This window comes from Vipera ursinii (genome assembly GCF_947247035.1).
Source record: "Vipera ursinii genome assembly, chromosome: 3".
NCBI lineage: Eukaryota > Metazoa > Chordata > Lepidosauria > Squamata > Viperidae > Vipera > Vipera ursinii.
Genome location: NC_139516.1, coordinates 170,657,036 through 170,945,393, shown reverse-complemented (window position 1 = coordinate 170,945,393; position 288,358 = coordinate 170,657,036). Strand labels below are relative to the sequence as shown.

The window sequence follows — 288,358 nt, the reverse complement described above, 5'->3', positions numbered from 1 at the left end:
ACACACTGCAGGGAGAATATCTCTTTGAATTCCAGAGCTGTTTCTCTTACGCTCCCAGCTCTACCTCTTATCTCCCAAACACTGAACTACAGCAAAAGTCCAAGAGATGATGTCATCATAGGCCTGTATGTATTCCTGCCTGAGCATCTCACCACACATATCACATATCTCCTCACATACAATTGGATGCCTTACCAACCTTTATAAAGAAATCCGGAATGCCAGCAAGGATCTTTGATGCTACTCTAAAAGCTGGTTTGTCACAAGACCTGCTGATCTCAAGTTATTACTCAACCAATTTGTCCCCTTTTTATTACTCCCTATTGACTGTGCCTTAGGGAAGCGGGGGACAAACTCTCTTTAGCTTTCCTCCAACACAGGAAAGAACCAGCAGCAAATCAAATGAGGTTAGTTACTGGTTCCTTCTACAATTTTTCTTTCTTTCTCAAGCTCTCTCTCTCTCACACACACACAGACACAAAAAAACACATACACACATGAAAACCTGGTGAAAGAGACTGGCATCTCTAAACTGGCAACAGGCTGAAATTGCCCCCTATCTCACTCCCAGGTACCCCCCCAACCTATTCTCACCAACACTGCGGTGCAATGCTACATATGCAGCTGATTTCTGAATAATAATTATTTCTCTCTCCCAATATCATCCCCCTAGTTCTAAATTACATTCTCTTTGCAATAGGAACCATCATCCATAATGGAGACTTAGCATGCTTGACAAGACTGGCAAATAGGATAGAAGGATCAGATGGAGGGAAATATGAGGGCTGGATAAGGAAGGAAGGAATTGCTACCTCCAGAAAAGCTCTGTGGGTTGCTGGCTTCTCCTTGCTGCTCTCGCTGCTGCCTCTGTCACAACCGAACAGCTGATATTTACCTGTGAGGTAATGCACACTGTGTAAGGTCACCACGCACCCACTTGAACAATATACAAAGCAGGAGGGGCGCACAGAGATCCAACTGCTTGCTGTTGCCGCTTACCGCTCTGAAGAGGGGAAGATGTACCGCGCACAGGCTGCTGCTGCTGCTGCTGCTGCTGCTGTTCCCACTGCTGCTGCATATCCTAGCACATGCTGCAGGTGTCATAGCTGAAACTGCCCTGCTTCAGAATGTACTCATTTTGCTTCTGCACATGCCCAAAGCACCTCGTGCAACCCAAATGAGCATGTGCCAAGCTCGCGCGCATGCCCAGAGCGTACTTGAAGTCTCTGTGAAGCCATTGCCCTCGTCGGCGCTTTGCCCTGAGTTCCACGGGAGAGCCATTCACTTTGCCCAAAACGCGTCCCAGTGATGCGGAAGAAACGGAGGAACAGGGAGGAGCTGAGCAGGGAAGGAGGGGAGCTGAGCAAAAGGATGACGTATTGCAAAAGCAGAGGAGCAGAGCGAGGGAGGAGAGTCGGCCAAGGGGATTTCGCCGAGGCGAGGGGGGTCTGGCGGAGGACCCGGGAGTTTGGAGGGGATGCGCAATGGCGCGGAAAAGAGAACATCGGTTGGGGAGGGAAGGGCGGAATGGCGGGGACGTAGAAGATGGGGCAAGCCGGAGGAAGAACTAGGAGGTTTTTTTGCAGGGGGAGACGCAGGAGAGATGGTGGAGCTTGGTCTGCCTCTGAAAAGAAGCAGGAGGGGACAACAGATAACGCGGGAGATGTGGGAGAGCGCGAAAGCCCTGGGAGTAAACGAGCGGAAGGCCAAGTGGAGGCGGGTGGGGTTGCTTCGGGTGAGCCTCCTCATAGGACATGTCGATGTCAGGTTTCTGATCTCCAGGTTTCTGGGCTTCCAAATCTGGCACAAAGAGAAGGGAAGGGGAGCCCTGAAATGACACGTCCTGGGAGCCTCCGGCTCTCCGCTAGGGAAAGGGATCGGTTCCCTGTCCGGAGAAGTCTTGCTCTCCACCGAGACTCTGAGCCGAGGGCTTCGAGGTTCCATTTGTTCCTTTAAGCCAAGGGTAGGCAACCTCGGCTCTTTTATGACTCGTGGACTTCAACTCCCAGAATTCCTGAGCCAGCACAGCTGGCTCAGGAATTCTGGGAGTTGAAGTCCACGAGTCATAAAAGAGCCGAGGTTGCCTACCCCTGCTTTAAGCCTTTTGTTTTCCACCCAGCTCTCGGGAGTTTTTTTTCTCGCTCGTCCTTGCCAATTAAAAAAAGACTCCTCGTCTAAGGTCAGAAACTCCGGCCCCAGGAACAAATGGTACCATTAAGGCGCTTGCCCCGTCTGACAATAATAGCTAGATAACCCTTGACGAGACGTCATCGTTTGGAAAGAATCAGCAAAAAGAGGGAGGGGGTTATATTGATGGGTAAAGACGAATTGGTGGAAGAAGAAAGGCATTTGCTCATACCGGCGTGGTATTGGCTTATACTACGCATTATCTGAGGAAAGCTAATAGGAAAATAAAGACAAGATCTTTCTTTGAGGCTGCTCACTTTTCCAAGCAGAAATTAAACCACCCATGCGAGAACGACATATTTGTGGGGCTGGTAGTAGATAGAAAACGTGTGAAACTACCTTGATATCTTCTAGATTGAAATACAGGATATAAATAGATATAATAACAATAAGTCCATTTCTCATGTCCCTCATTTAAATGCAAAAAGGCATACTGGCTAGTATATAAACCCTGTTGTAAAATAACCACCCGTCATCTCTCATTCTCAAGTGATATATTCCAGGATAAAGTGGCATTCTTAACATGCTTGCAAATCTTTTATTGCACAGATATCCTGCCTTACTGAACTTTATGAGGGATTTAGACAATAACATCTTCCATTTATAGCACAGGCCCACACTGTCTTGTATATTACCACTTTTTCATTGTTTTTTTTTTGTTTTGTTTTTTTCTTCCCAAAGAAAAATCTTTTAAGAAAATAGAACAGTGGAAGGCCTTCTGATTAATATTAGAAAGACTGCTGTTTATAAGTAAATTATCTGAAATTGCAAAATGCTATCAATTAATATATATGGTTGTTTTTTTAAAAAAAGTGATTTTTTTTCCTGTTAGCAATAAACTACCAAATACCAGAATTTCTACTTCTTGTGCTTTGCATCACAAATGGTGATTATAGAAAAAGGCATAAGTAGGCACTAGTCCAGAAGTAATACCCATTTGGGGAGGTTTGTGTTGTATTTTTAAAAGGATGCATTTCCTCCCTCCCTCTCCCTTCCTTCCTCCCTCCCATAATAAACTTTGGGCAAAGCTTTCATGCCTGCCTAGTTCTGTGTAGATTGGTTCTAACAATTAGAAAAGTGAAGCATTCACCAAAATCTTGTTTTGATAAAGTCTGGTATAGTAGTTAAGGTTCTAGCCCAGAAACCAGTAGACAGTGAATTCCACGTCCTCCACAGGCATCAAAGCCAGCTGAGTGACTTTAGGATAGAGTGGGGAGGGGGAGAGATAAAAATCAAATAATAATAATCCTTTAAAAAAAAGTATGGTTCCGGTATAACTTCACAAGTAGTTTAGATGGAGGGATACTGTCCTAAAACCACTTACTAGTCCATGGGAAGGTGAACCAGAACTCTGAGTTCTGGTTCCAATCTAGTACTTTAATTAATCTAGTACTTTTGTTATTTTGCTTTAGTATATTCCTAACAAATAAACTTTCTTTCAGAGTCCTGGTCTAGAGCATTTTTAAAGCAGATTTAGTTGCATTGCCATATAAAAAAGCAGATGCGTTAACCTGGATATTATTCAGCATTGTACATTAAATAAAGTCATACAGTGGTTTGTCATCCTATTGACTTTCTGATTGATTGTGAGGCACAAGAAAGAAAAAGAATAGCAGTTCTACTTGGGATCAGAAGTTTGGAAATATTTATTCTCATAACTTGCTTGATGCTTTGATCTGGTGGAGAGAATTTCAGAGTCGAATATAAAGCTATCAAGATCTTTGTGGATGGAAGCTGTTATCATTTTAACAATTTGAATGAATTTTCCTATATCAGTAGGAATCTTTTTGCAATGCTTCTGGTGGCAAGCTCATATATATATTTTTTCCTTCCCATTTCCTGTTGCTTTACACACTGATCTACTAAAACTGCTTAATTTTTGTCTGATGGTAACCTTTAGATACACTGGACGTAATTTCTCCCTGGAGAAAATGACATTGAGTTATTTTATTTAGGCAGAGGACTAGGAACCCATCATCATGTGATCAGAAATCAATTGGTGTATTCTGCAAATTCAGATACAGTTTTGAACAATTGTTATCACACCAAAACCAATCATCTGATCAACATGAGCTTGTTTAGCCTAGAAACTGGAATTGTAAATGAGGAAGTACAGTTGCAGCCTGAAAGCTTATCATAGAGAGGATAGGACAGAATCGTTTTCTGCTGCTCCAGAGAGCAGGACTGGAGAGATAGTGGAGAGAAATCTACAGGAAAGCAGATTCTGACTAAAGAGTAAACTGTTCTAACAGCACTACTCAGCAGTAGAATGGAATAGCCTGAGACTTGGTAGTTTCCTTCAGTTGAAGAATTTAAGCAATGCTTAAATCTCTCTAATTCCAGGGCAGATCTTGCCCTAAGCAGAAAGTTAGTTGTGGGATAGGCAAGCTGATGCCTTCAGAAGGTTTTACCGTTGCATCTGTTAATATTAGCATGGTCCATAGAAGGAAACAGTGGGAACTATAACTGAAATTATCTATGCCTTCTAGCTATTGATCTGAAAGGCTTGCTCAGATTTATAATAGTATGACAATAATCAAAATCCTCCAACATTCACCTCCATGACAAAACACAGAGATTCTTTTGAAAATTGAGGGGTTCAGTTTTTAATGTCTTCCCAGACACTTTTTTCCTCACTTCTAGTATAATTATTGGGGCTGTGTTATTTTAATTCATAATTATGCCTGTGTTATGAATTTACTACTATTTCCCCCCATAGTTTGGAATGTAATTCCAGATGAGATTCTGCCATAAATAGTAGGTATTCAGCAAATTGGGTTCACAAAACCACCTGCTTTGTAGGTACATGTGCAAAGATTTTTCATGTTAAATCTTCAGTAAGGGATTGTTTTACCCACCAAACACTATATGACTAATCCTAAATTAGTCATCTGTGAAGCAAGGAACAACAAGGGAGGTTATTATCCCAAAATAAGTAACAATTTATCAAGAGGCCCAATCCGGTTTCTTGTGGCCTGATTAGGTTAATGTGTAAAAAAATAAAGTAAAGGTAAAGGTTCCCCCGCACATGCGTGCTAGTCGTTTCCAACTCTAGGGGCCGGTGCTCATCTCCGTTTCATAGCCGAAGAGCCAGCGCTTGTCCGAGGACGTCTCCGTGGTCATGTGGCCGGCATGACTAGACGCCAAAGGCGCACGGAACGCTGTTACCTTCCCACCGTAGTGGTCCCTATTTTTCTACTTGCATTTTTACGTGCTTTCGAACTGCTAGGTGGGCAGAAGCTGGGACGAGTAACAGGCGCTCACTCTGCTACGCGGCACTCGGGATTCGACCCACCAAACTGCCGACCTTCCGATCGACAAGTTCAGCGTCCTAACCCACTGAGCCACCGCGTCCCTTGTGTAAAAAAAAAAAAATGTGCCCTAGCTAATTGGTTCTGTGAATGGCCTCTTAACAAAGTGATCATCATTGTATATACCTTTTTCATTTCCTTCTGAACTCACTGGTTCAAATATGGATGACCTAGACTACCCATTTGATTTGCCTTTTTAGAAACACAGTGTAAGTCATTGAGAAACATTTCCAATATATGCACTCACATACGGAAACCTATTCTGTGTGCTTTTTCAGGCATGAAGTTAGAATCTGGCAACGTTCCTAGAACTGGCTCATTTAACACATTAAAATGTTGAAGAATAAGAAAATATTCCTTTATTTGTTGAAACAAAATATTTTTAAAAGTACTGTTTTCAAGGAAAAAAGAACACTTGGTATTTAGTTATTTAACACTTTGATCCCATTTCTTTTCTGGTTTGTCTTAATTTCAGATCTGTCTTATCTATGATCTGATAGAAAATCTTTACATAGCATACACTAACAATAATGCTCCATAAATCCTACAAATTATTTGAAAGTTAAATGCAAGGCATGTTGCTCTGCCCATATGAAAATGTGTGTCTGGTGCTATGTGTTAAAAGGATCTTGATAAAATCATTACTTGACACTCAGAAATCACACTCTACAGGCTTCATATATTGAGTTGTGAAGATGAAGGAGAGACAAGTGTTAAGGAAGATTTACATTCTGAATTGCCTCCAGTATAACTTTGCCAAAAGATTTATAAGATTTGTAAGCTGGACAGTACTAAATTTAAAATGAGCACCCAGATTGTTAGGGGCAATATGCTGACTCTGTAAACAGCTTAAGAGAGGGCTGTAAAGCACTGTGAAGCAATATATAAGTCTAAGTGCTATTGCTATTGCTATAATACTTCCTAGTGTTGACTCTGACATTATGAAAGGCGTAACTTTGCCCTTCCCTCCTTCAAGACTTTGCCTAGACCCTGCAATCTTCTTGGCAAGTTTTTTTTTAAGTGGCTTGCCATTAGTTTTTTCCTAGGACTGAGAAAGACTGACTGGCCCACTGTTTTCAGTTGGCTTTGTGCCTAGAACTTGAAATCTCTCATCCAGTATCTCAATCACTACTCCATACTGGTTGTTTTTAGCTCTATAAGTATCAAGCACAATCAGGGAACGGGAATTTCCAGCTCTTTACATGTTGCTGGGTGCAACTTTCAGAATTTTTCATTATTAGCTATACCAGAAAGTTATTATTCTGTAACACCCAAAGAATCACAGGTTCGCTGACCCCGTTTTATAAAGTTGCTATTATCTGTTCTCTGTTGTCTATGGACTGATATGTGCTATGTCTGTTTGTGTGGCTATGTGTCTGCATACATTACAAGTTAGCATAATACTTGTTGAAAGGGTTCTGTAAAAGTTTGTGTCACAATAGAAATATCAAGACATCAAAGAATAATATGGTTGCTCTTTCTAAATATGGCAGTATGTTTTGCATTGTTTGTCTTTGGGCCAGTCTTATATTAACTGTACTCTCTCTTTGAAACAGCTTTGAATCCATTAAGTGTTATGTTCTTTTTACATGAAAGGTGAATTATGAAGTCAATTCACCCCAGTTCTTCCCCTTCTTTTGTAATATTTTAGAAATGTTAATGGGCAGAGATTTGGGCAGATGCAGATGGAGAAAACTGGTGGGTATACATTCTCTTTCCTTCTTGTAATAATTACTCTCTCCGTGTTCCATTTCAATTAAATCCTTCAGCATTGCCCCAGGCTCTGCAAAGCATTTCTACTTTTTTTTCCCAGTGTTCTTATGGCTACTCTTGCAACTCAACCTCAACTTTCTATCTCCCCAAATATCTGGAGATGCCATCCTCTCTAATCCTGCAAGCAAAGAATTCTGTGACTGATATATGCCAGCATAGTGTAGAAGCTGAGCCTCAGGGATGAGACTGCGAAGAAAAGAGAGAAGGTTCACTTGAGTCCGGAGCTACAAGAGCATATTCTCCCACCGCTGTCAAAATATGCTGTGATTGGTGCTGGCAAGACAGGGTTGCCATGTTGTAAGCAACTATGGGTGGCTATGATGCAGATTTACCAGTTGGCCTGCACAAAAGAAGCAGCAAGGGAAGAAGAATAGGAGAAGCAGAGGCAGAAGAAAGCCGAGAACAAATTCTGCCATCTGCTGCATGTCATCACTGGAATATCCTTTATGGTTGCAGTTGGAAACCATATTCAGCAGTTTCTCCCATTTAGTACTGTATAAGTAGTGTAACAGAAGATAGGCAGGATTAGGTGTATTTATTCAAGTCCTCAACCACAATGACATCATAAACTTGGAGACCTGAAATTCATTTTAAACTGCCCTGCAGGATCTTCCTCTGAAAATGTCCTAATTCAATCAATGTCTTCCCTGCCAGGGAATGGTGAGGCTCTTCAAACCAAATGGATATTCTGACCAAAGCAATTACAACTTCTCTCAAGACACTTCATCTTCTTTCTATCATTGCCAGGCTTCTTCTTTATGATGGACAGTTTCATGATGCTGTATTTTAATTATCGTTTCATGAGTTGCTCTCAGTTTTACTTTTTTTCTCTATTCTTATTATAGCATTTATTTTAATAATTGGAATATTCATATTTTATTCATTATAAAGGTTGCCATGGAACAGGGAATAAATATGCATATTAAATAAATGCTGTTGCATTTTTTTCCTCACGAATTGCATTCTTGTATTTCAGTGAAGTATGTACTATTAAATCAAAAACAATTCCATGAATTATACTTTTTCTTACTTCTTAACTACAATCAGTTTACAATCCATCTTTTAGTTTGATATATTTTGTTTCAGTTGGAGTGGCAAATAACAAAATCTTGTCTCCCAGCATTTTCTTTTTTTCTTTCTTGCAAGATTATTTTAAGATTCTTACGCTATTCTTTCAAGGCAACCTTTCACCTTCCTATTTTGATTTGATTACAAACATCAAGTAATAGTAGCTGCAGAATTCAGCTATTTCACCAGTCTTTTGATGTGCCATGTTTTTAGCATACTTCCCAGCATTCCATATCTAGTAGCCAAATAGCTCTACAGCCAAAACCCATTTGAAATGCATTCACACAATTCTACCATCTTATTATGAGACTATGCTTGTTTCAAACTCAGAAAGATTTTTTCTTTTTGTTCTTTTAGCCTACAGCTAAACTTTTTAGATTCCAGCTATATGTGCAGATAATCCTTGTTTAGCAACTGCCTCATGTAATGAATGTTCACAGCTAAAACTATGATGAAAAAGTAACTTGGGGACCATTCTTTGCAGGTTTATAAAGCAACGGAATGCTGAAGTAAAATAGTAAATTTGTGGTATTTCGCTTAGCAACCACTTAACAATCAAGTTGCCAATCCCAATTGTGGTTCTTAAACAAAGATTGCCTGTATTACATATGCAATAGATGCATATCTGTTAAAGGACTGTAGTATGCATCTATATTCTAGGATTGAACCTTTTATTTTCACTGATGATAAGAGGCCAAGGTTTTTTCATATAGTATGTAATCCATATCAGCAAAGTTAGTTTCTAGTATTCTTGAAATTGAAATGCTTAATATAAATGGCCTGTGGCAGATGGTGGTGCTTATATGACCAATGCTAATCTTCCTCCAAAAACTAAACAAAGTTCTGTCTATTAGTATCTATATTATAACAATAACAATAACAAAAAAGTTGGAAGGAACCTTGAAGGTCATCTAGTCCAACTCTCTGCTCAGGTAGGAAACCCTATAACATTTCAGACAAATGGCTGTCCAATCTCTTCTTAAAAACTTCCAGTGTTAGAGCAGTCACAGCTTCTGGAGACAGGTTGTTCCACTGATTTAATTGTTCTAACTGTCAGGAAGTTTCTCCTTAGTTCTAGGTTGCTTCTCTCTTTGGTTATTTTCCATCCGTTGCTTCTTGTCCTGCCTTCAGGTGCTTTGGAGAATAGTATGGGAGACCTTCAAGATGTTCTGAGGTTATAGACGGCGGTGAGAAAACAAAAATCACCTCAGAAGAAGACAACAGCAAATTCTATTCATATTGCCGCCATGGAAATCCGTCATCAAAGTATGGAATCACCAGGTATCAAGTTCAGTTGGAGGAAGTCTTAACTTTTTAATTACTATAGTATAAGCTTGTATCTTCTAAAGGTGCTTTTTTCAAGAGGTAACTGGACTTTCTTGTTTTTCTTTGAAGATGTGAAATGAAGAAAAACAAGAAAGTCCAGTTCCCTCTTGAAAAAAACCATTTTTGGGGCAACTATGACCTGGATGCAGCACACTAAAAAGCAGAGACATCACCCTGTCAACAAAAGTGCATATAGTCAAGGCTATGGTCTTCCCAGTTGCAATGTATGGCAGTGAAAGCTGGACCATAAGAAAGGCTGAGCGCCAAAGAATTGAAGCCTTTGAACTATGGTGCTGGAGAAGACTCCTGCGAGTCCCTTGGACTGCAAGGCGATCAAACCGGTCAGTCCTAGAGGAGATCAACCCTGACTGCTCTTTAGAAGGCCAGATCCTGAAGCTAAAACTCAAATACTTTGGCCACCTAATGAGAAGGAAGGACTCACTGGAGAAGAGCCTAATGCTGGGAAAGATTGAGGGCAAGAGAAGAAGGGGACGACAGAGAATGAGGTGGCTGGATGGAGTCACTGAAGCAGTAGGCGTGAGCCTAGATGGACTCCAAAAGATGGTAGAGGACAGGAAGGCCTGGAGGAATATTGTCACGATGGGTCGGACATGACTTCGCAACTAACAACAATAACATGACCTGGATGACTGAAAATCACCATAAGCTTTTATCTCCTACTTGCTATTAATTTGGGGTTCCATCTTGTTAGTTTTCTATAAATAGGAAATGCTGTCAGGAATAATTTGAAATTTGCAGTTTTTGAACAAGAATGTGTAGCTATGAAATGTGTAGCTCAGTACAAACCTGCTGCAATTTCCTGAACTTATAATTATGGTTGTTTTCTGGTCTGTTGTTGATGGAAGTAGTATTTTACAGATTTTTTTTAATAAAATAAGACCTGGTAAGAAATCAGCATCAATTGTCATCTCCAACTTCATGTACTCTATGACAGGTGGGAGAAATACAACAGGAACCAATGCGTTAAATAATGAAAGAGGCTGAGTTTACATGTTAGCTGGCAAGAAAAAGGGGTGTATCTGAAGAGAGGAGGAAAACAAGGGAATGAAACTAGAAGGCAGAACAGATCAATCAGCAAAGTTTTCCTCATATAAGTTTTTGTAAATTTTTTTAAAATAACTTCTCACTTTTTAAACATGACCTTATCTTTTTGTCAAATAAAATTGTTTCTCAAATAAATCCCCAACAAATAAGCAAGATTTAATGTAGATTTTTGTCCAGGGAAAGATGGATCTGTCCTATGTTGCTATCCATGAAAGCATCAAAATTTCTCCTTGTAGGCATTTGGATTTTATTTATAGCCCCTCCGCCCCCAGGTAGGTTTTTTTTTTCATTTTTAAGCTATCTTGGGAATTGCTGGAAAGTTGCTTTTTATGTCCAAGTTTATAAATGTAGTTCTACCATACAAAAAATTCAGGTTGGCAGATTGTGAGTCCCATTGAATGAAGTCAAACTTAATATCATTTCACTGTTCTGCTACAGTATTTTTCTCGATCAGAAGTTGGAATTGTGGTACAGGATAGAACACTGAAATCTGCTGATAGCTTCCCTTTTTTCTGTTATCTAGGCCAGGTTGTGTGTACCATGTTCAAAATAGCAAATTAGAGAGAACTGATTGAATTCTGGGACTCGAACTATAGGGAAAAATCATATAATCTTATATTGTCATAATATCCTTTTATAGCTGGAAGTTAAATGTTTCCTAGATGCCATGAATAAATCACAAAAGAATTATGAATCTAGAAAAAAGGAATATAAAATAAACCTCACAGAAAAGATTGAGTCACAACATTTGTTCAAAGACCATTTTTCTTCTATCAGGGTGCAACTGCTACATACATATATAGGACATAATATGCACCTATTGATAATGTATTTTCTTCTGTGGAATTGTTTCTAAATCATATTAGAATGATTAGAATGGCATAACACACATCCAGAAATCTATACAATCAAATGGCAGCTGCAGTGTGGATGAGGCATTAGGTGATGTATTTTTCTTTATCTTGCGAGGAAAAAGATAGAAATAGATGCACCCAAGAGGCTAAGCACAACTGATTATCTTACAGCAGCCACAGCAAACAGATGAGCTAAAGTTTTGTGGACAATTATATGGGAACAATGGATAAAAATAGCAAAGAAAGAATAAGCTGCAGCTGCAGCTCATAAGGAAAAAAATATGCTGGGAATTACAAGCTCCTGTTACTACCTGAATAAATATGTCCAACTGGTTAATATAATTTTTTTGCTGGTGCATCATAATTTAATGAGCAGCAATATTACAGCAGTCCTCTGATTTTGTCCTGAGACAAAATCTCAGGATCTCACCTGCTCAACACAGAAGGCTGTCAGAGGATGAAAGCTGAAAGGTTGAATACCCCCTTCCTCTCAAAAGCTGGCTGCCAATCTGACTGACAGGGAAAATAGCACCAATCTCTGTAAATTCTTCCCTAACTCTAAAATTAAGAAGTAAACATAGATAAAATAATGCATACATAAGCTAGGTTCATATCATAATTTACAAATATTCATACTTAAGGTTGTTAATTTAGACTGTTTTGAGTACAGAGAAAAACTCCTCTTGCCTTGCAGTTTTAATTTATCAACTTATCAACTAAGTTTTGTCAGATGAGTGGAATTTGTAATGAAATGAAGTGCAATTAGTTTCCTGACAAATAAAGCTCAGAAATTGAAACTGCTCATGCTTCTTATTTTAATATACTCTTTAGAAATGCAACATAAGATCCTGACACGATGTCTTGTACTGAATTTCTGACAAATCCTAAGTGTCCACAGGCTGCTCTGATCATATCCCTCATGTTTTTCCTTTCCCGATTTCCCATAATACATTTGCTATTTTATTATTTGCATCTATGGCAACACTGAAATAATTCTGATTTCAAACTTAGGGCAAACATTTATATTTAAAAGAATTCCTTTGGTTTATGAAGAGAATATTTCAAATTTAGCAATATTATTTTGTAAGCTGAAAAGCAGCCTGGAACATCAATAAAATCACCTTCTGAAAAGGAACAATGAATATTTGCATATGGATAATTTAGAGCAGACCAATATTACCATCAATCTACCATCAATCTAGCAATATATTCATTACACATAATCTAATAATAGAGAAAAACAGGCATGATTCACTTCCTTCTTCATACCATTTCCTCTAGTAATGATGATCCATTATAGGAATTCCCCAAAACAATTGAAATTAATGTTTTGTAAATCCAAGCCAAGCAATTATTCACCTTGCTTATTTGTAAGGAATTCTCATTTACAACTGGATAAATGAACCTTTTCTTTGACTTAATCTGGAACTCCTTCCCATTCTAATCTATAGCCCTGGTGCTTCTTGACAGCCTTCTTTTAAAATGATAATCCAGTTTGGCATGGTTGCTTTGGTTCAGGTTTCTGATTGTTTTATAATTACTTGTTGTGTATGGTAAGCTACCCAGTATCTCTTGGAGTGTGCAGCTATCATTAAACAAACAAACAAACAAACAAACAAACAAAAACTTGAATAGTTTCTATACTAGACCAAGTCAGCCCCAGCCTATCTTCTTACAAACTAATGTTTTTATGTTGTCATCTGTGGTTCATAAATTTTACTATGCTTTATCAGTCTTCGTTGGTTTAGTACAGACATGTCAAACACAAGGCCCGGGGGCCAGATCCGGCCCGCGAAGTGGTTTCATGCGGCCCGCGAAGCCATCCTGGAAACAGTGAGGGAACGGCCCCCACTGCCTTGGCCCTGGCCCAGAGACCCTCCTTCTGCCAGAGACCCTCAGATCTGTCCCACTGCTGCCCAGGCCCCCATAGGCACCCTTGATGCGAACAATGTAGAGCTGGCCATGCCCACCCAGTAGGGCATACGCACTCTAGCCACGCCTACCCAGTAGGCCACGCCCACCCAGACCATACCCACCCGGCCCCCTGAGGGCAACCGCAATGCTGATGCGGCCCTCAATGAAATTGAGTTTGACACCCCTGGTTTAGTAGATGATGGCTGGGAAATATTCTGGGAATATTTTTCAAATTGATCCTAAAATGGCTGATATTATTATATAACATGTTTCATTCATGTGTGTAGTAAATATAGTCTATCTATAATGAAGAGCTAAAATCTCATTTTAGTTTTACTTCCAATTCTGTAACACCCCCCCCTCCAAATCAAAACTGATCAAAGATGGAGTATACTTTGAAAGAGGTCCAGGGGATCCACTTCTTGGGCTATCAAGTTCAAAATAATAACCTTCGAAAAGCTTTGGGTGAGAGCAAAAGGGATTTTATTTTAGTTTTTTTAAAAATAAGTATATGATGCCAACATACCATATTTAGCATCCATTTCTGGAAGGCTAACACCTTCTAGCTATTGATAAATATAATATTTTACCATTGATACTAAGCATGCAAACAGTTATAAAGAATTTGACTTGACTAAATTCTCTCATTCATTATTAGATCAAGTTTATCACTATTTCCAGAGATGGATCATAAGGATACATGCTCATTAATTACAGCTAGAGGTTTTACTAATTTATCCATATAATTTGTTACCATTTTTCAGTGTTACTACAAACATTCCAAAATTGTATACAAAACATAGTGTCAGCAAAAACTCTTGCATTAAAAGCAATACCATTTATGAATATTAAACTATGTTGTCATACCAATATTAAGAAAGTAATAAAATTATGTCTTATTATAACCAGGTCTTCAACAATGCTTGAGAAATTTAGTCTTTGTTCATTTGAAAGATTTCCAGTTCCTATTTATTTATTACAAGTACTTTTATGTTGCTTTAACCAAAAAAGTAAGTAGTTTATAAAAATAATATTGCAATAGTGTTTTCAAAGCATTTTATACTCAAATGCACACATAGATATCTTCAGGCTCCTACTGCTTTTGTCAAAATGATGAAAGATGCATTGTACTGTTGCATCAAGTTCTATGCATTGTGGATATCCGTGGAACATCATGAAAATGTGCAAAAGAGGAAGGGATTGCATTGTGATGATGCAACACTGCTCCTGTCAGATGGATGCCTCTGACTATCCCTATGATACTCTGTGTGTGTATGTGCACATGCACATGTGCATATAGACATCATGACCCATTTAACATCAAGAATAAAAATAAAGCAAGATAAGCAGCACCTATACACATTCTGGGTACATACTTCACTGTCTCCTCAGACCTCAAATGCCCACTTAAAAGATTTTAATAAGCTTCTGAATATTAACCATGAGGATGATGATCTTTTTTTCTGGAGGTAATTAGTTTCACAGGGAATTCCCTGCAAGGAATGCTTCTTTTCAAGTACTCCAGTGCCACACTACCCAAGGAGTAAAAACTGTTACAATGCACTCTCTACCAACTTCCTTCAGTGACCAAATTCTATATGGAGCAAGGAGGACTCAGGACCAAAACCAATTTCTACATGGATGGATCTACTGTAGCCTGCATCTCCTGGATTAATGGACCCATTAACAGAATACCGTATTTTACAGCGTATAAGATGACTTTTTAACCCATGAAAATCTTCTTAAAAGTTGGGGGGTCATCTTATACACCCAGTGGTCTTATACGCCGGAAAATAGTACATAAATCAATCGAGTGTCCCCGTTCGTGCAAAGCAACTTCAAGCCTCCTTAGTCCAGTCCCCCCTCCAACGTGACTCTCCCTTCCCACCCCCAAGAGCCTCTAAGCCCCTTCCCCTCCCCCTTGAAAATGCCAGACCCCGGGAGCGGCAGGAAGCCCCTCCCCCTCACCCAAGCGGCATCTGAGCATAAGCAGAGCACGCCTTGCTACCCGCTATCTCTCCTGGCAGTTGTCTTCTACCCCTGCAGGAGGACCCTGGGTAGAGGGGGCGTCATGTCGGGCCCAGCAGGCCCGACATTCAGCGGGGCCTCGAGACCACTCACCGGTGATCCGGCAGACGCCCGCATCCGGCCTTGCAACCAGCCGCAGAAGCCCGCGCCTGGCTTTCCTTCCCCCCACCCGCACCCGGCTACCGGTTCCTGGGCCCCGGCCCCAGCCGTGGGCCAGCTTGCCAGCGACCAGGCTGACGGACTCCCGGCCGGCAGACGCTGCGCTTTGGGAGATGCTCCCCAGCGGGTCGGGGAGGGAGCGCCCACCTGCTGCCAGGCCGTTCCAGGAACTTCTGGGGACTTCCGGCGGGCCTGGTGCCCCTCTCGCCCGCAGACCATGCAGCGCCCCTCACCAGCCGGCCTTGGCATGGCTGCCCCAAGCCCAGCTCTCCAGCGTGTCTTCTGAGCCCACCTGGCTGACTGCCTCCTGGGCGGGGCTTGGCTCCAGACGCGTGGCTACTCCGTCTGCAAATGTGCTCTCAAATGGGTGGGTGGAAGGAAAAGCCCCTTTGGGCTTCAAAAGGGAGGCTTTGCACCATCTGCATCAGACGGGGCTGAATCGGGCTTGTGTCGGACACTTGGCAACTGGTATGTAAGTATTTTCCGGCGTATAAGACGAAAAATCTTGAAAATCTTCTCAAAAGTCGGGGGGTCGTCTTATACGCCGAGTCATCTTATACGCCGGAAAATACGGTAAATATGCATTTAAAAGATATTTTGAGTGTAAATGTATTTTCTTCATAGTTTTGAGAAGATACAAAATAAGCAATTAAGTATAAAAAAAGTAAACCTTTGTGTAGATTTTTTAAAATTACAGATTAATATAATTGGAAAGTAAGGACTTTATCCAAAGACATACAAATTTGTCACAAAATGGAAAGAGAAGGAATTTTCCATCCCTGCAAACATCTCCATTTTCAGAGGCAAACAATAAGAAACTTTGAACATAATGCTTTGTAAGCTATAAATACCAAATGGTGTAGAAATATGAATGGAACTTGGGATGTTTAAAAATAACATTTGGCAAATTTTTGGCTACCTTGCCTTTACTAGTTTGAATTACGGTACTTCTGTGAAATAGAATGTGTTCACTTTAGGATGCTGGTGTCCATGAGGCCACAACCTAACTAAAGCTTATAAAATGGGTGGACTTGAGGCAATATCCACTTTGCTGGCAGCTGTCATATTCTAGTGCTTGGCATTGTATGGATATTGGCAGAATGCTGCATAATTCGTTGTTAGTTGTCATAGACTGTCAAATCTGTGGAAGGTGCTGCATACAGAATTACAGAATTAATAGAGACAAAGCTATGAGATTTTCAACGTATGGAATGTTTATGAAATTTCTCCATTTTACTATGCTGGAGTTTCAGTGCCAGGTGAAGCTTTTCATTTCCTTTGCTTGCCCAGACGTTTTAATGTAGCACACTTTAAGGTTCACTTACTGTAGGCTTTAATTTATATTTGTTTAATCTGCTTCATAGTTTTATTTGCCACAGTATTTTAGATAATTTCAATCTTGCTTGAGCTTTTAAAAACTTTTTTATGCAACCTTACCTGCTTTTATCCAGAAATTAGAACTTTCTTATGTCAAGACAACTGACATCTTCTTCCTGATTGTAGGTCTAGACATTCATGAAGATTGTCAGATGATGTTATGCTATATATGCTGTGACATAGAGATGTTCATCTTGTAATTACTCACTGTTAAATCTTCTTCATGATGGCTCTTGTTCTCTGAAATTATTCATCAGTCCTGGAAGGATGATGGGGGCGATGGAAGGATTAATTCTGTCAGGATTAGGGTGGGGCGAGGGTTTGAAAGGATTATATTTCTTTGCAGTCATCTGTTCATTAGCACTCTCCCTGAGAGCTTTTGAAGGTTTATCTGTGCCTTCAGGGTCCCCTATATCTTGGAAATGCTGAAAGGACTGCCTTGTAGACAGGAGATAGATGGTGTCTTATCCCTCCCTTCTGTTCTTATTAATCAGAAATTATTTTCACAACACCACTGGCCTGACTTGCCATAGCTTTTCAGTGTGATTTCAAGATTCAACAAGTCTTTGATTAACCAAAATAGGCCTTCATTTCTCAGTTCAACCATACCATCCCGATCTGCTTGTCCCTTTGTTATACAGGTTGATGCTTCCATTGTATTCCAAGAGCTGGATCACAGTCATTCTGGTGTTTCCGAACAAACCTCTAACATGTACATTCTATTTCTCCAGCTTTTGCCAGACAGATAAATTGATGATATATTTAACATTATGATATATTTGACATCAAGAACCTGGAACATCTTTAGACTTCTCATAAACTCACCTAATTTCAGGTGAAGTGTGCAAAGTTTTGTCTCATTTTTGACACCCAAGGATACAGAATAGCTGATGCTAGTCACAAAACCAGAATTTCTTCTAGTTTTCATATTGCATCATGAAAACCTTGCCCTTTTTATAATACCTTCCTCTCTCTGGTAAACTCTGGAACTTGGAAAGGTGATTTCTTCCTTACCAGACCAGGTCTGCATCCAGCAACAGCGAAACTTTTATATGTAGGTTAGAATGCATGACCTTCATGATTTTTTTTGCCATTTTCTTTCCCTTATTCCAAGAAGCAAAAATGGCACCACCATAGCTTGGTATATGTTCCTCTTTTCTCTGGTGAGGAAAATCTGAAACTCTGCGATGACTAAATCAACAACTGGATCACTAGCTTCAGTGATCCACACCTGATAAAATTAGAGTGTGAAATTAATTGGAGAATAATGATTTTATAACCAAGCCATGCTTTTAATTTAATTTCTGGGTAAATCTACAGGTTTTCAGTTGATTAATGTACATCTAAAAATCAATAATGAGAGTATATGGACCCTACAAATACACTACTCTGACTTATAAAGCCACAAGCTCTTTCTGACCTCGATTCTCCCACAACATGTATTGGTGTATGCTTTATTTTCATGCTTTGAACATTTTTAATACAAGGCCATACCGAGGCATATAAGTTAAATAGGCAGGCTGACTTGCCGGACTCCTTTCCCAATTTTGAACCAATCAATGGTTCCGTGTCCAGTTCCCACTGTTGCTTCTTGGCCCACATATAGGTTTCTCAAGAGACAAATAAGATGGTCTGGTACACCCATCTCTTTAAGAACTTGCCACAGTTTGTTATGATCCACACAATCAAAGGCTTTAGCATAGTCAATGAAGCAGAAGTAGATGTTTTTTCTGGAACTCTCTAGCTTTCTCCATGATCCAGTGTATGTTGGCAATTTGATCTCTAGTTCCTCTGCCTCTTCGAAATCCTGCCTGTACTTCTGGTAGTTCTCGATCCACATACTGCTGGAGTCTAGCTTGTAGGATTTTAAGCATAACTACTAGCATGTGAAATGAGTGCAATGGTGCAATAGTTTGAACATTCCTTCGCACTGCCTTTCTTTGGAATTGGAATGTAAACTGATCTTTTCCAATCCTGTGGCCACTGTTGAGTTTTCTAAATTTGCTGGCAAATTGAGTGTAGCACTTTTACTGCATCGTCTTTTAAGATTTTGAATAGTTCAGCTGGAATATTGTCACTATTGTTATCTTTTGGCTTCCTACTTTAGCATTCCAATCCCCCATGATGATAAGGACATCATTTTTTGGTGTTAGTTCTATAAGATGCTGTAGGGCTTCATAGAACCGGTCAATTTCATCCTCTTCAGCACTGGTGGTTGGGGCATAGACTTGGACTACTGTGATATTGAATGGTTTGCCTTGGATTCGAACTGAGATCATTCTGTCATTTTGAGGATTGTATCCCAGTATTGCTTTTCCTACTCTTTTATTGACTATGAAGGCTACTCCATTTCTTCTGAGGGATTCTTGCCTGCAGTAGTATACCTGATGGTCATCTGAATTAAATTCACCCATTCCTGTCCATTTTAGTTCGCTGATACCTATGATGTCGATGTTCAGTCTTGTCATCTCTTGTTTGACCACATCCAGCTTTCCTTGATTCATGGATCTTACATTCCAGGTTCCTATGGAGAAAAAATCTTTACAGCATCGGACTTTCCTTTCACCACCAGACATATCCACAGCTGAGTGTCCTTTCGGCTTTGGCCCAGTCGCTTCATTCTTTCTGGCGCTACTAGTACTAGCCCTCTGCTCTTCCCCAGTAGCATATTGGACGCCTTCCGACCTGAGGGGCTCATCTTCCAGCGTCAAAAAATTTGTTACATAAAGCAGAAGGAATTTGAAGGTCAAAATGAGAAACAGATGGAAGAAAAAATAGACAGTCCAGGACAATTATGCCAAGAGGAGAAAATAACGAGAAGATTTTGTATCTCTATCAGACCCCTCAACCCTTAAAAAATGGGGATTGGAGGGTCACTTCAATATGATACTACAACACAAGAACTCTGAAGCAAAGAAACGGAAAATGACATGGCAAAGGAAAAAAGCCAGAATAACACTGAAAAAGAATGGATATATTTAAGAGGCCTGAAATGGAAAATATCTAAATAGACAGGATTGTACTTGGATTATGAGAGACTGTTTTGATGTGCAGATAAAAATACTGGCTAATTAAAAAACTTAGATGTGTGAATATCAACAGTTAAATTGAAATATCGAACCGTTTAAATGAAATTGACTAAAATGTATTTATGTTAAGAGGGATATAATGTAATTAATATACTTGGATGTAGTGATAAGAATAAAATTATAAGTCTAAGCATGAGAGAGCAGATATAAAGGAGAAGAGAAAAGATGTATTAAATGTTGAAATGGGATAAATTTTGGTTATTGAATTTACAGTATGTGGAAATTATAATGAAAACAAGAATATTATATTGTATTATTAACCTGTTGATATGGAAATGAGATAGATAGGATGTGTATCTAGATTATTACGCATTGGAGAGAACTGTAAGAAAGGGAAGTGGGGTCACCTAGAAATATGAAAATGAGAAATTTCAAACATTTAACTTTAATATTAATGCAAATTAAAGCTGGGAAAATTTATAAGGGGATTGATGCCTTAAAGATGAAATGTTAACATAAATAAAATATATAAAAGTATTGACAAGTGCAAGGAAACCATTAAATAACTGATAGATAAAATAAAAAGTATGTTAATTTAGGTAAGAGATAATATGTATTAAAGGCAAAAGAGAGGAAATATTGGCCACAACAAATTGGAGATTTGTAATCACATGTACCTGTATGAAATGGAACTATTGTAACCCAGACACCATGTTGCTTTTGAAAGATATAAGTGTAAAATTTTATTGGAAAATCAATAAAAAATTTATATATAAAAGAAAAAGAACGCATGGTCTCCTGGTTTTTAGCCTAGTACCTTAACATCTGAACCAAACTGGCTGTCTTAGAGATTTTTTTTAAAAGAATATTAGTTCTCTTAAAAACCTAATGCTCTTTGTGAAACTATAGCTTTTCCATGGCATAGGAACCTAATAGAAAAAAAAGATGTATTTTTACATTTAATAAGAAGTCTAAATAAGGCTACATGAATGTAAGTTTTAACTTAAGCCCTATGTGGAATGGGCTTTATTTTTCATTAGTAATCAACACAACTCTTTGAATCCTGTATTGTATTGATAAAAGAATGTCACCCAGAAATGGGTACAGGTGCCACTTCAGTTCTCTGTAATTTATATGAGATAAGAACATATATTAGAATAAGAAAGCTTTTACAGTCTCCCACTTTTCCCTGGAGTTAGAAGGTTTTGTCACTTTTTGTATTTCAAAAACATTGAAGGCTTTTTTGTGAAGTGCTGGTTGGAACCAAACTGATGAAACTAATTTTACCCTTTTGAATCACAACAGAATCCATAATCCATTCTCCCTATTTTGAGCTGAACCTTTAATGGTCTGTTTGGGTGCTGAACATTTTTAGAAACAATTTCAAAACTAGAAATTGTATCTCGTGAGTTGTGGTGCATCTCAGCTTGCTATCATGATTCACTTCCTGCCTGTGGCCATCAGTAAAATAAGTCATTGGGTCTCAGCTCAGTTCTCTGAAGCTATCAGTTTACAGCATGAGAACTGTAACATAAAAAGACATCCTCTGCAGAGGAAATGGGAAGGACTAAGCAAGCATGAAGACCTGAATTATCTGTGCAAGGTATGGCTTAGCCTTAGCCAATTCAAGACGAAGGTCACCTCTAAAGGCAAAGTTGCAATACCATTTTGCTTGCTAATTACTCCATCAAATACTAAGTAGAATGTTCCATTCCTTTTGTTTCATCTAGTATCAGTAGGAATCATTTTACTGCAATAAAGTTTTAAAAGTCATTCTCAAAGTTTCCTATGCACAAATAAAGCTATTTCCTTTTCTAAATAACTTACCAAAATACCGCTTCACAGTTTGCTGTGAAGATTCGCTTGCCTTTCTGTACTTATGAGCAATTGACTTTGAGATATGAACTGCCTGAGTAACCTGAGTAAGGCCTATAAGCAATCCCCAAACCACAGTTGTCAGAGGGTGGGAGTGTCAGAAAAATCAAGATGCTGCTCACATAGTAGAAGACACATCCATTTTTATATGTGTCATGCATGTAACACATTTTTTTAAAAAGGGGATGGCGCTTCAATCAGGCAGTTATGGTTGCCAAATTGATTTTTTTACCCTCTCATGGATTTGTCTGCTCCAGCCTCTTTTTGCCTTTAAAAGACCCATTCAGTCTTAATAACTGAAAACCAGCAGCATATTTCCTTAAGATTTTATGGAGAGAAACACGTGACAAACAGCAGAGCCCTCTAAACAGATTATGAGTTTAAAAGTGACAAGGAACCCATCTAACTCCCATTACAAAACATAGGCGAAATAAAGCCCTCAGCAATTATAAGACTACCTACCCAGTTTGATTTCTAAGAGTAACCCCACCAAGTCAACTCAAAGATTTAATTCACCCAGCATCCTCTTTCCCACATTGGCTCCTTCCATGCTTCTGGCAAGCCAATTAGTAGGAATTATATAGCAGACCATTCACATCTCCATTTCATATTTCTTCACAACCAGTTTGATTCACTTTTTTCCTTTCATCTAAAAAGATTAGACAGCAAAGTCTAGCAACACAGTGCACTTACGGCAAAGGTGATATCATTTTCAAATTCCTGGACAAGAGAATAGCCATAGCAGAAGTGCTATAAATCTAGAAATATTACAGGTGAAACTCGAAAAATTAGAATATTGTGCAAAAGTTCATTTATTTCAGTAATGCAACTTAAAAATGGAAACTAATATATGAGATAGACTCATTACATGCAAAGCAAGATAGTTCAAGCCGTGATTTGTCATAATTGTGATGATTATGTGTACAGCTCATGAAAACCCCAAATCCACAATCTCAGAAAATTAGAATATTACATGCAATCAATAAAACAAGGAGTATACATAGAATAATATCAGACCTCTGAAAAGTATGAGCATGCATATGTACTCAGTACTTGGTTTGGGCCCCTTTTGCAGCAATTACTGCCTCAATGCGGCGTGGCATGGAAGCTATTAGCCTGTAGCACTGCTGAGGTGTTATGGAAGACCAGGATGCTTCAATAGCGGCCTTCAGCTCTTCTGCATTGTTCGGTCTCATGTCTCTCATCTTTCTCTTGGCAATGCCCCATACATTCTCTATGGGGTTCAGGTCAGGTGAGTTTGCTGGCCAATCAAGCACAGTAATCCCACGGTCAATGAACCAGGTTTTGGTGCTTTTGGCAGTGTGGGCAGGTGCCAAGTCCTGCTGGAAAATGAAGTCAGCATCCCCATAAAGCTCATCTGCGGAAGGAAGCATGAAGTGCTCCAAAATCTCCTGGTAGACGGCTGCATTGACCCTGGACTTAATGAAGCATAGTGGACCAACACCAGCAGATGACATGGCTCCCCAAATCAACACAGACTGTGAAAACTTCACACTGGACTTCAAGCATCTTGCAGTGTGTGCCTCTCCATTCTTCCTCCAGACTCTGGGTCCTTGGTTTCCAAATGAGATGCAAAAGTTGCTCTCATCAGAAAAGAGGACTTTGGATCACTGAGCAACAGACCAGGTCTGTTTTTCTTTAGCCCAGGTAAGACACTTCTGACGTTGTTTGTTGTTCAGGAGCGGCTTGACAAGAGGAATACATTTGAAGCCCATGTCCAGGATCCGTCTGTGTGTGGTGGCTCTTGAAGCACTGACTCCAGCCTCAGTCCACTCCTTGTGAAAGTCCCCAGCACTTTTGAATGGCCTTTTCCTGACAATCCTCTCCAGGCTGAGGTCATCCCTGCTGCTTGTGCACCTTTTTCTTCCACACTTCTCCCTTCCACATAACTTTCTATTAATGTGCTTTGATACAGCACTTTGGGAACATCCAACTTCTTTTGCAATTACCTTTTGAGGCTTTCCCTCCTTATGGAGGGTGTCAATGATGGTTTTCTGCACAACTGTCAGGTCGGCAGTCTTCCCCATGATTGTGATTCCTACTGAACCAGACTGAGAGACCATTTAAAGGCTCAGGAACCCTTTGCAGGTGTTATGGCTTAATTAGCTGATTAGAGTGGGACACTTTGAGCCTAGAATATTACACCTTTTCACAATATTCTAATTTAGAGATTGTGGATTTGGGGTTTTCATGAGCTGTAAACCATAATCATCACAATTATGACAAATCACGGCTTGAACTATCTTGCTTTGCATGTAATGAGTCTATCTCATATATTAGTTTCCCCTTTTAAGTTGCATTACTGAAATAAATGAACTTTTGCACGATATTCTAATTTTTTGAGTTTCACCTATACTTTGTACCACTTTAATCCATTTTTATATTTGTTCCCCAGTTTCTTCTTTCTTAAAACAAAATAAGGACATAAGCTTTTCAGCTGCATTAATGCTTTATTCTCCCCCTTCCCCCTTTTAGGGGGCAAAAACATATGAATGAGAAGCAAGATTGATGGACAATTAACCTCACCAGAATCCTTTATTTCACCCTTCCCCACTTTTTCTGTCCTTATTCTTTATAATGTGCTTGTAAGTTATTCCCCAGGCCAAGTTCAAATCCTTGTGTGACCTATTTTCCCCCTTATCATATCTCACAATTGTGAGCATGCAACACAAGGGAGATAATCTATGTATGCTGTCTTCAGCACTTTGGGGGAAAGGGTGGGATTTAAAAAATGTAAGAAATCAACATGTCAATTTTGTAAAATGGTACATGGAGGCTCAGATCTGAAGTTAAGAAGCCACATGCAGGTGGTTTTCTGGTCTATAGTTTGGCTACAAGAAAGACCATGAGAAAATACTGAAATGTTCATTAACAACGAACACTTTAAAACATTATTAAGCATGTGATTCAATCCATAAACAGGGCTGTTTTAAAAAGTCATGAACTAAAGACTCTTCCCTTCCAAAAAAGTTTTATTTATAAGAATTGTTACTTTATTTTACCATTATGAAAACTGTATATTTAGAATACCCATGACTGCTTTTAGTTAATATTACCCAGTTTGGGTTTTGGTATACAGGAGCCCATACAAGAAGCGCCACATGGTGGCACTCTGGTTGTGTTACAATTAATGGCTACTTCCTTTCAAAGACACACATTCCTGATGGTAGAAGCAAAGCAAAGTCATTGTCTCTGTAGAGCATCTGGAGGGCTCTTTGGGAAATGCTTATGTTTGTTTTCTTGGTCTCCCATTGTGCACCTTCTCCTTCAGCCTTCCAGGAAGCTAAAGTCATTTATTTTGGTTGCCAGCACTGGCAGCTGCTAGTGCTGAAAGAGAGCCACAGCAGCACTTTCAGCACTAGTGCTTTTCCAATGTTGAACAACAGGCAATGGCTTTAATGAAGCTCAGAGCCCCTCTGCCTGCCATTTCTTTTATCTCCCAACAAAGCTAGTCCTCTACCATGGACAGAAGAAGGCCTTCTGTTGCCCTTCTGATAGTTGCAGTAATTGTGATTACTTCCAGTGGACTCCCACTGCTAGATTAGGAACCGTAATTAGCTAAAGGACTTTAAAAAGCTGATGATCACTAGAGAGCTAGTGATAGAATGATCCTGACCTAAAGCTGACTGACATTTAACTTTCTCCTTTAAGGATGGCTAGACAGCACAGGAATACAGTGGCCTTGTTATATCTTCAGGCCCAGTTGAAAAAAAGTGAAAGACAAAAGCTTATTGCTCACCAATGGATGAAGAAAAATAGATATGCATTTTCCTTCAAATGCTTCGGTGTTCCTACTGAGCTACTGGTGATGATGAAGAGGTAAATGGGAAGCCATGTCTATTACAGTTGCTAGTTTCCCCCAAAACGTACAGTAAATATTTTACTGCTCACTTTAAAATATATAATTCACTGCAAACTGCACAGAATATATCTATAGTAAACATTTTCATCTGTGAAAAAGATCGAATATTAAAATCCCAGACAAGCAATCTGTGTTTCGAGGGGTAAAGTGGAAAAGAAATTATTATTAAAATTTTGGAGAAAGATTGAGGCCCATTTCGGGAATGTTCTCCTTCCAACTCCCACCATAGACGTCACTGGGCTAATTGCCCCAAAGTAGCAACTGTTGTTATCAACCATGTTCTTCTTGAAGCTCAATGGTAAGTAATATGGGGAAGATAAACAGATGGCCCAGAATGAGAATCCTAAAATCTGCTATTAATACTTTTTTAGGATGGACAAATTCTGAAGGAGTAGAGATGTAAGCATTTCTGCTCCTTCAGCATCCATCCATCCAAGAGATGCAATCATCTCTATTCAGTGGAGAACAGATTTTAAGCAAAAAATTGAATGACAACTGTGGCAGTGTTTTCTGTTTGTGTTTGCTGTCTTTGTGGTCACCTGGATTTCTGCAGCCCAAATCTGATGGCCCTAGCAAAAACTATTGAGATTTAAAAAACCACAGAAATGGCTTTCCCCCCATTTTAAAGTATAACTTATGCCAGACATGTCAAACACAAGGCCCAGGGGCCGGATCTGGCCCGCGAAGTGGTTTCATGTGGCCCGCAAAGCCATCCTGGAAACAGTGAGGGAACGGCCCCCACTGCCTTGGCCCTGGCCCAGAGACCCTCCTTCTGCCAGAGACCCTCAGATCTGTCCCACTCCTGCCCAGGCTCCCATAGGCACCCTTGATGCGAACGATGTAGAGCTGGCCACGCCTACCCAGTAGGCCATACGCACTCTAGCCACGCCCACCCAGTAGGCCACGCCCACCCTGGCCATACCCACACGGCCCCCTGAGGGCAACCGCAATGCTGATGCGGCCCTCAATGAAATTGAGTTTGACACCCCTGACTTATGCAGTCTAATAGACATCCAGTCTTGATATAGCATAAACTAAAGATCATACAACTTACATCTTACATCTGCTGCATAACTTTTGCCTCTATAACTTTAAAGTGAGTTTTCACTAATAGAGAAAAGGGTTAAGGAAGCATAACTAACTTCACAATAGATCTTCCTGGATGTTTTACTTGGGGAAGAACTTCCATATTCATTTTGGAACTCCATAGTGAAAATTGATGGAAACAATTTAAAAGAAGTGCTACTTCCTCCAGCAATATTACTGATAAGCAATCTGCAAATGGATTTTAACTGTTATCTTCCACTGATTCTTTAACAGAAGTTTGGCACAGAGAAATGTGATATGCAAAGATTTCTCTACCCTTACACTTTAATTATTGGGGAAAAATTCTCCACCTCTAATTCTTTGTATTTAGCTTCTATTGAAACTGCTGAAGTGCAGCTAGACTCATAGTGCTGCAAAAGTGGAATTTCAATATTAAGGAGACCCAGCAGTACTAATTGTGAAGGATACTGGGAATTGTATTCAATATTGAGAGGCTCATCAGTTCCATATTAAAACATGTACAGTTCCATACTACAAAATGTAGATAAGTTTACACTGGATTCTACTAGAAGGTGACTTAAAACATTTCAGTGGTTGATTTAGTTTGAGGCCAAGTATCTAGATCTCCAATTGGGGAAATATTCAATTGTTCACTGGACAAAAATATCTGCACTATTTAAATGGAAAGAATTGATTTGCTTAAACTCAGAGTTTAGTGTTGCCTGATATATGAGAACTCATATTGCCACATTAATCTAATACATTATGCAATTAATCACACTCAGAAATCTAGGATGGTCAGAGTAAAAAAAGAACAGGATCTTTGCAACTTCTAATAGTTTTGTTGAAGAGGGATTTTTAGAAGGTGTAATTTTCATTTACATTTATGTAATTTTCACATGTTACATTGCCATCTGAAATTCCCTCTTTTAACACACTATTAAAGGTGTAGGAGTCCACTTTTACATTTTGCTACTCAATACCTATCCTGATTAATGTGGAACATATTGCCAGCTTTATCTCCAAATATATTTTTCTATTTTGACCTTTGTTATATATTCAGTGTTATATGTTAGTGTTATGGTTAAACTTGACAGCCAGCTGGGCATCAGCTGAGCCTCTCCTAGCAACAGTATGCTATTGGTCTAACAGCCAGCTGGGCATCAGCTGAGCCTCTCCTAGCAACAGTATGCTATTGGTCCGACCGTTTTTGGCGGGATCATTCAAGTATGTGGATTGGCCAGCGACTAGCCGGCAACTGTATATAAGAGCGGAGCTGTGAAGAGTTCCTTGTTCCAACCACAATAAACCTTTGTTCTAACACAGTGTCCTGTCATCTGTGTCTGAGGTCAGCCCACAATACACAACAGTGGCGACGAGGATGGGATACTGCTTGAGCTGAAGCACTAGCTGAGTCACAAGAGCTGAAGCACGGACTACAGGAAAGGAGGGAAGAGTGAACTCTCCCGATTACATTCCTTCCCGTCAAGCAGTGACCTGACCAGACCAGAATGACGCAAATTGGACACGTACGCGAATTTGACGTCCGCCACCCCGGGCAATGGGAGTCCCACCTGGGACAAGTCGAGGGATATCTTTTCGTCAATAAAATTACGGAAGATCAGGCGAAAGCAGCGGCGCTGCTATGCATCAGCGGGCCAGCCGTGTATGACGTGGCAGTCGGCTTAAGCATCCCAGATCCAGTCTCGGCACTGCCCTACGCTGACCTCATCGGCAAGTTGACCCAGCATTTCATGCCCAAGAAATCTGAAATCTACTGGTGAACCAGCTCCCCGGAGAATCAGCAATGGACTTCGTGGCCGCCGTACGGCAAGCCGCCCGAATGTGCAGTTTCCCCGACCTCGAAGATCGGATTCGGGACAGAATCGTCTTCGGTCTGAGCGACGATCACCTCCAGCAGAAGATAATCACCAAACCCACTCTGAACCTGTCAGAAGTCATCAATGAAATTATGGCTCAGGAGGCGATCAACGAAAAGAACGCGCTCAAACACGGCGACAATCTGAGTGGCTCCGTGCATCAGGAGAATGCCACGGACAACGAAGAAGGGGAACCGGCCAACGAAACACAAATTGTTGCCATCCTCCAGAGACTGGAGAAGTTTAAAACCCGTAGGAACTTCACACCGTCACAGAAGAAGCCGACTGACACCATCAAAAGCCCAAGAGCCCAAAGCCGAAACCCGAGGGGAACCAACGCAAATTGTGCCAGCTGCGGAGGCAACCACCCCAGAGCATCCTGCCGGTTCCATGGTGCTAGATGCCATGCCTGCGGTAAAACCGGCCATATTCAAACCATCTGCCGAGCCAGGAACCGCGACAACATAAATGACATCGATGAACTGCCAGCAGGTATCAAAAAAAAAACCAAGCCCCTGAGTCCCGGGCACCTTTAGTCATTGAAAATTTGGAAGTGGCATGCCAGACGGCAATCCACCCCCCGCTCAAACCAAAAATTAAAATAACAATCAGTGTGGAAGGAATCCCCTGCCAAATGGAGGTGGATTCTGGATCACCTGTGTCTCTAATCTCGTTAGAGACCTATTCGGCAATTTGTTTAAAGAGCGGTCAGCGGGTTTGCATAAAGCCAACCAAAATTAGACTAACTGACTTTCAACATTCCCCGATAAGATTAAAAGGGCAGGCAACAGTATTAGTCAAATTTAAGAAATTCCAGGGCCCATTACAAGTTTTAATTACAGAAGGCAAATGAACTAATTTAGTGGGCTTAGATTGGTTCCAGCCCTGGGCATTTGGTTAGGGGGCATAAACACCATTCAAACAAACACCCTAGACTCCATCTGTAATGAATTTACAGATGTGTTTGGGGGGGCTAGGGAAATACACCAGGCCCCCAATAAAACAAAGATTAAATCCTGACATCTTGCCCATTCGAATTAAGGCTAGGAGGGTCCCGTTTGCATTAAAAGAAAAAATCGAAAACGAGCTAGATAAACTAGTGAAACAGGGAATCCTAGAACCCGTGGAAGGGGGAGAGTGGGAAACTCCTATTGTTACCCCCCTTAAACCGAACGGTAACATAAGAATATGCGCAAATTATAAGGCCTCGGTAAACCAGGCCTTGAATCCGCATGCTTACCCGGTCCCCTCGCTGCAATACAGTCCAGCGCCATCTTTGCCAAGCTTGACTTGGCGCAGGCGTATCAGCAACTTCCGGTCACCCGTGAAACAGCTGAAATTCAAACAATTGTCACACACAAGGGAGCCTTTCGAGTGAATCGCTTGCAATTCGGAATCGCTGTAGCTCCTGGAATATTCCAGGAGATAATGGAAAAAACACTCAAAGGCATCCCTGGTGTGTGCCCTTACTTTGATGACGTGCTGATAGCCGGAGAATCGGAGTCTGAGCTAGCTGACAGGTTGAGAGCCGTATTGCACAGGTTCCGATTGGCCGGTTTAAAATTACATAAAGACAAGTGCCATATCGGAGTTCCCTCTACAGAATTTTTAGGGTTCAGGGTGGATGCTCAGGGCATCCACCCCACTGACTCCAAAATAAGGGCTATGAAGTTGGCACCTACCCCTAGCAACAAAGCAGAATTACAAGCATTCCTAGGATTAATCAACTTTTCCCATTCCTTTCTACCCCATAAAGCAACAATTGCTGAGCCTTTGCATAGGCTACTTGATAATAACGCCCCCTGGAATTGGACCACTAGACACGACAATAGTTTTAAAGCCTTAAAACTGTTGCTTTCTAACAATTCAGCTGTCACACACTTCATTGAGGGAAAACCCTTATGCCTAGCGTGCGATGCCTCACCCTATGGAGTAGGCACCGTACTTAGCCACTTGGAAGAAACAAGGGAGCAAAAGCCTATTGCTTTTTACTCCAGGACACTTACACAAGCTGAGAGAAACTATGCTCAGATCGATAGAGAGGCCCTTGCCCTAGTAGCAGGAGTAAAAAAGTTTCATGACTACCTGTATGGTAGGAAATTTACTATTTTCACCGATCATAAACCCTTGTTAGGGTTATTCACGACCAATAAAATTACACCTCAAATCCTGTCCCCAAGGGTCTTAAGATGGTCTGTATTCCTGTCTGCATATTCATTTGAGCTACGATATAAACCTGGTAAGGACATGGGGCATGCAGACGCACTGAGCAAATTGCCACTGTCACATTTTGAGCCAGATCCAGCCCCAGCCTGTAATGTCATTGCCATTCAAGAACTTCCTGACTCCCCCCTACAAGCCAAAGATATAGCAAATGGTTCAGCAACTGACAAAATCCTAAGCAGGGTAGCAACATGTGTGGCTTCAGGGTGGTTAGCGCAGTGCCCTGGAAAGGACTTCCAACCATATTACACAAGAAGAAACGAATTATCATCACATAAAGGGTGTTTGTTATGGGGAAACAGGGTCATAGTCCCTGACAAGCTAAGGGCTAAAGTTTTAGGGGCATTACACGAAGGACACCCTGGTATTGTCAGGATGAAAGCCCTAGCTCGCAGCTATGTATGGTGGCCTGGCCTCGAAAAGGACATAGAAAGACAGGTCGCAGGGTGTTATCAGTGCCAAAAAACCAGACCCGAACAACCTCATTCCACTGTACACAATTGGGAACCAACACAAGTACTATGGTCAAGAATCCACATTGACTATGCAGGCCCCTTTCAAGGTCACCTTTTCCTGGTAGTAGTGGACAGTTATTCTAAATGGTTGGAAGTAGTGCCAGTGTCTAGCATGACCACAGAAAAAACTGTACAGGTGCTAAGGGGGCTATTTGCAACGCATGGCTTGCCAGATGTCATTGTGTCAGACAACGGCCCACAATTTAAATCTGCTGATTTTCAGGCTTTCATCAAGGCCAACTTGATTAGGCACATCACGTCCGCCCCCTTCCACCCGGAGACTAACGGCCTTGCTGAACGAATGACAGACGGTCAGCCCACAATACACAACAACCTTGATATGTGTTCTTTTTTTCAAGTGAGGAGTCTTCAATCTATTTTCTTTTATTTCACTATAAACCTGAGATTCGCCAAATATAATGTATAAAAATACATATAAATTAAAGAATTCTTAGTCCAAGTTTTCTGGGGTATGTTAATTATGGGTAAAAATATAAGAGATTTAATTGGATCGTGATTCAATATTTCAGCAGTTAACAAGATCTGTCTCCTAGTAAAGCTCCTTAACTCTCTGCTTTCCTCCAAAAAGCAACCAAGGTCCATAACATTTGTTATACAGTATGTGACTGAATTGGATAACATTGCCATAATAGTTGCCCTTTATGAGTGTATCACAAAGACAATAGTTATTGAGCAATATTAATGCTGTTCTTATTTTAAAGTTATACACGGATTTAAAAAATTGCCAAAATTGATTTTTTTTAAGATGAACAGAGCAGTTTTTGCAATTTAGGGATTTTCCCAAAAAGATGCAAATAAGAAATTCTGGTCACCCAACCCCCAAGTTACAAGATAAATCAGAGATAGTAATGTTAAGTGTATTTTTAAGTGTATTTTCCCCTAGACGTGGCTTCTTCTTGCATTGTTTTCTCTCAGTTATTTATAAGGCCAGCACACCTTGACTGCAAATAGGGCTTGGCTATGTCTTGCTGTCAGATTTTAATAGCCCAGATATGGTAGTCTTTGGGGGGAACAATTATGAAAATGAAACCCTGCATCAAAGTAGCCTAGGTCAGTTTCAGAAAAAAATCTACAAAACCTTTGAAGAACACTGATATTTGAGAAAATAAATCTTCAGTTTTGGAGGAGAGAATTATTTATTTCCCATCCCTAAGACAGAAAGATATATGCCAAACTAAGCAGAGGCAAAAGAAAGAAATATGGGACACTTATACTTTAATCCATACAAGGTCTCATGTTTACAAGCCAACTGGAAATATTAGATAGAGAGATAGTAACCATCTTGGAACATCTTTAGCTGGGTGCTAAAACAAAGGACTGTTCTTGCTTGAAACAAGCAAGTTGAATACAAGCTGTATTTGTATTGATATTTTGGCCCCAAAGGTATCTTAACATGCCAAGATAGGGTAGGAGACTACAATCAAATTATTGAAAACAAATATACAGTGAACTTGATTAAGAGTGAAAAAGTATTGCCAGAGATCAAGATGATTGACTTTTAAGGTGTTTGGGTGAAATTTTACAAGTTCTGATAATGCAGAAGAGAAACTAAACATACATCCACAAGAAAAACATACTCATGAACACAAGATAAATGGATTTGGGAATGGACCATTTAGTGGTATCTAATCTACACTATCTCATACTTTCCTTTCCTACATTTGAATACAAAAGTCTTAACAGTGTTCTGCCAACAGAATTCAAGACTAACATTGTGTTCTTATTTTCAAAGGTCAGGAAAAAGGTCAATTGTTAGGTTTTTTTTAGAATAATTACTCCACAAAAAGCTCTATGAGTTTGGGTTATAATTACTATGCCCTATTTATTAGCATATTTGTGAATCTGGATTGTAAACAGCTGGCAACTACAGGACAAAAAGAAATTAAACTGCATGTTCATATTATGGTATCTGAAAGAACGGGTAACATTAATATGTTGCGTGCTGTTTGTGTAACAATAAAAAACCTTGAGAGATTTCTATTATAGCTATTGTATATAGTACATTACATTTTATTTTCCTGGGCTCCAAGATCACTGCAGATGGGGACTGTAGCCAAGTAATTAAAAGACTCTTGCTCCTCGGGAGGAAAGCCATGGCAAATCTAAGCACACTAAAAAGCAGAGACATCACCCTGTCAACAAAAGTCCGTATAGTCAAGGCTATGGTTTTCCCAGTTTCAATGTATGGCAGTGAAAGTTGGACCATAAGAAAGGCTGAGTGCCAAAGAATTGAGGCCTTTGAACTATGGTGCTGGAGAAGACTCCTGCGAGTCCCTTGGACTGCAAGGCGATCAAACCGGTCAGTCCTAGAGGAGATCAACCCTGACTGCACTTTAGAAGGCCAGATCCTGAAGCTGAACCTCAAATACTTTGGCCATCTAATGAGAAGGAAGGACTCACTGGAGAAGAGCCTAATGCTGGGAAAGGTTGAGGGCAAGAGAAGAAGGGGACAACAGAGGTGGCTGGATGGAGTCACTGAAGCAGTAGACATGAGCTTAAATGGACTCCAGAAGATGGCAGAGGACAGGAAGGCCTGGAGGACCGTTGTCCATGGGGTTGCGATGGGTCAGACACGACTTCACAGCTAATAACAATATTACATGAAAGTTTAGTGCAACTAAAAGACAAGAACTACATACTATCTGAACATAGAGATTAACAAAGACTGCACTGTGTACATTTCAAATAATAAAAAAGGGAAATGAGGTAAAAAAAACAAAACAGCAGCAGAATGTATCTGAATCTCTCTCTACTCCAAACAAACTTGCCTAAACAAATTCTAGTGGAAAATTGAGACACAAACAACAAAGCAGTTCAAGTACTAGGTATCATTTACACATATGATAAAGCCTCTTGACTACCTATGACATATCACAGAGACTTGCCACCCTTAGTTTTTCCACATACCGTAGACACATACGAAAACTATAACAATATTTGAAACGGCAAAGCCAGAAAGTAAATTGAATCTTTAAATCACCTTCAGATCTCTCTAAAGAGATTTAGACACCCAATTCTATTTGACATCTTAAAATGCCTCAGAAATGCAGTTCAAAGATTTACTTAAAAGGGGTGATTTGATTGAATTTGCTTTGAATTAAATTGTCTCTTCAAAGCTTTGTATAGTCCTAACACTTTACATATTACTCACTGAGGATTTCAATGAAAATGCAAAAGAAACTGACTTATGCATTACTTATTGCAACAGTCACTCCTTGCCACATCTACTTTTATGGTAGAAAGTTGCAGTTAGTATTGCCAGCTGGAACTAACAGCTAAGTAAATTAGCACAAGATTTTAGCAACATTTTAAGTAATATTGCACACCTATAATAAAGAAAGCTAGTACAGCATAGATCACCTTCATATTACATAGTGTCCTTGAGATGATTTGGACTATTATTTCCAAAATTTTCAGGCAGTATGTTCATTCTTTGACCATACTTCCTGTGAATTCTGAGAATTTTGTTTGTTTAACATGTCTGAAATGCATCACATCGGGAAATGCTGATATAAAAATGGGATGCTTTCTCCAAGTCAAGCTGAGTAAAATGGAGTTTCATACCTGGATCAAGCTTGAAAAGCTTAGATCTCTGTCCAGCCATAAATAGAATGAATCTGATAATTGGTGCTATCTGAAGAATGCCTCAAGAATTTCTTGGGAGCAGGGGGCAGTATCACTGTTTGGAATTTATTGGAGAAAGGAGATTCATCCTCATCAATAATAACAACACTATAAGAAAGAATATGTAATTAGCATTCATGTGCTCCAATCTAATTTGCCAGATACATAATAATGTCAAGTGAAAGTATGTGTATACATGCAATCAATTTAATTTGTCAAAAATAATTTAAACAAAGTCATAAACAGCTCAGATAAGATGCTAGACTTTGAATTGAGATTAAGCTAATAAGAAAACTTCCAAATTTTGAAATTGTTTTGTGGACCATTTCCAGATTTTTAAAAAAACTAAAGTAAAAGAAATTAGTTACATGGTCGGTACTAAGCAAAATGTTGCATTGGTATCCACAGACACTTGTTATCTGTCCATGATACATTACTGGGGATACCATGGTAGAAAAAAATATGATTTACATAGTTATTTTCTGCATTTTTAGAGTTATGGTGTTAGATTATGAATGTGAAGACTTGTGTTCTCTCCTATTTTAGGCACAGAAGCCCGCTAGACAATTTGGGGTTGTCACTCTCTCTCAGCCCTAAGAAGGCCAATGGAAAGCCACTTCTGAAAATGTTGACTACAAAACTGCCTGAACTTGCCTATGTGGTCACCAGGAGTTAGGACTGACTAAAAAAGTAGAAACTTAACAATATTTTTGAAATGGCTAGTTAGCTAATTAGAACCCAGATTTATTTATTGCACATTTTAAAGAAATATTGCCCAGCTTGAGATGACTCCTGAAAGTTTCTGAAGCATAAATAAAACATATGAAAAGTTCCAGTATATAGAATATACATGGTCATTTGATTATCAGCTGTCTCAAAACATGCAGTCCCCATGCAGACAAGATGGCCCTAACTGCCTTACAGAACACCAATAACAAGGGGGTAGATTACCCTAAAGTTTAGATATCATTCCAGAGAAGGACCCACATCCCCTGGAATAGTTACAGGGATAGTATCTGAGCATCCGTTTCCTACATGTATATACAGACCCTAAATTATCCTGAAGCTAAACCCCTTAGGGCTTTATATACCCATACCTTTATGAACTAGACTTAGAAGCCTATTAGCAACCCAGTGCAATGACTGGGGAATAGGTGCAATGATTATCTAGTGCCTTTTATTTCTTAGGATTCCATCTGTTACATTCCAATCATATCAATCATCACTTCTAAATATTGACTTTCTTTGATCTTCATGGACAATGACTAAGTGTACAATTAAATAGGAATTTAACTAATGGACTTTTTAAGAAGTGGCATGAAGAAAGATATATTCATGCTCTTTTTTAAAAAGTTCATGAGTTGCCCGTATTCATTGAATTACTGTTTGTTTTCAAGAGTTTTAAATATATCTAATTGTAAACATTCAAACTATAACCCAAAAAACCCCACAATCTTGATTTTCAATTTTATTTAATCTAGAAAACAATATTATTGAGTTAAATTCAGAATATATCAGTTTAAGAATCAAGGAATTAGTGTCAAATAACAGCCTCTAAGTATGTGATCTCTTTTAATAAAATACTTTCTGCCTTCTACTACTAATTACTGAAACACACCCTGGAGAATAAAGGTCAATAGCCAATGTTAAACACTTATCAAATATTCCCAAACATCTTTTTAAAGCATGAGAGAATTTTTGGAGGACTTAATTGCTAGCAGTCTTGCACCAGTGCTTGAGTTTTTGTTGGAACTACCCATTGCTCATTTAGCAAATATTCCAGTATCAACTAAGAAATCATTGGAATTACAGTTAGTCCTTATGACTATGATTGGGAATTAAGAATTCAACATTAAGCAGTGCTGTCATTAAATGAGGCATCATGTGACCAAAACCAATTTTACAACTAGGGAAGAAAGCCTCATAGGGCCAGCAACTGCTTCACAAAGGACCAGGTGGGTACACCTGACTAGCAGCAGAATCCATTTGTATCCCATTCATAAAACTTTATCTGCATGTTTTTAAAATCTTACCCCTCCCCCTGGATTCTGCCATTACTCCAAGGAAGAGAAGAGAGGATGTGTATTCAGCCTGCCGGGAGGCTGTCTTCAAAGACCAGGAGAAGTACCTTTGAACTGAGAACAACAAAGGAAGGGGGGGGGAAGAGATCTGGTTTGTATCTCAGATTAGAATCTCTAAAGGAAGGGAGCAATAGTAATAAAGACACGGGAAGACACCTCTTTCCCACGAAAGGGTTTGACACCTAAGTTTAATTGATGTGGGTCTGTCCAAATGGGCTTGAGGGGAGGGGATTGAACCGGGAACTCTTTATAAAGTATCAAAGTGTAACACAATGCCAGATCCTGTCTTGTATTTCCACAACCGATCATGTCTTAGTAAAAACTCCTTTTGGACAAGACCTGACTCCAAGAGTTCTTTATTTTCCTAAGATGTGGATTGGGGTGGGTCCTGACAACAAGTCAGCAAAGGTCAGCTGGTGTGGCAGATGCCACAGAGAACAGGGGGCCAAAAGGGCATAGCTGGGGTTGAGACAGAGAGGTGGGGAAGAATTGAAGCCCCTGTGGGCAGGCTGCCAAGCATCCACATTTTGATCATATGACCATGAGAAAGCTGCAATGGCTATAACTTTGGGTCTGGACATATGTGCCTTGTTCAACACAGCTTCAAATAATCTCTGAATGAATGGCCATAAATTGAGTACCACTGGTACCTTACCTCATGGTGATGGATGATCTTCTCCAGTGGTTTAATTAGATGCTAAGCAGGAGTGGGTAGAACACCAAACTTTGTGGCACTTCACTTAGAAGGGGCCACGGTCTGGATGTCTCACTCCCTACCAGCCCCTTAAAAAAGAAAAGTAACCAACCCAATACTGTACCAATTGCTCCCAACAGTCAAAACTGATCCAGAATGATATCATTGTCAATAGAATTGAAAGTCTACTGCAACATGTTATACATGGGGCTGCCCCTGAAGAGCATTCAGAAACTTCAACTGGTACAGAATGCAGATTTGTGTATAGTAAATGGTGCCATATATTCGGCACAAGTAGCACCATTATTGTGTAAGCTGCTTTGGTTACCGGTATATTTTGGGGTGCAATTCAAGATGCTGGTTGGCAGAGGGAAGACTGACAATGACAAAATCATAAAATATATATGGTTTAAGGCAGAGGTGTCAAACTGCCGGCCCGCGGGCCGGAGCGTCACGGAGAAACCGCGCCCATCCCATTTTCGGCAATGGGAAAAAGTTCCGATACGTCGTGCGACGTCACGTGACATCACGAGTTTGACATGCCTGGTTTAAGGCAATAGGAAAAAGACTAGTTTTCATTTGGGCCCTGTGATGTTCTGTGTTGATTCAGAACTGCTGTGTGAAAAAGCAAACAAAGAGAGATTTTTAGAAGTGGTTGGGGAAATTATGGAAATTGCATTCTAACAAATTTGGGAAATGCTAGATCAAAAAGATGATTTAGAAAACAATAGCGTATAAGCAGAAAAAAAAGGTAATGTAGAGAATAGAAAATGTTTATTTTTCTTTTTAAACTGTAGTTATATTTACATAGTCCTATCTGTATATTTCTGTAATGTTGTTTAGAAATTATTGTAATGACTTCATTTTCTATTCTTGAATAGTGTCATGCAAGATTTTCAAGTGCCCTCTGGTGGAAAACACTTCATCTCAGTATTTTACTTGCTATTACTTTTAAATATTAACATTTACATTTACTGTCAGGATGTTCGTTTAAATAGCTTTTATATTACTTCATAAAGCACAGTATCAATTATTACCCGAATAAATATAAGCTAATAAATTTAAATGCAACTGAACTGAACTGTTAAAATTTCTGTTGTAAGTCCTGAGAGAAAAAGCTCCTTGTTTTTTGTAATTCTTAAACATAAAACTGACATACCAATAACCATAGGTTCACTATGTTTGAGGAGTTAACTCTTTATATTAACTTTATATTAACTTTATATTAACTGGGACGTGGTGGCTCAAGGGACGTGGTGGCTCAGTGGGTTAGGACGCTGAGCTTGTCGATCAGAAGGTCGGCAGTTTGGCGGGTCAAATCCTGAGTGCCGCGTAGCAGAGTGAGCGCCTGTTACTCGTCCCAGCTTCTGCCAACCTAGCAGTTCGAAAGCACGTAAAAATGCATGTAGAAAAATAGGGACCACTACGTTGGGAAGGTAACAGCGTTCCGTGCGCCTTTGGCGTCTAGTCACGCCGGCCACATGACCACGGAGTCGGCCTCAGACAAGCGCTGGCTCTTCGGCTTTGAAACGGAGATGAGCACCAGCCCCTAGAGTCAGAAACGACTAGCACACATGTGCGGGGGAAACTTTACCTTTACCTTTTATTAACTGTGTATTTAGCCACATCTTGCCACCCAATGTGCTTTCTTGTGGAAATGGTAAAGTTGCTTAGTTTGGCCATTGGAAAACATGATAAATATTTTTTAAAAAGACTGGAAGCTTTATATGGACCTTTTGCTGAAGGAAGAAAAAACTGAACTGATGATTTATGGATCTGAGGACTAAAAAGGGGCAAAGATGGAAGGGAAAGTGTAAGAAGGCAATTACTCAATAGAAAGAAGGTCCAAAGTCGTAATTCTATTTTTTCTTTTTTTCTTATTTTTTCTTGTAATTTTTATACTTTTATTGAAAAGTAGTGAGTTGCCTGTCTGTGCTCAGTTCTTTGTACTCATATCAAGGTACAGAGCATTCTATTCATTTGTCTATTTTAGAACAAACTAAAAAAGTGTATTCAGTTGATCACTTAGCATGGATTCAAAACTGCACAGTAATCAACTCTTCTTACAACAAGCATAATAGCTAGATACTGTATATACATTGCACTGCCTCAGGGCAGCTATTTTGTTATGGCTTTCTGTATTATGTGAATCCAGCATTGCACTAGTTTATGGTTCAGCATGGCAACCCAATTAGTAGTGGCTTGCAAGTAATAGACAAACAAATCATGGCTTAGTGATGTATGAACAGGGTCTCATTTTTTTTAAACTTCTGTTGAAGTTTATCTTGTTTATTTTATAGCTTTGTGGGTTGTGTAAATCCTTCAAAAGAAATGGTTTAGAATATGTAGAAGTGCATAATAAAGCACCTTCCTTTAAATCATGAAAGCTGCATTATTTTCCAGGGTCTCATAGTTGGTAGTACATAAGTTCCTTCCAGATGTGAATGCATGCCTAACCACCTTGGCTTCCATGGCTGATTGTATGCTGTCAAGCGAATAAGGCTGCAAGTATCAATATAGTGCATCCCAGGAAGCAAAGCAGGTAGAGTTTGCTTGGAACATGGTCTGGATGAAGGTTCTTTGATCAACCTAATGTTGAATGATCTACCTACTATATCCTGTATAAATGAATCCCATATTTCATTATACTTGTCCTTACAAAGTCTACATTTATAGACAATCCGCTCATAAGTGACAAGCGCAATCAGGCATTCACTGAGTGAAAGAGACCGTACATTTATCCTTCCCATGCTGCAATATCAATCTTCTTACCACAGTGAGGGCATAGATAATCCATTTATGTTGTCCAATTGTCAAATTTCATGTACTAGGTATGTAATTCAAAAGAACATTATCCTCTGAAAATGTTAGCTTTTGTCACACAATCATATTTATATAATCCACTATTTTTTGTTCAAAAAATATCCTTAGTACATCTTAATACTGTGTTTGACTGTCCTTTTCTATGCAAACATAAATAAATTCTAAATATTGTTTTTGTTGCATAAAATGTAATTTTAGGTCCATTGACCCTCTACTTCTGTTGATTTCTTAGCATATGCATAACTAATTGATTTATTGATAATAAATATCTAAACATCTAATTGTAGGTATTTTAGTTCTAAAGGATTTAACCAGTTGTTCTAATATATCAGTGTCTCAGAAAAGGAATCTGTTGCTGGTCCAAGGAAATGATGTACTGGCAAACATTGCCAATGGTTACAGCTGATAGATCATATTTATCTCTTCACATGACATATGTTAAAAATCATCATCATCATCATCTAACTATTGGTTCAAAGTCATATTTCTACTTCCATCCAATTTTTCCGTATCATCATCTTTTCCCCAATTTTTAAACAGGGAAATTTTTACTTTCCTTATAAATTTAGTATGGGAAAAGGGTGAAATCTTTTTTATTAGATATTACATTCCATAATTTTCTAACTGATTTAATTGTTTCCACACATACTATAGTTTTAGTATACTTAATCCTAATACAGGTAATCCTTGAGTTTTGACCATAATTGAGCCCAAAATTTCCACTGCTAAGCAAGACAGTTGTTGTGAATTTTACAACCTTTCTTGCCACAGTTGTTAAGTAAGTCACTGCAGTTGTTAAGTTAGTAACAGGGTTATTAAGTAAATTTGGCTTCTCCATTGATTTTGTTTTCAGAAAATCACAAAAGCTGATCACATGATCCTGGGACATTGCAACCATCATAAATACATGCCAGTTGCCAAGCATCCACAATTTTGATTATTGTGACCACAGAGATGCTGCAACAGTCATAAATATAAAAAATGGTCATAAGTCATTTTTTTCAGTGCCATTCTAACTACAGTCACTAAATAAATGATTGCAAGTTGTGGTCTACATGTACTATCCATCCAACCAATGGTGATATATATATATCTTCCACACAACTCCTCATACTTAACAATTGTTGATAAGAAAGATAAAGTCTGGATTGTGGACACTGCAATACCTAGAGGCAGCAGAACAGAACACAAAGAACTGGAGAAATTCACAAAAATACAAAGACCTGCAAATAGAAGTAGAACTACTTTGGCAAACAAACAAAAGGCAAAGATAATACCAACAATGATAGGCATTTTGGGTGCAATCTCAGAACATCTGGAGCTCCACTTGAACACCATCAGTCAATTACAAAAGGCAGCTTTACTTGGAACAGCTTACATCCTGTGATGATACCTTTAATATTATTAACATCTGGTCCAGGTCCTCGAAAACAGGTGGTAGAAAATATCAGATTCAGTCTAAATATCTGGTTGACTGTGATCAGCCATAATATTTATTAAACTTCTTTGCTGTTCATTGACTCAGGGTGTCATACAACAACCAAAACAATTTACAATGAAATCAATAAAAGATAAAAAAAAATAGCAAGACCAGATGGAATGAAGCAAGGAGACTGCAAGAAAGCCTGGATGAAGAGCCACATCTTTACCACTCACCTGAACAATAGAAAGTATGGGACTATCCATGTCTACAAAGGGCAGCTACAAAGAATGCATGCTTCCAGGGTCCCAATACGTGGCATTATTTAATTCAGGGGTGGGGAACTATGGCCCTTTCATGATCTATGAACTTCCACTCCCAGAATTCTAGAAGTTGAAGTCCACAAGTCATAAAGGGGCTGTAGTTCCCCACCTCTGGTTTAACTGAAAGAGGCCATAACTCTACAAGATTGAAGTGGTTGGGAACTACCTGACAGTTAAAAATGCAAAGGATGTTTGAGCTGTAGTAATGAAAATCAAGGAGCATTATAACATCATCATTGCTAGCATGTTCCTTGTTTTTGAACAGTAGCTTGTCCTGCCTGTATTGGTAGGGGAGTGTTTTTTTCCTTGGTAAATTCCTTGATTAGGTTGTTTTCTATTTGCTTGTCTGGTATTAATGACCACTTATCTGGGTATTGGCTGCTGGGGACGATATATTCTGATCTTTGTGGATCCTTCTTAGATTTTGTATTACCTCTTTTAATGATTTGTAAATATGGTTTTATTTTATTGTATGTATTAATGACTGATTTGTCTAAATACCAACTTCCAGAAATTCTTAGCATTTTTGGATTTAGCTTGGTCTAGGATGCTCACGGTTTCCCTGTTGAAACTATGATTGTGTTTTGAGATTAATGAGTTTTCATCATGTCGTCTGACTACTAGTTGTTGTTCATAGATGCTCTTTGCTAGTTTTCTCTGTCTGTTCTATTTAGTGGCTGTTAGTCTTTATACTGTATGTTGTATATGACTTCTGTTTTTTTTCTTTTTCAGTTATCGGTTCTTTTGATTAACTTAAGATATTTTGAAGGGTTTTTAGTTGATTTATATGTTGTGGTGATGCCATAATCTCTTGGTTATTCCTGAGATCTTTTTGATGTATGGTAGTATGTATTATTATTATTAATTTTTTGCAGGTTATTTTGGTCATTCTGTGGTAGGTTGAATGACCAAGCACTTTTTTGTAAAATTACATGGGTAACCATGTTGTTGGAAGATATTCTGTAGGTGGCCTATTTCCTTTTTTGATGGCTTGGGTTGCTACAGTGCAGTGTACTCATCTGAATAATGGCCTTATACAACTCCTCTTAGGGAAGGTTGGATTGTTACTCTGGTAATGAAACACTTGGTTAGTATGGGTGGTTTTCAATAAACTTGCATTTTTAATTTGCCTTCATTCTGCTGCTGCTAAGGATATTCAGAAAGGGTAGTGTTTTTCCCCCTTCCTGTGCGGACTTTGTTCATTTAAAGGTGTTGATTGTTTCATGTGTCTTCTTTAGTTGTCCCTTTTTTATTTTGACAAAAGTGTTGTCTGCATACCAGATCCATATTTTTGGCTGTATGTATGGGAATGCTATAGTTTCTAGATGCTGCATTACAGTTTCCAGCCCTGAATTCTGTGAATGGTGATTTCATTTGACCCATGAGAGACTCATAGCAGAGACCAAGCTCAGAGGACTCCACAGTTCAACCCTGAGCTACATATTTTCACTTCTATTCGAGATTTTATAGTAGTAGATAGCTTCCTCCTTTGAGGATCAAGCACCAATAGTAAAGAAACCAGAGTCAAGAAAGGGACCACACTAGGGATTAACAGATGTGGGTGGTAAGATCTTGGAAAAGATATTAAGGTGCCCTGGTGCATCTACACCTACAAAGATCAGAACTGTGCAGGAAATTGTTTTCCCTGTGATGCTCTATGTAAGCAAAAGTTGGACTTTGAAGAATCAGAAAAGAAAGTGTACTGATGCCTCTGAACTTTCTGTTGGAGAAGAGACCTGAGAATGTAACTTGCTTTAGTATGAAAAAGAAAAACAAGCAAATGTTTCAAAGAACAAATCAATCCAGAATTTTCACAAAAGGCACAAATTACTTGAGCCAAATTATATTTTGGATACATTACGTAAAGACTTAGCTATCTACAGAAGTCTATAATGCTGGGAAATATGGAAAGGAAAAGAATGACCAGATGCAAGGTAGAATGATTTGATTACAGTGGCAATGGATATACTGTTGGAACATCTGAAGAGCCAGGTTTGAAATAATCATTCTGAAAAAGATCTATGTGGTTGCTAAGAGTAACTTCACAATCAATATGTGAAGTTATACAATATTTACAATACTAGCTAGTGTGATATAACGAGAAAGGAGTTGGAGTGAAAACAGTGAAATCTAGATTTAGCTCACCCTTAGACACAGAAGCATCTGATGACATTTTGGGCCACTGTCTTCAGCTCAACCCACTACAGAGGAGTTGTGGAAAAAAATCAGAAGGGAGAATGCAACATATGCTATCTTAACCTCCCAAAGGGATATAAATCTGGTAATAAGAATACCAAAAACAAAGTTAGTAATAGCTGGATAGAAATTTGTTTATGACAAAAGAACCACGTTACATTTTTCTATATTCTATCTTCACTTTAACCAAATGAAGCTTACAATGTACCTAAGCTTGCCTGCTAAAGTAAACTCGAGCACATCTGATGCAAGCTCATGATAGTCATGTTATAGAAAGCAACTATCTTCCTGCCTATTTATTGAGTCAACAATCAAATAAAAAATCCAACAAAGAAAAAAAACTGATTGTTGGGCCTGGGAAATTTTAAATTCCCTCACACATGCCTGCTCTGCATTCTTATTAAAATCAAACATTGGATGGCAGATGTTTATCCATTTACTAACTTTGCCTTCAGTAACATTTACATTCTGTTGAACATATGTGATTGAGAGGCAACCCTGGAATCCTGTCTGTGAGAAAGACCAAAAGACCAACTGGCTTTTCTTTCTTTCCCTTACCTGTCACTCTCTCCTCAGCACATCTCCTTCAATCCTATGTACTCTTCAGTTAACTCAGTTGAATAGTGAAACTACATTAGACACATGAAAGAAAATTCCCATCCTACTAATTTATTTAATCTAAATGGGTCAAGAAGTACATTTTAGGGATTAGAAATCTGCTATTTATTATTCAGCCAATGAATAAAGCAGTGGTGAAACCTGGATGGCTCAGGATATTTTTGTTTTTCCCTTCCATCACCATCTAGCGGGTGGGTGGTTTTAGCTCTATATAGTCCACTTTAGGACTAGTACTTCCTTGTGTTTACTTTAGAATAGCAGAACATGGTATAGCTAATTTTTAGAAACTTTTATGGGAGCTGCAAAATAGTTCTTTCAGATGATATGGATCTCTGCAGCCTCCAATTATTCATCTATCCTTGCTTGAACTGTCTCAATAAATAACAGCACATTAAATAAGGACTGAATAGATACATGACAATGATTTGGCCTCATGTTTTTTTTTAAATGATGTTCTGGATAATTTGGAAATAAACTGTAGGGTAAAATCAAGACAATCGGTTACATTTTAGTTTTTCTCATAATTTCTCTTAATGTTAAAGCAACACTGAATGGAGGTCAATCAGAAATCTTAGATCTGGGTACAGCATCAATAGGTCTGACACTATTATTTATTTTTAAACTTGATTATAATGTTCATAAATACCACACCAGTTTTGAATATAATATGCCTGTTTTTCTTTTCCTCCCTGTTCTTTGAACTTACATTTGTGTCATACATAAAATAATATCAGTGTCATATAGTTGTACTGAGAAACTCCCAGCTATAAGTCATTATGGATAACAATTCCATCAAGACTACAGCCAAATCTATTTGTGATTTAAGCACCATATCATATCCAAAGCTGGTTGAATAATACCTGATTACAGAAAAATGTAGAATGGGTGGCACCACACCTTCTTGAAAACAAACAAGAACAAATGTGTGCAGGGAAAAAAAAAGAATCATGCACCACTTCTAGAAAAGCTTGCTACATACCTGGAGTATAACATTCATTTGATAATTTAATATACAATTTATTCTGATAATTATATTTGCCGTCCTTTTTCCATTTTTTCTACTATTTAAGTTCCTTATATTACTGACATTGCAGCTATACAGGTATTCCTCAACTTGCAACAGTTCATTTAGTGACTTTTCAAAGTTACAACGGGACTAAAAGATGTGACTTATGACAATTTTTCATACTTATGACTACTGCAGCATCCCCATGGTCATGTGATCCAAATTCAGAAGCTTGACAACTGACTCATATTTATGACAGTTGCAGTGTCCAGGGGTCACGTGATCACTTTTTGCGACCTTCTGTCAAGCAAAGTCAATGGGGAAGCCAGATTCACTTAACAACCATGTTACTAACTTAACAATTGCAATGATGTACTTAACTGTGGCAACAAAGGTCATATAATGGAGCAATATTCACTTAACAACAGTCTCACCTAGCAACATAAATTGTGGGGTCAATTGCAGTTTTAATTTGAGGACTACCTGCAATTGTGAAATGTAACAAAAGTCTAGCCTTTTGTTTAACATGAAGAGCCATACAACAAAGAGCTATAGTGTGCCCCGATAGATGGATATTCACTCAAGTCTCATTTCGTGTGTGCAAACTGTTATGTATATAGATGGGTGATCATGATAGCAGCGGCCACTGACACCACCAGATGGCGCTGTACTGCGACAGGATTGGTTGGCCCGCGGATGGCAGGAAATTCAGATAAAGGGATTGGCCTTGGGTGTACCTGGCCAGATATATAAGGGGGTCAGTCAGCCCTATTGTCCAGTTCAGTCTGACTACAAGAAAGAGTTGACATGCTGCACTCATCTGCCTGGCATTTTCCATGCGGTCCACGTGGTCCAGAACCCGCGACACAATAGTGGCGACGAAGGTGGGATGCTGCTTCATTTCAGAGCTGAAATCACTAGCTGATGCACTAGCTGAAGTCACTGGGACCGAGGGAAGAGATACCTCTCCCTAAGTCCATTCTAACGAAGCAGTATCCGCCGGATCGGACACAGCATGGCAAAACTCAGCCAGATCCGTGAATTCAACGTCAGCCAGCCCGAACGCTGGGAGTCGCATCTGGGACAGGTTGAAGGGTACCTACTGGTTAACCGGATCAAGGAAGACCGGCATAAGGCAGCAGCTTTGCTGTGCCTCAGTGGACCGGACGGATACAATGTGGCTGTCGGGTTGTGTTCACCAGCGCACATCACGTCCATTTCGTACAAGGACCTCACGGATAAACTAAGTGGGCACTTCATGCCAAAGAGGTCTGAAATGTTCTGGCGGTTCCATTTTGCCCAGCGGATGCAGCTACTGGGCGAGGCGATGGCTAAATACATTGTGGCCATGAGACAAGCCACCCGTCTTTGTAAGTTCCCCGATCTGGAAGACAGAATATGCGACCAGATCGTGCTGGGACTAAAGGACAACCGGCTGCGTCAAAAAATACTCGCAAAACCGTCCATGAGCCTGCAAGAGCTTCTGGATGAGGTAATGGCTCACGAGGCATCCAGCGGCTCAGACCAGCTCACACACCGACCCAGCAGCAGCTCAGAAGGGACAGTCCACCAGGAGAGCACTGCGTACGGCGGAAGCGGGGAAGCGGTTGAGGAGGAAGAAATTGATGCCGTACTTCAAAGGCTAGGGAAACACCTAACGCGGCACGACAAGGGAAGCCAGTGGAAGACCACGACAGCCAACAAATGCACCAGTTGCAGCTGCAGCAGCTGCAGAGGAAACATCCAAAAATGTGCCAGCTGTGGAGGGAATCACCCAAGAGCGACCTGCAAGTTCCGAACCACGAAGTGTTGTTCCTGTGGCAAGACGAGACACATCCAAGCCATCTGCCGGAATCGCAACCAGGACAGCCTGCATGAACTCCAATCTGTGGATGCGGTGCTAAAAGGTACTGAGCCCCCCCCAGTGCACACCTCCTAATTTTTGTGAGAGCAGGAGGACCATGTCGCACATGGAAATCCACCGTCTGCTCACCCCAAAAATTAAACTAGAGGTCCACCTGCAAAAAACAAGAGGCATGCCTCCCCGCTTGGTGATTCAATACATACTTCTTTCTCTTAATTTACTACATAATCAGCGAGATGTGCTGGTGGCCTATGAGGCCATGAGGAACGTCTCTGTGGTTTCCTCACTTTGTAGTCTACCAGCATATGAGGCATGCCCTGTGAACCTGTGTCCATCTCAGCTGGAGACTCCGAAGAATTGCTCTGGCTGGCCCTGTCCGGTAGGCCCACCCCAGAGTCAGATCTTGAAACAGGATTCGCACTGTGGTCACTGATGATTGCCTGATCCGAATGTTCAAAGGTTTCCTGTTACAACTCTGTGCCCTCTAGATCCTCCTCAGACTGGAACTCAGCTGAATGCTGAAAATGCTGGTAGGGTGAATAAAAGCTAACCTGTGTGTCACCTTGAGAGCTATGGGAGGAATTATCACCCTCACTTGCACTTAGTGACCGTTCTGGAAATCTTTTTCTTAATTGATCTATGTGCCATCTCACTAAATGCCCTCCCTCCACCCCTACTGTGTAAGATAGGGGCCCTGATTTGTCAACCACCTTCCCAGGCACCCACAAATGTACTGGTCCGTAGTTCCTGGCCCAGACCATGTCACCAGGTTATAGCCCCCTAGGGGGGTTGGGTTGAGCAGCATCAGATGCCACTCTGTCAGGGTGAAGTCTGTCCAGTTTGGTGATGAGGCATTTGCCCCAGCGCAGCTCCGCAGGGCTTTTCCCTGTGGAAGTACAAGGTGTGGAGTGCTGACAAAGTAAGAAGTCTGCAAGTCTGTGATGCCAGTCACCTGTGATGATGTGCTTGAGTGCGTCTTTGGTTGTTCTCACCATCCGTTCTGCTTGTCCATTTGACAACGGGTGGAAGGGTGCAGATGTGGCATGTCTGATCATGTTTGCTCTCAGGAAGGCCTGAAACTCAGCAGCGGTAAATTGAGCCCCATTATCAGAAACTATGACATCAGGAAGCCCATGAGTGGCAAAAAGTTTCCTCAGCACCTGGATTGTCTTGGCTGAAGTCATACTAGAGACTGGAACAACTTCCAGCCATTTTGAATGACTATCTACTACAATTAGAAAGAGCTGTCCTTGAAATGGACCAGCGTAATCGACATGGACCCTGGACCAGGGCGTGTGAGTTGGCTCCCATCTGTGAACAGGTGCCTGAGGCATTTCGGGTCTAGACCTTTGACAAATATAACAACTATGTACCTGCTCTTCAACAGCCTTGTCTAACCCAGGCCACCACAAGTAGCTTCTGGCTAGCGCTTTCATGCGCACTATGCCAGGGTGTCCCTCATGTAGACACTGTAGTACCCTATCTCTCAAGACAAAGGGTATGATGACCCTATTACCCCATAATAAACACCCTTTGTGAGTTGATAACTCATGCCTTCTTAAAAAATAAGCTTGGAACTCAGGACCTGGACTTTTGTCTTGCCATCCTGTGAATACCCATGACAGAACTCTGCTCAGAATCTTATCTGAAGCAGTTTCAGCTGCTATGTCCCCTGCGTGGAAGGGGAATTCAGGTAACTCTTGAATGGACAGTATTTGTGTAGCAGGCGCTGGATCTGGATCGATAGATGGTAAGGGAAGCCTACTTAGGCCATCAGCATGGCCCATTTCTTTTCCAGGTTTGTGAATCATTTTGAAACTATAGGCAGATAAGAATATGGACTACCTAAACATCCTTGGTGAAAGTATATGAGGGGTTTGCTTGTCAGTTGTGAATAAGCCTAAGAGAGGCTTATGGTCAGTAAACACAGTGAAATTCCTACCATAAAGATAATCGTTGAATTTTTTAACCCCAGCAACAATAGCCAAAGCTTCCTTGTCTATCTGTGTGTAATTCCTCTCAGCCTTCGATAGAGTTCTTGAGTAATAAGTGATGGGGACTTGCTCCCCATCCCTTCCCAAATGGCTTAAAACAGCTCCTATTCCATAGGGGGAAGCATCACAAGCAATGCAGACAGGCTTGGATTCGATATAGTGAGTGACAGTGGATTTGTCAGATAATAGGCTCTTAAGTTTTTTGAAACTTTTCTCATGCAAACTAGTCCACTTCCATACTTTTTTATCTAGCAACCTGTGAAGTGGCTCAGCTATGACAGCCGTTAGGCAAAAATGAGTGGTAAAAATTTAATAACCCTAAAAATGCCTGAAGCTCTGCCTTATTTTTAGGGCTGGGGGCCATTTTAATCACCTTGACCTTGAACTCTACAGGGTGGATTCCACTGGCATTAATTTGGAATCCTAGAAACTCTGTAGAAGTGACCCCAATGTTACATTTGTCTCTTTTCAGCTTGAGACCTGCAGAGTGAAACCTATTTAACACAGCTTTGAGTCTATTTGTTAAGACTTCCTCAGTTTCCCCCATGATTAAAACATCGTCAAAATATGTGCAGACGCCTGGAATGCCCTTTAAAGTACGTTCCATTACCTCTTGAAAAATCTCTGGTGCCACACTTACGCTGAATTGTAGACGGTTGACTCTGATTGCTTCCTTATGTGTTACTATGGTCTGGGCTGCTGCTGTAGCCTTGCTAACAGGCAGCTGCTGGTACACCTGCGCTAGATCGAGTTTCGCGAAAATGGCTCCACCTTGCAGGGAAGCAAGCACATGGCTGACCATGGGGACTGGGTAAGCATGCTGATTAAGGGCTTTATTTAGGGTACACTTATAATCTGCACAGATGCGGATTTCCCCATTTGATTTGAGTGGGGTGAGTATAGGGGTCTCCCATTCCCCCCCCCCTTCGATGGGCTGCAGCACCCCCTGTTCTAGTAGTTTGTCCAACTCGGCCTCAATCTTATGTTTTAGTGCGAATAGGACTCTTCTAGGTTTGACTCTAATTGGCAAAACGTTCAGGTCCAACTTAAATGAGATGGGGGCCCAGTGTACGTTCCAAGCTTGGAATCGAATACGTCTGTGAATTTTTCACAGACAGATTCGATGTTAACCCCCTGAGTTCGGTTTATGCCGGTAATTGCAATTCCTAATGCTAGATTCTAGATACTAGATTCCTCAATGTTTTCAACAATGGCAGAACTTTTAATGTACTGGAAAACTTCTTAAAAATTCAGGGAGATATTCAGAGATGTTTCTGCCTTGAAAGTAGCCCATGGTGAACTATAAATCACAGTTTACATCAAACATCAGGAGTTGATCAGAGGAAATGTTTTATGACACTTTGTATTATATCAGAAGATGTTTTATGATAATTTTAATGTCATGAAACATTTTATAATATTTGCCATATTTCATTTCTATGAAAGTCATAGATCCTGGATTTTGAACGCATTGTGTAAATTAGCCCATTTGAGGTACCTTGGTTAATAAATTGTTGCCTTATGATGCACTGTTTTGCCCACTTTACAGATATGAAATTTTTATTAGTAGTAAATTATCAGTAATAGTAATAGATAACCATTGCTTGAATTGCACTTGGAAGCCAACTGCAACCAGTGTAGCTCCTAATACAAGTAATAAGATGGGTGAATAGATAAGTTTAGTAGTAATAGTAATAATCACCATCATCTTAACAGCTCTTAGGACTTAAACTGTTTTTACTGGTCCCAGACTGTGAACTGAATTGAAGATTAAATCTTTAATAATAATAACAACAATAATGTTGCAGGTACATCAGATGGTTGAAGAAGGAAATAGGACATTACAAGAATATCTCAAGGATAGTGAGGAAGATGCACTGAAGCTAGTATACCAGAAAGCGCTACTGAGTATTAGATAGACCAAGCTAGCCTACAAGAAAGACCAAATGAAGAACAAAAAGACAAAGCATTACATGGCCAGCATGTTAAAAAAAACAGCAGGGAAAACAGGTAATAACAAGACCTGGCAATGACTAAGAGCAGGAATCTTGATGAAAAGATAGAGGAGCTAATTCTGGCTGCATAAGACCGAGCCTTAAGAACAAATACATAAAAAATCAGAATTGAGAAGATAGCAACAGATAGCAAGTGTCACCTCTGCAAAGAAGCTGAAGAAACAACAATGGATCACCTGGTTAACTGCTGCAAGAAGATCACACACAGACTACAAACAACAGCACGACAAAGCAGCAACAATGATTCATAGGAAGATCTGCAAGAAATACCATTTGCCTGCAAGCAAGAACTGGTGGGACCATAAATTGAGAAAGTAATACAAAATGAAGAAGTTAAAGTGTTCAAACAAAGGCACTTGCCACATAACACCAGATTAACAACTGTCAATAAGACAGATAAAAAAGTCTAGAAAGTGGATGTGGCAATACCTGGACAGCAGAAAAGAAGAAAAATAACGAGAAAATTACAAAATACAAAGACCTGCAGATAGAACGACTGTGTGTGGGGGGGAAAAGCAAAGGTAGTACCAGTAGTAATAGATGCCCTGGGTGCAATCCCAAAACAATTGGAGCATCACTTGGACACCATCAGCATTGACAAATTTACCATCAGTCAGTTACAAAAAGCTACTTTACTTGTTACAGCAATATCTTTGCACAATCAAACATCACGATCTGCCTATCCCAAGTCCTTGAGAAGGACTCGATTGGCAGACAAAAGCCAAATCCAGCTGACTGACTGTGCGACAAATCATAATAAGTAGATACCGTATATACTTGAGTATAAGCCGAATTTTTCAGCCCACTTTTTGGGCTGAAAAATTCCACTTCGGCTTATACTCCAGTCAACAAAAAAAACTTACCGAGGACTTGTGCGCGGCCGAGGCTTTGGTGCTTCCGGGATCGCCCGCACCTCTCCCAAGCCACCGCCGTCCGAGACCTGCCGAAGTTTGGGGAGGTTTGGGGAGGTGCGCGCGCACCTCCCCAAACTCCGCGCCTTGCCTGCCTGCTTCTTTCCGCAGCGGAAAGAAGCAGGCAGGCAGGGCGCGGAGGAACGGAGACTAGCCGACGTTTGGGGAGGTTTGGGCGCCTCCCCAAACCTCGGCAGGTCTCCGTTCCTCCGCGCAGACCTGCCGACGTTTGGGGAGGTTTGGGCGCCTCCCCAAACCTCCCCAAACCTCGGCAGGTCTCCGTTCCTCCTGCCGACCTTTGGGGAGGTTTGGGCGCCTCCCCAAACCTCCCCAAACCTCGGCAGGTCTCCGTTCCTCCTGCCGACCTTTGGGGAGGTTTGAGCGCCTCCCCAAACCTCGGCAGGTCTCCGTTCCTCCGCGCAGACCTGCCGACGTTTGGGAAGGTTTGGGCGCCTCCCCAAACCTCCCCAGGTCTCCGTTCCTGTTTGGGGAGGTTTGGGCGCCTCCCCAAACCTCCCCAAACCTCGGCAGGTCTCCGTTCCTGTTTGGGGAGGTTTGGGCGCCTCCCCAAACGTCCCCAAACCTCGGCAGGTCTCCGTTCCTGTTTGGGGAGGTTTGGGCGCCTCCCCAAACCTCCCCAAACCTCGGCAGGTCTCCGTTCCTGTTTGGGGAGGTTTGGGCGCCTCCCCAAACCTCCCCAAACCTCGGCAGGTCTCCGTTCCTCCGCGCAGACCTGCCGACCTTTGGGGAGGTTTGGGCGCCTCCCCAAACGTCCCCAAACCTCGGCAGGTCTCCGTTCCTGTTTGGGGAGGTTTGGGCGCCTCCCCAAACGTCCCCAAACCTCGGCAGGTCTCCGTTCCTCCGCGCAGACCTGCCGACCTTTGGGGAGGTTTGGGCGCCTCCCCAAACGTCCCCAAACCTCGGCAGGTCTCCGTTCCTGTTTGGGGAGGTTTGGGCGCCTCCCCAAACCTCCCCAAACCTCGGCAGGTCTCTGTTCCTCCGCGCAGACCTGCCGACCTTTGGGGAGGTTTGGGCGCCTCCCCAAACGTCCCCAAACCTCGGCAGGTCTCCGTTCCTGTTTGGGGAGGTTTGGGCGCCTCCTCAAACCTCCCCAAACCTCGGCAGGTCTCCGTTCCTCCGCGCAGACCTGCCGACCTTTGGGGAGGTTTGGGCGCCTCCCCAAACGTCCCCAAACCTCGGCAGGTCTCCGTTCCTGTTTGGGGAGGTTTGGGCGCCTCCCCAAACCTCCCCAAACCTCGGCAGGTCTCCGTTCCTCCGCGCAGACCTGCCGACCTTTGGGGAGGTTTGGGCGCCTCCCCAAACGTCCCCAAACCTCGGCAGGTCTCCGTTCCTGTTTGGGGAGGTTTGGGCGCCTCCCCAAACGTCCCCAAACCTCGGCAGGTCTCCGTTCCTCCGCGCAGACCTGCCGACCTTTGGGGAGGTTTGGGCGCCTCCCCAAACCTCCCCAAACCTCGGCAGGTCTCCGTTCTTCCTGCCGACCTTTGGGGAGGTTTGGGCGCCTCCCCAAACCTCCCCAAACCTCGGCAGGTCTGCGCGGAGGAACGGAGACCTGCCGAGGTTTGGGGAGGTTTGGGGAGACGCCCAAACCTCCCCAAACAGGAACGGAGACCTGCCGAGGTTTGGGGAGGTTTGGGGAGGCGCCCAAACCTCCCCAAACAGGAACGGAGACCTGCCGAGGTTTGGGGACGTTTGGGGAGGCGCCCAAACCTCCCCAAAGGTCGGCAGGTCTGCGCGGAGGAACGGAGACCTGCCGAGGTTTGGGGACGTTTGGGGAGGCGCCCAAACCTCCCCAAACAGGAACGGAGACCTGCCGAGGTTTGGGGACGTTTGGGGAGGCGCCCAAACCTCCCCAAAGGTCGGCAGGTCTGCGCGGAGGAACGGAGACCTGCCGAGGTTTGGGGACGTTTGGGGAGGCGCCCAAACCTCCCCAAACAGGAACGGAGACCTGCCGAGGTTTGGGGACGTTTGGGGAGGCGCCCAAACCTCCCCAAAGGTCGGCAGGTCTGCGCGGAGGAACGGAGACCTGCCGAGGTTTGGGGAGGTTTGGGGAGGCGCCCAAACCTCCCCAAACAGGAACGGAGACCTGCCGAGGTTTGGGGAGGTTTGGGGAGGCGCCCAAACCTCCCCAAAGGTCGGCAGGAGGAACGGAGACCTGCCGAGGTTTGGGGAGGCGCCCAAACCTCCCCAAAGGTCGGCAGGAGGAACGGAGACCTGCCGACGAGCCGACGAGCCGCGGCCACACAGGGTATTCCTGTGTATTCAGGCTTGCAAAATGGCGGATCGAGCCTCTGCTGGCGGCAGAGGCTTGCAGAACGGCGGATCGGCTTATACTCGAGTCAATAACTTTTTCCAGTTTTTGGGGGTGAAATTGGGGGTCTCGGCTTATACTCGAGTCGGCTTATACTCAAGTATATACGGTAAGTGAACCATAAATACAATGCCTGGACCAATGTATGCTAACCAACTGTAGTTTGCAAATAATCTTCAAGAAAAACTCTATCAGAGTGACTTGCAATAATCCACTCCCAATGTGACAAGAGCATAACTGACGTGAGCAAAGCTTCCTGTTTCAGGAATGGTTGTCACAGTCACGAAGAGGAAAGTATCAAAGGACTATAGATTCCCCATGCTCTAGTAGGTACCATGAATGCAGGTGCATTTCCTAGACTGCAGGCTAGGTTCAGGAAAGCGCTACCAGGTTTCCCTGAAAATAAGACCGGGTATTTTTTATTTTTGCCTCCAAAAAAAGCACCAGGTCTTCAGTGGGTGCTTTTATATTCACCTCCGGCACTGACAACCTTGCCCAGCTGGTCCACTTCTTCTGATCGAAGGAGCAGCTTCATTCTGCAGCTGCATTCTGGACTGCATTTTGTAGTCAGGCCTTTCCAGAAGGCCTATGCAGCCGAGTACCGAGGTATGGATCCAATCCATAGCTCGGTTCTCAGCTGCAGAGGTCTTGCAGAACCGAGCTATGGATTGAATCCATAGCTCAGTTCTCGGCTGCAGTGGCCTTTCAGAAAGGCCTGTGATTGTGAAATGCAGGCCTGGCAACAAAAGACACCACAGAAGAAGAGCTGGTCCTGCCAGGAGAGACCTGGCTGCAAGATAAATGGGTGTGGGGTGCGTGAGGCAGCTCCACACCCCCATCCCAGCTTGATTTTTAGGTGTGTGCCTCGCCCCAAAACTAGGGCTTATTTTTGGATAGGGCTTATATTAGTCCCACCCCAAAAAATCAAGCTAGGGCTTATTTTCAGGGGAAAATAAGCCCTAGCTTATTTTGAGGGAAACACAGTATCTTTCCCAGAAACAGATGAATAATCTCAGAAACCAGATAACTTGCAATCCACACGTATTGATGGGATTCAATCAGAGCTCCTTTTTCCCCCCATTCAGACTCTAAAGGTTTCCAGATACAACATCAAGATTTCTTCTACAACTGTTGCCCAGTGTGGGGTGGAAAGATATAACTGGTTATCATCTGCATATTGATGATACCTCAGCCCATGCTGGTGGATGGCCTATGCCAGTGACTTCATGTAAATTTAAAAAGCAAAGAGGAGATTAACTATCCCAGTCTCCAATTCTTTTGCAAGTTCATGTTTCCTTCCCCCTCGCCACTTTATCATTCAATATTGCATAGCTATATTAAGCAAAATAGCTTAATATTGAAGTAATCTTTCCTAAAGCAAGATTTGGTAGCAAGCTCTGAGACAGGGACTGGATGAATTATTTTAATAGGAATAACAACAGTTAAATAAAACATTACAAATATTAGAATACTACCTCTGTACTTTATCGATCAGCTTATTAATTAGCAATTAAAGTATCTTTTAGTAAATCCAGATTATATTCATATGAGCTATCGTTATCTCCCATACAGCTATGAAATAATCAATAAGAATGTCTTATTTTATTGTTTAAGATAGTATGACCAGTACTGGAAAATAAAATTATAGAAAACTTTGAAATGGTGTTTTACTCTAAGAAAGAGTACAAGATCCTTTTCAAAATTCTTCACAAAATTATACAGTTGAGGCAAACTGGGTGAGTTGATCCATTTTATGCCAGTCCAGGAAGTCCCATCTAGTAGTTCTAGTAGCCTCTCCACCTGTGTGCTGGCAGTCTCCAGGCTAAGAAAGATTGAGAACAAATTCTGTTTCTAACTTTTTTTTAAAAAAAAAATTGAATTTGGATATAAATCAGAACTTGTACATACAAATGGATTTCCCATTATTAAAAATGGCAGATGGTATTGTCCTGTCTTGAGCCACTGAAATGCTGAAACTGCACAACACTTTCGGAAAACAGACTATATTCACTGGTTCCTGAATGCGTTGCGTGGTTTCAGTGCTTCATCAACTTGAGAAAGGAGAATGCCGTTCACCACTTTTAGTAATAGGCAGCCTTTTTGTAAATACTAGTTGTCCACAATTCAGACATTGTTAACCCTGGGACTGTTTGTATTGTGTTGTCTCATATGCCCTAGTGCAGGGGTAGGCAACCTCGGCTCTTTTATGACTCATGGACTTCCACTCCCAGAATTCCTGAGCCAGCTTGGCTTGGCTGGCTTGGCTGGCTCAGGAATTCTGGGAGTTGAAGTCCATGAGTCATAAAAGAGCCGAGGTTGCCTACCCCGGCACTAGTGGAATCCCCAGGTGATATCCTGGAATGGTGCAAATAATCTTAAAACACCATTCATACTTCCTGTTATTACTCAACAAAACGAATAGATGTGGCATAAAGCATGTTACTGATATGATGAAGATATATATTAAAATAAAAAATTGCAAGTTCCTTTTATTTGACACTTTATCTAGAAGAAAAGGCATTTTTGGTATTTCTCTTAAAATTGCTTTTTTTTTAAGAAAGAAAAGATTTGCTACCTCCACATTCTGTAACCGTGTCCTGAAAAGTGTTAAATCAAGGATAAAAGGTAATGGTCAGAGTTAGTTTCATTAGCACTTATGAAGACAGGGAAAAATGCTAGTAGTGAACTGTAATCTGTATTTCAATATTCAAAAGTCAATGCAGCCATGACATTATTTTTTACTTTTTCCAAATAGAATATCTCTTCCAAATTTTCCTATCAATGAAATTAGGCTTTTTAAAATCTGATTTCCGTAGTTAAGGAGAAGTTAGAAGACAATGACATTAAAAGCATTAAATCAAAATAAAACCAATCAATAAAAGAGTTTGTTCTTAAGCCAAATTTCAATATGATTTTTAAAAAGTTGAGCTGCTGTTCAAAGTCTAATTAAGAGAATAAAATCATGATTGGAACTATTACACATTTGTGCATTACCCTACTTTTTATTCCTAAAAGAATACACACACAAATTCATACACAGATTTAAAATAGTTAATTCTAAAAAGTACAGTTAAAATAAAGCAAATAAAAAGATCCTTTAAAATCCCATCAATCAGGAAGATATCTTATTTTAATATTATTGAATAGATTTTTAAAAACATAATTTAAATTGTTAACCCAGAAAAGCAAACAGTGACAAATTTAGCAACACAGAGAACATAATAATGTGCATATATCTGGTACTTTGTAACAATTATGAAATTTTACAAATTATTACTAATTATTAAATGTTATAGATAGCTTGAAACTGTGGATTTAACTCTGAAAAAATTATGTAGGCAACTATCCAATTACTAACTTTTGTATGTAATAGTAGCCCCAAAAACAATAAAAGAAAGTGGAAGCATAAATGCAGCATGAACAAAATAATGGGTACACTGAAGTAAGCTTTGAAAATTATTTGCCATCGTCAGTGTTGACTCCTAGCAACCATATAGTTATTTCCCATGAAACTTCATATATTATACCATCGCTTTTCACATTTTAAATATTTCATATTTCAGTATCTAGTAATTGTCTAATACTAATACATTAGCTTATTATTAGGGTTCCCAATGTGCTATCCAGAGGTACTGCCAACATCTCCCTTCCTGTTTATATTGTTTAATTTAAGATTGAAAACTGTTATAAAGCAATGCTCAACCCACCATAGTTATTTTTGTTTCCAAGAATGTCTCTGAATCCCAAATGAGTCTTTTATACTTTCTTAGAAAAGAAAATTATGGATGTTTGGCAATACGTTCAACCAGAAACAAGACAAAAGTAAGTGGGTATAATAAAAAACATTCTGTGGAAATGAAGAGGAAGAAGCAAGTAACATTCTATTATACCAGTGTTTTATTATGTTCCCCATGAGTACCATCTTGTGTGGGCATCCATTCTCAAAATGCCAAATGTGTCCACCAGCATAAATAGGTTGGGGTCTCATGGTTTTTAAATTTTTCTTTCTCTCTTCTTATTCCACCTTGTTTTGTGACTCCGATTATGTGCCGTCAACTTGACTCTTAGTGAGCACATATTTTCCATGACAACCTGTCTCTAACCTGATCTCCAGATCTTCCAGCAATGCAGTTATCACAGTAGAACTGAATCTACCCACTTTGCTGCTGGTTGTCCTTTTCTTCTCTACTTCCACTTTTCCCAGGACTGGAACCTTCTCCAGAGAATTAGGTGACTAATAAATGATAATTTAAGCTTGGTAATTTGTGCCTTGGGTGAGAACTCTCACTTGATTTGTCTGATGATTTTCTAATTAATATGTCAAATTGTATTATAATAGGATTAGATTATAACATATAATTTTAGTAATCTTATCCATTTGAATTTACCCAGGTTTTAACTCTTCCCTAGAATCCAAGCTTAGAATCATAAGAGTTGTAAGAGACCATTTATGCCACAGGTCCATTTCCTGCTCAGTGCAGGAATCCAGATGAAAGCATTTGAGGCAGTCCAGACAACATAGAATGAAGAGGAGCTACCTACTTCTATGATTAATTAGATACACTGTCAAACAGCTCTTATGATAAATAGGGAAGTTTGTTCTAATATTCAGTCTGCCTTTCTGTAACTTAATCCACTGTTTTGCGTTTACATTTTGGAGCAATGGAGAATGGTCTTAACCTCCTTCTGCGTGCTATCCTCTTAAGATAGTTGAGGAGTGCCATCATAACCACTCTCAGTCTTCTTACTGCACTAGTAGGTAGCATCTAAAAAAAGACTTTTCCTGTTATGCTACCCTGGTTATGGAATACAATGTAATCTTCTTTAAATGGACCATTTGAGGAAAAGAAGTCTGTTACTCTTAAATGTCTTTCAAATTTGAAAAAGTGCCATTCTATGAATTATGTCCTTTGGGCAATGAGATCATTACAAAAATTATGCATATGCATCAAATGATATACTGCATATGCAAATAACATATTTTGTGCCATTTGCATAGTATCACTACAGTATATAGGAATATACTGTATGTATATCAGCATAATTATAGTAAAAGTACAATAACATTAAAATAAGTTGTAACTGTTTGATCCAGACTATCTTAAATAAAGTGGATTAATGCATTCATTCAGGAGGATCTCTGGATGGAGATTTGGTCAACTATATCCAAACTAAGTTTCACTGTACACTCATCAAGAAAAACAAAAACTCTTGGGCCATGGATTTAGTTTGGCATAAAATGAAATAGACTCCAATCCATTAAAACAGCTAGCCTCCTGGAGCATTTTTCATGGAAACTCAGCCTGTTAAGTTGAGTTAAGGATGTAATTTGGGGATGTTATATATGATTTTGTGTTGCCTTTTTATGTTGAATGAGTGCTTTTAATTATGACTGTATAGGTTGTCTGTTGGAAATCATTCTCAACATTATATATTTATATATAAATATTTTAAAATATATATAGGCAAGCATGATTATATATTTAAAGCATATATATATATATATATATATATATATATATATATATATATATATATATATATATGATATATTTTCAGAAGTAATATGTACTAATCTCTTTAGCAAAAGGTCATCTATTTGGGTTTCCCATGTTACTGACAAAATGCATCATCTCATTTTCTCCAGGCATTGTCTGCGAAAGACCTATTATTTAAAAATATCTCTGAATGTGGGGCTTATATCTGAATAATAACCAAGACACTAAGATGCATTGCCAAGCCAACCACAAGTGTTGTGTATGCTCTCTGGTCTGTGAAATATAAAAAGGAGGCACCCCACTTCCATGAACTTTGAACTTTGCCATAGATCTAATAACCCTGGGAAAAGTTACTATGCAGCTCCAAGGCAATTCCTTCACTGCCTTTCTGGGTGGATTCCTGGCAAACCAAAGGAAGGTGGTTTGGTGTACCTTTTCTCTTTCTCTGTAACTGTCTTAATATTTATTAACAACTTTATTGGCATTTGATATATGATTGGAAGTTATGGCCTTTTAGCTATAGCTGGTCACGAATACAGTCAAATAAGCTGGTAAAGAAAGATGAACTTGATCAGTTGTGCCAACTAGTTACTATGGAGCTTTGTTGTCTGGAACTAAACCAAAAATAAAATAGTTGCAGGTAGATTTTAACTTCACCATTCCTAAAAGGTTTGAATCTCAGTTAAAAATACACTGATGTATATTAAATGACTATATGAGAGTGCTATATAAACAATATCTTTAAATACACTGTACCATAAAGCATGGTCTCAGGATAGTGATCAATTTGATCCAATGACAAGTCTTTAAGTTATTGTTGCCTACATATTTGTCATCTGATGACAGATATGCCATTCTTTATTTGATCTCTCTAAAGCAGCGTTTCCCAACCTTAGGAACTTGAAGATGCGTGGACTTCAATTCCCAGAATTCCCCAGCCAGCTATGCTGGCTGGGGAATTCTGGGAGTTGAAGTCCACGCATCTTCAAGTTCCTAAGGTTGGGAAACACTGCTCTAAAGTATCCTATTATTTTTTTCAGATAAGCATACATAGAGTTGCCTCACCTTTTCCCCTTTCATGAACATTATTTCTGTGACTTCTTAGCCTCGGGGTCCTGTAAAGACTAATAATAAATCCATTATGATATAAACATACATTTGTTAATCCTTAATATGCTGCAAAATTACCTTTATTTCCACTGCCACAGTCTAGGACAGCTCCCTTTTTTTAGAAACCATTCAAACTAGTAGATTTTTTTTTAAACTTCTAAAACATTGCATTGGGCTGCCCAAATCAAAACTTCTCCATAGTACAAGAACTGCATCTCTAAGCAGCTGATTGGCTGAATTTTCTTTGGGATGTCTCCTTCCTTACCAAGGGACATCTCAGAATCTTTCATGAAATGCAAGGGGAGTTCCTTTCCCCACACCAGTGAGGATCTTTTCTTCAGTCAATGGACACAAATAACTGGGCTTCATTAAGTAACTTACTTGAATTAAAAGCAACTCAAGATCCATTTGAAGGGAAAGCCCCCCTGCCCTGTTTCCCAAAGGCCAGCCTTAGGGGAGGCTCTGGGGAGGAAGTGCTAAGTGAGAAGCAGTAACCTGCCATGCCAGTGAACTGGAGAAAGACTCTTTTGGAAAGGCATCATCTGGTCCTCACTAAGTAAATGCTATTATCCACATTCCCACCCCCACCGCCCACCCGCAACAAATTATGAGGGATGTGTGGGAAGGGAGCAGCACCACACGGCGGTGGTTGTGGCTGCCTGAAACCTTGAAAGTTAAGAATCCTCTTGGGACTCTTGGCTCCCAGGGCTGGGAGAGGGTGGAACTCCTTCCTTCCCTCCCTCGCTTACGCCGCCTCCTGCAGCTGGCCCTCTCGCTCAAGTGTTGCTCCAATAAGCAATAATTAGGTCCTAAGCTAATAATGTGTCAGCTGATCTTATGGGAGGGAAGAAGGGGAGGAGGGAGAGCGAGGCTAGACCAGAACAAGTCTCCATGGAAACGCTCCCCTCACACGCCCCTCCCCCTTCCCCCACCTGGTTGTGGCGGAGAGGATGAGGAGAGGATGCCTCGTCCTCGTCCTCCTTCCTCCCCAGCGCCACCTTGCCGTCCGCGGCTCAGACTAGCCTCGCCTTCGCGGCGCTCTCTTAACCTGCAGCCGCCTGCCTGCAGCATGCGCATTGCCCAGCATCCCTAAATGGGACAATTCTGTCCGTCACGTTGCCGCTCAGCCGTCTCCACAGAAACTTTTGTCCGGCTGACCAATCAGAGGAGAGCGGGCGACGAGCGGGAAGGAGGGGGGGGAAGGCCCAGAGAGCGAGACGGAGGTTTAAGCAAGGAGCTTTGCTCGCGCTCGGCTTGCGTTGCCGGCTGTCAGTCCCGGTTCTTGCGCCGCGAGACCTACCAGCAGAGCCGCTGAACGAACGAAGAGCGGCTGGCGGGGAGGAAAGGCGGGGGAGGAGGCAAGCGGGAGGAGAGAGTGGGGGAGGGAGGGAGGGAGGGAGGGAGGGAGGAGGAGGAGGCGGGCGGCTACTGACCGTTTTGCAAGTGCCTTCCTGGGACAAGACAGGCGCGGCGCGCGCAAGGTGCCAGGCCAGCCATTTCTCTCCGGGTGCTGCTGCCTTTCGGATGGAGGAAGAGGCACCGAGGGAGAAGGCGACGGGACAGGAAAAGCCACCATTATGAGACTTCCTCTTACCCCCACGAGCCTGAGGAGAGTCTGAAAGAGAGAGCTGGGCTGAGTAGCGGCCAGAGAGAAGAGCCGGGACTGGACGGGTCCAAAAGCCATGAGAGAGAAGGCGCACAGAGAGAGACAGAGTGGGAGTGTGCCTAGGCTCGCGCGGCGGAGGGGAGGCGGAGGAGGTGGTGGTGGTAGTGGAGGAGGAGGAAGATGGGAACTCCCTTTCCCGGGCCGCGAATAGGTGTTGGATGGAGCAGCTGCCGCCTTCCTTCGCCTGCTTGGAGGGTCGTTGTGCGGCGCTAGCCATTTGGCTCCCGAGGAGGAGGAGGAGGAGGAGGAGGAGGGAAGGGTCGGTGGCCTGCCCCAAAGACGTCTGGAATCTCAAGCGAGAGCTGAAGCGGCGGCGAAGAAAGGGACAATAATAGGGCCGCTTGGCGGAGGGGAGGCAGCAGGGATGACGGTTCTGCTTAAGCATCCGGACGCCAAACTTCCTCGAACGCCCTGAAGCTGATGAGGGAGAGCTCAGGATTGCCTAGACTGGGCGAGTCCTCCATAGGCGAGAGCCGTCGTTTGCAAGCGCAGCCCGGCCGCCAGCCACCCCCCTCACTGGCCAATATCCTCCTCAGATTGAACTCGGCCTCTTTCAGTCTCGGTCCAAATTTGATATTTTCAGATTAGGAAAAAATAATAATTATATACTTTGGTGAGATCAACAACAACAATAACAACCGCGAGCCAGATTAAAGTGGCCTGCGGGGTCGATGTTTCTCTCCCCAATGTGCCCCGTACCTCGCCAGCTGGAAAGAACTTTCTATCCCACCAAGAGCTTCACACTCAAATTGCGGAGATTTAGGGGGAATTAAAAGGGGGCAGTAAGGCCAGGCTGCCCTTCAGCATTTTCCTCCATCCTGCACAACCAGCCTGCTTCTGGAGAAACGGAGCCCTCCAGGATAGACGCAGGAAGACAGCCGAGGGTTGGCTGACTGGGGTGGAGGGTGGGCTTTACTCTCTCCCCCCACCCCCAACCTGCACCATCCGGGCTGAAGCTGATGCCCAGGAGAGAAGAATCCGACTCCATGATATTATTAGTAGTAGTCTTTTGGCTTCGAACCTTTTGGCTTCGATCTACTCAGGGGCCATGTCTTCAGTGCCATAGAGGCACAATCCTCTGGGGAAGAGACGCTGCTGGAGACGCTGGGATAGTCCTGCCTGGCACAACATTGAAGGGACACTCACGTACCGGAGACGGGGAAGAGAAGGCAACCCTGCCAGATTTGCTCGCCTGGATTGTATGAGGAGGGGGCGCAGCAAGTTGGGGGATGATCGGGCCCCGGGGCGGGCCACTCTTGAACTGATCGCCAAGCCTCCGGAAAGCAACCCCCTCTACGGTGACGGGGTGATTGTCGGGGACCTCCTCTCTCGCGCTGGATCTTGGCGTTGGAGCTCTCTTTCTCCATGAGCCCGGGGTGAACAGGTGCCCCGGAGGTGTGGGGGATCCGTCCCCGAGTCCGCTTGGGCTGTGCGTGTCTCTCAGGGCGGATTATGGAGAGCGGTGACCGGGACATGTATCGCCAGTTTCAGGACTGGTGCCTCAGGACTTACGGGGACTCGGGCAAAACCAAGACGGTGACCCGCAAAAAATACGAGCGGATTGTCCAGCTCCTGAACGGCTCCGAGACGAGCTCCACTGATAACGCCAAATTTAAATTCTGGGTCAAATCCAAAGGCTTCCAGCTCGGCAGTCCGGACGAGGTCAGTGGTGGTGGTGCTGCTGGTGGCGGAGGGATGCAAGTGCTGTACGTGCCGGTCAAGACCACGGTTAGTAGAGAAATTGTCTGCCTTGTTATTTAGCCACATCGGGGAGGAAGAGTAGGGAGCCGCCGCCGCCGCCGACACATAGCTGCCACCTCCACCCCCGAGTTGGCTCAGGCTGCTCTCTCTCCTCCCTCCCTCCTTTCTGAAATCTCTTCCTCACCACCCCTCCCGCCCATGTTGCGTTTGCCTGGCACCTTCTCCGCTGCCGAGGGCTTTGTGATCCTTCCTTGCTTTTACGTTGCAAGTGCACAAAACACACCCCTCTACGAAGTCTCTCCGGTTCCTTTCTTCCTTTCTTCTTAACGGGGGGGGGGCGGGGGAGGGAGGAGGAGCGGAACGAGGAAAAGGGGAAATCTTATTTCGTCCCCTAAACTAAAACGGACGTGTGTGTTGTGTGTGTGTCTCTGTGTGTGTGTGTTGGTGAGTCCTGTAGTTGCGCACTACCCATAAGACTATTTCCGATCTACAGAGCGCAGGAGATTCTTATTAGCACCATACCAAACGGTCGGGGTGATTTGGGGTTTCCCTAGAATATCAGCTCTCCCCTTTCATTGTTAGCTCTTATCCCCTGAGCGGAAGAAACGTGCCTGGCTGGTTGCCCGTGGAAGCGGAGGGCAGGCTAATCAACAAAAGAGCCACGGGCTGGCTCATGACCGAAGGGGAATTGGTCTCTCGTGCGCTCGCTCTCAACAGAGCCAGCCCAGAAATGTTGGGAGCCTTGCAGAGGTGGAGGGCATACAATAAGAGCACCGGGGCTGAGATGCTAGGCTGTGGAGGTGACAAAAAGCCTCATTTCCTATTTCAGACGATGGAAATTGGTGGTTACAAGTAGGTTTATGTTCTCCTTTGGGTATTTCTTGCTTTCTGAGCCTCTCTGCAAGCCTTCTTTTACTCCAATGTGCACACTTCTATACTTTGATATTAGGATCTGGGTTTTGTTTAGAGCAATGTTAAGTTGGGCAAGGATTTGGGGTTCTTTTTTTCCTGATTGACAGGGGAAAAGGTTTTTAAATGAGGCGTTAAATTGTAGTGGAGATATGCAGAGGAAAATGCCAGAACCTTATACCTCTGCAATAGTATATCATGTGTATATGATTGCATGTATGTATGTATGTATGTATGTATGTATGTATATGTGTGTGTGTGTGAGATTTACAAAAGAAGTATATTAAATGACTTAAAATGAATAGACTACAGATTACTTAAGGCACTGTTTATATTTACTGCCAAGTAATATGAAAGTTTTGTGGATCTGGGGCAATTCACCAAAATTATTTTCTATAAACTCATTAGATTATACCCAATATTATAATAGCTATTACATTCAGTATAAACCTTTGAAAAGCCTTTAGTATCATAAAACTGTAGTATGAAATATAGGAAAATACATAATTCCCTATGATCTTTTTAGATAAAGGTTTGTAAGTGTCATCTTATTTCTGACAATGACTCAAAATGGAGCATAAAATTCATTTTGACAAAAGAACTCAGAAGAAAGAATCAATTTTGATTCCCCTTTACAATATAGCATGTTTAACAAAATTAGTAGTATTTTTGGTTTTATGTGTAACTATTAATAACTATTCTGTTTCAAGTGTGGTGCTTTACAAGCTTGAATAACTTAATTCTTTTGGATTCTGTTTACAATCATTCAGTTAGACTTTTTCTTGATATACTGTATTAATCTAAACATTTTACTTATTTGCTTGAATTAGCAAAGCAACAACTCTTAAGATACATTTCTACATAATCTTTTAAATGTTTGTATTGTGATCCTTTGCATGTCTATTCAAAGTTCAGTTTCCTCCTATGTAAGGGTATATACAGGATACTATCCACAGTCTTGGAAAGTGATCAGCACATACAAAATTCATAATTCTCATAATGTTTTTGGTGTACATTCAGTGGCATCATGCAATGAGGGGCTTGCATGACATGTAGGAAAGTTCACTGAATAATCTGCAGATTGCATTACTTTTTACTATGGCACATCATTCCTTGACCAAGTAAAATCTTCAATTTTGAAAACTGGATCCAGGCTCAAAGCAGAGGCATTTAAATCAATGAAATACTCAAGGAGAAGCTTCATTTTATAGTGCCAATCATGCTTTTTACTAACTCAGGCCAGTATTTGTGGCTCTATCTGCAGAGGATACAGAAGTGGCATCTGAATTAGACGACTGTAATTAGCTGTAAGTACTGTAGGATAGACATTGGCCCAGAAATTTCAGCATGTGAAAATTGTAGCTAAGATTTTATGCACTATTCAGTATATGTAACTTCTATACTGTAGCAGATATACTAGCTACTACAACATTTCTGGGTCCAATTTAAAGTGCTGGTTCTCACTTTTGAGCCTTAAAGAGTTGGAACTTGGAACCCCCCAAATGTGCTTTTACTAGTGACAACATGCTTGATTTGTAAAGTCAGGAACAGAGGTCCTTGCTCTGCATCATCATCATCATCATCATCATCATCATCATCATCATCATCGAAGTTGGAACGGACCTTGGAGGTCATTTAGTCCAACCCCCTGCTCAGGAAGGAAACCCTATACCATTTCAGACAAATGGCTGTCCAGTCTCTTCTTAAAAACTTCCAGTGTTGGAGCATTCACAGCTTCTGGAGGCAGATTGTTCCACTGGTTAATTGTTCTAACTGTCAGGAAGTTTCTCCTTAGTTCTACTTAGGGAAGATTAACTTAGGGAAGAAGATCTTTTCCATATTGTTTCCATACTTATTGATCCACTTGCTAGCTTTCAAGAAATCTTATGCATTTATTTTTCCAAGCATATCCCAAAATGAACTTTATTCCTTGATCTGATATCTAATTGTATTGCTCTTAATTTGTGCTTCATTTCTTTTACTAAATCAGTTTCTGTAAATTGGACTATTATTTACAGAGACACTACTGAACACCCCCAGCCACCACTTCTAACCATTTCTCTAAGCACAAGATTTGGTCAAGGACTACTTTATCCTTTGGTCTACTTGAGACTTTCAGACTAAGTAGAAGAAAAAGAGTTAAAATAGTTTTTTATATTTAAATAAAATGAATTAACATCCCATGGAGACACAGGTCATATTTTGGCCACACTTGAAAAAAAAGCAGTGGTTTTGGCTATATTGCTGTTTATTGATGGTTAACTTCAGAGAGAATTTCAAGTTTCTCTCTCCCACCCCATTCAACTTTATACACTAGCACCATGGACAGATGTTTTAGTCTGCTTAGCAATTTATTCATTATTCATTCCAGTAACCTAGAGTAGTCATAAGAAGAGTTTAATCATTTAAATATGCAGTAGTTCTTAAATGTTGATTGTTGCATTATTATTATTACTATAACTTCTAATATTCATAGTGCAGAGAGTGTGTAACTTCAAGCCGTTTAATAAAACTTTTTTTTCACAATTTGAAATGCCATACATAAAAAATAAATATAAAATTAATCACCAAGTATAATTATTATTTAGACATTTCCAGTAATTTTAAATTCTAAAAGCATTTCAAGAAAATTTTAAAAAGTTGAATTTGTCCAGAATTATTTTCTCCTTGAAGCTTTAACATATGTGACTATGCTTTGCTATCAACCAGAGTCCTTTGCTTCTAAAGATTCTATAATCCACTACTGCTGGTAATTAGACATCATTACTGCTGCATTAAAGGCAAAGAGACAAGAGAAGAGGACAGGCTGGGGCTAATTAACTACTTGATTCTAATGAAAGAAAAAGACATTGATAGCAGGTGGGAGTTTGCACCAGGACAGACTAGACACACAGCAATGACTTCATTGAAGCAAGAATGGGTTGCTGTTGTACATTAGCAGGATTTTAATCATCTTATTGATTTCATGGGCAGTGAATGAAACCAAGCTTGATCAAAGTTATCCTCTTATTTGGCTGTTGTATGCCAAGTGAAAATCTGAGGGTCACAAGACCTCATTCAGTTTTATTAATATGCACAGGAAGGGAGTATTTAGCATGTTGATATCAGGATTAATTCATTTTAGTATCTTCGTCTTTTAAGAGCAATAGGGGTTAATCTGTCTTCAAGTCTTCACATCACTCTGTGGTATAGGAAATGCACTCTTGGTCACCAGGCAACAACATCCTGCAATACAGCCATTTTAGGTCTACAGTGGGCCAACACACAGTGGAGTATTTATATGTACAGCTTAGTGAACAATATGCGTCTGCCACTTCTCCCTCTGTTACTGTTTTGTTAGCAACTCCCTTTTGTTAAGCTCAAGCTGCACTTTATTGAAAGGATACAGTGAAAGGATACCTAACAAGAGTTTTACATAAAACTGTTAGGTGACAAAAAATGTCTAATGAAAGACAATAATTACTATGAAGATGCTACTTAGTTGAACCAGTGATTCTGGAGTCAGTGCCTGAAATTGTAGTTTCTTTGAGATTATGAAATATACAATGTTTTGTTTGAAAGCAAAATTGCAAAGATTAAATAATAATGTACTGGTTGAAATAATTTCTACAATTTGAAAAACAAATGTTTATTTAAAACATGAGGCTACAATTAATATTATATTTTACTTCATAAAAATAGTGATGTCAAAGTTGTGGATACTGGATAGTAATAATTATGCAGTAGATTTCTCTACTGATTCCTGTATGTGTGTGTGAATTTATAATGAAGATAAGTTGAACAAAACCTTGAAGTTTTAATTTTAAGTTTGAAATAGGATTTGCCCAACTTTTTTTTCCAGAGCTGTATTTGGGATACAAATATTTTAATTGCCCTTTGGTATGAGTTGTAGTTGGGCTTCTAAACAAAAGACATATATACAAACTGAACACCAATTACATTTGATCTAAAATAAAATCAATCTCTTATCTCTCATTTGGGAGAAAGCCATGTACACTGCCACCTTTGTGTGTGATGCATATGCTTGGAATCATACTACTGATTCAGAAATGAACTTTGCTACAGATCAGTATATTAGACCTCAGCATAAAGCTTTGGGAATGCAGCTTTGCATTATACTTTAAAAAAGAAAAAAGTGATATTACTTGTTCAGTATATGATAAATGGCATGCTCTTGATAATATAAATGCTTAAGGCAGAGTATATGTACTTGTGCCACTAAAGTTAGGCATGTTTTTATTCTGGAGTTTCAGTGATACTATAATGCTACTACAGACACAGACATATTATTAAAACTGGAATTGAAAGTCATGTTCACTTTTATTTAATAATTTATGACAGTGTGAAAGTATGTATCATTAAACCCTTCTCTTTAACTTACACTAATAAATTTAAAGCTTAAATGAAATATATTTGGGGAAAACTGAAGTCTACAAGATAATTAACAAGCCGTTTTGTCATATGATGCATAGTTCATGCTATAAAAAGCAGAGCAATATAATTAGGCAAATTTTATTGGAGATTTGTAACTCTGTATCTTAAAAGTTCACATGTTTATCCTACACTAGCTCAAATAGTGAACACAATTATTGTATCCACTAGATTCTTAACCAGTTGTAATTTCAGTTAGGCCATGTAGATACTATATTTTTTATTTTACATTTTCCTTGAACAGTAATTCAGTAATAATACTCATGTTTTGCAATCAGAAGGTTTCAGTTCAGTCTCTAATGTTTTGAAATAGCTCTGGAAAATTGTTCTGTGCTTTGTCTGAAACCTAGCTGTTGCTATTCAGTATAAATGATGCTAAAATAGGTGAACATTCTGATTTAATGAAAAGGCAGTTTCCTAGCAATTATCATTATTGTGTTATGATTATTTCTGAGTCATTAGTATAGACTAAAAATAAGTTTGGAAAAGGTAGATATTTACAAAAACTGATAATTCAGACAATTGTGTATTTAATGAAAACTCTTTTTGTGCTGAATACTTTAATATAAAACTATGTGTTGTTCAGGATCCAACCTGGGTCAGTCACCGGGGCCAGAGGGTTTTGTCTTTGGAGCGTTGAAGTCGTGCTGGAGCCCATCCTCTCTAGCAGTGTGTGTGCTGTTCTGTGTGTAGTATTTATACGGTGCCTGTTGTATGTGGCTTTTTAGATGCTGATTGGGGTATGTTGATTGGGGTATGTTTAAGTCATTGGTTGTCATTTGCTTGTGCTGCCCAGCCCTTGCCTTCTAAGTACTTGATTTGTTGGTGGTAAATCAGCACTCCTGTTGACTGATGAGTGGCTGGCTTCCCAGACTTCAATCACTTCCCCGGCTGTTTTTATGTCTGCTCATCCAACAATCTTAGTAGCTGCAAAGTTGAATGTGTGTCCTTGTTCATTGAAGTGTGAGGCTATCAATGAGTCTGACTGCTTGTTTGTGTTCTTGCAATCTGGTAGTTAGTTTCCTCCCTGTCTGTCTTACATAGTCACAGAGACAATCCATACAGGGGATTTGGTAGGTTACATTGAAAGTATCTCTCACCTCCAGGCGATCTTTACAATGCATAATTTGTCCTTGTATAGTAGTCTCTGGGAGGAGTGCGATCTCACTGGCAGATCTCAGAAGTTGTATTCTACAGCTTCTGAAATGTTTTTGATATATGGCAGGCTGTGCCATGCCCCTGAAGATGGACTCCAGTATGAGTCCGAAAGCTTGGAAGATAAAAACTCTGGTCCCAATAATCAATCCAGATTGGATCCTGCAGCATTAACCGGGGACAGGCATATTCGCCTTCATTCATATGCAGTGCTTTTTTTCTAAAAAAAAAGGTGCCGGAACTCTCATCTTGGCAGCTGCAGGAGGCGGGGGGGTGGGGGGAGCATTGCTGTGGTCACGGGTGTAAGGGGTGTTGGTGGTGGGCTGCCCCACAGGGTTGGAGCTGGTGCGGCTGGTGCTGTGGGAGCAGTGGGGCCTGCTCTATATGGTGGGGCTGCATGGGGTGGGCGGCAGAGGCGGTGTGGGCTAGGTGATGCAGGGTGGCCACTTAGGCACGCAGGGTGAGGCATTGGTGGCACAGGTCCAGCACCAGGTAGGCCACCAGCTTGGCTAACACAGGTGAGCACAAGGAAGGAGTGCCAATGGACTCCGCAGAACCCACTTCCCACTCCTTGTCCTCTTTTACTTACCTAGTTGAGATAGTGTAGTTGGGCAGCAGGGAGGGATGCAAAGTTCCTGCCAAATTTCCTTCGCTGCAGACAACTTGCCGGTGCAACATTTGCCGGCCAGGTCTTTTGGCACACTCAGCAGCAATTCCTATTGGCTTTCAAAAGCCAATAGGCTTTTGAAAGCCAATAGAGGGAGTAGCATAGCTTGTGCAAAAGCTTTTTTCTTTTTGTGCAAAAAAGGGTGCCGGAATGCCATTCTGAGCGTTCTATGAGAAAAAAAGCCCTGCTTTTATGTTTTAATCTTATGATTTTAAAAATATTGTAAGTTGCCCCAAACTTCACCAGGTGCATACAAATATTATATAATTGATAAATAAAGGTAGAACATATGTTAAATATACATCACATGATAATATGCTTCCCTACAAAGTCAATTCTTGCTCAATGACAGACCAAGGAGTTAACTCAGAAAGGCAAGAGGAAAATCTAGAAGAGGTCTGTGCAACTTGTAGAAGGGAAAGGCCCACACTGATAAATTAAAAATCTTTGTGGTCTGCAAAGAAATGCGGGTGGGCTAATCAATGATTTGGTGACTAGAGGAGCATCCACAGTGTTGGAGCTCGTGGTCATGGTAAGCAATGGAGGCACTAGGCAACATGACTTTCAGGGCAGTGGTGGTGATTTTATTACTTTTTTTAAAAAAAAAGTCTGTGCTCTGTCCAAGGGTACTTGGTAGGCTGCATGTACAGGCCTGGTCTAGAATTTATTTTGGAGCATTCAACTATCTAGAGCAGGCATGTCAAACTGATTTTGTTTGAGGCAACTTCTTATAAAAGAATTGCCATTAATTTGCTTTAATAAAATAATTTAAATCAATTTTTCACTTGATTTCAAATTAAATGAATTATATTGGTTGACAACGAGATTTTTTAGTACAATTGCCAAATGCAATAAACTGGTTTTAGGTATATGTGTGCACTAATTATTTCAACACCAATACATTTTAACAACATATTCCATTTGTAAATGAATGCAAATGCGAATTATACAATTTTTTTGTGCAAAAATATAACAAAATAACAGATTTAAGAGCTGTTATCATTAGTTATCCTTATATAAAAAATAATTCCATCATCCAAAACTTTGTTATACTGTATTTAACAAACAGATGCTTTGGGATTAAAAAAAAAAGACTGACTACATTTGATTGTGTATCACCATGGCGTTAAAAAAAAATTCGAACAGTATATGAAAAATAAAGGTTCCCTAAATGTCTGCTGGCTATATCTATACATTTTCCTTGATAGCATATCACATATAATTGAAAATTATAATTAGTTGTGTGTGCACGTTCAGCAAGTGTGATGTATTTGTGCTGGCATTTCTAGGCCTCTTTCCAACCACATCCAGAAAATTTTGTAACAAACATTGGAATTCTTATTCTGGATCAAACTGCTGTATTGTGATTGATCCCTTTGTTAAGACCCCTGTGCTGGTCTGTATAAGCAGATGTTATCACTGTTAACAGCTCTCTTCCAGATAGCAGAACTCATGAAATACCTTGATCATCCAGAAATACCTTTATTTGCATGCAGATGAGATTACAGCAGACAAGGTGTAGACAGATGATGTATAGATGGTATTCAAGGTCAAAAGACAGTTATGACTCACAGTATCTGCACGTGTATCTGCCGGTTATGGAGGAGCACGTGTGTCTACCGGCTATGGAGGAGGAGAGTCCTCAGGGAGAAGAAGGAGGAAGTCCATCCCAGAAAGGGGAGGGGTGTAAGGCTCATGATCAGGAGAAGGAAATATGTCATAGGGAAGGAGGGGTTGGCTGACCCAGATAAGATAGCATATTATAATTTCCCAAAACAGCCACGTGGTGGCAGCACACTCCCCGTCTGGTATTTCATAATACCACCATAGAAAATCATATAACGGTAGTTATTCAAATGCAAATACACATTTGTGATTTGCTTGTTGTCATAAAACACCTGAGAGATATAGGAAATAAACCTGAGATATATAAGGCATAAAAACCTGAGAGATATAAGAAATAAACCTGAGATATATAAGACATAAAAACCTGAGAGATATAGGAAATAAACATGCATACATATTGCAATAATAAGAATTGCCATTACAGGCATAAAATAGTCTAAATCAAAGTTCAAATCACTTTTCTTCTTGAAGTCAGGATCCAACCAGGAAAGGTGACGAGTTCGGTCCTCGAGGCAAAAGCAGGACAAGCTCTGTGATGGGTCTGATGACAGTTTTTGGTGCCTTTCAATTCTTGAGCTTGTTGGTCCTTGAGCAGAAGAAGGTCTCTAAGTTGGGGATTGGGGTGAAGATGAGACATTTGAGACTGGAGCATGATTTAGTTGCTCCCTGCCATGCTGCTCCCCGCCATAATTTGAAGCAGGGTTGGATGTAGGTGGTTGCTGTGGATTGCCTAGCACAGGGGTCGGCAACCTAAAAAAGAAAAAGAGCCACTGGGAACCGGTTCCATCACAAATTAAAAAAAGAGGGAGCCGCGTGCGTGTGTCCATGCACGCGCATGCGCAAAAAGGTTTTTTGCGCATGCGCGGACGCACGCGGCTGCCATTTTTTAAAAAATGAGATGGAACCGGTTCCCGGTTGCCCGATGGCGACGGCCCGTCTGCAAAGCTGCCGCTTTCGGCAGCTTTGCAGACGGGCCGTGGCAGCTTCCTCAAAGAGCGGCGCCCCTGCCCATTCCGAGAGGTGCGCGCGCACCTCTCCGAACGACCGGAGGTGCGCGCGCACCTCCCCAAACCTTTGGGGAGGTGCGCGCGTACCTCCGCGCGAACGGGCAGCGGTGCCGCTCTTTCAGGAAGCTGCCGGCAGGTTCCTGAAAGAGTGGCACCGCTGCCCGTTCGCGCGGAGGTACGCGCGCACCTCCCCAAAGGTTTGGGGAGTTGCGCGCGCACCTCCGGTCGTTCGGAGAGGTGCGCGCGCACCTCTCGGAATGGGCAGGGGTGCCACTCTTTGCGGAAGCTGCCGCGGCCCGTCTGCTAAGCTGCCGCTTTCGGCAGCTTCACAGACGGGCCGCGGCGGGCTTCCTGAAAGAGCGGCACCGCTGCCCATTCGTGCGGAGGTACGCGCGCACCTCCGGTCGTTCGGAGAGGTGCGCGCGCATCTCTCGGAATGGGCAGGGGCGCCGCTCTTTGCGGAAGCTGCCGCGGCCCGTCTGCTAAGCTGCCGCTTTTGGCAGCTTCACAGACGGGCCGCGGCGGGCTTCCTGAAAGAGCGGCACCGCTGCCCATTCGCGCGGAGGTACGCGCGCACCTCCGGTCGTTCGGAGAGGTGCGCGCGCACCTCTCGGAATGGGCAGGGGCGCCGCTCTTTGCAGAAGCTGCCGCGGCCCGTCTGCTAAGCTGCCGCTTTCGGCAGCTTCACAGACGGGCCGCGGCAGCTTCCTCAAAGAGCGGCACCGCTGCCCATTCGCGCGGAGGTACGCGCGCACCTCTCCAAAGGTTTGGGGAGGTGCGCGCGCACCTCCGCCCATTCGGGGAGGTGCGCGTGCACCTCTCCAAACGGGCGGTGCCACTCTCCATTTGGAGAGGTGCGCGCGCACCACTGCCCGTTGGAAGAGGTGCGCGCGCACCGGGCGGCTGGGAGCCGCAAGAGACGGCTCAAAGAGCCGCATGCGGCTCCGGAGCCGCGGGTTGCCGACCTGTGGCCTAGCAGGATGCATAGCTGTAGTGTGCCTGTTGCTATTGCATTCTGTGCACTTGAAAAAGGTTTTGCAATCTTTAGCAAAATGGTCATATGAAGCACAGCACCTGTAGCATACTCCAAGTTTTTGAAGAACCTCTTTCCGCTCTTGTACAGTCATTGCTCTAAGCTCACGACATTTTCTAAGAGGGTGAGGTTTTTTGTGAATAGGACACTGACGATTAGGATCTTCATGCCCACCACCTGAATCACTCCATTGAGGAGGAGATGGTACAGGAGGTGAGATGTCCATTTTTCTTGTAAGCACAGCTCCACGTGAGTCTCTGTGTTGAGCTGCTGTGTCAATATACCTTGGTGATGATGATGGAGCAGGCACACTGGATTGAGGGTAGTTGAAGCTGGGATCATTTCTTGTCCAGGCATGTCTGCTGATGAACCTTGATGATGATGATGGGGCAGACACACTGGACTCAGGATAGTTGAAGCTGGGATCATTTCTCGTCCAGTTGTGTCTGCTGATGAACCTACAAAAATATGAGAATGGGGGAAAGGAAACATTATGGCATAGTTTGAAATCTGAGCCTTGCTGTGTCCATTTCTCCTGCAGGTTGTATGGCAGTTTTGACACCACTGGATTGACACCGTGGGAGGAATCCAGGTAGCTCAGACCAGTTAGATGTGGGTCTGTTTTTGCCAATTCTAATTCCATGAGGAGATCACTTAGTCTTTGAAGCTTGTAATTGTCTTTGTTGCCTATCTTTGGAAAGTTTTGTAGTCTTTTGAATAAAGCATTCTCTAATGCTTCTGGGCTTCCATAGGTTTGTTCAAGTTTTGCCCACGCAGCAGTGAGACCTGCATCTGGGGAGTCAACATGTACTGTTCTCAGTCCTTGAACATGATCTGCAGATTCTGGGTCCAGCCACTTTATGAGTAGATCAAGTTCCTCCCTGGTGTTGAAGTTGAGATCAGCAATAGCAGCTTTGAAGGTTGCTTTCCAGGATCTGTAGGTCACTGGATGGTCATTAATCTTTGAGAGGCTAGAGTTGAGGAGCTCTCGGCGAATCATGTATCTGGCATGGTCAAAACGGTCTGACCCTTGATGCCAAAGAAACTCGTGGGACCCCTTGGGTGTGAAAGTTCTCTGGTGAGAATGATGTTGCAAGAGCATTCAGCTGTGGTGTAGTCCCTAAGGCTTGTGCTGGCTGTCAATTCAACCGTTGTCCATTGCTGGAGGTTACGTTGTCATTGGCAAGAGGTGATGCAGTTTGAAGTGTTGGCGCACCTGTGTTGTGGTGTTGAAGAGGTGCAGGCTTTTGCAGGCTTGGGGTCTTTGTGTTGTTCATAGGAAGTACAGTTGACGCACCTGCGTTGTAGTGTTGAGGTGCAGGCTTTTGCAGTTCTGGGGTCTCTGTGATGTTCATAGGAAGTACAGTTGATGCACTCGTGTTGTGGTGTTGAAGAGGTGCAGGCCTTTGCGGTTCTGGGGTCTCTGTGTGGTGAGTCAGGACAGCGTTGTTCGTGGGAAGTACAGAAGATAGCTCTGCATCGTTGCAAACATTATGCTTTAGCACATATTGGCTGGTGTGTTCCATTGGATCTTCCACTTCTATTGGGATGGAACAATCCACATTGGTGCTTTCCTTCATCGCCTGTTCATAGGCCTTCAGCTTTGCTCGGGTAGCTGCCTCCTCCCTTTCCATTTGCAGAACCTTTATTTTGTATTCCGACTCTGCTTGGTGGGCTTTGTTCTGAGCTTCCACCTCTGCTTGGCGGGCTTTGTTCTGAGCTTCCACCTCTGCTTGGCGGGCTTCACTTTGGGCTTGCATCTTTGCTTGGTGGGCTTCCTCCTCTGCTTGGCGGGCTTTGCTTTGGGTTTCTATTTCAGCTTCCTTCCTGGCAAAGGAAACTTGCACTTTCTTTTCTTCTGCAAGCGCACAGGCCTCTACTAGCTTGTCATGTATCGTTGAAGCCCTGGAGCGAGAGGATCTAGCAGAATGTACTGTGACTTTAGTTGATGTGAATCTATGGGATCTGGTCTCCTGCAATTCAGCAATACAGATTTCTGCCTTATTCTTTGCATCTTGCACTAGGAGATCTCTTTGCTGTTTTAGTTCATCAATATTGGTTAGTTCTTCTGAGGAATCATCTACATTAGAGTCATTCAAAAAAACCTGTGTATTTTGCAGACAGCCGCTGGTAACTTTCATATGCTGCAGATAGATGACCTATAGGGCCTCTTAATTCAACAGGATTATCCTTAAGGCTCAGCAAAACTGACATGCAGTATGCAGTTCTGTTCCATAGTTCTGACAGATTACTGGAAAATTCATCTCTAGTTGCCTCATAATTGTCCCTGAGTTTCTGGGTTGGTCTTATTGTATGCTTGGGTTTTACAGCAGGATCTTTGTACAAATCAGGGTTGTCTGGTCAAACCAGCTCTTCTGAATCAATGGGACATTCCGCCATGGCTAGGATAGATACAGAAAACTTCCTAGGTATTTTTAACTAATTCAGTGAACTTCGCTCTTTGACCAGCAGGGGACGCCTTCTGCGTGGTTAGAGACTTCAGGGAAGTTCACCCTTTAGCCACTAGGAGGCACTCTACATGTGCCTGGGGACAAGCCTTATATTTGCTGAGCAGCCACCGGGGTGCTGCTTGCGTAAGTGGGTACTTCAACAAAGTTCACCCTTTGACCACTAGAGGTTGCTGTTTGGAAGCATGCCTGTTATTTGCAGATCAGCCACTGGGGAGTGCGCTGTGCTGCATGAACAAATACAAGCCTGTTATTGCCCCTAGCCTTCAATTGGACACAAGGTCAGCCAAATTGTTTCTTAGGACCACAAGTTGTAAGCCGGTCTGGAACTCTTAAGGAACTTCCTGTCCATGTTAAGAGTGTCAACCGTAGGCTGTAAACTGTGCCATTAACGAAGGTTAATTTGCTCCTTGTTCCTTTATTTAGAACTAGCAGAACTGGGTAGGATTGCTTTGCTTTAGGCCTTCAGTTGCTGGTAACTTAACTGTAGGCTTGCTGAATAATCTCCCCTCTGGAGATTCAAAACATATATTTTAGGATTGTTAGCTAAATCACTTGTTTTTTTTCCATATAAAGATGCTTTCATGGCTTGTCATAAGTGTGAATCAATATCTTTCTCTGTCTATACAGCTTCACATGCAGTTTAAATTTTCAGACAGTATAAATGTTTCAGTTTGGCCACCAGAGGACGCTGCCTGCCTTAACATAAATCCAAGCTTGCTGTTTACTTTCTGCATTCCAAGGGTAGAGGCTTCTTTCACTCAGCAGTAAACCAGGGGCTTGGTTAGCAAGGCAACTAATTGTTTTATGGCCTTTTTATGGCTGTCTTAGAAGTCTGTTAAACAAAGGGTGTTTAGCAAACTGACAAACTTTTTTTCCCTTTTTGAGTAAAATTCAGCTCTAAACACAAATTGGGTTTGCAACATAGGATATCTGTGATCTTCCCAGTCCAATTTGGGGAAAAGGCAGTTTCCCTTTGGAGAAGACAGACAGGAAATTTTTGGTCCTGCATTTGATTTCATAAAGGCTTGAAGATTACAAACAAACAGTCTCTCTTTGCAATTAGGAACATTTGTAAACATTCAAAGTAGATCTGAGCAGAAATTCATTTGTATTCCAAAGTCTCTCCAAATTACTTTAAGACGCTGGCTAGAAATTCAATGGCAAAGGAGGCCTTTGACTAAGCCTTCTTGCAGATAACATGCACACACATGGATTGCCTTTTAACTAAGCCTGCTTGCAGATAACATGCACACATATGGATTGCAGACAGAAGGAATTCAAATGTCTTTTGACTATTCTGGATCAAACTGCTGTATTGTGATTGATCCCTTTGTTATGACCCCTGTGCTGGTCTGTATAAGCAGATGTTATCACTGTTAACAGCTCTCTTCCAGATAGGAGAACTCATGAAATACCTTGATCATCCAGAAATACCTTTATTTGCATGCAGATGAGATTACAGCAGACAAGGTGTAGACAGATGATGTATAGACGGTATTCAAGGTCAAAAGACAGTTACAACTCACAGTGTCTGCACGTGTATCTGCCGGTTATGGAGGAGCACGAGTGTCTGCCGGCTATGGAGGAGGAGAGTCCCCAGGGAGAAGAAAGAGGAAGTCCATCCCAGAAAGGGGAGGGGTGTAAGGCACATGATCAGGAGAAGAAGGAAATATGTCATAGGGAAGGAGGGGTTGGCTGACCCAGATAAGATAGTATATTATAATTTTCCAAAACAGCCACGTGGTGGCAGCACAATTCTTAAGGCCATGTTTTGTATTTCCCAGCAATCTGTTACTGGAAGGAAAAAGCAATCCCTGCTGTGTTACTGATCCCAGAGAAGCATTTGCATGTATGCAGGTATCCTTAGGGTGCCATAGTTATGGATGAGAAATATTGGTTGCAAAGTTGGCATTTCTGAATGTAATACAGATATTTTGGATTTATTTTTCTTTCTTTGCATGTCTGATATTTTTAAAATGGTATATGCTACTGACTACACTTATGCACATATGTAACATCTTTTGCTAGGATACATGACCACTGCTTTTTCAGAATGTGAAAAGTGAAAGATTGTGACTAAACAAAATTTTAATGTACAGATAATACCACCAGAAATTATTTTAGCCTTTTTAATAAATGTTGTCATTGATGTTAAACTCACCATGGAAAACATCATATATTGTTATGTATATACTAGATTAATTATTTAAAGGCTGAAGTGCAACATAACTAGTTTCTAAATAATCTATTTTTCAAAGCACACAACAGTCCAAACAGTAAAAGTAAAGTCCAAATTAAGAACATTTGATTCTTAAGAATTGTTTAATTTAAAGTGGTTTAGTTGTAATAGAAGGTTAGATTCAAAATAGTTTTCAAGAGTCTGTACAAAAGATATTATTTTTTTCTAGCATCAGCTAAATTAGACATATTACATTGAGAAAAATGTTTGATTTCATTGCAGAGATGTTAACAGAAGAAATAATTATTTTGTTATCTAATTTTACTTTCCAAAAGACTGAAGCAGATGAAAAATGTGAGGTTCTTTCCTGTTGGCTTTTCTTAATTAGCTGTTTTAGATTCTAAAAGTTTAGTTCCCAAAGAAGTAACCCTGTAAATAATTTTAATGTCCTCCTGTAGGGCAGGCTCTTTTATGACTCAAGGACTTCAACTCCCAGAATTCCTGAGCCAGCATGACTCAGCTTGAAAACCTCTCCCTTTCCCCTCAGCATGGCTGGCTCAAGATTTCTGGGAGTTGAAGTCCATGAGTCATCAAAAAGTGCCAAGATTGTCTAGCCCTGCAATAGGCTTTCAGACGGAGATTTTTTTTTTTTTGCAAAAAAAAGGTGCCGGAACGCCGTTCTGAGCGTTCTATGAGAAAAAAAGCCCTGTTCATGTGTATTCTCCCTCTGATTTCAGAGAAAAATCATAATATAGCTACTATGGTTATATTTTGTACCCAATTGTCTCTTGTAGACTCTGATATGGCTATTTCATTGATATTTTCTGATGTAGCTCAACTAGATTTCCAGGATGTCCCAAAGGGGTTTTTCCAAAATGCAAGACTTTCTTGGTTTTTTTTCTTTGAAAACGTTTAACTTCTCATCCAAGAAGCTTTTCCAGTTGCCTTTCAAAAAAAGCACCTTTGGGACAATCATGACCTGGATGATTGAGAACCTACACAGACATTTAGAATTCCATGAATAAAAACAAGACATCATTATTTAATTAAATTAATGCTAAGAAAATTATTGTCTGGCATATTTTTAGAAGTTTGAAAGTCAGGTTTCATATTTCCAAAGAATTCTTGATAAGCATAATATTTCATCTTAAAAATTTTCCTTGCAAAAATTTATTGGGATCAGACATGGATAAAATGCTATTATAGCATTTAGGAAGGCAAAATAAAGTCCAATAAAATTGTAACAATTATGGTGCCAAACCATATAAGTCAGATTCATAACTGCCCATTAAGAGTTCCGGCACCTTTTTTTTTTGCAAAAAAAAAAAAAAGCTTCGTCTGAAAGGGACCATCATAACATCATTCACTAATTTTCACAAATTCTTTGTTGTCTTAAGAACTTCTGTTTGTCTCAAGAATACTATTTTTAATTAATTTTTTATTATAAGCTTTCAAAATTCTAACGTTTTGAAAGGCACTTAATATTCTTCTTTCTCTCATCACCATTTGTGAAGTCCATTCCTTCTGCAGATAATCTGAGTTAAATTTTCTGTGGCCTGTTCAGCTTTATAAATCCGTTTTGAGATGAGATGGCACAGGACAACCGAAATCTGAAAAATATATATATATAAACATGATATTTTTCTTTTCTTAATAATTTTCAAGATACCAAGCAGGAGCCTTTTTGGACTATTGTGCATATTGAGAGCCTCATCTTCTCACAAAATTACTTGCATGGGAAGCTTCCTCATTCATAAAGATGCACATACAAAACTTACCTTGAAGCATACCAGGCCTGTAGAAATCATTTTATGTTCTTAATAATTTGCTTGGAATTTTATTATCTTACATAATTGTTATTTGTAAATATTATACCTCAATATCCATTCCTTAGTCAGGCAGCTGGTATAAGTTAAATGACATCAATTTCAGTTTATACTGACTAAATTCATATTGAGCCTTATGCCATTCTGGATTCACTCAAGTAATAAAGTACAATTTATGGACCACAGGGGTTTCCTTAATGCTACATATTCAGCCATAGCTAAAGAAACCACATTATAATTTGGCATCTTGTGTGAAAACAAGAAGCCCTGGTTGTACAGTGGTCAGAATGCAGTATTGCAGAGTAAACTCTGCCAATAATCTGGAGTTCGATCCTGATGGGCTCAAGGTTGACTCAGCTTCTATCCTTCCAAGATCAGTAAAAAGAGGACCCAGATTGTTGGGGGCAATATCCTGACATTGTAAATCACTCAGAGAGTGCTGTAAAGCAGAGGTCCCCAACCTATGGGCTGCGGCCCACTACTGGGCCATGGCCTCTTGGCCACCGGGCTGCGTGAGTAGCTGGTCAGTGCACACGCATGTTTGCTCATCCCCCCTCATGCCACCATTGCCATGAGTGTTGTGCGGGTGGCAGCATTGCCATAAACCTTGCACGGGTGGCAGGAGCATTGTGAATGGTAGGTGGGTGGCGGTGTACCACATGCAAATGGCGGCATTGCCACAAACCTTGTGTGGGTGGCGGCAGCACTGCAAGAGGCAGGCAGCAGGCAAGCAGGCTGTGGCATGAACCTCACGCAGGGCATCGTTGCGATCTTTGCGCTGATGGTAGCATCACTGCGGGCCACGGCATGAGCCTCATGCAGGGCATTGGTGTGATTCTCGCACCGGTGGTAGCAGCGCCGTCAGCCTGGTGGCAATGCCACAAGCCTCACGCAGGAGCTGAGAGTCTTGCACGCATGCTCGCAACCCCAACTGCGTTGTGTACATGCTTGTGGCTTGTTTGTATGTGTGTGTGCACTTGTGGCCACATTCATGTTTGTGCATGTGTATGTAAGGTGCCTGCCCCTCCCTCTCTCACCAGGCCTCCAACCCAGAAAGGTTGGAGACCCCTGCTGTAAAGCACTATGAAGCAGGATATAAGTTTAACATGTTTAGCTCCCTATCCTTTTAAAAGATTTTGTTCTGTAAAAGGACCAGTCCTTTTCCTCTTGATTGCTACATTTATTTATGAAATGTTGATGAGAAACTTTGTCAAAATATTTTGGAAATCCCATTGTCTGAATCTGCATTTCTAGTATGCATTGGATTTTTTCCATCTGCATGCTTAACGGCAAACTTTTAAAAAAAGTTTTTATTATTTTATTTACTTATTTATTAGCCTCACTATACGTGATACTCTCAAGCTTATTTCACTATATGTAAACATTGCCTGTTGTTTATTGTTTTTTGCTTTTCTATTTGTAAATAGTTTTAGTTCTTCAAAATATCTCATGCTTTAATCCAATCACCACCTAATTTTCTTTCAAAACAGTTGAGAGATATATGACATTTGTTGCATTTGCCTGTAAACTAGAAGGCATCCACTAAGATTCCGAAAGGATTAATGGAGAAGATTTTATATTCCATTGTACTAATGAAAGACCTATCAATGTTGAGATATATATACTGAATGTTTACTTGCACTATTCCGACTTCCTTCCATTAGTCATTGTTGTGAATGATGCATGGACAGTCAAAAAACATACTATCTTTCTTTTGCAAAGAAATATTGGGCAGGCTTGGTCAATATTGTAAGCTTAGGCCAACTCAGGATCTAGTTATAATTACAGTTGTTTGTTCTTTTAATGTATTTTAGTTGTGCAATATTTTTATTTCCTTTTTTGAGTATGGTAAATTATTCATTTTTATTTTGCATTATTGTATATTTGATTCTTTGAAAATGAATTAATAAAAACTATTTGGCAATCTTTTTTAAAGGGCTTGCTTTTCTAAAGTTAGGCATAGTTCTGTTTCTATATCTGAACATGGTTTAAAAATTAGTATCTTCCATATTATTTTCCATATTACAGTATTCCTCAATATAGAAGCATGGTTCTGATATGGGATTGGATAATTTGCTAAGCCTATATTTCTGGATTTTCTATTGATGCTAGTATTTATAACACCAGCTACATATCACTACAATCTATAATAGACATCACTTTGCCTATATTAGTGATATACAATGACAACTATTGCTAGATGATGTTATAAATAGTCTGGATAGCCTTCTAGGTTATCTGCATAATGATTTGTTTTCATTACTGCTGTGATAAAACATGGAGTACTATCATTTATAATTAGAATCTCCATATTATTCTAAAATATTCATATAAATTATAAATATATATCATTTTTAAATACTAGTAACAAACAATTGATTACTAATAAGTAGAAATGTATCAGTATAATATGAATGATACAAACTAAGGGAGAGATTTGGATTGAAATCAGAGCCCGATTTCATAGCAAACTGGTTTAATTTGGAGGAAAATGTTTCCCTAGGACAGAATAGATGGGTAATTCCTTTCACCCTGATTCTGGGCCTTCACAAACTCCAGGCCCAATCTATTATTCTTGAGATCTTGCATGCTATAAATAACACTGTTAGAACTATATTAATAGGGCAAGGGAAGCCAGATTATATTGCTTATAGAAAACATTACAACAGGAAGGAAAGGGGAATTTTGAATTGAGTGACTGAAAAGTCGATTTCTACGAAAGTTATGTTTATAGCAGTGTAGTTTTCCTGTAAATTTCCTCATGTTTGGTTGAAAAACAAAAAAGAACCAACATTTGAGTGTTTCTTATGATAAGACAATATGCAATCCGAACTGATTTTCTGAATTGCATTCCAAAACTGACACAGAAAACTTTCCCTGGAAGGACTTACAGCAGATTTATGTAGCTCTAGATCTAGCCCTCAAAACTCATCACATGGTTACAGCACACACTGTAATATAAAACATGTCTTTTATAAAACTGACTTCATTTTATAACTTGTCAATTACAGTATTTTAGTAAAATTCCTAGCTTATTAAAAATTACTGGAAAATGATGTATGATCTCATGTCCTCATAATTACATTTTATGAGTAAATCTGAGAGGTTAGCTTTCTCTTCCATCCTTACATAGATATGATTGCAGTTGAAAACAATAAATCCCTGGAATATTATCTCATTCATCTGTGCAAAAGTGAACATCTTTGTCATCATAATTGCTGCCTACTCAGATAGCTGATTTTACTTCCATATGCAAATTTATTTATTTATCATATTTATATAGTTACCCATCTCATAAGAAATGAGATTTCCTTATAGGACAATTGTAGAAGATATAGACAGACTGACCACATATATTTTATAATGGAACTACTACCGTGGCTATCTGAATATGCTGTGACCTGAGAAACTGAGTTCAGATCCATCTTTCTTTCATCTTGTAACTCCATTACATTAATGTCATGCTTTGTAATCTCTGTCCCTACACATCCTAGGCTATCCATTCGAATTATGTCTCTACTCGAGCTATAATCTTACACCTTGTCTCAGTTTGAGGGGCAATCAGACTTTATGTGGCATAGCACAAAATTCAAAAGCAGGTAAGGGCAAGGCAGGCAGTTTTTTGTACCCCTGATTATGATGAACAGACTTGAATGTCATAACTAGTCAAGAACAATCATACACTGATGTAACTACCATTCCTGACTGCTCTATTTTTTCTCATTTAGGAATAGTTCATTTCCCATGTGTGACTTTTTCTCTAGGTTCCTTCAGTCCAAAATATTTATAAAGTTATAGTGCTGGAAGGAGCAATTTAGGCAATTGAGTCCTATTCTTCGCTTAGTGTCAAAATCCATATTAAAGCATCTTAGGCAGATGACTACAAGTAGTTCTTTGCTTACAACCATAATGGAGCCTGCCCATTAGGTTGCAAGTTGTGATGGTTCTTAAGCGGGACAACCATGTGATCACCTTAATAATTCCCACCCTTGCTCTCCCCAATGTGATAATTAAGCAACTGTATGGGTTGTTAAGCAGAGCATGGGGTGCCTCAAGTGTGGGGAAGGCCTTGGGAAGCCTAACACACGACCAGGCCTGGCTGCCGAAACCTCCCAAGGCCTACTCACCCCAAGAGACCTCGTGCTTTGCTTCATGCCACTTGGGTCCCCACTCACCTTGGGCCTACTTTCCACCTTACTGAACCTTATACTCTTCCCCAACCCTCTGTCACTGATCACTCACTTTTTGTAGAGCTCCGGAGATCTACAGAAGGGGCCTACACTGACACCCTCCTCCCCACGTCTGATTGCTCACTTACCTTTGGGAGATGTCCAGAGTTCTGGAGCTCACATTAGGGAAGGAAGGTAGACCTGCCCCTTTAGCTTCATGGCTCCATCCTGGAAGTGAGTACCATTTTAGGAGCAGCCACAATTCATTGCAGTCGCTCCAACAATGATACCTGCTTCCAGGATGGTGTCATGTGGCCTGCAGGATCACCAAAAGGTAGAAAGAAGGAGGGCAGGCCACTTTACTCCACGGCATCCCCAGGTTGCATCCCTGGGAAGCAGGCACCACTTTTGAAGTGGCCACAGTTCACTGCAGCCACTCGCTTCTAGTACGGAACCACGCAGCCTAGAGATTCTGAAGGATAGAAAGGCCTGCTCTCCTTCCTGAACATGAATTCTGGAGCTTTTCCAAAAGTAAGTGCACAACCAGTGATGGGGGCAGGAAGTAGGGTGTGGGAGCCAGTGGAGTGGGAAGCAGACCCAAGGCCAGTGGGAAAGGATGGGTAGATATAGGCATGGGGGCATTGCAGTATCCCTGTGGTCAGTCGTAAGGGTGCATACATCAAATTTTATGCAAATTACCACAGGAGCACTACAGTGGCTATAATTTCAAAACCAGGTCATAAGTGGTTTTAGAGGGATCTGTTGTAACTTTGAACAGTGACTAAGCAATAATTCATAAGTTAAAGACTACCTACATTTGTCTGAACACATCTAACGAAGGGGAATCCACCAGTATAGTTCTCAGAACTATTTTTACTATTAGGAGTTGTTTTTAAAAAAACAACGAGATTCAATCAGAATTTGCCTTTTCAAAGAGAACAGCTCTTAACCTTCCATTTGATGTCCTTTCAGATATTTGAAGAGTACAATCATATCTCTTTGCCCCATTATCATTTTCTAAGACTAAACATGCCCAGTTCATTCAGTCTTTTAATCCTTTAATCATCCTTGTGGTCTTCCTCTGAATCTATTCCAATTTCTTCAAATCCTTTTTAAAGTATGTCTAGGACCAAAAATGAATATACTGAAATGATTACTCCCATGATTTGGAAATTAGATTTCTATTGATGCAGCTTAAAAATAATTTCTGTGAGGTGGTGGGTCTATGTGTGTTGACAGCTGTATCACAACACTATCATATCAGTTGCAATCAAATACTACATGATTGTTTATTGTAAGGTATTTTTGTTTTGACAAATACTATTACTAAGCCAAATATTCCCCATTTTGCTGTTTTAGTAAAGCCAAGAAACATATCTACCATATTCCTACAATATATCATTGAGAAATGTACTCTACTAAGATGTATTGTTGACAAATTTATTCTGACTTCGGGGAATAGATTGTTTTCAAAATGTTTCAGGTTCCTCCCATATGCAGTATGGATATCTACAGCAGTTCAGCAAGATTCAGGGCATGGAGTCAGCATGCTGGCCAATATCTTTCATCTAATTAGCTTCAGCAATTCTACATCTTGAGCAGTCATGTTTTTGATACCCTTCTGGATCATCTTCTCAACCACATTTTGGTAATGTAGGTGGCATGAAATTTACATTGTATAAACAATGCTGGTCATGGGCACCAAGGCTGAAAAGCACAAAGGAAAATATGTATTAAACCAAAGAGAGATGGCTATAATGCTGAAAAGCACAAAGGAAAATATTTATTAAATTAAAGAGAGATGGCAATAATGCTGTATGTGCCATGGGTAGAAGAAAGGTTTTCATGTTGATGGAAGGTCATCAAATATTTAAAGTATTTTGTAACATGAATTCTTATCCAACTATGTATGGAAAAGCTTGAAGCTCCAATCTTTTCAGAGCATGGATCCGAATCCCATATCTGCCACTTTCATATCCTGGCTTTCTTGGCATTCCCTCAGGAGCCAGATATAGATCTTTGATACAGGCAGTGTTAAAGGGAGGATTTGTTACTACAATTTCCAGACACAAGTCAGCAGGAGATAACAGAAAAAGGTAAAAACAGGAAAACAGGTGTATGACTTGTAGGTAAGAACTTAGTCGGCTAAAGGCAATTTCCAAGTCAAGCAGTCCAAGGTCAACCTGAAGATTTAGGATACTAAGTCAAGGGAAAGATGTAGTCTTAGTCAGTTGCCAAACTGGAGTTATAAATAACTGGATTCTAATCAAGAGTCACAGAACAAGAAGCCAGATGCACAAATTGTTTCTAGAAAATGAAGACTGTTACTGTGAGGTTTAAAGTCTCTCCCTGCTACGTGTGCACAGATGTTACCATTTTTTCCTTAAGCTTTGCTGGTCAGTTCAGTGTTGTGTTGCTTGCTCAGAGGTCACACACTTCTGTGAGGTCCAAGAAAGAATAAGATTGGGGAGAGGAGCAACCAAGTGCCTGAAGCAGCCTATTTTGCAGCTAACTCTGACTCCAAGGGCATAACAGCCTGTTTGTTGGAGGCTGGGTCAGGATAGAAGCTGATACACACATACAAAGGCCTCCCAGATAAACCAGAAATAGCATTTTGCACATCTGAAGGTACAAACACACTATTGCTTCTTTTAATTACTTGATCAATTAGGGTGGGCTGGTGGGTGGGTCCTTTCTAAGTTTCTTTCTTTGACTGTTAAGCCAGTGGGAGCTCTTCTCTCTCTTGTTTTTATTGTTTCCTAGGCAGCATCTCTTCCTCCTTTCCCCAAGATAATTCCCACATTCCATTACCGACTGTGATTGCATCTCTTCCCTTCATTCTCCAAGATCATCCACACATTCCATCACACACACACAAACATAGAGCCAGAACTTAAACAAATGAAGGGTTTTATTTTGGACACAATGATATTTATCTTAATAAAGTAGTGTGATCTAATATATACAAGTGAAAATACTATTAAAATATGTTTTTCTGTGTATTTTCAGAATAGTATAAGTAATATGAGAAATCAAGTCTTAACCTACTTTATTTTTCTCCTCAAATCTTTTTCCTTCAATTTCTACTTGACATTTACTGCATTTTCTTCCTCTCCTTATCTCAGTTATTGATACTTGGAATATCGGTGAGTTTTCGCCTGGCTGTCTTGCTGCCAAAGTCACTCATTTCCTATGAAAGCCTTTAATTTACCAAGTTTCACTGTCCAGCTGTTAAATTTTGGTACACACAACACAGTCTGTTCTCCTAGTTCTTCCAAATACTTATAACCTGCTCTAAGTTGGCAGGCTGTGTCACTACTCCAGTCTGCTAATCAGGTGATATTCTCTCCAGTAATACTTCCTGCAACATCAGAAATATATTTCAAAAAATCCTTCTTTGTTTTCCTTATATTTTTTTATTTATTTTATTTATTTTATTTTAATTCCATTTATATCCCGCCCTTCTCCGAAGACTCAGGGCGGCTTACAAGCTTATCAGTAGCCTTCATTCTATGTATATGCCTGCTTATTAGGGCTTTCACACACACCCCAAGCGGCATTATTACAAAGTCAGCTTAATTGCCCCCAACAATCTGGGTCCTCATTTTACCTACCTCGGAAGGATGGAAGGCTGAGTCAACCTTGAGCCTGGTGGGATGCGAACCTGCACTAATTGCAGGCAGCTGGTGTTACTTAAGGAGGCATTAGCCCACTGCTCCACCAAGGCTCTATATAATATCTAAGACATGTATGTTCCACATGTTCTAAGACATGTATGTATTCTAGCAGTTTCCCTTACACACACTAGGTCTTGTGCTTAGTCACCTGCTTTTCCCCATACAAATCCTTGACTAGCACAGATCCAAACATTTACCTCCAGTCAGCCACTTCACTCTACCACAGAGTTTTTGTTGATTTCAAGCCAAGGAACTTGTTAGCATAGTTGTTCTTTATTCCATGTATATCAAAATGCCAACTCCTGTACCAGATCAATATGACAGAATCCAAACAAGCTTTACTGTTTTCCTCACTCAATGTAAACTATCTCTCACCAAGCTCAGAATATTTCTTTGCCTATTAACGATTTTTATATAAGCTTAATGAAGAGATTGCAAAGTTGGCTATGCCACTCCTGAACCAGACTAGCACTGATCTGGACAATTACTCTGGCTTCTTGGCATCTTGAAAATTAATTTTGAGGATCTTGTGACAGCTAATTGCGAAATCTACTATCTACGATAAGGCAAGATTTCAGTGTGGGCATATGTTCACTCATGATATAGAGTAAAAGGAGAGAGGCTTAACTGACCATTTGAAGGATTGATTGATGAAATATGAGATGTTTCATCAAGGCACTCCAGACACAACAACAACATGCTTGAGCATTTATCAAAAATGAGTTGTCGTGGGTAGTACAATAAGATACCACTCTGTTTCATTTCCTTTTCCTTCCTACTTCCTTGTGCAGACTTTGATTTGAAATTTACCAATTGAATGCATGCATCTATAATTTAGTACAATCCTCAACTTACAACCATTCATTTAGTGCCCATTCAAAATAACAAATACACAGTATAAAGTGACTTACAACTGGGTCCTTGTACTTACAACTGTTGCAGCATCTTCATAGTCATACGATCAAAATTTGGGTGCTTGGCAACTAATATGTATTTATGACAATTGTGGCATCCCGGGGTAATATGATCACCACTTGTGACCTTCCCAAGTGGAAGGAAGCTGGATTCCCTTAACAATTGCATGAGCCACTTAACAACTGTGATGTTTTGCTTAACAGATATGGCAAAAAAGGTTGTAAAATTGTCCAGGATTCACATAACAACTGCTGATGGAAATTATCCTAATTGTGGTTATAAGTTGAGAACTACCAATAGAACACTTCTTACTGCTCAAGTATCTGCCAGCACATAAAAGGCATATGTCAGTATTGCAGACACTCTGATCATTACATCTAAAATGCCACAGTTGTAAAGAAGTGGGGCATTTTTTCAGTAAATGCCTTATTCCACTCTGGCTTGTCCAAAAAAAAAAAAAAAGACAGTCATAACCGCCAAGGGCTATGCTATGAAGCTGGATCAACCAGAAATTAAATAAGACCTGTGGAGTTACACCTTGCCATTTAATAAATTCTTTTACTCTGTAATGCATACTTAGTACAGGAATACAGCTATAACTGGTAACCTTATTAAATAATTCAATGCATGCAAATATGTTTCCTCTGCTTATCCTACCTATCTTCATTTTAAACTACTTTTTGATTACTTTAATAGGTCCAATCACAGCAGAGTTATCCTTTACAACTCACCGCTGGCAACTATCAGAAACTTCCGCAGTTTTATTTGATCTCCTCTTTACATTATTTAGTTGTTGTCATCCTTGTGAGGTAAATAGACAGGAAACACAGCCAGATGAGCTAATTCTGTTTTATTGTAAGATTACATTAACAAAATCTCGCAAGACTGAAAATACATTTCTCCTTTCATCCCCTTTTCAGCTCAAGGAAACTAGGGAGAGAATCTCTTCTGAACCATTTGCCCTGCCCAAATTCCTGCTGTGGGCTAAGTTGTTTTTAATCTGATGATCCTCTTGGTTGCATCTCTTTGCCCTCTTTCCCAATCTCATTCACACCTACTACCACAGTTGTTTTGGGACTGTAAGGGCTACAGACTCACAATGCACAAGCTAGTCCTGAGACAAATCTGATTTGTATGAATGATAGCTTTTGACTATCATTATGGGATATTTGAATATTTAATAATGTCATACAGAGTGGAGATATATATATATATATATATATATATATATATATATATATATATATATATATATATATATATATATATATATATATATATATATATATATATATATTTATTCTGAGGACAATGCATTTCATGACAACCAAGTGCATACAGTTCTTCAGTGTCTTCATCACAACAGCTTCTGCATTAACTTGAGAAATGCACCTTTGTCAATCTATACTAGTTTATTTGGAATACTCTATTTCTTCTGAAGAACTACAGATGGATTCAACAAAAGTACAATCTGTTATCTTAGTATTTCCACCCACCCCCGTACCATACTTCTTGGGCTTTGCCTATTTTTATCCTATTTTTTTTCTCTAAATTTACAACAATGGCCACACTATTACCTTAGCTTACCAAGAAGGTAAAAGGTTTCTAAACTGGCTTTCTAAAACCCAACACGCTTCTCTGCAAGTCATTTTTCAACTCCACTTCTTCCATCAACATCCTGTCCACTTATTGTACAGGCTGATGCCTTGATTTTGCCTTGGGTTCTATTTACAATTTGCCCCGGAGACAACTTCCCTCTATGTTCAGTTTGTTTTTGTACAGCTACTTGCTACCCTTGAATGAAACTGAGATTTTTAACAAGAAGCTGCTGGCCATCAAGAAGCAGTTCCAATGCCTGGATTGAACTCACTACCCTTAGAAAAGATCATAAGACCTTAAGGCATATCCAGGGTCAGATCAGCTAGATACATTTTCTTTCTTCTTTTGAATCTCTTGTATTCCGAGCATACAAAAAAGAAGGTAAATTGTTTACACTGTAAGTGTGAATTTCGTGTCTTAATACTCTTCTAGCGGACCGGGAGATTCTTAGCATCCCTGCCCCATTTAAGGGGCACCTGTACTCAGGGCCATTATTAGGTTTTGCCACTATTAACATGATTTTTCTGGGAAATATATAGTGTAGTATTTTATTTATTTATTTATTTAGTTACATTTATATACCGCCCTATTCCCTGAGGACTCAGGGCGGTTTACAGGGAATTAAAAAATCCACCATACAAAAGTTAAAAAACCAAATTAGTAATCTTCCCTTTGCTTTCTACACCACTGTGCACACACTGCTCAAGTGGCTGCTACCACACCGTGTGGTGTTCTTCTGAAGCCGTTCCAACCAATATGGTCTCCACCTTCAGTTGATATTGGGGAGCCAGCTGCCACTCACCAGGGAAAGCTGCCTGGGAAAGCCAAGGGAAATCATCAAAACAATTAAAAACAAAAGTTAGAATGTTTTGGACATGTGATGCGACATCTAGAAAAATACGGCATACTCCATTTAATCCTCCAGGGAAAGATTGAAGGCAAACGAGGTCCAGGCATCTACATCCTGAATGGAGACTTCCCCCATTCCCATTAATCTCAGAGTTGGAATGAATCTACATTCATCAGGAGCAGGATCTTTTATGCATAGACTATAAAGAGCTTCCTTGCAATTATCTCCCTCTTCTTCCTGGAGCACGGAAATTTGTACCACAAAAGCTACATTGCTCCTCTCCGGAGTAAGGGATTTGCAATTCTGTCACCATAATCATGTACTTGAGTATTCTGAGATCTTCAAAACTACCCATCTTCTCTGTGACTTTTAATGATTTCATGTCAAAGCAGAAGTCAGGAATGACTCTTATGCCAGATTGACTGGTCTATTAGATGGCTTAGTATCTTCCGACTCAATAGTGGCTTTGGGATACAGCTCTATGATATAATGACCTATTGCTTGTCAGTAGACTCAATTATATATTGATGGTAGCTGATCTCTTCTTTTCTTGCTATCACACTCCTTAATTTACTTTACTTATGTATTGTGAAGGGTATTCTCTGAGCTTGGTTGCTTTCTTGAATATGTTTCATTACCCAAACTAAGCAACATCATCAATGCTAGTAAGGAGTGGGAGGCTCTTAGTCTGTATTACTTATATTTAATTGTTGATATTATTTTATTTAGTTATATTATTTGTTCTTCATTATCACCATTATAATTAGCTATTGGTTGTTTCAGTGTATTTATATTTACCATGAATGATGTCAGGCACAAGCGGCAAGAACCACTTGTGAATAGTCTCAAGCAGAAGCTTTCTTATTGTCACCTATGTTAAAAGTGAGTGCCAAAGAATTCAGGCCTTTGAACTATGGTGCTGGAGAAGACTCCTGCGAGTCCCTTGGACTGCAAGGTGATCAAACTGGTCAGTCCTAGAGGAGATCAACCCTGACTGCTCTTTAGAAGGCCAGATCCTGAAGCTAAAACTCAAATACTTTGGCCACCTAATGAGAAGGAAGGACTCACTGGAGAAGAGCCTAATGCTGAGAAAGATTGAGGACAATAGAAGAAGGGGATGACAGAGAATGAGGTGGCTGGATGGAGTCACTGAAGCAGTAGGCAAGAGCTTAAATGGACTCCAGAAGATGGTAGAGGACAAGAAGGCCTTGAGGAACGTTGTCCATGGGGTCGCGATGGGTCGGACACGACTTCACAGCTAACAACAACAACAACAATGTTAAAAGAATTTTGCCAGACTGATAGCATTCCCTTGGGAACAATCAGATAAAGCTTTAGGTATTCTGAGGAATGTCAGGCCTGTGCCATTTTCTGCAGTGGAAGGATACTAATTTTGACCAATTCTTAGATTCCACATCAGTTTTAACAATTACAGATATTTTTGTTGTTTTGTAAACTGCTGTGAATATAGATCAGTGGTGGCGAACCTATACATGCCCTCTCTCTGGGCATGTATGCCATCACCCCAGCCTCACCCCTCGTGGCCCCCTCCTCACCAGCAGCTGCCCTGGAGGAGAGTCGGCCCTGGGCATGACCCACATGGAGCAGTGCAGCCAAGGACATGGTAGCCAGGCAGCAGGGATAAGTCTCTGCCCTTGTGCCCTGTCATGTGCAGATGATGCTGTGGGGCGCAGGCTGAGGGTGTGGCCACCATGGCGCTGTAGGGCCACCTGGATGATCTGTGGCAGGCCATGAAGGTGGTAGGTGGCCCTGCATGTGGGCGGGGCAGGGGGCGGAGTGGGCAGAGCAGGGGCACGCAGGGCAGTTTTGGGGCACTTGGTATCTAAAAGGTTCACCATCACTGATATAGATTGATTCAAAAATACATGTATAAAATAACTAATAAATCCTATTTCATCTACTGGATGTTAAGTTCTACCTGTCCATGACACATTAGATGAAGCAACTTGGGGGACAAATTTTATTAATTTGTATCCCACCTTCAATATTTTTGTATAAACTACTCAAGGCAGTGAAAATATCCGATAGTTTCCTCCTCCTAGGTTTCTCACAATAACACCCCTGTGAGGCGAGTTGGGCTGAGAAACTGACTGGCCCAAGATCACCTAGTTGGCTTTCATGGCTAAGGTGGGACTAAAACTCACAGTCTCCCAGTTTCTAGCCTGATGCCTTAACCACTATACTTCTTGGAGCAAGATTTTTATTAGTTATACCAGCCATATGACTGTTTAGTTGTTTTTTTAAAAAAAATTCTGTGGCAGAATAACTCAGTTCTTATGTCTGTTTAGTTGTTACCTGTGAAGCCACCTGTGGTTACTCTTCACTTTTCTCCAAATATTTCTGGCCCTTGCTCATCCTAGAAAGTCCAGTTACTTCAAGAATCATAGAGCTTAATGTCTTCTTAAGGAACAACTAGATCAAGCCTCCTATGACATTCTCCTGTCATTTTCCCATCACCACTGTTGGAAGTCATGTCTGACATTCTAGAATGTTTCTCCCCTCTACATGATCACATAAGAAATGGGTATCAATTTTTTTGAAACATTTCCCATGGCAGCAGACATTAGTCCTATGTTCTTCCATTTGTAGCTTCCAGCTTCAGACATATACCCAGTTTCCAAGTACTTTTTCCTGAAAAAAGGGGATTATTTGCGTTGGTGTGCATTCTGGACTCGCAAGAGACTGCTTGAATATTTGATTCATTGGAAAAACTCCTTAGACGCTGAATACTCCCAAGAAGCAAGAGATGATATGCACATACTTTGCTTTCTCCATTTGCAGTATTTACATAAAGCTAAGCTATCTGATTGGTTGCATAGAAAACTTTTGCAGCTGCCAGTAATTCTGACATGAGGGAAGAAGAGGACTTGGTAATGCTGGCGCGATGAAGGAATGTATGACTGAGGAGAGACATGTGAAGACAGACTACCTCATTGCTTGTAAGCAGTACTAGGTTGATTGGAAAAGACTATGTCACTTGAATCAGAGTTTTTTTTAAAAATTCCATTTATATCCCGCCCTTCTCCGAAGACTCAGGGCGGCTTACAAGCTTAGCAGTAGCCTTCATTCTATGTATATGCCTGCTTATTAGGGCTTTCACACACACCCCAGCGGCATTATTACAAAGTCAGCTTAATTGCCCCCAACAATCTGGGTCCTCATTTTACCTACCTCGGAAGGATGGAAGGCTGAGTCAACCTTGAGCCTGGTGGGACGCGAACCTGCACTAATTGCAGGCAGCTGGTGAGCATTAGCCCACTGCTCCACCAAGGCTCCAAGTTTTGAAAATGTAGATGTCTCACCAGCTCTGGCTTTCAGATGTAAAGACCGAAATAGGGAAAGAAGCACCAACTGTTGTGGTGGAAGAGACAAATATAACCATGGAGAGAGTATGGAACACCTCCCCTTTATTTCGAGTCAGAAGGAAGAAGTGATGATGATCCTTTCATACACATAGAGGGAAAAGAACGTCAATCCTACAAGGCAGACCAGACTATGAAATCATTGCCTTATAAACCAGGGCTATTTTTATTATAAAAGTTAAAGAGACAGAATCTTACAAAATGGGATATGTCCTCCCCCCTCACCTTATCTTCAATTGCAATAGGGAGGGGGTTTAGAAGTTTTCTAATTATTTTTTTGGCCTGGGCTCAAGATCCACTTCTCTAACTATTGCTTTGGTAGTGGCCCTTCTTCCTCTTCTTCAAGACCATCCCCTGTACCAGGGGTCAGCAACCTGAAACAGTGAAAGAGCCACTCGGAACCGGTTCCCTCACAAAAGGAAAAACTGGGAGCCGCAAAAAATGTGTGCGCATGTGCATACATGTGCGCATGCGCAGAACAAAGTTTGACTGAAGAGTGGAGCCAAGGCGAGATATGCACCTACCCTGCATATTTGAATTGATTGAACCTTTTTAGTCTCACTTTTTCATTTTTTTGGAGTACACATAGCAGAGGACTGGGAGCCGCAGGAGACGGCTGAAAGAGCCGCATGTGGCTATGGAGCTGCGGGTTGCAGACCTGTGCCCTATACCTTCTATAGGGAAGTGCTATGGTAGTTACACTGGAAGTATACAGAAATGATGGAACACAAGTTGTATATTTAACACTGATAAAGGGTGCAGTTACTAATTGCTCTAGTTCAGGGAGAATATGTGATTTTCATTTGTTTGCAAACTTTATAGTCAGCCACTTCATATATTCTGGTGGTTCATTGAGGTGATGCACAATTCAGCTATTTTTCTGCAGTAATAGGACAGTATTAGTGTCTATTGTATAAACTGCTGCTCATTTGTCTTCTGGCCACTCCCTGAAAGAGTCATTGCTTTTCCACGATTTTGGTGTAGGACTCACTTTTTTCCTTTTGTTTAATTCATACACATTTCTGAATCCTTTCTCTACCCATATCTTTCTTTCCAAGCAACCAAACATTAAAATTTGACTTAAAATAGAGAGTAACTTAATGCTCAATGAGAGAATCAAGTAGCCACAGACTGAAATTTTGTACTCCTGTAAACATAATTACAATGGAAAAAGAAATTATTGATTGCCATGCTTATATTTCTCACTTCCTTATATTATGGCTGTATTTCAAAATTGAACTAATCATGCTGAAATAGCCTCAGGCTTCCTTTTGTTTGGTTTATAGAAAATAGATAAGTGTGTGTAGAATGTGGGATTTCACTCATTGACATAAAATGGTAAAATGATGTGGTTGAACTAGGTGACAGTAGAAGTTGAATAATTAGGTAGCCTAACTTTTCCAAATCCAATGTTCTGCAAATTAATATCTCAGAAATGTAGCACACCAAGAGCCTGGGCAGTTTGCTGTGGATCATTAAGAAATCCCAGATCTTAAACTAATATAAGCAATAATCCGATATTTCTAGAAAAGGACAGATGCTTAAGCAGTGATTGGTGGGTAGGGACAGTGGAAGGTAAAATGAACTATGCAAATTTTCTCCATTAAAAGATTTTGCTTCATTATTTTCTCTCAATATTTCACTTTTCAGTATCTGTACTATTTTTGCTATCTATTTATATAAAGGAACCATATGTTTATAATAACAATTCATATAAAAAAAATGTCCCTGATCATGAGAGGAATAGGCTTACATTATGTCTAAGAAATAAAATACAAATGAAAACAGGCAAAATCACATGTGATCAGGATCATTCATACTTTATTTTTAATTGAAAGAGCCAGTTTGGGCTAGTGATTAATGCACTAGGCTAGAAAATGGGAGACTGTGAGTCTTTAGCAATGAAAGCCAGCTGGGTGACTTTGGGCTACTTACACTCTCTCAGCGCAATGCACCTCACATGGTTATTGTGGGGAAAATAGGAGGAGGGAGTTCGTGTGTGTTCACTGCCTTGTGTTATTTATAAAAATAATAAAAGCTAAACAAACAAACTGAATACTATTAGTTTCTTGGAGTAATGATATAATAATACTATTTGCCACCTGCATTACCTCTGAAAGTTCAGAGATAGGTTAGTGATAGAATATAAATACTGTTACAAAATTTATTGTTGTTGTTGTTAGTTGCAAAGTCGTGTCCGACCCATCACGACCCCATGGACAACGTTCCTCCAGGCCTTCCTGTCCTCTACTATCTTCTGGAGTCCATTTAAGCTCACACCTACTGCTTCAGTGACTCCATCCAGCCATCTCATTCTCTGTCGTCCCTTTCTTCTATTGCCTCAGCATTAGGCTCTTCTCCAGTGAGTCCTTCCTTCTCATTAGGTGGCCAAAGTATTTGAGTTTTAGCTTCAGGATCTGGCCTTCTAAAGAGCAGCCAGGGTTGATCTCCTCTAGGACTGACTGGTTTGATCGCCTCGCAGGAGTCTTCTCCAGCACCACAGTTCAAAGGCCTCAATTCTCTGGCGCTCAGCCTTTTTTATGGTCCAACTTTCACTGCCATACATTGCAACTGGGAAAAGCCTTGACTATACGCACTTTTGTTGACAGGGTGATATCTCTGCTTTTTAGTGTGCTGTCTAGATTTGCCATGACTTTCCTCCCAAGGAGCAAGCGTCTTTTAATTTCTTGGCTACAGTCCCCATCTGCAGTGATCTTGGAGCCCAGGAAAATAAAATCTGTCACTACCTCCATTTCTTCCCCATCTATTTGCCAGGAATTGAGAGGGCCGGATGCCATGATCTTGGTTTTCTTAATGTTAAGTTAGCAGCTACTAAACAAAAAAATTCAAGCTAAATCTGATTCTAGCTGTTCCAGGATATGAAAATATGTTATTCCATTTATTTAAACTAATCCACTTAATACAGATTATTTAAATTGATAGAAACTATGTAACCAATAGAATTTCTTTTGGTACTATTGATTTTTCTGAATACTTGCTAGAATTACAGTATTTCTCTCCAGAAGAAATGAGCCTGCTGCTTGCACTATTCTGTACAATATATATTATATGGGTCACTACATGCAGTGACACTGAAATTAATCAGACAAGAAATGTTGAGCAGTTGCTTTTTCAAAGCAGATATTTTGTGAGTCCCTGTAGAAAATAATTCACTTAAAGAAACTTTTTGCTTGCATAGTGATTGCACTGGCGCTTAAGTTCCAAGAACCAAATAGTATTTTAATTTTGTTAAATTTGTTTATATGCTTAAACTGCAGCATACTTCATGGATATAGTGATATTTGTTATTTAAGGACTTGTCAGATTTCACAGCAGGCTCAGCAATAAATGTTCACTCTCCAGAGGCTTAAACCCATATTCAGAGACTTGTTTCCAGGAGCAGCTCAGGGATAAGTTGCTTTATTGCAGACACAACAGAGATCATATATATGCAGGGTATCTCTTTCCTAAAATCAAGCCCTATATTTAGATCTTTTTATCTAGCCTTTTCAGGTCAACAGAAATTTGACCATTCTCTTCCCATTTTTGACATAATGGACATGTCTAGCTGGAAACTGCTGATTCCTGATTGGCATCTCAAATCTTAAGAGAGCTGTTCATTATATATGTTAGTGGACAGTATATGGCACACCACTGCACTATACATCAAATGAACTGAGTCGAAATTCATCTTCTGCAATGTTTTACCACTGTCTTCTCTAATTTGGCATACTCCACATCTGTTGAGGCTATAACTAATTTGACTGAACTCTGACAACTGAAGACTATGCTGATGTGAATTCTGAATCACAAGTTGTTGCTCAACTTTTCTAGACAAAGATGGCAAATGTGACGTGTAAACTTTTTCATCAATACTTCAAAGACTATTCCAATGCAAATACTTCTTAACAAATGTGCATCAATCATGGCAAAGTGCATGCTTCTCTATAGCATAATGCCAGCAAATCTAAATAAGTTTTCTTTCATTACTTCAGCAGTTCTTCATTGCTGAATAAATTAAGACATTAAAGACGTGGGCACAATCTAGTCTGTTAAGAACTACTTAAATATTAATTTCGGTTTGGGAAAAATTAGGGAGATACAGATCACGTACCATTGGAAGACATGAAAGACCAGGTTAGGGCATGTTATCTTGGAGAAAATCTACTTATGTGGTTGCTAAAAATCATCCTTGACTTGATAATACATAATCAAAACTCAAATTCACCCACTAAAAATCAATAATTGCATGAGGAATTCAAAATTTACTCTCCTCTCCAAAAAAAATGAAGATACAAAGGCATGATATTAGGATTATGAATGATTAATTTTAGCACCACATTTTAGTTCCACTTTTTAAAAACTGCTTATATTCATCTGTATGCATACCTATGAGGTTTAACATCTTAGACAATTTTCTTTTTTTTACTTGCAATTGGATTGAAAAAAGCCTCCACATGACTATTATCAATGTAGTGAAAAAATGCTCAATGATAGCTAATGATAATCTGTCTAAATTAAAAATATTTACTGTTTAAAGAAATATCATGTAAGGCATTATTTTGATATATTGCTTTATGATTCTCATACATTTTATGGCTCCCTACAACTCCCACCACTATTACTGATTCCATCAGTCTATAATTAGTCATTGTTTCTTATATTCTAATGCAACCATGATACAGATGAACTATATTGAGAAAAACTCTTCCATTCTCTTACACAAAAGTTGAGGGATTTTGTACTTTTGCCATCCTCTCCCACTTCTTTTGATTGAAGTAATTAATTTTTTAAAAGTAATATGAATCATATGTGTAATTACAATTTAGCTGTAATATGAATGAATGAACCTTTATTGTCAAAGTACAACCATGTATACATTGAGATTTGCTGAGCCTCCCTTCGTGCCCCCCCAACTCACAGTGACAACATATCCTCCATTTTATTACACCATGTGAGCTAATTGCACAACACATCGGGCTCGCAAGTCAGTCATACATAAAATTATAAAATTATTTCCCGTTCAAGAGCCTAACAGCCCATGGATAAAAGCTGTTCTTCAGCCTGTTGGTACGGCTGGCTATACTCCTATATCTCCTACCCGATGGTAGGAGAGTAAAGAGGTGCCGACCAGGGTGCGAGTCATCCCTGAGAATTTTCCTCACTCTTCCAAGGCAGCGAGCCCTGGCGATGTCATCCAGTGGTGTCAGGGGACAGCCCACAATGTCTTGTGCTGTGCTCACCACCCTCTGTAATATCTTCCTACCCGCGGCTGTCAGACCACCATACCAAAGCACAATACAGTACGAGAGGACGCTCTCTATAGTAGACCGGTAAAATCCTAGGCTTATTAATGCTAAATAATTATATGTAGACAATTATTCTTTAATAGAAACCAAGTGCTAAGATACAAACTGTATGAACCAGGATCACAGTAACACAATAACAGAGTTGCAAGGGACCATGGAGGTCTTCAACGCCTGCACAAGCAGGTGATCCTATATCATTCTGGACAAATGGCTGTCCAATCTCTTCTTAAACACCTCCAGTGATGGAGCACCCACAACTTTTGAAGGCAACCTGTACCACTGATTAATTGTTTTAAGTGTCAGGAAGTCTGTCCTTAGTTGTAGGTTGTTTCTCTTCTTGATTAGTTTCCATCCTGCTTTCTTGTCCTGCTTTCTTGTGCTTTACAAAATAGGTTCTCCCCCTCTTCTTTGAGGCAGCCCCTCAAATATTGGAACACTACTTTCATGTCACCCCTAAGCCATCTGTTCACTAGACTAGATGTATCCAATTCCTACAACCGTTCTTCAGATATTTTAGCCCTCAGCCTCAAAATCCTCTTTTTGGCTCTTTTCTGCACTCTTTCCAGAGTCTCTAAATCTTTTTTATAATATGGTGACCAAAACCGGGTGAAGTGTTCTAAGTGTGGTCTTACTAAGGCTTTATTAAGTGACACTAATATTTCACATGATCTTGTTTCAATTCCTCTGTTAATGCAGCCTAGGACTGGATTGGCTTTTTTGCAGCAGCAGCAGCAGCAGCACCCTGCTGGCTCATATTTAAATGTTTGTCCATTAGGACTCCAAGATCCTTCTAACAGTTGCTACTATTGAGCCATGTACCACCTATTCTATATATCTGTGCATTTGGGGTTTATTTATTTATTTTGCCTGTATGTAAAACCTTTTGTCACAACTGAATTTCATTTTGTTAGCTAGTGCCCAATGTTCACATCTGTCAAGATGCTTCTGGATCTTGAGCCTATCTTCTGAGGTGTTTGCAAATATGATGACTTCTCCTTCTATTCCCTATCTAAATCATTTTTGAAGATATTGAAGAGTACTGACGATTAAGCCCAAATTTTCTGTTACTAAGTGAGATAGTTAAGTAAATTTTGCATCATTTTATCACCTTTCTTGCCACAGTTGTTAAGTGAATCAGTGTAGTTAACTTAGTAACATAGTTGTTAAGTGAATGCAGCTTCTCTATTTACTTTGCTTGTCAGAAGGTCACAAAAGGTGATCACATGATCCCAGGATCGTTTTTCATAAGTGTGAATATTTTTTTCAGTGCCATTGTAACTTCGGTCACTAAATGAATTGTAAGTTGAGGACTACCTGCAGTTCCATTAAGGACTACACATTGAATGTGGTTGGTTGGCCAGTTACAAATTCATCTGGTGGTGATGCTGTTTATCCCACATTTTTCTAACTTACTAATAAGAAGGTTGTGGTCTACTTTATCAAATGCCTAAAACGTTTTAAGTTTTGGATTAAAAATTAAATTATTTTGCCACTATTTCACAGACTAAATTATTTGCCATATTCAAGTTAAGCTTTCAATGAGAATTGTAGGATTCAAAATTTAAAGTAATATAAAATAAAAACACTATCACAAGATCCCATGAAATCCAGACCACTCACAGCCATCTATGACCCAAACCACATCTTAGGAAGACAAAACTCTTGGAGCCAAATCTAGTCCAAAAAGAATCTTTACTATGACATGCTTGGTTGTAGGAATACAAGACAGGACTTAATATTGTCCCACGAACTAAACCCTTATAAAGAGTTCCCGGTTTAACCCCCCCTTAACCCCATTTGGTCAGTCCCCCATCATTTACCTTGTATCATCCCTCTCATGGGAAAAAGGAACTTAGGACCTTTTATGTTTATTGCTCTCTTCCATGACACAAGCCAGATGCTAGCCCCCCCTTTTGTTTCCCCTGTTCAAAAGGCTTCTCTTTTCCTTTGAAATGCCTAATACCGGTTCAATACACATCCGTTCCCTCCTTTTCAGGAGATGGCAGAATCCATGGAATAATGTTTTAAACATACATTTATGAATATGATATAAATGGATTCTGACAATTTCATTTTTCTGCAACAAATGTTCACATGACTTAAGAAAACTAAAACAAAAGAATCATTGATTGTTACATGTTAGTAATTTAGTGATTTTAAGCTGGAGCCAGAACAAAGAGGATGTTGAAAGACTGATAGATATTGATATTGTTCAATATGCTTACACTAATTTCTACTGCTGTGGTATAAGCTCAGATAAAAGAGAATACTTGGCTTCTGATGTGTTTCATTAATCCTGAAAGTCTGTTTAATAAAGATTGATAGTGAAATTGGCCAGTAAAGGCAAAATAACTTTGCTGTAATATTTTTACATTTATTAAAATTGGAGCCAAATACTTACTTAAATGTGCTAAGTAAAGCCATCTCCCCCAACCTGGTGCCCCCAGGATATGTTATATCTATAGTTCTCTGAATTTCAGGCATACTACTCAGATATATGTAATCTTATCAAACTTCGAAGGCACCAAGTTGGGAAAGACTGAAATAAATAAGTTATTTTAATATAATAATTGATGTGGATGCCAAAATTAGGTCTGAAATGAAACAAAATTATTTACTCACAAACCTAACTTAGGGATATAGTTTTGTTTCAAAACAACTTCATTGTATAGATTTAAAGAATTTAAAGAAACTATATCAGGGACTTCCGGGTGGCAAGGCTCTGTCGATGGCGGTCACTTTTGATCGTCAGTCCCGTTGTTCTGTTCAAATCGCGAAAACAGTGACAATCAGCTGTTTTGCGGTTTGGGAAACCCCCCTTTGGGAGAAGAGGGGGGAGCATTCAGGTAGAGGTAGAGCTCCCCTAGATCCCCAGAATGATTAGTCTGGGGAGCGAAGGGTGAGAGCTCCTTCGGAGCCTGAATTCAGCTCCGGACTCGGGGACTCCTCTGTTTTAAGTTTTTAAAACAGAGCAGGACGCTGCAACCATCCCTGCATTCAATATTGAACTTCGGATTACTTGGACGCAGGCAGAGCTGAGCAGGAGAATTCTGAAATTGCAAGTACAAGATCTTTAACTCTGGGGAGTTATTTTTTTTCTCTTCTCCAAAGTTTAATTTAAAAGAAAGGGGAGGAAGATGGCACCGGAATGAACTTTTAAAAGCTGTAGAAGACTCTTTTAAAAACATTTGAAGCTGGTACAAAAGAGATTTACAAGATTCGGAGATTTAAAAGGAAAGCAACAAAGTTGCAACCTGGGTTTCTAAGTTGAACTGTGATTTTTTTTAAGGACTGGGTGAAAAAGTGAAAGTGAGAAATGAAAGTTAATGAGTGTTAAAATGGCTTCTAAACCACATAGAGCTCCTGTTTCCAGAAGTGCGGCGCTCAACAACAATCTGTATTTCAGACCTTGATGCCATCCCCCGCACCACCCTCATCAACATTAACATTAAAAGACTTACAAGAGGCGTTAAAACTTCAATCTGAGCAAATTGCGGAGCTCATTAGTGAGAAAAATAAGGAAATAAGAAAGGATATTTTACTGGCATGCCAGTGGTTGGCAGTTTGTATTGAGTGTTTGGATGAAAGTGTGGAAGAAATTAACCAAAATAATTTGATATTGGAAGCTAAAATATGTGAAGTTGAGAATAAAATGGATAAGATTGATGATGAGGTGGTAATGATAACAATATAGAGACATGGAGTTTGCTTTAAGGATAAGAGGTCTGAAAGAAAACCCACAAGAAAATTTGAAAGAGACATTCACAAAGGCCGTGGCACCTATATTGGGATGGCGAGCTGAAGATTTTATAAGAGAAATAGATAGAATATTTTGTATCAACTCTTGGATTGCCAGGCAAAGAAAACTACCAAGAGATGTGGTTTTTATTTTACAAAGAGAACGATTAGAAATGCGATTATTCAAGCTTTTTATAATAACAGATTTAAAGTGGCTGATCAAGAGGTCCTAATTTTGAAAGAAATTCCATCAAGAATTTTAAGAAAAAGGAAAGAGTTTGGTTTCTTGGTAGATGAATTAAAAAATGACAGATCCAGTTCAGATGGGAGATATCAACTGGGATGGTGGTGAACTATGCAGGTACAAGATATCATCTTAATACAGTTCTGAAGGCAAGAGATTTTTATTGTAATGTACTGAAAGTAGCTTCACCGCCACTCCCATAATTCAAAAGAGGAAAGGAAGAAGGAGCGCGACAGCCTCAAATGGAAGGAATACAGTATGGTGAAGAAATAACCTCGCTGATTGTTAAAGAAGCACAGCAAACTTTGGAAACTGCGCAGCCCGATACTATTAGAAGAGCCAAAGGATCAAATAATGACATGGGCTGCAACCAGACAAAAGGAACGACAACAGGAACAACAGAAACAGTATTCTAAAATCACAGCTCAAGAATCTACTAATACCGAACCAGTGGGAGGAGTGAGACCAAAGAGGCAGGTGTTTATGGATCTGCAAGATATGTTCTGAAAGCTTCAAGCTGCAAAAGATGGTGACAAAGTTTAATAGAAGGGAAGAATATACGTTTAATTGGAATATATATACCTATAAGAGCAAAGGGATTTTTGGATTAAAATTTGGTGGAATACGTAGAAGATATTTAAGAAAAAGATAAGGTTTTCTTTGCAGTTATTTTTGTTGGACATTACTACAGATTGTATTGTTATAGAAATTAAATTTATGTTGAATTTAATAGCGGCAGCAAGACTTTGGGTATCGTAATATTGGAAGAAGGAGGATCTGCCTATTATAGAAGAGTGGACTTTAAAAGTTTTGAACTTAGTAGAAATGGTAAAAAATTCAGTATATTTGAAAGGTTAATTGCAGCAAAGATACATTTCGGAATGGAGAAGATGGATTGATTACATTCTGAATAAATATGGGACTAAAAAGTTTTATTTAGCATATGAATGAGTATTAGAATTTAATTAGATGTATTATTGTTTACTTATGCTTAACGGGAGTTAAAATGCGATAGGATTTAAAGTGTATTTATAGATAGTTAGCATATTTTAGCTCAAGCTTGTTAGATGCAATACCCTGTATTCAGCTCTGGGAAGTCGGGGGGGGGGGTAGAGGGGGAGGGAAGGGTGGGTTTTATGGGGAGGGGGGAAGTTGGGGGGAGAGAGAGGGAAGGGCATGTTTTATGGGGAGGCGGGGGCAATTTATGTTCAAAATCTACTGTAAAACTTTTCAATAAAAAAACTATATCAGGTTCATATGCTTCTACATTTGCTCAAGCTAAAATTCATAAAAGAAGGAAACATATTTTAACATCCTGGTTGCAACACTAATCTATAATTTGGCATTACATGACAAGTCTGGTCTTCTATTTCTTTTTCTGAGACAATGTAACATCAGTTTCTACTTTCAACTAATTGTAGTATGTAGTTAGGTCCAAATCTGGTTACTTTTAATTAGAGTTTATCAAAAGATGCTAGGAACAGGAATGTTTGTTTATACACACAGACAAAACATAGTTCCAAGTTTCTCTTGATGTTGATGAAATGGCAAATGGTAATCAGCTGAAAACAGTTTCTTCTCATTCTTTTCTTTTAGCCATACCAGGGAAAGGGAAAGTGGATTGCATGAACAAGATGCTTGAGTCCATCAAATTACATTAAGGTATATTGTTGCTTTTAAACATGAAACTTAAATCAGTGATAAAGCTCTCCCACATTTGATCAGTGAGCTAACACCAGAAAGATGAATAATGAAGAACATGCTGGCAGAGCTACTAGCAGTTTCTTAAACATGAAAGTACTCACCTAAACTGAATAGATCTTCTTATCCAGATTAATTTGAAGGCCATCTGCCTGGTTTCAAAATTAATCTAATTTAAAAACTGGCCCTAGTCTAGTCTGCACTTTGGACAGCTGAGGCACAGCACAGAAATCAATGAGCTTTCTCTCACAGCCTTTCCCTTTTCATCTTCAGTTTGAGGTCTATATTGGAAGGGTTTCAAGAGTTTCAAGTATTTGCTGATGTGAATGTGGGAAGGACCCTCTCATTTTTTCTTTTTGTATCTCTCTTAACGCTTGGCTCTCCCAGGTCTGCTACGTACCCTCTCAAAGAAATTAGAGTGAGACCAAACCAAGGGCAGAGAGGCCAAATTAATAAAAGTTTGGAAAGAGTTAAATCAGGCAGATGGAAATGGGTTTGAACTGATTTGATTGATATAACATAGATTTTTCACCTCTGATTTAACTTAGTAAAGGTTGCTATTGTGTAATGACTATTGGAAATTACAGTAGCCTCTACAAAAGTTACTGATTATTCATCCCCAAAAATACTACTGCTGCACCACCTCCAACAGCCATATGTTCACATTTTGGGCATTTGGCAACCAGCTCAAATTTACAACCAGTTCCAGCATTCTGCAGTCATGTGTCCTTCATTTGTCACATTTTTTGCTGTTTTTGCTGGTTTCAGGCATTTTTCCCCCAGTTTCTGGCAAAAAATGCCAATTTGGGTGTATGGAGTTGTTTAATGACCATGTAATTCACTTAACAACTATGGTGACTCACTTTAAAACTGTCATTAAAATGTTTGTAAAATCAAGTCATGTGGTGACCCGTTTAATGATGAGGCTCAACTGTAGTTGTTAAGTGAGGACTACCTATCATTAATATTGTATTATGCTTTATACAATAAGCATATCTTTTTTTAAAAAAATAGAAAAAAATAAAGAAAAGTATTAAAAGCCACTCTAAATTCTGTTTCGCCTTAATTTAGAGAAATGAACAGAAAAATATAATATTTGACTTAAGTGGGGATTTGACAATGATGTTTTCTTGTTTCGCTAAAATGTTTGGTGCAATCTTTTTATAACTGGTGATTCTGTAGAAAAATATACATTTTTCTCTATACTGGCTAAAATATGCACATAAATAGAACAATGTATACTGCAGATACATGTATTTAATCATTTAACTTGAGACATGGTCTTACATAATTCTGCCTACACTGATTAAGCAACTGCCCATTATCTTCTAGTTGGGAAGCCATATGGTACAATAAATAAACCATGCTAGGCTTTTCAAGATTCCACTAATTTTTTATTGGACATCTAATTTCATATGATTGCTGCTTAAAAAAACATATTTGTCTCCTGTTTCGTACCTGCTTTGGTTATAGCTTCTAGAAAACAACATGAGACGATATCGTACATTCTGGGCTTATGATACATGGCATGGCGGGGGCTGGTGTGGGGGGGGGGCGGAAAAGAAAAACAACAGGATGAATTGAAGAGCTTACTGTTAACAGCTTACAGCAGGACCATATGCCATGCTTGACTGTTCCAGTAGTTTGTCCCAGCCAGTCTGACCACTCTAAGCTTCTCTGGAGTTTTGGCAAATGACGGAAGAATGGCAGAAAACAGAGTCAAGAATGGAGCTGTCTCTAATATATCAAGTGTGCACTGCAGTGAATGACAATGGTAATAGCTCTTTCAGAACTGAGGAAACTAGGCCTGGCCTGGCAGAAACACCATGCAAAATAAATATCCTTAATGTCCTGCAATCCTACGCAAAATCATTTTGGTATCTCTGGGGGGAGGAAACTGAGTTAATAAAAGCATAACTTTACGGGGGGAATTGCCCACATCAGGGGTTCATTTATACATTATATAAGTACTCCCATCCACACCAAAATCTGGTGAGGCTATACTATTCAGGTACACCCTTTAATACAACGGTGGTGTCTTCTTCCTACCGATCCACTCAACCTCATACATTTGGCGTAAAGATGGAGCTCTCCCTTCCAGGAGCAAAACCAGTGTCAGCATTCAGGTTCACCTACTTTTGAACCTGATTCTGTCGACTGAACCTCTCTCTCCATATTATGAACAGAAGACCCAGGCCGGGTGGGGGAAAAGAAAGAGAGGGAGAAGGGAAGCTCCTAATCCAGCTGCTCACCAGTCCCCACTCCTTCCCCGGGCATCTCACCCTGGGCAACCTGGCAAGCGGGTTGCTGGACTGGGTCCCTGGCCGCCTCTAAGGCGAGCGCACGTTCTATAGCCGGGAGGGGCGAGGAAGATTGAAGATGGAGATGAGGTGGGTTTGTGGGAAAGAAGGAGATGCTGCGGCTGCTTGGGGAGCTGCTTCCCTTTCGCGCAGCGTCGGCGCGCACTGATTTGTGCCGGGCCGCCATTCGACTCAGGACGCGGTGGAGAGACTTCCCCGCCCGGGCAGAGAGGACCAGCTCTTTTCCCTTCCCCTCCCCTCCGCTTTCTGTTCCTATAGAAACCCTGAAATACCTCCAAGAAACCATGGCTGGGCTCCGAAGCTCCTCTCCGGATTGGTAGAGGGTGGGGGCGAGAGGAAGGGAGCGGCGTATCGCGGGGAGCGCGCCATGCTGGGGCAGACCCGGTAGCAGCAGCAGCAGCAGCAGCAGCAGGAGGGAAGGCGCGCGCCCCCTCCCCCGCATGCGAGTTCCCATGGAGACTGGCGCTGCGAGTTGCAGAAGCCCCTTGAGCAGCACCTGTATGGGCAGCTAGGAACTCGGAGCCGCTCGCCTCGGGGAAAAGACGCCGCGGCTGACAGGAAGCACACCCACTCACCCCCTGCAGGACCACGCCACGTACCGGCACGCTGCCGCCTCCGGCTCATCTCTGTCCTCTCTCCCCCTCCCCCATATGAGGATAGGTGATGTTGGCTCAGAGAGAGGGGATGGTTCTGCAAGCAAGCAAACTGACAGAACGAGAGAAAATGGGCTTGGCAGATTCTCCACAACCATTCGCATTTGCTGACTGTGTGAGCTCCATTACGCGAGTGTCTGTGGGGGGGGGGGGGAGGAAGAGGAACCCCAAATGTCTGCTTCGCTCAGTTCTGCTTCATTTTTCCACGTATTTCTGTAGCAGATTTTAAAAAGAATATTTTAATTAAAAGGAAAAAAATACATCAGATTTTTAAAAAAAACAATTGAAAGAAAGAAAGAAAAACATGAATAAAAGTAAAAGTGAAAGGTGTCAAAAGAGAAAGGGGAAAAAAAATCTAAGGAAGCAGCTTCCCATCTTCTTTGTGATACTTATAAACATAGTTCTATGGGGAAAATTAACCTGCACGTGGTACTGACTTGTACATGGTGCTCCTTGACAAACATACCTTACGTATAAGGAATATCAGGTGTTGAGAAGAAAGGTCAGGGAGTGCTTGGTCATCTTCATGCTCTGTTGGTGAGCAATAGAAGCATTGGGCTGGTTGCTCTTAAAAGCCAAAATCTTGAACTTGAGTTCCATTCAGGTGTGTTTCAGGCAAGATGGGTTCTGTTATGTACTGGGCTTTTGGAATATCATCACATGTCTCCAGCAACTCAGACAGGACGTCTCCGGTCCTGCAATTGGTCAACTTTGGGCAGCAAGCATGGCTTCAATCCAATTGGTTAATACCATAGGGCCTGGCTATATATTGAAGCAGGGTGACTCCAATCTCTCAGTACAGTTTCTGCTTAAATAAAGTATGAGTTTGTCTGTACTCATCTGCGTGTCCTCGTTCCTGCTCATCAGAGCCCACGACATAATAGGTTCCATACAAAGAATAGGCTTCAAGAGTCTTAATACCAGCCCTCTTCCTAATTCCACATATTAAGCATCAGAACATAATTCTATATTATGCACAGCGTTTCCTTTTTCTGACATCAGTGTTCATACTTCAAGATTGGAAGTCTTTCACCCAATGTTGTGGTGGATCTACAGTGAAGTCCCACCCTTTCTGCATATAGAATTTCAGGTTGGTTATGCATGGAGTCCTCTTCCTATGAATAAAGGGATTATGGGTTTGGTCTCATGCAGAGAAGCAGTAGTTATACTTTCTTAGCATAGTGCATGATCTCCTCTCCTGTGAACACAGCTTTACAGACAATATGATGGATTATGATAGTATGTACTTTTCACAATTTTTACTCTGGAATAGTGTAATATTGTACATGATTAAAAGAAGCACCCTCAGGTTTCTGTATTGAACATAACATTGACAATTACATGTGACAAACTCTTTTAATCTTGCCTTGGTATATGTATACACACAAATGCCTATTCCACACGGTATTTATGAGTCCTGGGGAGTGGATTGAAATTTTGTACAATGTAGATTGTATAAAAACAGACTCAATACCATTTTAGAAGACTTTTCCCTCCTTTCTTCTGCACCAAGAGCATTTTCTCCTGAATTCAAGATCTCAGAATTAGGCCTAGGTGTAAATGCAGCTTATGATAAAAGTTTGATATATATGTATGCTATTTTTAATCCTATCTAGAACCTAATTCTAGAATTAAGGAAAAGCTTACAGAGATGGTAAGTTTCTCTCAAATTGATAGTTGGCCTGTTCTTAGCTGAGAGCCTTTGGTTTCTTGTTTTGTTTTTTGTTTTTATCTTATTTTGTTTTATGTCTTTATAGGTGGCATGTCATACCCTGAGTGCACCCAGAAGCAACAACTTGCAGCTTTTGGAGTATTGATGACACATGGCTTGTAAAGATGCCTTTGGTTGCATTTTGGTTTAGCTGTAGCTCCTGGGTGGTCTTCAGGGGCAGCTTCAGGTGGAATATATTACAGTAGTCAAATTGTGAAATGACTAAGATATGGGTAACCACATGAAGAGCTTCCAATTCTAACAATGGGCACAGCTGGCACACAATATAAATCCATGCAATGACCCTTCTGACCATAGCTACCACTTGCATTTTTTGCAGTAATTGTGAGTCTAGAAGGATTCCCAAGTTGCATACTACTCTTGAATGGGGAAGAGCCATCTCATTCAACAGCAAAGGGGCATCATCTTCTAGCGCCACACCATATTTCTACCTGACTTAATTACTGTCTCAAAGTGCTCTCCATCTTCTGGTCTTCATTATACTTTGAACAACTCTATTCAGAAGTACAAAACTACCCAATCAAACTAATTTTTCCCAGTCTCCATTTGTCTGTATAAAAATCCATAAATCAGCTTCAAGAGCCATTTCTATCTGCTCCATTACAGGTAATCCTCAGTTAACAACCACTTACTCAGCAACTGTTTGAAGTTGTGACGATGCTGAACAAGTGGTACTTTTAATCAGTCCTCCAAGTTTGGCCCATTAGAGCAACTCTTGGTCACTTGATTGTGATTCAGGTGCTTGGAAACCAGCTCACATTTATTATGGTCGCAGCAGCCTATGGTCATGTAACAACCTTTTGTGACCTTCCCTGCTTGCTTTCTACAAGCAGAGTCAATGGGAAAGAAACAGCACACCATCCTCTGCCTGCCTGTATCTGTGTGGCACCACAACACCTCTTCCCAGTCCTATGCTTGCATGGCACTGTAACAATCACCTCCTGTTGGCCTGCTCATGTGTCACCTGAGACTTGCAACTTCTTACTGGATTTGCCATTGGCTTTGCTTTTTGGAAGCAAAAGGAAGTCGCAAATCATGGTCATGTGAGGTCCTTGCTTAACCTATGATCTTTCCTTAATGATGGCAATGGGGACTGCTGTGACTGTCATCGCTAAATGATGTGGTCATATGACATCCCTTTTATAGCTACATCACTTACCCTGCCTGTACCTGTGTAGCACCACAACCCAGTAATTAAGCGAGAACTACCTGTATAGTTGCCAGGTATTTTGCAAACCTTAATATTCTTCCTTAAAATTCTGTCAGAAGCTCCACCACTAATACCAACATGGCATCTGATTGAACTTCTGAACAAAAAAATAATAATTGTACCACACCATCTGGAACTACTTGTTTCTTATAAGAACTGTTTTTTAAGGGAATGTAAATTAAAATTTACTTCCCTTATCAGCCAAGAAAGTACAAACTATTTTGTTTGGGTGCCTGCACATATTCATGGATGTGTGAAGAATGGGTAAGAAACCATAGTTGAATGTAAGTTCATCACAGTTTGCATTACGTGGAATTATTTTTTAAAAAGTCAATATATAGTTGATAATACATTACTCATCTTGTTAAGTGTCAGTATTTCTATATATTCACACATACACAAGTCCTGAGATATAATTAAGCAGAACTTGGTCATTATGATTAATTTATAACAAAAGATGTTTTAAAAAAATGCTCAAATGTATTATTCTTTATTAGATCACCTCTTGGAGGATAAAGCCAACAGCTGGTATCTCCTGGCTCATATTATTATGAGACCAATTTCAGGAAATATTCATAAAATTGCAAAAATGGCTCTTTTGTTTGACATATCTATAATAATAAAATATTTTCATGGAGATACATTCCAAGTCCTTGTCTTCATTGAAAATCCAACATGCCTTCTCTGGGAAACTATTTTACAAGAGCTTACCAGAAAAAAGGTGACCCAGAGCATAGGTAGGATTGAATTGAGATTCATCATGCTCATACAGTGATTAAACCTTTTTATTTTAAAAAAAATCTTATTGGAATAACAGTTTTCATACTATTATAGCCATCATTACACACTGAATAGTTATAATCTAAAGTACTATTGAGATGAGTCCCTTTTGCTTCCTCCAAGATCTGCACTGATCAGATTCCTGTCAACAATTGTTTTGATCTGCATTATTCCTTTCTTTTAGAGTTTAGTGTAGGTTTCATAATTGCATCAATTAAATACTTGATAGTTTCAGAAACAAGAAAAAAATGGCAATATTTTCCAAGAAAATGCACTGTAAATTTTGGTAAATATAGAAATGTGTCAAAGGGGTAATTTGCTTCAATGAAGGTTTGCAAGAAGCTTTGAAGCAGCTTTTATGAAGCAATGCACCCTTTTTCATTTCTAAAAGTAAAATCTTACACAAACTTTTTTAAAACTAAAAATGAGGCTGCTTTGTTTTTATTTTTTCCAATACAGCTATCTAGCAGTTCCAATAGCCAAAAAAGGTTTCTTCTGATATTTCTGAATTTTACATTTTATATTAAATTTTTTAAATACAATAGTAAGCACCAATACAAATTAAATGCAGAAAAAGAAAAAGAGATAAGGAGAAAAACTAAACAATGCAAAGGAAAAAAACAAGAAAAAAGGAAAAAGCATAATGAAGAAAAATATGTAAAGAAATAACTTCCAATCTTCATCATAAGTAATAAAAATGATAACTTATCACCTCCTATAAAGTTACAAGCAAATATTTCTTCCCATAACTCATCCCTTCTATATGCAAAACCGTAAATCCTTATTTTTTTTCCAGTCCTATTGTGAACAAAAAGTCCATAAAGGGTTATCCGAGCTGAATAAAAACATGTTTTATTTTAACCTTCCTGAAACTACAATAACTTTATATTCCTTTCTTTTACTTCTAACAATCTTGATCTTTAATTCATTCAGATGTTGTCTCCCCACCCCCTAATGTAAAAGCTTTTTTGAGGCTTTAGCAGGCTTCTTTTGTAAATTGGAAAATCGTTATCCAGGTCAATGTCTTGGTTTGTCTTTTGTATTTCTCCTTTGATTTCCAAAGCTTTAACCAGCTTCTTTTGTGTAGCTAGTAAAAAGTCCTTATCAGGGTGATCCTCTTGGCTCTTGTAATCCATACTTTTTCTTGTCATTTGTATTTCTGATTTGAATGTCTTGCCTTTTTGTAATCCACACTATTTTTAATCCAAAAAAGGTGCCGGAACTCCGTTCTGGGCATTCTATGACAAAAAAAAAGCCCTGGTCTATCCATAAAAGCAGACATCATTACTGATATTTTGGTTACTAATTTCTGGTAACATTTAAACATCTCCTTTAATATTTCAAATGAATATTTCATGTCATTTTGTAAATCCTAATCCCAAAGACACTTTTTTCTGTCTTGTCTAAACTTTAGTCCCCTCTAGTGTCCAATTTAAATCATAAGATCTCTCATCTCTGTTATGATTTATATTAGTCAAAATTCTGGTTCTCACAAAAGCTGTTTATTTTAATAGTTAATTTCAAAATCTTATAGTAAGTTTCACTATTCCAAATTTGTCTGGACCCTTAATTCATTTACATTTTTTTACTTCAAAATCTTGGGTAGTTTTTTGCTTTTTATTTTAGTAAGTAATAATAATAAAGTTGGAAGGGACCTTGGAGGTCATCTAGTCCAACCCCTGCTCAGGCAGGAAATCCTATACCATTTCAGACAAATGGCTGTCCAATGTCTTCTTAAAGATTTCCAGTGTTGGAGCATTCACAGCTTCTGGAGGTAGGTTGTTCCACTGGTTAATTGTTCTAACTGTCAGGAAGTTTCTCCTTAGTTCTAGGTTGCTTCTCTCTATGGTTAGTTTCCATCCATTGCTTCTTGTACTGCCTTCGGGCGCTTTGGGGAATAGCTTGAGTGCCTCTTCTTTGTGGCAGCCCCTGAGATATTGGAACACTGCTATCATGTTCCCCCTTGTCCTTCTCTTCATTAAACTAGATATACCCAATTCCAGCAGTCGTTCCTTATATATTTTAGCCTCCAGTCCCCTAATCATCTTTGTTGCTCTTCTCTGTACTCTTTCTAGAGTCTCAACATCTTTTTTACATCGTGATGACCAAAACTGGATGCAGTATTCCAAGTGTGGCTTTACCAAGGCATTGTAAAGTGGTATTAATACTTCACATGATCTTGATTCTATCCCTCTGTTAATGCAGCCTAGCACTGTGTTGGCTTTTTTGGCAGCTGCAGCACACTGCTGGCTCATATCTAAGTGATTGTCCACTAGGACTCCAAGATCCCTCTCACAGTTACTACTATTGAGCAAGGTACCCCCTATACTATATCTGTGCATTTGGGGTTTTTTCCTAAATGTAGAACCTTACTTTTTTCACCATTGAATTTCATTCTGTTAGATAGCGCCCAGTGTTCGAGTCTGTCCAGATCCTCCTGTATCTTAAGCCTGTCTTCTGGAGTGTTGGCTATTCCTGCCATCTTGGTGTCATCTGCAAATTTGATGAGTTCCCCATCTATCCCCTCATCCAAATCGTTAATGAAGATGTTGAAGAGCACTGAGCCCAGAACAGAGCCCTGGGGCACCCCACTACACACTTCCCTCCATGTAGATGCGGTTCCATTGAGGACCACCCGCTGAGTATGGCCGGTCAGCCAGCTACGAATCCATCTGGTGGTGATGCTGTCTAACCCACATTTTCTATCTTATCAAGTAGTAGGTTGTGATTTACTTTATCAAATGTCCAAGTAAATTATATCCACAGAATTCCTGTGGTCCACTAATTTTGTCACTTGGTCAAAGAATGCAGTAAGATTTGTCTGGCATGATCTGTTTTTGACAAACCCATGTTGGCTTTTAGTAATGACTTTGTTTGCCTCTAGGTGCTTGCTGATTCGTTGTTTGATTATCTTTTCCAGAATCTTCCCAGGTATTGAGGTCAGGCTGATAGGTCTGTAATTTCCTGGATCCGTTTTTTTCCTTTTTTGAAGATGGGAACTACATCAGCACTTTTCCAGTCCTCTGGTAGTTCCCCAGTGTTCCAGGATCTTTGAAAAATATAGTTTAGTGGTTCTGAGATCACATCTGCCAGTTCCTTTAGAACCTTGGAGTGTAATCCATCTGGTCCTGGTGATTTGTACTCGTCTAGGCTGGACAGGACTTACCATTTTCTTGCCTATCTTATCTTCTGTTTCTATTCTGTTTTATGGCACTATTTTTGATAGGCTGGTCTGTTTTTTTCCCTTTGTGTAAAGACAGATGGAAAAAATAAGTTAAACAGTTCTGCTTTCTCCCTGTTGCTTGTCACCTTCTTGCCACTTTCACCCACTAATGGACCAATCATTTCCTTCACTTTTTTCTTTTTTTTTACATGTTGAAAGAAGCTTTTTTTTGTTATTGTTGACTTTGGTCACAAGCCTTAGTTCATTTTGAACCTTAGCTTTCCTCACTTCATCTTTGCAGGCTCAGGCTATTTGCTGATATTCTGACTTAGTTATGTGGTTAATTCAGTTAATTTAAAGAATTTTAAATTCTTTAGCTTCTTAAATTTATAGTTAATTTTTCTTTTGTTCAGGAATAAAGAGAAACTCATTCCAAATTCCTCTGATATGCTCAAGATATTTAATGAGCAATTTACAGAAGTGATTGGAAATGGGGTTAGCAAACTTCAATGGACACTGACCGTAGTTGGAAACTTAATGATTATCTCATTGTCTCCCATGACTCAGACCTGCTGGAAACTGCTATGCTGTGGTGTCCTAATAAGGAGCAGCTGTTTTGAAAGCAGCTGTATGGTACAGGTGTCCAGAGTACTTATCCATACTGTAGAGGGTCTGAAGAACCAGTGTGCTGTCCTTCTCTCTTTCACACACACACACACTCACACACGACACATGTAAGGAGTCTTTATTAAGGCTTCTGAGCCTGAATTGGTATTCCCTAGCAATTCACTGTGCCAGCATCAGGTCAACCTCAATGAGTTCCACAGGCTATGCAAATGAAGCCAGCACTAGTCCTCAAGATAAAGGCGAATCCAGTCCAGTAGGCAAAAGCAAGTTTCCAAGGCAAAGGCAAGTTCCAAGACAAAGGCAAATCCACAAGGCAAGTCCACAGGCAAAGGCAAGGCAAGGCAAAGGCAAATCCCCAGGGCAAAGGCAGGGCCACAAGGCAAGGCCACAACTGAAGAGACATGATTTTGAGTTCAAGGCAAGAACACACAGCAATGAAATGAACATGTTGTTCCCAGAATCATCTCCATCTGTCTGCTGGGCTAAATAGCCAGCTTCTGGTGCAGCCCATTAAGGGGAGGGCGAGGCTGTCTCCTTGCAAGTAATCAGGCTGACCTTCGCTGCTCCTGCCTTTTCTCTGCCTTACATGTTCTTGGATCAGGTGCAGACGGCAGATCCTCTTTCTCATTGCTGACCGGCTGTAGCTGCCTGCTTTCCCCACCTGAAACCTCAGGGCTGTCCTGCTGCAGCTGTGCTTCAGCCTAATCATTCTCAAATGGCTGCTTGGAGCCATTGACCAACTCCCCTCCTGAAGTGCTTTGAACTGGTTCATCTTCCTCTGAACTGACATCTATATTGGTGTCTACTCACTGATTCTTTGGACTTTGCCACAATCATAATCTCTGCTCTTGAAGAAGGCATTTTTTTTCTGACCATGCCTCCACCAGAATTTCGTTCTCCTGACATTTCCAGAAAGTTACAGGAATTGTCATACAAGGAATCTGAGAGACATAGAATGGATGATGAGGCAAATTCATCATCTCTGACATGAAGTGCCTTGCAAGGAATAGAATACAGTATGATCTCCTTACTGTTCTTTAATAAGTACTGCAGAGGCTTAAAATGCTCTTGTGATGACTTACATTATTGTCGTTTATATCATTAAAATGGTTAATTAGCTTGTTAATCTAGATTGAATGTCCTACCTTTATTTCATTTGTAGAAATACATGAATTCAAATACGAAGCTTTTAAAAGATCCTCTGTCCTTCACCTTCAATATTAAGATTTTTTTTGAAAAATTATTATATTCCAGTTACAAAGACAAATGAACAGCAAGGAGGAGCTGAAACAGGTCAAATATTTTAACAATTTGTTTAAAAATCATCAGCAAAGGATGCCAGTCTAACATCTCTTGAAATACCATTCTACAGTTATAGTATCGAGGCATTAAGCTAATGTATATCTCTTGACGGTGGAACACTGAACATTTAAGATTGCAAAAGATAAATACTGTTGACAGGTGGGCTTATATGAGAGAAAGCCAGTTTTTAATACCTGGGCCCAAGCCTTTTAACAACTTATATTCATATATTGCATTTCATAATGCAATATATTGAACAGTGGCTAGAAATAAATTGAAAGCCAATAACCTTGAAACAAAAAAAATGTTGAGATCCAAAGACAATAAATCAGAAATTACCTTTGGATGAGGCAGCAGGACATGGATAACCATGTATATGTGGAATGAAGTCTAAAAAGTTACTGATTAAAATTTTGATCAAGACTTGGAATCCTGCCAAGCAACAGCTGTCAATAAATGCAAGTAGGGCAAATACTGATACCTGATGGTCGTATCTGATAGCAGATTAATCATGTCAGTCAATAGAGAGATTACTAATATCATAATTAGCTTGTTCAACAGGGAGACTGATTTCATAGGTTGTGGCCTTACTATAATTTATAGCATCAGCAGATTATGGAGAAAAAAAACAAACAAAAAGAAAATGATTCTTCTTTACATTTTAGACTGAGTGCAACTCTATGAGCATTTATTTGAGTATAACTCTCAGAATAGATTTATTTATGGTAACCTTATAGAAACATGAATTTTAACAGATTATGATATAAACCAATTATAGGTGGTATATTTATTTATTTAACCAGATTTATGGGTTGCCCCAATCCATACTGTGCAATATCCAATAATGTAAGATCTAATACAATAAAAAACCTCAACAGTAGCAGCAACAATATTAATTCACATGTTTTATACTGTGACATTTTAATATTCATTCATTCATTCATTTTTAGCCATTGTTTATCCACTGCAAGATGAAGACCTCTTCTGCATGTTTGCAATCAATGCGGTCCTGATCTCTCTTTTGCCAATTGGGGCTGCGATACTTGCTGATGTCGTCAATCCATCTTATTTTAGACCTCTTTTGTGGACATTTTTTCAAGTGGGATCCATGCTATGACTGGCTTAGTCCACCTGCTATCAGTTCCTCTTGCTATATACATTTAATATACATCACTGAAATATGTTCCTTGTTCATCTTTGGATTTTCATCCTAATGACAGAAAATAAACTTGAACACGTCTTGAAATTCCAGAAGAAATATACAACTCCCTCTACTGGGAATAAGCTGTAGGTTAACAAAAGAAAGAAAAAGCTCTCGTATCATTCAATTAGATCAGCTGAACATTTCAAAATAAAATTAGAAATGAACTATAATAGCCATTCAACATGTAGTGTCACATGACAAAGTCTATTTTTGCATGTTTAGAATGTGATATTTCTTACATTCTATTACTGATGGAGTTTGTTTTGTGGATGAATTAATATCCACAATATATTTCACTGCCTCTTTTAAAAAATTGAAGATGTATACTATCCCTTCCTCTACATAACAGTTTTCCTTACTTTGATTTAAATAAGAATTTGCACAGTTTTTAAAAGAGATTTCTCTGAATATCAGATAATAAGGCATAATTGAGTTTTCCAGCATCATATACTAAAAATACTTCAGTCATTTCCTTATGAATTGAAATTTAAAAGCAGCAATTTTATTTTGTGATTCTGGTGAATGTTCATGGGAACTAATTAGGAATAATGAAACTTTTTTTATTCCTACAAATATATGTATTTATCATGATGCAAATATTTCTTAGTTTCTCTTCTGTAATGTATTGGCTGTATGAGATTTCTGTTCACCTCATATCTATATTCTGTGATCTTTTTATATGAATCTGAGATTGTAGATTAAAGGTCAACTGTGAATGTCCTAGCTATCAATGTGGAGCTTATTCAGAAACAGGCCTACATTATGGGACTTCTTTCTGAGTCAGATTCATCTGGTGTACACTTTTTCCCCCCTTTTAGGGCCAAGTTTGTTGTTTATTTACTTATTTGTGTTCCATATTTATTATTTTACCACATAAGGCAGTGAATGTATTCAGCACATATCCTACTATTTTCTCCACAACAACAATGCTGGGTGATGAGTTGGTCTGAAAGTGTGTGACTGGCCCAAGGTCACTCAGGTGGCTAAATCAAATCAAGCCCCATCTAGATGATAGCATAGCCATAGGCTTTCCTCATATCTCTACAAAACACATTTTAAGATGTGGGATATAGAGAAGAGCCTCTCTCAAACATCTTAATAGATAAATTGCTTTGTATTGGAAAGGTGTTCCATAGATCAGAGGCCCCTAACCTTTTGGGAACCAGGGAGCGATTATGTGGAGAGAGGTTTTTCCACGGACCGGAGGGGGTGTGGTTTTTTGTGCTGCCTGCATCCTGCAGATGGGGCTTTGCTTCTTTGTACGGCCCAGTTGCTGGCATGCCATGGCCCGGTACTTGTCCACTGAGTGGGGGTTGGGGACCCCTGCTATAGATAACCTGAACCTATGCTATTTAAGTTTTCTTATGTGTTTTTTCTAATAGAAGAATCTGTTCCTTTTTTTCTTCCATGTCAGCCAGAAGTAGTATATTTGGTTGTACTATAATTTGCGAATAATTATTATTCATTACTTAAATCCTATTCAACTGCTAGGCTATCCAATTGTTTCTTGTTATATACTGGCATTAACAAAGGAGTACAAAATAGACAAAAGGTAATTCAGAATGACAGATCTGCCTGTAGCATTGGCTGTAGGGGATACAGAAGTGATGGACCTTGTGAACTGCCGTTTGCTTTCCCTGAGACTGCTAGCCCCGGTGACAATTAATAGTTTGTTATAGCTGTGGTTTTGGGAAAGAGGCAGTTGTCCACTGGGAACAGTGTGGAGACAATGAACCTGTTTACAACAAGCTGTTGTACAGCTGCTGCATTGCAAAATCATAAATGAAGATGATTAGATCATCTATTTTGACATTATAGGATTAATCCCTGTAGCACAGTCTAAACTGAAACAGAAAGAGAATCAAATAAAATCTGCTACCTAGAAGTATGATAGCTAACAAACTATAACTCATATCTGAGTCTCTCTCTCTCTCTCTCTCTCTCTCTCTCTCTCTCTCTCTCTCTCTCTCTCTCTCCTAGATCTGAGTGAAGATTTGAGATAGTAACAAAAATTCAATGCTAGTGCAATAATTTAAATATAATTTATTGCCCAACTAGGGGAGAGAATCTCTGTATTAGCCCGAGGTCTTCTCTGGGATGACTGTATAAGTGGTTATCTTCTGATAAACTGATTATGATTTCAGAGTGAGAATATGTATATACAAATAGAAATATAAATAATTTTCTGCAGTTTCTTATTGTCATTATTTTAAACACTGCTTTTAATTTTTTTATTTATTTTAATTATTCTCTGCAAAAAATATGCACTTGTGCTTTTATTTAGTAACATTTCCCCTAATTGTTAATTTTTTTGAAATATTAATTTAGGGTACTTCAGACTGCAGAAGAGAGGGTGTTATTGCTTATTAGTTCATCTCCTTAATGAATGCCCCAAATAGCAATTAGACTTTAAAACAGGGGTGTCAAACTCAATTTCATAGAGGGCCGCATCAGTATTGCAGTTGCCCTCAGGGGGCCGGGCGGGAATGGCCTGGGTGGGTGTGGCCTACTGGGTGGGCGTGGCTAGAGTGCTTATGGCCTACTGGGTGGACGTGGCCAGCTCTACATCATTTGCATCAAGGGTGCCTATGGGGGCCTGGGCAGGAGTGGGACAGATCTGAGGGTCTCTGGCAGAAGGAGGGTCTCTGGGCCAGGGCTAAGGCAGTGGGGGCCGTTCCCTCACTGTTTCCAGGATGGCTTCGCGGGCCGCATGAAACCACTTTGCGGGCCGGATCCGGCCCCCGGGCCTTGTGTTTGACATGTCTGCTTTAAAACAATCTTGTTCAAATGAATGCACTTATTCAAGCCATGTAATCTGGGAAACTCTAGCCAACAGTGAGTTTCCTTTTTCCAGGCCTGGGAAAACGATTGGAATCCAAAAAGGGAGATACTTGGGATGAATCTAATAAGCTAGAAGGGAATTTATATTTGACCTGTGCTTTATACTGTCTGATTTAAGAAATCATAGTGGGTTTGTGAACATGAAAACCCTCTCAGAGGAAATCTTGAAAGCAGACATTTGGAGAGAATACTAATATCAATGACCATTTTCATTGCTTATGTTTTTAAGCAGATGATGTCACTTCATACCACAAATCAAAAAAACATCCTTGCAGTGTTTGTATAAACAAACAAAATCATCATACAAATGCTGCTATTACGTTCTTGCATTCTGATATCTGACACAAGTATACTGATAAAAACTTCATTTGTCTCATCATGTCATTACACGTATGTCAATATTTGTTCTCCATTTCTTCTTCTTGCCAAGATACATTAACTCATAGCTTGAAAAGATTGAGAAATTAAAGCCATATTTATATGACATCTCTTAAGATAGTGTGTGCTAAGCTGCAATTGATAAAATCCAACATTTTTTATTAGACAATTTTGCTTCTTCTGAATAGGTATTGCTTGCAAGACTTCTTACTTCCTGGACTTAGCACTATTGGGAAAATATAATTTTAGTGGATTATGCCTTGCTTTTTATATATTCCCAGAATATGTAAATGAATGGCCTCTAATGTAATCCTGAAATAGGAAGTAAATGGAAGTAAATTTTAAATAATGTTACAATTGAGAATTCAGTTTATGAGGGGTCCTTGGTGCTCTCTGAGCTTGCTTGTTTTCTTGCAGACGGTTCATTATCCAAACTAAGTAACATCATCAGTGCTAGTCTAGCACTCATGATTTTGGGTCATGAAAAATCTGCAAGAAAACAAGCAAGCTCAAAGAGCACCAAGGATCCCTCATTTCAACTCTGAGCTACAAATATTCTCCTTTATTAGTAATTCAGCTAATTGAGGTGTTTATAATTTTATTTGTACTTGTTTGCTTCATTATGTTTGTTACAGTGAAGACTACTGATTTTATACAGTAGATTCTACAAAAATAGTTATGATCATGATTGTAATCAAATAAGTTTACCCCAAGCCAGTGTGTTTGAAAGGAGACAAAAACTCCTAATAGATTTATTGATGTATTTACTTTACTTTAGTTTATTTTTATTAAATTTGTATACCGCCCTTCTCCCGAAGGACTCAGGGCGGTGAACAGGGCATATATAAATAGCAAATACAAAAATTAAAAAGGAATTAAACAAATGCCCAGTTAAAAATACAATAACAATAAAAAACCCATTAAAAAAACCCTAACGACCCCCATCAGGCCAGACCAGCTAGTTCAAACAAGTGGGTCTTCAGACCGCGCCAGAAGGAGCAAAGGTCCGATGCCTTCTGGAGCTCAACCGGCAGTTGGTTCCATAGAGCCGGAACTCACACATTTATATCATGTTGCAATCAATTTTAACTTTTAGTGGTTTACATAATATAAACACAATTAAATCGTTTGCTATAAAACTAAACAAAAGAAAAGAAATCTTAAAGGTCAATCAAATTATAAATTCTCCCTAGAACATTCTATAGACAGCTTCTCATCTTTCTGACTGCAGACAAGAAAAGGGCCTGTCTGAACTCCACAGGGAAACTGCTTTAGAGCAACATTTTTGGGCATCAGCTTCCTTTGCTTCCTTAAAAGTAGGTGATTAAGAGTAGCTTTTCCTAAGGTGACCTATTAGGTCAGGAAAGGTCTGATTGGAGTAAGTAAGTCTTGTAATACCCAGATCCTAAGCTATAAATGGCTTTATGCAATATAACCAAAATATTAAAATGTATCCTGAGTCCAAGTGGAAGCCAGTGCAAGGCCTGTAGCAAGTCCTCGATTAATCATTAAGCAAAATAAGCACATGCCAATGGCACCAATGAAAGGAGTGGGGAGCTATCATCCCCTTAACTCTTTCATTGTCATACTTGACTTTAGTTTTCAACACACTTGTCATTTCAGTAATAGAAAGGCTGGGGACGCTATTTGTTGGGTGGTACTTACAGCATCAGTTGGCCTTAGTCAAGTCATGCTTGTACATGGGTATAATATGAATGCTGAATACAGGGCTAACTATCTTACAAGTAGTCCTTAAAGACTCCCCTATACAAACATTTTAACCATGTGTATTGCATATGCACATATAAACACATTTGTTTAATTTATATAGCCACCTTTCTTACTTACATGTGTGCAGCCTATACTTAAAGCAATCATTTAGTGAGCTCCACACTTCAATGGATTCCCCAGATTTAGGCTTTTTGGAAGATCACCAGAGTTCTGGAAGTACCTCTGAAAGTTCACAGTGGCAATGGCTGCAGAGTTTTGAGCAAGTTATTTTTTAAAATTATTTTATCTGAAAATGGCTTCACAGCCATACGTGTTCTGAATAATTATGTATTTGTAGCAGTGCTTTTTTTGTAAAAGAAAAAGGTGCCGGAACTCACACATGTCATAGAACCCGCCTTGCCTACCCTACAAAGTTCCATCCAAAAAAGGTGCCGGAACTCCGTTCTGAGCGTTCTATGAGAAAAAAAGCCCTGGTTTGTAGTATTAATTATGTAAAATGTAGAAATTATTGATCATTAGTATTTTCACTTTTGTAACAGTCTCTGACAATATTTTCTATTGCAAAGAAAACATTTGCAATGTATATGTAGTTTTGACTGGCTGAATTTAAGCATTTTTTTAATGTACTTATATCTGACTAGGGGATATCTGACTAGCAGTAGTACAAAAATAAAATGTTGGTACTTCAATAGCTATCACTGACTTAGCTGTGTAAGCCTTTCGCAAATGTGTGAGGACAACTGCATAAATATTTGACCCAGAACTTGACAAGTAACATATTTAACAATGCTGAGGCCTCAGGTAAAATGCTGGTTCACATGTAAAGAACATTAGACATCTGTGAAATCTTATACATATTCAGGAATAAATCCATTTATGTTCAGCTGGATGTATTCTTCTGTTAACAGTTATAGAAATTCAGCCAGTCAGATTAATACAATTAGATTCAGCTAACTGAAATGCTGCCATTTGAGTAGAATTTACACCTGATTCACTTCAGTGGAATGGGACTAATATTGTCCTTACTCTGTTCTGCTGAATCTGGAAGGCACACCTGAGTGGGTGGAGGAACAGCCTTACTGCATAATACTGAATATGTTCTCTGCCTTGATCTTGTGTACTGTTATCTGATACCGTGTTTTTGTTTTGCTGGCACATTTATGTTGCACACCATACAATTGCTATAAATCTATAGATGCAACCAATTCATTGTACTTATTGCATTTCATATCTTATCTAAAATAAAAATAAGATCATGAAAGAAGAGAGACCAGGCAGTCTGCAAAACAGAATTTTATTGTACAAGTATACATATAGGATACAACAAATACTCTTGTGTATCTACACATATGATTTCAGAAGATTAAATGAAATATTGCTAGTTATCTAGCTGCCATGTTGATTCCCTGGAATTAAATTTAATAAAGAATGGGAAAATAAAAAGTAGATCTAGATTATTTTCTAATGTGATATTCACCAGAGGTGAAATTCAGTTTAATTTAGAAGCTAGTTAATATGTGAATTTACTAGATCTAAAGAACACTAAACATTTAGAAAAATAAAGAAATTCAGAGTCTCTGCTTGTTTAGTACCAATACGAATATCAGTATATGACTTTTGCTATAAATGTAAACATCTGTTGCCTCTTTGTTCTGCTTTTACATTGTGAAAGGAATGACTTAGAGCTTTGTAGAAAATATATTTATGAACTGACTATGATAATTAGTCAGTCAATTATAATTACAGGTAGTCCTTGATTTATGACCACAATTGAGTCCAAAATTTCTGTTGCTAAGCAAGACCATGGTTTAGTGGGTTTTGCCCCATTTTATGACTTTTTTGCCACAGTTGTTAAGTGAATCATTGCAAAAGGTGATCAGATGACACTGGGACACTGCAACCACCATAAATATGAACCAGTTACCAACTGTCTGAATTTTGACCACATGACCATAGGGAGGATGCAACAGGCATAAGTTTGAAAAATTGTCATAAATCACTTTTTTCAGTGCTGTTATAACTTAAAACAGTCACTAAAGAATGATTATAAGTCAAGGACTATCTGTAACCCTAGTAAGACCACACCTGGAATACTTCAGCCAATTTTGGTCACCATATCACAAAAAAGATGTTGAGCGTTTGGAAAAAATTCAGAGAAGAGCAACTAAGATGATCAAAGGCCTGGAGACTAAAACATACGAAGAACGGCTGCAGGACTTGGGTTTGGTTAGTCTAAAGAAAAGAAGAAATAGGGGAGACATAATAGCAGTATTCCAGTATTTGCAGAGCTGCCACAAAGAAAAGGGGGCCACAGTTTTCACCAGAGCACCAGAGGGCAGGACAAGAAACAACAGTTGGAAACTGATCAAAGAGAGAAGCAACCTGGAATTGAGGAGAAACTTCCTGACAGTGAGGACAATTAACCATTAGAATAGCTTGCCCCCAGAAATCATGGATGCTCCATCACTGGAGATTTTTAAAAAGAGACTAGACAGTCACTTGTCTGGTATAGGTTCTCCTGCTTGAGCAGGAGGCTGGACTAGAAGACTTCCAAGGTCCCTTCCAGATTCTATTCTATTCTATTCTATTCTATTCTATTCTATTCTATTCTATTCTATTCTATTCTATTCTATTCTATTCTATTCTATTCTATTCTATTCTATTCTATTCTATTCTATTCTATTCTATTCTATTCTAAATACAGAAGTCAGCCAAATCAAAGGGATAGTAAATAAAATGTCCCAATTATGTTTATGGATTTTGAAGGAAGGTGAAACCAGGCCTTGATTCGTTTTAAGATTCAGTAGGAATCTCAAATACACACACACGTGTTTGTGTGTTCTCTGTATGTGTATGTGTGCATGTGATGTATGTGTGTGTGTGTGCGTGCGTGCATATACCGTATTTTCCGGCGTATAAGATGACTTTTTAACCCATGAAAATCATCTCAAAAGTTGGGGGGTCGTCTTATACGCCCAGTCGTCTTATACGCCCAGTCGTCTTATACGCCGGAAAATAGTACATAAATCAATCGAGCGCCCCCGTTCTTGCAAAGCAACTTCAAGCCTCCTTAGTCCAGTCCCCCCTCCAATGTGACTCCCTTCCCACCCCCAAGAGCCTCTCAGCCCCTTCCCCTCCCCCTTGCAAACGCCAGACCCCGGGAGCTCTTGCGTCTATTCCAAAGGGTAGGTGGAAGGAAAAGCCCCTTTCGGCTCTGGCTTGGCTGCAAGTCAGTGAGCCCGGGAAGGCACGCCCTCCCCTCTCACTGTGGAGGAAGCGGGGCAGGCTGGTGTCTGGCGGGAGCCAGCAGGGCAGTCCTGCGCACGCGCGCGCTCCCCGGCTCCTAAGGAGTCCTTGGGGAGCCATGGCAGGCACCTCATGCTCTTCCCTCTTGAAGCAGCATCGGCGGAGCCGTCCGGCATCGGGTGGGAGCCGGCAGGGCAGTCCTGCACACGCGCGCACTCCCCAGCTGCTAAGGAGTGCTCCTTAGGGGAGGGCGTGCCTTCCCGGGCTCGCTGATTTTCCGGCGTATAAGATGAAAAATCTTGAAAATCATCTCAAAAGTTGGGGGGTCGTCTTATACGCCCAGTTGTCTTATACGCCGGAAAATACGGTATATATGTACACATAGATTTCTATTGAACTCATTCACAAATTCTGTTCAAACTGAATAAATTCTTCTAATTAAAATTTTGAATAAAATTTTGACTGCTTTGTGTATTCCAGCTAAACATAAACTGTCACTTAGAATTTTATATACATATTCTATATTTATTGTATAGTGATAATATTTGTATCGCTGATTTGACTGTTGTGGTATAATGATCTTTAGATATACCACTGGTGTATGAATTTTAGATATCAGTGTCAATATCTTCAATTTACTGATATGTTTGCTAGTAATTTATATATTCCTTTTGTGTTTCCTGTCATTTCTACTTAGGATGGAATTGGGGTAGATGAAAAACTGTCATTAAGACAGGTAGCTGTTGTTGAAGATTTCTTTGATATAATCTATTCCATGCATGTGGAAACAGGACCAAATGGAGAGCAAATCAGAAAACATGCTGGACAAAAAAGAACCTATAAAGCAGTAAGTAAATAATCTTACACCAAGAGGAATGCATATTGTTATGTTTTATCCAAGATAAATAAGGCATATTAGTCAATTATCTTTCAATCAAACCATTTTATCTCTACATGGATTTGTGCTGACGTGCATTGAATAAGCTGAGATGTTCTTTAATATATTTGAAGTCCTAGTGAAGAAAGAATGAAGATACTATATTGTGCTAATAGAGTACAAATTATTTGAATTATAGTAAATGAAGATATAATAGGACCTATGTTGATCAGATAGATCAGAATAATTTTACCAGTATATTTAAATAATATTTCATACTTATTTTCCTCTAAGTGATAGAGAAATCATGTATATATATTCTGTGTCCTGCTTACTTATTCAGCTGATTCTTTTGATTTTAACATTTTATTTATTTAAATGCTCTATAAGTTATTTTATCCTCCTTAAGAACATAGACGTGAATATTTAGGTAATGTATAAATATTTATATTAATATATGTATTAATATACTGTATATTAATATAATATATTAATAGTAAAATAAGATGTTCCCCAATAATTTAACTAGGTATACAATCTTCAGGAAGTATGATATTTTTTAAAAGTTTGAATAAATTTATTCTTAACAGTATCTCAAATGTAATGTGGGCTTTCTTTATTACTTTCATAGTGATCCAGCTTTCGTTTGAAACCCCAGTTTTATTTCTCCAGTCACAAAACATGCTTTCTTAAGTCCTCTTCTACCTATCTAATTCATCTTTTAGTCAAATAATGTCTTTTACACTACAATGGGACATTGTTAATAGTAATGTACAAATCAGCCAAGTTCCAGATTGAAGAAAGCAATATTCAATTTGAGTTTTAGAGATATAAAAGGAACAAAATTCAATTTCAATGAATTTGAGATTAATTCAATAAAAAATTTGACCACTGAACTAATAAGGAACAGTAACATCCCTTTTGATTTTTTATTGAGATACATAGCAGAGATGATAGATTATTTCCAAAACATTAATGATGAAAGTTTAAGACAAATAACTTCAAGATTTCATATAATAAAAATGTGAAATAGTTTTAAGGAAGATTATTGGATCAGCCTCAACCTACTTCAACTTATTTTCAAAAACTATTTCAAAAGTAAGCTTTTCTAAAAATAAAAAAAGTCTATCACTTGATTTTCTGGGCTAAAGAGCTTATTGATACACTGTAACTCATTGACAGGATTATGTGCTACCTTTTAATTTAAAAAATGGAGGTGTATATATATTATCAATATTGCATATATAATACAATGTAATACAAAAAGCCTTTGTTATACACAATCATATAACTGAAAACTCACTAAGATCTATCTATGCAATAAAAATTCAATTAGAACATGGTCAGGACAGGCAAATACCTGAATGAAACAGAATTTATTGTTTATTTTTTATTTGGGAGGAAATTTGAGAGAATTAAGAAATAAATTACCATTAGGAGAAATTGAATAAACAGAAGACTGAATGACCTGAACATTTGCAAACAGACTGGACTACAGAGACTATCATGGATTATATTACAGATCAGATGAATACATTGAGAGCTAGGAAATAATGAAAATAAAAGTGTATGGATTTAGTGAAAAGAAGGTAATACAAGAAAGAGTAAATCCGATTGTAAAAAGAACAGCGAAGTATACTGTGTCATATTTCTTTCCTTCAACTCAACTCATCTAAAAAAAATATATCAGGTAAGTGCAGCACACATATTCTCACTCTTCTGATAGTGTTCTGACAAGCATGATTTGGCAGATGTAGTAAACTCATTGACTGGCTACTCAGAATGTAGTCAGAGAAACACTGTATTCAGCTCTCACCCCCAGCTTTGTTCACATATGGAAGGAAAATTTTAGTGGTGTTCAAGAATTTGCAAAATCAAAAAGTAAATCCATTCTCTGAATAACCCTTAAATTTCTACAAAGTATTTGAAAGTACTTGATTTGATCTGATGCCTTAATACAAAATATCTATGTGTAAAACTCTTTCAAAAAGACTTTGAAACATTACAGAATCACAAGGCAATGGGCCCTATATACTTTTTGCTTACTTTAACAATTCAGAAAAAGGGTGAGCTGCTGATTCTTTTAGGAATCTATTGGAGGTATTAAAATTAAGCAGTGGAGACTTTAGAATTAAGCACTATTCAATACAGTAATTTAATTTTGTTGTGAGATTTCTTGAGTATAAAAATATAGTTGTTTAAGCTAGTAGAGCAATCTTGGAACCAAACCAGTATCATTCATTATACAAAACCTCAATCAATCAGAATAGAGCTGGAAGGGACCATTGAGGTCTTCTAGTCCAACCCACTGCTTACTCAGGAGACCCTATACCATTTCAGATAGACCAGTCTCTTTTTAAAAACTTCCAGTAATGAAGTACTCACAACTTATGTTGGCAAGCAGTTCCACTGGTTAATTGTTCTCACTGTTAAAAAGTTTCTCCTTAATTCCAGGTTGCTTCTCTCCTTGATTAGTTTCCATCCATTGTTTCTTGACCTGCCTTCTGGTACTTTGGAAAATAAGTTGACCCCCTCCTCTTTGTGGCAACCTCTCAAATACTGAAATATTGCTATCATGTCCATGCTAGTTCTTCTTTTCTCTATCCTAACCAAATCTAAATCCTATAATCGTTCTTCATATGTTTTTGTCTCCATCATCAGTCTCCAAAAACTCAGATAATAATAATAATAATAATAATAATAATAATAATAATAATAATGATGATGATGATGATGATGATGATGATGATGATGAAAGGTACCTTGGAGGTCATCTAGTCTAACCCACTGCTCAGGCAGGAAACCCTATACCATTTCAGACAAATGGCTGTCCAATCTCTTCTTAAAGGCTTCCATTGTTGGAGCATTCACAGCTTCTGGAGGCAGGTTGTTCCACTGGTTAATTGTTCTAACTGTCAGGAAGTTTCTCCTTAGTTCTAGGTTGCTTCTCTCTATAGTTAGTTTCCATCCATTGCTTCTTCTCCTGCTTTTGGGTGCTTTGGAGAATAGCTTGTTTCCCTCTTCTTTGAAGCAACCCCTGAGATATTGGAACACTGCCCCCTTGTCCTTCTCTTCATTAAACTAGACATACTCAATTCCAGCAACTGTTCCTTGTATGTTTTAGCCTCCAGTCCCCTAATCATCTTAGTTGCTCTTCTTTGCACTTTTTCCAAAGTCTCAACATCTTTTTTGTAATGTGGTGACCAAAACTGGATGCAGTATTCCAAGTGTGGCCTTACTAAGACTTTATAAAGCGGTACTAATACTTCACGTGATTTTGCTTCTCTGCCTCTGTTTATACAACCAAGGATTGTAATAGCTTTTTTGGCTGCCGCCCTACACTGCTGGCTCTTATTTAAGTGATTGTCTACTAGGACTCTAAGGTCCTTCTCTCAGTTACTGTTTTTGAGCCAGGTTTCACCTAATCTGTACTTGTACCTTTGGTTTTTCCTGCCTAAGTGTAAAAGCTTCCTTTTCTCTACATTAAATTTCATTTTGTTGGATAGGGCTGATTGTTCAAGTTGGTCAAGATCTTTTTGGATCCTGAGCTTGTCTTCTGGGGTATTAGCTATTCCTGCCAGCTTAGTGTCATCTACAGATTTGCTGAGTTCCCCTTCTATTCCCTCATTTATGTCATTTATGAAGATATTGAAGAGTACTGAGTTTAAAACATAACCTTGTGTTACCCCACTGCTTGCTTCTTTCCATGTGGATGTAGTACCATTAAGGATGACTTGTTGAGTATCGTTTGTCAGCCAGTTACAAATCCATCTGATAGTGATGCTGTCTATCTCACATTTTTCTAGCTTACCAAGAAGTAGGTTGTGGTCTGCTTTCTTGAATGCCTTGCTGAAGTCCAAGTATACTATGTGTCCACAGCATTCTGCTGGTCCACTAATTTAGTCACTTTGTCAAAGAATGAAATAAGATTGGTTTGGCATTATCTATTTTTAACAAATCCATGCTGGCTTTTAGTTATAACTTTATTTGTTTCTAGATGTTCTCAGATATGTTTTTTATTATCTTTTCCATGATAAATATTATTAAGAAAGAAAATTGCATTGAATATATAAAGAAGAAATATCATCACAGGCTTTACAACTTTTCACTTTCAACTTTTTCTATTCCCACCCCTCCTCTCTGTAGAGTCAAATATAACATTAAATGTTCAAAATGTTTAAGAATTAAGTGGTACATCTGGCATTTTGAGATAATGTGAACCATTTCATAAAATAATTTCTGTAGTTGTGAAACATCCATTTTATGAAAATCTGATTGCTGAAGACAAAATAACCAATCTATAAAGAAGAGGGGAGGGTTTTGCCTACAAATTTCACAACAAACATTTCATTCCATATAGCACAACCATCATTTAACTGAAGATAAGTTAGTGAGACTAAAAAAGATAAGTTAGTGAGGCTAAAAGTAATCCAATTAATTTTCCCAAATTATTATTAAATAATTTCCTTTAAAATTAATTTAGTTTCCAAAATGTATAGAAAAACCTCTATCATTTCCCCTTATTTATTCATTATTTCCCCAGATTCTGGCCCCAATCAAGTCACATTCAAATAATTTTCAGTATGTTGTTTTCTGTTTTATCTGCTAACTAATCATCTCAGTTTTTCTGTCAGCCAATTTGCCCATTCTTTTTTTCTCTCTGCCACTTAGTTCTCTGTCAGCTAATTCACCATTTCCCTAATTTCTTATTTTGTGTCTTTCTCTCACAAAAGAAATAACATGAATGATTACGAACCAGTAACTCTTCTAATGTTGCAATGCTACCTACATGTATCTGAGAGAAAGTTTCATTAATCTCAGTATAACTTATTTCTGAGCAAATATTGGGGTTTCTCTATTAAATATTATGTTCACAATATAAATATTTTCAACTTTAACATTGCCATTATCTAGATATTAGGATAATCTTGTTTGCTAGCATGTTTATTTATCTTGAACTGCATTTGTGAACAAATTAAGTATTATTGGTCTGACTCTGCCAGTCTGAAAAATAATAAAGATTTTGTGGCACTATAAAACTGGCAAATTTGTCTTGGGACATTGTGGTAGCTTGTAAACAGGTAGACAGAGGATAAAATTGGAAAATATTTGGGGAAAGAACCTGGATGTTTACTTGAATTGTAACTGTCCTGTCATGTCAAAGCTGCAATGCCTGTAGGGCAGTTGGTGGTCAAATACATGAGTACTAATAGGCATTGCATGCAGCAAGTAAATTGTATAACAGCTATCACAACATCAAGCAATGTACAGTATCTGTCCCAGCTAACAAATAGTTTCTTTTTCAGTAGCTACATTGTGAGCAGTCTGCTCCTTGTTTCATTATATCAGAAAAGTACCTATATCAAAAATGTATTTGACAAGTTTAAAATGATTTCCTACTAAATCTAGTTCTTAAGGCAACGAAAAAGTATTTAGTTATATGGATGGGGAAAAACTTCCACAATCATGCAAAGATTTATTTTATTTTATTTAATTATAAGAAAGGGACAGATTAATTAATTATATCTACAGTATGGCTACATTTCTTTGTATACCACATCAAACATATGCTTTGTCATCTTTTTATAAATCATCAATTATTGAATATTAATAATGCAGTCACATTACTCTAAATGTTTAGCATTTGCCATGTACTAGAAAGGGCACTATTTGGAAATACATTAGTGCAGTATATAATACAGCAAATGTACCACTGGTTATGTAAATCTGATGAATGAAGGATACAGCAAGATGAATATGGAATAGATGATGGATTCAGAAGAGCATCTTTTTTTAAAAGAGTAAATACATATATCTCTAAGCTTCTTCTTTCATGACATACTAGAGTTCAACAAGGAAGTTGCCTAGAAACAGAAAGAAGAAATATGGAGGCATAACCTTGTTCTATCTCTGTTGCATCTGATGAATAACACTGCTAACAATGTTTGCAACAAATATCCTGTGCAATTCTACTTGCTGTATTGTATGTAGGTGGCATGTGGAGGAATATCACATAAGAATTCTGTATTAATCTGAAGAAAGGGACAGATTTCCTTTTTCACATACAATCAAATTGGAGAACAGAGGTAATTTATTTTTAGCTTATTTGGTATCATTCATACTGCAGTAAAATTATTATTGAAACCAGTATTTTCTTTAAAGAAGTATAAAATACTACAGTTTCACAAGCTTGTGACTATTTCTCCACTGGAGGTAATTCTTGCTTCACCTTCATTTACTTGATTCTCAGCTTTAGCCTTATTAGCAATTATTATCAGGGAAAGGTGGCTTTATACTTTAGCTTTGCAGCTGAACCACTGAGATTTCAGGAAGTGAAAATGGTGATAGTCTAGATGGGACCTCAAATCTGTTTTATTCTTAATTTGTATCTGAGAATGAATGAAATAATTTTGGGACTGAAGTGGAGCATAAATTCTTTTTGTTGTTGTTGTTAATCTACATACTACTAAAACTCTCATGCTTGTCTCATACTTTGTAACTGAAGAGCCTGAAGACTTGGCTCTGCCAGTTGGCCTGGGTCCAAATTGGGGGAGTTCCACGCTGGAAGTGGATGCTGGACTCGTGGCAGACTTCACCTTCCCCCTGTTCTCTGCTCTCTACCTGCCTATTTTCTTTTTCTTTTTTTGTAGTAATCAAATAGTTATATTTCTCATTATGTTCTTTTTCATTGCTTATTTTATTCTTACTTCTATTCACACTCTTTTTATTTCTTCCTTTTTACTGTTGTGGCTGCCTAGAGTAGCCATGTGACGAGATAGGCGGCAAATAAATTTAACAAAGAAATAAATAAAATAACCTTCAATTGGGTGAAACACATCATAGGGCAAAACGCTGTCAACAAAAGTACCGTACCTCCAAAGGGCTAACTTACTGAATGCTGGGGCCTGTCACCCCCAAGGGAATGACTTTTGGGGATTTTTTTGCCACTTTAGCACCACTGCTCAGCTGTTGTTCAGTGCCATCATTACACTGCTATAATCAGCCACGGTCACATGATCCTGATTTTCAACCTTTCCTGTCATTTTCTCACAAGTTGATGGGGAACTCGGAAAGAATTGATATGGGTTTCACACTCCTTGCCACCTTCCCACTAATAAAGTATTTGCTCATTAGAAACTTGCTGGGAGAAACTCAATGGAGAAATTGTGCACTCTTTTCCAGTCCCTCTGCACTTGCACCATGCTGGCCACTCATATACTCACTCACTCCCACCAGCAGCTAATTTCCAGTCTGCTGGGAAGACAAGGAAAGGGAGATGGAGGAAGTAAGAAAAAAAGGAAGGAAGGAAGGAGAATGAAAAAGAAAGGAAAGAAGAATGAGTGAGTTGAGGGAGAGGAGGGAGGAATGGAGCCAATTACCTGTGCTAGGAAGCAAAGTGAAGAGAAGAAGGCGGGAATGGAGGGAAGGAGGAAGGGTAAAACAGGGAGGAAGGTAGGGAGGAAAAGAAGGAAAGAGGGATGGAAGGAAGGTAGGGAAGAACAGGGAGTTCCTACTTCCACCGTTTTTCCCCCCTGCCTGTAGTCATTCTGTTTCTCTGATTAAGTAAGGAAATATCTCCTAAATGATGACCCAATGGGTCATGGGTATTACTTCTAAAAGCATCTAATATGCTGGTATACAGAGAAGGTCATATTTTCCCATTCAGAAAGAATATCTTTTGTGCCATGCTATGAGAACTGCATTTCTCCACGTGAGCTATTTTTGATAGGTATCCAAAATTTATTACTTTCTGCCCTAAGTTCAGGCAGCATATATTGTTCTCTGCAGTGTATGCCTCCCAGCATACACAAAGGACAGCACAGCAGGAGGCTGATGGCGCAGATCAGCAGAGGGGCTGGACAGCTCCGGGCGATAACTGCTCACTCAGGATAAGCCTAATGACTTAAGCTGTTGACAGCCCCAGGCATGGTCAGCCTGGTGGGAAGCCAGGATCTACACCCATTGTCACCTGCACTGGCAGGAAGCCCAGGTTTGAACTGATTGGATGCCATCCACCTGGGCAGGTACAAATAGACGCCAGGCTTCCCTGTTTCCCCAGTTTGTTCTGTTCAGAATAAACTCATCTTTACCCCAGCTCTGTGTGCGTCTCTATGTGAAGCACACGACTTTACACTCTCCCTCCCCAATTTCCCCCCATAAAAATACCCTGTAGGTTGATAGAAGTTAATGTAACTGACCTAAAGTCACTGGGTGTGCCCCCTTGTTGAGGGTAGTCTTGAACCTGTCTCCTTTGTGCAATCTAATGCTTTCTTTATGCACTATACTAGTATATGAAATGTATATCAGTTTCACAGTTGTAACTCTTTTGTTTTCCAAATAAAATTCTATCCTACCTGAATGAATTATAAATTATGTACAGTTTTTGATTAAAATAAATGAAGCATCCTCCAAAATACAGGTTGCTAATGAATCCATAAGAATGCTTCATTAATTTCAATGCACTGCATTTTTGAATATGTCAGTGAAGTTAACTAATGTGTACAGACTACTGTATTTTCAGTCCTGATTTTAAAGACTGGTTCAGACTGTCTGGCAGCAACATGGCAGGGTCCAATATAATTGTTTATTGTTGAAAGTAGAACTAAGAGTTATGTTGGATAGGGGTTCTGGACATAGCAATCCATGGGGTGGCAAGATGAGGAGTGATCAAGTATATATCTTAATATTGTGATACTAGGTCTGTCCCTTATGCACAATGGAACATTATGATGTGCATATAAAATGAAGGTGCTTCTGTTCTGATGTTTAGATGATTTTGGAATGAATGCCTATGTTGAAACATGTATTGAGATGGCAACTATTGCTAAAAAAAGGATTTTTTTGCTGTATTGGGTTTTAATCATGACAGATTGATATGCAATTATATTTCCCCTTTTTCTATCCAGAGTATCTTCTGGAAGGATGAGGACATCCATATTCCTTATTTAAAGGCTAATGCATCTGAATTTATCATGTTATTCTCATAGTAAGGATAACTTTGCAGGACCCACTACTTTCGCCATTATGTATTAAAAAAACTTCAGTAGGTTATATTTATTTCCTTAATTTAAAATCTTTTCAATGGTGTGGATTCACTTCCATGAAGTTGCAATGGAGCAGCTTGCAGCTGACACTGTGGTAACTCTTAAAAGTAGCTGCATCTTTTCCTGCTATTATCTAGAATTATCATGCAATTAACAAAGTGTTATCAAAAGGCAAAATTGTGGACAAATAAAAGCAGTGCTAAGAGAATAGGAACTATAACAGATAAATGCAAATATTTGGGGTATATGAATAAAAGACCTTTTTAGAAATATCATTTGAGTATTTATTATTTTCTTGATTTTTTGTCATAAGCAAAAATGATTTTATTAACATTATATCTTGATTTGGTAGACCAAGTAAGCTGCTATTGCTTGAAATTCAGTGTAGTACTCAGGCATACTTGATTGGACTTTCAGGAATTATGATAACATACACTTTATTTAGAAATATAATGATAGGTTCCATTAAATCATACCCACTCAGCTTATATCATAATGCCTATATTTCATTATTCATTTCAGATTTCAGAGACCTATGCCTTTCTACCAAGAGAAGCAGTGACACGATTCCTAATGAGCTGCTCAGAGTGCCAGAAAAGAATGCATTTAAACCCAGATGGAGCTGATCATAAAGGTAGGTTTAGTGTCAAATAATGAGATGTAAAGCGTTTTATTCATACTCCACTTATAATTTCCTGATGTAAGTGAAGACTCATAAATGCTGTACACTAGAATGGTTGAAACATTCATACAATATCATTTCTGCATTAGCATATACTGTAGTATGTCTCCAGAATTCTCTGAAAGGATTATATGTAATACCATGTATGCACTCATATATCCTCAATAATGGCAAGACTTTTTTTTCTTCTGTTCAATCATGCCCAATTCTTGGAGATTGCCTGGACAAGTCCCTGCAGCTTTCTTGGCAAGGTTTTCCAGAACTGGTTTGCCATTGCCTCCTTCCTAGGGCTGAGGTAAAATGACTGGCCCAAGGTCATCCATGTAAAGGCAGGACTAGAAGTCACAGTTTTCTAGCCTAATCCTTTACCCCCTACACCAAGACAGGACAGTTTTCATTCCTTTTCTTTGTATGCAAAAGAATGTTTTTCTAAAATGATATATAATAAGTATCCTTTGGCGGGTCGAATCCTGAGTGCCGCGTAACAGAGTGAGCGCTTGTTACTCGTCCCAGCTTCTGCCAACCTAGCAGTTCGAAAGCACGTAAAAATGCAAGTAGAAAAATAGGGACCACTACAGTGGGAAGGTAACAGCGTTCCGTGCGCCTTTGGCGTCTAGTCATGCCGGCCACATGACCACGGAGACATCCTCGGACAAGGGCTGGCTCTTCGGCTTTGAAACGGAGATGAGCACCGGCCCCTAGAGTTGGAAATGACTAGCACGCATGTGCGCTGGAACCTTTACCTTTACCTATAGATGTAGTAAGATGATCTGTGAAAATTCAATGCATGATTTTTTCAGCTAAACCTGCCCTTCAGAGTTGTGATAGTGGGGAAAAGGATATGGTGAGTGCAAGGTATGCAGTCCTGAGATCCTGGAGGATGGTACAGTCTGAATCTAACAAATGAAATGTCAATGATAATATTTAGGATGGGTTAAAATACAGATAAACTCTAGGATAGATACAACTCAAACATAAATCACATATTCTGAAATGAAAAACACTACTTTGTTTCCTCTTTACATTTGAATTTTAGAGGGGAAGTTCTTTCTGATAGAGGGAAGATTCTCATATAAAACATAAGAATTTTGAGAGGAGGCAAAATAAATTTGAGAAGTCAGACAATTTTCTCAGATTAGCTAGTTACCCTGATTGTATGATTGATTTTATGCCATCAGGTCCTATTGACTCTTAATGATACTGTTGTTTCCCATGATGATCTGCCCCTAATTTGGTCTTCAATTCTTCCAATGGTTCCTTCCCCTTAACCATGCCTAAATATTGTTTGCTCCCATTCTGTGTTATTCATTGGCTTATCCTCTAGCATACCTAGTGGAGTAATTAACTTTTGGAATAAAACAACTTTAGGTTAAAGTGCAGAAAGGGGATAAGAAATACTAAAGTGATAGGGGGAAAAATTGTACACTAATCACCATACCTTTCCATACCTATATATCATGTGCAAGAAACCAAATAGAATTCAAAAGCACTGCAAGTTTATCCCATGCAACCTATACACAAGCACCTGATCTACTAACAGTCAAGACACATTGGCACCAGATAGGAGTCAACAGACTTTCAATGTCTCTTTCAGGGGTGTAGGGATTCCAGACTCCAGATTGTTGATGCATTTGACCCCACCTTGGGTTCAGCCTGGTCATCTCCTACACTATCTTTGGAAATCATCCTGGCTTTCACTGTGTTCATACACCAGTTCTTTCATCACATTTTGTTTTCAGATCTTTCATCTTTTATTTTTGAGGATCTCAACTCCACTGAAGCATGGTTCTTGGCCTATCCCTTGCTCGCTATCCATTCACTTTTCTCCATGTCATTCACCTATTCATAAGCCATTATTTTTCCACTGCACTAAGATTACTTTATGTTTCTCTTGACATAGCCAATTAACAAAGTGGTCAGAATCATGCTGTTATAGTAATAAACTAATAAAATATTGAATTCCCCCATGAAAGCATGCTGCTATAGATATTCCTTTTTGGTAATTTTTGACGAACACTTATACCATACATTATATCACATACTACATGTTATTCTTCTATTTGCATTTCTATACCTTAAATTTTTCTATAATTTTCCCCATATTTAATAATATTCTATAAAATATAGGAATTAATTCAATTATTGTAATTTATAATTGTTTACTTCATCTTCCCTGTCAAAAACAATTGTATTGTTATTTGAGAATTAATTTTCAGATCCATATACACATTATATTATTATTGTGGGAAAGCAGCAGATGAAACATTTGGTGTTTATCTCAAAAGAGGCAATTCAGTAAGAAACTCTCCCTTAATTTTTATTACTGAGTTTGTGAACCAATTTTTGTCACTTTCATATCTTAGACTAGCAATAAAAATCTATATTGTTTTTGCTTCCTTTTGTTGCTAGCTATGAGGGTCTTGACAATAATCTTGAAAACTTGGTTGCCACTCCCTCCTTCACAGCTTTCTTTTGGGGAGAAGATCAAAACAAAGTAAGAGATGAAGAGTTCTCTCCATCATGCTTGCTTCTCTCCATCACCTGTTACTATCCTCTCCTCTCCTCTCCTCTCCTCTCCTCTCCTCTCCTCTCCTCTCCTCTCCTATCCTATCCTATCCTATCCTATCCTATCCTATCCTATCATCTTCTTGTACTAATGTGCCCACTTCTTCCTTTTTCTTTCTTTCATTATTTACTGTACCAAAAAGCCTTTTGGTTCCTTTTAGCTTCCCCATATGAATCTAAGTTACATTTGCACTTTAACCTTCCAACTTTATTTCAGGAGCTATTTGCTGCTTACTGATTCAGTAGCTTAGTGGTTATGTCCACCTTTCATTTGCTCAATATGTCTTTCTAACACTTAGTTCACCTAAAAGCCTGCTGTGTAATTTTCTAAAATGCCCATTTTTTTTCTCATTGAAATGGTGTGTAATTATAGTTTTAGTAACATGTTTTTGAGAACTTCCCAACATTTTTACACAATCTTGGATCTCAAATTTTTTCCCCATGGATCTTGCATATTACTTCTCTAAGATTATTGGAATTTCTTTTTGTGAAACCTATGGTGCACACTATAATGCTCCAATTTCTCTTTCTGTAGTATCTTGAATCTAAAGATGATATGGTCACTTCTCCCCAAAATTCCAGTTCCTATCTAGGATGATTAATCCTCCTGTTCTTGCTTTCAGTCTTGTGAAACATGAAATTACTGACTACAGCAAAACTATTAAGAAATTTTGGAAGCTTGCAGTTTTGGCGAACCTGATTTTCCAACAGATATCTGTCTTGTTGAAGTTTCCTTTATTACTATGTCTGTCATCCCTGAAATTTCTTTAAACTAGTCCAGGAGGGCATTATCTGGAGGTTCTGCCTAGCTTGGTGATATACAGTAATCATCTCCCTCCTCCTCAATAGTACGTTCTTGCTTCCTGCCTTGTATTTTTATCCAAATAATCTTGGACTTTGGCACTGAAATTCCTGGATCTCAATATCTGAATGCACTTCCTTCATGTATAATGCCACTCTTCCACTTTTGTTTGGTCATTTCCTTTTGAATAAGTTATATCTTTTAAAGTTGTATGATCACCAGATGGCCCATAGATATGGACCTCGTTCATCCTCATAACTTTGATCAATGTAGGTCTTTGTATAATATATTTTGGAGGGTGTAGAAAAAGGAAGATGTAGAATGTAGAATGGCATTTGCCTTAACATAGCATGGTATGTGCACCTTTCTGTGATAATCATACAGCCGGTATCATTCAATTTGGGCATATTTTGTTAAAGTGTGCGGAAGCATAACAAAAGCCCTTTTATAAGACAACAACTAGGTACATATTTTTTGGATGCTTTATCATTTAATTACACAAACTGGATGTAGCTTTCTTGCTGAAATTAAAGTCGGGATTAGTGAGACAGGAGGCTGCCTTAAATCCTATGCAGACTATCTTGAACTTTATTATGAAGAAAAGTGATACATATGTAATTAATTATGGGGCTTTCATTGGACCTCTTACAAATCTTTCTATACAAAATATCTCAATATATTTTATTATTATGTAGAAGGTTTTTAGTTCTGAAATTTTTTGTAATTCCCATGGAGTTTATCAAGTTGCAGTTGCTGATTATTTTTTCCTAAATTGGAAATATTCTAAACACTTCACAATTAATCTGCTTCTATAACCCTATAATTATCAGACTATACATAATATGTTCTAATTCTTGCAGATAACGGAAAACCTCCAACATTGGTGACAAGCATGATTGATTATAATATGCCAATCACAATGGCCTATATGAAGCATATGAAGCTGCAGCTATTAAATTCCCAACAAGATGAGGTAAATACTTAATTTGTTCATATTAATGATAATTATATTCAAATTACAATTCATGTAATTTGCTATGTGAGGTTTGGACTTCTGTTTAGAGTTTTTATTTTTAATGCAATTTGATTTTTCTAACTGGTAAACATGAGAACTTTTTAAAAAATCAATTTTATAGATATGTAATATTTTTAAATAATTTTGCAAACTGAACAGCATGTATCATTAGCTAGTGTGCAAACAATGGGAAAATATGGGAAGTAATATGATAGGATATTTTTCTTTTTTTCTTTTACTTTTTTATTAGTTTTATTCACTTATAACATAAAATGTGAAAATACAAAGGCAAATAGGGGACAACAGTAGAAAAAGGGAAAACAAAAAAGGTGTGAAGAAAGGGAGGGGAAGAAACAAAAGGCATTGACTTCCGACTCTCTCCGTTGCAGCAAAATCATACATTAAAATCAAATCTCAACTTTTTACATTTGCATAGTAGTATGCACTCGCCATTTCTGTATTGGCAAATCAGTTTAATCAGTAAAACCCAAAATCATTTTTCCCCACTTCAAGCACAAAGTCCAGAAGCGGTTTCCAAGCAGAAACAAAACTTCTCTTTCTACTTGGATAAGATATCTTTCTTCATAGGGTTATTGGTTATCTTGAAAGGAATCAAGAAAGTTTAAAAGCAACAAATTGTGTCTGAATATTTGACTATCTTGACTATCTGGAAAAATTCAATGGCAGGGTTAGAAATAATAATAATAATAACTTGTTTGTCTCTTACGTATAAATTGAGGAGAGAGACATACTGTATGCATAAGCAAAGCTGATGAGATGGCACTCAATGAACTGTCTCAACGTTTCTCAAACTTGGCAGTTTGAAGATGTGTGGATTTCAACTCCCAGAATTCTCAAGCCAGCATTTTTGCTGGGGAATTCTGGGAATTAAAGTTCACCACATTTTTAAGTTGCTAGCGTTGAGAAACACTGCTGGTAAAGTATACATAAAAGAGGAAAAAAGAGAAAAAAGAAATATATAAATGTCCAAAACAACTTATAGAAAACCAAGACCAATCATTGCCTCCTTAGGCAGTACAGATTAAGAACAGGGAAGTTCATAATAAGGCCTCCTAAACCCAATTTTCAGTTTTACCCAACCTAAAATATTTTTTAAAACATTCACCAGTCTGAAGAAGGAATGGGAAAGCTTTCCTTTTGATCTAATTAATAATCTGCTTCTACTCTAAAAGTATAAAATAAAGTCAAAAGAATATGCTAACTGGTTTTCTCCCAACCTAACTTTAGCCCATCCACCAGAACACAACCGTCAATAAAATGAGGAAGGGAAAAAGAACAGTATATTATTTGATCTGTTCCCTCTACACTCCTCTTAAAAGATTGCCATTAATTGTAAGAAACTGAGGTAGTATTTCTCCAAGAAAATCTAAGAATTTAGATTTACATAAGAAAAAAAAACTGGGGAGAAGGTACTTTTCCCCCAGAAAGAAGGCATATCTAACAAGACTAATAGCTCATGTGATCAAGCTTGGAAATACCTTGTATACTTTCTGTCAATATCTACACTAATCTTCAAAAGTAATAAAACATTTGTTTTCACAACAGACTTTTCTTATTATGCACATATGATTCTGTAATATATACATTTATAATACATACATTTTTGAACATAATGTTTTGTAATATTTGCATGTTTACAATCAGCTTTCCTTAATGTAGACATCAGATGGCAGCACCAAGCCAATCTTGTCTAAGCCCTGAAAAACTTAACAAGGTAATTCCATGTTACTGCTCAAATGGAACGCTAAAGTTGTATGATTACAAGCATCAAATCACTTTATGTTATGCCATATTTTCTGTTCAGATCATAGTTAAAATATTTTAATGATGCATCATGAAAAAAGATACCTTTCTGAGAGGCTTAGGAGTCCTAGTCATAAAAATTGTATCATAAACATGGGAACTACAAAACATTTCCATTATTTTTCATTAGTTTATATTATTTTTAATTGACTGCTTTTTGAAAAAAAGGATTCCTTCCAAGTAGAAGCCTAGTTGATCATCAGTTTAAATTAGTCTTGTTAGATATGCATTCTTTCTGGGGGGGTTTTCCAATTCATTTTTATTAATTTATTAGATCTGCATCCTACCTTTTCCTCGGGAGCTCAAAACAGCATACAGTGTTCCCTCCTCCTATTTTTTCCCTACAACAACCACCCTGTGAGGTAGGTTGAACTGAAAGAAGAGTGCCTGCTCCAAAATCACCTACCGTAGTTGGCTTTTTGTGGGTGAGAGTAGACTGGAATCTGTCTCTCCTTGCTCCTTCTTTGGAATTTTATTTATTTATTTAGTTTAATTCCATTTATATCCTGCCCTTCTCCGAAGACTCAGGGCGGCTTACAAGCTTATCAGTAGCCTTCATTCTATGTATATGCCTGCTTATTAGGGCTTTCACACACACCACAAGCGGCATTATTACAAAGTCAGCTTAATTGCCCCCAACAATCTGGGTCCTCATTTTACCTACCTCGGAAGGATGGAAGGCTGAGTCAACCTTGAGCCTGGTGGGACTCGAATTGCAGGCAGCTGGTGTTACTTAAGGAGGCATTAGCCCACTGCTCCACCAAGGCTCTAGAATTATCTAATCTAATGAAGTGAGCAAGGGGAATCATGACACTTTCCTAGTCAATGTATGATTATAAGTTGTAATGATAGGTGGGAGTCACAGGGAATTGCCAGAGAGGTGGAACTGGACGTTACTTTCTCAGAAGCAGCGTTGTTATAAGGAAAGATCAGCTTGTACGTATCTGTTATAATTGTTGTATTATAACAACCTGAAGTAAAAAAAAACCAAAGCAGTTTACTATGTAGGTTTTACTGATACATTCTAGATTTGCAGGTGTAGGGAGCTGCCTCTTTGTATGAGAAGCTTTTTTTTAAAAAAAATCTATTCAATTATTTCAGTTACAATTTACTTTTAGAAAGTACAACTCATTAATGTATCTACTGTCTAAAGAAGGCATAACTGCAGATCATTGTTCTGCCCTATTTTTCCAGAGTTGTCTGCTATCTTGGGACTATGGAGCAGAAATGAAGCATGCTCTAGATTCTGCAGTTGTCTTAGAGACAAAGGGCTGCTGCACAGTCTGTAATAGTGATTATACACAGTATTTCAAGAAATAAAAACTAGGTTTGCATGCCTTCCACATTATCCCTTAAGGGTATCAATGTGAAGGATTAGGTTCATTTTAAAAAAACACAAGATGGTCTGTGAGACTTTCAAGTTTCACCCATTTTCATGTGCATTGCATGTTTGGGGGTGGATTTGATTTGCAGTCATGTCCACAATCTTGACTTTTTGAACCTCCTATTAAATAAACCTAAAAAACAATTAGCATCTTGTTCAAACTTTTATTAGTGGAATCTCTATATAATACTTAAATAGTTGTGGTTGGTGCTTTGTAAAATATTTTTTTAAAGGGCAATTTTCGCCATTTCATGATTTACACTGAATCCATTTATTACAGTTAAATCAAGAATTCCCTACTTTTTGGGGTTTGTTAGCAGATATAGTTTTTTGAATATATGTGAATGGTCTTGCAAAATAGGCTTCTTTGCAAAGAAGCCATTACCCATTCATAAAATAACTTATATGGTAGACAATCTGTTACAAAACACTCATTTAAGACATTGCTACCTGATAGTTATAGCTTCTCCGCCCTGTGTAATACACCTTCCTACTTTTAGCTACATTTGTTCTTTCCATGTAAATAAAAGCTTTGAAGGCTCATTGTTCCTCTGAATTGGGGATCCTAGGAGTAAGTAGTCAGCTTATGTATTCAGTTTGTTTCATTTGTTAAGTTTGTTTATTTTAGTTATTCCATTTAAATACATACTATAACCTTGTTATAGTTTTACTCAGGTACTGCATAGAGTAGAGGAGGTGGATTATCTCCACATTGTTGGTGAAAGTCTGGACAGGAGAAAATGCACATCCTACATGGAAGATCCTCCCTTGTTTAGATCTCAATGTGAATATATAGTTGGTGAAGAAATAAAAGCAGGGCCAGCCGGCAGGTTTCCTTTGCTTCTTGCGTAATGTTAACTGTGTTGAAGGAAAAGACTTATATCAAACTACTTTTATTCTGGAAATGAGTGTTGTTGTTTTTTCTTATGAGTAGTTTCCCAGGCAGACTAGCAAACTAATTTTCACACTAGATTACTGTAAGCATGATAGAAAACGAAGCTCTATCCCTTCATCAGGAAGGAGTTCATTTCATGGATATATATATATATATATATATATATATATATATAGTGTGAAGAATAGATTGACAGGGAGGCCCTAGAAAATATAAACAAATTTTATATGTAATATAGTGCTTCATAATTTTAAAAATACATGCTGAATTTATACTAAATGTTTATTTATAAGAATTAATTCATCATGCTTGCATATATGTTGGGTGGAAAATAAAACTCGGTTAACACATGCTTTTCAGTAACAAGATCTAGTATTGAAACAATGACAATCTGTTCTTATTCTTATTCATTACTTATCCATAATTTATTCCTCCACTTCAATTGACCCAAAATTAATTTTGTTCCCTACCCTCCATAACTCCAAAGTGCTATGCTATTCTTTTATCTGAAGTCTCACCACAGTATCTATTACAATTAGATGGAGTTTATACAAGTCCTTTAGATTTTGTTTTTCTTTGCTAGGATTTGCTAGGCTTTATAGCAAATTATGGAATAGTACAAAATACTGATGATGATGATGATGATGATGATGATGATGATGATGATGATTATGAGGAGGAGGAGGAGGAGGAGAAGGAGAAGGAGAAGGAGAAGGAGAAGAAGAAGAAGAAGAAGAAGAAGAAGAAGAAGAAGAAGAAGAAGAAGAAGAAGAAGAAGAAGAAGAAGAAGAAGAAGAATTTTTCTAGGCATCTTTCAGAATGGTCATGCTTAAAATAAACAAGTTCCTTCAGATTAAGTTTAGGTTATTTAATTTATCTATCAGTGTACCCAGAGATCTCTTCCAAGATTCTCATCAGGCTACTGTCCCACTTGCATTTTAATATTTTAACTAAACTCTTTTATTGAAAAAAACAAGAACTTATCAATCTCTAAAACAATAGAATCCCTCTGTATTTCCCAGAATAGCTCTATGACTGAAACAGGCCCATAAACAATTTTAGAAAAAAAAATAGAGAGTTGGAAGGAACCTTATACTTGTTCTTAGTGAAAAGGCTGAATAGCACTTTAAAAGTACTTTAGAGGTTATCTAGTCCAAATATCTACTTGGTATAAGATCTACTAGAGTATCTCTGACAGATGACCCTGTTATGTACTGGGCTTTTGGGCACTACACCACATGCGTTGCTGGAGAGCTAACGGCTCTCCAGCAACCCAGACAGGCTGTCTGCAGGCCTGTAATTGGTCAGTCTAAGGTGGCAAGTGCAGGTTCAATCTTATTGGCTGCTACCATAGGGCTTGGCTATATATTGGGACTGGAAGCAGCCCAAGCCTAAGTACAGTTCCATCAAGAAATAACGAATGAGTTTCTCTGTACCAGCCTTATGTCTTCATTCCTGCTCACCAGAACCCACGACTTAACAGACCCCATGTTTGAAAGCCTTTGATGAAGGAGAAGGCTTAGTTTTTAAAAGAGCCAAGCTGTCCAGAAAAAGTAGTTGTTCTATGGCTCATCCTAATGCAATGGCAATAGCACTTAGACTTATATACCATTCCACAGTGCTTTACAGCATTCTCTGAATGATTTGCAATGTCATCATATTGGCTCCAACAAACTGGATTCTCATTTTACTGACCTTGGAAAGGTGGAAGGCTGAGTCAACTCGAGTCCATCAGGATCAAACTCCAGATTATGGGCTGATTTAGCCTGCAATACTGCATTGCAACCACTGTACCACCAGGGCTCCTGTCATAGGAGAGTGAAAGAGATGGCAGATGATATTCTGCTAAATCAGGGGTCTCCAAACTGAAAAGAAGGTAGTATTCCCTTGATTCCTCCAATGGGGGGGATTGTAAGCAAGCTGGAGGGGAGCTGGACAAGGAAGGAAAAGCCTCTTCCCCTTTAAAATTTGTGCTGGCTTTGAGCCCACTAGAGGGTTGCTTCCTTTGCTATCTGTGTGTGTGTGTGTGAGAGAGAGAGAGATCCAAGGGGCTCCCTTGGATCATCCCCCTTCCACACACATAAAGAAAGCCCAATGTTGAATGTTTGCAAAATGTAGCCCTCAGCTTGAACAGTTTGGAGATCCCTGTGGTAAATTAATGTCCTCCATGATAGTGTGCTTTCTATACAGCCAGCATTTCTTCAACAATATCCACTACATTCTTAAAATTCTGATGTGTCCTAAACCCCAAGATATTTAAAACCTCTGATCTGAAGCAAAGATATAACACTATGTACCACTGTTATCTTACACCATTTTATTTTGCCTTTTTAAGAGACAGAAGTATTATGGTCACCTGTTTGTAGAAATTATAGCTGTTTTTGTGCAACCTTCTATCTCTGTTCCATTTAATTATTAATTATGAATCCATTTATACATAGCAGTAGTGTGTGTGAACATAGATTTCCAGGGGGAAATCAGCCAGTTAATTATTCTTACATAGATACTTACAATCTTAAGTATTCTGATTCTTTACATGTATTTTTTGCTACATTTGTTATTACCTGATATAATCCAATTCAGTACAAACAAGTTTAAAAATTACCTTGATAGCTCAGATATGGAATGTTATATTTTCAGGATGAAAGTTCCATAGAAAGTGATGAATTTGATTTGAGTGATTCTACTAGAATGTCTGCTGTGAATTCTGACCTCAGTTCAAATCTTGAAGAAAGAATTCAAAGTCCACAGAATCTTCAAAGTCAGCAAGATGGTAAGATACTGTATTTAATAGATGAAGATGAGTTTTATTGCTAAGGTTTTTTTTCTTTATACATTTCTGTTTTTGTTTTTCTTCTGTTCAATTGTGTCCAATTCTTGGAGACTGCCTGGACAAGCTCCTGCAGGGTTTTTTTGGCAGGATTTCTAGAAGTGGTTTGCCATTGCCTCCTTCCTAGGACTGAGAGAAAGTGGCTAGCCCAAGGTCACCCAGCTGGCTTTGTGCCTAAGGCAGGGCTAGAACTCGGAATTCCTAGTTTCTGGAGATCACAATAAACCATCACAATAAATAGGCTCTTTATTTCTGATTATTTGCAGGCAATTGTTGATTCCTGATTGTGATGAACTATTTCATAGGACTGTTCAAAGGATTTTAAACAAAAACAATTTTTGTGTGAATGTATCATTAAAGTAATTGTATTCTTCAGAAGATGCTCAGACTATCACCAGCCATCTTTGTGTATTTGCTTTACATGTTTGCTTTGCTCCACATCTGGCCCTAACAGAAATGTTATCTGTGTATGCAGAGACATGTCCCGTAAATTAGACAGACTTTGAAGCCACCACGAAAGTTTTAAAAAGGAAATAATTGTTTTAATGCTTCAAAGATTACTAATATACTTTGTAAAACACAACCTCTGCATCACTAACACTATGGTCAGATTTGCAAACAAGTATAAACTATCTACATGCATCCTAGGTCAAACACCGGGACCTACCTGACTATGTCATAGTATGTCAGCACGATCTTAAAGACGTCACCATCATTCATGCCATGCAAGATGCTGAGTACTAGACAGATCACAGGCTGGTCTGGTCACTCCTCAAACTTCACATAGCCTCTTTACATTATAAGCAACCAGGAACTGTCAGAAAGCCAATCCACATCAGCAGTCTACAAGAAATAGATCAAGTCCAACACTTCCAAGATGTACTTAATGAAAACCTTTCCAACAATTTATCACTTGTAGGAACCCATTTTGAAAAGTGGATGCAGTTTAAAGAAGGTATTACACAGACTGCAAAAAGTGTAAATCTGGGCGTATGAAGACTGGTTTGATGAAAACCACAAAACCATTTCAGCAGCCCTTCAGGCCAAGAACAAGACCTTGGCAGACTGGCATAAAAATCCATCATCAAGTCAAAAAGAAAAAAGAAAAAATGGAATATCAGTAATCTAAAGTATAGATAAAACTGTGAGAAATACAGAACAAATGGCGGCGGAAGAAGGCTGAGCAGGTGAAATGCTATGTAAACATATATGCCACCAGAGAGTTCTTCAGCACCATAAAGTCTATGGCCCATCTAAGTCAGGATGCACTTTCTTGTATCATCTGAAGGGATGGGATGGAATGTGCACCTGCAGCAGCAGTAAGAGAATGCTTTTACAACTCAGAGCCTTCTCAAAAAGAGGCCCAGATGCAGTCCCAAACTGTTTGAAGTTAAACAGTTGCCTTATGCTGGTTTTTTTCCCCAGGGCTTTGGCTACATCAGTTGATATTTCAAATGTGTACCCATCTAGAATAGGACTAATTTTTTTTCCTAAAGTTGAATCCTAAGTCTAAATTTGAATTCTTGGGCCACTGCTCTAAGCTTATTAATTCTCTGTAATTTACCCACAAGTAGCTTTCTATGACCAACAAGCAATCAAAGTAAAGTGGTGGGAAAATGCAGAATGACTTTACCCAAAAATGAAAAATAAGGCCAAGCCATAAAAGGAGAAGCTGACCTACCAGAAATAGAACAGACATCTTGGAGGAGGAAGTAAGGGGGCACTCAACCAATTGCTTAACTGCAAAGCCCCAGGAGTTGATGAAATTCCTGCAGAGTTGTTGAGACTACTGCCAACAAAAACGCTGATAGCACTTTGCCAAAGTGTATGGAAGTCTGATCAGTGGTCAAAAGAATGGAAAAGGTCAATATTTATCTCAATACCAAAGAAATGTGATATGAAAGAGTATTCCAGCCACAGAACCATAGCCTTGATAACACACATAAGTAAAATTCTCTTGAAGATAATCCACCAAAGTTTGAATCCAACCACAAACAGAGAACTGGCTGATGTACAAGCTGGATTTCAGAAAGGAAGAGGAATGCATAATCATATTGCCAATCTACATGGATAATGGAAAAATCAAAAGAATACCCAAAATCCTCTACATGTGCTTCATTAACTACACAAAAGCTTTCAGTTGTGTTGACCATGACAAGCTCTGGAATTGCCTCAAAGAACTGGGAATAACACCACAGTACATCCAGCTCATTCAGTCATTGTACTCTGATCAGGCAGCCACTATAAAATGGAATATGGAGACACAAAATGGTTCAAAATTGAAAAAGACACTCAGCAAGGTTGCATTCTGTCACCTATACTATTTACATGTACACAAAAATAGTTATGAGAAAAGCATATTTGGAAGAATCTACCATTGGGGTTAAAACTGGGTAGGAATATCAACAACCTCCAATAGGCAGATGATACAACATTCTTGTAGAAAGCAAGGAGGATCTGGAGTGCCTAATCCTAAGAGTCAAAGATGAAAGTGAAAAATGCGGCTGCACATTAACATCAAAAAAACAAAGTTAATTACAACTGCAGAGAACACACAGGACAAAGTGCAGATTGACAACAAGACTATTGAAACAGTAAAATAATTCACCTTCCTCGGCTCTAAAATTGACCAAAGTGGTGACTGAGTCCTAAGATCAGAAGCTGTATAGCACTTGGAAGAATTGCAATGTCTGGCAGGAATAACATCTAGTAAAGATATCAGTCTCAAAACCAAATGCGAATTAGTTAATGCAATAATTTTTTCAGTTGCTACTTATGGTTGTGAAACTTGGACTCTGAAAAAGGCAGATAAGAGAATGTCTATGGAGATTCTTAGTCATCCAGGTAATGGTTGTCCCAAAGGAACAAAGGAAGTCAGAACTGAAGAAATTTAATGAATCAGAAGCAAAACGTTTTCAAGGAAAAACAAAGAAAGTCCAGTTGCCTTTTGAAAAAGCACCTTTTGGACAGATAGGAAAAGGGTGGATGCCTTTGAACTGTGGGGTTGGTGATGACTATTATACATCCCATGGACTGCAAAAATAACAAAGAAATCCTAGACTGAACCTTACCAAAAATATCACTTGGAACCAAGATCGTCACACACAACCTGTGATACTTTGGTCATGTCGTGAGAACTGACTCACTTGAAAAGTCAATCATGGGGGAGTGATCAATGGAAAAAGGAGAAGAGGCTGCCTTACTATCTGCTGGCTGGACGTTATAAAGGATGACACTGTGATGACCATGGCAGATCTGAAGGAAGTGGTGTGAGACAAAGGAGTATGGAGTGTGCTGATCTATAGAGAGGCTGAGGACTGGATATGAGTGAGTGGTACACAACAATAAGCCTTCTATCCTATTGACTGGAATTCTTCTTTTCCTGTACTTATTCTTTGTATAATGGAGTATAGCACATGTACTTCTTATAAATACAGTTAAGTGCATTGCTTGCAAGTCTCCAGCTAAAAACAAAATTTATATTGTTTTGTTTTTAAATTGAAATTTGCTAGATAAACATTTTCAACATAATTCATAACATCTAACTCCTAAAGATAGTTAATATTTTCTTGAGGAGGCTGACAACAGAATTTATATAGTTGCAATAATTTTTTAAAATTCCCAGTTCTTTCTTGGAATGTAAGAATTTTTCATTTGGTTGATATTCTGTCTGCTTGTTATGGAACATGCTGATCACTGACCATTTAAATACCTTTTAGAAGACACTGGTATGATACTGGAATTTAAAGAATGGGTGGAGGGCAGAGGCAGCTAGATTTCAAAAGAAAATTCATGTAGAAGATTCTTTTATTTGAATTTCAGATAAAGCATCAAAGTGAAAAGGGATATTTTTGGATCCTGCACCTTTAAAAAAAGAGAAAAAAATTGAATGCCAATGAAGAAAACCATTGGATGACTCTTATAGCACATTTTATATAATCGTCAGTTTAAGCTGAGGGATGAAGCTTGTTGCTTATGATAAGGAATTAATCATATCCTAATTAAAAAATATTACAGTTGTCATAAATGAATAACTCAGCTTGGTAATAAATTGCAACATAACTGCTTGGTCAAGCACAAAAAACCATTATAGTACAGCTTTTTATTCAATGATTAAGTCTGGCTTTCCTGTTGTAATAGGGAAAAATCCTTGAATTCTGCACAAGAGTTCAATTTAGATTAGGCACATGTCTTATATTGTGATATAACCTGAACAAGTAAATATACATACTTAAACACTGAATATTTGAAAAGAAATTAGAAAAACAGCATTTCAAGCTTGATCTTGTTAACAGTTAAAATAGATACATGTATTTATGCTATCTGTGTCTCCCCAAACTTCATGAATACCTTTAGCCTAGACATAAGCTGGCAGACTAATATGCAGAACCACCTTACCTCTCTTGTATAGTTGTAAAGATAAAAAGACATTCTCACTTTTAATATCATATACCAATACCAATACCACCAGAAACTATTAATACAATTATAACAACAGTGCCAGGCATTTTAGTGAAGTCTTAGTGAGGCTCTTACTGACAGCAGAATGATGGCTAAGCTAATTAAACATTATTCTGTGCAGTGTTTTGAATTATTTGTGTCAGAAAATGTGAAGGATTGTTTGCAGTGAAATATGAACTACCATTTGAGCTGCGCTCAGTTGTCTTACAAATAGATCAAATCTGTGTTGGTTTTACATATACTCATTCATGAATTTGCTGTAATTCCTGCAGGATTCTTTATGAATCTCACCATACATTTATTGTCATATAAAACATAATGTGTTTGCTTTACACTATGTTCGGTTGTATATGCAACTTTCCCTAATATAAAGATTTCTTTATGTAGCTTTCTCTAATGCATTTTATATTCATTTTCCACCAATATTTGAAAAAAGATGCTTATTAGTCTGTCAAGTGCAGGCCCAAAAGCCAGGATTCCTAGTTGGTTGCCATGGTAGGAAAATCCTTGCCCTAGGCACAGGCAGAGAATTTTTACTCTAATAAGGTTGATAATAGGAAGGGAACATCAGATAATAGCAATAGCAATATCACTTAGAGTTCTATACTGCTTCATGGTGATTGAACTCCTGGCAGTGAGCTGAATTAGTCTGCAATACTTTATTCTAACCGCTGTGCCACCATGGCTCTTGGTATATACAGCAAGGCCTCTATTGGTATAATTCTACCTCCAAACTCCCCTTAAATATGTGTATCCTACTGTTTCATCCTTTTCCCCTTTTCATCAATCATTGTATCATCCTTCTTTTCTTGTGAATTTCCTACTTATTTGGAAATACAATATTTGCAAGATTGTTTTATCAGTTTAATTGCAGATAAAGTTTTGAAATTCCTATTTAGAAGTATAGAGGAGAGGAGTTTCCTCCTTTAAATTTCTGGGAGTCTACCTCTGTGAAGATCTGACCTGGAAAGTTAACACAACTCAGGTGGCTAGAAAGGCCCAACAGAGGCTTCACTTTCTTAGGGTCTTGCAGAAGACCAGGGTAGAACAATGGCTAATGACCCTCTTTTACCGGTCTACTATAGAGAGCGTCCTCTCATATGGTATTGTGGTTTGGTATGCTGGTCTGACAGCCACGGACAGGAAAGTATTACAGAAGGTAGTGAGCACAGCACAAGACATTGTGGGCTGTTCCCTGACACCACTGGATGACATCGCCAGGGCTCGTTGCCTTGGAAGAGTGAGGAAGATTCTCAGGGATGACTCACACCCTGGACGGTATCTCTTTACTCTCCTACCATCCGGTAGGAGATATCGGAATATAGCCAGCTGTACCAACAGGCTGAAAAATAGCTTTTATCCGTGGGCTGTTAGGCTTTTAAATGGGACATAATCTCTGTGAACTTATGCAGAATTGACTTGGGAGGCCGGTGTGTGGTGTAGTTGGTTCACATGGTGTGGTAGGATGGAGGATTTGTTGTCACTGTGTGTTGGGGGGAGAGAGCACGGGGGGAGGCTTAGCTAATCTCAATGTACACATGTTGTACTTTGACAATAAAGGTGTCGGGCCTGGCACGCCCGACATTCGCACGGGCCGCGGAGCAACCCGCCAGACCGCCGGCACCAGCGGAGTGCCCCACCAGGCCCCGAAACCCACCGCCGTCGCCCACGGAGCGCCCCGCCAGGCCCCGAGACCAGCTGCTGGTGCCCGCGGATTCCTGAAGGGCCGGGACGGTGCTCAGCCGTTGCCTCACCCCAGCACCCGCCTGCCCAGCACCCGAGGGAGCCACGAAACAGCCTACCTGCCTCCAGGGACTCCCGTCAGCCTCCTCCTCCTGCCGACGAGCTGCGGCGCTCCGGAAACGGCCGCCAGCGTCCACGCCATCCTGGGAATCCAGGAAGAGCAGCGGCCGGAGGAACAGCATAGCGGCGGCCCGCCCGTCAGCTGGGGAGGCCGCGGACCAGCCCGGCGGCTCCCGGAAGTGGCCAACGAGCCGGGGGGGAGCATGGCTGCCGTATTCGGCCGGGGAGCAACCTACCGGCCTTCAGAGACTGGAGGCAACACATGGATGGGCGCCAGAGTGACTCAGGGGGTGGTGGAGACCCCCGGCGGGTCGGGGAGGGGCTCAGGGCGAGATTCACGGCGGGTTGGAGGGCTGAGGGGGAGGATGGAAGCGTGCGGAGCTCTGGGGGAAGAGAGGGTGGTTTGGGCTGGGGGGTGGCTTACCGGCTGCAATGGTGGTGGGGCAGGTGCCAAAGGGCGGGAACCATGGGGGGCAGTAGTTAAGTAGGGTGTGGGCGTGGTGAAACGAAAGGTCTCCTGAACAAGCATGAGAAATAGTGCAGGATTTCTCCCCCTCAACATCTTTCAAGTGTCTGGGTTCTATAATCTCCCAGTATTTGAAATGGACACCTAACATTAGAACCATCATTAAAAAAAATACAACTGCATCAACTCAGAAAGTTCGGACTGTTCAAGGAGCTGTTGATACAGTTCTACAGAGGAATTATTGAATCTTCTATAACTTTCTAGTTTGGTACAGCAACCACACAGGACAGATACAGTTCAATGAATAGTTAGGACTGCTGAAAAAACAATTCAATCAGAATAGAGTTGGAAGGGACCTTGGAGGTCTTCCAGTCCAACCCCCTGCTCAAGCAGGAGACCCTATACCATTTCAGATAGGTGTCTGTTCAATCTTTTCTTAAAAATCTCCAGTGATGAAATTGAAACCAGCCTGCCTTCCATTGAGGACCTATATACTGCATGAGTCAGAAAGAGGGCTGAGAAAATATCTACAGATTCTTCACATCCTGGATATGAACTGTTTCAACTCCTCCCCTCAAGATGCCGCTATAGGGCATTGCATGCCAAAACAATTGGACACACAGAGAATTTTCCCCCTTGTTTTCCCCATCACTCTGCTGAACACCTAATTCCCACAGCATTGTCTTATGTCTAAGGATATTTACCTATATAATAAGGCTGTATTACAATTATCCTGCTCATCTTTCTTACTACCTTCTCCTATTGATATCTTATGATGATATTACTTTGTTGTTTGTATGTATACTGAGAGCTTATGCACTGGAGACAAATTCCTTGTGGGTCCAATCACACTTGGTCAATAAATAAATATTCTAACTTGGTTCTACATTTTTCAACCTAATATTGAAAAATGTAGAACCATGATGGATGTTAAAGGGGAAAATATCCACCCATTCCATCCATATTTCTGCCTACCCTTTTTAAAAGATTGTTTTTGGATTGTTTATTTGGAAAAAATAATTGTGCTACTGTAGCCTTGATTTACCAGTATGTGGAAAAACAATTAGATAGATGAATATTAATTCATTTGCTGACCTTTGGATATGTCTAGATTACAATTCCTCCTGACATAAGACAGCCTTCATCATAAGCTATGGGTATTATCCAGCAATTACATGACACCTTTATAATGGAGGTATTAAATGGTTCAGTGCTGTAATTGCCAAAGATTAAGAGACTTGATTCCAGACTAGGAATGATAACAAAGCCTAATCTATTATAGATACAATCCTATAATATCATGATTAAATAAGACAAATTATTTACTTTTTTATGCTGCTATATTGCATTTGTACCATGCATACTTGAAAGGTATGACTAGTGCTGACAGATGTGACATGGTTCATTGATCTGTGCAATCCACAATCATATTTCTAAGTTATATAAATTGAAAATGAGAAAAGAAATTGGAACTATATAGTTCTTGTTTCTGTGGCCATTTTAAGTTCAGCAAAAATACTCAAAAAAATAAAAAAAACCCAACCAACCACATTCATATTAGGAACCAGTTTAATTTAATTACATATGTTAACATGGTGTGTTCAGACTCACAGAACAGACTAAACACATACCAGGAACTATGTGGCTCCTACCCTTTGGAACATGTTGTGCCCGGAGGTGAGATTGGCCTTTACCCTCCTGACTTTCCACAATAGCCTGACTGTGCCGGTTGGCTTGGGCCCTAATGGGGGAATATTACATTGGAAGTGGTTGATTGACTAATAATCCCCACTCCTATATATTCTGCTCCTTTCTTCCCCATTTTTTAGTCTTAGTTATAACCTGTATTTTCTTTGTGATTTTATTGTGATTATATAAATTGGTATATATATTTATGGTTTTATTTTGATGTTATAAGTTGCCCAGAGTTGCCAGAGTGTTATGGATGGCATATATATATATATATATAAATGCTTGTTCGGCCTAACCGAAGGCCATCCACAGGCAGTAGTCACAACAGTGACAGCTCATATTTGTGTAAATTTTTTTTTAGATTATAAAAAAAAATTACTTACACACACACACACACATCTATATCTATATCTATATCTATATATCTATATCTATATCTATATCTATATCTATATCTATATCTATATCTATCTATATCTATATCTATATCTATATCTATATCTATATCTATATCTATATCTATCTATCTATCTATCTATCTATATATATATATATAATCACACACACATATATATATATCACACACACACACACACACACACACACACACACACACACACACATATATATATATAATGTTTTCTGAGGTTTTTGCGGGTGTTTGTATGTAGATCTTTGGTCATTCGGGTTTTTCCCCACGTAGAATTGAAGGTGTAAGAGCAACGTTTCGACGAAATCTCATCCGTCATCCTCAGGCTGGTGGCTTCAGCTTCGTTCTTCTGGGAGAAGTTCAATTTATAATAAATGCTGGAAAGATTATAACATAGAAGAAACACTCTATAAAATGTGGGGATTATGTAAAAAAAACTCAAGATAGAAATGCATCAAAATATTCAGTAAATCCTAAAAATAAAATATGATCTGAAACCATGGATATTTTTATTGGATACAATCCTGGAAAATATAAATGATAAATATCACAGTTTAGCAAGATATATGTTGAGAGCTACAAGAAAACATTGGCACAACGCTGAAAAAAGAGGAATTTTGCTGACAGTATCAGATTGGGAGACCAACAAGAGATAATATGTAGCAATGGCAAAAATGATAGTATATATATATCCATAATAGAAGTCTAACCAAATTTAAGGAAAAGTGGTCTTATATATATACACATTGCATAACAGGATTAAATTAGGCATTTGGAATATCGTTTCTGGGAAATATAAGTCCAATAAAAATAATAGATGGAAGGACTTAAATCTTTAACATTCAATGTGTAGTATAAATACCTTGGTTATGGTTAGCACTTGGAAGAACATATGGGATTGAAAGGGAAAACCAAAAAGTTTTCCCACAGTGTTTTTATTTATGCTTACTAGTTGCTTCTTTATGTTTTAATTCTATTGTCTAATGTCACTATCTAATAGTAGACTTCTGCCTTTGTTTTTTGCGAACTTTACAGTAAGAATACCTTTCAAACTAACACAAAGCACATATTTTGGTAACGGTAAGATACAGTGATTTAAATGAAATCAGGCAAACATATTTTAATTTGTTTACATATACCAATGCGTGTATAAATTAAGAAATGAGATAATCATTCTGAGTATAATTGGAAACGGCAGACTGATCCATAAGCCAGCCCTGGCCTGCACTGGTGTTTGATGCATATAGTGAGAACAGTGTTATCTAACTATATCTCAGTCAGTGTTTGAAATTGACAGGTGACTTTCACCTTATCTCAAATTGCTTGATTTAATACTCTCTATCTCAATAAATAATCAGTGTTGCCAAAAGATAAAATAAAAACCATGTTTGAGCTATATAGACATGTACATACCTAGGTAGTTCAAAATGGTAAATAAAATATCTAATAGCATTAAAGCTTTATGTGCACAGCAGTGTGTCCATTTATTGCCATTTATACATAAAAATGCAGTTAATGGATAGTTGTTACACGAGCTAGTCTCTCATTCTTTCTTTCTCTCTGTGTGTGTGTGTGTGTGTGTGCGTGCATGCGTGCGTGCATGTATTTCAGATTCTAAGATTTCATTATTTGGATCCTCAGACTTATCTATTGCAACTTTCTAGATAGTAAGGAATCAACTATATTCCAATGTAAACCATGTTCCTCATTATCCAATCATTTGGTTTAATTTATGTCCATTTCTTAAACCTTCTAATCAAAACATCTAGCTATTTTGTAAAAATATTTCCTAAAATTGGAATGGAAAACTGCTGAAGAAGAAAATGCTTCCTTTTTTACAGTTGTAATTTTTGTGATGATGTAGCATTATAATTTGTAGGAAGTTGTTTTGTTAATTATGTTGACTTTATTGGCACTATACTAAAAAACTTCTTTAGTGCATTAGTATATATGTATTACCTTTCTCCTCCTCCTGCAGATCTTACATTTCAAATACAAAATTACAGAAAAACAGAATCATTTATTTTAACAGCCACTAGAGATCTGCCAGTATTATAAAAAGATTCCCTGCCAGTCTATATACTTAATCAATAAGTATTGATTTCTGCAACTATTAAGAATCTTCTAGTTTATTAAAAAGAAATTCACACTTAAATGTGAATTGATTGCCTTTTTGTGTCTAATATTTTGTGTACCATGACCCTCACTATCTTTATTCAGGAACCTATGAATTCCATGAATTCCTGTTTACTCAGACATATTGTGATTGTACTTGGCCTTTCAAAGCTTCATGTATAGATCATGCAGTAAAGCCATATTCATTACATGAATTATCAGTAACAGAAAAAAACTATTTTTCTGTCACCAAAACAAGACATTGGATACTAACGAGCTTAGTATGCTTGTCTAGATATACATTTTCTTTCGCATTACACTTGCAATATTATTGGTTCCTATTGCTGTTAAATTATTTATTTTTAATTCTTTTAACTGTATTAGACAACCTGTTGACCCCCTTGGTTCATTGTTTCAGATATATTTCAGTACCAGATTCCTCAATGCCTTCAAGGATGGCAGAGCTTCTAAAGTACTTAAAAAGTTCTTAAAAATTCAGGGAGATATTCAGAGAAGTATCTGTCTTGAAAATAACTCGGATTGAACTATAGTATACAGCATAGGCAAACACCAGGAGTTGATTATTTTACATTTATGTCATAAAATGCTTTATGATAATTTTTATCTCATAAAATGTTTTTTAAAAATTGGCAAATTTCCATTCCACAAGAGTCATGGGTCCTGGAACTTGGTCATATTCTCTAAGTTGGCCCATTTGAAGTACCTTGGTTGAAAAAGGTTTGGTTGAAAAAGGTTTGCCCTATTGTTGTGTAGCGGGTTCTTTGGTGCAGGAATGAAGACAAGGCAAGTGAGTTCAGGAAAGATCATGGTTTATTGCTTGCAAGATCTGAACTGAGAACTAGGCTGCAACTAGCCGCAATATATACTCTAGCCCCTAGGCAGCAGCCAATAGGTTTGAAGCAACCATTGCCGCCTAGGGACAGCCAATAGCAGCACTGGAGACTTGTAGTCTGGGTTGCTGGAGAGCCGTTAGCTGCTCCAGCAACCCATGTGGTATTACCATTGAGCCCAATACATAACACCCCTCCCCTCTTAGATCAGACAATATTGTAACACAATTTAGTCTTAATACAATTATCAAGATTCATTATCAAAACAATCCTAAATAATAGTAATAGAAAATAAACCCATATAGGTTACAAGGTTAACTTACAGCATCTGAATGAATAGGCCTTCATTGACAGCACACTAGACAGTTAACATCATAACTCCCAGTTTCTGTAGTACAGTGGCAAGTTGCAATACAACAACACTATAGATCTTTATTTTACAACGTAATCAGCAAGCTATGAAGGAGGCTTGTGTGCCCTAGAGGAACATCTCGGAGTTCCAGTCACTTTGTGGTCTACCACCTTACCCAGTGGGCTGGGTAGACCCGTGTCCCTTGTTGCTCCTGAGTCAAGGGGATTAGATGCTCTCTGGCTGGCCTCTCCAGGTTGGCCCACCCCAGAGTCAGACTGATCAGCAGAGTTGGCACAGCGGTTGCTGAAGTCCGGTTGGCTTGCTCCTTCAGGGGATCCATGTTGCATTCCTGGACTCCCCACTTCTCCATCTGGTTCCTCATTGGTTATGAAGGAAAAGTCCTGAGAGTCCAAGTGAGGACTAGCTTGGCCGCAAGTTTGAGGACCTTGGGAGGGACTTATGATGCAGTCCTCACTTAGTGACCATTCTGGAAACCATTTTCTGAGTTGATCAATGTGGCGTCTGACAACTTGCCCTCCCTCCAGCCCCACTTCATAAGATAGGGGCCCAGATGCTTTGGTAATTTTACCAGAAACCCACAGATTCCCATGACCATAGTTCCTGGCCCAAACCCAATCGCCCATTTGCAGCCCCCTAGGGGGTTTTGGTTGAGAGGCTTCTGCTGCCACTCTATCTAGATGCAACCTGTCCAGTTTAGTGATCAATCGCCTCCCCCAACGCAGTTCTGCAGGACTTTTGCCTGTAGCAGTGCAGGGCGTAGAATGCTGGCAGAGTAGAAAATCTGCCAATCTGTGATGCCAGTCACCCGTTACAATGCACTTGAGTGATTCCTTCATTTTCCTCACCATGCGTTCAGCTTGACCATTAGAAGACGGATGAAAGGGCGCAGACATTGCATGTCTGATGAGATTTGCTCTAAGGAAGGTCTGATATTCAGCAGCAGTGAATTGGGCCCCATTGTCTGAAACTAAGACATCTGGCAACCCATGTGTGGCAAAGAGTTTTCTCAGCACCTGGATGGTCCTAGCAGTGGTCATGTTAGGGACTGGAATTAGTTCCAGCCATTTGGAGTGGCTGTCCACCACTATGAGAAAGAGCTGGCCCTGAAAGGGCCCAGCGTAGTCTATGTGAATTCTAGACCAGGCATTTCCTCCCACCTGTGAACTGGAGTGTGCGGCATTTCAGGCCTAGATTGCTTACATGTATAACAACCATGGACTTGTGCCTCAATGTCCTTGTCAAGGCCAGGCCACCAAAGGTAGCTTCTTGCTAAAGCTTTCATTCTGACAATGCCTGGATGGCCTTCATGTAATGATTGTAAGACCCTGTCTCTTAGGGAAGAGGGAATTATGGCTCTGTTTCCCCATAAAATGCACCCTTTGTGGGCAGAAAGCTCATGTCTTCTGACAAAATAATTCTGAAATTCAGAACCTGGGCTTTTATCCAACTACCCTGTGTATACCCATGAAAGTACTCTACTAAGTGTTCTATCTGTAGCGGTTTCAGCAGCAATGTCCCCAGCATGGAGGGGAAATTCAGGCAGGTCCTGTATGGACAGAATTCTGGCAGCAGGAGCTGGGTCTGGTTCCATTAGTGGCAGTGGTAGTCTGTTGACGCCATCAGCATGGCCCATTTCTTTGCCCAGTTTGTGAATCAATTTAAAATTGTATGCAGAAAGAAAAATAGACCATCTTAACATTCTTGGGGAAGTATGTGGGGGGTTTGTTTGTCTGTTGTGAAAAGTCCCAACAGTGACTCGTGGTCTGTAAAGACCATGAAGTCCCTGCCATATAAATAGTCATGGATTTTTTTAATTCCAGCAACAATGGCTAGGGCCTCTTTGTCAATCTGAGCATAGTTGCGCTCAGCAGAGGACAACATACTTGAGTAGAATGCTATAGGAACCTGTGTTCCATTCTTTTCTAAGTGACTTAAAACTGCCCCCACCCCATAGGGAGATGCATCACATGCAAGACATACTGGTTTAGACTCTGTGTAACGAGTTACAGTGGACTTTTCTGACAATAGTGCTTTTAAGTCCTGGAAAGTTTTTTCATGTAAATTAGTCCATTTACATGGAGCTTTCTTATCTAAAAGCCTGTGCAAAGGCTCTGCTAATGCTGCCTTATGAGGTAGAAAGGTGTGATAGAAGTTAAGGAGACCCAAGAATGCTTGTAGCTCACCTTTGGATTTGGGCCTAGGGGCCATTTTAATGGCCTTCACTTTAGATTCAGCAGGGTGAGTGCTGTTAGCATCAGTTCTGAATCCCAAGAATTCTGTTGAAGGAACCCCAATATTACACTTGCTCTTTTTTAATTTGAGGCCTGCTTCACGAAGCCTCTGTAAAACAGCTCTGAGCCTGCTGGCTAACACTTCTGGGGATTCCCCAGCAATAAGAACATCATCAAAATAAGGGCAGATGTCCTGAATGCCCTTAAGTGTGTGTTCCATTATTCCCTGGAAAATGCCTGGGGCAACACTGACTCCAAACTGTAAGCGTTTTACTTTGAAAGCCCCCCTGTGAGTCACGATCGTCTGAGCCGCAGCTGTGGCCTCATCAACTGGCAATTGCTGATAGGCCTGTGCTAAATCAAGTTTAGCAAAAATAGTACCCCCTTGCAAGGAGACTAAAATGTGGTTGACCACTGGAACTGGGTACGCGTGTTGCTTGAGGGCTTTATTTAGAATGCATTTATAATCAGCACAAATGCAAATTTCCCCATTGGCTTTAAGTGGGATGACTATAGGAGTTTCCCACTCCCCCCATCAACTTGCTGTAAAATGCCCTGTTCTACAAGCTTGTCGAGTTCAGAATCAATTTTATGTTTTAAGGCAAAGGGGACCCTTCGAGGCTTAACCCTAATTGGTACTATGTTGGGGTCTAGCTTGAATGAGATAGGCGGGCCTGTGTATGTTCCTAGGGCAGAATCAAAAACGTCAGCATAGTCCTCACATACTGACGAGAGGTTTGCAGTTTGTGTCCGGTTGATACCAGTAATCTGACTACCTAAGGCATCAAACCAATCGAGTCCAATGAGACTTGTTCTCTGGCCCCCTACTACTATGACATCCAGGTGCCCATAAAACCCCTTAAATTTTACAGTCAAGGTAGCTTCTCCCTTAACTTTAATTTGAGCATTTTGAAAGTCATTTAGAATTATGTCTGAGGGCTTCACTTTGGCCCAATTGTTACTGTTACACACGAAATTAAAAGTGTCTTGAGAAATAATGGAGACTGCAGAGCCAGAGTTGAATTCCATTTTACAAGGAACTCCTTGTAGCTCTACCAGGAGTCTGAGTTTAGGTTTGAAGGGGCATCAGGCCCCAGTGCGGCACACGCTTCTACGAGTTCTGAAAACCCCCACACTAACTGGACCCTGGGCCCCAGTACCTCTCCTAGTCAATTATTCCGACTGGTGTTTGGGTGGCTGGTCCCTCTGGTGGGCTCTGCAAACCACTGCGATGTGTCTGGCCGCAGGCTCTGCATGTGGCTGACCGGAATCTGCAATCAGCGCGAAAATGGCTGCCGCTGCACCCTTTACATCTAGGTAAGAGAACTGCCTTGTAAGTGTTCTGTTGCTGCTGGCTGTTGTGTTATTACGTGTTGGGCTGCTTTTGAAGTTTGTTGATTTCTGGTTCTTCCTCCTCGGAGGACTCTTTGAGGCGTTTGGTGTCCTCATGGTGGACCGTTTTTTCATGCTTTGTCGTTTTGGCGGGCTGGACTGCTTGAACTGCACCCCTGGTGGCTTCATCGGCCAAAACTTCGTCTTGTGCTTCTGAAAATGTTAAATTTGGTCTGGTAAAGAGTCTTTGTTGAAGTGTTCAGTTCCGTAGGCCACAAATGAGCCGATCTCGTAGTCTCTCTTATAAGTTCAAAAATTTGCAAAGGCGTGCGGCCTGCCTCAGGCCCGCGATGAATTCTGAAGCTGATTCACTGGGTTGCTGTACTCTGGTCAAACTTGAAATGCCAGGCCATTTCAGACATCAAATGTTTGGTTAACTTCTTCCTGAGGTCCGCGTAGGAGACCGATTCTATTGGCGTTGGAGCGAAGAGGTTCTCAGCCAAATTAAAGGTTGCTGGGCCACAGAGGCAGAGTAGCGTTGCAGCCTTGAGGCCTTCGTCCGTGATTTGGTTTGCCCGGAGGTAGTTTTCTACCTGGGACAAATAAGATGGCCATTCTTCTGGATGCTTCACATCGAATTCTCGAAGTCTTCCGACCTTTGGCATTCTGTTTCTTACTGGTTCCTGCAATTTCTTCCGATCCTGCTTCCCAGGCTCAGGGAATGAGTCTGCTGAGCACGAGGTCGCTAGCGTAGCTTGCTAGCCGACCTTGAGGGAGGGGGGAAATGCCTTTTCCCTCCAGCGTGTGCTGCCTTCCCCTCTAAGACTTCAGCTCTTTTTCAGGGAAGCAGGATCCCACCTTTATCGCCAATGTTGTGTAGTGGGTTCTTTGGCGCAAGAATGAAGATGAGGCAAGTGAGTTCAGGAAAGCTCATGGTTTATTGTTTGCAAGATCTGAACTGAGAATTGGGCTGTAACTAGCCGCAATATATAGTATAGCCCCTAGGCGGCAGTCAATAGGTTTGAAGCAACCATTGCTGCCTAGGGACAGCCAATAGCAGCACTGGAGACTTGTAGTCTGGGTTGCTGGAGAGCCGTTAGCTGCTCCAGCAACCCACGTGGTATTACCATTGAGCCCAATACATAACACCTATGATGCACTGTTTCTCCAGTTAAATGTTAAACAAGAGTTTTAATAGTATATAAATTTTCCTATTTCCCCACAGTGAGTGGATAAGGATGGAAAGTTATTGGGTTGCTATATGCTTGTTTTATCCACCTCAGTCTTTTTCATTCCTATCTATTTTCACTGATGGAAGATGTAAGCACATATGCAGGTTCTGCTCAGTATAAAGCTAGCTATATAGCAGCAGTCCCCAATATTTTTAGCACCATGGAAGTCAATTTTTCCACGGACTGGGGATGGGAGAAGCATGCAACCTAGATCCCTCATATGTGCAGTTTATGGTAGGGTACGGGCTCCTATGAGAATCTAATGCCTGACAATCTGAGGTGGAGCAGAGGTGGTGATGCTAGCGCTGGGGAGCAAATATAAACAAAAATATTGTTCCTAATAGGCCACAGACCACTGCTATATAGTTTTTAAAGTATGTATTCTGAAATCCCTGAAGTATTGTTTAGTTGACTATAAAAAACAAGCACACTTGCTTTTTTAGGTGATTTTTGTTTTCAGACTGGAATGCTGGAAATATGAAAATGCCAATTTTTCTGTAACTAAAAAATTACATGCATAATCATCAAGAAAATTAGATTCTGTCCTGTAACAAAACTTTTTAATTTTTTATCTCTACTTACCCTCATAGCCTGATGGTTTCACAGAGCACAGGGCAGAGAGCATTTTTAGACATAGAGAAAGCATCAGTAACAAAAAATGTATTTGTTCATCTTAAAAACTCACACCATCCAATACAGATATTAGTGAAATTATTTTAAGTTGCTATAAATCACTTGATATATAGATTGGATTGTGTCAAAATATCAATGTAACATGTTTGGCAGCTTTGAATATAATCACACAAATAAAGTATGAGAAAATCTGATAATAATGCTCCATGTGTGTGTGGTTTTTTTGTCAGTGAAAAATCTGTGAAATAATCTGAAGATTTAACTTACTTGTTTTGCCAGCTTTCTATTTTGCCATACAGATTAGATCAAAATGTAGGACCTCATGATCCACAAAGTTAACTGATAAGACAACATGGACATGTCCAATGATGTCATTATTATACAACAGCTCTTGTTGTCATAATAATTGCTGTGCTCACAATGTTCACCCTGTATTGTCAGTAAACCAAAAACAGGTCACTACTCTGAGTGCAATAAAGATTGGATAACTGATCATGCAAATGTATAACAAGCCTTACAGTTGTATTATTAATGGATTATTAGTTACTACCTCTATCTTCAGTGCCAATAGCTTTTTCTGCCTCAGAAGCAATTGGTAATCTATGAAACAGGTTTACATATTTTGTCCTGCAGACAACTATGTAGCACTATTTTAGGTTTTTTTCAATTTATAGAACACAAGTGGTCTTTCTTCTACACCCAAGCTATGACCCTGAGGCAGTGGTGGGATTCAGCCAGTTCGCACCAGTTCGGCAGAACCGGTAGCTAATTTTTTGTTGCCCAGACCCAGAATGAACTTCCAGAAGTGGCATCGACACAGAGAACCGGTTGTTCACATATTTGAATCCCACCACTGTCTTGAGGTCAAGGAAGATCATCTTATGTGTAGGTTAAGGTTAAGGGGGGGGGAAGCTACAGAAGATTGTGATATGCTGAAAAGGTTGTGCAGAATAAATAAAAAATTATGAAAAGATTTGAGACTGGCTTGAAGCCTGGGGGAATGGAGTTCTCTAGTGACTAGTGAATTGGAAATGTGAAAGAAAGAAGTTAACCCCTGTCTTCTTTTCTGTGAGGGGTTTTTGGTGCTCTCTCAGCTTGCTTGTTTTCTTGCAGATGTTTCATTACCTAAACTAGTTAACATCATCAGTGTTTTCTGTTTCTGAAAATTTACTTTGGTCAAATGTGGAGGAGAAACAGGCTGATGTGCACAAATTCAGAAATAACAGAAGCTTTATGATTCAGCCAGGCCAGTCACTCTTGCTAATGTGGCCTGGGAAATTAAATTCTTAATATGTCTCATTCCATATAAAGCAGCAAGCAGCTGGATCAGTGGTGGGATTCAGCCAGTTCACACCACTTTGGCAGAACCGGTAGCTAATTTTTGTTGCCCAGGCCCAGAATGGACTTCCGGAAGTGGCATCCACACAGAGAACCGGTTGTTCACATGTCTGAATCCCACCACTGAACTGGATCTATATTTTTTTCAGAATCTGCTGCAACAGGGACCATCCCATAGCAGTAGCAATTGATAGGAATGCAGAAATGAAATGCAAAAGTTTGATATAGTTAGGATTCCACTGCTTGGTCACTTTTCCAAACACACCATCATTTATTCCATGCTAAGACAACAAAGTCGATGTTACTTAAAAAACAATGCAAGAAACATTTATACATATTGGACTCATTCTGAATGAGTAAACATTGTGATTTGTAGAAACAGTTTTATTTTATTTGTTTTCCACACAACTTCTTTTCCAGCTCCTTGGAAACCTCTCCCCCCAAAATAGAAATTAAGTCCTTTTCTACATGTATGATTTTGATTATCAAGCCACCCAGCTATTGTTCTATCAAAATATTGTTATGTCTAGATAATATTGTGAAGACTATTTAAACCCCTAGTGCAATAATGATCCTTCATCTCTCTTGGTGGCTATACTCAACATTGATTTTGTCAATTTTACGTTTCCAGACAAAACATTTGCATAATACAGCAAGTCCTTAAAGCATTGCTCCAAATTACTAATGGTGAATCATGTTTTTGTTTTGTTTTATTAGTGATAGTGAGTTTATAATTGTTTAATTGTAAGAATTGTAGCCTTTCATAAACTGTTGAAAAAATGGCTAATTGATTCATAGATTCCATTTCTGACACTCATCCCAAGAGATTTTAGAAGTTTGTTGTTTTTAAATATATGTACACACACACACACACACGCGTGTGTGTGTGTGTGTGTGTTTCTTGATTGTGTAGTTACCGTATTTGTTATTTAATATTCCACATATAGATTCTGCATCCTATTTAAAGAGAAACTGAATCCTGGAAAATAAAAGGCTCAAATAATTTTTTAAATTATTTTTTAAATTTTTTTGCAGCAATGATTTGCCATTTATTATAGGGTTAGAATATAATCTAAATTAATTTATAAAAAGCAGATAAACACCAAGAAAGTAAGAAGCAAAATTGGACTCAGTTTCTTGATTGGGGTATTGATTGATTGTTGGTCTGATGTTAACCTTGGAGTTAATCAATGCTGATTAAGTATAGATTAACTCAGCATAGATTAACTCCAAGGTTAACATCAGGGCAACAATTAAGTAAACAATACTCCAATCAAGAAACTGCCAAAGAGGCAACAGCAAATAGCTTAACCAAAGAATCTCTAAGAGCACCCCCACCAACACTGATAGTGCAAGCCACCAGAATATAAACTAACAGCAAACAACACTCCTTAGTAGCACTGATGATGTTACCTAGTTTGGGTAATGAAACATTTGCAAGAAAACAAGCTCAGAGAGCACCAATGACCCCTAATTTCAACCCTTAGCTACAAATATTCTCCTTTATCGGTATCTTGAAGTGTATCCAATCGGCATGTAATCAATGGAGATGTACAGCCATATGATCCCACACTGAAGTTTTGGATTCTTTTCAAGGGAGTGTGCTCAATAACTAAGATTCACAAACATCAATGTAGATATTCTATCTATCTATTCAAAATCTAGTTGGTTTAGGAGTGAGCACAAGGAGTGTGCTCAATAACTAAGATTCACAAACATCAATGTAGATATTCTATCTATCTATTCAAAATCTAGTTGGTGTAGGGAAGGCTACAGCTAAGACATCAGTTGTAATGGTGCATAAAATACTAATCATTGCAGCCATCATTTGCAATGATAAGGGCACATCAGCATAATAGTACAAATGGCCTAAGCCATCTCTTCATAGCAAAGCTCAGGCAGGGCATTGGCAATATTGTCAACAGACAACATGGGGAATTGCATGTTGCACTCAGAGAACCATGCAGACCTATCAGATGTAGGACTTGACCATTTTAATTTGTCCTCCACCTCAGAGGTTTGTGGTTTGTAGGATATAAGAGTATAACGTAATTTATAATATGTAAAAAAAGGAGCTATATTGCGCTCAAAATAAAATCCACTCAGAGTGGGGCCAATATCTGTGTAAACAATACTCTAATATATCTGTCAAATTTATTCCCAATTAATTAATCATCCTTAGCAAAATGAATAGATAATCCAAGACTGCGGTAAACTTAGGATAATTATATTTTAGACGAAGAACCAATAGTCCTGGTTGAAGGTTGATACAGCCTCCCTGTAATCTTTTCAACTAATGTCAGTAGTCCCACTGTTAGAATGTGTTGTCATGGCAACAACATCTCTTACTTCATGCAGGAAAAATTAGCTCTTACTGTGCAGTGGAGAAACATAGAGGGAGCCAAGCTAATCCCAGGGTGCAATGTAAGAAAAAGGTTGGACTTCGCCTAGGGGTTGCTGTATCAGCAATGCTAGAATTGACCTGCCACCGATTCTGGTATTTAAATTAAAGAGCAGAATTCACAGTAAGTGACAGCTCCTCCAGAGTGCATTATTGGCTCAGAGCCATCTAAAGCTTGTTGAAGAATGTCCCATACCCACAAATGACATTAGGCAGTTCTGTGTGGTATATCTGCATCTTCACTAGTCGAGCTTTATTTAATACAGAAACAGTGGGGAAAATTCTCTCAAACTAACCATCACATATGTACCTGTAAGATTTATTTATGGGTTTATTAAAAGCCATGACATTGAGGCTAAAAAGGAAGTTAGGAAATCTGGAGAAAGGAAAACTGTACTGCAGCTTATAAAAACACTGAGCAATCCATGCAGATTTAGACATTATTTTATTATGGATATATGGACTTTATTTAGAACTCCCAAGAAAATAAGGGGACAAGTAAATTTTAAGAAAAAAATAGAATAACAATCTCATGTGTATTGTGGTTCTAATGCAGTACAGTACAGTATGTAAAATATAAACACATCTTTCCATCATGTAAAGAAATTAAATATTTGCTATAATTTTTCAAATTGTTATGTTTATGCAGTCTATTTCATAACCTATAGAAAATGATCCATTTTGCATTTAGTCATAAGCTATATAGCAAGCTTTGAAAAGAATAGAAAAAATATGCAAGTACAAAGTACTAAGCTTTATGCAAGCTTTTAGTGCAAGTCACACTAAAAAGGGATATGCTTGTGGATTATCCTGATGAGTTTTGCATAATGGTGTTTAAATGTTTTCTGTGGAGACAGAGGTGAAATATGTACTATGAGATATGAAATAAATATTGTGCTATTGAGCTTTATATTGATTTCCTTGTATCATAAAACACAATTTATACTTCTTGTAAAACTGCCTAAAGGTAGTGAACTGAAAATGAGGTTAGAGTTTTTTAGCTATCATATCTTTACTGCTGTAATCAGATCAATATAGTCCATCAATATAGCCCGTCAGATGCTTTTTAAGTAACTTCTGTGTGATTCTAAAAAAACTTACAGGCAATAGGTATATGTTATCAAAGATTTATACTTTTCCATTTCTTGTACAATAAGCTGAATTGAAATTTTGTTTAAATTAGAGCAGAGCAGAGATCTGAGCTTTTAAATGCGAAATTTAATAGTGCAGAGAACAGTATGAACCGGTATAATAAAAATAGTGAAACATTGCACAGTGCAGGGATCTAAATACATTAAAAGCCTAGAAAGCAGAATCCAGGTTCCAGGAAGCTGTGAGCATCATAGTATCACCAAGGATGATGCAATATCTGCCCTGCCAAGGTATCAATTTAGCTGGTTTGTCTGGTTCTTCTTGTGTGGAAATAGTTGTTGAACTGAAATGTGGGTTAGACAGCATCACCACCAGATGAATTTATAATTGTCTGACTCAATGTATAATCCTTAATGGAGCTACATCTACACAGAGGAAAGCCTGCAGTGGGATCCACCAAGGTTCTGTCTTAGGCTCAGGAGTCTTCAACATCTTCATAAATGATTTAGATAAGAAGATAGAAGGGGAACTCATCAAATTTGCAGATAACACTGAGCTGAGGAGAATAGCCAACACTTTAGAAGACAATCTCAAGCTCTAAAAGGATCATGACAGACTTGAACAGTGGGCCTTAGCCAACAAACTGCAATTCAGTGGTGAAAAAGGTAAGGCTTTACACTTAGGCAAGAGAAACCAAATTCACAGGTGTACAATAGGTGGTACCTTGATCAATAGCATTAACTGTGAGAAGGAGCTAGGAGTCCTAGTGGATAACTACTTAAACACATGAGCCACCAGTGTGCTGCAGCTGTCAAAAAGCCAATGCAATCCTGGGCTGCATGAACAGAGGAATAGTATCAAAATCATGTGAAGCATTGGTGCTGCTTTATACTGCACTACCATACTTGAATACTGAATCCAGTTTTGGTCACAATAATACAAAAAAAATGTTAAGCCCTGGAAAATGTGCAGAGAATAGCAACAAAGATGATTGGGGGACTGAAGGCTAAAATATATGAAAAATGTTTGCAGGAACTGGAGATGTCTAACAAAGAGAAGCACTAGGAGTGACATGAGGGCAGTCTTTCAATATTGAAGGGGTTGGCACAAAGAAGAGCGTATCAACCTATTCTCCAAAATTCCTTAATACAGGACAAGAAATAATGGATGGATATATATCAAACAGAAATCCAACGTAGAACTAAGGAGAAATTTCCTATCAATGAGAACAATTAATCAGTGGAATGACTTGCCTTTTAAAGTTGTGATTGCTCCATCGCTGGATGGTACAGTATTACAGCCCTCACCTTTCTGTCCCTAACTGATAAAACTGATAATTAATATGCAAAATACTAGCTAATTTATCTGCAACAAGAAAGGGCTAGTCACTAAGGCCTGTCTGCATAGTCCAGGGGTAGGCAACCTTGGCTCTTTTATGACTCGTGGACTCCAACTCCCAGAATTCCTGAGCCAGCCATGTCATAAAAGAGCCAAGGTTGCTTACCCCAACATAGTCTATACCCCAGGTTCTTTCTAGAGTGATAGGTCCCTGCTTCTCTGGATCTGGTGCTTAGCGCCTGTTCTTGCGCTATGATCAATGCCTCAGTGCTGTTCTACCCTTTCCAGCCAGTGGTAGGATGGACATACAAATACTTTGATATTTTTGTCCTTTCATCCTTCACCTATGTATAACTATTTTCTGAAATATGTCCAAATGCTTGAATATTTTCTGAATAATAATGACTTCCAAAAAACACTTCTAATTAAGTAAAATTATTTTTATAATTATTTGAGGTTTACATACTCTTTATTCACTTTTTGTTTCCAGTTAAATTACAGAATTGTCTTTGCTAAGCTATGCTGCCACTTGACTTTGTGTTTTATGACTGGTTCCAATTAATAATATTAATATTATTATAAGCATAATATTGGTCTGCAATTTTATGTCACTGCACAATGTAGTAAGATAATTAATTTTAAGTTACTTAATACTGTTTAACAGTAAAGGAAAACTGACCTAACTCACTGATGTGGAATTTTCTTTACTTTTTCCTGGTATATTTAATTAGACAATAATATAAAATTAATAATGTATATGCTATTAATAATATGACTGCAGTGTAACTCAGTGAAGGCAGGTGCTATTAATTCACACAATAAAATTATTTTAATTGTAGGAATTCCCTATAAATCATTATTCTGGATTTAGTTTATCAAGTGCCATCACCAAAATCAGTTCACAATGTTGGTTGGTTGAATTTACTAAATATGTCCATTTCATAGATTGTTGTGAGCTATCCTTGATACTCTAGAAAATACTGGGATAATGAAAGATAAACCAGTATTATATGAGGTTACATGATATAGATTTGTAACATTATACTTTCACACTACATGCATAACATTCTAGTTATAGTGCAAGTGAAAAAACAAAGTAACACTGAACGTTCTGTGCAAGTAGAAATTGGCATATTTATTTGAATACAATGTTCATGGCATGGCACTAAGCACCTGTAATTTCATGTGTTTTGTAGATGATTCAGCTGCAGAGAGTTTTAATGGCAATGAAACTGCAGGACGAAGTTCCAACACTTCAGGTGGAACACACTGCAGGGAAGTTGCAGAAGCCAATAGTAATGGTAAAACAACACTGGAGTTAGATGAACAGCCTCTGAACCTGAGTGACAGCCCCTTTTCTGCTCAGCTTACTTCAGAATACAGGTTAGATGACCCAAACAGTGATGGAAAGAGCAAGTACAAGAACATCCTAGCATCTGATCTTAAGTTGGAGCAAGAGGCAAAAGAAAATGGAAGCAAGGTAAGGTGCTTCTGTGTTCATAAGGTATTTCTAGAGTACAGCCTGTTGAAATTTGTTTTAAAATTTTAACATACAAGTTTTAATGTTTTAAGTTTGGTCATTAACATGTTGTCTTTGTGGGCTTCATCATCCCTACACATATATGCTGATATTATTAAAGACTTCTAATAGATACTGTAAATGCTAATTTTGCAGAAACATAATATATCTGACAATTTTATCTTTAGTAATGCTTTCCACAGTGTATCAATTTACACAATTTATTGAATTCCTTTTTATGCATTGCCATTGGCCATTTCCAGGATCTCTGGCAAAGTCAGCCAATCTTAGAAATGTGTAAAACACTTCTATTTGAAACTCTCAGGTGGATATCACTGGAATGTAATGATTATTTTTCAATTTGTCAGTAAATCTTCAGTTCATCTCTAACTTTAACTATTTGCATTAGACTCATTTTCTGATAATCACAGTTCAGAGACAAGTTATCTGCCTTACATTTTATACAGTGGACATACAAATAATTAATTCATACCTGCAATCTTCTTCTTCTTCTTTAGTACGTCTTTGACTCCTATGATATACAAGAAAGTAAATGTTTCTATCATCATTTCATCTCATCTCATCTCTCATTATGATGTGTTACTTATTTTGTTTTGGCTCAGGGCATTATTAGAGTTTTTAAAAACCATTTTTACCATCTCTTTATAGCTCTGTTCAAGTGGTACAAACAAACAATGAACACATCACACAAGCTGTGGAGAACAGTCTTTTCTCTCTGGAGTTAGTGCTGTGATTTCAGAAAATAGGCAGTCCTCTTTGAACCAGCCTTTTCAAAAATGGTAGCTCTTTTTCAAGGAAACCTTTGTGGGTACACATGTACATATAAAGTTTTCCATATGATCTTGAAGCTTGATATAAAGGAAGGGCAGTTCATTGTTGCTTGTGAGATGAGTTCTACACTTGCTTTTATCTCTTAAATGGGACTATTGCAGGTTTGCTGTTTTATTCTTCTCATCTGGGGGAAAAAAAACTCCTTGTGGGGAAAAGGTTTCCCCTATTGAATATTCGGATCCTTAATACAATTCACTTTCCAAGCAGTTACTTCATGGATTTGGAAACACTTTGTTGTGTGGCATTGTTTCTTACTGCATATTTTAACATCTCCCAAAATCTTCTTGAGAGGTTTCTGCCTTTTAACTTTCCTTTTCAACATCTTTATTTTTAACCAAATAAGAAACTGTAGCCATAAATTACTGACATGATAATAACTTGTTTATTGCATATGATTCTAGTTGTCTTTTAATAAATTAAGTTCCTCAATATTGTTTCAGAGTTAGGCAGCCTAGAAATTTGTCAGGAAAATAAATATTTACATGAATCAGCAAATAAACATATTTATATCCTTTTGGATAAAATACACTTAAATCATTCCCCATACTTTGGCAAAAATAACAAAAAGTAAGAAAAAGTATTAATAACAATGTGATTGCAATAATAGGCTTTGTTTCTTGAACTACTAGCTCTGCCTTCTTCCAGGGACACTTTCATATTTAATATCTTTGCTGTCAAGGAACCTCAAATGCATGATTTTATCTGTTCTGTCAGAATGGCCATTATGCCAACTGTTTGAGGCTTCAGCTCCCTGTTTTTTATTGTCTAGATATCCTTACAGATACATAACTACACAGTGAAATATGGAGGGAAAGGCCAGATTTCTTTGATTTGGAAATACTCTCTTGCCTGACAGCATATCATTCTTTCCATAGTACTAGGATAATTTGATCTAAATTTAACAAAGTATCCATCCTCTCCCTCATAATATTCTCTTGCCAACAATAAGTGGCTTGCCATTATCTTTTTCCAGGATGTTTCAATTTCCCTAGAACCTGGGATTTCATAATGGTGTGAGCTTTACAAAGAATGTCAGTCCCATTGATATTAAGTAAATGTTAAATCTTTTTCAGTTCAGGATTGACCTCTGGTGGCTTTATGATTATACCCATGTAATTTTCTTGAAAATAGTGTAGAAGTGGTTTCCCACTGTCATCTTCTAGGATGTTTTTGAGACTTCCCTACCTAGCTTACAACTTTGGAAATCTCTGGAGAATTCCTTCAAAGTAACAACCAAGCTGGAGCCTGATTTCTTCCAATTCCTGACCAAGTCATCCTGGTTCTTCTATATCTCTATTCAGACATTAAGTAAACCATGCTTCTTTTTCTTCTTCTTGATTGGTTATAATTCCCTTATCTAATCTTCATAAAGTTTTGTTCTGTTTCTTTTCTTCTCATTGGAGTGTTCAGCCTCCACTTTTTTCCCCTCTTCTTTTTGCTACTTCTGCTCAAAGGAAAGAAGGGGCTCTGTGTATGTACATGTATTTTTCTGAGCATGAGTGTAGCTTATGTGTAAAAAATAACAGCTAGTATATGTAGACAAAAATCCATACATTTTGCAAATTGGGCATTTTCTTTTATATCTAATAATTTTTATTAGTTTTTAATGCAATGAATATAAATCTATGCTTTTTCTTCCCTCCCCTATGCTTTTTGGGGTGTGGTTTCTGGTGGGAATATATACAAGTCACATGCACATAACAACTGGAGAGGGAATGTCCAACCTTGGTTTCAGCACCCTAGACAGAACGGATATAAAATTGGGCACTGCATGGGATTTTCATATGCTGATAATTCAGCTGACACTACCATTTGGGGTCATCTAAAATTCAGTGTCATATTCCTTTTGTATAGTAGAGTTGATGTTTCTAGTTCTTGTGATTCAGAGCATACAATTTCAATTACAGAAGTTATAAGCCAATATACTCAAAAATACCAGGTTAGTGTAGACTGATCTGGTTCTATATGTTTAAGATTTTCCTTTGAGAAATTAGTAGGTGTTCTTAGTAGCAAAAATTAAATGTATAAATATAAGAATTTTTTCCCCCAGCTTTGACACCTCATAGTATGGTATCCTTAGGGGCCTATAATATCATCCTTTTAACACTGGATAAGAAAGTTTAGTCCCACATCTTCCATTTTCATATATTTTAATCCATTTTAGTTTTGAGGTTTCTCCTAGAACTTTATTATTCAATTATTGATATTTTATAGTTCCATTGTATTAAAGTTTAAAATTGTACATTATTCTGAAACCCAACAGTATGAAAGATGCTTTTAATAATAAGATATACCAATAAAATAGGCACCCTGGGTGCAATCCCAAAACAACTGCAGCACCACTTGAAAATCATTGGCATTGACAATTTCAAAAGGCAGCTTTACACAAAACAGCTTACATCTTGAGACAATCCTTTTAACATCATCAAATGACAACACATACCCAATCCAGATCCTTGGGAAGGACACAACAGGTGGATAAAAATGCCAAATCTAGTCTAAATATTTGGCTGACTGTGTGACCAACCATAATAATGCAAATGGAACCAAGAGTCTGTCTAAAGAAATAAATGGACAAGAAACCAATGTAGTGGAGGATCCTGCAGATTTTCCAAGTAATGAAATTGCACAAGTGACAAATTCCTATGAAAATGCTGTGGGATGAGGTAGTTCCAGAACATTAGATCCAATTCTAGAACAGAGTTGGGTAGTTCTTTCATATCCCTAATGTTCCCTTCTGCCTTTTATTTATTTTGGTCAACTCAAGGCTGCAAACATACTTAATTCTTCTGCCTCCTCTTTCCCCCACAACAACCCTGTGAGGTGAGTTGGGCTGAGAGAATGTGATTGACCCAAAATCTCCCAGCTGGCTTTCATGCCTTGAAGCAGGCCTAGAACTCACAATCTCTTGGTTCTTGTGCCAGTACCTTCACCGCTAAACTGAACCAGCTTATGCAAGAAAGTGATTCAGTAACATCACCTTCAGGGATATGTGTATGCTTTCTCTCTATCTTTTAATAGAGAAAGTAGTAAAAATCCAGTCACTGTAGTGCAGTCACAGCTCCTTTTATTTCTTCTCTTCAGATAGCTACTGCCAACATTTCTATAGAACTCTCACCAAACAAAAATATCCCAAGTCTACAAAATCAACTCCCAGTGCAGAGCTAAAAAAAATAATCCTGATGTCCCTCAGGACAAACTTGTCATACTGGGTCTGGCATGACCTTTCAAGGGTATTTAATACTGCATTTTTATTTCTTGTCTATTAACTGTAAGAACAATTTATTTAGATCACTTCCATTACATCCCCAAAGCTCTGATGATCTTTTAGGTTTGATCTTTACCTCTCCATTTCCTTAAGAAAAGAATGTATTTCTTTTATGTAATATGTCAAAAAAAAAACCCAAACAGAATTCTAAGCACTATGGTTATCTAGTGGAAATTCTATGGATAAGAAAGACAATTTTCACATTATACAGAAAAAGAAAGGGAAAACAAAGGGAAAGCTAACTTAAAATGGAAAGTTGCTTCTTATAATACAGTACAATTCTTAAATGTCTATGTCTAAACTGCAATACAGATAAACTTTAAGTTATGCAGGGGACAGACATATATTATTTGCACATATTTTGGGGGCAAGATTAGTTATATGTAGTAAAAAATCTATTATAAGTACTGAAGCTTTCTCAATTATTAAAGGTAGTTAGTAATTTGCCTCAATTTGGATTTGATTCAACTAGAGCATTCCATTAATTCTTACACATTCAATTTAACTTTATGTCCAGAAAAGTCACTTGATTTGTTCATATTTTCTAAAGTTAATGCAATTAGTAATTTATGCATTTATAAAGGTGTGATATGCATGTTAAATTGTGTGTGTATTTATTTGTGATTAAGAAAAATAGTCCACATTCCAGTAGAGAGGTTCCCTGAGGATGGGCTCCAGCACAAGTCTGAGAGCTCGGAAGACTAAACCTCTGGTCCCAGTGACTGACCCAGATTGGATCCTGCAGCATTAAGAGAAATATATCTATGAATTTATTCCTCTTTCTCCTGCTTCCCTTCCAAAGCAAGGCAGATGCTTTCTTCAAGCAGGTTTCTTAAAATGAAATTTCTTTCATTCTAGTCACCTGCCCATAGTTATTCAAGCTATGATTCTGGCAAAAATGAAAACACGGACAGAGGTGCAGAAGACCTCTCCCTGAACCGGGGAGAAGAAGAAGATGATGACCATGATGATCACGAAGATGCTGAGAAAGTCAATGAATCTGATGGGGTTGAAGCTGAGCGCCTGAAAGCTTTTAATGTGAGTTATATGATTCTTCTTGTGTCCTTTGGAATTTTATTTAGTTATTTATTATTTGGGGCATATGTTTATAGGTTAATGTGAGAATTAAACAAGTGTATTTTTTAAAAAAATATGCAAGGGAATTTCTCCCTTTTTTACTGATGATACATAAAGGCTGCAATCCTATACTGGCTTGCCTGGGAGTAAGCCCCACTGAACTGAATGGAGCTCACTTCTGAATAGACATGGAATAGACATTTTCAAAGAGATACCAAGTTCATCTAATTTAGCTATTTAATCATCATCTATAGGAGAAATTTCAGCTGTGTATTGTGCACGTGTATGTATGTGTGTGTATGTCTGTCTAGCAAATGAAGGCAGTAGGGAGGGAGCTTCTGGGTTGTTGATTCCACTGGCCAGCTATTTTCTATTATTTTTCAAATTTTATATAATTTTGCATGACAATACACACACCAAAAAATGTTCACAACAGGGGAAGAATAAGAGATAAGGGTTCTACAGACCAATAGAGCAATCAAAGCACATTGTTAATAGGAGACATGAAATGGTGCTTATTTTTACAATCTATGTTTTATTTTCCTCATGATTTCTATACACTATAATCTTATCTTTTCTTGTCTTTTGTCAGTCCTAAAATAAAATCCTTGGTTGCTTAACATTTCTGACTTTCCATCACAAAGCTCTTCACTGTGTTTTTTTTTAATTAAATTTTAAAAAAGCAGTCTTCCTATCTGTAACTGAGACAGGAAGCTTAGAAACCAAGTACCCCTCCAAATCCTTCTCCTCTGTCTCCCTCTTACCAACAGATGTTTGTCAGGCTGTTTGTAGATGAAAACTTGGACCGAATGGTCCCAATCTCTAAGCAGCCCAAAGAAAAGATCCAGGCTATCATTGACTCATGCAGGCGACAATTCCCTGAATATCAAGAGCGTGCCAGAAAGCGTATACGTACTTACCTCAAGTCCTGCAGGCGGATGAAAAGGAGTGGTTTTGAGATGGTGAGTTTTGATTTAAAACCCAGCCCTAGTTTTCATCAAAACCCCCACATGTAAATCCATGACACTATTTTGTTTCCATCTTAGTGTCTCTTTTTATTTGTATTTTTGGTACTGTCAGGTCAGAGGTTATTCTCCTCCTTTCATACTACGTGGAATCCCCTTTTCCTTTGTACAATGCATTCAAAATGCTTTGCCAAATAAAGCACACACTTATGTCTAATATAAATTTATCCAAATGGAAGAGCACCACAAGATATAAAGGAAGAAACACATAGAAATAAGTTTCCTTCATCTTTTCATTATTCTAACATTTATATAACAGAATGCATAGGTAACCTTACATGCCTATGCTTAATTACTGATTATCCTTTAAGGTTGTTCTGTCAAAAATAATTTGGAAGAAGTGTTTGAACCTTGTGTGAACACAATAATTCTCATTAAGGCATACACAATTTTCTCTGGGTTCTGTGTAGCCTGAAAAAAGATGCTGATGATTTAATAAATTAAAACAAGTTTTTACTGTGACTGTAGTATATGCTATAATAAGTAGTATAGAGCTATTGTGGTTGTGCAAGATCTAAAATTATGTTGAAACAAGCACAACCTTTTAAGGTGTTGTGATTTTTAACATTTAGATAAAACATATTTTAAAGTATACTTACAAATTTATTTATGAATTTAAATAAAATAGAGAGCCTTTTTCAATCTGTCAGATTTCTTGGAGAAAGAGATATATAAAACATAAATGAATGTTGGATAGTGGCTATAATGAACCATGTTTTTATTTAAATGCCTCACTGAAATCAAATACCAAAATGTATCTTATACGACATAGAAAGAAAAAGAAAAACTCTGATGCAAATTATTATTATTGTTAGAACTTATATAAAAAGACCAAAAATTCAAACTCCAAACCCTTCCCTCCCCTCCTTTTTTCAAATACCATTTTTTATTTCAAATCAATTTTAAGAAATATGTGAAACTTCCTTCCTTCCTTCCTTCCTTCCTTCCTTCCTTCCTTCCTTCCTTCCTTCCTTCCTTCCTTCCTTCTTCTTTCTCTCTGTTTCAGAACTTTAGAAGGTTATGTTCAAAATAAAGGAACACATTTGCTAAAATTACTAGCTTAGGAAAAGAAATAAAAGAAAATATTACTAATTGCATTTGAATCATTATACACATTTCATACATTTGTACAGCTTTTTACAAAAAGTAATGGCTAGTTATAAACAAGGGAAACAAGGTATTAAGAGTGATGAAAAAGTATATGTTAAGTTCACACGCCAAAATGGGAAAAATATATATGTTGAGATATAGAGTAATTTGAAATAATGGCATGAGCATTTAGTAAATATAATATACTTTCACATTTATTTTTTGACTGTTATTTAATAGAATAAAAATATTTGTGCAGTTGTCTGATTTTGGTAACTTTCCTGTCTTCCTTGGACAAATTTTATGTAACTTGTTTCATGTTCTACAAATATGTGGTCTCCAAAATGTTGCATAATCATAATTATTGTAAGCCATACTGACTGTTATACGTACTAAGAAGATGCAGACATTGTTATATAAGCAAGCAATAAGCACTTAGACTTATAAATCGCTTCACAGTGCTTTATAGCCCTCTCTAAGCAGTTTACAGAGTCAGCATATTGCCTCCCAAAATCTGGGTCCTCATTTTACCGACCTTGGAAGAATGGAAGGCTGAGTCAACGTTGAGTGGGTGAGAATCAAACTGCCGAACTGCTGGCAGCTGTCATTCAGCAGAAGTAACCTGCAGTACTGCATTCTAACCACGGCACCACCACGGCACCATCACTGCACCACCACCATATGCAAATAAATAGGTAGATGTATCAGGCTTTATAGATTAGAAAATATAGCAAGAAATTCTTCAGGTCTATTGTTTACAAGAAAAATCTAAGATTCCTTCCATCATCAATGGGGAAAAATAATATGCAAATGGTCTTACCACAGCTGAGTGAAGGAACCAATGGATTTTCCCCCCTGTAAATTCTCTACATCCCTTCTTCCCTATCAGCATAGCCTGGAAGTAGCTATATCTACAGTAGCTTCCTTTACTGAAGATAATACATAGAATAAATGATTGATAGTGACTAAAAGGTCTTAACTACTGTATTTATTTTGACTCAGCCTTCCATCCTTCCGAGGTAGGTAAAATGAGGACCCAGATTGTTGTGGGCAATTAAGCTGACTTTGTAATAATGCCGCTTGAGGTGTGTGTGAAAGCCCTAATAAGCAGGCATATACATAGAATGAAGGCTACTGCTAAGCTTGTAAGCCGCCCTGAGTCTTCAGAGAAGGGCGGGATATAAATGGAATTAAAATAAATAAATTAACTACTGTAGATGGATGGCTTTTTTTTAAAAGCTTTGTTTTGAAAACATGACTATGGCAATGTGGATCGAAATTTGTCATCATCTTCTCTCCTATAAATAATTTTATTGCACATTTTAAGCATACAACTACATTGCTAACCATGAATTAAAACCAACAAACAAAAAAACCCATTGCTATGCCAGCCTACTGCTGCTTGACTATACAAATACAGGACTTGGTAGTGCTCAAAGCATAAATGTTGTTACCTGGTGCTGATGTGGTGCAATGGTTAAGGAACTGAACCAGAAGCAGGAAGACCTTTAGCCACAGAAGCTCACTGGATGACTTTAGGCCTTTCTTTCACTCTCAGATCTACCTATCACATGGGGATTATGGGGAAAAATTCTTCACTAGAGCTCCTGGAAGAAAGAAAGGACATAAAGAAATCAATTTTATATACTCTTCTGTTCCAATTATTGTAAACATACTTGAAAACTTAAATAAAGTCAACTTCATATAATGCAGAGAATTTTATTTAGCTGAACTGGTGGTCCTCATATTTGTAAATTACTGAGAATTTTAATCTCTGAAGCATAGTATAAAGAGAGCAATCAAAATTATTTTTAAGGTTATGTTCAACAGACTTATTCAAATGATTCAATCATCCATAATAATGGCTTATCAATAAATCTTCATGTTTCATTGATTGCTTACTAAATGATGTGGATAGAAAACAGCCAGTTTGGGTTTGTTGTACATTTGTGTGATATTCAGAGTTTTTAAAATGGAAGTTTAAGTTTAACTTATTGTCTGTTTTTTAAATTGAAATTGAAATTTAATTTGTCTGCAGTGAAATAAGTTTAAACAAATCACAAGGGGGTGGCCTCTAGCCTTAACACTCAGAATAAACATCTTAAAGATAGCCAAGTGTGCATTTTTATAAGCCAAAATTATGGCTTTGTTACCTAACCATTTGATAACATGTCCAATAAGATAATTAAATATATTTCAAAAGTCTGTTTAAATTCTGTTATAACTGGAAGCCAGCATGGGCTTGTTAGAAACAGATCAGAGAAGTGACCTGGAATTAAGGAGAAACTTCCTTAAGTGAGGACAATTAACAAGCAGAACACCTTGCCTTCAGAAGTAGTGGGTGCTTCATCACTGGAGGTTTTTAAGAAGAGAGTGGAAAAGCTGCTTGACTCAAAATGTATAGGGTCTCCTGCTTGAGCAGGGGGTTGGACTAGAAGACCTCCAAGATCCCTTCCAGCTCTATTCTGATTGATTGATTGATTGATTGATTGATTAAATGAATGGTACTTTAAAGATAATATTGTATTACACTTTCAAATGAGATATCTTTACAGGGATCCCTTAGAAAAGACATGTACATTCTGAGGCTCCAAGGCTATGTGCAATCTTTAAATCCTTAGGTAAGGCTACCTAGGAAAAAAAATCTTTCTTTTGGATTTTCTAAGTGTAAAGCCTTTAGCTTAAAATACCAATATGGAGGAAGACCAGAAGCAAAATTTATTTATGGATGAAGATCAATGAACTCTCGCTATGTTGAAAATACTAATCCAAATTCTTACTACAACTAATGAAATACTAAGAGGCTATGTGAAGGAACAAGAAGACAGCCCAGATATGAAAGACCAAATGTTGACCACAACTAAAGAATCATCTATACAAAATACAATAGAAAAAAATGAAACATTCAAGTACGATGACAGAAGAAGCTACTATTAAACAAATATCATTTGAAAAGACATTGACAAGTTGGAAAAAGGAAAAGTCTTCTTATACAACTCAGAAGGAACTATAGGATCTAGAAAAAGAACAGTTGGATGAGAAGACAAACAATTCAGAACAACTACGTCGATGTGGAAGAATAAAGAGACGACCCACTAAACCTACAAGTCCTCTCAAAAAAATGGCAATCGGATGGTTTTGCCAATATCAATTAATATACATGATATTACAAGGAGATTGGTTCGATGACCCAAAAGCAAGGACATGGAAGATGATTTAGCAAAGGAAAAAAGTCAGAATAAGACTGAAGAAGAATGGAGTTTCGACCAACTTATTGAAATCTGAAACAGAATGTACTTAAATAGATAACATGTGTATGTTGAACACAAGACATTGTTATGAACTGAGATAAAGAAAAAAAATTGGTCTTTAAAATTTAGCAGTATAAATATTAATAGCTAAATTTGAATATTGATTTGTGTATAAAGGTCATGTAAAGATGAATAATGTAGACAAGCTAAAAACCTATTGTTGAAAATAATGAATAGGTCTATATGGAATGTTAAAAATGAAAATTATCAGTTTAAACAAGAGATAGCAGATACAAAGAATAAGAGAGGAAGTACTAAATATTGAAATAAAAAGAAATTTTGATTACTACTTAAAAAATCAACAACTGAAAATTAGCAAAAAGGAAGAATATCATATTGTATCCTTAATTTGTTGACATAGAGGGTGAGAAGTTAAGTAAACAGGATGTGTATTGTGAATATTAGATTGTGTGAGGAATGGTGATAGATGAATTGGGAGTATACTAAAAATCTTGGGAATGATAAATATCAAACATTAAATCTAAATGTTAGTGGAAATTAAAATTGAAAAATCTATTAGGTCATTGATTGTCTAAAGATTGCATGTTAAAACAATTAGAATATGTGTAAACTAAAAACTATGGATATATGTAAGAAAGTTATTTTCTATGTGATTGATAGGATAAAACTTGTCTTTAATTCTACAAATAGACAGTATATACTGTATGAAGGGAAAAAGAGGAAATGTTTATGGTAGCAATTTGAAATCTGTACTAATGATATCTGTATGTAATTGAATTACTACTACCCAGCCACCACGTTGCTTTTCAAATATGTGAATGTAATATTAGAAAATCAATAAAATTTGTAAAAAAAGAAGAAAAGAAAGAAGAAAGAAAGAAAGAAAGAAAGAATCTCCATGGCAAATTTGATGGAAATAGATTGAAGGAGGTTGGGATGGCAGTTGGCAAAGGAATGCCTATCACCAGGCTTATCTCTAAGGCTAAACAGTATCAAACCTGATTAGAACTTGAAAGACACTGTTGCCCTTTACAAGAAGTGATTGTTTTCTGCTGAACAAGCAGAGTTTCTTGCAGAATCTGGAAGAATATAAGACTGCCATTGTCTAGGGATCAAGCTCAGTGAAGAAGTGAATGCAGAGGATTAATTAAAGTTTCAAGGGGAGATTTAGGAAGAATATACACAACACATTTTCTTTCCTAACTTGGTCTGAGGTAATTAGCTAACTTGAGAGACCAGGCAACAAACAAAAGCTTTTGGAATAGAATAGAATACTGTAGAATAGAATAGAATAGAATAGAATAGAATAGAATAGAATAGAATAGAATAGAATAGAATAGAATAGAATAGAATAGAATAGAATAGAATAGAATAGAATAGAATAGAATAGAGCTGGAGGGGACCTTGGAGGTCTTCTAGTCCAGCCCCCTGCTCGAGCAGGAGAACCTATACCATGCCAGACAAGTGACTGTCTAGTCCAAGCATGTCAAACTCGCAACATTAATTGATGTGGCACGACATATTGTGACTTTTCCCCCATTGCCAGCAACAGGGTAGGGGTGGTTTCAGAGTGACGCATCTGAACCATGGACCAGCAGTTTAACATGCCCAGTCTAGTCTCTTCTTAAAAATCTCCAGTGATGGAATACCCACAATTTCTGAAGGCAAGCTGTTCCACTGATTAATTGTCCTCACTGTTAGGAAATTTCTCCTTAATTCCAGGTTGCTTCTCTCTTTGGTCAGTTTCCAACCATTGTTTTTTGTCTTGCCCTCTGGTGCTTTGGAAAATAGTTTGACTTCCTCTTCTCTGTGGGAGCCCCTCATACTGGAATACTGCTATCATGTCACCCCTGTTTCTTCTTTTCTTTAGACTAGCCAAACCCAGTCCTGCAGCTATTCGTCATATGTTTTAGTCTCCAGGCCTTTGATCATTTTCAGTGCTTTTTTGTAAAAGAAAAAGGTGCCGGAACTCACACACTACATACAAACCACCTTGCCTACCCTACAAGGTTCCATCCAAAAAAGGTGCCGGAACTCCGTTCTGAGCGTTCTATGAGAAAAAAAGCCCTGATCATTTTATTTGCTCTTCTCTGAACTTTTTCCAAGGTCTCAACATCTTTTTTGTAGTATGGTGACCAAAATTGGTTGCAATATTCGAGGTGTGGTCTTATTAGGGTTTTCTAAGTCTTTATTTTCAGCTAACAAAGTATATATATATTTATATACTTTATAAATGTTTTAGCTTCATTTTTAGTTCTGGCTATCATCTTTTCTAAACTTGCCATTTAGCCAATGTATTTGTTATGTAAGATAAACAGATATACAAACAATATTTATTCTTATTTCTATCTTATTCTGAATCAGTCTGTTTCTTCAGATTCATTTATTGTTCACTATTTTCCCAGGAGAAAACTCAGGTGTTCTGCCATATCTACTGTATTAGCCTTAATAGAAGAGCTCATTATGAGGGTAAAAATAGAAAGTGAAAAATCTGGGTTAATATTAAATATTAAAAAGACAAAGTTAATGTCAACCAATATACTTAATGAATTTACAGTAGACAGGGAAGTAAGAATGGTAGCTGGTTTCTTTAGCTAAATTATAAAGATTAACAATGTGCTGGAGAAATAAGGAGAAAATTAATCTGAAGAAGGAAGACAAAGTAACATAAGATTGTAAAGGATAAGGATATTTCTTTGACCACAAAGATCTGAATAGTTAAAGCAATAATCTTTTCAAGACTAATTAGCTATGAAGGATAAGACTTGAAAAAGAGAGTGAGGAATAAGATAACTACAAATACAGTTGCTAAGAATATATTAGCACAGGATACAAGAAGAACAAATGAAAACTGACTGCTCCCTTGGGCTGACAATTAGAAATTAAAAAAATATGTATATGGGCATTTGGTATGAGTATAGAAAAATGACAATGCTTCACACAGTTGAGGTAAATAGAAGTGGGAGACTTCTATTTCCCTCAATACGTTATCTGATGTATGTGGATGTTATCACAGAAATCATAGGAAAATCCTTGAAAGAATACAGATGAGGTTGAGATGGTGAACATTTGTTATGAAGTCACAAGGAGTCAAGCCTGACTAAATGTCATCTCACTAATTTAAGAAGCAGAAGTGAAGATTAATTAATCTGACTCAGCACTCATGACTTGCTTGTAACATGTTTGTATTTCTGGCTGAAAATAATACAGTAATAACAAATAATACAGTATTTGCAGCAGATATAAATTAAAAAATTGGAATGAGGACTGCTGACACTTTAACCCATAAGGGCAGAAATGTGGTAATGCTTGTGTAATACTTATAAACTGAATGAAACACAGAAACAAGTTTAATTTATATTTTAGGACTCTTTCTAAATTTTGGTAGAATTATTCATATGATGAGAACATGAAAAAAATTAACAAAAAATTCATAAAAATATAAATTCATACCCAAAGCTCTAAATAAATCTCATTTTATTTAAAAGGAATATGTAATTTTTGATTTAATTGAAAACTGAGTTAAAATAATCATTTTTTTCCTTTCACAATGTCCTAAAAATGCTTTTTCACGAGGCAACTGGACTTTCTTGTTTTTCCTTGAAGATGTTTCACTTCTCATCCGAGAAACGTCTTCAGCTCTATTCCTTTCACAGTATTCTCCTTTAAGTTTTGATAGTGGCTGTTTCCTAAACCTCTCTTCTCGTCACCCTCCCTCGATGAAACATCAGCTTTGTATGAACGTCTGTCTCATGAAAAAATAACCCAAACTGATTAGGAAATCCTACACATGTATCTAAAGAGATAGATGTGTTACATTGCCTACTTTTGCCCTGTCAAATTATGTATGCAATTTGCATGTCGCCTTCCCCATTTCACTGTAACAGGAATAAATTGGATCACAAGTTGGTATTATGTACATGGTTGCAGCTTTGGGGGGGGGGCTTTTTAATTAGCTAGAAAGTATTTGTTGCTTCTTTTCATTCTGTGATTACATTTTTTCTGGAAATTGGAAAATTATTGTTGCTTTATAACCATGTAGAGCGTAGATAAATGCTCTAAACCTGATATCTGTGGCTTATTTCATCCAAAGGTCTCTTTTCAAAATATTCAGCTGACATTTTGCTTCTTATACTTCTTTTCATGTGCAGCATGAATTAAAAAACACTGAAACTGCTATCAAATGCAATGTTGCAAAATGATAACATCAATATATGTCAATTTGCTAGTGGTATGAGACAACATTAAAGAAAAACAATATTGGGACATCCAACAGAGTGCAGTGCTGTTCTTAGTTTGTACTGAAAATGCTGTTCAAATATGCACATTATGTTCATTTGAATTGCATGTCTCTTATTATGAATATTTAAAATACATGCCACTACTATTCTCAAGATACAATTTGCATTCTTAACTCTATAGCAGCATGTTGGTGAGTAGTTTTGATTCTGTTGAATTAATTGATATCTTTGTTTTAGACATTTGAAGTTTAACTATATATAAACAGCTCTATATCTCACTGCCAAAATTACTGAACACTTTGATAATAAAGACATATTTTAGAACACATTTAGAGGATACAATGTGAGAGAAACACGTTATTTAAAAGACTGAACTGATAGAACATAAACATATTTACATTCTAACCTGAAAATATACTTATTTTTATATATGTATCTATTTTGTGTACATTCAGGTAAACTTAAGATTTCATTTTTAAACCTGGTTTTAGAAGTATTGGACATGGACCAATAACTGCCTTAAATGTAATTATTGTAATCTAAACCTGTTCATTTGTCCTTTTTTATGTTTGGAAAAGATACTATAGATATTTATTATATTTGTAGATAATATATTAGTATAATGCATAATATTATAATTAATTATAATTATTATATTACATTTGTGTCTCTCTGTGTTGTTCATAGATCTTTAAATTTGACTAAGTAATGGATTTCTCAGTGTAAGAGTTTGGATATTATCACTGGTCCTATGATATATGCAATTTTTGAAAATTCAATGGATTTTTGACAGAATATTGTACTTGTGCAGATATATGCAGTGCTAAAAAGTCATCACAAATTTCAATTAGTTTAATCTAACAGAAATAACAGATTTTGAGGTCAAGTAATTTATCAGGACAGTCATTTAAAAGTATGAAAGAAAGCTTGCCTTCCTAGTATTTTATGGCTTGCACATGGACTTTATTCAAATAAGGTAGTAACACATGAGATGAACATATATAGTGCTAAATTGTTAATTTATTAATATTTCCACCAACATTCATAATCTTCAATCATTAATATCAAAAGTAATAAGACCAAAGTAAAAATCTTAATGCAGTTTCAAATCTTGAACTTTTAAAAGGTAATAGTTACTTGATTAAGGTTATTGTCCCTGATACTGAAAGTTCAGCTGTCAAGATCATTATTAATTTATATAGGAAGAAAATGATCCAATAAGAACCTGAATGACTTATAAAGTTCAGTGAAGGCCTACCTGTTTATATGATGATAGAAATTTAGTGAAGTGAATTCTTCTATTTTAGAAAGGTACAAAATACAGAATAGTATAGTTTTATTTTTCTAAATAAATTTTACTTTTTTGTAGCTCCTTATTTCCAGAATACTATATGTTTTCTCCAGGTTTTTCAATTCTCTATATTTTGTAAATGTTGAATCTTATGCAAACATCTAGGAGTGTCTGAATGTGAGTGAGAGTGTGTGCATGTGTTTATATGCAGAATATTTTCAAGTGAATAAGAGTAATTTACTTTTGAATGACTTTCTCCTGTGGACTATAGTTGACTTTTCCATTACAAAACATCTGCCTGTTTTTAAACAATAAACCTTTAAAAATAATAAAATAAAATGAGTGTGTATGTAATAGAAAGTTCTTAAGTAAGATTATGCAAATTTCATGGACTGGGGAAGACAAACTTTCAAATAACTGAAGAGTGTTATCCATTCTCTTCTAGACCATACCAAATCTTGTATGTTATTTTCCTTTGAAATAGAAAAAGTTCAAGATGGTATTCCTAATGACAGTAATGGGTAATTTCTGGGTTTGTTACCCTAATTGAAAGCATTTATTTCTAGAAACTGTCAAACCATTCCTAGAACAGTATGATCTGGGAGAAGAATGAAACAATTCATTCCTGAATCTGTGAGCATTGCACTTCCATACAATCATGTTATGTTTCATTTGCTGTATTTGCTATAGTAGGAATGCCTATTATTTTAAAATTTAAAGTCCAGCCCAGTCAAAGTAAGTATTTCTAAGTCCATAATTTCAGAGGGAAAACTAATTACAATGTAACTAGATGAATTTCAAGAGCACTTATCTTTGGCAGAATGGTACCCCTTATGTGGTGAAACTCATTTCTTATCTTGGAAATATGAAAATATAATATTTTTTAATAAAATCCACTGCTAGTTACTTTTATTTTAATCTGTTAAACTTCAGTCTTCTCTTTCCTGTTTATCCATTATATTTCAGTACTAAATTTAATTTATTATTGAATTGCCAATTTCAATATATTTAGTACTCAAATGAAATAGTTCACATTTGCAACAATTAACTAGAACCAGTAGGTTTAAGTCAGTATAGAAACAGAATCTGCATTGTTTTCATGAAGCATATAATCTCTATAAATGGGCAGCTGAAGTCCTCTTGCGGAAGTTGTAGCCCCTGTGATTCACTCCAGGAATTTAGGAGCTATTAGGGAAATCTATTATACAGAAAAAGAAAACTTTACACTATTTGATTTCTCTTAGTCACATGGATACTGAGAAGAATGGACTATTATGTTGGGAAATAAATTGCAGTATTAGTAGAGGACAGAACAGTGAGAGGGGTTTTCTTTCTTATTCTCATTGACCCTGTTTAAAATAATTGCTTCCCTGTAGCCACTTGCAATGTGCAAAGGACATCTGTGACAGACAACTTGAGTGGCATGTTGACTTATCTGTAGGAAGATTGTTAGAAGGGTGAGAATGAGGTCTGTCACTTAGCAGTTCTACCAACTCTATTGATATATGTGCATGTTTACATGTCTAACACTCAACTTATGATTTGACTCCAAATTAACTCTGGGAGTAAAAATATTACCTACATTTTGTTTGTATAGGTATTCAGTTGAGTGATTTTTTTGGAAGATGAATACATGAGTAAAATAAATTAGTTAAAATAAATGAATTTCGTTAATGATGAAAATAGTATTCCATTAATATTTGATTTTATAAAAATGTTTATGACTAATCTGTGTCAAAACTAGTAATTTACAGCTTTTGAAGATAATATTTAAAGGTCTAAGATATGTAATATAGTAGGATTACAGTTTGTCACTGTAATAAAAAAGTGTTACAAACACCTTTTTATTATTCTTTAAGGAAAGCTTAAAACCCATTGGATAAATCTGTACACAGTTTCTATATACAGTATTTCTTCAGCAAAATTAAATTGCTTGAAGATTGTGGCTGTCCCATATTTTGAAGGTTTCCATTTGCAGAACTAGCTAAAGAGAAAGGCATAAGACATAGTAGGAAAATTGTCAATTGTATTATTCATTAAACCTCGTTATATTTCAATAATACTATTAATATTTATGTAACAAACTTGTTTTAAGCCCTTTATACCTATTATCTAATTGTGATCCTTACAACAACACTGTGAGTTAGCATTGTTATTCATGTATTGCACTGAATTAGTGGAGTTGGGAGGGAGTGCCATTCCAATAATGGCAAGGGTAAGAAACTAGGGAGTTTTGAATTCAAAACTCAGTATTTTAGCCACTATTTCACCAGTGTTGATAAAATATTGAAATGTCAAGGATGCCTTTTCAAAATGCATTGTCCCTATAGTTATGTATGAGAGTCCACATGAAAATATGCAAGCAGGAAGACATATCTGAGTACAGTATCTGTGGATGAACTGCAGGTGTAATCTCCAATTTTCACTTTTCAGTTTTGACAGTCCTTATTTCTGTTGTTGTTGAAATAAATTAAGTAGTTGCCTATTGACTGCTTGTCCACATTATTTTGAATAATAATGTTTATGTTCTCTCTCTTTTTTTTCCATAGTCAAGACCCATTCCCTCACATCTTACTTCTGCAGTAGCTGAGAGTATCCTGGCTTCTGCCTGTGAAAGTGAAAGCAGAAATGCTGCAAAGCGCATGCGATTAGATCGGCAGCAGCAGGTACAGCAGGGGTGTCAAACTCAATTTCATTGAGGGCCGCATCAGCATTGCGGTTGCCCTCAGGGGGCCGGGTGGGTATGGTCTGGGTGGGCGTGGCCTACTGGGTAGGCGTGGCTAGAGTGTGTATGGCCTACTGGGTGGGCGTGGCCAGCTCTACATCGTTGGCATCAAGGGTGCCTATGGGGGCCTGGGCAGGAGTGGGACTGACCTGAGGGTCTCTGGCAGAAGGAGGGTCTCTGGGCCAGGGCCAAGGCAGTGGGGGCCGTTCCCTCACTGTTTCCAGGATGGCTTCGCGGGCCGCATGAAACCACTTCGTGGGCCGGATCTGGCCCCCGGGCCTTGTGTTTGACATGTCTGAGGTACAGTGATGTGCATGAGAAATAGGGAACATAAGATGCATGTTCAGATGTCAGTTATCTGAACAAAAAAAAACCCAAAATAAACATAGAATGGTAAAACTGTAAAGAAATAATAGGCAATTTTTCTCATAACTTTCTTAAAGACTATTGTTGTTGTTTTTCCAGTCAAAAGCAATATTGTATAAGTGACATAATATAATTAGAGGACTCTCAGTCTACTCATACAGTTTGAGTACCTTTTCTTTTTAAAAAAGGCAGGAAACTTCTTCTGTTTGTATTGGAGGAAACAGGAGAGAAGTAGGAATAGGAAAATACATAGATTTCAATCAATATTTGATTTCACATGTATTCATACACATGCAAATTTGTAACATGACTTGGAAGCATTTTGTGAAAATTTGAAAATTTTTTAAAAAATTGAAAAATGTTTATCATTGCACATTGAAAAAATCATTGTCAATATTTTATTGTAAAATAACAGACATAAATAGCTACTGTATAGCATATAAATAAGGACATCTCCATTGTTTCACTGAGAATCTTTGAAATGTCATGAGCAAAGTTGTAAAAAAGATCACATTTTTATTCTATTTAAACACAAAACTATGACACTGTAACACATGTGTAAACCTCCCCACATTGTATATACCACTCAGACTGGCTAAAAGTAAAAGTCTAAAATCAGTTATAAAATTATCTAATAAGAGCAGGCAAAAATAACTGATAACATCTGTAAAAAAAATAAAATGTTATTATATGAACATCTGTCTGGTTTTTTGAATCAGGGACTTTCAGATTTTATATACAGTCCCTGAGAAAGGTGCCTCCTATTTGTTGGCTGACATTACCACTATTGATGGAAACACAAGATGAGTCTTTTCTCTTTCTCTCTCTTTTTAACCTATAGGGCTGTCTTCAGAAATGGTTTAGAATGTTTTCTGTACTGCTTGTTGAAAGGTGGATAATTAATGTATTTTTATTTGCTTTGGTTTTTAATGGATGTTAAAGTGAGCTAATTAGTATTTTGTTTCTCTTTTCTTTAAAAATTAATAGGGAGGAGCACAATACATGATACAGGAATCACTGAATATTTAGCATCTCAGATACAAAACATTTGCCTATTTCTATGTAAGAACAAATTTAGACTCCTCAGTGTTGTCAAGATACTCTAGGCTTTGATACTGTGTTCATGTGAACAATTAAACTGTGAATACTTCACAACTGATTATACCCAGAACTCACATAAACACAGCTTTTCTTTGCTATTCTTTTAGAAAGTACAATCTTTTTCTGTCTGTGCTGACATTATACTTTAAGAAATCTCATTAAGGTTAAGACTTTCTAATCATTTTTTTTAAATGCAAGCTAGTAAAACAACATATGTGCTTCATTTTACTCTCTATCTGCTATCTCTGATACAATGAAGAGAAAATGAATATATTTATTAATATATTAAGAGCCTTGGTGGAGCAGTGGGCTAATGCCTCCTTAAGTAACACCAGCTGCCTGCAATTAGTGCAGGTTCGCATCCCACCAGGCTCAAGGTTGACTCAGCCTTCCATCCTTCCGAGGTAGGTAAAATGAGGACCCAGATTGTTGGGGGCAATTAAGCTGACTTTGTAATAATGCCGCTGTGGTGTGTGTGAAAGCCCTAATAAGCAGGCATATACATAGAATGAAGGCTACTGCTAAGCTTTTAAGCCACCCTGAGTCTTCGGAGAAGGGCGGGATATAAATGGAATTAAAATAAAATAAATAAATAAATAAATATGTATATGACTATATAAAGCTGCCAACCTAGCAGTTTGAAAGCACGTAAAAATGCAAGTAGAAAAATAGGGACCACTACGGTGGGAAGGTAACAGCGTTCCGTGCGCCTTTGGCGTCTAGTCATGCCAGCCACATGACCACGGAGACGTCCTCGGACAAACGCTGGCTCTTCGGCTTTGAAACGGAGATGAGCACCAGCCCCTAGAGTCGGGGCTTTACCTTTACCTATATAAAGCATGGAAAATTAAAGTCACCCAAAACTTGAAACAAAGCTGTACTAATATATAATTGCATGTAGATCTTTAGCGTAACCACACTTGACAGCAATGCAAAACTTCCCTCCGCCCTGTGCGTTCCCACAGAGAGGGCCTCCTCAGGGTGCCACCGGTCAGAGAATGTCGTCTGGTGGCCCCCAGGGGGAGGTCCTTCTCTGTCGGCGCTCCGGATTTATGGAATCGGTTGCCGGTCGAGCTCCGGATGGCGCCTGACCTTCGCTCCTTCCGACGCGATCTGAAGACTCACTTATTCGAACAAGCCGGCCTGGCCTGATGGGGGATGGGTTGGGATTTTACTGTTGTTTTTTTAATATATCTATTTATTGTTTTAGCTTGGGCATTGTGTTTAATTCTTTTTTAACTTTTGTGTTTTTGTATTTTTATATATTTGCCCTGTTCACCGCCCTGAGTCCTTCGGGAGAAGGGCGGTATATAAATAAAATTTAAAAAGAAGCATTTTGTCCCTAAGATGGCATAACTATTCACTGCTTCACTTCTCTATTCATCTCCATAATGGCCAGATTGTTTCTATGGTACAGCAATCTATGCAGACAATGACCATAATAACTTGTTCTGGCAAAGGAGCCCTCAGAGCAAGACATTTGAGCCAATTACCTATTTCTAAGAATCAGACTGACTATTCTTTTGCCATAGCTCTCCAGATTGGTGTTGGCTGCTATTCCAGAGTAGCTCTGGGAAGTGTAGAAAATGAAAACAATGCTGGTCTGCAACTCTGGAGGAGCAGGAGGTAGAATGCCCTGATAGGTTTCCATTCCTAATTTGCTGTTTGAGAGAGAATTTGAAAGGAACAGCCCTGCTTGGAAAGCTGTTGGTAGTAAAATCAGCCTGCTTTGAAAAGGATACTGTAAAACTGGGAAAGCGCATAAAATTAACCATCTGAAATAACTTTGAGAAATCTACTAGCTATGGTCACTGTTAATGACCTCTAGGGTGAGAGGCAGCATGCTTCTAAATAACATTTGTATCACAAACATTGTAGATAACATTTGGCTTCCTGTAGACATCTGGTTGGCCAGTTTGGGAGTAGAATATTGACCTGGAGAGGTTTTTGATATGATCCAGTGGGATTAGTTTCACGTTCTTGAAGACACACCTATAATTTTGGGTTAAAAAAAGTACTCCATATATTCTTGTAGTATAAGTATTGGCTGCTATCCATACTGGAACTTTATTTTATGTAAGATGAAGCATACTGTGCTCTTCTGTTTTAGTAGCACATGATCTTGGAGGGTTAATGCATTTTTATTCAGATAATGTTCCCCGAACACTTAATGTTAATGGGATTTAATGAACCAAATCAACAGCCAAACAGCATCTTAGTCCCTGTTTAGAAATAAAATTTTCCATCTCTACTGATCGCATCAACTTTGTAACCTTATTGAAATTGAAAGAAATTCTTGGCCATTCTGATTGTGCCAAAACACTCAGCTGTAATTTGAGCTTTTAAGTTTATTGCTCATAAAAATTAAACTGGGTCAGGCCCAGAAGACTTAAACCTAATAGAAAACACAACATTATGTCAAGATGGTTCTTTACTAGATTATATGCAAAAAAAAACCCCTGCATTGTCCAATCAGACCAAGGATACTAAGGAAAATGCTCTCAATTCCCATTTGCATAGCTGGTCACATACAGCAACTAATGGACTTGGATAAGGATGTGCCTTTCCATTTACATCAAAAGTTGCACCTCTTTAGTTCTTGGATCAGAATGAATGTGTTGAAAATTTGCCAAAAACTTGTTGCTGTTCAGTATTTGTACTGACATTATTGCTACAAGATGCAGGATGGCTTGAGTTGCAAATTATATCATACATACAGATACACAGAATACTGTGTTTCCCTGATAATAAGACCGGGTCTTTTTTTTTCCTCCAAAAGAGGCACCAGGTCTTATTTTCAAGTGGTGTCTTTTATACTCAACTCAGGCACTGACAACCCTGCCCAGCCAGCCCACTTCTTCTGGGGCTGAAGGAGCAGCTTCTGGCCTGCATTTTGCAGTCAGGCCTTTCTGGAAGGCCTCTGCAGCTGAGTATCGAGGTATGGATTCAATCCATAGCTCAGTTCTCAGCTGCAGTGGCCTCCCGGAAAGGCCTGTGACTGAGAAATGCAGGCCTGGCTGCAGAAGACTCCGCAGAAGAACTGGGCCAGCGAGCAGAGGCCTGGCTGCAAGGTGAGTGGGTGCAGGGTGCGTGGGCTAGCTCCACCCCCCACCCCCACCCTAGCTTGATTTTTAGGTGTGCACCTTGCCCCCAAACTAGGGCTTATTTTGGGGGTAGGGCTTATATTAGGCCCACCCCCAAAATAAAGGTAGGGCTTATTTTCGGGGTGGGCCTTACTTTTAGGGAAACAGGGCTACTTGACTACAGGTAATATTTCATAACAAGCTTCATCTGTCTAATAACTGTAGATAATAGATCCCTGTATTATACAGTATTAGCATTCCAATGATGGGTAATGATAAAATAATTTTCAAAACCGGACATTCCTGATATACTAGGCTAGGGTGTCTAAGATTACCCATCTAAATTTCAGAAATGCACAAAACATTACAATTTACCTCATACACTACCTATGCCTATTGCATTTATGTATCATAACAATTTTCAATAATCTCAGTAACAATTTATATGCAATTGTTATTGCTGCTATTATGTTGTACTCATGGTGCTACAATCTTATCTGTAATTCTATTTTAGATTGAGTGGACAGTATAGTTCATTCCCAGGCCAGTTCTATTTTTCCTGAGCAACTATTATCCCACATGAGAAGAACCAATATAAAACATTTATTCCTCATACAATCTTTTTACAGGGGTTATTGTGACAATGCAGGATATTGTGACATACAGGAAGTTCCTATACCACTCTAGATTAACTATGTGTGATTATTAAAGATTCCTCCTAAAATTGTTGCATTACAATTTGAATATTTATCTTTAACATTGCACCCACTTTTAATGGAAGTTATGCCTACTTCCTAAATTGTATGACATAGAAGTTGACTTTTAAGAACACCCAATTATTCTCTATTTTTTCTTTCTTATCAATTGTTGTTAAGTTTGGGGTGCTTTATGGCCATTGTTTGTCTTTTTGAATTATAAAGTCCCATAGCTGCTGCTGCTTATTGTTGTTGTTGTTTTGTGTCTGTAATCTTCAATTAGATTTGCAGACTAAGAGTGATGGAAATTTAAGAATTGAAGTTGTAACCAAGTATATAATACTTATTAAGTTAGGGTCTAAGAAAAGAGGCAATTCAAAGCAAGGAAAGGTGATTTTTTTTTTGGTAAATTTAGGGAATTCCTGTCTGATAAATTAAATGCTTCCGGATATCACAGAAGTCCTTTAGGTATTGCTCCACCACAATTGATATATCAAAGGGTTCTGAACAAGAGGCCTGTCTGTTTTGTCTGTTCCAAAAGCTTCTCAACTTGATAGTCCCAGTAGTTTTTACTGCATTCAAATCCAAACCTCTGGCAAGTTTCCAATGAATAATTCTGACAAACTGGGCATGACGCTGCTTGTAGTCAGTTTGTGAAATTTTGCTGCAGCCACTGATCAAATAAAATCAATTATTGTTATTATCATGGTTTGTTGAAGTCAGCCAGTTATTTAGACTGGATTTAGCATTTTTATCCATCTATTACCGGTAAATCTTTCCCAAGGACACGGGAAGGCATATGTTGGTGTTTGATGGTGTTAAAGGTTTTGCTGCAAGATGTAAGCTGTTTCAAGCTGCCTTTTCTTATTGACTGATGGTAATTTTGTCATTTTATTGATAATTTATTTTTTCACAATTATTTTGTCAATTATTATTATCTTTGTTGATGTTAGTTGTATTAATTGAGATAATTTTGATTTAGATAATTGATCTAACATCAATTTTGAATGGTGTATATAGCATGACTAGGAACCTTTGTCATTTGCTATTTGGGTTGCTGGGAGTTCAGTTATGTATGGAATAATAAGAGGTCCCAAATCCCAATTTTTTTCATTCCATGCACCAGAAAGCTGAATAGTAGTCATCTTAATGTTACTTTTTGAAATATAGCCAGGGTGATCTATCATTCAGACATGAGGATGAATGCCTCTTGGTTCAGATAGAAAATGAGTCTTGCAGTGGGTTAAATGCAATGCCTCATGATGTTTCTTTCTTCCATGTTTCTCTTCTATGATTCCATTATACAGTTCATCTTTGTATCATGATAGCAAGCCAAACAAATACCAATATCAGAATAATAATTGCCTTTTAGTTTTACCTGCAGTTTCACTTTAAACTTCCATGCTCTGAGATATCCTTCATAGAATAAAGATGGAGACTACGGATTCACGAAATTGGTCATACATCTGACCCCTATGATAATAACAATTGCTAAAGAATATGTAGAGCTTCCTATGTTTTTTTTCCTGGCAGTTAAAATTTTTCTGTGGTTGTATTACTTTATTTTTTTAAATTTTTTTAATTTTTTTAAAAAAAATAATTCATAAAAGCTTTATCATGTAACAGTATAATGTCTTACACTTTTTATGAAACATATGCTCCTCTAACACGGTACTGTTCATCGGGCATTGTTCTTCCAGGATGAGACTGCTTCAGCTGACAAACCATTTAAACAGGAACCAACCCAGGTCACATATTCAACATCAGCTGTTTCCAGTACACAGGAGGTACTGTACATCAATGGAAATGGGACCTACAGTTACCATAGTTACAGAGGGTTAGGAGGAGGTCTGTTAAATCTCAGTGATGCCTCTACTAGTGGTGAGTGTTTTTGCACTTTTGCACATACATTTGCGTGCATGCCTATCCATCCTGTTTGAAAAATTGCTTCCTCATTTATTTCAGAATAAAAATTATTTATTTATTTATTTATTTATTTATTTATTTATTTTATTACATTTATATACCGCCCTTTCCCGAAGGACTCAGGGCGGTTTACAGGGTGATTAAAAAAACCAAGATACAAAAGTTAAAAACAAATTTTAAAAAAATTATATTTGTCCCTGCATAAATAAAACCCCAGTTAAAATTAAGATTAATACTCAGCCTGGGCCTGAGAGCTCGAAGAGCCAGGTCTTCAGGTCCTGGCGGAATGAACAGAGGTCGGGAGCAGTCCTCAGCTCCACTGGCAGCTGGTTCCAAAGGGCAGGCGCACCCACTGAGAAGGCCCTATCCCTGGGTGTCATCCGCCGGCAATCTCTTAGCCAAATTAGCCAAACCATTCAGTTGTTCCAGACTTAAATTACGGGCTAGCAAGGTTCCTCAAGAATGAGAAAGTGGAACTCCCTTTCCTTCATCCAGTCACTGCCCTGAGATTCTGTTTATGCTGATGACAGCAGTTTTCCAATGCAGTTCTCGAATAATCAATGTCTTCTGACAAATCATCAGTGAATATCCTGAATCTGGACAGTTGTTAGAATACTGAGTTATTACTTCATAGTATTATAAATATTTGTTAAAATGATTGAAAGCAAAATACAGTCCAAAACTATTGAAATTGTTAAATAGTTCCTTTAACCTACTTTTCATAATTCTATTAGATGATTGGGGGCATAACAGCATAATCTGCTTAGCATTTGAAAGAATAATTCCTCCGCCAGTATGAAAGCTGAATGTATCCCTGCTTGTGAACTGCTGAGTTTTCTCTGTAATGTGTGAGAGATGATTTTCAAGAAAAGTGGAGAACATTTCCCTCAATTAATGATGTAGTTTCCAGTACTTTAGAACTGGCCAATATTAATTGCAGTACCTCCCCCTCCCATTCATATCTCGAAACAGTGTTCTATTTTTTAAAAAATTATTATCTGTACTAATATAAGAGGTACTACTTTTTAACCACTTAGAGATAATTAAATTTGCTAGGACTTAATGTCTTGGATAGGCTATTGCAGGGGTGTCAAACTCAATTTCACTGTGGACCGCATCAGCATTGTGGTTGCCTTCGGGGGCCGCATGGGTGTGGCTGGGGTAGGTTCAGCCTACTGGGTGGGTGTGGCCAGCTTGACATCACTCACATCAGGGGCACCTGTGTGGGCCTGGGCAGGACTGGGGCAGATCTGAGGGTCTCTGGCAGAGGGGGGAATGGGACCGGAGCAAGCACCAGGGCATGGTCCACTGGAGGATCCTCACTGTCCCTCTCAGGCTGTGCAGGGAGGCCCTGGATGGTGGCACGGACTGCCCGGAGCCCTAGGCAGCGGAGGTCAAGCACTAGCCCGGCCCTTGAGCTCTCATGGCATTGGGACCTCACAGCATTGCCTAGCCCAGCTGTACTTCCCCGAGGGGGTGCCCAGCTGCGTTTACTTCCTCCTCAAGGCTGCTGCTGCTGTGCTCGCTCTCCTTGACCAGGTTGCTCATGGTGCAGGAGGACAAAGTGAGTGGGTCAGAGGGAAGCCCACTCCCTTTCCATGTGAGGAGGCCTGGCTTTGTAACCAAAGCATCCTCAGCAATAGGATGGGAGACCACCAAGATATGGCAAAAGGGCAACAGGGCTGCTGGTGACCAAGTGCTAAGGTAGGACTTCCCTCAGGCCCTCCCTCCATCTCATTCCAATCTCCTTCCTTCCTTCCTTCCTTTCTCCCTCCCTCCCTCTCTCTGTGCCTAGGAAGGGATGAGGGGAGGGGAGAGGTTGGCAGCGCTTCTCTCAAAGAATTACAGAGTTGGAAGAGACTTTTGAGGTCTTCTAGTCCAATTCCTGCTCAAGCAGGGGACCTATACCATTCCACACAGTGGAATATCCCATCTCTTCTTAAAAGCTTCCAGTAATGGAGCAGCCAGAACTTCTGAAAGCAAGCCTTTTCACTGGATAGTTGTTTTCACAAGTCCTTAGTTCTAGGCTGGTTTTCTTCTTGATTAGTTTCCATCTATTATTGCCTTCTGATGCTTTGGAAAATAGGTTCTTCTCTGTGGCAGCCCATCAAATATTGGAACACTGCTATCATGTCACCACCCCTAGTCCTTTACACTAAGCTACACATACCCAATTCCCACAAACATTTGTCATATGTTTTAGCTCAAGCCCCCTAATCTTTGTTTACCATCCATTTAGACCAGATGGTCCCCCTGGTTTGGTTTATAGAACAGTGGCCATGAGCAGAGGCTTCTCAGAGACAGCACCCCAATTATAGAACTTTCTCCCAAGGAAAATATGAACAGTGCATCTGTTAGGTACACACCTGTCCGGCCACCTGATTGGCCCAAACGGCGGGAATCCCTGGACACTGGGTTGGGTGGCCAGGGCGAGCGCGGGAAACCTGAGCCTGCGGGTTGGCCAGCGCCAGGCACGCCAGGCATATATATACAGGCGACAGGGCAGGTAAGGCCAGTTTGGCCACGTGTACCATCAATAAACAGTTAACCGCAGTCCGGCTCCGCGTGTTCACTCACCGACCGACCAGACACAACAGTAGCGACGAAGGTGGGATCGGCACAGCAGAGACAGAAGTGCGAGACGAGCAGACACGAAGCGGGAAATTCAAAGAGCCGTCAGCAGTGACAACTCCGAAACAAACGAGAGAGAATGGCGCAAGTCGGCTCAATCAGAGAATTCGACCCCAGGTACCCCGAAGACTGGGAGGAATACGTGGGACAGGTCGAGGGGTACATGCTGGTGAACGGAATCACGGACGATCGGAAGAAAGCCGCCGCGCTGCTATTAGCGGGACGCCGGTTTACCGGGTCGCCGTGGGACTATGCCAACCAGCAGCGGTAGCCAGCGTTTCTTACGCCGAACTCCTCAGAAAACTTCGTGAGCACTTCACTCCGAAGAGGTCCGAACTATTTTGGAGGAGAATCTTCAAAAAGCAGAACCAGAGACCGGGTGAATCCATAACACAGTTCGTGGCAGCAGTGAGAGAAGCCGCGCTTCGTTGCAAATATGATAACTTAGAGGTGCGCATTCGAGACCGTGTAGTCCTGGGCTTACGCGATGAACAACTCCAAAACAGCCCACGGGGAATCTACAAGAGGTCCTCGACGAACTGCTCACCTACGAAAGCACCGGGCAACATGACCCCCCAACAGCAATGGCGCGACCGCATCCATTCACCAAGAGTGCCTTGTGGACGGTGGGGTGGAGGACTACCCATGGGAGGCTGACATCAACGAAGTCACCCGACGTTTCGGGAAGGCCACAGTAAAACCCCAGCGAGCGGACGACACCGATCGGAGCAGAAGACCACAACCCCAGCAAGCAAGACCACCGAGGGAAGGCCCGAACAGGCCCAGGGAAGCAGAACCCAAATGTGGAAGCTGCGGCGGCAACCACCCCCACGTGAGTTGCCGGTTCAGGAACGCCAAGTGCCGGAATTGCGGGAAAACTGGCCACATTCAGAGCATCTGCCGAAGCAGACCACGAGAAAACCTGAATGACATCGACGCCTGGGCCGCAGGTAAGGTAACCCCTTGGAATGGTGGCAAAGGGTCCCTTAGGCCACGGGCGCAAACCCATAACCGGGGGAGGGTCGAGGCCATCAATCAAGTACTCAGGCCCAAACTCCAAATCGAGGTCCGTTTACAGGGCACCCCGTGCAAAATGGAGGTAGATTCCGGAGCGGCAGTGTCCATAATCTCCAGAGAGACACTGGCCCGCATCGAGGCCAAAAGCGGTCGCCAGGTCCCCATAAGGAACACACACATACAGTTAGCCGATTTCCAAAAGTCACCTATAAAGGTACACGGGACAGTCACAATAGAGGTCAGCTTCAAGGGGTTCAAGAGACCCCTCGAGCTATTAGTCACCGAGGGCCGAAGGACCAGCCTGATCGGCCTCAACTGGTTTGAACCGCTGGGCATATGGGTCGGGGGAATTAATTCTATCCAAACCCATAACCTACAGTCCGTTTGCGACAAATACGCGGACGTATTCGATGGCTCCCTAGGGAAATACAAAGGGCCACCTATCAGCTTCAAATTAGACCTCTCCGTGCAGCCCATACGATTAAAGGCGAGGAGAGTACCATTTGCACTTAAACAAAAAATAGAAAACGAGCTGGACAAACTAGTAGGCCAGGGAGTGTTAGAACCAGTGGACAGGGGGCCCTGGGAAACGCCTATCGCCCCACTTAAACCTAACGGGGATGTGAGAATTTGCGCGGACTATAAAGCCACGCTAAACTGCGGATTAAAACAGCATGCCTACCCGGTTCCGACGGTGAAGCAGGTCCTCGCTACCATCCAGGACGGCGCCATCTTCACTAAACTCAATTTGGCGCAGGCGTATTTGCAACTAACAGTCACCAGGGAGGCAGCAGATGCTCAGACGATAGTTACCCACAAGGGGGCATTCCGAGTTAACAGACTGCAATTTGGAATAGCTACAGCCCCAGGTATCTTCCAAGAAGTGATGGAGAAGACATTAAAAGGTATACCTGGGGTGTGCCCCTATTTTGACGACGTGTTAATTGCAGGAAAAAACGAGGGGGCATTAGCTGAAAGGCTGGAAAGGGTCCTAGAAAGGTTTAGGAAGGTTGGGCTAAAATTAAAAAAAGGGAAGTGTTCCATTGGAGTAACTTCCACTGAATTATTGGGATACAGAATAGATGCACAGGGCATACACCCCACAGAAGGGAAGATAAGAGCAATCAAGGCAGCCCCTGAGCCCCAAAACAAGGCAGAGTTACAGGCCTTCCTAGGCCTGGTAAATTTCTACCATGCATTCATCCCTCTCAAGGCTGCCATAGCTGAGCCACTGCACAGGCTATTGGACAGCAAAACACCCTGGCACTGGCAGAAGCAACACAAGGAAAGCTTCCAAACCCTTAAGGACATACTTTCCAGTAGACCCACTGTAACACACTTCATTGAGGGCAAACCAATTTGTTTGGCATGTGATGCTTCACCATACGGAGTAGGAGCAGTGATCAGCCATCGGGATAGTAACGGGGACCAAAAGCCCATAGCGTACTATTCCAGGACACTAACCAAGGCGGAGCGCAACTACGCCCAAATAGACCGAGAGGCGCTAGCTATAGTGGCAGGTGTAAGGAAATTCCATGATTATTTATAAGGGAGGGAATTCACAATACTCACTGACCACAAACCACTATTAGGGTTGTTCACCACGGACAAACAAACCCCGCAAATAATGTCACCAAGAATGTTAAGGTGGTCCATATTCCTCTCGGCCTACACATTTTCCTTACAATATAGACCAGGGAAGGACATGGGCCACGCAGATGCACTCAGTAGGTTACCCCTCCCAGACACCGACACCGACCCAGCCCCAGCGAGCCAAATTCTCACAATACAAGAGCTCCCAGAATGCCCATTGACGGCCAAAGACATTGCCAACGCCACCAGTAAGGACCAAGTGCTAAGGGTGGCAACATGGGTCCTAGGGGGGTGGAACCAGGGAAGCCAGGAACCACAATTCCAGGCTTACCTAAGGAGAAGGGAGGAAATATCCGCCCACCGCGGCTGCCTACTGTGGGGGAACAGGGTAATAATCCCAGAAAAACTCTGGGAGAGGGTCATCAGCGACCTACATGAGGGACACCAGGGGATAGTACGCATGAAGGCCTTAGCCAGGAGTCACCTTTGGTGGCCAGGGTTGGACAAGGCCATCGAAGAAAGGGTAGCGGGGTGTTACCTCTGCCAGAGGTCTAGGCCAGAACAAGCCCATGCACCTGTCCACAGGTGGGAGGCCACACACAACCCCTGGTCACGCATACATATTGACTACGCAGGGCCATTTCAGGGAAAAACCTTCTTAATAGTGGTCGATAGCTACTCCCGGTGGTTAGAGGTAGTGCCTGTCAAACACACAACATCGGCCAAGACCATACAGGTGCTGAGGGGACTCTTTGCCACCCATGGGTTACCTGATGTGATTGTGTCTGACAATGGGCCCCAATTCACATCCAATGAATTTCAGGACTTCCTCAAGGCCAACTGGATTAGGCACACGACGTCGGCCCCCTTCCATCCCTCCAGCAACAGTTTGGCAGAAAGGAACGTAAGAACCACCAAAGACGCCCTACGTCGGATCATCACCGGTGATTGGCCTCAGAGACTGGCTCAGTTCCTGCTGGCACAGCACACCACCCTGTGCTCAGCAACTGGGAAAAGCCCGGCAGAAATGAGGTGGGGCAAGAAACTCACGACCAAACTAGACAGACTCCACCCTGACAAGTCAACAGCAGAGATGGAACAAGAATGCACAGCCAGGACTCTGAACGTGGGGGACTTAGTGTGGGCCAGGAACTACAGTCAAGGGGACAAGTGGTTACCGGGAGTGGTGGTGGACAAGCTGGGCCCACTCTCATACATTATTGAGGGGGAAGGGGAACGCCAGGTCAGGAGGCACATTGACCAACTAAGGAAGAGGGCCCCAGAAATCACCACTCATAAGCAAACCCAGCAGCCACTAGACACTTCACACTGGGGAACAGCCACATTCCCAATCACCCCACAACAGGCCAACACAAGGGTTGAGACCAGGGCGCCAGAGGCGGAGGGACCCAGGGACATCTCAACCGACCCAAGGACACCAGAGCCAAACACTACCAGGGGGCAAGGGGGTCACACGGGATCCTTACTGTCAACGGGGCAGGATCAGGGGAAGAATCAGCCAGGGCCACCAGGACCAACCCAGGAGAAGGGGGCTGAACCAGCCAGGCCTACGGGGAGATACCCTAGCAGGGTGCACAAGACCCCAGCATACTTAAAAGACTACATAAGGCAATACAGTTGCAAGAAAAAGTATGTGAACCCTTTGGGATTACGTGGAGTTTTGCATGAATTGGCCATAAAATGCACTCTAAATGTCATGTAAGTCACAACAATAGAAAAACACAGTCTGCTTAAAATAATACTACACAAAAATTAGCTGTTGTCATGTTTTAATTGAACATAAGATGGAAACATTCACAGTGCAGGGTGGAAAATGTATGTGAACCTTTGGACTTAATAACTGGTTTACCCTCCTTTGGCAGCAATAACCTCAACCAAACATTTCCTATAGTTGCAGAGCAGACCTGCACAACGATCTGGAGTAATTTTGGACCACTCCTCTGCATAAAACTGTTTCAGTGTAGCAATATACTTGGGATGTCTGGTGTGAATCGCTCTCTTAAGGTCATGCCACAGCATTTCAATCGGGTTGAGGTCAGGACTCTGACTGGGCCACTCCAGAAGGCGTATTCTGTTCTGTTGAAGCCATTGTTTTGTTGAATTACTTGTATGCTTTGGGTCATTGTCCTGTTGCATCACCCATCCTCTGCGGAGCTTCAGTTGGCGGACAGATGGTCGTAAGTTTTCCTGCAAAATGTCCTGATAAACTCTGGAATTCATTTTCCCATCAATGACAACAATCCGTCCAGGCCCTGAGACAGCAAAGCAGCCCCAAACCATGATGCTCCCTCTGCCATGTTTTACAGTGGGGATGAGGTTTTGATCTTGGTGTGCTGTGCCTTTTTTTCTCCACACATAGTGTTGTGTGTTTTTCCCAAACAACTCAATTTTGGTTTCATCTGTCCACAGTATATTTTGCCAGTAGTGCTGTGGAACATCCAGGTGCTCTTTTGCAAACTTCAAACGTGCTGCAATATTTTTTTGGACAGCAATGGCTTCCTCCGTGGTGTCCTCCCATGTACTCCATTCTTGTTGAACGTCTTCCTTATTGTAGATGTGTCAACAAAAATGTTAGCATGTGCCAGAGATTTCTGTAGGTCTTTAGCTGACACTCTAGGATTCTTCTTTACCTCATTAAGCATTATGCGCTGTGCTCTTGCAGTCATTTTTTACAGGACGACCACACCTAGGGAGAGTAGCAACAGTGCTAAACTTTCTCCATTTGTAGACAGTCTGTCTTACCGTGGACACATGAACATCAAGGCTTTTGGAGATACTTTTGTAACCCTTTCCAGCTTCATGCAAGTCAACAATTCTTGATCGTAGGTCTTCTGAGAGCTCTTTTCTGCGAGGCATGGTTCACATCAGACAGTGCTTCTTGAGACCAGTAAACCCAAAACAGGTGTGTGTTTTTAAAGGGCAAGACAGCTGTCAGCAACACATCCAATATCATCACACTGAATGGAGTCAACGTTGGCTCACTCCTGGCTCCAATTAGCTCTTGGAGAAGTCATTAGGCTAGGGGTTCACATACTTTTTCCACCCTGCACTTTGAATGTTTCCATCTTATGTTCAATTAAAATATGACAACAGCTAATGTTTGTGTAGTATTATTTTAAGCAGACTGTGTTTTTCTATTGTTGTGACTTACATGACATTTAGAGTGCATTTTATGGCCAATTCATGCAAAACTCCACGTAATCCCAAAGGGTTCACATACTTTTTCTTGCAACTGTAACACATCCAATTGGGGGGAAAGGGGTGTTAGGTACACACCTGTCCGGCCACCTGATTGGCCCAACCGCGCGGCGGGAATCCCTGGACACTGGTTTGTGTGGCCAGGGCGAGCGTGGGAAACCTGAGCCTGCGGGTTGGCCAGCGCCAGGTGCGCCGGGCATATATATACAGGCGACAGGGCAGGTAAGGCCAGTTCGGCCACGTGTACCGTCAATAAACAGTTAACCGCAGTCCGGCTCCACGTGTTCACTCGCCGACCGACCAGACACAACAGCATCCCTCACCCATTTCGAGGCAACTCCAAACACACTGTTCAGCCAGGCATATGTAGAACAACACATTTTATGGTCAAACTGCACTAAGTAAATCATTACTAATATTTTTCTTTTTTAAAATACACACTTTTAATATTGTTTTAAGCAGTGCTGGTGATGCTTTACAATAGGTGTCTTTGAGAGTTTTCTTGTAAACCACCCTGGATTTCTCTGAAACATTTAATTTTGAATTAGACATTGATTTAATAAATTAGGCAGAAGAAACAAATGTTTAAATACATCTAAATCCCACAGACCTACTGCCTCCTAGGCACATATTGCAGAGAAAATAAGGCATTCCATTGCTAGCCAGCATAGCCACAGGATGATGGGAACTGTGGTCCCTGACACCCAAAAGGCATTAGTTTAGGTAAGGCTGGATTAAATTATAAAAGAACAAATGAGAGGAAGTTGAAGCAAGAAACACTTTCCAAGGTCTCCGACGAAATAATTGGTGGTGGGGCAGTTGACTTGGCCTTTTAATTTCTACTCACGCCAATTCCTCTTAACTTCCCATTCAATCCAAAGAGTTCTATTATCGGCTGGATTTTAGGGAGGGGAGGTGGCAAGAATAGACCACAAAGCCAATCTGTGAGTTTGCTCTCTCACCTGCCTGTACACCACCTCTGATGCAGCCTGTGTGTGTGTGTGTGTGTGTGTGTCTGTGTGTGTGTGTGTGTGTGTGTGTGTGTGTGTGTGAGAGAGAGAGAGAGAGAGAGAGAGAGAGAGAGAGAGAGAGAGAGAGAGAGATCCTCTTTTTCTAAGTTTGCTTACTCTGTTTGCAATGCTCTCGTTCCCCACACTTTCGCTTCCCTGCTGGCTCAATTTCTCTCTCTCTCTGTCTCTCTCTGTCTCTCTCTGTCTCTCTCTGTCTCTCTGTCTCTCTGTCTCTCTCTCTCTCTCTCTCTCTCTCTCTCTCTCACACACACACACACACACAAATTCTCCCTGCTTTCTCCCCCTTCTCACTCTTTTCCTCCAGCTGCACCTGAACAGAGTGGTAGGAGGTTGAAAAAGGGGGGGGAGAAAGGGGGAAGCTCCCCTTTTTTGTAACACCTCGGCTTCCTTCTCCTTCTCCTCTTTCCCTCCTCTTTCCCTCCTGTTTCTCTCTCTCTCTCTCTCTCTCCCTCTCTTTCTCCCTCCCTCTCTCTCTCTCTCTCTCACACACACACAGAGAGAGAGAGAGAGAGAGAAACCCACCCTTCCTGCTTTCTCCTTCTCACCCTTTCTCTCCAGCCACCACAGAGGCTCACATGTTGCCAGCCACCAACAGTTCCAGGCTGCGGCTCTGCATCTGGTATGAGTGCTGCGTTTCCCTCTCTGACCCTACCACGCGGCAGAGAGGGTGAGTGGGAGCCAGCAGATGCTCGGCTTGTGCCACTGCACGCTCCCATCTCCCTGCCTTTCATCCCACAGGCCAGGCATGTCCTGGGGTGCTAGGCTTACAGAACACCATGGCCCAAGCGAGGAAAGGCGTGACCACCAGCCCCCGAGTACACCAAGGGCACCCAGCCGGGTTGGAGTGAGCCAGGGTTGGGGCAGTGGGGGCTGATCCCTTGCCATTACTGGGACAGCCATGAAGGCCAAATCTGGGCCCTCCATGGGCGGGATTTGGCCTGTGGGCCTTGTCTTTGACATGCCTGAGCTATTGAACCAAACTGGTGTCTAATACTAGTTGCTGGATTGAAAGAGTAACTCAGACATGGCTGCTCCTAATCTGTCTGTGCTTTTTCAGTAAAATAAGCATGTATCTTATTCTGACTTGCATTTTAGAATTCTAAGTAATTGATGATGCCAACTAGTAATTTATGGAGCAATAACTACCTCCTGTTAAATCTTGCAAATCATTTGTCCAGCAGTGTGCTTAATGTCAGATTTACTCAGCAGCTAATATGATAAATGAATGTCTAGCTCTTGGAGAGGATTCACAGTGCTTGTAGCATTTTGAATGATTTAGTTAAAACAAGAACTATTTCACTTCCAAACATATCTCTGTAACTCCAATGAATCCATAAAACATAGGCAGTAACTACTTGCAATATAAATGACTAAGTTACCTCAATGATGGCAAGGGAAATAAAATTCCTTGAGCACTGAAAAGGATGTGATGGAGAAGATTTCTTACTTAAACATCAGATATAATTTGCTACTCTAGATGAAGTTGGACTTCTGCACACAGAAGAGAAAGAGAGAAGAAAATGATGGCTTTTAAGTCTTAAAGCAGCCCTGTGAATTTTTGGTATTTGTTCCTAATAGTAACATGTGGGTCTGCCTGCATAGCCTCTACAAATTAATCAAGTATTAAGTATAAATCCAAATATAGAGAAAATTATGCCTATGGATCTTCCTCCATTGTGCTAAGTGGTGCTTATTTATGTTTGACTTGAATATGGAGTTACACAATGTACTACTTGGCCTCTCAGTAGCTTTTGAAACCATTGATCATGGTATCCTTCTAGGGCATTTGGAGAGGAAAATTGAAATATATCCAATTTTTATTCTTTAGCAAACGTTATCTTTATAAAAGAGTATAGCTTGATTTGCTTATTAGGTTATATATAAAATCGAAAATTTCACATTCACATAAATAGATTTTCAGATCAAATGAAATACTCATTATTTTTATAGACCAACTAAATGGATATACAAGTTTGCTGAGAATCTCTTCATTTTTGTCTAAGAAAATGGACAAAGCATTAATTTTGAAAACAGATGAAATCATCACCTTGTAGTAAAGATTAGGCATCCTAATTTTCCATTATGCACTGCATTAACCTTGGTTGCCACATGAAATGTTATCTAATTATTTTCAGAATCTGAACAATTATCTATCAGCAAGTTCAACTTCTTAAGGCAAAGCTTTTATATTCTTCCACATATTTATTTCTTAATATCATATTTGTATTTTCAAACATGGATTATATTATTTTACAGCTTAATCACTTTTATGTGTTAGTCAAAAAGAAAAAAATTAGGAAACATTCCACAATCTCACACCCACCCCACCTCCAATATTTGCATTTTAGGAAAAAAGCAGAACTTCCTCTCAAATGGCCTTGGATAAAATAGGAAAAAAAGATAGGGTTTTTTTTCTTGATTTTTCAGGATTATTATTATTATTATTGGCTTTCACTTTGGTACATTCAGTGGATGATATGGTTCCCAGAGAGTAAACAATTGTTGGCTTCCAACTGTTTGCAACTTCATTCCCAGTGTAATTTTTGAAACTAGAACACAGCTTTCCATAAAGTACTCCTGTGATTCAAGTCCAGTAGGCAAAAGAGTAATCAATTGATTTGTCACTACTGATGATTCAGCAGCATAGAGTGTGCTGACAGAGCTGTAAAATTGAATCTAGTTTGGTAAGAATGTAAAAGCTAAGTGACATAATGTATGAATAAGCTGTTCTCAGTTTATCTGTGCACTTGGCATACTCCAGATGTATCAAAGAAAGTTGGAGGCTAGTCAGTCTGTTATCAGTTATGAACAAATTCTAGAACAGACTATTTAAGCAGCTGACTTGATTGCAGCTAGAAAATTATTAACCGGTTGCTAGACTTCACTATGGATTTAGTGAGGGTATATTATTGCCAGACCAGCAATCTCTTTTTGCTTGGAGTCACTAGTTTGGGAGAAAATACAAGCACCAGTATATACTGATTTACATTAAACAATCCTTGTTGACAAAATGGTAAAGTGTGGTTTGGATATTTTGACTATTACAAGGAACAAAAGCAGCCATTTCCAATGTGTATTCAATAGGAATTCTATGTCAAGTAAAGACTGTGTTTTAGGCTCAGAAATAAATTACCTGGGCAACAGTTGTGTAGATGTATTGCTTAATTTAATTGTTAAATTTACATTTATCAAAAAAGCAGTAGTCGAGTATAGAAGATAGAAAAAGCAGCTTCAATATCCATATTAGATGAAAAAATGAATATAAATTTAATAGTCATTATGCTTAAGGGCACAACAGCAAGCCAAAATAATAGGGGAAAATTGAACAGATATATGGAAAAAATTACTTTTTAGTAAAAAAAGGTAAAGGTTTCTCTGTCCAACCCTCTCCTTAAATATGACTATAGGATAAACAGATGAAATCTTCGTTTGGGACCTGTATGAATGGAAAGCCATCTCATCAGGCTAAGGAAGGATAATATAGCAACATCCTACGTTGCATACCCTTCACTGAACAGGAAGTTTAATTACTTTTCCAAAAACCTTTCAAGTTTGTGAATCTGTGAAGATATATTGATATTTCATTCATTTTTAATTCTCTTTCTCAGGTCCAACTGATCTCAGTATGAAGAGGCAGCTAGCAAGCACTTCTGGGTCTTCTAGCAATACCAGCTCTAGACCTCAGCTGAGTCCAACTGAAATTAATGCAGTACGGCAACTGGTTGCAGGATACAGAGAATCAGCAGCATTTTTATTACGTTCTGCAGATGAACTGGAAAACCTTATTTTGCAGCAGAACTGAGACACGTTATTATCTTGCTGATCTAGTTTCATCATAGAATTTCCACTGATGACATTTTGATATTTCAGAGCAAATCTTTTCATGTGCCGCAGTCTTGTTGACAAGTTAATTTCCATTATGCCACACTGTTCTCAGTGTACTCGGTGTATTATGATTCTCCAAGCAAACTTGGATCTCTGACATTTTTAAGATCCTTTATAATACCAATTTGGTTTGTTTTCATGTATCAGCATCAATAGCAAAAAAGTGAGTAGAAGTGTCAACTCATTCTAACATGGACAGAAACAACAGATTTATACTGGGGTTTCAAATTTGATTCAGAATCCAAGTGCAATATTAATGGAATGTGCTACTGACTCAGTGGACTCAAAGCTGCATTATATGGCAAAATGTTGCCAAATGCCCTGGTATTGACAGGATGTAATTGCAATGAAAAAGATCTTGTATTTTAAATAAAATGTAATTTTTATAGGAAAAAAAACAAGAAAAAAGGCAGGTTCACATTCTAAATTGATCATTTTTACTTTGGTAAATTTTTCACTGATTTTTCAAATGAAGTTTTGAGGAGCTGTTGTTAAGTCCTCCTCAATGAAATTTTAATCCTCTATCCAATTCACCTCTGTCGTCAAGGCATATTTTTCATGTAGAGCAGGCCATTCCCTTGTAGTTTCCTATCAAATATTTGTGGACTTACTTCTGCAGGAAGCAGACTTTCCTGAACCCATAGATTTTTGTTTCTGTTTCATAATGAGTTGCAACTTATTAGTAGTTGATGAAGATGCGAGAGATATTTTTTAAAAAAACATATCATTTTGTTTTTAAAAGGATTTCCTACAAGCCAGCTCATTTTACTCCAGGATTGCTGCTGCTGTCTTGTACAAATCCTACTAGTAGTGAATGGATGTAGATGACTGAATGTGAAGAGGTTGCAAGTGACAATCGGAAAATTTGCACTCTTGTGTATATTTCTTTTCTGTCTTTCTAAATGAATACATAACTGAAAAGGGCCATTGACACTTCTGATGTGATTTTATAGTGCTTATGCTAAACTAAAAATTGTACAAATGGTAAACGATAAAGCTGCCATTTAAGTAAAATTCACTTCCCTTGAATTTCCCCTCCCCCATCCCGTTCCCATTTCTTACTTTAGGATGTCAAATACACATCAGTGGTGTTTGCTGTGTGCTAAGGAAAGCTTATTTTTATGTATTTAGAGAGAAGTATTTTACTTCGGGCTTATGTAATATTTGTTTCGTTGATTAGGTTTTGTTAAATAACAAGCTCCTTGTGCATTCCTAAATTTGCCTTATTTTTGTGTACAATTTTTTATGTATTTGGTTTTTCAACAATGAGTTTAAGGCATCCAGTGATATTTTCTATCTACTTGTTACATATAGTTTTTCAAGTAATGACTGTGATTGTGACAAAGTAATGTGCACTTTTCTCTTGTAACTGGACATTGCTATGCTTTTTCCCTTTAGTGTTTTTAGAATTACTGTTGCATACAGTTATGTTTTAAAAAGACAACTTTTGTGATACTGTTGGTGAATATCAGTGTGAAAAAGCCTATTGAAATGAGTGTTTTGGAGATACCTAAGTACACAAGCTGTTAAGTTGTAGACTCAATTGTACACAAATTTAAATGAAATTTTTAAAAAATGAGGGCTGGGAGAACTATCTTCAGTTTTGTTTGGGTGAATAAACATCTGTGTTTCAATGCATGCTTGTGAAACAGTGTTTGACATAAAATTTTGTCTTTTCTCTCAGGGCAATTTAAATCCAAATTATATAAAAAAATAAAATATTCATCTGAACATAAAGATGGTTTATATAATCAAATAGAAGCATGCTTTGCATACATTTTGCTGGTGTCATTGCCTAGATTTCAGTGAAATTGTCACTGTTTAATTTGCCTATGGAACTTTTTTTTAACTTAGTATATATCACAAATAGGTGGTGAAGATTTGTAGAATCCCAAGGAAAAGTCCTAATCTCTGCAGTGCTGCAGACACACTGGGGCTAGTGGTGGGATTTAAACTTTGAAACTCTGCTAGTAAGGTAATAATCATTATTTTAAAAGAAACAAAAATACTTATTGAATGAATATTATGTGTCCCCAAATAAATGCTGACAGGAAAAGGGAGGAAAATTACAACGTGTTATGTGTGTTAACAGGTTAAATTATGACAGTGCATTAGAAATTGTGGATACTATCCATTCCCCTGGGCATGTCAAAAGACACATGTAGAAGATTGGCTAAGAAATATACATATTTTTCCCACTGTCTTAGCCTCTACTGCATGTGGCTGTGTTGTATTGTGCTAAAATAACAATGACCATTCATGATAAACCAGTTTCTTTAGATCTTATCTACATGCATCCACCCACATTCTGGTCATGCTTAAGTCTCTGGCACAAGAGAAGTAATATCAAAAAGTGGTTTGCAGAGAAGTAGACCACAAATATATTATCAATGCATGGGATGGTCCCATTACAGTAAGACTTTCAAAAAGATGGACAGCCAAACAAATATAAATAAGTTATAAAGTCCCAGAAGATTACAGTTTTTTTCTTGGCATCCAGTTCTACATGAAGGTTTCAGTAGAACTACATCTTGTATACCATTGGAGGAGGGGGGTCAAAGAAGTCAGACTGATAAAAGTGGCATTGTGGCACATTATCCTATCCATTTGGTGCCTGCATCATGACACTTGCTCCCTGTTGGGTAGAGTTGGGTAGAGCTTGTGGCACAACAGCATAACACTGCTTTCATGATTTTGACAGATGTAGCTTGATAATACCCATGTTTATCACTTAAGTTGTTTCATCTTGGGGGTGGGGATGGATTTTTCCTGACCCCCAAAAAACCCCATTATATTAAAATCACATCCCAAATAGGGGAAAAAATGACAATGAAGGTAAATCTAGTTATAAAAAGTACTGCCACCAGCTATTCAACCATGATTAATATATACAAAATATTTGTCTTTCTTTTGTTTGATATGCCCATCCTCTGCACCTTTCTTTCTCTAAAAGTTACTTTCTTGATCCTAGATGCATGAAAAAGGATAGAAAACCAAGTGGAACTTTCTTTGATGCATGGACAAAATTTGCCACCTGTTGCCTCACAGATTGAAGAACTGGTGGTCTGACATGGAAGAGTAGCAAACAGACAAACTCTTGTCAAATAGTGAGTTACTACAAATAGCAGCAAGGGTCACATAATTTGGTTAATTTTCTCCATGGAAAGCTCTTTGGCCTTCCTTGTTGTTAGGTAAAAGTGTTATTATCCATCCAACTTTAAGTTGGTAGTAAATCATAGTGGAAAGAAATTTGCTGGTTTGTATTCTGCCTCCAGCATAAGTGTTTTGAGTCAATAGTGAACAGTGATATTCTGATGTACATGCATCAAGGAAAGCAATTAATTGATTCCTTCAGCTTTATTGCCCTCCTTCAATATGTCAAGCTGTTAACATATTGTATACAAACATTTCCCAATCACATCCTTGCAGCAGAAATGGGTTGGACCACTGTCACCTCTAAGCTGCTGCTTTCTCTAACCCTTCTTTGGACTCCATTTTGTTATAATCCAAACTGAATAAAATTGAAATTACACAACACACACACACACACACACACACACACACACACACACACACACAGAGAGAGAGAGAGAGAGAGAGAGAGAGAGAGAGATCAGAATCACAGAGTAAAGTCACAAACAGCATGTTTATTTAGGAATTCTCTTCTTTTCTGTATATAACCAAGTGTTGTTTTACAGATTCATCTTTGTTCTGTTCAGCAGTTCAGCAGAGCATGAGGAGAAGGCATGGGAAACTGGACCTATAGTTTCAGTTTTCCATCCTGATATATTTAGACCCCTCCCCATGCACCCATTTCACCAATTCTGCTATTTCTAGCCTCCAGCAGTACTTTTCAGGCACTGCTGTGTCCAGCTGCTTAAGAGCAACAGAATAGTAGATGCTGACAGGAACTGATAGGAGGGGCCTTGCCCAAATCAGCCTGAACTGACCATAAGATTTTATGAGTGCTCTGCATTAATGTTGGACAAACTGGGACAAATTTTACATATTTTGTGACTCTTCTTTGATTCTCTCTGATTAAGAGGGAAAATAGTATTGTAGATGCAGCCATGACTGAAGCCTAAGCTTGTCTTCAGGAGTTGATATGAAGACAGTGAGGCTCTCTAAACTTTGAAAATATTTATAGAATTCTCACCCAGTGGTTTACCAAACTTCCCTGGCTTCTCCTACCCTCCTTCAGTGGCACTCCTTGCGGTCAGTATTGTAATATATCCATTAGTTGACAGGGCCTTTCAAAGAATCTTAGAGCTAGTCAATGATATCTACTGTACTACAGTATAATAATATATACTAGTATTATATAAAGGCTTTACTGTAATACTATACAAACTCTAAAATAAGCAAAAATAGTTACAATGAATCTTCTGCTCCACTTTTGGTTATCTTCTGTGAAATCAAGGGTAATTGGAGGTAATATGGAATAATTTCCATGTGAGAAAAACTATAGGTGACTTAACCAGCAGCTAGTATTTATCTCAGAATCAACACTTCTATAAATGTCTTCCTACCAGGAAATAGGTGAGATGTGGGTTAGCCTGTAGATGGATATAAACAAATCCCACAGAGTGAACTTTTATTATCCTGCTGCCTATTTAAATCAATATTCTAGAAAGCATATAACAACAGAAGGCTCATTATCATCATTTAAACATCCAATTTTACTTTCTCATTCTAAATGCAATTTTCATGCATCCAGATATGAAATTAGGTTCTATGGCAGCAATAGAAAGTCCATCTGGAAGTTAAATAAATCTTTAGTGTTGCTAGAAACTGCTAATTGGTCATTGTTTGCAATGCGTTAGACATGCAATGGGATCTTTAATGGATGAATAGCAATTGTAGTACAAATGACAATCTAACAGAAAAATTAGCTCATTAATGAGCTGAATAGTATTGCTAGCACTAGTAAAATGTAATATACATGCAACAGCAATTTATTTAGTCTTGTTCATATGTTTCTGTAAACTCACACACGCAAGCCTGAGTTCTGACTATACTTTTTTTCAGAGAAATCTTACCATAGGATATCAAATATTTGATTTGTAGATAATTTTTTTAAATAAATTACCCCTACAGGAAAACAGTGCCATATTTCCTTCTATAACAAGGACACAAACTTAAAACACTGTTACTTTCTTACTCAGTTTATAACTGCATGTATATATGTTTTTATGTACACATGCCTTCTGCTATTTTTACAATGTTATTACTGGACATTTAGGTAATATCTACTTGCTTCCTTAGCTGCACGTATAAGTTTGCCCTTCTGTGATTGTCTTCCAGGAGAACAAAAAGAATATGCCCTATGCAGGTAGACACTCTGGCATACAGAAAAGAAACGCAGCCAGCAGATGGCAATGAGAGCTATAGATACAATTTGAAATGTATAAACTATTGTGGGCTTCTTGTTACAAACATATGTCAGTGTTTTAATTTGTAGAGTATATATTCTTCTTCCCTCAGCTTCAATCTCTTTTTTTAACTTTATGAAAGAGTATATATTTTCTGGAGGAGTACGTATCTATGTCCATTGGATAAGGTGCAGCATGATTACATACCAATATATATGGCTTTCCTCTTTTTTTTTTAGCTGCTTTTTCTATTCTAATTATTTTGTGTAATACTGAATCTTTGTAATATGGCACCCTAGTTTATCAGCATTTTTCCCAGATACCATTCTACATTGCATTTTGGACTACAGCTTCCTGATGGCAGTCAAGCTCCAGTTCTTGACATCTGCTAATAATTATCTAAAATGATTTAAATCTTAATCAGAAGTTGAAAATAAGTGCCATGAGAAACCAGACAGAAACACAACTGAAGTTTTATATGTCCCATCCTTTTTAGCGCAGGGCATCAAAATGGTGCAAAACTTTAATAACCTGCTCCATTTGCGTGTGCCTCCTCATTGTCTTCTAATCTAAAGCAAAAGAAGACAACAAGGAAGATACAGAGCACCAGAATAACCTTGCTGCTGCCCCAGGGTTATACCACATTTATATTTCTTTACATCTGGAAACCGCAACTCACAAAATATCTATATGCATTAGCTTATTCCCAATACAGCTGGGCCTTCTTTATGTCTATCATGTATGTCAGGGGTCTTCAAATGTGGCCCTTTTATGACTTGTGGACTTCAACTCCCAGAATTCCTCAGCCAGGGATGCTGGCTGACAAATTCTGGGAGTTGAAATCCACAAGTCATAAAAGGGCCAAGTCTGAAGACCTGAAGACTATGTGAAGTGCTGTAGTCAAATATTTCTTTCCGCCATAAAATGCTCTGTGCCTCTGCTGAAACAGAAACCTTGAGACATAACTTTCTGAGCTGTGGATTTTAGAAGAAACTGCACTCCCTGCCAATCCTATCCTTAACAGAGAAACAGTATGGCCATTCTGACCAATGGTAGTTACCACATTCCCCTCCCCCAAAATGAGTATCCTGAAATGGTTTACACAATTGCTATATTGTGTGCCTAAACCAATATAGACCTGACAAGAGAGGTAGGTTATTTAATTAATTAATTAATTAATAAGATTGTTCTCAGGTTATATTTGGTGTTTTAGCTTTCATGGTCTCGTATTGGACTAAAATAAAATGTTCATTTATCCTTAAAATAGTCTGCTGTAATTTTCTACTACAACTGAAAGGTACCATCTTTCTATAGGTCTGAAGACTTATAAATTTGGTTTGCAAATTTCCTGGAAATCAATAGATAGCAGCAAAGAGCTATGTTAAGTAGCCTAGCATTGAAAGAATATTTGCATTGATAACAGGGTAAGGGTTCACTTATTCTTTTCAATAAGGCTGCTTAAAGCAGGCTACAAATTCATTGTAAAAGTATGTTGGAATGGAATAAATTGAATACTGTGACCGGAATAAAAAAAAAGTATGGATTTCTGGAAGTATAAAATTACTGGAAGTTGACATTTTAATATTTATTAAGAAACAGTTCTGTTCTGTTCCTCAAAGAAGGAGAAAAAAAGATTTTTCTTGTTTTCTTTTTTCTTTCAATAAATAGGAATTTGACTAATGGGAAATTGTCCGGCATGCTTTTATACATAATCAATAGACTATGTCATTAGAGTTAAAAAAAATGAATTGCATTTCAAAAAAGTTAGAAAAGGAAGTAAAACAAGCTTTGAATGTATATTCTTCATACTAGCTGGGTATTATACTTTTAGATGACTTAAACTGGAGCTTTTTCAATTAGGTGCTTTGAATCCTGAAAATTGTTGGAAGTGTATTAAAACCTAGGTAATAGCAACAGTGAGAAAAACTTGGTAAATCATCAGCTTCTTGTTCAAAATAACTGTAAGCAAAGAAGACAAAAGTAACTGTCCACCTTCTTTCATATGGAAGTTCTCATGAAATCAGGTTAGCTCCAACCCTGCTAGGATTTCAGAAGGCCATTTGAGAACAGTGAGTTAGAAGCTATCAACCTTCCTCCAGGGACAGTGTTTGTTAAGTGGTAATTTGACAATTCTTTGATATATAACATCATTATTTTAAATATTCAATATACTTTGTGTGGTTTACGTGTACTGATTTAGGAGTGTAAGATGCCCAGAATCATAAGATAGTTAGATAGCTAGAGACAGAGGGATATTGATGGGGGAATAATTTATATTATAACAAACAACTAAATTTATCAAGTTCTATAATGGTTTATAATCTATTAATAAAAAAGTATCCAGGTAAAGGGATAAATGTCTCAGAAATATTGGTTGCCCATTCAGAGAATTTGGCAATGCTAAATTTTTAAAAAGCCAAATGTTATATACCTGACATAAAATATTTAGAAAAGCTGGGCTCCTATTCTGTTAGAGATGTATCAGGGATTTTTTTGGGGGGAAAGGGCCCTTCCTGCAACACATTATGAGACGTACATAACAGTTATTTGGAAAGTAGCAATTCATCAATCAATAGGTTTGACAAAAACTGATTCAAAGATTTGTCAAGGAGATTACAGAAGTTATTATCTTCAATAATTTATTCAATAAAACCTGGTTTTATGACAGATTGACAAACCTCTTGATAATATCAGGTGTTTGAAAATTCAGTAGTATTGTATGCTGACAAAAAATGAAATAGCTGTTTTGGCATCATTTAGACACAATAGATGATAGCTAGATAGAGGTGGTACATATTGAGGGTTTTTTTTAGCAAGTTACAAAGAAAAAATGGATTTCTTGCAGAATTTATTTGCTAGATTAAAATATTAGACTTTATTTGGGGGAGGGGTAGTAGCTCTCAATTTACAACTGTAATTGAGCCCAGAATTATGGTTGTAAGTCACAGCAATTGTAAGTCAAGGCATCATGTGATGGGACCAATTTTACAATATTTTTTTACAAAAGCTGTAGCCATCAAGTGAATGCAGCAGTCATTAAGCAAATCCATTTTCCCCAATAGGCATTTTTGCCAGAGACCAGAAGTAAACACTGGGAAGTGGCAAAAAAAGATGCAAATTCTAACTATGTGATGCTACAAATGGCCATAAAGGTGAGAGGTTGCCAAGCACCCAAAATGTGATCACATGACTTGGGGATGATGTGCTACTATCATAACTCCAAAACCAGGTTGTAAGTAAATCTAGAGTGTCCATCATAACTTTGAGTGGTTAAATGACCAGTGATATGTCAAGGACTACCTGTAATTACAAATGCAATGATCTACAGGTGGTCCTCAAATATAATTGGGACTGGAACTTCCATTGCTAAGTGGTGCAGTTGTTAAGCGAGACATCACATGACCCACTTGATGTTTATGACCTTTTGGTCATTAAGCAAATCATGTGCTTCTTAAATGGAACTAGCTTGTTGGAAGCCAGCCGAGAAGGTTTTGAATGGTCACGATATGACTCACAGATGTTACAGTTATTATAAATACATGCTGGTTGCCAAGTACTCAAACCATGGTACATTGCAACAGTCATAAATCACTTTTTTCAGTGCCATTGTAACGTTGAACAATCAATAAATGGATGGTCATAAGTCAAGGACTATCTGTACTTTGGAATCAAAATAAGATAAGGAATACACTGAGGAGATACCTTCTTTTTTTAAATAATTAACTAGACAATATGATGATATCCAGGTGGTCCATGGAGCAGAATCTGAAAGCACATTGTGATATGCTGATTATAGTTTTTTGTTTAATAACAAAAGATCTGATAAGTATTCTGGAGACAAATAAACTGGAATATTTATACGAATTGGTTATAAGGTATATGTTTTGAGCAGTGGTGGGATTCAGCCAATTCTACCAGTTCAGCAGAACCAGTAGCTAATTATTTTGTGGCTCAGGCCCAGAATGGACTTCTGGAAGCAGCATCCACACAGAAAACTGGTTGTTCACATATTTTAATCCCACTACTGGTTTTGAGAATCTTGCTTCTGTTGATTCCATTTGTGTATTTTAAATAGATTGATAAGTTAATATTTAACATATTACAAAAGCTATAAACACTTGGATTTCTTTTCAAGGCTTTGGTTTTCAAAGGATATTGGTGGCTTTCAATTTCTTGATTTTGAAATACAGTATACCACTATTTTATTTATTAGCTTCAATATTTTGTTTACCAACCACTCCAATAATGTATTGGAATGAAAATGATATTGAATGTGTACTACTGTGGGCTCAACTTGAAAACTATTATTTAGTAACCTTAAAATAAAAAACTCCAGTGCTTAATGTGGTGGGACACATTTGAATGTTATGGGGAAAAAATTGATTTTAGTTCTCATGGAACACTGGTGCATCAGAAAAATCTTATTTAAAACCTGAGACGGGGAGAATATAGATTGAAAGTGAAATAATTACTCTTGATCTGTTAATAAACGATGATAACCTTAAAACTTCAGAATAATTACAAAAGAATTAAAGTGTATTTAAAAAGCCAAATACCAGTATTTAATTAAAACATTTATTATGTTCCTTGTTTAGGCATAATGCCTTAGCTGCTTTTAAGATTCCGGTAGCTCTGAGTTTACTAGAGAAGGTTTTTATAAAAACCAAGCCAACAATTTAATATTTAAAACATTTTTTAAAAAAATATTTAAGAAAATGGATAATACATATAAAATAAAAAACCTGCAATAGTGGAGTATTCTATTTTACAAAATCAACAATTTCAAGTTGTGAAAAATATTAAATGTGTTTTTTATCTTTTAAAATCCCAGTTGGCTGAGCAAAAAAAATTATCCACAGATTTACTGGATTCCTCAAAAGATTTTTAAAAAGTTGCCGTCATCCAAATTGGAAGGATTGTTAGTGTGTAGTTTTTGACATGTCTACTTGTAGTTCTGTATTTGTTCAGATTTCACCACCTGAACTAGGGTCTTGAGAAGAAACATGTTAATTTGTATTACCCAAATTTGGAATTTGTCTAATTATGAAGAATTTTGTAATTATTGTGCTTTGACTATTGCAAAAACAGTCTCAAACTGCCTGACTCCCATATGTAAATGGCTGAATAAGAAACCAACTTAAGATCTCCTTTTCCTGATTTCAACAGCTTCTTCTGCTTTGCCTATGGTGATGGGATACTACGTGGTCCAAATTATACTTATCATTGTGCCAGACTGGTGGAGTATTCTACTTCTTAACCCTTCCACCATGCCAGAAAAGCAAACACTATTTACTTTCATTTCCACAAGTCAGTTTCGAGGATCTGTGATTTCACTCCATTGAATCCTCCTTGTTCTTGACACCTTCCCATCTGATGTGCCAAAGGGAGGGAGACATTCTCTCTCTCTCTCTCTCTCTCTCTCTCTCTCTCTCTCTCTCTCTCTCTCTCCTCTCCCTCCCTCCCTCTCTCTCACACACACATACACACATATAATCTATATATATCAATCATCTGTCACTATCTTCCATCATCATCATCATCTACCTCAGTTCTAAAAGAAGAAACATAGTCATTCTAATAGCAATAGCTGAATACATTTATAGACCTATATATTTGAGAACATAAGCAATATGCACCTCATGAATATTTATTTTAGATATATATTTTGAAATAGCATGCCATTGATTAATTGACAAGTGTAGATATTTTCTATAAAATGTGGAAAATATTTTCTAGATGTGTTTAAATGGCATTTACAACACAATCTTTTCCCTCTCCAGTCTCAGAAATTGGATTGGAAAACTGGAACCCAGTATTGTGCTCCAGGTCTTTTAACTGATAGGTCTCCCCCCTTAAGAACAATTATCTCACAGAGCAGAGACCAACTTTTAGGCGGTTATAGTATAAACATTTATGGAAATAGTAAGAGCCTGGTATGGCATGAAGGCTATCTCAAGGGCTTCTTGCAAATTATACCAGTACATAGCCTGAATGCATATTTTGAAAAAAGATTTTTAGTGACATATATTTCTTTCTCAGAATATTTTTCTAATATTTGTAACAAGAATTTACAAATGATGATTTGAATTCATGCAATATAATGTGCTAACTGGAAGAAAAATTTATATTGACCTTACTTACTTGAATAAATCAAGCCAGGGGGAGAGGTGAAAAGAGGAATCAGAATAGAATCACTACATAGCCATAAACAAATTAAGTCCAGCCCTCCTTGACTGCTATTGACCCCCCTCAACTACAACCAGGCCCTGACCTCTAGTTGAGAAGATTCTTGTGCATAGGTTTTTAGTAATGTTAATTAAATTGAAACTTCACTTAAGTTTCAATTTAACGCTTTATATTATAACTTGTATGGCAGTTTTTTCTCCAGCAATTAATACCCTAAATGGCAAAAATCATTGATTAACTCATTGGAAAGTCCCAGTTTGTGAGAAGCAAAAATAGGAGACAATGAAAGACCAGTAGATTTGGAGGCTCAGCTGGCCCTTACAGCTATACCCTTACAGAGGACACTGGAAATCCACTCAGTGTTGTATGATTTTGCATAATCTTCATTATTATTTTTTGAATCAATTTTGATTTTTTTCAGTGCAGTTCAAATGTAGTCTGCCCTAATTTAAGCAATAATTTCTTTCTCTTTCTTTTTCTTTCTTTCTTCTCTTTCTTTCTTCTCTTTCTTTCTTTCTTTCTTTCTTTCTTTCTTTCTTTCTTTCTTTCTTTCTTTTTATTTCGGATGTCACCTGACTCCAAATGATTGGACTGATGGAGATTGAGTGATAGTGTTTTTTTTAAATCATCTAATGAATACATAACTATTGTTAGATTTGACCATCACATTTCTGAGAAATAAAGATGTTTATATCTGTATATGATAAATGAGCAACAACTGCATGTTTATTTCATTAAAAAGGTTGCCAAAAAAGGCACATTTGGTCCAACAATGACATAGACACATTGTGTCATGGCCACTTTCCCCACCACTTACAAAGTCTATCCCATTGAATTTGGAGCAAAAGATGGAAAGTGAATTTTGCAGGGAAAAGGAGGAAAGATATGAAGAAATGTTCCATTTCACGTAGAAAAACATCCAGTTAAGAGAAAGAGAGAGGTGTCTCACTCCCCATGGGAAGATTATCCAAGTGATACTGTTAGAGTATTCACTTTATAAAAGTTTGAAAATCTTAATAGTATTAAACAAAATGTCAAAAGGAATGTGTCATTATGAAGCAATATAAAGTTATTACATTGGAACTGAGCTATTTTTTTAAAATCCTAGCCAAATGTTGTAGCTTTAGGACAGAGTAGCCACTCTGAAAATTTTGGAAATAAAACCATCTAATGGAACAAAAATATGGGTGGCCAATTGGCTAAGAATAATTAATATTAGCCCTGACTCATTACTTTTTCAGGATTTAAAGGGTTTTGCTAGCCTGATCTATACCAGAGGAACAGATGTCACTATCATATTGAAATGGCAATGTCTACCATTATCTTTCTAATCTCACACTTGTTGGGGGAAGGGGAAGGCCAGTGTATCTTACCATCTGAAACTTTTACCATGACAGCTACTGAGCTCACAAAACTGTCAGTTAAGCCTACAAATAGCTTAAGGGCAGGTATATAAACTCCCTTTAGCTCAGGTTTGTCTGGATGCTGGCAAGTATCTACATGAAATTTCGCCCCACTTGACACAGCAGATAGGACAGCCAGGAGAGCACCTGGCAACCTCTTCTTGAATGTATTTTTTAATTACTAGGAGGCAGATGCTGACAACCTTGTTAAGTAAACAATGAGTTCTGCACCTGCTTGAACAAACCTGCCCTTGCCCTCTGCCAAGCAGGTGACAAGTAACACAGGTTCCCTGCCCTCACATTCAATGGCCTCAGGGATTAATAGGAGTCTAACAGTGGTTTCTCTGCTATGTTTCCTCCTGGTTCTCTCTCTCCAGAAAGGTCAATTCAAGCAACAGAAGTGGAAATATCCCTAATTAGATATTTGCATTATGGTCAATTACCTGATACGTCCCTTATAACAGGTGTGCAAACACATCCTCCCATCCTTTGCCACAAGTGCTCACCATGCCCTGTAAACCGCCCTGAGTCCTTTGGGAAAGGGCGGTATATAAATCTAAATAAATAAATAAATAAAAATAAATAAATAAATAAATAATAATAAAAGACTGAAATGGCAGTAGGAAAAAAAGAGTCAATTGTTTAGCAACTAATGTTTTCATAATGTGTCTGTTGCAATAAAGGAGGCATGGAAATGTTTGGGGAAGATTTTGTTCTGTGTGAAGCAGAGTGAGTAAAGCTTTGGGATTCACATATGCTGAATTGGCACTGAAGAGATGGAGGCTAAGTTCTATCCAAAGGAGATTTACCCCTAAAATCATGGTTCCGACATTACATTAATAACCAGCTCCATACAATCACAGTGCAATGAAGCTGTGATTCATAAGAATTGTTTGCAGGAATTGAATGCATTTTTTTCTACTCCTGGAAACTGATCCCTTGCATGATAAAAAAAAAAGCCTTTGATCATATATAACAAAATAGTTTACCTCTTAGTTAGATTAATGCTAAGCCAGCCTAACTAGCAGTCACTTTGTTTATTTGAAGAGTTAAATCCTTCATAATACTTCAGCTAAAACCAAAGCTATGATATTTGAAATATTGCTGTTGCACTAATGAAGCAACCTGCATTGATTTTGAGATTGTTTAATATTTAACAAAAGCATGTCTACTAGGCAACAAGTCTTTCCTGTGTTTTTGAATTGCTCTGAGTTACATATAGTCAGATAAATATTATCAATCACTACTGGCAAATCCCCTTCATGGATTACTGCCTTGTCGTGGCGAAGGGGCTTATGTAATTCAATGAAGCTATGAGCTATGCCGTGCAGGGCCACCCAAGACGGACAGGTCATAGCCGAGAGTTCTGACAAAACGTGATCCACTGGAGAAGGAAATGGCAACCCACTCCAGTATCTTTGCCATGAAAACCCCATGGACAGTACCAAAAGGAAAAAAGATACGACGCTGGAAGATGAGCCCCTCAGGTCAGAAAGCATCCAATATGCTACTGGGGAAGAGCAGAGGGCTAGTACTAGTAGTGCCAGAAAGAATGAAGCGACTGGGCCAAAGCTGAAAGGACGCTCAGATGTGGATGTATCTGGTGGTGAAAGGAAAGTCCGATGCTGTAAAGATTTTTTCTCCATAGGAACCTGGAATGTAAGATCCATGAATCAAGGAAAGCTGGACGTGGTCAAACAAGAGATGACAAGATTGAACATCAACATCTAAGGAATCAGTGAACTAAAATGGACAGGAATGGTTGAATTTAATTCAGATGACCATCAGGTATACTACTGCGGGCAAGAATCCTTCAGAAGAAATGGAGTAGCCTTCATAGTCAATAAAAGAGTAGGAAAAGCAATATTGGGATACAATCCCCAAAAAGACAGAATGATCTCAGTTCGAATCCAAGGCAAACCATTCAATATCACAGTAATCCAAGTCTATGCCCCAACCACCGGTGCTGAAGAGGATGGAATTGACCGGTTCTATGAAGCCCTACAGCACCTTACAGAACTAACACCAAAAAATGATGTCCTTATCATCATGGGGGATTGGAATGCTAAAGTAGGAAGCCAAAAGATAACTGGAATAACAGGCAAGTTTGGCCTTGGAGTACAAAATGAAGCAGGGCACAGGGTGATAGAATTTTGTCAAGAGAATACGATGGTCATAGCAAACACTCTTTTCCAACAACCCAAGAGACGGCTCTACACATGGACATCAACACAGAAATCAGATTGACTATGTGCTCTGCAGCCAAAGATGGAGAAGCTCTATATACAGTCAGTAAAAACAAGACCAGGAGCTGATTGTGGCTCAGACCATGAGTTTCTCTTTGCAAAATTTAGGCTTAAACTGAAGAAAGTAGGGAAAGGCACTAGGCCACTCAGGTATGAATTAAATCATATCCCTGACGAATATACAGTAAAGGTGACAAATAGATTTAAGGATCTGATAGACAGAGTGCCTGAAGAACTATGGATGGAGGTTTATAACATTTTACAAGAAGTAGCAACTAAAACCATCCCAAAGAAAAAGAAATGCAAGAAAGCAAAATGGCTGTCTGAGGAAGCTTTGCAAATAGCTGAGGAAAGGAGGGAAGCGAAAGGCAAGGGAGGAAAAGAAAGATTTAGTAGATTAACTCCTCATCTGTAAGCCTGCACAATCACTAAAATAATCTAGAGGAACTTGGATGTGCTGCATAAATATATTAATGCTTCACATTTTATGACATTATTTTGATACTTCGGGTCAAGACCCAAAAGATAGAAGGTGACCGAAAAATATGACTAAGACTAATGAACTGGAATTACTGCATAGGACCAACATCTCTTTGTTTGAATATTTTCTCTAGTACATTAAAGGGAGCTGATCCTAGGAAAATGCAGAATGCAGAGAGTCGCAGATATGCCCAGAATGTCAGCCAAGATATGATGAAATCTATAAATTGGATAATCAAGACATCTGTCATTCTATTTTATATAACAGTTTTTCATTTCCATAGTATGGCTTTTTCCAAGTTAAAATAACTCATCTTTTGTTGTTGTTGTTGTTGTTAGCTGCGAAGTCGTGTCCGACCCATCGTGACCCTATGGACAACATTCCTCCAGGCCTTCCTGTCCTCTACCATCTTCTGGAGTCCATTTAAGCTCACGCCTACTGCTTCAGTGACTCCATCCAGCCACCTCATTCTCTGTCGTCCCCTTCTTCTATTGCCCTCGATCTTTCCCAGCATTAGGCTCTTCTCCAGTGAGTCCTTCCTTCTCATTAGGTGGCCAAAGTATTTGAGTTTTAGCTTCAGGATCTGGCCTTCTAAAGAGCAGTCAGGATTGATCTCCTCTAGGACTGACTGGTTTGATCGCCTTGCAGTCCAAGGGACTCGCAGGAGTCTTCTCCAGCACCATATAGTTCAAAGGCCTCAATTCTTTGGTGTTCAGCCTTTCTTATGGTCCAACTTTCACTGCCATACATTGCAACTGGGAAGACCATAGCCTTGACTATACGCACTTTTGTTGACAGGGTGATGTCTCTGCTTTTTAGTGTGCTGTCTAGATTTGCCATGGCTTTCCTCCCCAGGAGCAAGCGTCTTTTAATTTCTTGGCTACAGTCCCCATCTGCAGTGATCTTGGAGCCCAGGAAAACAAAATCTGTCACTACTTCCATTTCTTCCCCATCTATTTGCCAGGAATTGAGAGGGCCATACGCCATGATCTTGGTTTTCTTAATGTTAAGTTTCAACCCAAGTTTTGCACTCTCCTTCTTCACCCGCAACAAGAGGCTCTTTAGTTCTTCTTCACTTTCTGCCATTAGAGTGGTATCATCTGCGTATCTTAGGTTGTTGATATTTCTTCCGGCAATCTTAATTCCAACTTTTGATTCATCTAGCCCTGCCTTTCTCATGATGTGCTCTGCATATAAGTTAAATAGGCAGGGCGACAGTATACAGCCTTGCCAGACTCCTTTCCCAATTTTGAACCAATCAGTGGTTCCGTGTCCAGTTCTCACTGTTGCTTCTTGACCCGCATATAGGTTTCTCAAGAGACAAATAAGATGGTCTGGTACTCCCATCTCTTTAAGAACTTGCCACAATTTGTTATGATCCACACAATCAAAGGCTTTAGCATAGTCAATGAAGCAGAAGTAGATGTTTTTCTGGAACTCCCTAGCTTTCTCCATGATCCAGCATATGTTGGCAATTTGATCTCTAGTTCCTCTGCCTCTTCGAAATCCTGCCTGCACTTCTGGTAGTTCTCGATCCACATACTGCTGAAGTCTAGCTTGTAGGATTTTAAGCATGACTTTACTAGCATGAGAAATGAGTGCAATGGTGCGATAGTTTGAACATTCTTTGGCACTGCCTTTCTTAGGAATTGGAATGTAAACTGATCTTTTCCAATCCTGTGGCCACTGTTGAGTTTTCCAAATTTGCTGGCAAATTGAGTGTAGCACTTTTACTGCATTGTCTTTTAAGATTTTGAATAGCTCAGCTGGAATACTGTCACCTCCACTAGCTTTGTTGTTGCTCAGCTTTTCTAAGGCCCACTTCACTTCACATTCTAGGATGTCTGGCTCGAGGTCAGTGACCACCTCATTGTGATTATCAGGGACGTTAAGCTCATTCTTGTATAGTTCTTCTGTGTAATTTTGCCACCTCTTCTTAATCTCTTCTGCCTCTGTTAGGTCCCTGCCATTTTGGTCCTTTATCATGCCCATTTTTGCATTAAACGTTCCCTTCATTTCTCCAATTTTCTTGAAAAGATCTCTGGTCCTCCCTATTCTATTGTTTTCTTCTATTTCTTTGCACTGTTCATTTAAGAAGGCATTCTTATCTCTTCTAGCTATTCTCTGGAATTCTGCATTCAATTGGGTGTATCTTTCTTTTTCTCCCTTGCCTTTCGCTTCCCTCCTTTCCTCAGCTATTTGCAAAGCTTCCTCAGACAGCCATTTTGCTTTCTTGCATTTCTTTTTCTTTGGGATGGTTTTGGTTGCTACCTGTTGTACAATGTCACGAACCTCTGTCCATAGTTCTTCAGGCACTCTGTCTATCAGATCTAATTCCTTAAATCTATTTGTCGCCTCTACTGTATATTCAACAGGGATATGATTTAATTCATACCTGACTGGCCTAGTGCTTTTCCCTACTTTCTTCAGTTTAAGCCTAAACTTTGCAAGGAGAAGCTCATGGTCTGAGCCACAGTCAGCTCCTGGTCTTGTTTTTACTGACTGTATAGAGCTTCTCCATCTTTGGCTGCAGAGCATATAGTCAATCTGATTTCTGTGTTGACCATCTGGTGATGTCCACGTGTAGAGCCGTCTCTTGGGTTGTTGGAAAAGAGTGTTTGCTATGACCATCGTATTCTCTTGACAGAATTCTATCAGCCTGTGCCCTGCTTCATTTTGCACTCCAAGGCCAAACTTGCCTGTTATTCCAGTTATCTTTTGGCTTCCTACTTTAGCATTCCAATCCCCCATGATGATAAGAACATCATTTTTTGGTGTTAGTTCTATAAGGTGCTGTAGTGCTTCATAGAACTGGTCAATTTCATCCTCTTCAGCACTGGTGGTTGGGGCATAGACCTGGACTACTGTGATATTGAATGGTTTGCCTTGGATTCGAACTGAGATCATTCTGTCATTTTGAGGATTGTATCCCAGTATTGCTTTTCCTACTCTTTTATTGACTATGAAGGCTACTCCATTTCTTCTGAGGGATTCTTGCCCACAGTAGTATACCTGATGGTCATCTGAATTAAATTCACCCATTCCTGTCCATTTTAGTTCGCTGATACCTAAGATGTCAATGTTCAGTCTTGTCATCTCTTGTTTGACCACGTCCAGCTTTCCTTGATTCATGGATCTTACATTCCAGGTTCCTATGGAGAAAAAATCTTTACAGCATCGGACTTTCCTTTCACCACCAGACACATCCACAGCTGAGCGTCCTTTCGGCTTTGGCCCAGTTGCTTCATTCTTTCTGGCGCTACTAGTACTAGCCCTCTGCTCTTCCCCAGTAGCATATTGGACGCCTTCCGACCTGAGGGGCTCATCTTCCAGCGTCATATCGTTTTGCCTTTTGGTACTGTGCATAGGCTTTTCATGGCAAAGATACTGGAGTGGGTTGCCATTTCCTTCTCCAGTGGATCACGTTTTGTCAGAACTCTCTGCTATGACCTGTCCGTCTTGGGTGGCCCTGCATGGCATAGCTCATAGCTTCATTGAATTACGCAAGCCCCTTCGCCACGACAAGGCAGTAATCCATGAAGGGGAACTCATCTTAATTCAGTCAAATATCAGTAATTTCCTGTGGAGTAGGGTTTGAACCCTGCCAACATGGGTTTTGCCAAATAGTGGGCTGAACATTTTCTTTTTGTTCCTGGCTTCTTCATTTGTTCTTACATCCATGTCAAATCAGGAAGTGAGGGCCTACTATGTCTTCTACTCTGAAACAACATCATTGTAGCTATCTACTGTATGATCTATTATTTTTATTTTCCTTCCCTTTCCGTTTTGCATCGTTACATACCAGTTCCAAGCATCCCCTACACTCTCTCCTTTTAAACTTGGCAAATTTTATCTTTCCATCCTTTCAGCTTTCATAGTATTATTATGGTCCACTTACAAGGGATTTTTTTTGTCGGTTTGCTTTGCTTTGTAACAAATTTACGTCTGTTGGATTAAAGTCTGGAGCTAAATAGTTGTTTGAGCAAGTTTTTCCCTAACTAGAGAAATAACTCTTTCTCACTTCACTGAGACATAGCTGATAAACCTCTGTACCGAATGCACCATACCTTTACAAAAGACCAATTCTAAAGCATGAACACACAGGCTAATTAGCAGATGCCTGTGAACAGGATATGTCCTAGAGCAGCACATACTGTACTGGGAACTGAGAATTTCATTTGTTTTCCTTCTCTTTTTCCTGGCATAGTGAAATCAGGTTATTAATGTAGCAGAAGATTTTAAGATATTTTACATTTTCACAACTAGCACTAGAAAAATTATAAAGCTATCAAAGTTAAACTGAAACATTAATATCTACATCTCCATATTAAGATGCAATAAAATTATATCATTATTCTGGCATCTGTTCAAAGTTCAGTATTTCTTTACAGCATTCCCAAAGGATCTGAGCTGCTAACAATTAAGAACATCATAACAAGAACACACACATCCCTCAAAAGAAAGCCACCCCGTAAAATAATAAAAAGTCTCAATGATATTTTAAGTGACCAAGGAAAACAAAGCCATGTGTCTGCAGATACACCTCTCACATTCACAACAAGCTTTTCTTCTTGGCTATATGGATCTTAACTGTTATCCTGAAAGCCAAGAGACAAAGGGTGGAGCTGATGCTCATAGAGAGGGAGCTCCAAAGCAGAAGGCAGCTTGTCAAAATGCTAATTTCTTCGGTCCCATCAGATGGCATTCTCAGATAGATAGTACTTAGAAGGAGTTGGAACTGTTCAATCTTGGATGAACAGAAGGATATGCGAGAAGGGATCTCCTTTGAAACCATCTAAGGTCTTAAAGATGACAATCAGCAACTTGAATTGGATTAGTAACAAGTGTGGTTTCTGAAGCAATGTAGAAACCTATTGCTATCTAGGCTGCCTATTATTTGCTTTTAGATTGTAAAGTATGAAGCCTGTCTCTTCTTGTTTCATCATGTAATGTCTCTGGGCTAGTTATTTCCCTGTCCTTCAGTTATTTATGGAAATATTAGACCACAATTCTTTGGCTAAGGATCTGGTTTAAAAAGAATTGAGGAGGAGGAGGAGGATGTAGCAGCAGTTGCTGCTTTCAGAACAACAAGTAAAACAGGTGTGGAAACTATTTGTAAACTGGTGGAAAGAAAACAGAATTGAAGCTGAAAATCAGTAGTAGTCATAGCCAGAAAACCATTATAGGACTATAAAGTGGCTCAGCAATTTTAGGAAGGAGATTTTTTTTAAAAAAGGAAATAGATATTTTAAAAGTCTGTTCCAAGACAGCCAAAGGAAATGAAAGCATAATTGCAAAAGATAGGAAAAGAGACAATTGGGTTATGGGTAACATATTTTTTCCTCTTCTAGTAAAGATGTTCAGTTTTCTTTAGTATTTAATACTACATTGCCTATATCACTTATTGCAACTAGGCCATGTGATTTTTTTTCTCTTTAAAGTCAGATTGATACAAAAGTCTTCTTTGTTCATAAAAAAAAAACAAGAATATATTCTTTAAATCATTTTTTCATGTGACCTGCCTTGGGAAAATATCAATATTATCCAGTGCTTTTTTTCTAAAAGAAAAAGGTGCCGGAACTCACACATGTCATACAACCTACCTTGCCTACCCTACAAGGTTCCATCCAAAAAAGGTGCCAGAACTCCATTCTGAGCGTTCTATGACAAAAAAAGCCCTGATAGTATCAAAAATGAAGAAGACAATTATTACAGGCCATCATACAGAGGCACAGGACAAAACTTACAACTCAGATGCATTTCTATCAAGGATATACCAGTGACAATAGTGCATACTTTAATCAGCACATGACTGGACTATTGAAAGGTACTGTGCATGGGGCTGCTTTTGGAGGCCACCTTGCAGCTATGGATGGTGTAGAATAAAGTGGTTAGACTAGGATCTATAAAGTTATGGCCCTTACAGCCCAATGTGATAAAAGAGTAAGAAATCTTAGGCAACGACATGCCATAAGTGAATCTCTCCATTGGATCTGGAAACCTAGAGAGAAATGGTTGAGGACCCACTTTCTCACAAGATCCATGGGCCATAGGACTCGGTAACCTGCCTTCTTGCTGGTGTCTCCACTCTGTGGATGGTTTTACCCACAAAGACAGGAATGGCTTCACAAGCAAGTTAAGTCAATAAGAGCCTTGGTGAAGCAGTGGGCTAATGCCTCCTTAAGTAACACCAGCTGCCTGCAATTAGTGCAGGTTCGCATCCCACCAGGCTCAAGGTTGACTCAGCCTTCCATCCTTCCGAGGTAGGTAAAATGAGGACCCAGAATGTTGGGGGCAATAAGCTGACTTTGTAATAATGCCGCTTGGGGTGTGTGTGAAAGCCCTAATAAGCAGGCATATACATAGAATGAAGGCTACTGCTAAGCTTGTAAGCCGCCCTGAGTCTTCAGAGAAGGGTGGGATATAAATGGAATTAAAATAAAATAAATAAAAAATATTCCAAACTGCTTTAGCTCTTAGTTGATTCTGGTACCCATCATAAGAAGTATAATTATATGATTGTTATTTTAATATCATTATACTCTTGTTTTTTAAAATATTATTTCTATGTACCTGTTCAGTGATTGTGAAGAGCTCCAGATGAATTTCTTCGAAGTAGGTGAATGTTAAAAATAGCAAATACAGTTCAATTTTAGGAAGCATAAAGTGATGCATGGAGTACTAGTATGGCCTAGTGATCAAGGAGCCAAGCTAGGAGTAAGGAAGCCTAAAATGTCTTGCATGAACCTATTTGAGTGACTTTGGGTCATCGGCTCTCACTCAACCCTAGGAAGAAGTAATGGCAATTCCCTTTTGAAAATACTGCCAAGAAAACTACATGACCTTATTCATGTAGCAACCAAGCATGACTTGAAGGCACAAGAAAATAAAAGTGAGGCACTGGGGCATCTTTCACTAATTTGGAAGTTAAGCTCTCTGTAGCTAACCTGGAAAATATCTGAAAATCATATTGGATAGCTCAGTATAGATATCAAATCAGTGTGCACCAGTTGTGAAAAAAATAAATAAACCCATACTAGGTAAGGGGCTGAAAATAAAAAGCCACCATGGTACATATACATCTGGAATAGTTCTAATTGCAATTTTTTAAAAAAGGAGATGACAAATAGAAAAAGAGGGAAATCAAAATTATGAGAGGGCTTCAAAAATATGTTGGAATATTTATTTATTTATTTATTTATTTATTTATTTATTTATTTATTTATTTATTTATTTATTTATTTTATTCAATTTATATACCGCCCTTCTCCCATAGGACTCAGGGCGGTTCACAAGGTTTTTTTTAAAAAACAGATACAACAATTACAAAACTTAAAATCGATTAAAAGAATTATATAAACCTTGCTAAACCTTGTTAAAAAACAGTTAAAATCCCAATTAATATGCTCAGACCAGGCCAGAGAGCTCAAAGAGCCAGGTCTTCAGATCCCGGTGGAATGAGCAAAGGTCAGGGGCAGTCCTAAGTTCTACAGGCAGCTGGTTCCAAAGGGCCGGTGCACCCACAGAGAAGGCCCTCCCCCTGGGTATTGTCCGCCGGCAATCTTTTACCAGCAGTATCCTGAGAAGGCCCTCCCTGTGGGAGCGCACAGGACGAAGGGAGCTTGATGCCGGCAGCAGGTGTTCCCTCAGATATCCCGGACCCAAGCCATTTAGGGCTTTATAGGTCATCACCAGCACCTTGAATCTGATTTGAGACTCCTTTGCTTGGAAAAAAGTCAACTGAAGTGAGACTTTACTGTGGGTTGTAAAATCATCCATGCCAGAGAGAAAATTGGCAGACAGAAAGTAGAAAGGGAGGTTTTTATCCATCTCTCAAAAGACTAGGATCAGGGATTATGCACTGAAGATGACGAAAAGGACTTGGAACACACAAAAATCATGCTCTTCTAACATATAATTAGCCTGTGGAGTTCATTGCTACAGAGCATGGTAACACCATAAACCTGAAAGGAAATTGGATAATGTATGGAGGTCAAATCTATCCAGGGTTATTAGTTTTGAAGTCTCAGTGCTGCTATAGGCAAAGGGCAGCATGATTTGAAAAGCCAGTTTCAGTAAAACACTTCTTGTGCTTATCAGTGACCCAGAGGTATCCACTGAGAGAAACAAAATCTTAAACTAAGAAGGCCTTGATCCAGCAGTGTCATTCTTATTGGTATAAATTATTTTAAATTATCGGAACTAGATAAAAGTGTCTAACAACTTCCATAGCAGAACCATTTCGCTGAAAGAATTAAAGGATTCTTAAGGTTTTCACTCAGTCGTATAGCATTAGGAGCCATGGTGGTGCAGTGGTTAAAGTGCAGTATGCAAGATAACTCTTGCCCACTGCCAGAGTTCGATCCTGACCGCCTCAAGGTTGACTCAACCATTCATCCTTCTGGGCTTGGTAAAATGAGGACCCAGATTGTTGGGGGCAATAGGCTGACTTTGTAAACTGCTTAGAGAGGCTGTAACAGTCACATCTATAAAGGTTTATATAATTCTAAATGCCACCACTATTACTGTTACAGGAGTCATTTGATCACTCAATTGTATTTTTATCATGATTTCTAAATAGTATGTTCTAATCAGATGGTTACTCATGGGTGGGGAAAGTAATCTTGGGTGGGGAGGGGAATATTATTATCAGCTATTTGGTAAAATGACTGGGAAAAAGGCAGATTTTAAGGTATGAAATGAATTTAATTCTTCTTCAAATAGGGGACTCATGAATGGCAATTACAAGTTGAGATTTAAAAGGAATGGACATGGCAATAAACTATGGTCACATGAGTGCGATCTGGTTGCAAGGCAGATAGTTACAAAGCAGATAGTTACAATGAGTGCAGCATCTCAGTCTTATTGTCAGCCATTTGCAGCCTTCTCTGCCTACTTCCCACATGCAACGTAAATGGAGAAGTCAGCAGAGAATCTGTTGACCTTACGAGGTGAACCAGATAGGAAGCATTTGACCTAATTCTACTTTATTGCGACTTAAGGCTACATTAACAGAAACTTGCAAGCATAAAAAGAAAAGCCCCACCATCTCCTTTAAAGAAACTAGGCAGGGTCTCTTCTGAGAGTCTTGCCCCACCCACTATTAGCTGTGGACTATGCAGTCTCTTATCTGACAGTTCCCTTGGCTCTGTCTCTTCACTCAATCTCCCAAGGTCTTTCTTCTATACCAGGCATGTCAAACTGCCGTCCCACGGGCTGGATGCATTACACCGAAACTGTGCCCACCCTATTGCCAGCAATGGGGGGAAAGTTTCAATACGTTGTGCGACGTCGCGAGTTTGACATGCCTGCTCTATACTATGATATCATCCTCTCCTTCAGACTCAACCCTTCCTCCCAAATTCACACTGGAAACTGACTTGGGTCAGTGAGAATGAAATGCAATTGTGCTGCCCCTCTCTTCTGCCATTAACTCTCAGAGATCATATGAGGCATTCTCTAATTCAGCTGTGCCTGTTGAGGTGATCATTACACCATCTCTCCATTGGAAATCTATGAGTTTCTCTCAGCTCATGTCCTTTATGCCAAATATGGAAGGAGCTGGGTTATTTCCCAAGCCTCTACTTGTTCTCTAGCTATGCCAACATGCCGTCTACCCCCTAGAACAGTGGTGGCAAACCTACGGCACACGTGCCAGAGGCGGCACTCAGAGCCCTCTCTGTGGGCACGTGCGCCATCACCCCAGACCCGCCTCCCCCTGCAGCCCACTCACCTGCAGCCCCTCCAGAGGAGAGTTGCCCCTGAGCATAGCCCGCATAGAGCAGTGCAGCCAAGGACATGGCAGCCGAGCAGCGGGGACAAGACTTTGCCTTTGTACCTGTCGCATGCAGTTGACGCTGCAGGACACGGGCAGAGGGCGTGGCTGCCATGGTGCTGCTGGGCTGCCTGGGTGATCTGTGGCGGGCTGTGGAGGCGGTGGGTGGCCGCACGGGGAGCGGGGCAGACAGGGGGGCAGTGTTTGGGCACTCGGTCTCTAAAAGGTTCGCCAACACTGCCCTAGAAGAACCCTCTTCTGCTCATTTTAGCATCAAATTTTTGCAAGGCTGGTAGTTGTTGAAAATGAGGCTTGTTAGGGTACTGGTGGTAAAAGTGATGTACCAATTGCAAAGCATGAATATCTGTTACTGTATCCCAATACCTTTCTGACTTTGGATAGGCTTTCCAGTGTATTCAGTACACTTACCTCTTCATTTAGAATACTGTTTCCAACTTGTACTCTTCCTCCTCATTTACTTGTATGAGAGACAGACGGACTGCCTCTGAAAGCAGTTTGTCTCAGCTAGCCTTTCTCTGAAATAATCAATCAGGGCTAAGTCATCCCACCTCCACCGTTCCACCCAAATCATCAGCAAATAATTTAAAGTTCGAAATATATGATCTTACTTTCCTCTTTCCCCACTTGAGCTTATGGATCTCTCAACTAGCAGCAATTCTTTGTATAGGATCCTCAAAGTGAGTTTATGCATGAAGTCTTGATTGACTTGTGTTTGGAACTGATCCTGGTTCCCTCTGAACTTTTCCTGCAAGCTCTCATAAGAACAGAGAAACAGAATACCAACCTGGCTGGGCAATAAGTTGCTATGCTGCCACAGGTTGGGCCTAATTCTGCCCCACTGATATGTTAGTTGTATTATGACATTCTGGAAATTGGTCATCTGTGCAATGCACATGAATCAAAGCCCAAATCAAAAAGAAGAGTGACTTGCTTGTGAGAAAGAAGAAAACTAGAAACTGTGGTTAGAGAAAATGGTTGAGATATATAAGAATTTAAAAAAAAACAAAAGATAATGCATGAAAGCAGCATATAAACTTGTGTAAGGGTGGTTTGCAAGGTCACACTGTTAGGCAGAGGTGTTGGTGTAAACTCACTCTAGTGTGGTTCCTTTGTTATTTATTTTCTGTTATTTTCTTTCACTTATTATTCCTAACTCTTTTTCTCTACTTTGGATAACATTGCTTATTCCAAAAGGAATAACACAATAGTTATGTATGTAAGCAGCTAACAGATGTAAGCATAATGAGCTGTGAATTAATATTCACAGTGTAGAATAAAGTGTAAAGTTTAGAATATTTATTTCAAATACTTTATACTATCCCATTTTTCTTCTAAAAACTTTAAGATGTTTTATAGCCACTTATTATTTATGGAATTTTCTCATGATTTGGTCAATTCAGTATTTGTCTTAATGGATGTATTTTCTTTTTAAATAGCATTGCTTAATTGTTTCTCACTAGGTTATTGAAGCATATTTGCAGTTGCTATAAGAGATGATGAATGTTCTACTAGAGCGTTCACATGCACTCTGGAGCACCCTTCTCTGTTTGAATCTGAAATTCAGCATAGGCTACTAGGCAGTGCTTGCTTCAACTAACCAAAAGAAACATATAGAATAAATCATTGCTTTATTCCGAGTACCTGTAGTAACTAAAATCCCTTTATCCATAATTCATATAGAAACTTCCAGTGCAAACACTGTTGCATAGTGAGCAACATGTTGCACATATTTAACAGTTTACAAATTGCTATGAGACTGCACATTTACTTTTTTTAAAAAAAAAGCCAAAGAAAGCAATTTCCCAGGCAAACTCTTTTCAAAACAGAGCTAACTATGGTTGTTTGTTAATGTGACACAAGGGAATGGGCTTGGCTCTTTGTGGATGCTCTCAAGTCCTCCAGGGTGAACAGTAGCCCAAGTGAAGCAAAACAAGATGAAACAGTTTTCTTTCCTTTTCTATTTGGCAGAGGAATTGCTGCTTGCAAAGCATCAAACAACCATTTAAGTTTGCTTGTTTCATCCTGAAACCACTTTCAGTTTAAATAATCTCTGGCCATGTTTCAAGGTGACCGTCTATGGTGGTGGTAATGGGGGAGCATTGGTTGCACCTAAGTTCAGGAACAAGGAAATGACAGTGAAGAGCTCTGACCAGTGGGAAAAACATTGCAAAGTTCTGCAAATGGAAATACTAGATTTGTTGCAGTCCCCACTATAGCTGATTGTTAAATAAATGGCCTCATTTCTTAAAGGCAGCAGACATCATGGGCAGGTCCAGAGCAGCTTTTAATCCTTGTGTGCTGGTGCTTCTTTATTATAGAATATGAACTCGAGGTATTTTCTTGTATTTGCTTTTCAGTGAGAAAAGTTTTCTTTTGGCCATAATTTTCTACAAACAGAATAACAGCTCTGCTATCCATTGTATTGTGTCAAATATTGCTTTCCATAATAATTTCAAATATATTAATGAATCCTTAGAATTAATATCCATTGTGTCTGCAAACTGCTTTTGTCACAAACAACCCAGCAAAACTAGCAAAACTATCAACTCATAGTAATTGATTACTTCTGTGTCAAAATAAAATTGTCAACTCCAACTGATTAACATTCACAGTGGCATAAATGTAATTGAATCAGTATGTATGGGAACAGCAGGAATGCTATTATTAGTGTTATGTAGGAAGTCCTTGGTGAATAAAACATGGAAAAATCTGTTACATTAAATAGAATTAATAAAATTTTAAGTACAATGATGATACTTTTGAATATAGCAATTGCTTCCTATTATAACATATTTATAACATAAAGCAAATGATTTGCAAACACTAGAAATAAAAATTGAGGATCACAGTAGGAAAAAATGGCACTAAAATTAAACATAAAGAAGACCACACGAATGACAACTGGTACGATATCCAGTCTTAGAAATAAAAATGAAGATACTGAAAAAGTAGATAGCTTCTGCCTTTTAGGATCAACCATCAGCAGCAAAGGAACAAGCAGTCAAGAAATACAGATTAGCATTTTGTAGAGCAACTATGAAGGCCTTGGAAAATATTCAAATGCTGTGACGTGTCTATACTTACAAAGATCAGAACAGTTCCCTATTGGAATGAAAAGTTGGGACTTTGCAGAAGCAAGATAGAAGAAGTATTGATGCTTTTGAACATTGGCATTGGAGAAAACCTCTAAGAATTTCAAGGACAACTAAGAAAACAAACCAATGAATCATAATTTTGTGTTTTCACCAGAAGAACAACGAGCAGAGTCTGTTTATTGTGTTTTAGACACATTATATGATGAACCAGCTTTTTAGAGAAGGCTCTAATGATGGGAGGAAGGAAAAAAGAAGAGGACCAGCAGGATGGTGAACAACCAAGTTAGGGACAGATTGTCATGGAGAAAATGTATCTGTGGTTGCTAAGAGTCAACACTAACTTGGCACATAATCATAGCATACATTGCTACTTTCCCTAAAGAATGCACTTTCAGACATACGGTATTATTTTGCAAGGACAGTAGATTAGGAGGAAAAAGACTTTCCACTTTCTAGGGATGCTATAAAGAGCTGTCATTCTTGAATTATTTCTTCCTTCATTCAAACCCCATTGTGTTTTGCAGTAAGGATAAGAGTAATATTCAAGATGTTTGTAGTTATAATCCAGGATTCATATATTTGCTATTTTAACTGACATGCTTTTCTAAAGCAGAAAGATGAAAAATTAAAGCAGTAGTGACAGAAAAGCTAAAATGAGCCAATTTTCTATATCCCACTAGGCAGACTAACTCAGATGTCATTATATATGAAAAAAAGCTTGTGTAAGATCTGGATTTTCTGCTCTGAAGCAGCAGACATGGGGGAGGATGTTGGGGGGGAAATCCTGATTCACTGAAGTCGTTTCTTAATTTTATTCGTAAAGCTTTACACTTCTAAGCTGAGCATGAATTTTATTTGCACTAATTATTGGCACATTTGAGACATAAAATGCATCCCTGGAAGATTATTCTGACATCTTTATTTCACATTTGAAATTACAGAGTGATTTGAAAGTCACTAAAGTGTTCTGTCAGTGAACCCATTAGTGAAGATAGACTTTGAAGCTGAATCCTTAAATGACAGCCAAATTAATTCTGAAGGAGCCAGCGGCATTTGTTTACATTTCTGCTGGATTCTATACAATGCAGAAGCATAAATTTGTAGGAGTGAACTGAATGAAATTCATCTGTCACCTCAGGCAATTTTTTTTCAGAACGTGGATAATGGGTCTAGGTTGTCCCAAATCCATGGATAACAGAAGAGTCTGTTCTTGTAGTGCAGAGATCCCCTTTCTTTTATAAACAAATTGGCCCTCTGTTCTGACCTCTCTCATTTTATGAGGACAAATATGGGATCAAAAGCATCTGCCTTGCCATATTTACTGTTTCATCAGACATTCCATCACATGTGAAGCTTTACTCTCCAGAAAAATCCAAGGTTACCATTTTAAATATATGCTTAAATATCTACACAGATCTTAGCAGTTCTCAAATGGGCTTAGACGTGCAGGATTCTAGTTCTGCATCCTTTTTTCATGTTAACATTTGTATTATTCCAGCAAGTGGAATTTATGAAAGAAACTTGCAAAATACATTTATTTTTTTAATCTGCTCCTTTCATACCAACATGCAACATCACAATGAACTGCAGGAGAGGCAAGTTTTGTATCTTAACATCACAATGTCACTTTGATTCTTATGCAGCTATCACTGAACAGTACACTTTGATGTTATGTCTCTTTCTCTGTGTTTATGCTTTAAATAGTACTGTTTTATAATTGAAAAATACAAAAGGGGTTTTAAAGAATTCTTGGTTTGGGGGAGACCAAGAGGTTGCTATTATCTTTTTCCCACTATGGTAGTATCAGCTTAGTTTTGGAGAGGCACCGTTCCAATAAAACTCCAAACAATGACTCTCTTTTCCAATATTATTCTCTGCAACTGGCTTAAGAATCACCTTCCATGGCCTGGCCTGGCCTGGCTAATTTACACTAACTTGTGGCCTTTTCCAGATGGTTGGGCCTTGCCATTTCCTCATAATGACACAGAAAGAAGTTCACCCGGTACATCTTTTTATCCTTATTATGGTATTACTAGTGATTTGACAGTTCACTTTGGTATGGAACAAAATTAACTGAGAAGAATCAAACTTCATTTAACCAAATTGCCTTCACTGTATATGTCTTGCATGTAAGTTAGGAACAATCCTAACTTCCAAGTATTCTGTCAGGAAGATCTAATATTTCTGAAGTACTACTAGTAAAAGACTACTGTAGCAGGGTGAAAATAGTAATTCTTGCAACCTCGAGAGAAACAAAAAGATTCCTTAACACAGTGACCTCGAGAGTTGATCTAAGGGTTTTTGTTGTGGAGAGCTCAAACAGCTTTAGATTTACAAAGTTGTAGATTCTCTCAGCATTCTGCATGTGAAACTCTCAACTATTTTCTTCCCATATTTGCCTACAAAAAGAGGGGTAAAGGAATTTTTTTTACCTTTCTGAAATAAAAAAACTTCTTTAAGGAATCGGATTGTTGTAGTGTCATTGTAATAGCATCCTTGGGAGTATAAAATCGTCCAACATTATTGGCTGACATATGATTTCTTGCCTTGTAAATTGTGTTGATTTGGAGCAGCAGTAGAGAAACTCAATAGTGTTAAAAAAAAGACTAATCACTAATAAAATACCACCCAAATATCATCCAAACCCACTCATCCACATGTGTCATGATGCCCCATCTACTTTGTGGTCTCCATCCAATGAAACAATAAAATGTGGTACTTGGGCACCAAAAGGTTTTCCATCTCTAATTTAGTGCATACATTTTTTACAAAAAAGGAATAGAAAAAACAGCTTTGCCACATAAAAACTGAGTAGACAATTATCAACTAAAATATATTCATGCTTTCTCCACCCTGAATAACCATCTTTCAAATATTCAATGAATGCCTTATTTTCTTTTAGCACATTTAAAAGAAGGGGGGGGGAATAATACACCAACTAATGTTTATTCTTGTTTTTATTTTGTTTAGAATATTTTGATACTGAAGCCCAAATTATTTTCAAGGGACTGGTGGGGGGAGGGCAAACATGTAGACAGAACAAAACTTTCCATTTGTATTATAATTTTGTGATCAATTATTTTGGTAAGCAAACAATATTTTCTTTAAAAAAAAGACACACAGCACCACTGATGAAGCATGATCCCTGAATTCTAAATCAAACACTGTATCTTAAAAGAAAAAAAAATCACATGGTCACATTTATTCAGGTAATAAAGAATAATAACCATCGTAATGCCGCTGAAATCAACTGTTCCCCTTTCTGAGAATTTAACACAAAGTGTATGTTTGTGCATGTGTGGGTGTTTGTGTATTTCTTTGGTAGAGGATTGAGAGGAGTTTTTGTTTCTCTATCCAAGGACAAAAATATCTATTTATGGTAAGAATACATAAATCTGTGTTCCTCATGCATGCTAGATATGGGTTGATTTCACATTGCTTCAATCTGGGCACGAGAAATACTTCCCTAAAAAAGGCATTGAATGGCTAGTGTCAAAGAGATGTAAACATTCAAAATACTGACAAATAATAATAATCAGAGCATACAAAACTCAGTACCAAAAATGTTGATCGACTCTGGTGTTTGGAAAATAGTAACAAAAACAAAACAAAAATGACCACTTTACAGCAGTACAAGAGAATTATGGCACCAAAGTAAAGCACTTTTCTTGTAACATTCATGAAACAATACAAAGACAAAGGTATTCTACAGGCGAAATTATCTTGAAACTATCAAATATAGTACAAAGCGAAATATGTGCTATAAAAAAGGAGCTCCTTTAAATTAGGCAAAAAAATACTATTTTGTTGGTTTTACAATGACAAAGCATGATGATTGAAGACAGCAGGACTTCCCCTTCAATTCAGAAACATTTAGCCACACAGGTCCAGGCTTATTTCCCAACAGGTCTTCTCCTTAATGTTGCACAAGATTCCTGCTGTTACCCACAGGAAATCAGTGCTTAATACGTCTTCCCACATGGAAGCTAAGATGATCCTGCTAGATAGGGTTTTTGATCTCCTCCTGAGTGCTGGTCCTTGGCCTTCAAAATATTATGCAAAACCAGAGACTAGAACAACTTCTCCGAAATTGTGTGCGTGTTTGTAAGGTCTGCAGCATATGAACATTTCTCTTTAGAAACTGCATTATTAAAGCACCATCTGCACCAGTTCAGAAGAAACTGAGCAAGAAATTCTATGGTCCTGAAAAGAGAATTCAGTAATTCATCCTGATAACACAGACCACTTTGAAAGGTATTCTATAGGACACATTTTTGCTTTATGGCTCAACCTTTCCCTCCCCAAACCAGATGAGTTTCATGCACTAGATCATAGAGGATAAGTGGAATACAAAATTGGGAGTGCCAACTTCAATTTTTTACATTATTTCAATAAAGTAAGGGATTTCCACATAAAAAAACATTTTGCAAAAGACAAAATCCACATGGAAAATGTTCCAACAGTATGTACAGATCTTTAACAGTGTTAATAAAAAAAGTTAAAGGTGATGGAGTATCTTGCTAAAAAGAAAAATGCTTAAAAACAAAGATGAAAAATTCTTAAATAGCTGCATGAATATGGATGTACAGTGATTTTTTTGTGCTAGCTGGTTTTTATATGTTGTGTGCAGACTTATCCCATATCCATACTATGTTTTTTCCCCCTTTAAATTAACATATGCAACTGAACGTTTTCTGTATAAAGTGTAAAGAAGGAATGTGAGAAATGTTTTATTAAAGTTTCATATGCACATCCTTTGCAATGAATGACAACTTGGCTTGGGTTCCTGAATATCCTTTTTCCAGTATTTCATGATGTGAATATTATGATAACACCTTACATTTTTGTTAGAAGAAATACTTAGGTCCCCATGACAAAAATGACAATTGTCATTAACGTCCTGGAAAGGTGAACGCCTTTGTTAAGATCTTCCTAAAATGCACCATGTTCTAAACCCACCTTGGGCACAAAGCTAGCTGGGTGACTTTAGGCCACTCATGCACTCTCAGCCTAGGCAAGGACAAACAATCTTGCAAAGAAAATTGCATGGACTTGTTCAGGCAGTCACCAGGAGTCAACACTGACTCAAAGGCACACACAAAAAAGCACCAAGCAGAAATCTATTACTGCAATATTTTCAGGGAGCTAACTATACATATTAACTGCAAGAGACAACACATTGACCCAACTGCCAGGAGGTGTCTTTCTCTGCATTGAAAGCCAGTAGGCAGCTTTGTTTGCTTAAATGGCAACATCAAGTGGCTAAACATGACTAGCTACCTTGCATCGGGACCCAAATGTGTTCTCTATATTCCTGATTGGTTAGGATCATGCACATCCTTTCAAATTAGAAAATGCACTTCGACAGATAATGGAAATAATAGCTGTAATCAGAGTTGAAACATACAAGTAGAAAATTGGATGGTAGGTGTTTCACAGTTACCTGCCTCACAGCCCTAACACGTGTATGAAAAATTTAAACTCACCATTTCATACATAGCTCTAGTGTATGCGACTCTATTCTTTGAGCTGATATATCTATCTTCCCCAAGGGAAAATACTCCTGAAAGTATTTAAAACAGAAAATGCATGCTGTAATTTTTTCAAGATATGAATGAAAAGCTGTTTCCATGAACCTCTTCCTATAAAGCTACAATGCCTTTTCACACAACCTAACACTGTATTACAGTGCCAGCTTCCTATGGAGATTAGACATTGCGTACAGTTGTTCCTTTGCTAATGATCTCTTTTCTCCTGAAAACTCCACACTTTTCTACAGTATTCTGTCTGATACCCTACCTACTGCCTTACACTATTTCAAAGGACCATACTATTTTTAAATCTGTTATGTTATATATAAACCATGTGAAGATGAATGCATATCTTTTTATTATAGCCACTTAATTCGCAGATGAGTATGAGAATATATATACACACACTTACACACACACACACACACACTGAATCATACACACAACCGAAATAGAGAGAAAGCGGGTGTAAGAATTCCCTAACATAATTACACATGGATAAAACACCTGTGCCCATTCCATAGAAACACATGTCAAAAACGTCCACAAGACAATCTTGTAGAATACTGACATAGTATTAATATTTGGGCAAAAATGAGAGGAAACAAGAATATGCAAAATTAATATAATACTTGTTTTCTTCCAGATAACAAATACTATAAGCCACTACTGCCACCATCAGGCATTTCTAAATAGCAAATCAAATTAATTTCAGATGGAACACTGAAAAATAGGGGCTTAAGATTTACAGTGGAAAAATGTTGAGAGATATGTAATAATATTTAACATCCCTTGCCAAATGCCTTTTCTTCAATGCTATATTAATAATCGATAAGCACGCCATTCTAATATATGGTGGCATATGCCCATTGTGAAAAGAGCTACTTTTTCAATCATTTGCCAAAGATGATCTAGGCTTACATTTAATAGTGGTAGATCTGACTCTTAAAAAAAGTATATGGGCCGGGCTAAGTAATCCTTACTTACAACAGTTTGTTTAGTGACAATTTGAAGCTACAATGGCATTGAAAATAGTGATTTATGACCATTTTTCACACAACTATTGCAGCATCCCTGTGATCACATGATCAAAATTCAGATGCTTGGCAACTGACTCATATTTATGACGGTTGCATTGTCCCAGGGTCATGGGATAACCTTTTTGCAACCTTCTGACAAGCAAAGTCAAGGGGGAAGCCAGATTCACTTGACAACTGAATTGCTAACTTAACAACTGCAGTGATTCACTTAACAACCGTGGGAAGAAAGGCTGTAAAATGGGGCAAAATTCAATTAACGACTGTTTTGCTTAGCAACAGAAATTTTGGGCCCCGTTGTAGTCATAAGTTGAGGAATACATGTATATAGATGGGTATATTAAATTGCAAAATAGGTACACAAAGGAATACTAAGGCTTCTTTTGCCTGCTGTTTATCAGTCAAACATAACTGCATATACATGAGGCATCACATTTTCCCATCTAAGATTATATCTACTATCAGAGGTCAGTAAACTGAGCCTGGGAGAAGACACTATTTGGAATATGGTTCAAGGAAGAACGTGAGCGCCTTTATCAAGTAAGTGCTGAGATTCAGGAACATCCACCTTTTAAAATATTTTCATCAATGGCCTTTATGTCTAGTTTCCGGTCCTCCCCTTACTTCAATAGTTTGAACAGCAAGTTTTAATGCTATGTTAGCCACACCACAGACAAACAAATGATATAATCTGGAGACACGCAGGCACTCCAAATTTTCATTCCAGACTAAGATGCTTGCAGACAAATCCCATGCATGTTTATGATAATTCAGTGCAGGTCAGAATGCCTAAGATTGTGACTATAAGTGCTTAACTTTCTCTGAATTGTGCTCAAATGTCCTATGGCATGCTGTAGGAGCTACCATTTGCTTAGGACTGATAGAAGACAATCTAAAAACTGTTCACAATTACTGAATCTGGAATTTCACCTGCTGTATTTAATTACTGTACCAAAAGGATCTTCTTGAGTTTTGCTAACACGGAGACAAATCTATCTTTAACAATACGTCCATCTATTTGGAAGTTTACAAAAACGTGCCTTTTAAATCTATATTTTGAAAATAATCTCTCCACGGGTACCTGAAGTGCTGAAATATGCATAAATCTTCTAAAATGAATGCTTTAGTAAGGCAATTTTTTAGTGGTGTAAATTTGCTTAGACCGTAGAAGATCAAGACTACTGTTACTACCTCTGGTATGAAAACAGAACAGGAATCTAATCCAGTCAAGTCACAAGATATCTGAATAAAGGAATGTAAACCTGCTTATTCCAGCTCATTAAGGAAAAGAAGAAAATGAATTTCGTTTTTAATATGGTCCCACAAAAAGATAATGTCCAAACAGTAGAGCTTTACTAATAGTTAGAAATGCCTGGAAGTCTTACATATTGTTTAAAATAAGAGAGGATAAAATACATATAACACCCTAAGTATATTTTAATGTTATGCTTATTTTTAAAATCCTCACTATGTTAACACTTGAGTATATACAATAAATGTCAAATTGTTTGTTTCAAATAAGAATTATTTGCATTTTTTGCAGCATCTTGCTATTAAAAGCCTTAAACAAGGGGTGGGGGAAAATATCTGTTTTGTGAATGGATTACCAGGCATGAAATTAGTAAGGATCTACTGTATGGGTAAGGAGGATATCTTTCTCTAACATTTATTAAGTTCTGGTGATTAAATTCATGTGATAGCATGCAAGATGCTTCCCTTTTACATTTTATCTTCATTCCCTCACTTTTAAGATAACCATGCATCTCCTCTTGTTAAGTTCCATATTTTTAACCCTTTACAATACTTTCCTTATCTGTAAAAAGAACTTAGCAATTGCTATAGTTTTTCCCCAAATAATTCGGTGGCTACATATTTTGCATATAACTAACATAAACCAAGGGACACGGTGGCTCAGTGGGTTAGGACGCTGAGCTTGTCAATCGGAAGGTCGGCAGTTTGGCGGGTCGAATCCCGAGTGCCGCGTAACAGAGTGAGCGCCTGTTACTCGTCCCAGCTTCTGCCAACCTAGCAGTTCGAAAGCAAGTAAAAATGCAAGTAGAAAAATAGGGACCACTACGGTGGGAAGGTAACAGCGTTCCGTGCGCCTTTGGCGTCTAGTCATGCCGGCCACATGACCACGGAGATGTCCTCGGACAAGCGCTGGCTCTTCGGCTTTGAAACGGAGATGAGCACCGGCCCCTAGAGTCGGAAACGACTAGCACGCATGTGCGGGGGAACCTTTACCTTTACCTTTAACATAAACTACTAGTAAATACAATATTGAGAGTAAGATTTAGTATCCCTTTAAAATCTCTTCATTCCTCTACAAGGCTATACAATATTTGTGGGGTAAGCTGGGTTAACAGACAAAAATGTTTTAAAATAAAAGTTATTTTAAAATATCCCAAGTTGTAAACATATTTAAAAGTACTATAAATCATATAATTGCTTTGCTCTTTTGAATCTGCAGAAACAAAGAATCACTTTGAAAATGGTATCACTTTTTAAAACATCCTTATTTAGATATAAAATGGTACATACTATGAATATATGTTAAATATCTCATTTTAGGACAAAATTATAAGAAAAACTTGAGGAAGATAAGTGAATTAATAAATTCTATTATAATAGCTGTACTTATTTCCCATCCCCTGAACTTCTAAAGCCACGAAGATTCTAGTTTATTAAAACTTTATCTGTTGCCTGGTAAATTATAATCTACTTCAATATAACAGCTTCTTACAAAGGGATCAAATTACCCACATTAGCTGCCAATGGATCAAGGTCAATCACTGCAGGCAATCTTGGCTCCAGGTGTGCAAAACCTGCCAAATGGCCATTGCAATGATGTTCTGCTAAGACAGGAGTGTCAAACTGGCGGCCGGTGGGCCGGATGTGTCATGTGTAGGCCACGCCCATCCCGGCTCCACAAAAGCAAAAAACATCACAATATGTCACAATATATCACATGACGTGATCGAGTTTGACACCTGTGTGCTAAGGGAACCTGACTTTCATTCTTTTTGATCCTTTTCTTTTCTTCATGGGCTATGGCTGTGCCACATTCACGTGCTCTTTCATGTACAGAAACATGGACCTTGAGCAATTTGTCATTCTTTTCATTGGGAAGATCAACTTATAAATGATAAAAATAAAATTATGCACTAAGACATGAACAATGCTGTGTTTTAAGACAATAAGAATGCTGGACACTTCTTAAAGGGGAATTACCAGGGAGAGCCATGCAAGCCAAAATCACTCCATTCCAAAGCATCCCTAGCAACTTTTTTTAGCCATTTACAATATGGCCTACAGAATTCCAGTTATTCTTTTCTTTTGCTTTCCTGTGTTAACAAGCAATGTGCTTTGGATTCTATCGAACAACTAAACAAGCTACACACAATTTGGAAGGACCTATGCAGTCATCATGGCAGAAGGCGCCACAGCCCTTGCATACTATCATGGCTTTCAGCCTGCAAGAACATTTCAGTTCCAACTCATCTGCACTGCTGCTGTCGGCAAATTTCTGAACTGGGATTTGGGCATTTTGAATAGGTAGGCTTGTGGTTGTAGTTGAACTACTCCCTAAAATCCCAATAGATTTTTCAATGGCAGAGGACGCCCTTTTGAAACTTGTGCTACCAAAGTGTATTGTAGGGTAATTTCCACGCTGCTGCTGCTGCTGCGCCTGTATTTTTGGAGCAGTTAATGGGGCAAAAGGCTTCTGTGATTCTGAAAGTAAATAGGAAGGGAAGTCGGCATTTTTCAATGCAAAAGCTTTCAACTGTTCTTTGACTTCATTCTGATCGTAGGAAGCTTGTTTCATGCCTAGCTCACAGCTGCTGTTTAAGCCTTCCTCCAAAGAAACGGGTTCTGATTTTATATTGCTACAGACATTTGCCGGCTGAGGCCAACTAAGTCTTTTGGTGGTTTCCATAGTAACTCCTGGTTGTTTGTGATCAGATGGAGCTTCTGCATTGGGAGGGGGAAGGGGCGGTGGGGGTGGGGGATGCACTAATGATTTATTCTGCAGAGTTTGCGAGGCACTGGGGATGTCATCACTTTCCTTAATTTGAACGTTTGGGGAAAAAACAGTTGCCAGTCTCAGCTGGTGAGGTGCTGTAGACATATTGGCCTCTCCCAGGGCCTTCTGCTCAAGGTGCCTGCTGAAAGCAAAGGAACCACAGCCAGATGGGGGTTTTAAAGTTGCCTGCATCAAAGTGGCTGTAGTAACAGGGCCTCGGGCAGCCATTGGCATTTGGTAGAAATGTGGCTGATGGGAGGAACTCACTTCAGTGTGGAAGTTGCCATTTTTCTCTGCACTAAATAAGTTCTTCTGGAAACTGCATGAAGGCAATGGCCTTTTCTGCTGCTTAATCTCTGGACTGTGAGCTATTCTGCTTTGAATGGTGTGCTTGCTTGGCCACTCCTGTTTAAATAGCTGACCATGTCCAAGTTGATTCATGCTAGAAGTGATTATACAAGGAGCCACTTTAATATCTGAATCCACTGAAGGTTTCCCAGGCTCACATTTAATTTCCGCAGCCGTCCTGGCTACTCTCTTTTTGGGATGATTTTCACGTTTGCGGATTTGCAGCGGGAGTATATTTGTGGTTGTAAAATCTCTCCCATCTGCATTTGGGGAGCTGGAAGGGTTTTCAATTGCATTTCGTTCGGATGTGGCTGATTTACACCTGGAGGTAGTTTGCAAAGGCAAAGGAAGCCGACTGATTTCTAGTTTGGCCCCTAACCTGGGCTGTGGCAATACTTTTTCTAATGGCAAGTTGCCTTGCAGTAACTGGGTCACTAGAGGATTATTGGCTTCTACTGATGACAAGCGGCAACTTGAGGTTCCAGCCGTTGTAACTCTTTTCAGTGTCTCTGTTGTCAGTGCCAAAGAGTGCTCCATGGAATTGGTTACAGATCTCTTAGAGTTCTGAGCTGGCTGTGAACTTGGGGCTATTTCTGCAGTTTGCACAGGCATTTCAGGTCTTACAAAATCTTCCGTATCCATCCTAAAGCATTTGTCAGATTCATTTCCTTCTGACTTAACAGGCAAGGCGATGCTTGTCACAACATTTCTTGTATGCATTTCATGCAGATGTACCAAACCTGAAGGCTCTGTTTTCACATTTTTTAAACAGTTATTTTCTGAATATTCCTTATGCTTACTTGGGTTAAGATGACTGACCAAAGACTGCTCAGTATTCATTGCCTCACTGTCATTCCAACAGATTCGGCTGTTAGGATTATATGGGTTGGTACAAATACTTTCTGCTTCCCTCTTGAAAGTTAAAGGATCTTGAAAATGTTCTGAAAAACCTTGGGTAGAAGGAACAATATCCAACTGCTTATCTTGAGGCCCAAGAGGCACTTCTCGAAGAGCAGTACACGCTGCTTGTAAATGCTTGCCATCTGGCTTGGTTGGACCGTTGTTAAAGCCAGAGCTGGGCTCCAAATTTTCATTACTAAGTAGCTCTGGCCTACTTATGACGGATACTTGCGGACATGTTATGTTTTGTAAAGTAGGTTCAGTCCTAATCGGCCTGTTCTGCATTTCCATGCTACTTTCTGCACTTTCAGTGGAAAGACCCAGAGATAGGTTTGAATTCATCGTTGTCATTGTGTGGTCAACAATGACTTTACAAGGAATGGATCTATTTGCAGGTGCCTGTATATATCCTACTGAAGGTTTACCAGGCATATCTAAACGGCTTCTCATCCCCGAATTTCTCTCTATGCCATCAGCACTAATTTTGGTGGAATTATCGTAAGAATTTACAGTCATCATGCTGCTGGCAAATATAGAAATGGAAGTCCTGCCAATAGAATCTCCTACTGAAAGTGCCTCATTTCCATGTAAAGCTGCCCTAACAGAGATGTCGTTTGATAAAGCACTTGGGTCACTGCACCCAGTTAGGGATATTTTATCCGAAGGATATCTACTTATAGATCCCCCTGGAGGAATCAAAACAGAGCTGCCAGACAGGTGATCTGATAAATTACTTGCAATAGATGAAGTTGGCACAGTGGTATATTGACTTGAAATTGCACTAGTTGCATTGCTACTTGGCATTGGTAACATTTTCTCCTCTAAGGAATCTGACAAGACAGTAGTGTTGGCTGTGGCTAGAGGAGCGGAGTTTTCATGACATTTTGGCACAATAGCAACGCATGGCATGTCAGTCCCTTGGGCGGATTTCAGCATAGTTATATTGCTAGTCTTTGCCTCCGTACTTTCAACAGACATTAAAACAGAGGGCTTATCAACTGCACCTGCAAAAGAAAGTTCCTTAATTGTTCCTGACTTAGCAGTGCTACACACAGAACCAGGAACTGAGTTTTTGTTATATAGGACTGAAATACTTTCCGAAGAGGTAGAAGATAGCATTTTCTCACAAAAATGAGGCACAGATATGCTTTCGTCAGAATTTTGAACAGGGATATCAGTGCTAGTGTCTGGCAAAGTAGTGGCATTAAGAGAGTGCTGCAACAAAGCAGTAGCTTCACGAAGGTGAGCAGATTTGTTGCTAGGAGACCGACAGTTGGGATTAACTATAATTACACCAGTAGATCCTTCAATCTTTGTCTCCGAAGCCATAGAGATCTCCACAACTGATGGCGCTTCTTTCAAGGCCTGCTGAGACTTGCTTTCCTTGTTGTTCTGGAGCAAGTGGGCTCTTGCTTGGTGCTTTGCAAACAACTTGGCCTTTGTTTGCTCCTTGATGTGGGCCAATGTTCGGGTCTTCCCACCTTCACAGGGGCTCCCTAGCCCTCCAGAAACAATGCTTGCAGCTGCAGCAACTGCAGCGGCGGCTGCTGCTTCCCTCTGAGCTCTGGCTTGCTGGGCTCTGGCTTTGATATCTGCAAGAGTTCTGGCCCCCGTGTTTCTCCCGCTGCTCACAGAGGTACTTGGAGTAGCCTTAGGTTCTTGTTTGGAAATTGGCTGGCTCTTGATGATAAAAGGTGGGCCAATTTTTGAGAGTTGTATCTGAATGGGAAAAGAGAATATATGAAAACCATATTAGGAAATTATAATTTACAGTGAACGTCTTTACCATAAGATGGTAGAAAATTGTATTTAGCACAAGCAACTGTTTAATACTCTACATATTATTACACACACACACACACACACACCCATTAATATATTGCTTTATGAACTGGAAGAAATAATGAGTTCAGTTTCAGGGTCTTTTAATATTTTCCAGCACATCTATTTATGCTGCATGTCTCTTTCTATACCAGCGTTTCCCAACCTTAGGAACTTGAAGATGCGTGGACTTCAACTCCCAGAATTCCCCAGCCAGCTATGCTGTTCTATACAGTTTACTTTTCACAATCATATTTTCTGATTTTCAATGACGTATTCAGAATCTAGGTATTTGAAAAAAAAAGATTTCACTGAATTTTCTATAGGTTTTCTATAGGTTTTGCAAAATTGGAAGCCAGAAAAGCATTACCAATTATTTTCAGAGGTATTTTTTTCTTTCTAGTCATGATTATAATTTAATAAATCAGAGTTTAACTATCTATCTTAACCCAACTGTTGGTAGCATCTGAATAAACACCACTTCTGTGGAGCTCTGTTACAAGGAACTATTTATATCTGCGACTAAATAAAGGAAATAAAGCAAGAATGTAATGTTGATTGTTCATACTCGTCTACAAAATTTGTATGTCTATCTAAGTAACTGACAAAACTCCACAAAACCCTGAGGAAAGCTCTCTCTTATATCTCATATGACTTCTCTCATTTATGCTTAGTGATTCTATTATTTTCATTGTATAATATAATGCATCTTAAGAACCAGAGGCATGAAAGACACATTTTATGATTTTACAAATATTACAATGAACAATTTTCCTTTTTCATTAATGCGTTGCTCAATGACAAAACAAACATATTATTGACAATTTCTAATGCTGTGTTCCTGAGGGTGGAAAATCACTTTTATAAAATATAGTATTTCATAACGGTGACATGATGTCAACTGAGGATGTTATAAGGAAATCTATTTATTGGCACCCTGCAAGGAACAATGAAATGATTTTGCAGGCAAAAATTAGTAATTATTTGTGGCAACTGCTTATGGAAACAGCTTCCAGTGTTTCTTGATTTAACTGAAATACAGTCCAGGTAATAAGTAAGTTTGTAAAGGTTTATTTCAATTTACCTTTAAGGGTGGGACTCTGGGCTCTTCTCGAGGTGGTGGCTCTCTTTCAGATGAATTTGTTGATGAATTACGATGGGTCTGATCATCTTCAATTCTAGCTCTCTTCTCTTTACAGATTCCAAAACTGTGATGTTCAGCTGTTTTCCTCTTTGGAATCTCCAGGTCCCTGCTTTCATTTCTTACTTCAGGTGACTTGGTAACTTCACTTGATTTTGAAGAATAGGAACTTTCAAACCGATTCTGTACAGCCCCTTGAAGTTTATGAGGCTTATTTCTGCCAATTTCTAAAGACGATGTTGAGGTATATAACTTAGTGTGAGACTTAGATGGAAGAGATTCAATATTTTTGCATTCTGCTACTTCCGTTAAGATAGATACTTCCAGTTGAGAGATTGCACTTTTATTTTCAGATCGTTGCTGGCTACCATGACTTCTCATTTTTATCACTTCTGGAGAAGAGCTTTCTGCAAGAGGAGAAATGAAACGGTTCTCTATTTCAGTTTGAGACCCACAGGTTTGATCACTAAGATTTCTGGACTGGGATCCTTCTGCTATTGAAGGTTCAGATATGACAGCTTTCATAGCATCGGGTACACCTTGAAATGAATTTTGTTGTGATGGAATATTATCTTCTTGTGGAATATTAGGAATGCCACAGGTTTCTTCTTTCAGAGGTGACAAGGATTCTTCAGACAAACACAACGATTTTCTTTGCTGAATAGATCTTTCACTTACTGGCGAATTGGAAAGTGGAGATGCTTCTGAAGGTAATAGTAAACTATTTGAATGAGATGTTTCAGAAGCTAAAAGAACAGAAGACACTGAAGAAGTTTCAGATGTCAAGGGCAAATCAGACATTGGGGAAGTTTCTGATGGTAAAGGTAAATTAGAAACTGGTGATGCCTCTGAAGTTAGGGGCAAATTTGACAACAGAGATGCTTCTGATGTTACAGGTGAGGCTGGCAGTGGAGATATTTCAGACATTAGAGATGTATTCAGATTATCATCAACAGTTTTTTGTTGAGTATCAATTTCAGCGTTTTCAGTGCAAGACATGTCTGATAAGCACACAGTTTCAAGAGACACTGGTGTAGAAGGTTCCTCTGTAGTAGACTGGGTGTCACCTCCAGGAGATGCAAAACTGGCAGATGGCTCTTCTGGGCTTTCAGCAGAAAAAGATGTTTCAGAAATACAAGCATTTTCAGATGACAGTTCATCAGGGTTACTCTGCAATTCCGTATGTACTGCAACACCTCCACCAGTGAATAAGGAACCATTAAGGACAGGGGAATATTTTCCATGAGGACTAGGTTCTTTTATGGATTCCAAATCTTTTTCTTCCACATTACTAACAGAATTTGAGGAAGAAGCAGATTGTGAAGGTGACAAACTGCTTTCTATCTGCTTTGTTATGACTGGCATTTCTTCCTGGGGATACGCCAATCTTTCCTCTTCTTTAATTTCAACATGAGATAATGGACTTAATACATCATTCATCACAATAAATGATTCAGAATTCCCTGTAAGTGGTAAAGGATCTGTTTCTTCATTTGTACCAACTGGACTAACTGGTTGTTCTGAATTCACATGTTCTTTTTGGTTCTCTTCCTGACATTCACAAATACTTGTCTCAACTTCCTCAGCAATCTCTTCTTGAATAATGGATTCTTCTGGAATCAAAATGTCTTCTGTTTCTGCCATTAGATCCTTGGCAGGAACATGCTCCATGTTGCAAAGTGCCTGACAGAAATCTCTCTCTGGCAAGAGTGGTGACTGGTTGCTCTTTTCTTCATGATCATCAAAAGAGGGCTCTTTTGAAGGACCAGGCAAATCCGAAGAACCAGAGAGGGATTTATTATTGTCTTCATTATTTTGTACTGATGTAAGCTTCCTAGATTCTTCCACTGACATCCCCAACCTAGTCAGAGATCACAGTTAAATTACATAATCATATTTCAATAAACATACATCAGAAAAAAACAGCTATATTCATTCTATGCTATAAACATATAGTCTCCAAAGGAATCAAATATACCAAATTCCTGATCTACAAAAAGTGTATTTGACTAATAAAATAATTTTTAAATGTGCTTATATAAAAACATGTTTTTTGCCATTAATTTACAGGGTAGGGTTAGGGTTTCATTCCACATTGATATATACTCAACTAAAGCCAGGGCAAAGAGAATCACATGGTTACATACAGAAAATTACTGTGCTCGCCCTGGTATCCAGCCTTCAGTGATATCATAGAAAATCTATGTGTGGACTGGAGAATGTGTTAAAAGCCTGTTATCTCTGGCCATTTCTCCACTAGCAGTTTACAGCATATTCTAGAGTCATCCAACCATTATTGTGCCAAAATAACAGTAATGAGGACAGATTCTATATCACCTTCATGATGGCTGGATGATGCCATGAAGGTATTATAAATCTCCAAAAAGGAAAAAGGGCTCAAATTTTGTTATTTTTAACTTCCTTCACTGGTGGTTTTTTATTTATTATTATTATTATTTCAGTCTACTGATAGAAAATATTTTTGTCTTATCTAACTATTCTGTCCCTATAAATATAGCACTTGGGGTACATAATATTTTTAGGTCTGAGGGTCCCTTTAATGATGTGCCATTAAAGCAAGTGTCAAACTCGCAACATCACGTGACGTGTTGCGACGTATCGTGCCTTTTTTGCCATTGCCGGCAATGGGGTGGGCACGGTTTCGCTATGATGCATCCGGCCTGTGGGCTGGGAGTTTGACGCCCTTGCATTAAAGGAATTACACTGTCTGATATGTAATGTTTGGATTTGTTATGAGGAAAAGGTGATCTCGGGGTGTGTATAATTTTCTTGAAAATATTTATATATTAATTTAATGCTCTTCAGATGAGTCAAACTACAATTCCAATCAGCCCCAACTACTCCCATTCAGGGATAATAGGAGAAGACCACATGAGATAAAAGATGGATTAAACAAGAAGAACCACAATAGACTTAATTTTCTTAGAATGAGAAAACACTACATAAAATTAGCAAAGGTTTTGGTAGTACAGACAATGTAATCTCTACACATATTTTAAGTACTAGTGTGTCAAAAATGAATAAAATCGGGGTCATTGAGACATTTAAGAAAGAGATTGGAGATAGCTATTTTGGAAAAGTAGAACTGATATTCTTTCTGGGGGGAAAAATGTCTGCATGGGTTTCCAAACTCTGAAGTGGGAAACTATCTTGCAAAAGTGTTTGCGCTAACCTGGATGCATGTTTTTTTTTAAAAAAAGGGATAGGAAAAAATATTTTTCATATCAGAATTATGAAATCTCTTTGTCTATGAAAGCATAAAATACATATGATTATGATTTGCAGAAATATTGTTATATTACTGCAGTGATCTAGTCAATCATATATATAACTTTCATAACAAAAAACCCTTTAAGATAGAACTACTTTTGAAAGCTTTTAAATATTTTCTTCAAAAAGAAAATTATAAACATATGACTGCAACTGAGCCCAAAATTATGTTAATAAAAGTTATGGCAACTGTTCAGTGGGTCCTTATGTGACTGCATCTGATTTTACAACCTTTTGGGCAGCCGTTCTTAGTGAATACTGCAGTTATTAAACAAACACCATGGTCATTAAGCAAACAAGCAGTCATTACGTGATCTCACTGTACCCAATGTATGTATTTTACTGGAAACCAGAAGTGAATACAGATTTCTAGTAAAAAAAGATTATAAATTGTGGTCATCTGATCACAGGATGCTGCAAGCAGCTGTAAATGTGGCCAGTTGCCAAGTGCCCAAAATGACCGTGGGCCCCTGGCTGTCAGAACTTTGAAACTGAGCTGTAAATAGCTCTGGACAGGTTCATTGTAACTTCCAAAGTTTGTTAAGTGACCAGTTGTAAATTGAGGACTACCTATATAAAGGAACTAAAATGAATACAATTTGTTAGTATAACATATGTGATTGCCTGCAGTGAATTTGAGAACATGACACAAATGTCTAATGTAACTGTTCTTTTTCTGATTAGAAAATAATTTCATCTGCTTAAATGATTAAACATTTACTATTGAATGTCTGTCTGTATAATAGCTTAATACTTGTTTATGAAAGCATGTTACTCTGAACCTTTTTTCAAACACAAATATTCTTCCACTGTTGTTTTTTGTATTTCTGTAAAATACAATATGCATTTCTAAACAATGTAATACACAAACATACATTGTTTTTATTCACTCAAGTAAATGCCCTAGTAAAGGATATTATGGAGGAAAAACAAGTACTAAAATAATTTTTGTGATTACATTTAACTAATTTTATTACCTATGATTCCTTCTGAAATTTGAAGGTTAAAAAAAGGATGGGTTTTACCTATTCATATTCAGTCTGTATTATATTGTCTATATTTGAATTTAATACATCTGTGTTTAATATAGTTGGGGAAGGTTTTGATGAAACTGTAGATTACTTTTAGTGTTTAAAATAGAAGGTTGAGAAATTGAAAAAAGAAATCCAAGGAAGCTTTAGCAATGGCAATAGGAACTGAAATAATTGGCAAATTTATTAGGCATTTTGTAAAAAACTAAAAGTTAGATTTCATGAAAGGCAATTGTATATTTTAATAGCTAGGCACATTGTTACATATTGGAGGACATTTTTCCCCCTTTAATACTCACTTTTCTCCATAAAATCTTTCAAAGAACTTCTCTTTCCAGGGTTCTGTTTTCTTTTCCTTTTCAATTTCTTGCCTGATGCGCAACTGCATCTCAGGTGTAAATTCTCCTAAAAGATACAAGAAATGGAAGGTCCAAAGAATTAACCAGGGGTGCAACTGAGTTTTGTGTAGTGTAGGAATTTCTGCAGGCGACCCCTTTATACAAATGCTGTGCTAAAGTTGCTTGGCCAACTGTGCTCTAAGGTTTCAAAACTTGGACAAATGTCAAAAGATTTTTTGCACATCAACATCGCTTTCCTAAACATCATGCAGTTCCTGTGCTCTGCTAGCTGCTGCTTGAGATACCACCATCTTTGGGCAGCAGTTTTTCATGAGGCATGGCCGGTTGAAGTTTTCCCCTACTGCAAAGAGTTCAATCAAAAATTTGAATCCAAACTTCAAAACTCAATCCAAAATTTATTTGCGAGAAACCTATGCTAAAATGGTGCTTGTAGTGCTGTTTTTAGTATTTCTAGAGTGTATTGGTGGGATTTAGTCACATGCATTTAGGTTTCCAAAGCTGACACTGATGAAAATGCTTGTTCATATTTTAAGTGGAAGTACCCAATGATAATCTATGGTGAGGTATAAGAGACAGACGTGCTTAATACAACTGGAAGATGATCTAGTGTACATAGTTTTGAAATCTTGCCACTTTACGTATTATCAATTTCTTTGCTTAGTTTTCTATCCCGCCTTTCCTCCAGGAGCTCAAGGCAGTGTTACAGCACCCTGTTCCCAATTTTCCCCCACAACTCTGCAAGAGACATTGGGCTGAGAGAGAATAAAGTACGGTATTTAAAGTATTGAAATGTATGTTTCCTTGCTGTGACACAAGACGGGATCTCTTTATGGAGGAAAAACACTATTGGTTAAATCTAGTAACAAGTAGAAAATTACCTTCTGCCAATCGCTGTTTCCACCCTTGTGCTGCATATGCAAAGAATTCATTATTTAGAGCGGAACTACTGAGGCGCAAAACTCCATCACTTCCCATCTAGAAAATAAGCCGATGGTAGCAGAAGTCACTGTCAGAGATTGCTTCAACTAAGAGTACATAAGAAGAGAGCTCCAATCATGTGAAATGGGGAAGGATAGAAAGTAGGAATAACATAGGGAATAATTTGCTAATGTTAAATAGCATTTTCATTATAGTCATCAAATTAAATGCAAGTGGCCTAATCCAACATCAGTGTGCCTATAATAATGTTCTGTTGTTTATGATATTGGAATCCTTTGTTTACGTGGAAATTGTTAAGTCCATTCTGTTCAATGGGGCTAATTTTCAAATAATGATGCAGTCTTTGTTTATGATCTAAGTGCAAATCAAAGAAACATAATAGCAACGTTGGAAACAACATGTCCAATATCTCATCTCTAAAAAAAGAGTGAAGTTATTTCAGTGACTAGCAAGAAATTATTAGACCAACAGTGTGTCCAAATTTCATACAAAGTGAAGAAATAAGTAAACTTATGCATTATTTCACAGAACTGCAATGGGTAGAATTCAAAGCTAATAAAACAATATACTAATAGAATTCTGTGACCCTTCCTTCAGTCAAGTTTCTAATGATGACATGAGATGAATGAAGTGCAATGGATGACTTGCAGTGGAGATAAAATAGATACATTAAGAGTGTGGGCAACCTTTTTTTTGGTAGCTGAGGGCTACACCTTTATATTTTTTTGGATCTCAAAATCTATAGTGTGCACTCACAATGTTATGTTACAGCTCGCAGAGTGATTAGGAAAGTAGGTATGGTTAATAAAAACCAAAATAAGAAGTGACAGTTTTAGATTCTGGCTTCCTCCATTCATCTTAATCTCTTTTTAGATTACGGATTGGAAGTCGGGTACCATTTTACACTAGAAACGTTTGAAATATGAAAAGATCCATTTTTCACCAAGTAAAGTTTCACAATTCTCATGATCTAATTTAAATATGTTAAATAAAATATATTACTTTCAAAGGAAAAAGAGAGAAAAAATCTGTCAGTTAAACTAATTGTTATGAGCTTCTTCTAAGACTTCTGCTCAGTATCAATCACTACATGAGAATGTTTTTAAATCTTTAGTGCATGTATTGTATAAATTAAAGAATTAAAGAAAATGAAAGGAAGAGAAAACTAAAAATTTCTAAGTAGACATTTAATTCAATAGTCTATGTTACAAAGAAGGCACAATTAACTATGAGAATCATGCCAATAAAGGATTTTTAAAATACTATTGATTTTTACGATTCTTAACTGCTACCTCATGGAAACAATGCTTTAATGAGCCAGAGTAAGAAATGTTTTTAAAAGTTATTTTCTTCTTCTTTGGGGTTTGGAATTCTGATTTTGTTGAATTAAACACAATGAAATTACTATTCACCAGGCATGCACTTTCTGAAGAACTTGCACCAAAAAGATTAGTTTTTTAAAAAAAATATTTAAAAGTGGAAAACATATTTAATAGAACCCACCAGTTATTTTCATAAGCCAAGAAAAACTCAGAACCTTAGTAAATAATAACCTTTTTGTAACTGGAATACATATTATACCATGTAAACATTCATTTTATAAAACTTCAAATCTTCATGATTTCCTAAAAGAATATACTATTTTACAGATGATCAAATTTTCCTGTATAGCTGACACCTTCAGAAGCATTCAACCAGTTAAATCTATTATCTGTTTGACTCCCTGCAGCTCAATCCAATATTGCATATATAAAGCTACTGCTTAACCTTTATACATAATTGATAAGCAGAAATATTTCTCAAATAAAAGATTCAGTTATTATAGGTTGTAATTCTATAGTTAATATAAGCAGTAATACTGTAGATGTTACATTATTTGATTATACTACAATAGTAAAGCTTTAGCCTTATAACATCAAAGGCTTACTTTACTAAATTAACATTTTATCATCCAATATTGATTTCCCATTTTAAAGGACAGTATTAAATTATTATTGCCTTTTAGAAATTTGTGAGGAAAAGATTATTGTAGAAACTTTCTTGTAGACATTTAAGAGGAAGGTGCCATAAAGAAAATGATTAGCTGTAACATTTTTTAGAAATGTAATAACACAGAGAGATTAAACTATGTTTAAGACAGTCTATAAAATAAAGCTGAATGTTTACCATTCCATCATTTGTCAGATTGATCAAATCTCATAGGAGTCTATTTTTCAATGTGTAAAATGTGACTCCATTTCATATCCATTACAATTTTGACTTTAATCCAAAGTACCTTCTGAGGCATGAAGAAATCTGGAGTCTTATATTGTAGCTTTTACTAGTATTAAATTATAAACACACTATCAAAGAAAGATTATGGCAGTCTGAAGATTCACATATGTAATAAGTACTAACAAATTAGTAGAAAAATGTCCACGATTGGCAAGTTCAGAGCCAAAAATCCACACACTGTAAGTAATTTAGAAACGTCACTAAAAACTGCTCCATAAATTACAATCCAGAAGAAATCACAAGATACCCAAATATTTCAGCTGAGCAACTTCCATAAAAGGTACATTTTCTACAAGGAAATTTAGCAGTTAGGTAAGCTTCCTTAAACAAATACATGTGTGCAACTGGCATATCTGTATGTATACTGTATGTTCACCCTTTGCACCTTGACATGCCAGAGAAACAAATCCTGGCTGGAGGTTTTTTTAGGTTCAAACTCAGAATAGAAGGCGTTTTACCATTCTGCAAGGGGAACGAACGTTCTTAATTTTCCCTATTTTGCCATAGGAATAGGGGTTTAATGATCCTGATGCACACCTTAGTATCCACTATCATATTACAGGGATGGATCAATGCTTAAACTACTGTACACAATACCAAAACATCTTCAAAATACAGTAAGTGTAAGAAAATGACTGAAGTTATTTTTCAACATGGTGCACACCGGATGAGTTGACAATACGGATTACTCTTAGAGTTCCAGGTGAAACATTCTTTAGCTACATGAATGAATTTTATTTGAGAAAACCAAGTAAAATGCAAAACGATAGCAATATAGATTTTTGTGGAAAGGGGTTTAATTATATTTATATATTTTACATTCTGAATGGGAAATGAAATGAAAAATTATTTTCCAAATTATACTGGATAATATATACTGTCAGTTTGTGGAATGTATGGGTAGAAAAGTATGCTTAGTGGGATACATATAATAGTTATACATGTCATGATAAACTTATCTCAGTAATTTAAACTTCCTCTGGCTATAAATAAAGGAAATTGAGGAAATATTGGGCCATATATTACCAAATGCACATTGCAACAGACAATTAAATGAGTATGTTTCAAAATATTAAACTACAGAATCATCAGAATATACTGAGATTGGCATGGTGACTATACAATAGCAGAGATTTAAATCTAGTTTTGAAAATACAAAAAGGGCTTACCTAACTAAGCACTTTTCATATATTAAGCCAATTCATATACCATGCATATCAACTTGCTGTTCTGGTATATAAGCAATACAGCTAAATAGCATAAAATGAAACACTTGATTATTATAACACTTATCGAAACTGTTATTCATGGCTAGTGAATTGATAGCAGAAATTTACTGAAATTTACTGAATCAGGTCATTAATCTATTTAGACTGATATTGTTTCTGGTCAGATTTACTGATATTTGCTGCGTTAAATATTTTCCTTTAAGGTCTTGAATTAAGGGCATTCTGCTTATAAAATCTGTGTTTGTCCTAAATTAAAACCACAAAATTGCAACTGAATAATGCTGCCCTTGCGACACAGTTGCAAGGTAATCTAGTTTTATATTCTCTCTCTGTATACAGAGATTGTATATAAAAAAAATCCCAGTGTGTTAGAGACTAGAAAGTATGTAAACAGTGTGTCTAAGAAAAACTGCAGGTAATCAAGTATGTATCTTCCCAAGAGTAGCAAAAGAAAATTGGACAGCAAACCAATTTCTTAAATGTAACAGCCACAATTCAGAAAAGTACAAGCAAAGGATCCATCAGCTTACTGGAAGAACAGGTTACTATTTGCAACAAGCAGAGAAAGAAGGAATGGGGAGAAGTGCAGGAAAAAAAGAAGATAAAGCTTTTTTCTGTCTATTTTGGGTTGCAGCCAACAGCTTAAAATAATTTTTTATTATAGTAACTGAGAGACTTTTATTAAAAAGGAATATAAATAAATGTTCTCCATTACCCAACCATAAAAGTATTTAAAAAGTTGACACCTCATTTTTCTAATGGAAAATTGGGCATTAATCATGTCATACACTCTTTTTTGGAAACCATAACATCTACTGGTACTGTGGCAAACTAAAAATATACCAATTTTGTTTCTAAATTTACACTTTATAACCGAGATCTTTTTTGCTTTGCTAGCTGATAGAAATATCTCAATAGACAACATCTTACTAGCTTCCAAAATCAAGGGTTAGAGATAGAAGATGATGTGCCACCCATTCCTCAACTTTATCATCCTGCCTTAAGTGTCATCAGGGTAAAAAAAGATGAAAGAACTATTGTTTTAGGTTGTTTTAGATCAAAATTGACTATTGATCTTGGGAGAACATGTGAGAAGCTTCTAGAAATCAAAACTGGGAGCGCAGTATTTTGGATAAGAAATCTAATATCAAATGGTCAGGGAATATGATCACATTTATGGAAAGATATAAACCATCTTGGAAGGGCACAAGAGATGAAACAGATATCATTGAGTATATCAGAAGAAATACAAAAGACAACCAAGGTTGGGTTTTTTTTTAATTTCCCATGTTAGCAGATAATTGATTTAGGTAAGTTCTTCATTGCAGGGTGGAACGTTCCATGGACTTTGTCTTCAATGGGAAAGTCAGCAGCCCTCTCATTAATTGATTTAATTAATCTCTGGATATTTCAACAAATTCGTGAAAAAGAAACTGGTAGGTCAAAATTTAGAGAGATGATATAGGTTTTAGAGTGGCAGTCAGGCCAGAAATACTTTCATAATTTTTTTTAAAAAATATGGAGTTTGGTCTGATAGCTCCAATAATTCTTCCCCTATTATTCCACAGCTTCAAAACATCTGTCTTTAGAAACAATTTGGGGCAATAAGGAACATCTGAACCTTGTTAGTCTTCTAAAGGCCAGAGATACAGAAAAATGGCAAAAAGGAAGATCATATGTTCTCTTATTTGTTTCATTACAGAAGTTTGATCTAGAAGGGTTATTTATGCTTTGATTTGTTAGATTTACAGGTCAATCTTTCATCAGGAGCTCAGCACAGATAGTTGTCTCTTTTATTGTGATAGCTTCAGCTTAGGTACTTTTCAAGGACAGCGTGCTTTAGGCACTATATTTTATATGATAGCAGCTAGGAATCCATAAATGCCTTGGTATATACATCCACTGAGTTTAGTTTAAAAGAGGTTGTTGAGTTGAAATTGAAATGCTCTATCACAGAATAAGTGGGACTGGGAAAATGACTTGCTCATTCATTCATTTTCTGCCTTTCTGTTGATAGGCACTCAATTTGAGAGAGAGGGGGAGACTAAGAAGATTGCTGGTTGTTGCTGTCTCATTTAGATAAAATTTTCTTGTACAGTGAACCCACTGTTTGTTAAGAGGCATATTTTTGCCAGAAACCAAAAGTAAATGCTGGTTTCTGGCAAAAATGCCATAAATTGTGGTCATGAGATTGCAGGTTGCTCTACATAGTCTAAAATACATACATGCGACTATAGGCAGGCAGGCATCAGAACTTTGAACCTGGGTCACAACTAGCTGTTTTAGGAATCCATCATAACTTTAATCAATCATTAAGTGACCAATTGTAAATGGAGGACTACCTGTAATGGAAAAACACCAAAAAACACCAGGGGAGAAGAGAGACTCACTACAGCAACCTGCAGAAAGAGGAATTACACCAGATTTGCTTCAGGAAATATTTGAACAACTGAACAATAAGTAAGCAGCATCACCTGATATTAAATTGACAGCATCTGAAAAAAATGGTGAAAGATTTGTAAAGATGAAAGAAAAGGTGAAATAATAAAGAGGACACAGATAAACAATGTAGAATAAATACAAAATTTGCAAGAATAAGAAATGTTTCAAGGAGTGTTTTGGTGCACTCTGTCAGTAAGAAGACAAGGAATCATGTTTTGCAGCAGCATTTTAATGCAAAACTGAAAATTGATAATACAAAGAAATTGTTCCTAAAGAAATACCTATTTAAATTTTGTGTAAGAGAAAAGAATACTGTTTTTTGACTGAATGATTAAAGGAGAAAAATATTCCATGTCAATGTCACATATTGGAAGGTGTAATCTTTGTTTAAACAGCAGAGCTTTTGATTGAATTCTGTCCAAAAGGCAAGGGAATTTAAAAATAAAATAAAATTCAAAGAAGAATTGCAGAGACTCAAATAGAAGTGTCAGTGGAGATTGCAAAAGAAAACTGAAACTGGAGATCTTGAATTAAGTGCTACAGGTAGAGAAATTAAATTAAAAATAAATATGGAATTATTTTATATATAAATTCCCAATTAAAAGCATGGTAGATTTGTTGGGGTGGAAATTAATATGCATGGAACTAAAACTTAGACGGCCCAAATTTGGACAAAGTATTGTTTTACAAATGAAAAAACTAATATATGTTGCTTCTGAAAATTAATGTTTGCTGGAGTGATCTCCCCACAACTGGACAGAACTTCTGAGAAAAATATTAAAATCACTCAAAGCAAGTTATCAAAGTTTTCTTTGATCTGATGGTCAATTTAGGGCTGGGTGATATATATGGAGAAAGAAAAATGGTACTTTAAGAAATTATGCCTACTTTTTTGAAAGATATATACCCTTTTCAAAAATAGACATGTTCAAATGACTTGGTGTTGGTTATGAAAGATACTTTAAAGGGAAATAAAATATTAATGGCAAATTAAAAGTTCTTAGTGCATTAGCAGATTTCATGATTAATAAACAAAATATGAAGATGTTAACAAGAACTGTGAAACTGGAAGATCAAACAGAATTGATGAATAAAATGGGCTTTAAGATTGACAGGAAGATAAAATATCTGAGTATCACTATGACAAATATGAATTGTATGTTATTTCAAAATAATTATGTTAAGACATGGAATGAAGTTAAAAAGTTAGCTTAAGATGGGAAAATTACAACTGTCATCGCTGGGAAGAATTTCTGTGATAAAAGTGAATGTCTTCCCTAGAATGATGTTTTTGTTTTAGACAATATCTGACAACTGATACACCATTTAAACAGTGGCAGAAAGATATACCTAAATTTGTATGGGAGGGGAAAGAGCCACAAGTTAAATATAAGGTGTTATAAGATGCAAAATAAATGTTTATCTGATTTGAAATTGTATTTTGCAGCTTGCTGTTTGATTTGGATGAAAGAATGGGTATTACTGAGAAATGAAAAGTTTTGGAGTTAAAGGACATGACCCAAGTTTTCAGTGTCATGGATGATTGTGGCATGACAAAGTCAAGTCTAATGTGGATTTTAAAAATCATTATGTTAGGTGTGCCATATTAAGAATACGGAATATATACAAGTTGAGGTTATGGATCTCGGCACAAGAAGTATCTTATATATAAGAAATGGGCAAATACAAATGGCTATCTTACTGTGAGATACCAGAATTTTGTGAAGGAAAATATAAAGGATCTCGGAGTCCTAGTGGACAATCTGGAAAGAGTACAGAGAAGAGCAACAAAGATGATTAGAGGTCTGGAGGCTAAAACATATAAGGAACGGCTGCTGGAATTGGGTATGTCTAGTTTAACGAAGAGAAGGACTAGGGGTGACATGATAGCAGTGTTCCAATATCTCAGGGGCTGCCACAAAGAAGAGGGAGTCAAGCTATTCTCCAAAGCGCCTGAAGGCAGGACAAGAAGGAACTGATGGAAACTAATCAAGGAGAGAAGCAACCTAGAACTAAGGAGAAACTTCCGGACAGTTAGAACAATCAACCAGTGGAACAACCTGCCTCCAGAAGCTGTGAATGCTCCAACACTGGAAGTTTTTAAGAAGAGACTGGACAGCCATTTGTCTGAAATGATATAGGGTTTCCTGCCTGAGTAGGGGGTTGGACTAGATGACCTCCAAGGTCCCTTCCAACTCTACTATTACAATTATGATTAAAATAAAATCAAAAGAACTGATGGCAGAGGGATATAGCATAGAAAATGAAGAAGCTAAAATGCTCTGAGACTTTAGAATTCAAATAGAAAGTACCTGCCTCATTACACCCCAGACTTAACGATTGTTGGTAAGAAAGGCAAAAAAATCTGGATAGTGGACACGGCAGTAGTTGGAAGCAGCAAAAGCGGAGAGAAAGAACTAGAGAAAACCACAAAATACAACGGTAAATATAAATAGATCAACTGTGGCAAACAAAAGAAAGCAAAGATAGTACCAACAGTGATAGACATCTTGGGTGCAACCCCAAAACATCTGGAACACCACTTGAATACCATCAGCATTGACAAAATCATCATCAGTCAACTGCAAGAAGCAGCTTTACTTGGGACTGTTTACATCCTGTGATCATACTTTTAACACCATTAAACAAGTCCCAAGTCCTTGGGAAGAACTTGATAGGTGGGCAAAAATACCAAATCAGTCTAAAATCGGGCTGACTATGCCACCAATCATAGTAATAACTATTATTTATATATAATTTATATGCCACCCAACTCCAATGATTCTGAAAAATTTACTGAATGGTAATCAGAGCAGTCACAATGAATGGGCCATGCAACGGAAATGATGCTGTTGGGAAATAATCAGACAAGCATGGAGAAGGAATCAAGCAGGAAATTAGCCTTGAATCACTGTGTAGCTTCCAAGGGATCCAAGACTGAACCCCCATGCAACTCCATGGAGCCTTATCTATCTGTTTCCAAGGGAAGATAAGCAGTCTAGGGAGATTTCTTGTATTATAGGCAGAATACAATAAAGTAGTTAGCTTGAACTCTACATGTATTGATCTGGTCACCTGTGCCTGACAGGTGCCTCAAGGGTGGAATCACACTGTTGCAGAGCCATTGGGGAGTCACTGTATCACTCTAAAGGGTCTTGTTTCTTCTTGACTGACTAATTTAAGTATCCAAAGCCAAATTTATATATCTATTGATATATTCAGGGGGTGAAAGCAATGGATCTAACTGTGCAAATAATTTACTAAACTTGATAACATGAGAGCTGGGGATAAAAAATCCCTGCAGTGGCAATGTCTTTTGCCTTCCTGATCAAGAGGGCTGTATAACAAAGGAGCATGACCAGAGGATTTTTCTCTTTATCTCACTCTCATCTTTGAAGTTTCTGGGAGCATTTTATCCTATGTATTTGGTTTGGTATTAGTTTACCACTGATGTTTTCTCCTAAGCCAAGAATATTGTCATATCTGCCTGCTATTATTAAAGTCTGGTTATCTTAAAGGAAAAGATCTAAGAGGATGTCATTTTCTTCCCCAGAGGTGATTTAGAGATTTTCTTTTTTTTTAACCCCACCCCCACCCCCCTCTTTAATTGTTCAAAATAGCACAAAAGTGACATATACTAAGCACTGGGTAAAGGTGAACCTGGTAAACAGCCAGGATAAAGTCCTATGAGGGCTGTTCCTGTCTCAGTGGAAAATACATCAGGTCGATATAAGACTGACAGAAGCAATCTTAAGGACTGAACAGGAAAGTGGGATAGAGCACAATGCACTATAATGGGAAAGAGCAGGGTAAAGAATAAGGGAGAGAGAAAGAAGTCTGCTCATCGGCTATCTTCTAGGGACGTACTTTGCCTACCAAATCTTTCCACATGGTAAAGATTGTGTGGAGGCAGGAGGGCATTTGGAGATTTCCTTCTTAGCCCTGGAGCAGGTCCTTTTTCCTTGAGAGACATTCTCCATTCTTGTGGAGAGTAATATTAATTTACAAATGAGCCTTCAATTATACAGTCTTCTAACAGAGTAATATCTACAAGAGGTTGAGTAAATTTAAAGAAATAAGTTGAAAGCTAATTTTTTTTTAATTCCATTTATATCCCGCCCTTCTCCGAAGACTCAGGGCGGCTTACAAGCTTAGCAGTAGCCTTCATTCTATGTATATGCCTGCTTATTAGGGCTTTCACACACACCCCAAGCGGCATTATTACAAAGTCAGCTTAATTGCCCCCAACAATCTGGGTCCTCATTTTACCTACCTCGGAAGGATGGAAGGCTGAGTCAACCTTGAGCCTGGTGGGATGCGAACCTGCACTAATTGCAGGCAGCTGGTGTTACTTAAGGAGGCATTAGCCCACTGCTCCACCAAGACTCTAATGGCTTTGTGTCAAAAGTATACATGTTCATTATTAATTAATGACTCTATTGATATTATAACTTGATCTAAGATTGAAAGAACTGTAAAACAAAACTCTAAGAACTTATAAAAATTTGCATATCTCAAATAGCAACTTCTCTTTCTCTTTATGAAGCTAATGTAATTGGTTTGCAAATATTTCCTTACAATGAAATGAGAGACCAAGCAGCTAAATTAAGTGGGGAAATGAACACTATGGTTTAATGTTTATTGATGCTCAAGGTTTTAGGGAAATGGGCATTAATAGTTGTTTCAGGTATGTATACCATTGGATGAAATGACAGGAAAAGTGATTCATCTACCTTGTTTAGGTCACAAAACACAACAATCTGGAAGATAATCCACCTTTTGCTGTCATGGCAAAAACCCTCTGCTGGACCTTTTCACCTAAAACATACTCCTTGATTTTTCAGCTATAATCATCAGAACAATTTCCATTACTTATGTTGAATGGAAACACTCACGTCACTCAATATTAATCAAGGTATAAAAACAACAATTGAAAATTATATACTATGAAAGAAATGTGAAGTACACAGTTTTTTTTACTCACCTGCCTATCTACTTCTGGAAGTAAAAGCAGGAGGTATTGTTGGAAATGCTGAGGTAATGAAAGAAATGTATGTTTGTTTATTAAAGCCCTCAAGTTGGTATTCACAAGAATAGATCCTGGTGTTTCTATATCAATGTCCTCGGCTTTGGTCCATTTCAAATGTCCTGGATTAAACAAATAAGAACACATTTAACTCTATCACAAATAAAAGAAGGCAAAGGTATATTTAAATAAGTAAAATTCAAAACATTTACATTTCATATAGTGTAGCAGCTGTCCATGCTAAGGTGAGGAGTACTTTCTTTCCCAACACACTTGAAAGCATTCTTCTACACACCACACACATGTGCATAGTATTTTTGTTTCCTCTTTTCATATTATCCCAATAATGTTGCTTTATTTTAAAGAACTTCCTAACTATAGAAAATGAGTCAAATTCCAGTTTCATTACTTCATCAAACTATGCTGTTAAAATCAGTTGCTAAGCAAAATGTGTTAGAAACCAATAAAATGTGTTATAAACTCGCAATAAAAGCTGTTTTAAAATACAAACCAGCAAAAATCACACTACATTATAAATTGTTCTTTACACACTTTCATGAAGGAACTAAAGCCACTAACACATTGTAAAGTTATGAATTAATCTTTTTAAAAATCCATATTTTCACATTTGAGTTGGTAAAGTAAGAACCAATGAGAAATAGAAAACAAAACAGGGTACTGGAGGTCAATAATCCATTACACAGACAGTGTTGCTGAAATGATTTTGGATTTTATGACAATGGCCTAAGTAATCTTCATGAAGAACTGCTAGAGCAGACACCATGCTGAACTCATCAGGATGGTGTTAAACTAACAGGGGAACAGTGGCAGGAGTTCAGAAACAAATATGCATCCACGCCTTAGAGCAGGGGTAGGCAACCTCGGCTCTTTTATGACTCGTGGACTTCAACTCCCAGAATTCCTGAGTCAGCATAGCTGACTCAGGAATTCTGGGAGTTGAAGTCCACGAGTCATAAAAGAGCCGAGGTTGCCTACCCCTGCCTTTGAGCTAAGAAAACAGACCACAAAAAGAAAAGCAGGAGGCCACAATGAAACTCAGAGTTTCACAGACAGTCCAGTAGCCAGTGCCACTCAAAATCTCAGTTGTTTCTATGTTCATACATAGAAAATGGGAAATAAATAGGGAGATTAACACAAACACAAAGACTTAGAACTAATGGCTTCTACTTATAGCTGGCTCATAGCACAATTTATTCATAAGGAACAGATCCAACAAAAATGGGGAAGGGAGTGGCAATATATATAAAGGAAAAATATGCTTGCATAGAAATTCGGTAATCAGAGCATTAATTAATGCCCTACTAAAAGCATTTGTACAAGAATAAAATGAGACAGAAGGAGGAAATAAAGGATGATATTGGGAATTTATTACAGATCACCTTACCTGGCTGAAGATATGGATGAAGCTTTTATATAAGATTACCAATCTTTTGAAGACTAATAGTAGAGATTTAAATTATAATGACATCAGCTGGGAATCTACCTCTGCTAAAAGTCAGAGATCCAACAACTGTTTGTCCTCTCTTGATGACAATTTTATTTGTCAGAAAGTGGAAGAACAACAGACTTTGTCATCCTAGATCTAAATATCACTGGCATGAAATAATTAGTTGAAGTAGTAAAGGTGACTGGTAGCTTTGGAAAATTAGTCATGTTACCCTTGAATTCATAATCTCCAGGGGAGGAGGCATGGAATAGAACCAGACCATTATTTTGTATTCCAAAAGATTAGACATTAATTACCTTCAAGAGAAGCAGGTTGGAGGGAAGCAAAACAGGGTTATGTCCTGAACTCTGTCTTATTCAATATTTATAATAATGATTTGAAAGGAGTTGAAGTGATAATTATCAAATTCACAGATGACACAAAACTGGATTGGGTGACTAATATTTCAGAGGACAGAAAGTTTTTAAAATATCTAAACAAGCTTGAGTAGTGGGCTGAAGTAAACAGTGCAGAATTTAAAAGCTAGACGAAACATATAGGACCCAAGTATAGGATGGGAAAGACCTGGTTTTGCAGTAATACATGTGAAAAGAATCTGGTTGACCTTGCCAACCACAAGTTAAACATGGTTAGCCATGTCCTGAAACTTTTAAAAGACAAATTCTATCTTGGGATTCATTAGCAGAAATATGGAGTCTAGATCACAGGAGTTAATTGTTTCACTCTAATCAGATCCCAGTTGGAATACGATTTGGTATGCAGTTCTGGGCACTATAATTCAAAAAGGATAGTGACAACTTTAACTGAGTTCAGAGGTAGGCTCCCAAAATGGTGATGGGTTTTGAAAGCAAGGTCTCTGAGGAATAGTTAAAAAGAATATGCTTATGTTTTGCAGAAGAGGTGACTGAAGGGAAACATTATAGCAGATTTTAAATGTCTGAAAAATTGTCACACAAGAGTAAACTTATTCCCTATTACCTCAGAGATTAGATCCAGAAGCAATGAGTTAAAAAAATATACGGAAGTATAAACTGGGTATCAGAAGGAACATCATAATTATGTAAGCTATCAATCAGTGGAACAAGCTGCCACGTAAAATGTTAGGATCATTGTTGTCTACACTGGAAGTAACAGGGATTTCAGTGTTGAAATTCATTTATTTTTAATTTTCAAAAACTGAAATGTTAAGAACAGAACTTAAAAATAAATAGAATTAAAAATCAGACATTATAATTGTTCCTAATGGGAATCTAATTTCTCATACATTTTCCTTGTTTAAAAAAGGTGGTGTTATTTTTTTATTTATTTTTTAAAAAGTCCTGCATATGCAACTCCAAGATACAAATTAAAAGTTGGGGGCTGGAGGGCACAGAATCTTAAAACAAAATCAAAAATTTGTGTCCATTAAAGCCGTAGTCTCTCAATGATATAAACAATAAAAAGTCAGCAAATATATTTTCTCATTTTGCTTAATTTAATTTTCAAAATAATGTATTATGCACTAATTTTCCTTCTTCCGTCCTTCATGAAACTGAAGATAGCTTATATAAAATTACAAGAACCTGAGCAGAAACGCTCAGTTTAAGCAGGATAGTGGTAATCATATGCCTTCAGGCTGTCTCATGAGATAATAATTCTAGTACTTAATAATAGCTAAAAATGAAGACAACATCTAGCTCACAGAAATTCTATTTAGCCCTGACTTTTGAGATTTATTGATTTACTGATTTATTACATTTGTAATCTATCTTTCCTGCAAGATAGCAAGGTGCTACACACATGTGGAGTTAAGGATGAAGAGTAACATTTATTTTACAGTAACAACACAGTCTGTAGTTCAAGAGAAAATAACAGTTGGGCACAAAAAATGAGCAAATGGTCTCTCTGATTATGTGGAAACCTGTTCTCCTGTTCCCATAAACATTGTAACCATTCTCAGGAATTGTTGACTGTTAGAAAAAAGTTATTTTAGAAACAGTTATGTTTTCCAAGAAGCAGAATCTCTCTACTTTTGAAAGCCTGCCTTCACATAGAACCCACCCATATATATGAAAAATGTACTCAGTTAAAACAAATTAGAGAAAGGAAAAATGCTCCTATTTGAACAAGGTACAAAATTTCTGCACTAATATGTACATTTTCTTAACTTTTTAATGAAAACATGGTTCTTAGTTCCAAGCAGTGATCCTATCTATTCAGAGCAACACATGTTAATCATGCTTTTAGTTTTATTGCATCCTTTTTATTATTTTATATTGATTCATGTTTTTATATTTGATTTATAACTTTTAATGTTCAATGTTTTTAATGTTTTAACATTGTAATTGTTTTATATTGCTGTTTTGTGATGTTGTAAGCTACCCAGAGTTGCTCAACAATGAGTTGGGCGGCATATTAACTAAACAAACAAACAAATAAAATATTATATAGTTTTTATTATTGAAAGGCGAATCTCTGACTGTGAAATAAATCAGCAAGCGAGCAAATCATGTTTTCCCATTAATTGTAGAGCAGAATATTAGTTACTGGCTTAGAGATAAAAGATTATGTATAGAGAGCTATACTTTTTGGTAACTCACATTGTATTCGTTGCACTGATGATGCTTCAAAACCTAGAGAGCCTTCTCCATTGCCTGAAAACGTTATGTCAGATGTTCTCATATAACCTGAAGCTCAACTAGCTATACAGAAATTGAAAATTAACATCCCTTCTCTCAGACAAAGAAGTATCTTTGTGCCTGAATGAACCTCCTTGAATTCTAATCATTTGACTATAAGCAAGCCACCCCAATAGTATATAAACCCAAAATGGTTTTCAGCAAAGATTGATGGTTCAATTATTCCCTGAAATGCTACAAGATCTTCAAAACCGCAAGTATCACAATTAAACAGTTACAAAAAATACTATGTTCCACTTATTTTCAGTGAGATTAGGCAAAGAGGGTTGTGTTCAATGGATTTTTTTTAAATAGAAGGCAACCACATTTTCATTCATAAAAACCACCTGTGGCTACCTAATCTAGCATTCTGTCTCCACAATGTCCAGTTAAATGCCAGTGGCAAGGCAATATGCAGAATACAAGCACAGTAATATTTCCTTGCAATCCACAGCAACTGAGATTCAGAGATATGCAATCTCTTAGACAGAGAGCAATACAAAGCCATCCAGAAATTATTGATAGTTTTATGCTTCATGCATTTGTCAAATTCTTTTTCATAATCATCCAAATTGCCAGATGTCACTATATCCATGTTTTAACAAATTCTATAGTGTATTAACTGAATTTTTAACTATCCAAGTTCATCAGATGGCCCCATGTTCTACTCCCCTTTTTTATACCATGCCCAACCTTAGATAGTTCTGTCATGTCCCATTCACTCAATTTCTTCTAAACTCATTAGTCGCAAATGTGACTTTATCTCATATGGAGGATGTTCGTACATTTTCATCATTTTGGTTGCCCTTTTCTGAACCTCTTGCAATTAAATAATAATACTGTTTGGGTGGTGCTATGAGCCCAACTGTAACTAGTAAGCCAAAGGTAGTTACATTAAGGGGTTAGAATGTATTTCATTACAACTGTGACAGATTTATCTTCCGTCCTTTACCAATGATTGCCACAGCTGAATTTTACCTGAATGCACCAAATTGTATTTTTCACAAGTGCCTCAAAAGAGAGTGATGCTTTCATCAAACTAGGGGCCAAAAATTCATTTTTTGTCAATAGTCATCACAATAGTCACCATCAAGGCTTCAGACCGTATCAGCATAGAGATAAAGCAGATTTTTAAAATCTCAGTTTGCATTACTGAACAATATTTGAGATTTTAATGCCTGCTTGTATGTACTGTTTTGGAAGTTTTCAAAATCTGCTTTATTTTAACCATCTTAAGAAAGCAAACGTGATTGCTTCTCTAATTTCCCAGTTATGGTCCTCAGCAGCTATACACCCAGAAAGCCTTTCTGGAAGTGTAGCTAGTAAGTACTCCTGAACAGCTGAGATCAGGTCTTAATGGCTATGTGGTCAGGGTGTGGGATTGGATTCCAAATCAAAAATGGCAGTTTGAGAGAGCAGAAATGTGCACAAATTTCTTGCTGAATAATTCCAGCCTTGCCCTATAGCAGTGTTTCTTAATCTTGGTAACTTTAAGATATGCTGCTGGTTGGGAGTTTTAAGTCCACAAATCTTAAAATTGCCAAGGATGAAAAACACTACTCTAGTTCTTCTTAATGCATGCCATTCTTTCAAGAATCCAGGACTTTTCAGACAGGCTCTTGTGATTCAAGGAGGATGAAAATATAGGGAAGATGAGCATGGCCTTCCTATTTCTGTGGGTTACACCATAGATTACAAGCTAGAGTAACCTCAGCTTTATAGGCAGCTAATTTAAATCATATTATCTAATATTTAAAGCATATTAAATGCATGAAGAATTTTTTTCCAATTTCCCCTTCATTAATTGTGCTTCCAAGTTAGACTTATGAAGATTTCAGAGCCACTCATTCTCTTGCTATCAGAGACTCTAAAAACGTCTAAGCATGTCAATGAAGGAAACTGAATCATGTTTTATAGACAGGAAGCTATCAAAGAATGGAGAAAGGGATTTTATTGTATGCAAAATCTTTCACATAAAAATATCACCTTAAAAAAAAATTCCATTTTTGAAAAAGGCAGCCCTATATTTGTCTTTTGTTCCCTTTTCTGCTAAGCTATAATAAAAAATAAATGTCTAAACACAAGTAAATAAAATTCTATAAAATATTCACTCTGGTCTTTTAAAGAATAAATGCTAGTTTTAATTACTTAATTACATTGGAAAAGATATAATACAATGAAGCTTATCCACTGAGCCAGAAATGGCCATTTTCACATTTGCAGCTTCTCAAAACTCTTAATTTAAAACAATGCCATGAACTAAAGAGTAAATCAGCACACTTCATGTGTGTGGGGGTGTGCATGGGTGTGCATGGGGAGGAGGGGAGAGAGAGAGAGAGAGAGAGAGAGAATATGAGAGACAGAATACATGAGACAGAGACTAGAAAGAGCTTTGTTGCCAAAACAAAGATTTAATTTTGTCCAGATGGATGGGAAGAATTGTAGATTCTGTATTTAATGTATGACAGTTAAACAATTTTTACCACAGCTTTAATCATCAAGCAAAATTTGTTTTTATAATCAAAATATAATTCACAAAGAATAAAAAGATATGAAGAGAACCTGAAGAAAAACAAATACAAAAAGCAAGATACTGATGCCAGCAATAGAAATCTGCAATTTTAAAGGAGAAATAACTTCTTTCAGAGCATATTGCTAATTTATTTGGAGTATTCTACAGCATTAGATAATACTATGAAATGGCCCTAAGTTTAAGAAGGATAAAGAGCAGTTATAAAATTAGCATTTTTGAAATATTCTAAAATATTAAATTAGGTTGCAAACAAAAATCTAAGAAAGGAATAAATGCAGAGTCTGACTATAAATAATCCAACACAAAGCAAAAAGGCTTGCCTGTTTATTTGTTTAATGAGACATTTTGTTACTGCCTAGGATAAATAAGTTACATATAATTTAGCAAAAAAAAAAAGGGGGGGAGCCCAACACTTAAAAAGTCTAACAGAGTGAATATAAATATTGGTTTACTATATAATCTGAGCTATTTTATGCTATTAAGGAATGAGAAAGAAAAGCCAAAGTAAGAAAAGAAATGTGACTGAGAAATATGTAAATAATATGCTGAGAAATAATGAAAAAAAGATAAAGGGAGGGAAAGTAAGAATAGTCCTCCGTGAAAAGATGGTGAAGCAAGAAACAGCTGGCTCCAAAATGGCCAATTTAGGGGAGCTCCAGTCTGTCCGATTGAAAAGGGTTGTGACAGAATGGCCTGCTGGGAGAAGGTGCCCCAAAAGAGAACCCCCCTGCAGAGTTCAAAGGGACAAAAGAACACAGCAAGGGAAGCCCTTGTGCACTGAAAAAAAATATCCAAAACATCAAGAGAGAAAATGCGAAATTCTATATAGTGAGTTTTCATCTTTTCTATGTATTCTATAAAGTAAAAAGATTGGGAGGGGGGGGGGAAGGACATTTTAGAGACCTACTCACCTAAACCAGATTTTTTTAATCTCTTTAAATGCTGGCTCATTTGTTTTCCAGTTGGAGACTTTGGCCCATGTTTCATTTCTTTATCAGAATTGTCTGCTTCACCATTTTTAGATTCAGACCCTTTAAAAAAGCAAACGTTATACTGAAGTGCTTCCCCGTTTGGGAAAAACCAAAAACAAAAACAAAGCTAAGAAAAAAGGAACAAAACCCGTATAGTGATATCTTTATCTGTTACCCTATTTAAAGGTTATGTTTTCTGCTGACAAGTTGATTCCCTGTCACTGGAAGCAACGAAGCAAAAGCTCATAAATCCATTAAGTGATGAAAACAAGTTTCTTCAATGTAACAGTCAATAAAGATGTTTGCTAATCCAATATAAATAAGCTTCTTCTCCCATAGCAGAGACATCTTTAAAAATAATAATGCTACCTTTATAAGGGAACAAAGAAATAAAAGGAAGGATGGGAAACCCTCCCTTTGGTAAGTTAATTTTCTCCCACGTCTGGGGGGGGGAACCCAACCTACAATAAAAAGTGACACAGATCTCTGCACGATTCATTCACAGTGAAGCATGTAACAGCCAAAAGTAAAGGTCAGGGTTGCACTGTGGTGATTAAGATGGTGCCAGAACACAAAATCTTATTAAAAGGACAACTGTTATTGCAAGACAGGAGTATGAGAGTAATTCGCACTCCCAGAGGAGTTGTGATGGTTATTTATTTGGCTCCCTGATGGCACAGAATGCCAAAACATAGCTCTCCTATTAAGAATCAGCATCCAAAAAGACTACTTTGCATTCCTTTAAAGCAGCTGTTGTGATTTTAATTTTTTTAGACACAGTCTTTCTCTCTTGATCCTCCCTTCCCCTCCCTCCTAGCACTGAAATTAAAATCTTCCTTCTTGGAATTAATAAAATTGGTTAAAAAAATGAAACAGAATCCATCTTGTGGGAACACCATCATAATTTTTCAACATCCTAATTTTGTGCACGATAGCTCTCACCTCATCGGGAGGGCTCTTTGACTAGAAACTGTTGTTGCAGTCAGTCAGTCTGTAGCTATTTACCTGAAGGTGAATCCGACTGCTCATCAGACACCTTTAATGGTGTCAAAACAACACGAGGAACAGTCTTGTTTACCATCATTGAGACTCCATTTCTTCTTTTCTGCTGCTGTCTCAAAGCCTACAAAGGACAAAACAAAACAGAAAAATATAACACAAAATGCTGCTCACAAGTGAATTGCACAAAACATTCCCCTTTCATTCAGCTAAGGTCCTTAAGATAATAATATCCAACTAGCTGCAAATTTGCCATTCTTTCATTTCATCTCTCTCTCTCTCATTCAATCTGCCTATATTTTAATTTAAGCATAAAGAAGATGCACCTTTAAAATCCAGAACAATGTTGAAAACAAAGAAGCATTCATAACTGTTTGCTCTACCTTAGCAGCAGAAACATGAGAACCCATGGAATTTAAAACTGAGATTTTCAAGTAAAACAAATCTAAAAATAAATATTTCAAAACCAGACTAAAACTCCATGTCTGTACATCTCTTGCAGGTGCATCTTCTCCCGTACACTGCTCAGTCAATCAAGTTAACACAGTGTCATCAGTATGTACAGCATGTAAGGGCTACAGTATTGATGCACTCACTCAGCCGTGAGTAGCGCTGCACAAAATCACTGCACATGGCAGGAATCATTTATTTCTGCGAAAGGGATCGGTCCTAATCTTGGAAAACCTTGCAGCACTTGGCTTCTGTCTGCTTGACTTTGGGCATTAACCTTCAAAACACGAACATGGTAAATGTGGGAGAAAATCATAAAAGAATAAATATCTACAAATGGGAGGGGGGTTGTGTGTGTATTTGTTTGTGTGCATGTTTTTTTTTGTAACTGTATCAGCAACAGGGAGGATAATGCAATACAAAATACAAATAGAACCTGAATAGCTGCCAGGATATTTTATACAATAAAATAACTCAAATTGGAAGATTAGGGAACATGAATGGGAGAATCTGCCAGTTAAACAATTTACAAGCACAAATATTTAAACTGAACAAGTTATAACAAATCGGCTCACTTCTGATTATCTGGTACCTGCTTGTAATCCTCATTTTACACTCTTATCTTTGATTTGTGTGTGCATTAAAAAGACCACTAAATTTTACCAAAGGAGATCATGCTTAGCATGAATTAATATCCTTTGTCTCCTTACGAGCATAAACGACTAATGACTTGTGAGCTTAATTCTGTAATTGCAATACAGCTGTAGTCTATTTAGATGACAATGCTTTTGCACACAACACTTCAAAGGCAAAATAATTAAAAACAATTGTTTCCTATTTCTCTGGATAATAATATTTTAGAGCACAAATTCTGCCCCAGAAAGAACAATAAAAAAGCAACAACTGGGTATTTAACAGATATTTCAATGTAGAATTTATCAGAGGGACATAAATAATACAGGAGAATTTTAAAAAATGGCTGTCAGCCAACAAAATAATTTAAACTGATTTATTGCCTTAAATCAACCAGATTTACATACTTATGCATGTTGGTCAAAATATAATCACATAGTTTTAATATACTGGAAGCAAACAGCTCCTCTTTAATTGCATGACAATATTTAAAATTCACTGGACAAAAAAACCCTACCTATTAATGGAAAAAAATATAGCTTTAATACTTGCTTCCATCAGTTTGGAAACTTAAAATATAGGATATTTTGGTTACAGTAATAGTGAAATAGTTTTAATATGAATATTCAATTCCCATCAATATTATGATAAATCTGGTTGCAAGACATATTAATACTTATTTTAGCTCAGCTCTGTGAAGTTTACTAGCCTATAAATGTTACTGAAATAGAAAATGCATGTATCCAAACTGAAATGCCTTGTTTTACATTTCTTTATAATTAAATTTGGTGGCATCTCTATATAGCCAGTCTAGCAATATGTTCCACTGATCAACTGTAGAGCAAATTTCATCTGCAATTAAATGTTTAGTTGATTAAGCAACTAATTCAGTTAGGGGTTATGCTCTCAATAAATATCAATATTCATGGCCCTGAAAGGACATAACACAGTATATAAAAATCTAAACAAAGATGTACAAACAATGAAAATCACTACCTCTGATTTGCAAGTAATAGCTATAACTATTTCTGTCAACATTTGTTTTTGCCCTCCAAGTTTAAAACATTGCAATTGTATTGTTGTATATAAATTAAGTTTCTACAAGTACTATTTATTCAACAACAGATGCGGCAGAAACTATTTCTATGGGTATTTAGACAAATATGCCTCACAAAAACCTCATGAAGTACCATGGCACAGAGCAGGTGCATTGGTTCCTTCCATTTCTGGTGTAAGATGGCCATATACAAACCCCAGGCTATCCTATCTCCCCGCATTCAAAAAGGTCTTACAGCCAAACCTCACCTGCTATGTCTGCTGCTGACTGCTCAATAATGTTACCATACTGTGCCTAGTTCCTTCCTCTTTCTCTACAGACCTCATATGAAAAGATAGCATATTTTTTGGATTATGGAATTTAAGCAAGTGATCATCAACCACAGGAAAATGAAAGACAAGTTAATAACGCGATTTCACATAGTGACTACTCAGAGACACTATGACCAGTGCTTTTTTTGTAAAAGAAAAAGGTGCCGGAACTCACACATGTCATACAACCCACCTTGCCTATCCTACAAGGTTCCATCCAAAAAAAGGTGCCGGAACTCCGTTCTGAGCGTTCAATGAGAAAAAAAGCCCTGACTATGACAGCCAAGACACACATATAAGGTAACTTCTAAAAAAGTTCTAATTAATAACAGCAGATTAAAGGCTCAACAGATTTCAGAAGAATGATGGAGGGAAGCAAAATGAAGAAGTTGGTGGAGGAGAAAGAAAATAGGTGGTGAAGTTAATAAAATGGAATGCAGACAATACAAATGAAGAAAAAGAAAAAGCCCATGATAGTCTGGAATCACTTTGACAAAACAAGAGATATTAAGAAGTTGTTGTAGATGAATACCAAGATAAATTTGAAGAAGGAACAGAAGAGTTCAATAACCATCACCTTCACCTTGGGAAAGAAGAGGAAGTGAGAAAAAAACTCAAGGTAATCTATTTTGATCCTGTCTAGTATGAAACAGGGGTAGAAAGAAAACCTGCCAAACTGTCAGGATTCTGTTATTACCCTCTGCAACAATAAAACAGAGCTCTTTATGATGTCTGTTTCCTGATCTGGGCTAACTTGAAAGGTTTGGCATCAGTAGAAAAGCTAAATATGTACAGGTCATAGTATGGGAATTGTATGCCATTGTAATATATCACATATTTTGGAGTGGAACAAGGGGTGGGAATCTTAGTAGCCACAAAAACTGCAAAACGTACCTTTGTAAGGAACATACCGGTACATTAACCAAATAGTATTTTACAAGCTTTTATGACAGTTGTGGAAATCAATGTTGAATTTTCATAACTTTGACTCACCAACGTATTGAACTACTGATTTTAATAAATATGAAAGAAAATGGACACTAAACCTCTCTCTTTTTCCCATCTTTGACTAGAAGCAAATCTAGATGATAATCAAAGTTCTGGTGAATTACTATATCTGACTAGCAAACTGTGTTCATAGATAGTGAAGAAAAGGTTGACACGGGCAATCTGGTGATTTCCAGAAATTTTGGACCACAAGTCTGATAAA

The 288,358-nt window shown here is 38.6% G+C and overlaps 2 protein-coding genes across 4 annotated transcripts in view; one reads left to right on the top strand and one right to left on the bottom strand.

The window, feature by feature from the left end:
• Positions 1 to 65,159: 65,159 nt before the first annotated feature.
• On the top strand, positions 65,160 to 216,014 carry NOL4 (nucleolar protein 4; the record flags this gene model as incomplete). 3 transcript variants are annotated; one of them, XM_083360758.1, is made up of 11 exons in its annotated part: positions 65,160 to 65,435; positions 130,183 to 130,332; positions 139,929 to 140,040; positions 144,316 to 144,428; positions 151,214 to 151,346; positions 176,388 to 176,671; positions 181,689 to 181,868; positions 182,678 to 182,869; positions 195,375 to 195,491; positions 202,496 to 202,676; positions 215,821 to 216,014. In XM_083360758.1, 11 exons carry the CDS (start codon positions 65,160 to 65,162, stop codon positions 216,012 to 216,014), a joined length of 1,932 nt encoding a protein of 643 aa, XP_083216884.1. The 3 variants fall into 3 exon arrangements, with proteins under 3 accessions (XP_083216884.1, XP_083216885.1, XP_083216886.1); XM_083360759.1 differs by lacking the exon at positions 182,678 to 182,869; XM_083360760.1 differs by lacking the exons at positions 182,678 to 182,869; positions 195,375 to 195,491.
• A 38,603-nt stretch (positions 216,015 to 254,617) lies between these two features.
• ASXL3 (ASXL transcriptional regulator 3) overlaps positions 254,618 to 288,358 on the bottom strand; it is a gene marked incomplete at both ends in the record, with an annotated part of 110,865 nt that continues 77,124 nt past the window's right edge. Inside the window, 7 exons of the mRNA XM_083360753.1 lie at positions 254,618 to 258,235; positions 259,422 to 261,339; positions 264,100 to 264,205; positions 265,038 to 265,134; positions 276,028 to 276,191; positions 283,639 to 283,758; positions 284,704 to 284,821. Of these exons, the coding sequence (XP_083216879.1) occupies positions 254,618 to 258,235; positions 259,422 to 261,339; positions 264,100 to 264,205; positions 265,038 to 265,134; positions 276,028 to 276,191; positions 283,639 to 283,758; positions 284,704 to 284,821 (6,141 nt within the window). The remainder of the gene's footprint in view (positions 258,236 to 259,421; positions 261,340 to 264,099; positions 264,206 to 265,037; positions 265,135 to 276,027; positions 276,192 to 283,638; positions 283,759 to 284,703; positions 284,822 to 288,358) is intronic.